The sequence below is a fragment of the Pimephales promelas genome, chromosome 17, assembly GCF_988280905.1.
Source record: "Pimephales promelas chromosome 17, fPimPro1.hap1.1, whole genome shotgun sequence".
In the NCBI taxonomy this organism is placed as follows: Eukaryota; Metazoa; Chordata; class Actinopteri; order Cypriniformes; family Leuciscidae; genus Pimephales; species Pimephales promelas.
In genome coordinates, this window is record NC_142785.1 from 15,833,164 (window position 1) to 16,068,766 (window position 235,603).

The 235,603-nt window shown below is 37.8% G+C and overlaps 3 protein-coding genes across 5 annotated transcripts; all 3 read left to right on the forward strand.

Moving 5' to 3' along the window:
- The first annotated feature begins 16,961 nt into the window (after positions 1-16,961).
- prkg1b (protein kinase cGMP-dependent 1b) lies at positions 16,962-210,288 on the forward strand. Of its 2 annotated transcripts, none has more exons than XM_039664767.2 (18): positions 16,962-17,371; positions 45,827-45,993; positions 77,802-77,915; positions 136,694-136,799; positions 140,535-140,598; positions 156,823-156,900; positions 159,280-159,374; positions 172,504-172,569; positions 187,857-187,931; positions 203,646-203,742; positions 204,824-204,963; positions 205,072-205,161; positions 205,262-205,403; positions 205,816-205,979; positions 206,109-206,231; positions 206,497-206,559; positions 206,820-206,886; positions 209,157-210,288. In XM_039664767.2, the coding sequence occupies exons 1-18, from the start codon at positions 17,109-17,111 to the stop codon at positions 209,253-209,255; spliced, it is 2,013 nt and encodes a 670-aa protein (XP_039520701.1). In that variant the 5' UTR covers positions 16,962-17,108; the 3' UTR covers positions 209,256-210,288. The 2 variants fall into 2 exon arrangements, with proteins under 2 accessions (XP_039520701.1, XP_039520700.1); XM_039664766.2 differs by lacking the exon at positions 16,962-17,371 and adding an exon at positions 23,403-24,027.
- Positions 151,859-155,121, forward strand: LOC148971501 (uncharacterized). The gene is made up of 2 exons (XM_089122478.1): positions 151,859-153,663; positions 154,982-155,121. The coding sequence occupies exons 1-2, from the start codon at positions 152,019-152,021 to the stop codon at positions 155,119-155,121; spliced, it is 1,785 nt and encodes a 594-aa protein (XP_088978604.1). The 5' UTR covers positions 151,859-152,018.
- Positions 210,289-215,158: 4,870 nt separating the features above from the next.
- On the forward strand, positions 215,159-216,946 carry dkk1b (dickkopf WNT signaling pathway inhibitor 1b). 2 transcript variants are annotated; one of them, XM_039665449.2, is made up of 4 exons: positions 215,159-215,435; positions 215,523-215,667; positions 215,778-215,918; positions 216,344-216,946. In XM_039665449.2, exons 1-4 carry the CDS (start codon positions 215,235-215,237, stop codon positions 216,592-216,594), a joined length of 738 nt encoding a protein of 245 aa, XP_039521383.2. In that variant the 5' UTR covers positions 215,159-215,234; the 3' UTR covers positions 216,595-216,946. The 2 variants fall into 2 exon arrangements, with proteins under 2 accessions (XP_039521383.2, XP_039521384.2); XM_039665450.2 differs by having other exon boundaries at positions 215,526-215,667.
- Positions 216,947-235,603: the final 18,657 nt, after the last annotated feature.

A 235,603-nucleotide genomic window follows, 5' to 3' on the forward strand; every position in this document is an offset into this window, starting at 1 on the left:
TACAAGCTGAAAGATTATGATTTGAATTTTTGAGTGACAGACAATTAGAAGGGTGGGGGCACACTGGGGGGCCAATCAGTTTTCAGGAGGGGCCAGTGCCCCCATGGCCCCTCCCCTGGCTACGCCACTGCAACTGTCTCAATACAGTGCAACTCCACAAAATCTTTTTTACAGACTGTTAGATTGTACGTGACAGAATCCAACAAAGTCTGTTACTATAATACTAGTATTGATCAACTGGCACTCGTTGTAGCTACAGTATATGTTTGTGTATGTCTTTTTCCCCTCTGGGCTTGCCGTAGATGGGAACGTTGAATGCTGCACAAAACATCCCGTAAGTAATCATGAATAGCCTATTTTGATCTTGCTTTTTTGTTCTCCTCTCTGTCATTTTCTTCGTTCTATTTTCGGCACCAGAGGGATACGTCCTTTTTTGTGACATGGCTGATTACCGTGAGTCCGTGACGTGCATGCGCGAGGTCTAGATTATGCGCATGACTTAAACGCTGGCAGATGCAGTTGTAGGGGGGTATATTGATCATGAAATCATAATGTTCTTGTCTTTAAATATTCATTCATTTATATTAATTAATTCATTTATGTCACTTGTTTAAGCCATCTAAAAAAAAAACATTTTCGACTCGATCGGGGGGCCCCCTGGTGGCCAAGGGGCTCCAAGCAGCTGCTTAGTTCACTTATGCCTCTGACCGGCCCTGAGGGGTCTGAATGGTGATTCATTCATTGACTCATACAACTTTGCCTCTTTAAATGCAAATGTTGTTGTGGATAGACATATTGTCTTAGGCATATTGAAAACAGTTCCACAGAGAATAGAGGATACATGTAGCACACATAACAAGCCTGAGAGCTATTGAGTCTTAAAAAGCTTCTTTTACCGAGTAGTATTGATTTCGGTTTCCATGTGTAAATTGGACTTTCTTTGCTTAAGCTCTGTCAGCAGCCGCACACAATTCCAGTCACAGTCACAAACTGTACTACTCCTCTCCGTCTCGGATGCCACTGCTTTATGACCTTTGACACTTCAAACACTATGAAAGCAACCCAGTCTTATGTGTTTTCAACTACCTCTGGAAGTGGACGAAAGTGGACAAGCTCAAAACGTTTTAGACCCAGGATACACCAGAATTTAGCGTCGTCCACTTGTGATCCGATCGACCAAAACACATCTTAACAACACAACCTTTAAGTAACTTTGCAACTACAACTACCAGTCATGAGAGTATTAGTAGACTGTCTGCTTCATATCTGCAAACACTTTATGTTGATGGTCCCTCAACAGTGACTTTGCAAGTACTTCAACTTTTCCACTAACCTAACAGTCTACTAATACTCTAATGAGATTTAACTGAAGTTACAATGTAGTTACAACGATAGTTAGTAGACTGTCTTAAGGGGACCAATGAAATAAAGTGTAACCTGGTTTTATGTAACTGGACTACATAACAGGTCCTCCCCTTTTAGGAATAAAGGGACCTTCTTATTAAAAAAATAAAATAAATAAATAATAAAAAATAGTTCACTAAAACTCCAAAATGAGATGTTAGGCAGAATGTCTGAACTATTTTTATCCTGCCAAAGTCCAAAAAGGCACAATAAAGAACCAAAATAATGGTCCATATGAGTTTTTCCTGATCCGTTTTTAGCTTTGGTAGCATTGAAATATTGAAACAATTTTGGCTATGCAAACACCAGAATGGGTGTCCTGTAACCACAACTATGAGTGCAAGAAAATGTTTGCACTAAAACATTAATCTTTGAACACTACTGTAAGTGGTTATGAATAATTATCTCTGAAATAATTATATTATATTTGTTAAATAATTATTTACATTGATTAGCCCTAGAAAACCAACACTTTTGGAGATATTGGCAGTCATTAGTTTTGTGTATACTGTATATCCTTCCATGCATTATTCATTCCTTTTGCCACGGTGAAATTCAGCGGAGGGTAACGGCTGTTGATTACAATTCTCTCTGCCAGGCTCCTGTTCTGCCCAGACACAGTGTTCTATAGCTAATAGAAGCATTTCTCACTTGAATGCTAACTAATACATTTAGCTCCCTCTTCATAAGCATAAGAAGAAGACTCAATTACAAACATGATTGTTGGGAGATCTGCTGAGAGTGAACTTCAGTTCTCTCAAATCAGATCAGCATTGAAATACCATGAGTTCAACTTTATCTGATTTAAATGTAGGTTATATACTGTATAATGCTTGTGTGCTGATTATATACTAAGAAAAAAGCCATAATGCAAGATAACAAGTGATTTTAAATCTATTAGATAGCCAGTTATATAAGCATTATGTTTACACTCTTAAAAATAAAGGCTCTTTATTGGCATCTATGGTTCCAAGAAGAACCTTTAACATACATGGAACCATTCCAATCCCCAAAAGGTTATTTATAGTGGAAAGGGGTTGTTTTTTCTTCACACTAAGAAAACATTTTTCTTTTAAAGAGATAGTTCACCCAAAAATGAAAAAATAGCCCATGATTTACTCACCCTGAAGCCATCCTAGGTGTACATTCTTCTTTCAGACGAATACAATCTAAGTTATATTTAAAAATGTCTTGGCTCTTCCAAGGTTGATAATGTAAGTGAATGGCTGTTTGACTTTGGAAGTAAGGCATCTAGGATGGCTTCAGGGTTAGTAAATCATGGGCTTATTTTCATTTTTGGGTGAACTACTATCCCCTTAAGAATGGTTTACTCAAATGTTCTTCTGGGGAAACAAAAATGTTTTTTGTTTTTTTCTGTGGCATCGTTGCTTAAACCCCGTTTAACTTTAATTCCAAGACTGTTATTCTGCAGTCATGCATTATGTGAATTATTAACTTAGCATGGTTAGAGATGTTTCAAAAGGTGGCTTCCTTAAGGAGAACTAGGCTGCTCTCGCCTTGTTTGTAATGTACATCGATATACTGTAGGTGTCAACACTGAAATGATTTAAAGCCAGAGTCACAGTTTTATCCAACAGCAGGATAGTAGTAGGATAAATATAGACTTTTTTTGTTGTTTAGTGGTTAAATAACCCTTGTTACCTTCTCCCATATTAATGTTTGCTGTTTTCACCTTTGTCTACTCTTGTTCTTAGAGGAAATGTTGTTGTTCTTTTAGGAAATCTTTTTCTTTGACTTGAAAGCAGTTAAAGCAACAACCTACTTGACCGAAATAGAGCTATGGGCCTACTTATTCGACTGGTTGATTTCTTTAAAAAGTAGCGATTTTGTTTGAGAATCAAAACCAGCCTGACAATGAATGGCATACGTTTTAGAAGTTTACTTCACTTCTACACAAGCAAATAAGAAAAAGTTTCTATTGCTGAACTCTGTCCAGAATTCATAAAGCAAAATGACGGTTGAACTTGACCAACAGAAGATCTAAATATCACAGATTGACCTCTTATACAAATGCAAAGAATAAAAACTTCAAACTGTTTTGGCTGTACAATGAAAGTCAATGGGGTCCAAAACAGTTTCTTTCTATAGACATTTTTTTTTCTATAGAAAGTATCAAGTTTCTTTATTTGTAATACCAAAAAGAAATGATGTCATACAGTCCTTATATGGTCATAGAAGTCCAGGAGGAAGGCAGACCAGGGGGCGGACCAGGGGGCTGGGTGGAGAACCAGGTCCATAGAGTGGAAGAGGAACTGAAGACGAAGGAAGAGCAGGGAACCAAGGTGGAGCAGGCTAAATCAAAGACCACCTCAGCAGAGCAGAAGACCACCACATCTGAGCAGATGGTACTGAAGACCCCCACGGTGGAGCAGAAGACCATCTCGGCCTTGTAGACAGAACCGAAGACCCCCACAGCAAAACAGAAGACTAACACATCAGAGCAGATGGAACTGAAGACCCCCAAGGCAGAGCAGAAGACCACCACATCAGAGCAGATGGTACTGAAGACCCCACGGTGGAGCAGAAGACCACCTCAGCCTTGTAGACGGAACTGAAGACCCCAACGGCAAAGCAGAAGACCACTACATCAGAGCAGATGGAACTGAAGACCCCCAAGGCAGAGCAGAAGACCACCACATCAGAGCAGACGGTACTGAAGACCCCCACAGTGGAGCAGAAGACCACCTCAGCCTTGTAGACGGAACTGAAGACCCCCACGGCAAAGCAGAAGACCACCACATCAGAGCAGACGGTTCAAAAGACCACCTCAGCCTTGTAGACGGAACTGAAGACCTCCACGGCAAAGCAGAAGACCACCACATGAGAGCAGACGGTACTGAAGACCCCCACGGTGGAACAGAAGACCACCTCAGCCTTGTAGATGGAACTGAAGACCCCCATGGCAAAGCAGAAGACCACCACATGAGAGCAGACGGTACTGAAGACCCCCACGGTGGAACAGAAGACCACCTCAGCCTTGTAGATGGAACTGAAGACCCCCATGGCAAAGCAGAAGACCACCACATCAAAGCAGACTGTACTGAAGACCCCCGCGGTGAAGCAGAAGACCACCACATCAAAGCAGACGGTACTGAAGACCCCCATGGTGGAGCAGAAGACCAACACATCAGAGCAGACGGTACTAAAGACCCCCACAGTGGAGCAGAAGACCACCTCAGCCTTGTAGACGGAACTGAAGACCCCCACGGCAAAGCAGAAAACCACCTCAGCCTTGTAGACGGTACTGAAGACCCCCACAGTGGAGCAGAAGACCACCTCAGCCTTGTAGACGGAACTGAAGACCCCCACAGTGGAGCAGAAGACCACCTCAGCCTTGTAGACGGTACTGAAGACCCCCACAGTGGAGCAGAAGACCACCTCAGCCTTGTAGACGGAACTGAAGACCCCCACGGCAAAGCAGAAGACCATCACATAAGAGCAGACGGTATTGAAGACCCCCACGGTGGAGCATAAGACCACCACTTCAGAGCAGATGGAACTGAAGACCCCCAAGGCAGAGCAGAAGACCACCACATCAGAGCAGACGGTTCAAAAGACCACTTCAGCCTTGTAGACGGAACTGAAGAACCCCATGGCAAAGCAGAAGACCACCACATCAGAGCAGATGGAACTGAAGACCCCCAAGGCAGAGCAGAAGACCACCACATCAGAGCAGACGGTACTGAAGACCCCCATGGTGGAGCAGAAGACAACCTCAGCCTTGTAGACGGAACTGAAGACCCCCACGGAAAAGCAGAAGACCACCACATCAGAGTAGACGAAACTGAAGACCCCCACTGTGGAGCAGAAGACCACATCAGCCTTGTAGACAGAACTGCAACCTTGAAAACCCCCACAGCAAAGCAGAAGACTACAGTACCATAACAGTGTAGACCACCAAGGTGGAGCAGGCGAAACTGATGACAACCACTGCGAAGACCCCCATGGCAGATTTTGCTTAACTGGAGACCATCATGGCTGTTCAAGTGAAACTGAAACACAGAGCATGGAGAGGTTTGGGTGTGCCTCAGAGGCTGTGTCAAAATAGGCATATTTGGTCCTTGCTGGTCATAACGTGACTTCCAGGTTGGTCTCTGAGGTAATTTCTGGGAAGGCAGGAAGTTCATATAGGACCTCTGTGGTCGTGCAAACAGGGAGTTTGAGAATGACCTCTGACAGTCTCTTAAGCCAAGTTCACACTACACGATTTTAAGCCCGATTTATGCCCGATTTGCAAATCGTTGATCTCGCCGACAGGTCAGGGTGTTATCCCGTGCAAATCGCGGGGGATTCGCGGACGATGAGCGCTTGCCAATCTGTTAGTATGAAAGAGCCAACAACGCAGCGAAAACGCTCGCAGACGCCTCGCAGACGCGTGGCCAAGCCCAGAAAAATATCTAGCCTGCTAGATATCCAAAGCCGACGCGCGACTCAAACTCAGTGATGTCATGAGTACAACGCATAGCAACGCATGGGGTGAGGACACCAGGTAAATCTTAGTTTTTCTCCTTTTTTGCATTTTTTTCAGAGCAGATTGTCACGCAAACAGTGTGCAGCACTAGTTTCTGTCTGATGTCCATATTCACGTGTTGTGTTCTCTTCTTTGCTGGGTTGGCGCACGTGCTGTTTCGCGTCATTTCTGGTTCAGGTTATTGCGTGGTTTTTCGTGACGAAATGTGGTTTGTAGACAAGAATCGTTGGGTGACAGAGTTGTTGCCAACTTGTTATTTATTTGATTTTTTTCAGGATTTAGACCGTACCATAGTACTGAAATGGTTGCATGGTTGTATCTACGTATATGTAGTGGTTGTATCGATTGTTAAGTGTTTCTCTGATTACTGACAATTATCTCAGAAAAATAAATAGGTCTAGCTGACACAATTCCAGCCCTATATTCGAGTAAGCTGTCTTTGGTAAGTGACAGGTTTAGATGTTGAGCATAAAAACTACGCCTTGAAGAGCAATGTATGTAACGCTTAGGTCGCAGTATTACAACATGACCATAGAGAGCACATATATCATTAGCCGTATCTAAGTGTTCGTTCAGGTTCAACAACTGGCGAGCAGTGTACCTAATAGCCATTCGGGGAGGGTCCACACCAACAGTAACCTCACAGCGGTGTAAGTAGTGTACTTCCTGGGCTAGGTAGCTGAAGAGTAAATTCCAGTAAACAGCACTCAGAGATCAAAGCAGAAGTCCAGCGTGCAAGGCATAATTTATGGTAGAAAGACACAGATATTCTTCACTGGCTAAATTACTAAAAATAAGTGGTAGAGAGGAGCAGCAGCCAAGCGCCCTAGCGTGTCCTTTCAACCGGAAAGTATTCCGGTAATAATTCCTTCTACCCTTCAATTTGTGGTGTGTCCTCCAGACTTGAAGCCAGTCTCAATTGCCAAGGGACTGCACACTCCACTGTTTTTTGAAATAGGGCTTATTCACAATGTCCCCTACATTAAAATAGTTTGGCAAAAGCATTTTTTTTTTTCAAAGTGCATGCAATGTCTTAGTTTGCAGTGCCGACGCTAGCTTAGCTTAGTTTAGCATAATGAATGGAATCCTATCTTGCCAAGTAGCATGTCGTGAGTAAAAGTGATAAAAAACAAACAAAAAAACAAAACCTAATTACTTCTTGTGGCTTGTCACAACGAGTACAAATAGCATTTCAAATTAAGACTAGGCGATTAAATACGCAGAAATTGACTTGGGACTATATTAGAGTGAATCACAGGCGAAGCACTGCAACTTGTGCGCAGTCATATCACGCAAAATAATCACTTACTCTGTGGACAGCTGTCCATTGGGTTCCATTCAGCGGGAGGCGTTTTTTCCAGTTGACTTTATCAAATCGGGAAAAAAGTTGAGGACCGCAGGATGGATCAACGCCGAGAAATCATCGGAAGCTGCGACACAACTGCGGGCACGCTCATCTTGATCTGGCATGTTTTTCTGGTCATCGATGGCAGTACTTTGTCCAACTCGCCACAACACAGAGACTATTTCAGTCGGCATAGGTTGGCATATTCCCCCACACTCCCACCACTAGTTCATGTTGGCTCTCATCCTCACGTCCTCAGGCTGTTGAGCGATCGCAACATCCTTCTTCTGTCAGTCTATTTACATTGAACGCAGCTCCTCTTCTGAAAACTGGTTCGTAGAGGTATGGTTCTGGATCTTGACTGTCTGAGAAGTCACCCTCTTGGTCTTGCAAAAAATCCCCCATGTCAATCACCATTCATTGTCTACTGTCGTAAAAATAGCCAGCTAATATTCACGCAGGTATGTTGATGGAATTTCAGGTGTTGTGTGATTTGACTGTGCACAAGTGGCAGTGCTTCGCCTGTGATTCACCCTAATCTAGTCCCAAATCAACATCTGCCTATTTAATCGCCTAGTCTTAATTTGAAATGATATTTGTACTCGTTGTGAATACACAGGCCACAAGAAGTAATTAGGTTTTTTTTGTTTGTTTTTAATCACTTTTACTTTACTCCATTCATTATGCTAAGTTAAGCTAGAATCGGCGCTGCCAAACTAAGACAATGCATGCACTTTGAAAGAAATGCTTTTGCCAAACTGTTTTAATGTAGGGGACACTGTGAATACGCCCTATTTAAAAAAAATGGTGGAGTGTTCCTTAAATGGCTTCATCTAAAATGTTCATGACGACCGGGAGCTCTGACATGGCGTCCATGACAGCTGAAGACTCTGGTGTGGCATCCGTGACGGTAGGAGACTCTGATGTAGCATTAGTGACAGCTGGAGGCTCTGGCGTAGCGGCCATGTTTTGAACAGGCTCTGGTGCTGTGGCCATGTTGTAACTGCACTGAGAGCACAGAACTAGCAATCATCAAAACTGGACTTGCTGAAAACCGTGATGTGCCAAGCTCCGGTATAGAAGGTCCTAGGCAACTAAAGGGCATAATATAGGGACTAGCTCACTGATCCTTGAGGACCATAACGGATCAGTGTGGATTTTAATGGATAGTTGAGTTCATAACGAACATCAATGAGAGCACAATCTGGGAGGTTAGTGAAATTAGCAATACATAGGAAGTCCCCAATTTGGTCCTCGAGCGAGCGAGTTCCCTGATAAGGGCGGATGAGATGTACATACTGCTCAGAGACAAAAAGGTTCAGGATCCAAATTAAGTTTTAAAGGGTAATCCAAAGAATTAGTCCTATAAACAGGCAAGAGGTCGTAAACAAAGGGTAAACAGTCCAACACAAACACCAGGCAGGAAACTAGGGATGTATGGGTGTTCAAAGCACGTATCGAGTACGCAGCAAAATGTCTCATGCTGTGCTGGAGTGCTGGAGTACATTGTTTTCAGAGAGCACATGATCAACAAAAAATGAAGCCTTACTTTCTTTCCAGTCACGTAAATGCTCCACTTTGCGTGTAGGAATGTTTGAACCCAGACCACAACTCTACAGGCTTTTGGAAGTTTAAGTACATTTACTAATTTGTTTTATGAATAAGCCTATAAGCTACTGTATGTTACATGATCATATATTCTGCCATATAAGCAAGCAAAGAAACCCTAAAATAATTAGACCACTTGTATCAAGCAACTCTGTTAGTATTTTTATGATTAATATTCATATAATTGTTACATTTAATTTATTGCCACACTAATATGCGAGTTATATTATCGGAGAACTACCTAACATCATTTAGCCTAACATCAGGATTTTATTTGTACTAGAATTTTATTTGTAATAGAATGGCGCTGCACACTCGGGGTTAGTGCTGCTCTAAATTTTACCTGCCACAAGATGGCGCTTTTTTCTACACACTTGATGCTTTAAATCTTTTTCTGGAACAATCAGGGGAAAGCCTCAGTGCTTCATGAGACTTCATTTGCCCATCCCTAGGAAACTCAGGCAAACAGGGTAATCCAGAAAACAGATAAATCCGGCAAACAGTGAGGGGTCAAACCCATGAAGAGTGCTCAGAAATGCACTAGGGTAGTGGGGGATCCGTGGAGCCCTTAAAAGTGGGGATAATAGGTGGTCGGCAGAAGTGCGGGCCAGTACATGTACATAAGAACTTAGGGGAATGACAGAGTGGCGGTGCCGGGTTAACATTGTAACCTGATCTTCACCGATGGGGAGCGTGCAGTGATAGCCTTGTGAAGGGCAGGCGACGCTTTGGGAAAAGCGTTTATTAGTAAGCATGCACGCTCGGAGGGGGGTATGGGACTTGCATTCATAGAGGTGTTTACTGGCCATGTAACAGAGCGGGCAGAGAGAGGGCGCGGTGGCTGTCCAAGCGCGATCTAGGGTGGCCGTCCTGCCGTCGCTGTGAAGTCTGACTGTGCTAATCTGAGCGCTATGAGGTGGCTTGTGCAGAAGACTGGGCTTTGTGAACGGCACTTCTTCCTGCACGGTGCTACGAAAGGCGGTGCGGTGGCTTCGGTATTAAAAATTTCAAGTCGAGCCTGCAGGGTCGACATAGGAAGTTCCTCGCAGAGGTCGCAACCGCCGTCGGCGCGAGCGAGCGCTGCGTATTCCTGGCCCAGGCAGAGAGCGCAGATCAAGTGGCGGTCTCCGGCGCTGAGGGTGGCTCGGCACGAGCTGCAGGATAAGATAGGCATCTTTAAAAGACACTCGCTGCTCTTCTTGGGATGTTTGCGTTGCGAACGTGCACTTTAGCTTGCAAAAAAGGAAACAGGCTAATGAGACACAGCTGTAAACAATCAGGGATGATGAGACCAGGCAAAGGATTATGGGAAATGTAGTTGTTGATTGAGTGAATAATCTCGGGTGGAGTTCCCTCTGGTGGCTATCAAGCCACTCCAGCTGGTGATCGTGACAGTAGAGCTTAAGTACATCTTTATATGGAATTTTTTCGAGCCCGATCTCATGAAAGTTCATATCTATAGCACAAATGTCATTTCTCGTGCCATTTATACGCAAAAAATAGTTTTTGCGTGTATATGGTACGCGTTTTTCGCGTGCATATGATGTGCACTTTTTGGCGTATAATAAGTATGAACTCCCCACCCCCCTTCGTTTTTACTGGTCGCTGGGAGTTGAAAAATGTTCAACTTTGGATAAAACGCAGCGCTCATCACTGTCACTTTTTACCCTGCCGTCCAATCACAGTGGAGAAGGGGCGGGACTAATACCACAACGACCAACTGTCACAACATTCAAACTGCTGCGGATATTCTGTATCATAGCAACAAAACGTCTCAATGGAAAAAAAACGCTGCGCTGCTAAAATGCTCTCAAGCGCCCAAAGCACAGCGTCTTCAGCAGAGCGTCTAGTGTTTTCAGCTGGCTAAAAACGCTTTTAAGTCAGCCAAGCCCGCTCACTTGTCAAATGTCTAATAATAAGCTGATCATGAAGCTGCTCCAACATCACCTTCCAAAATTGTACCTTATCTGATTCATAATATGAGAAATACCATTTGATGTATCATGATATGTCATACTTAAAGAGGTTCTTCCCATTTACAAACAGGACTTACTATCCTGACAGTTTCTTTTTACGTTGTCGAAACTAGTCTGATTCAAGTGCCCTGACCTTTTCATCCGTACACTCGCTCCATGGATATAGACACGGTGGTAGGGGTGAGACAGGCACTCAAGGACCTCTGTTGAATTTGAATAAAGCCTGAGGGCTGAGAACGTTTTGGAGTTGGGAGTACACATATGCTGTTTTATGATTAAAATGGCCATCTGTTGCCCACCCATTTGTTCTTTCTTAGCTCTGTGAGGTAAAAAATTACATTTGAATTTCAGAGTTATTGTTTTGCATACAATATTGGCACAGCCTCAAGACACATGTCACACACACACACCCTTAAAGTACAGTATATGATTTCTGACATTGAAAACTTGCATAAATATGCTGAAAATTTAGTTTTACATCACATGAAAACATTATGTTTTTAATAAATTAAAATACAAAACAGTTGGTTAAATTGTAATAATATGTCATAATATTTTCTGGTTTTCTATATTTTTGATCAGACAAATGCAGCCTTAGTGAGCAAAATAGATTTCTTTCAAATATAATGAAACATTTAAATTTTTAAAATTATTTTAAAGGTGCCATATGTAATAATTGAGGTAAAAATATCCAAAAAATGAGCTACACGCATCAAAAGAATGAGAAGAAATAAGTGCAATGATGTAATTAAAAAACTGACAAGTTATAGTGCTGCCGAGATATAAACCTAAATTAGCATGCTAAATGACTAGCCCCGGCCCGGCAGGTGTCGTAATACCAGTTCCGGCCATGGGAGGCGGTATGCGGCCGGGCAACATTACCACCAGCCAAACTGCAGTACACGAGTGAGTCGCGCTCGCGCCGGCTTGTGTGTGTACTTGAACCTGATGTCAGTCCTGTGGAAATACAGCCCATTACTACATTTCAGTTCAGGGAAGAGTTCAAAAAATGATTGGTTGACATTATGCATGAGGAATACATTTTGGTAAGTTGTAGCATACTGTATCTTTCAACAGTGTTCGGGTTCTTTTTCCATTAGCTAGTAGAGATGATCGGTTCACGTGCGCTAGGGATCTGTGGTGTAACATGTACAAGCGCCAAAACGGTATTTATTGTTTGAATTGCATAATAAAATTGACAGAATCTGAGAGCTTAACTAACCTGCTTGCTAAGTGTTAATTGCATGTGTCTCACGGTGAATTCGTGAGAGCTGGCAGCTCTGAATTTCGCTAGGTTGATCAACATCAGCGAATGCTGTCTGTCAAATTAATTCAAACTAACAATAAAAGTGTAATATGAACAAAACGAATACCATAAACTTAAAATAATAGCCTGCAGGCTTTTATTTTCCCATATCGTCGAAATACAACAGCTTGTTTTTGAGACAGGCGTCTATGAGTCGGTCTTCATCATTTAGTGTTGAGATGTTGTTCATTTAGTCTCTGATCTCTAAAAATCTCCAAATGCTCCACGTGAAACTGCGGTCTTCCGACCTTTTACTATCGTGTCAAATGATTTGAATAATATGCGGAGAAAGAGAGCAAAACAGCGCTCGTTTGTGTTGTTTGAAGACGTGAGTGCGTGCGGCAGCGGCACAACACATTTTCTGGAGGTATACTGCCCCCATCTGTTATGGAATATGGAATATTTTTTGATTTTTAGTTCCAGATGGCACCTTTAAAGTGTTGTCTGGTAGTGGATGTTAGAAAGGACCTCTCATATGTGAACTGGTTTAAGATTCTAAGATATTCCTACGCCTGAATCTGATTCACCATCCCTAAACCTCTTGTGAATCACATGATTCAGCTGAAGATCTCATGAAGTAGCGTGTGTATGACACGCCAATTCGTATTTCCATTTTTGGCGTGCTATCAAGACGCATAATCGCCTTTCAGTGTTGACTTAACGTTATATAAATATATGACTTACCTCAACCCCGTCCCTAAACCTAACCGTCACTGGGGTTAATGGCATTTATGACTGTTCCCTTACCATCCTAGGTAAAAAAAAAGATATGACTTACCCCAACCCCATCCCTAAACTTAACCGTCATTGGGGTTAATGGCATTTATGACTGGAGATTTGACTGCATGTACGGAGACGCGGAATGACGCGGACGTTAATGGCGTAGACATATATGGATACACGCGGATAGCTCAAAATGCGTATAGATAACACGCCACCTGACTCGAAAGTGGCGTATATGTTTACGCAAAAGTCATGATGTCATGTTGCGAAATGAGTGACCATTTCAAATGTTTCAAAATTATGGCAAAAATTCTTCACTGGTTTCTACTCATTTAAGTGTCTTGTAAGTTAAGCAATGTATTTCTATTGTTGTTTTTTGCAGTTTTACACCACTTGCATTAAATGCACTTGAAGTCAGCTCTGTCTTAGTTATTTTTTGGAGGGATGTTAAGCTTGCTGCATATATATATATATATATATATATATATATATATATATATATATATATATATATCAGTGAGGGTAAACAGCCACACTTAAATACATAATATTTATAAATAAAAAGTAGATATAACAAATACATTTATTAGATTAATGAATATAAATAAAAAGGAATAAATAAAATAAAGAGAAACAGCACTTGTATATACAAAACAGTATTTGCAGCTGCAGGAAAGAGGCATCATCTTCTGTGAGTTCAGTCAGCAGGGTCCAGTCTCCGGGAAATTGTAGGAGTGCACTTGAGAATCATATCCTGGCAGGAGCGAGATCCGAGCGCCGCAGATCAGTGCATGAGAGAGGTGTTGAAAAGACGAGTAATTCATTCCCATGGCAATTATAGCCGCCAAGGAATAAAGCTGTTCCACACCAAGAGATTAGAGTGAGGGTGCAAACCTAAAAATAAATCCATATCATTGAAGTCCCACTCAAACACTGCAAAATAACAAACAATGCCCACATCATGATGACTTCCAATATTTCTTTCATCAACTCTCTCTGGTGTACAAAGGATTAGTTCAACTGTCACTTCACTCACTTTATACCATGCAGAGAATATCTGAAGAGTCTTCATGCAGTTTTCTTGGATTCAACATTTACATGCCTGTTAAGTTCCAAAGAGAACAGAAAAACCCAAAGGACCGTTCATACAGTACAAATCCATGGTGCAGGAATGACTGATATTTTTTTTTTTAGACCAAAACAAGTTAGCATTGTAGCATTTCCAGTTCCATCGTCCTGATGTCAATGGGTTTTTGGTTAAATGTCTGAAATAAGGTCTGTGGTAAACAAGCTCAAGACATTTTTATGTTTTATTCTACAAGATAAAAAAAAAAAAAATCAGTTATATACCCTTGTGATTTTTTTTTTTTAAAGGAGAACTGCACAAAATTAAGTCTAATAACACATTGGTACCTAGTTGATCATTCTCTGAGATTTGTTTTCATGATAATCAATTGTTTTGATTTGATTTGATCGGTTTTATCTCTAAAAACTGTTTAGCGTGTAACACCATCAAAAGAGCCCCACACTAACACAGTAACATAATGAGGGTCCCTAAAAACAACAAAAATAACGACTTTATTTCAACTATTTGTTTATTTCTCTCTCTGCCTCGAGTCAGGTTACTAGTTTAATAGCGTAAGCTTTTGTTATTGTACGTCACACGCATCACACACATGACCAGCGTCAGCCAATAGTGAGCCTTCGTGTGACGTAGCTCTACGCAATCACACTACGTTAACTGGCTACAGGCCCATAGAGAAGGAAGTAAATATTTGAAATAAAGTCATTATTTTTGTTTGTTTTGGCGCACAAAAAGTATTCTCGTCGTTTGATAAACTTAAGATTGAGTCTCTGTAGTCACTTGGACTATTTTAACAATGTCTTTAATGACTTTTAGATGCCAGCAAGTGTCATTCCCTCAAGAAGCCTATAGATTAGTATGCAGGAGTAACACAGTCTCATCCCAAAAAGTCATATAACTGACGTCTTGGGACGTTTTTTGACCATACGTCAATATCCGCCTTTTTAGGGCCCCCTTAAACGTCGGTAGATGGCGATCCCGGGCCGTCATACAACTGACGCTTTACCTTTAACGTCAGTTAGGTGACAGGTTAGGTTTAGGGTTAAGTTTAGGTCTGGGGTAGAGTTAGGATCCCATAACCTCATCTACCGACGTTTAAGGGGGCCCTAAAAAGGCGGATATTGACGTATGGTCAAAAGACGTCCCAAAACGTCAGTTATATGACGTCTTGGGATGAGACCGGGTTGGCAGGAGCGATCTTAATATCTTAAACATCTTAATTTGTGTTCCAAAGATGAACGAAGGTCTTACGGGGTTGGAAAAACATGAGGGTGAGTAAATACTGACAGAATTTTCATTTTTTTGGTGAACTAACCCTTTAACATTGTTGCAGTTCCTCTCTTCCCAGTCTGTCAGTAACACCCTGTTTAGTTGTCTCTGTCTCTATGAAGCCCCTGTTTCTGTTGTGGACTATTTGCATGGACATGAGGGTGAGTAAATACATTTTTTTTAAAGGGAAATATCCCTTCAAGTGCTCTTCTGCATTTGTATTGAGTAAATCTGTACTTAAAACTCCCAGCCCCCTCCTTTCCATCACAGTCTCTCAGCAACATCAGCTCAGGCTGCGTCTCCTCCTTCCTCCATTTAGATAAATCCAGCAGTAGAGGCGCATGATGACATAAACATCATTGATTTTGCAACATCCTGTCTTCACTTAGGAACGCTCTACAGTTTCGATGAGAGAAATCGTGTGCATTACAGGAAGACCATTGACTGTCAGACCATTGACTGTCTGTCTGAAAGCTGATCCTCTTTCCCCTAGAGAGCTGCGGATGGCATTGCCTCATTGGGATGAGATAACCAACCATGCTCAAATTTTGTGAATCACAGCAGGTTTTGTCTTGTGTGACATAAACAAAGCAGAGAGAACAGAAGTCAAGGTGACCGGATCAGTCAGACGCTGAAGAAAAATAACCAAACAAACAAAAATGACCATTTTGTTTTTACTAAAACTTTGCTGACAACAAATTAATAAAGTCAAAATTGAAAACTAGTACCCAGTAACATAGTTACGTACATCTTTACTATCTGTAAGTTTGAACAGTGAAATCTTTTTTTTCTCTCTCCCATATTCCAGATCAGTGGGTCTGTAAAGATTAACTTTAGTTTTTTCTTGGATGACTGAGCCAAGAAGACCAGCATATGCATAATATGATATTTGAGGTGTTTCTATTCAGAGCCTTCAAATAACAGCTTTTGCTGAATGCAACAACTTTAATTGTATTATAGGCCATACATACAAAGTTATAGAAGATTCAATTCATTTTTTTTTAACGTCAGTGTAATGTTATTTACCCGTAAGTTGAAATAACTTACATTTTTTAGTACAAACAACTTGTAAGTTTAAGGCAGAAACTTTTTTTTCAGTGTATCTCAGATGATAAAACATCCCTCAATAGGAACAATCAAACAAACAAACAATAAATACAAAAAAAATAAAAAAAATGATATAGGCCTATTAATAATACAAACACACAAACAAATAAATGCAATACTATTTATTTATTTAAAATAAATTAAGTTTAGTAACAAAAAACAATCACACACACATATATATATATATATATATATATATATATATATATATATATATATATATATATATTATATAATAGCCTATATTGTTTGTTACTGAAATATAAATAATTTTTTATCTATTATATGATACATCTACTATTAAATAAATAAATAAATGCAAACAAAGACATGGAAATTTTGCAGTTTGTGTGGTTTTTGATTGTTACTGAGAAAGATACATATTTTGGTTCCTTTATGTACTAAATATAACAAAATAAAGTACATAACAAAATACATAACAAAATAAAGTATGTTCATGGATTAAAGTTGTTTTTCAAGAAGGCTTTGTCTATCCTGTATCTGTACATAACACAAAAAGGCACGTCACCAATCATATATGATCATTGATTCTATTTGAGGCTCGAGATCGTGCGTTAAGAAAGCGTTTGCTGTAGACTGGAGCGGAGTGATCATGATCAGGTCTCTCTGGGGAAGGAGGGAGAGGAACGTCTAATTGGTTTCTCAATGAAACAATCGTCCCAGTCTGCAGGAAGGGAGTGCTCGGAGCACAGCTGCTCTGTGGTAAAGTGAATCTTGACTGACAGAGTTTAGCCATCATTCGGCGGCAGTCTTCTTCTGTTCAAACTTCAAATATGAGTGAATTAGACGAAGAATTTGCCAAGATGCTGCTCATAAAAGAGGAGAGGATAAAGGAAATGGAGAGGCTGCTGTCGGCAAAGGAGCTGGAGGTGAATGAACTGAAGAGAAAGCTGCACAAATGTCAGTCAGTTCTGCCGAGCGCTATTGGACCCAGACGAACCAGGCGCGCGCAGGGCATCTCCGCGGAACCGCAGGCATACAAGTCTTTCCAGGATTTGACAAGCGAAGCTTTACGCAAACACCCCAAGTCGGACAGGTAAGAACACTTCATTTAGGCTACTATAGACCTGTGCTTTTTGCCTCGGTGTCATGACCAGACTGATGGTCTGCGTCCGAGTCGAGTCTGTTACTCTGTGAGTGACTATACTGATCCGATAAAGATTAGATTTTCACTCGTGGCTCTATACGACACTATCTCAGCTAACAAAAATATGTTCTAAGAACGTTTTTTCTAACGTTCTCATAACTTTAAGAGAACATATGGAAGTTCTGAGAATGCTCCCTGCAGCTGGGTTACTGAATATACTACTGTATAATTTTACACGTGATTACAAATTGTAGGCAAGATTTTGTCACTTTGTATGACTATACTATACTATACTGTACTATACTATACTATACTATACTATACTATACTATACTATACTATACTATACTATACTATACTATAGACTATACTATATATACTATACACTGATGATGATAGGCTATACTATACAATACTATACTATACAATACTATACTATACATTGATGACGTTAGGCTACTATACTATACTATACTATAATATAGGCTACTATACTATACTATAGGCTACTTCACTATACTATAAGCTACCATACTATACTATACTATACTATACTATAGGCTACTATACTATAGGCCACTATACTATACTATAATGATGACTATAGGCTACTATACTACTATAGGCTACTCTACTATACTATAGGCTACTATACTATACTATAATGATGACTATAGGCTACTATACTATACTATAGGCTACTATACTATACTACTATACTATACTACAATGGTGACTACATGCTACTATACTATCCTAATGACTATAGGCTACTATACTATTCTGTAGTATACCATACTATACTATACTGGCCTAAACCTTGTAACAATGCTAAATCTGGAACTGAGAAAAATGACTTTAAGCTTTTTATTTGATTAGATTATTAATATCAAACAAACAAATGTTTTCATGCTCTGAATGTGTGTGTTAAGTAAAACCAGTCAATCCATGATCTGTTCTATGATAATTAATAGATTGTTAGACATGAGTTACATTGCTGCATATTGTGGGACAGGTGCAGAGGAGTGATGTTTGCTACATTTGATTGATTGTACTTGATGGTATTGCAGATGGGCATCAGTAGTATTTCATTGGAGAAGTCAGTTCTTATAATCTGCCAGAAGCAAGTCGTGAGCTTAGAATTATAAGGTTCTATATAAGGTTTAGGGTAGTTCTGGGATATTGAGCATCAAAGTTTTTACATCCCAGCTGGCAAAACTATTATGTAGTATATAATCTTTTATTATAGCTTTATCTATTAATGTTTTTTTTCTTTTTTTTTTTCTTTTTTTTTTTTTTTTTACAAAAATAACACCACACAGGCATTAATAAACACCTAATGGATCAGATTATGTCAAAAACTCAATTTCGACCAAAAGTGGAGATAGAACCTTATAATTCTAAGCTCACGAAGTAATGAGTCATGAGTACTTAAGTGTATTGTCACTGACCTGCAATATATTTCTCCCAAGTTTCAGTACTTTTTTTAAAATGCAACTTGTTCTTTCTGGGAATTAAATGAGTGGAGCATAAATTCCAGAAAAAAAAGGTGTGAGTTGTGGGTTAGGGTTTAAATGCTTCACCAGTTTTGCCTCTAACAATGCAATGGATAAAATGAGATGCAGGTTACATGTTTTTGTTTTATTAAAGTGATTTGTTTGCATGGTATCCAGCTACTGTATATGCATCATAATTAGCTGACATTAGAATAATCTTCGTCTGTAATGCCTAATATAGCTAATGCATTCACATAAGTTCACATCTGGTCTAATGCTCCTAGGCCTAAAAGCACTCTTTCACATTCTTGCTCAATGTCCAATAGGCCTTCTGTATAACCCTAACCTTGTTGAATATTTAATGCTGGTTGTTAAATATTTAATGTCATAGATATTCACTGCTATATTTAGGATTCACATATTATAACTTTCAACTTTTCCTGGAAACATGTGGAATGTGCCACATTTAGTGGGAATGAGTAAACCCCATTTCAGTAAATGAATATCTTTATTAACTTCTGCGGGGGGCAGTGGGAGCTGTGGCTTGCTGAATATGATTGAAATTTATGCTACATTTTTAGGTTGCGTTTGACGATAATACACAGAAGTACATTTTGGGATTGTATTAAGCAGTCTTGACACTTCATTTAACTATTGCCTGCCCTCTAAAATGACTCAAAAGTAAAATAACTTCCCTTTAGTAGCCACTAGATGTCAGTAAAATGTCATCATCCCTTGAAGTGTTGATATTAAAATAGTGAGGAATCTGTAACAGGCACTGAAAGCCGCACTCAGGCTGTGTCCGAAATCTGTCTTTGTTTTACAAATTAAGTAACCCCCGAATGCACACTAGCAAGTAGGCAAAGAGTACCCGGATGACCTACAAGTTCCAACGAGATTATGAAGTGTGCATATCTTAGACACTTTTATGAGGCCACAGGAAAGGATTTATGAATGTTAGTGAAGCAAGCAACTGACGCTGGTAGGTCACATGATAATGATAGCATGGTGAATGTGGGCTGACCGGATTACATTCATACTATACACTCATAATATTTAGAACATCGTTTTTTAAGTGCTCAAAAAGTATGCACTGATTCAAAATAAGAGAGTATGTGATTTCAGACGCAGCCTCTGTATTGTTTTACAGTGGGCTTGGCTTACAGTGTTACTGACACCTATCATGAAGAGTGGAAGAAATGGAAAAGAAAATTGTATTAATTCATGATCCCATTATAATGCTCCAATTAAGCATATTTATGACTGTGTATATGATTTACTCAGCAATTGAATGTGTCAGAGAGTTATTGAGTGAGTAGTATTTAGCTGTCATGTGATCTCAACATCTGGTAAAAAGCTTTTTCTAAGCCACTGATATATTCGTTCAACGCATTCTCATTCCAAGGTGCCATATGGACCAAAGTGTGTACATCCAACGCACATGGCACCCTTTAGCTTCAATATAACACGCTTCGGTTATGGGTAGGTTTAGGTCTGGGGTAGGGTTAGGGTTAGACCACTAGGAGGCGCCTTCTGCCCCATCTGTGTCTCATATTGATGCTAAAAGGTGCCATGTGCGTTGGATGTCTACGCATTGGCAAAAGCGTCAGTATATGACGCCTTGGGATGAGAATGGGCTGATTTATAACATGAGTATTCAAGTATTCATTTAATACTTGGTTCGGTTTTATAGGGGTGGATGATTATGATTTCAGTCTTTTAACTTTAGTTAGTGTGTAATGTTGCTGTTTGAGCATAAATAACATCGGCAAAGCTACAATTCTCAAAGTTCAAAGCAAAGGGAGATATTTTATTTTACAGAAATCATTTTTGCTCACCCTCAAAAAAGGACAATTTTAACATGCTATGAAAAAATGATTTGTGGGGAACTTCACATACACACTGTGGGGACATTAGATACTTATTTTACATTTTGTAAAAAGGAGCATTATATCACCCCTTTAACATTTAAAAAAAAAAAAAAATAGGAATAAAACAAATGTGGTGTAATGAGTTTTAAATAATGTAATAAATAATCTAAAATAAATATATATATGCAACCAAGGTATATCAAATATAAGATATGTTTTTTATATTAAATCTCAATTAAATCGACAATTTTTTTTCTGCTGGTGTTTGAGATTAAAGATCACCTGAGCTTATGGCTTTACAAAAATACAAATAAATCAATTATATATATATAATATTGATTAAAAATACTAAGATAATACAAAATCTAAGCATTAATTTGAAATATAAAAATATTTTAACGTCATCACTGATTAGTTTTGTTGAATTACTTTTGTTTAGTTTAATGTGTCCTTGCTGAATAAAAGTATTATTTTAATTATCATATTTTTTTCAATCATATACTTCAAAACTTTTGAATGGGAGAGTCTACAGAAAAAAATATTAAGCATAAAAATTTGTTCTCAAGAAATGTTTCTTAAGGCAGCAAATCAGCAGCATATGCATTATATTTTATATATATTTTCTAGGGCTGTGAAACGATTAATCGCGATTAATCGCATCCAAAATAAATGTTTGTGTTTATATAATATATGAGAGTGTAGTCTGGTTAATTATTTTGTATATATATAAAACACACACACACACACAAACACACACACACACACACACATGCATGTATATATTTTAGAAATATTTGCATGTATATACTTCAAATGTAGTTTATTATTATTTTCAAATATAACACAGTTCAAACAGTTCTTTTAAATGGTGGTAATATTCCACAATATTATTGGCATTTTAAAACATTGAACTTGTTTTTAGTTTAATATAGCATCATATACACCGACCGTACATATCAGGTTCTTGTGACTGATAAAAAGCGTTCTCTTTGACAATCAGGGCCCACCCTCTTCTCTGATCCTGTGTGTTCTAATGTAGAACTCCTTATATAATCAACAAGCTGCTTGAAAAGCACTTGAGAATGGAAAGTGTGTTATCTTCCCTGTGTTTGTTCTGCAGATACGGGCTCAGGCCTTCCACATTAGCATCACATCTCTCACGTCCACATTGGCACAGCCACTTTGATCTGCAGTTCGTGTAAATGGTTTGCGAGAACGACAGAGCCTCATCATCAATAGTGTGTAATTGGTCTTTTCTGCTATGCATGATAAATGGGATTCATTTTAGGACAGTGTTAATAGAAATCAGTTAAAAGGAAGGCATGGACTAGATACTGAATAATGTCCCCAGTGAGGTGTGTGTGCTACATTGTGGGGTTCGAGATTCAGGACATTTATTATCAACTTTATTAACATCCTTTCTATCAAACAGAATGGTATATGAAACAAGAAATGTTGCTTACTGTGCTAACTAGAGTGCATAAAGATGCAGTTTGCAAACATGCTTAACCTTCATATTATTATAATACATATTTAAAGCAATTCATTTTAACTATTGATGTTATTAGCTATTTGCAGCAGTTGGTGTTAAATCTTTATTCTAAATCTTTATCTCTGTCTGGATATGTTGTAGACTTTCTCCACTAGAGGACGCTTTTGATCCTATTTTTAAAGATTGTGTGTTCTTGCCATTAATTATAATTCAATTCAATTCATTCTGTGTGTGTGTATTAATAATACACTAAAATTATTGAGCTAAAAGTTTATACATATATAATGTTATATATCCTTTACCTTTAGGTCTTTTGAAGCAGTGTTTTTTTTGTGTTTGTTATTTATATATTTTATTACATTTTGTGTGATTTTTTTTGTGTGATTTTTTTATTATGGCACATCCATCCCATAATATATCCCTGAAATCAGAGGGAAATGGTGAATAACACTGATGTCGAAGCACCCAATCTGCACTGGTTGTAACCCTAAACTTGACATAAACTGCAAACTTCTCCCTCAAATCTGATTGGTTGATTGGAATGTTGTTCCAGCAGGATAAACAAATATATTGATCCTGCTACTGGAACATGTTGTTTTACGCCTACTTGTCATTTACAAAATGTTGTGTTTAAAATAGATGAAACAGTGATTTTCACTTTGCTTCTCTTATTTAATGACAGGGACATTTCTTCTGACATTGCAGGAATAACATTAAACGATTAACCGATGATGAAAAACGTTTTTACTGTGTATCTTACAAAATATAAAAAGCACGCTTGATTTTTTAAAGTGTTTTATGAAATATTTGATTAAATAAGCCTTTCAGAAAAAGTTTGGCAAACTCCTAACCACTGAGACAGCTAGGTTGCACATTTCTCTGAGGGAGTGTATTTAATTTGATGTCTGATTTGCACAGTTTAGGAGTTGAAATATCTAAACAAAATAAATAATCCAATTGGTGAAATGTTCGCTTTTATGAAGGTAAAGGAACTGCTATTGAAGTGTGCTCATGTGCTCGTGAAAGGTAGCGCACGCAGAGAGTTCTCAGCGGTTGTTGCAGGTGCGCGCTTGAGTCTTTCCCCATTGGCTCGTCTGGGAGCCGCGAGCATGTGGCTCTCACAGCGCGTTCACTGCGCGTTCATGGCGTTCCACTCGCGCCCGACGCGCTCCACAGCTGCGACTGACGTATTTGGACAAAAAAAAAATGAATGCCCTGTAAAACTTCGTCTCCCGAATATGATGTCTGCAGACGCCGTGGGTGTTTCCCCGCTCATTCCTTCGTTATAAGTAACGGGAAAGCACACCGGTGGATTGGCGCTGCGAATTTTGGCGACATTGTCACGGAACATACGAGAAAAAGCCGTTTGTTTTTAATTTCATGACCGAAAACTGACCGTTCGCCAAGTTGGTAACGGCTGCGGATCGTTAACTGTGGAGAAATGGGCACTTTACGCGATCTCCAGTACGCGTTACAGGAGAAGATTGAAGAATTGAGACAGAGAGACGCGCTTATAGATGAACTGGAGTTGGAGCTGGATCAGAAAGATGAACTCATCCAGAAGCTTCAGAATGAGTTAGACAAATACCGATCAGTTATAAGACCGGCAACGCAACAAGTCCACAAGCAGAGTGTCCTTCAAGAGCACCAGAGGACCAAGAGACAGGCGATCTCAGCCGAACCTACAGCCTTTGATATTCACGAACTCAGTCATGTCACCCTGCCTTTCTACCCAAAGAGCCCACAGTAGGTGCCACTTATATCTCATCAATGTTGTTTTGAAGGTGTCCATCAAAATAACCAGAATAAAGTGCTGATGATTTGCATTACTAATTCCATTATGCATATGCAATTAGGCTGTTCTCATTTTTTGAAGTGATCTTGGTCACTAGAACACATTGAGTTCTGTGCTGCGAGTATAATCGTAACCATCCATCAAACCTATATCTGACCTTCATTGCTTCTAATGTGATGTATCATAGAGATAGGCACACGGCCAGTCAACCTGTTGATTCTCTTGATCAACTTTTGAAAAGAGAAAAAAAGTGCATATTCAAATGCAGATTATGCAGTTCATACACAGTGAAGAGAATGTGTGCATTACAAAATATATTATTTTCTGCAACATAAATATTTTATTAGATTAGATTTTTCTTTATTGTGTTTCAAGACATGTGGGTTGTAATAGCCTAGCATAGCATAAATAAATAATGATAAATTGCAAATTGACAAATAAACTTCAATTGGCTGTGCACAAGACATGGTATATAGTACATAATTCAGTTTATGATAGTATAATGTGTAGAAACGCAATAAGGGAAAAAGTATGAGACCATCTGGGAACCAAAACCTGGAAATAAACAGGTAGTTTTAGGGTTTTGAAAAGTGTACTGTAAAACAAAGAAATGTAAATTGAGGAATACATATTTATGATTCTCCATCAAAAACTCATAATGTTAAGCATATTTGAAACATTGATCACGTAAACTGTCTGTACAGACAGTCTGATGTTATTGCTTCCATTGAAGCGGTATGTCTCAAATCAGTCACACAGGCATACATGTTCAGTGAAACATATGAGCTGCACTGAAATACAGTCAATTGGAAGGCAGAGTAGATTATTTGCACCAGTGAGAATCTTTTTATATTCTCATTAGCTACATCTCTATGGCAGTATTTTCCCAAATCCTCCCTTATTCACTAGCAATGCCATCATTTCTTCTGCAACTTCTCTTCCCCCTACACTCTTGTCTTTTGTCACAGATTGTGAGCATTACTCCTTGTGTTCATGTCTGGTGAATATTTACTCTTGTTGCTGAGTGGATCTTGGTCGAGAGCCAGATGTCTACCATCTTTGTGAAGATATCACATTCTTTGTGCTGGTATTCATGAACACTGGTGATACATGCAGGACTAATTATACTAAAACAAATACTGTGCATGAAACCATTTGATGATTCATGCCAATACAGATTTATTTTTTATTTTACATTTATTACTTTATTATGAAGGCTGGATGTGCAGAGTGTATGACACATATACTCCTTTAACACCTTTAACGTTTTTCACCGCATTGAGCATGATAGAAATGACCAACTGAAGGTGTTTAAAGAGGCCATGACATGGATTTTTAAAACATTTTTAATATGTTCCTTGAGGTTCACTTACACTCAGTGGCCACTTTATTAGGTACACCTGTCCAACTGCTCATTAACACTTAATTTCTAAGCAGCCAATCACATGGCGGCAACTCAGTGCATTTAGGCATGTAGACATGGTCAAGACAATCTCCTGCAGTTCAAACCGAGCATCAGTATGGGGAAGAAAGGTGATTTGAGTGACTTTGAACGTGGCATGATTGTTGGTGCCAGAAGGGCTGGTCTGAGTATTTCAGAAACTGCTAATCTACTGGGATTTTCACGCACAACCATCTCTAGGGTTTACAGAGAATGGTCCGAAAAAGAAAAAACATCCAGTGAGCGGCAGTTCTGTGGGCGGAAATGCCTTGTTGATGCCAGAGGTCAGAGGAGAATGGCCAGACTGGTTCGAGCTGATAGAAGGGCAACAGTGACTCAAATAACCACCTGTTACAACCAAGGTGGGCAGAAGAGCATCTCTGAACGCACAGTACGTCGAACTTTGAGGCAGATGGGCTACAGCAGCAGAAGACCACACCGGGTGCTAAGAACAGGAAACTGAGGCTACAATTTGCACAAGCTCATCGAAATTGGACAATAGAAGATTGAAAAAACGTTGGCTGGTCTGATGAGTCTCGATTTCTGCTGCGACATTCGGATGGTAGGGTCAGAATTTGGCGTCTACAACATGAAAGCATGGATCCATCCTGCCTTGTATCAACGGTTCAGGCTGGTGGTGGTGGTGTCATGGTGTGGGGAATATTTTCTTGGCACTCTTTGGGCCCCTTGGTACCAATTGAGCATCGTAGCAACGCCACAGCCTACCTGAGTATTGTTGCTGACCATGTCCATCCCTTTATGACCACAATGTACCCAACTTCTGATGGCTACTTTCAGCAGGATAATGCGCCATGTCATAAAGCTGGAATCATCTCAGACTGGTTTCTTGAACATGACAATGAGTTCGCTGTACTCAAATGGCCTCCACAGTCACCAGATCTCAATCCAATAGAGCATCTTTGGGATGTGGTGGAAAGGGTGATTCGCATCATGGATGTGCAGCCGACAAATCTGCGGCAACTGTGTGATGCCATCATGTCAATATGGACCAAACTCCTTGAGGAATGCTTCCAGCACCTTGTTGAATCTATGCCACGAAGATTTGAGGCAGTTCTGAAGGCAAAAGGGGGTCCAACCCGTTACTAGCATGGGGTACCTAATAAAGTGGCCGGTGAGTGTATATTGTTCAAGTTTCTTTGAACACACACAAATAACATAGGAGGAAAAGCAAAAATGTTCTACCCTCATATGACCCTCCAACCCGGTCTCATCCCAAGACGTCATACGTTTTGGGACGTCTTTTGACCATACGTCAATATTTGCCTTTTTAGGGTCCCCTTAAACGTCGGTAGATGAGGTTATGGGATCCTAACTCTACCCCATACCTAAACCTAACCCTAAACCTAACCCTAAACCTAACCCGTCACCTAACTGACGTTAAAGGTAAAGCGTCAGTTGTATGACGGCCCGGGTTCGCCATCTACCGACGTTTAAGGGGGCGGATATAAAGCCCTATGAAGGCGGATATTGACGTATGGTCAAAAGACTTCCCAAGACGTCAGTTATATGACTTTTTGGGATGAGACTGTGTTAGACCCTCTGTCTGAAATGATCCGGGTTTTTTTTGCTGTGGACATACAACCCTTTGATGCGATCCTGGATGTCATTAAAATGCACCATCCACTTATTTCTGATGCTGGGATCCTTCTAAAGTCTTTACAGAGACACAAAGACCCATTTGAACTGGACGTGGTGTCAAAGCAAACATTCTTTCACTCTTTCATTTGTCCCTTTGTCGACAGACTCAAGTGCGTCAGAAACCGAACGCACATCTGTGTACTGTATCCAGTGTAGACAGCGTCAGCGACTATAATGGGTTCTATTTGTTTTTGGTGCAACTGTCGCATCCATTGTAGGCAAATATCAGACAGTAAGTGACTGACTTTTTGTCGGCGTCTTACTCTGGAGGCAGTCTTATGGGTGACCTATGATGTCACATGATAATAAATTTGTATCATGTGACATCATAGGTCACCCAATATCAAAACAAGATGGACTGGGACAAAAAATCAGCCCTGGACACTTCATCCAGACCGGCCCACTATGCATGTAAACACACACACACACACACACATTTATACGTATATATATATATATATATATATTAATCCTTGTTAAAGGAGAACTCCGGCAAACAATGAACCTTTGGTCTAATAAAACATCGGCATGTAGTCAATTGTTCTCTGAGATTTGTTTTCATGATAATCGAATGTAAAGAGTTTTATCTCTAAAAACTGTTTAGCGTATAATGCTAGTAATGGGGGCATTGACTAAATAAAAAGAAATCGCTAGTTTATACCACTAACAAGGCTCAAAATAGCCCCACACTAACATAATGAGGCTCCATATATATATATATATATATATATATATTTATTTATAATGCAGTTTTCATTATAATAACAATTATTTAATTTTCACATATTTAGCAAAATACTCCTTTCTATAGCTATTTTTCAAGTCAACTATGTGCTATGGTCATTAAATGGCTTTCCTGAGGTAAATGTAACGTTCTGTGACATAATTGTTCTCCTGCTGTTTTATTGATCTCTTTCCGTGGTTGAAAAGCACTGATTGATTGATATTATTTATGAGGCATATACTGTTTCGATAAGTTGCACTGTATCTTATCTTTAAATAAAAAGTAACAGATGATTGGTTTACTTGAACCGAGGCGCTAAAGCAATCTGTCACGTCATATTTTCTAGCGGCAAAACAGTATTGTCTGAAGTTCGTAATAAAATGGACAGAACCTGCGAGCTGAGAATTTTAAATGTCATTTATATAGATCAGTGAGTGAGGCCTATTACAGCTGGAATATCGTAACATTTTTAAACAAAACAATGCAGAAGGCTAAGTGTAGCCTTCTGACATCTTCACTTAAGTCTTAAGACTTAAGTCTTTTGCTGGCCTTCCAGTAAATAATTCATTTATTTTAACACATTTGGTGTCATCTGCCTCAAGTTCTTGTCGTTTTTTCTCTCTCAAGTTTTTGGTCCCCCTTTACGTTTAGAGATTTATGCTTTAACATGAATTTCGTTGCACATCATCACATTGGATCACTGCAGTTGAAAAGCGGTCTAGAACTTGAACTTGATTCTAATTGGCCAATGTTGATTGAACACGTCATGTGTGCTCTTCAGACAGTTAGCGTCAGCTTCATGCGGCTTCATGAGAGAGACACATAAGCCCGCAATTGGACAATAAAACAATGCACTTACGATATAATATATTTACAATTAATAATGGTTTAAAAACAAAATAGGCCTACATAACGCGCCGGCCCAACCAGACCGGGAATCTCCCTGTAGTCCCGATGGCCAGTACATGCCTGGAAGTACGTTTCAAGCTATAAAACTAGCAGAATTTTAAAATGGCACAACAAATGTCAAAAGATCATGGCAAATTTCAAGATCCTTTTAAATTTGCAGAAAAAATATTTTTCATGACAAGGCAAGTTTAATTGCTGTGATTAAAAAAATATTAAGTTGTGTACAATCACATTTATTCAAGGTGCAAGTAAAATGTGTAGCTACTTTTGACATAATGGTTGAATTAAAGGGGCTGTATGTAGAATTCATAAAACCTTGTTTGTAGCGACATCAGTGGCCATTATGTGAACTGCAGCCAGCAACGTATTGCTTATACCCATAGTCCTGCACCTCACATGTAAAGTACAAGAGACTGAACATGATTCAATTCTCCGATTTACTCACAGCAAAGTTCTTTTTTGTTCTTCGTTTAGAAATAATAATAAAATACCTTTGCAGTGATATGTGCTGTGCACTTTCCTCTCAATAACAAAATAAACACACAAAAATAACAGCGTTGAAAAAACAGCAGTTGAGAAAGCATCTGATCATAGCAATGTGGCCCACCAACTCAATATACCGGCATCGTGTTGACAGACGAGGTAATTAAAATTGCAGTTATGATAGTTTTGTTATAAAGTATATTTGTGACTATAGATCTGGCTATGTGAGACTATAGTTTAAATGAACACCTTTTCTTTACATGACACATTGACATGGCACACACACAGTAGCTCTTTTGCCATTATCCTGAACATTCATTTCATGTGTCACTGAACCGAAGAGAGGTCCTCGAGCACGTGCGTAACAAACACATCCTTCTGATTTATCCCCCAAAAGTCCTTCACATAAAAATCATTTTACAGGGTTTCATAGGCAACTTAGGAAAACAGGGAAGTTCTCATTTAAAAAAGTAATGAATGCATAAAATTCTTTCATAGTAGATACCAATCTTTATATTGTTTATCAAAACCATATGAAAGCAACATGAGTACCAAGACTACATTTCTAAGAACTTGGCAGATCTACTTCATTCATCATCACTGTTAATTGTCATTATTATTTTTTTAAACAACAAAAAAATAAAAAAAATAAATAAAAATAAAACAGCAATACTGGTGACTCGTTTTGCATTCTAGGGCATTTCTACATTTTTGCTTTTCAAATCAAAAGCTATTTAGAATTTTTCATCAAAATCTATTTAGAATTTGAAAGAACGAAAGGTTTCAAAATCTGACCATAATTGCTTGCTAAAAACATCATGCATAGATGCAGATCATTGTGTCTGTTTTAAACAAACTTTTTTTTTCAATTTGTCATTTTTGAAACTGGGGAGATTGGTTGCAATATTGACATATGGCTTTTGTTGCAACAAGTCAAGTCACCTTTATTTACTATGGTGCTTTTTACAATACAGATTGTTTAAAACCAGATTAACAGAGATAACAGGAAAATAATGCAACAACGTTTGTGTCTAGAAGAAAATAGCGTCATAGTCCAGCTTCAGTGTTGGTTAATTTTTCTTGAAAAAAAGAAAAAAAAAATGATGAATTTAGTTCATATAGGTATATAGCCGCTCTGGAGAAAACAGTGATGTCATTGTCCAGCTCAGTTCAGTTCTCATTTAAGGCAGATCAATAATATTGTTGAATATTGAATTAAACGAATATCAAACAATCCCCATGGAATATTTAAAGCACAAACATACACAGGCGAGAATTTTTTTGCTCTTTTATTGCTCTGATGCACAATGCCTTTCAAAAGCAGGGACACCTGACATTTGTTTTAATGTTTGTTACAGGCACGGTGAACAACCACGAGTGTCTTTACATTGTCCTCTCCCACTCTGGGGCCCCTGTTCAGTTTTGCGGAATGCATCCATCTTGCTTCCCACCAAAAGAGCATATTTTCTCCTTTTAAGGAAATCACTCAGTGTTGTTTTCCGTGTCTGGGCAGACATGAATCTTTGTTAAACAAAAGAAGTGGAGAGTGGGTTAAGAGCTGTAAAAAGCATGCTGAGAGGGAAGGACTGTTAGGTAGGAGATGGCAGCACACATACTGCAAGTGTGCCAATCTACACTATCCACCAGCCTATCTGAAGTTATTCAGCGTGGCTTAACAAAGCCATGCTCCATCTGGCCTAAAAAACACTCTGGCATTCCACCGAGTGGCCTGCCATGACACCATCCATAATGATGCCTCAAATATCAAAGACTCTGAGGTGGTATTTTTTTTTTTTTGCTACATGGTAACCCCTTTGGAGTTGTAGTGTTGCCCTTCTCTGAAGACTTCTGAAGAAATCTGTCCAGCAGCTCTGAGCTAAAAGAGAAAGTTGGTTGTGATGGATTTTTAGTTTGCGCTAATGAAGGAAACAGGGGTTGACATTGATCACAGGCTAATGGTTTGCCAATTTGCCTATTCCACCAGCTTCTTCTTTTTAGTCTCTCACTTTCTGTTTTCAAAAGCATCGTTTTGTCAGCACTGTTAATTTCCTCTGGAACAGCGTGTAGGTTTCAGTCCACATAGACTGTTTCTGGTAAATGAGCCTTTGGGAGTTGAGGAGCTAAAATTAGGCAAACATGAAGGAATTGCATGAGAAGACTTTTACAACATAAGATACATTAATGACGGCCTTTATTAATGTCAGTGTGCTTGTGAATGTGACCCGGGCTCTGATCATGATCTGCTAGCGGAATACTCATGATAATGGTTTGGTGATTTGCCATTCAAAATAAGTCATGATACCAACGTTCTGATATGGTATCGCATGGGACCCTTGGAGGCAGATTTTGAGTGGAAAGTTTGTCTACATGAAATCAAATTTGACCCTTTTTGTTTTGCAGTGCAATCAATTCCCAAATAAAACCAAGTTCTAGAACTGGTTGATTACATAATATATTCCGTAATGTCAATTTGACTGGATTGTGAAAGAAAACTGAGATTAATAATGGCACTATTGTTTTGGGTAGAGTAGGTTTATAGCTGAATGGAATTTATTTCATAGTTGACAAATTTGACAACATCGTCAATGTAATTGAATCACGGAACTAACTTCAGCTGAATTATGACACTTTTGCCTTCAGTAGAGCTGGTTAAATAGTTGAACTGAACTTGTTTCACCAAAGCAGATAAATGTCATTGAACTGAACTGAATTCAGCTGATTAATGAATTTGAAATTGTCCATTATCTGATGAAGTTTGCATTAATGATATACATTAATTTTGTAAATAATTTTAGGGAACTGATTCAAACTTCAAAAATGTATTTCATTATCATTGAAAAATTAATTATTACCATATCCCTGTGACTTTTTAAATACATTAAAGGAGAACTCCGGCACAAAATGAACCTTTGGTCTGATAAAACATTGGTACCTAGTCAACCGTTCTCTGAGATTTGTTTTCATGATAATCGAATGTAAAGAGACTTATCTCTAAAAACTGTTTAGCGTATAAAGCTAGTAATGGGGGCATTTAATAAGTAAAAAGAAATCGCTAGTTTATACCACTAACATCAAAATAGCCCCACACTAACACAGTAACATAATGAGGGTCCTACATGCAAAAAGAAGCATTGAGAACTTTGTAAGTGTAAAGAAAATTTAAAAAGAAGATATTTTATAAAAACAGTCCACTTCGTGTATACACAGCCCATTCTCACCCCCAAGGGTGAGAATGCGTTGCTATACAGGCAGGAGCCATCATTGGAAAACAGTCTCAAAAAGTCAAACACGAACGCCGTTCATACAGTTCAGCTCACTTAGCACGTCGTTCGTGGTTTGACTAGTCGAGACTGTTTTCCAAAGATGGCTCCTGTCTGTATACACGAAGTGGATTGTCTTTATAAAATATCTTCGTATTAAACGGTCTGTACACTTAAAAAGTTCTCAATGCTTCATTTTGCATGACAGGGACCCTCATTATGTTACTGTGTTAGTGTGGGACTATTTTAAGCCTTGTTATTAACTAGCAATTTCTTTTTACTTATTAAATGCATTACTAGTACCCATTACTAGCGTTATACGCTAAACAGTTTTTAAATTGTTATAAAACTCTTTACATTCGATTATCATGAAAACAAATCTCAGAACGGTTGACTAGGTACCAATGTTTTATTAGACCAAAGGTTCATTTTGAACCTTCACATGATCCTTAATAAATCATAAAATTGTAATTTGGTTTAACATTTATTATTATTAATTATACAGACACCATGCAATGCGTCATTCAAAATACAGGTAAAATGCCTATTTAAAATCTACTAGATACACAATACAATACAATACATATGTAAACAGTACACTGTTTCTTACATTTAAATATATTTCTTAGAGTGCACCTGTACCATTTTAAGTGATCAGCCCTCATCTGGCTTTTGTTTCCCTGTCTCCTTGTCTTTTTATTACGCCTTTCATTATTGTTGGTCAATGGCTGCCCATGTGTGTGAATAATAGATTGTCTCGCTGTTTAATACCCTCATCAAGTATGAAACGTGAAATGATTTGTCGTTAATCCCCTATTCAGCGTCAGACAGAACAATTGAGGCCATATTTCTCTAGACAATTGCACGATCAGGGGGATAGAAAACAACAAATTAGTTTATAATCCTGTAAGAGTTCCATTATTTTCAGTCTCATGTTCCCCTTAGAATTCATATGCATACAAATGATCGTGCATATCCGCTGCTGTCGTTATGAGTTTGATTTGAACAGTTATTAGCAGTGATCACTCAAACGTCTTATCAGCTGGTTTGAACTGTATGGCTAACTAGCACGATTCGCATAGCCTAAGGTGTATTTGGTCATTTTTTAGTTCAGTAGCTCACTGATTCCTGAGTACTGGGACAAAAAAGTGAGAAAAAGAGAAACAAATGTAACTTTATTTTGATAGTCCACTTTAGGCACTCTACTAACTAAGTAACTTTGTAACTGCAGGGCTGCCACCTCTCACGCATTTATCATGATGACACTCACGCAATTGAGCCAATTCTTACGCTCTCATGCCACACCCCTGATTTCTCACGCTGATAATAATTTAATAAAAACCCAATTTTGACAAAAAACTGACATTCAATCTATATTTAGACTTTACTGGAAACGTACCAGTACAACATATGATGGGTTTTCCCAGATCGCATCACAAATTCAGTAGGTTTATTGTAACCTACTTTCACTGCATGTAAACAACTGAAGCCTTATTGAAGAGTGTTTAAACCTTAATTTCATCAGCAGGGCTTACTTCTGCTATTGTAGGCGTATTTTGTAAATGTAACCAATTACTTTAGACAAGTGCAAACTGGGTGCTTAATGAAAATGTATTCCTATTCACAAAATGAGAGGCTTTTTAGGTCGCTCATCAATACTAATGTCTCTGTGTATAGAAGGATAATAAACATGCTGGTACAGACGTACCAGTTCGGCCAGATTCGGCTCGAAGTCGTTAATGTTCAGATGCGCCGCTACGCGCGATGTTATAAAAAGTGCCCATGCACACCGCAATGACATCATTTTTGCCGCGATCTGTTTATGTACTGTTTGTAAATCTGTCTAAATCTGTTAGTGAGCACTTCTCCTTTGCCAAGAGGTGTGGCATATCACTGTGACATATCAAGATGATTAGACAGCATGATTATTGCACAGGTGTGCTTTAGGCTGGCTGCAATAAAATGCCACTCTAAAATGTGCAGCTGCCACCCTGCTCAAACTGTCAGATACCATCTCAGGAAAGCTCAAATGCATGCTCATCATCCTTAAAACTTACATTTTAGAGTGGCCTTTTATTGTGGGCAGCCTAAGGCACACCTGTGCAATAATCATGTTGTCCAATCAGCATCTTGATATGCCACACCTGTGAGGAGGATGGATTATCTGACAGATTTAGACAGATTTGTGAACAATATTTGAGAGAAATAGGCCTTTTGTGTACATTGTGTAAGAGTCTTAGATCTTTGAGTTAACCCTCTGAGGACCAAAAACGTGCCCCCGCGTTTTGATAATTTTTTTTTCCACATAGCTGCAACATAGACTTAAAATGACTTTAAGATGACAACATAGACTTCTAGGACTCCCTTGAAAAAGAGATTTGTAATCTCAATGGGATTTTTTTCCTGGTTAAATAAAGGCTAAAATAAAAATAAATAAATAAATAAATAAAAAAAATACTCTGTCATTAATTGTCATAAATCAATACATGATTGACTATAGAGGGTATTCTTTTTTGTGTACACACACTATATATATATATATATATATATATATATATATATATATATATGAAGAGTTCAGATGTAAAAGTCTCTAAATGCCATTTGAAATTTTCTTCTTTAATGATGATTTTTATCAAACTTGTACATTTAAGTTCAGTAATTTCACTTAAATAACAATTAATAGGTAATTATCATTGCAATTTAAGTGAAATCACTGAACTTAAATATACAAGCTTGATAAAAATCATCATTAAAGAAGAAAATTTCAAATGGCATTTAGAGGCTTTTGCATCTGAACTCTTCATATATATATATATATATATATATATATATATATATATATATAGACATGAAGGATTATAATGCATTGCTTTAAGAGCTCGCTCAAGTACCGAGGAGACAGAACAGAGAACATAAGTGTTATAAAGTATTGTAGGTTGTTATGTGCAGAGGTCTTTGTTTTTTTTTTTATAATCAATTAGTAGGAAATTACTAGTCATCCAATTTTTAATATTAACTATGTCTTCCGTTAGTTTTGTGAATAGATATATTTCATCAGGCCACAAAGAAATAAAGAGCTGTTTTGGTCAATACTATTAAATAGGTCCAGTAACACTAATTTAGAAAGACAACCACGACTGTATGAAAAGAGCAAATCATTGTGTTACTTTAATGAGAGCAGTCTCAGTCTCAGTATATGATACTAATCTTCTATCTTTTTTTATAGTTTTGAGGATACTGCCTTTTCTAGTATTTTTGACTGATAAGGGAGATTCAAGGTCGATCCGTAATGAACTAATTTTTTAGGATCAAGTTGTTTTTTAATGAGAGGTTGAATAACAGCCAGCTTGAAAGTTTTTGGGACATATCCTAATGACAATGATTAATAATATTAAAAAGATGATCTATAACTTCTGGAAGCTTCTTGATTCCACTTGTCAATGTTAAATCTAAATTATGATTATGACAATGAGTGGGTCCTGACACAATGTCATGTTGTATATATCCAATTGAGTTTTGAATGTATGGAATTGCCAATCCCAAAGCTTCTTTTTCATTATCTACATGGATAATTATAATCACCAACTATTAAGACTTTATCTGCAGCCAGTACTAAACTCTGCGTACTACGTATGTATGGTGCCCTGGTACTCAGAGGTCTGGTTTTAATTATAATTATTTTGAAGTGATGGTGCTTTGTATAGCATTAATTAGTATAAATAACCACTTGACTTTTTTACTAGCTACTAAACAGGCCACCAGAGCACCATACAGACTCTATCAAAGAATTTGCTGATTTTGTAATAGTACATAGAGTTTTAACTGGCTGCAGATAAAGTCTTAATAGAGTTTGTATGGTGCCCTGGTGGCCTGTATACAGTAGCTATATAAAAGTCAAGTGGGATTTATCGTTTATACTAATTAATGTTATACAAAGCAAAGCGCCATCACTTCAAAATAATTATACTTAAAACAAGACCTCTGAGTAATACTGAAAATATTAACCCTCCTGTTACCCTCAAATCTGATAACACTTTTTACCCTCTGGGGTCAATTTGACCCCAGTAATTTAAACCTCCACAATATGTGTATTTTTTTTACAAAGTTTTGTCTTAGTTAATTTATGTCTTTGTTGACTACTTAAGTAACGTTTTAAGTTGACATACACCCACCACCCCCCTCCCCACCCCACCTAACCCCACCTAACCCCACCTAACCCCTTACACATCCAGAATACCCATTGTACGACTATGGACAAATTTACAAATCAACATAAAATCTTACTGATTTGACCTAAAATTGGAAAAGTATAAATACATCTGGTGTTTTATTTTGTTTTATAATATTTCTAAGTATAGATTTTTGTAATCTATAAAATTTGGAAAGAAAAACTATTTATTTTATCAAGGATAGTAACACGAGTTATGTTTGGGGTCAATCTCACAAAAATTATGTTTTCTCCTCCCCCATGGCACGGGAAACATCCAAGTTCTCACAAAAATGATGTTTTCCCCTCCCAAATACACAGGGAAGAATTATTAGTTATCTTGAGAATTATGTCACATGTCATGTGAACTACTAGTAGTTCTCGCAATACTACAGATATGGTTATGTTTGGTTAGAGCCCTAAAACAGAGGGACATTTTTTGAAAATGATATTGAATATGTAAAATTACAATGAACATTATAAATTCAAATTATAACATGTTATAATGACCTCAATATAACAACCAAAACAAATGTGTGTGAAATTTCAATATTTCTTCTGTTTTATTATACAACTAAAAGAGCCTGGGGTCAAATTGACCCCAAGGAACACCGATGCTACAAAATTTGTACAGGACTTTGAAAAAATATTAGCAGGTAAATTTTATGTTTTCAGAGTTGTCCCCATTAAATTAGGACAAGTCATTAAATTTGAAGCAAAAAATAAAAATAAAATTATGTTTTTACAGACGTTAAACATTGAATGGGGTCAAATTGACCCTATAAATTTCAGCAACACGTCCCCCTTTGGCCTTCAGACCAGGCTTATGTTTATAACAGTAATCTTGGGGGGTATAGACTCAAGGGCTCCAGAGAGTCCAGACTAACTTTTTGCCTTGGTTACACTGGTGCGCCTAACTTTTTTATTTGGGTACACCTTTTTCCTCAGCTGGCATCACCTTTTTTATCACGCTCCATATACAGTACATTCATATATTATGTAAATGTTTTTAAACAAGAATAAGGTGTAGGTAAATCCTTTTTTATGTAAAGAATAATTATACTGTATACAAAACAAAAATGTTTAAAGTGCTTCACTGTGCTTCCAAACTAAAACATTTTAAGCAAAACATTTCAATATAGAAATTGCTACCGTTTGAAAGTGCTTCCCTAAACGGAGATTTAATATTTCATGGCTCAAAGTCAGAGCCCTTGCTGTCGCATGCCGCTCAGATGGCCAACACCTGTAATTTGGGCTTCTTGCCCTTTGGCAGCTCTTTTTTTGCGATGTTATTGGCGACGTTGAATTTTATTATCATCTCTGATTGTTCTGAGGACCTGAGCTGCTGCCTGCTGCTGAAATGCAGCTGGGAGAGGGACTGTCAGGATTTAAAGAGATGCCTGAAGAAGTTTGAGTCGGACTGCCACCGGACTAAGGATCTTGATAGGGAACAGGCCAGTGAATTTAGGAGCTAAATTATTAGACACGGAGCGGAGCGAAATGTTCTTGGTAATAAGCCACACTTTTTGACCCATGACGTATACGGGAGGCTTTGACCGGTGGCGATCGGCCTTAGACTTGGTGCGCACCCCCACCTGGAGCAGAGTCTCGCGGGCTCTGGTCCATGTGCAGTGACACCTCTGGACGAAGGCATGAGCGTAGGGAACCGTGACTTCGGATTCCGTACTTGAAAAAACAGTTGTCTGGTACCCACTACACTCAAACGCCAAGAGGTCACATTAGAAGTCTTAACGCCACTTGGATCCGAAAACCCGAGACCCGAGCGGGTTCAGGTCGAAAAATCCTACGAGTGTCTCGGACACGGGTCCGGTTCGGTATTAGTGGCCTCGCGTGTAGGGTAATTTCAAATAAATATGACTTTTCCAATTTAACCTGAGAAGACAGGAATTATTTTAAACAGTGTTGGGCATTTAACAAAATTGCAGTAGTGCAATGGGCTATAAGCATGGTTGCCTCCGCATTTATTCACTCAGTTGCTCGCTCCACATAAAGAACAAAAAAAAAACAAAAAAAAAACGCTCCGTTTGCCAAGAAGAACTAGTGCGCCATCATGTGGATTGATGTTTGACTACATGCAAGTATTTGAATTGTCGTTAAGCCAGGTCTGTCAATCAATTTTAAAAATACGCGACACTGTCAGACAAGCATGGAGGCGATAACAGACATTGCGAAAAAGGTGAGGGGAAACGAATATGTAACGTTACAACAGAAACATCCAGGGTCATCGGTGTGGGCAACTTTTGTGATCATTGTTGATAAGGAAGGAAAAAAAGACTGGTGCAGTTAAATGCGTTGACGGCAATACCATATTAAGATTTGATTCAGCTAAAACTGGAACGTCCAATTTGACCTGCTATTGCGGTTCTAATGCCCTGTTTTTAATAGAATTTTATCTAAACAACTTTGTAACAATGTGATTGTAGGCTAAATAACACAATTTATTTTAGTAAAAGTCAATAACTGGGAGAACTTTATTGAAAATCTATTATAGGCTACATTTTAAAAACAGCCATCGGTAAATTTTACCCTGTGGTGGTTCTAATCATCGTATGGTCCGGTAAATAACATTATGCCGTAAATAACAATTTTATTGGACGTAATGGGTTACAGTGATGTGAGATTGACATTTTAGCACTTTACTATGTTAAGTGCATTTTTGAGAAACGCATGGCTGCAGGCTGTGCTCAAAGTAAATGTCGTTTACGTTCAGGTCCAGTCGGGTTCTAAAGGAAATGGTGTCAGGTGGGGTCGGACTCGGGTTTATTTTTATCGTGTCTGTCTCGGGTCGGGTTTTTCTTCAAAAAAATAATAATTTATGCACGTCGGGTTTGGGTGAGTAGTGATTCGGGTACAGTTTTTAGGACCCGAGAAGACCTCTACTGTGGATGACACTGGTAACTAGTTGTGTGCATACTCCACCATAGAAAGTTGGTGGCTCCAGGATGAAGGATTCTTGGAAACCAAACATCGCAACACTCTTTCCAAATCTTGGTTGGCTCGCTCAGTTTGACCATTGCTCTGGGGATGATAACCCAAAGACAGACTGACTGTAGCTCCTAGTAATCTACTGAACTCCTGCCAAAATTTGGACACAAATTGGGAACCCCTGTCGGAAACCTCATCCATTGGGAGGCCATGTAGACGACAGACGCGATCTATGACAGTTACCACTGTCTCCTTGGCAGAGGGTAATTTGGGCAAGGGGATGAAATGTGCCTTCGAGAACCGGTCCACTATGGTTAAAACAACTGCCATGCCATTAGAGGGCGGGAGGGTGGACCTTTTACCAACGGCACAATTCGAGCAAGCCAACACAAAACTGTGAATGCCGCGAGCCATTAATGGCCACCAGAATCGTTGTTTGACTAAATAGCGGGTGCGGTTTATTCCTGGATGACAAGCCACGTTGAATAACGTCGGACCGTAACCCTCCCGGCACAAAACATCGATTTGGTGGGCAACCGGGCGCAGGCGTTACCCCTTCTAATGCTGTTTTGACCTTCGTTTCATCCTCCCATGCGAGTATGGAGATAACTATTTTCTCGGGTAAAATACACTCTGGAGTAACCAGACATTTGGATGGATCAAAAATACGAGATAAGAAATCAAACTTGATGTTTTTGGATCCCGAGCGGTACGAGAAAGGAAAGTCAAAGTGTCCGAAAATTTGCCCATCAAGCCTAACTGAAGTTTATCTTTTAGCAGGTCTAATATATTGAAGGTTCTTGTGATCGATCCAAACGACAAAGGGTACCCCAGAACCCTCTAACCAATGTCGCCACTCATGCTACATGCTAACTTGACTCCCGATCGGCAGTGGAGGTGAAGCGAGGAAATGGTCAGAATCCAGGTGGAAATAAATGAGATGAATACGATGAGCTGAAATGGAAGTGCCAGGTCAAACGAACAACCAACGAACTGGAACAGGCAGGAACACGGAGACCAGGGGACGAGCGGGAACATAGGAACATTCAATAATGATGGAACAAAGACAAGGAGAAAACAGAGCGACTAAATAGGGTTCGCTGATCGAGCACAGCTGGTGACAATCAGCTACGATGATCAGTGACCCCTCCCAACACACAACACAAGACAAGAAAAGAGACAGCAAACTCATAAACCGTGACGGGGGCCACTTTAGGCCACGTTTAAACAAAGCCGGGTATTTAGCAAAACGAATATGTTCCCTTTCTCCGTTTTCAAAAATAACATCGTTCACAAACCCGCATAAATAAGCCGTCGAGCACCATCATAACTATGCCAAACCTATTGGCGGCAGTGTAGGGGTTAAGGATAAAGCTATGCAAGCCAATCAGAATCCTCAGAATCGACAAGAGAGAACCTAAAACGCTGTTTCTCCCAGTTCACACGACAACGCATAACCGGTGTTTTCAGAAATCTCCACTTTGGCCGGAGTTTTTAGAAATAATCGTTTTCTGTGGGTTTTCGTTTTTTCGTGTAAACGAGAGGCCAAACCTCAGGGAAATATCTGCGTTTTCCCTTCGTGTAAACGGGGCCTTAGTCACACACTTATCGCGGCATTAAGAGTTTTTATTTTATTTTGTGCTTTTTCAGCGTTTCGATTTTAAACGTTGTTGATCCGTTTGCACAAATGCACTGTTCCCTGCCATCCTTGGGCCACATTCTTAACAATAAATGCAGTGCATTACCTTCTTTCCAGTCAAATCAGTCTTTACGAAATATACAGTATATGTTTTTTTCTTATGATTTTGAGTCTCTATCTGAGTCTTGGTAGGCTCTACCTCCCTCTCTGAGTCGGATGCCATCTCCGACGAAGGACCAGGGCTTGGCATCTCACCAGGGACTGGGGAGACTGGCTGAATTAGCTCCATGTCCGGGCTATTTCTTTTTATTGTTCGTCGTCTTTTTTTCTTGTGTTTATTTTGCTGATGCTGATTGCAGACTGTCGGTTTAGCCAGTCTGTCTTCTTTCTAACCTTTCAACAGGCCAGGTCTGGGCCAAAAACATGTCCAATTGTCTATGACATCTATATTATTGTCCAGACACCAATTAGACATCCAGCCATAGAGTGATGACTGTTTGTTTTCAACCTATGACAATGGAATCAGCCTTACAAATTGCAGAGTAAAATAATTGAATATTCCAGTGAACATCTTTGTCATGATCATATATTGGAGACATGTGGTTGTTTCCCAAACTAGTGTTGGGTGTTTAGTCTCATATCTCAAGAATCAGTGATTTATGGTTGGTGGAAGGTCAGTTTCATATACAAAACTCCATTGTTTGGAGTGCTGGTGCCCACATGGATGACGAATCAGAAACTGCACTGATTGTTAATGTCATTAGTCCAAGCAGATCCACAGATATTGAGGTCTTATCATCCGCCCATGGGACATTAGTACCCAGCAGGAGTGTATGAGTGGTAGTAACACAGTGTATCTGAGCAGTCATCTGTCCGCTCCACGTCCTCCTCGGACTCCAGTACTTGCGGACTCTTGCACAGATGGTCCATTTCTTGACATCATCTCTGCCACGCTGCCATTTCTAATCAAAGGAGCAATGCAAAAAGCAATGCAACATATCCACAAGCAGACCTGCTTGTGCAATAGTTAAATAAACACATCTACCCATTCCATGATTAAAAAATAGATTTGTGAAAGAGAACTCTGAATGCAGTTGCACAAGGAAGGCCATCTGACAAGCACTGTCAAATGAACTGTGTTGTCAATGAAAATGACTCATCACGCAAAGCCAGAATGCACTCCATATGAAGGAATTCATCCATTGACGTGATGAGGTATTGATTGCATTCAAAAACCCAGTTATATGGGATTCTCTCTGATTATTTCAGAAGTTTACACTTTTCTGTGAATAATCTCACATGCTGTGGTGTTGAATGGAGGTGTCTGGGATCTCAAGAAAAATGAGAGATTTGTATGTAACTCAGTTTCAGTTCTCTTAGAGGAACCCAATATTTCAGATTGATTTTGCTCATGCAATTTCAAAAATGACATTATCTCTTTTCTAAATTTAATAAATACAGAAAGAAAATGTTCAGGAAGAACATTTACTTTGAAATGACCTAGTTTTAAAGTTTAAAGTTTAAATGCTTTAATAAGTTCCCTAGCAAACAGGGAAGATTCGTGTTACATTACTTGGTTTTGTGTTTCTTTGACACAGTCTCATCCCAAGAAGTCATATAACTTCTTTTGACCATACGTCAACATCCGCCTTTTTAGGGTACCCTTAAACGTCGGTTAGATGACGATCCCGGGCCGTCATACAACTGACGCTTTACCTTTAACGTCAGTTAGGTGACGGGGTAGGTTTAGGTCTGGGTTAGGATCCGATAACGTCATCTAAGACCCCGTTTACACCTGGTATTAAAATGTGATCTGTATCCAGATAAGTTATCCGGATAATAAAAAACGCATGTTAATGCAAGGTGTAAACGCGTTGTGATCGGATCGTGATCGGATCTGCCTGACCACATCTGGAGGTAGTCTGGCTCGCATTGTGTCCGGATCTTTACTAGGTGTAAACGCAATCTGGTTGTTGAAACCACATATGTATTTACTCCTCCCAAAAATGCTAAAAAATAAACGAGTGAGAGCGTGTTATATAGGCTATGTCATGTTATAGCCTAGTCAGATGCGACACGCGACACGCATCACCGCAGATGAGCTGAGCGTCTATTCAACGTGCAAACATCGCAAATAAAAGTGAAAGTAAGTCACAGACGCAGTTAACACATCTTCAAGTAAAGAAACGAAATTATCTTACCAGGCCTGTTGCCACTCTCTCTTATTGATGTCTCTGATTTGGAAATTAGCTGATGATCAATAAAATGCCGCTCAGATCTGTTGCTTTTGGTGGCGTGCAATCCAATAAATCTGCATATAACGCAGGAGGTGAAGATCGGATTTATATCCGTTTTGCAAAAACACATTTATGTGGCCAGGTGTAAATGGAATCAGTACTTATTATCCGGATAACTTATCTGGATACAGATCGCATTTTAATACCAGGTGTAAACGGGGTCTAACCGACGTTAAAGGGTACCCTAAAACGGCGGATGTTGACGTATGGTCAAAAGACGTCCCAAGACGTCAGTTATATGACGTCTTGGGATGAGACTGCGCTGGTTTCTTGGCTTTGTTATACGGACTCTTATCTTGAAGTGTTGTTTATGTTTCCATTATCTACTGTGTGTTCTATTCCTGTTGTTTGTTCCTGTTTACCATTGTTACCATAGTTACTCTTATTGATTATCATGACAACTGATTAACCAGCGCAGTCTCATCCCAAGACGTCATACAACTGATGCTTTTGACCATACGTCAACATCCGCCATTTTAGGGTATCCTTAAACGTCGGTTAGATGACGTTATCTAATCCTAACCCTACCCCAGACCTAAACGTACCCCGTCACCTAACTGACGTTAAAGGTAAAGCGTCAGTTGGATGATGCCCCAGGATCGTCATCTAACTGACATTTAAGGGTACCCTAAAACGGCGGATGTTGACGTATGGTCAAAAGCGTCAGTTGTATGACGTCTTAGGATGAGACTGTGTTAGATGAACCACACCTGTGCCTTGTTAATCCTTGTTAGGCTGTGTGTATATACCACTGTTTCAGTTTTTTGTTTGTCCGTTGTTGTCTTTGCATTGAGTTGTAAAGCCGTTACATTTCCCCGTTGGAGTAGCTATTCTGTTTGGATATATGTGATGCGATCTGGGAAAAACCACCACATGGTGAAATTTGACATATCACAGGTTTTGAGACCCTATTAAAGCTGGGTTCAAGCCCTTTCCAAATCTGTTTTTCTGTGACAAAAGTTATGGTCATCTGAATTCAGCTGATCGCTGTGATTTTCAGAAACGGATTTTGAGAAAAAACGGTTGAATTAACTGTCACGTCCTGCTAGCGGGACGACTGGCACTCTTAATTTATTGCCTTTTTCTCACATCACATATTTTAGTAATCATCATAGATTAGGTATCATTAGAAAGCTTACGAACTCAAAATTCATCCTATGAAAACCGTTTTGAAAGTGGACGATTGAGAGGTGAGCAAGATCTTTTAAGCAAGCAGCTTCAAACTCGGTTGTTCTGTTGTGCTCTGTATGACACCACACGATAACGCTAGATTAAAATAAATAAAAAACTTGGGGCTGTTGTTGTTCACCCAGGACTGGACTTTATTCTGTTATGTGGTTTATTTTGATAGTTGAACTGTCTTTGTAGTGTTAAGAGATGGAGAGCTAAACGGGAGATATAGTTTTTGTCCCTCCACTCCGCCTTGCGTGTTCTTAAAGAGAAACACAGTCTTTTCAGCTGGCCATTATAAATCGCTATTTTTCGGCTCTAAATTAGTGAAGTTATCTGGATGCATTTCGTAAGTAGATCGTAGAACCATTGCCACCAATGGTCTCTATACCATCAACTTTGCTCACGATTCTTTTGAGAAACACAGCCATAGTCTTTAATAATATTAGCACAAAAAGAATATTTATTCAATGTTCATGCATTTTTTTTCTTAAACGTTTCAGTTGAATGTTCATTTAATGGTTGTTTTAGTTTTACTACTTATTTTAGAATATCCATACAAAATTTAAAAGTAGTATTCCCATGTTTGCAAAATTATTAAATGGAATGTTCTCATAACCAACTTTCAGAGAACATTCAGAAATAGCATTTTCATAACTTAATGGGAATGGTAGCAAAAGATACTTGTTTTTAGTTGAGTATCAACAGAAAGTAAGGATACATCTAGGAAACGTTATAAAAGAGGTGCATTTTTTTACTGTTTTTTTTTTTTCCCTTTGGTGGAATCAACCTACAATTTGATTATTGAGTAGACTTGGTTATCTTTGGATATTTAGCTGAGTTAGTGATAATTAAAAAAAGAGAAAATATAACAAGTAATTATTCTATGAATCATTGCAGTAAGGTTGTGGGACTTGACTTGGTGTGATAGTGTGCAAAAAAATAAATAACTGTTTTACTTTATCTGTTTCTGATTTTATAAAGTAAGCAATTTCATCCTTGTTATCCACAGGTCTAAAGAACTTATCAAAGAGGCTATTCTTGAAAATGACTTCATGAAGAACCTGGAGCTGTCTCAGATTCAGGAGATTGTGGACTGCATGTACCCTGTGGAGTATGATAAAGAAAGTTGTATCATCAAAGAAGGCGATGTGGGCTCCCTGGTTTATGTCATGGAAGGTAGGTCATGTCCAAGTATATTTGCTTTATCCGCATGTTTACCTTACTGTGTTTTACTACTGTACCAGATGATTTACAGACCGGGCTGAAAAGTACTTTGATTTTACCATGTGTTCTTTGCCACAATTTTTTGACCATGTAATACACAGCGTTGTTGTTTTTTTTTTTTGTTGTTGTTTTTTTGAATCCTGAACATTTACTATCTTTAAATAATTTGAGAAAATTTAAATTATTAAACAAAAGACATGTTTAGCATAATTTACTATTATGTAGCATTATTATATATAGGGTGACCAAATGGAACCTTTTTTTTTTTTTACATTGAAATGACTGTCAAAAATTGGCCTGGTTTACCTTATTACACCCCATGAGATGAGACCCGGGAACACTTTAAAACAAGTGTTGTTGATATTAGTTCATTAATTAGCTAACATGAACTAACAATGAGCAATATGTTTTACAGCATTTATTAATCTTTGGTAATATTGTAGTTAATTTTAGGTACCATTGTTAAAAATGTGTTCATGCAAATTCACTGTGTCAATGTTAAGAGATGTAATGGCAGTGAAATAAATTTTGTTTCACAAATTGTGCTGCTCCAGTATTTTTAGATATATTTTTTAATTTGTGTATGTTACTGCCAATTCTTTTGACCACTGATGTAAATGTTGAAATTAACATGAACTAAGGCTAATAAATGCTGAAGAGTTAATTTTCATTGTTAGTTCATGTTAACTAACATAGTAAACGAATGTTAACAAATGAGACCTTGTAAACTGTTACTGTCAGTCTTCGTTGATGAAACATGAAAAGTGCAAGAGAATTTGTTTTTTGGTTGAATAATGTGAGGAATATTTCACTTAGTCTCAGCACATGTAGTTCTGTAGGAAAATACATTCTAATCCTAACATTTCTAGACGATTAAACAGTTTATAGCTACAGTTAAGGGTTTGGTTTTTGCTCTGTGTGAATTAATTACAACTGGTAAATTAGATTTTATGAGGATACAGTTTGTAATAGCTCTCTAAGGCCCACTCCATTTTTATTTATTTATTAAAATTCATGACTGTTATAAAAGGAAATACTCGATGTAGTAGCTCATTAAATTATTATATTTTTTTGTAGCCACAGTAGAGGAAACAGGTTCACACACCAGACGAGACTTGAAAATGTAAGAGTCGGATCAGTTATTTTGGTTGTTTCTGTAGTTTACAGCCAAACAATATGTGAACAGAACCATGTTTAGCTCTCTGAAATAGAGGCTGATGCTGTTTGAACATTGGTTTAGAACTGAACCTGAAGAATAATACCTGTAGCCTGAATTAATGCACTTCCAATTTAGCTTTTCATCTCCATGCGGTCAGGTTGAATGGCAAGTTTTATGCTTGCCTCAGATCTTTTCACAGGCATCACATAGATTTTTTCCCCTATTATCATGTTATATTAATGAGTGGTCTCTCGCAGGTTCTTATGCCTTTTTTTGAAAAAACTCTCCTTTATTTTCTTGACCACAAAAAAAAAAAATCCCATCAGGTGGGTTTAGACATTCACATTGTTGGTTTTAGACGCCACACAGGTTTTCTGAATGCTTGGCCACCCTCTGTGCGGTAGCGGTCTCTGGAAGCATTTAAAAGTTCACCTATGGCCTGTCTGTAAAATAGTCTGGCGTTTATTGTGAAGTTCACCTTGTAAAAAAAAAAAAAAAAACTGTATGGCGCCAAATTGGTCTCCAAGTTGCACTTTGAAATTATCAACCATTAATAAGATGGTTTCTAGCCTTATCTCTTGAGCTGATTTAATGTCTGTTTAGCCACTGATAGCATGGACATAAAACAAATCATACTTGCTTTAACAGTTTCAAGAGTCATTGGATGTGCTGCTAGAAAAAGATTGCTTCCAAACATTTCAAATTCATCATCAAGCGCTGTAGAATTTTGGCATTTATAAAAATAGAGTGGAAATGTCTTGTGAAGGGCTATGAATAGGTATTCAAGTGAGGGAGATGTACCTTTCTGTTAAGTAGAGCCACTTACTGTGGTGATTTTCACAGCGCTGCACCTCTGATCCACGTCTTCCTCTCCAAACTAACCCATGTCAGTCGCCTAAGGAGGCATGCTCTTTACCTCTAAACCTTTCATTCTGCTCCCAGTAATGTGCACTCTGCAGGCGGCTCACCTCATCCTGGTGTATTGTTGTCCCTGTAGAAATGCTAGTCGCCTCTGGTGACAAAGATGCTAATTTCCTCAAATGTATTGCCTTGCCCTCATTTGATTCCAAACCCCTTAAAGATGAACTGAACTTAAAATTGAGAAAAGGTGAGATAACAGATGTATTTTATTTATTCTCATTGGTACAATTTTTAAAATGTCAGAATTTGTTAAAAGGGATAAAATGGTACATTGAATGGAGGCTAGCTGACATGGCTGAGGAAACAGTTTTTTTTTTTTTTTTTGCGACACACTATTTAGAGATATGTACTTTCGTCAATGAGTACATGAAGCATCTGACAATGTCTGCATCAAATGTTTCATTTACACAAGTTACAAGTTCAACGCATCACATTAACGTTACTCGAATCCTTGATATTCAGCTGAGGGGAAAAGATCCCTGATGTACAGTTCACTGTAAAGGATGGGATTCTCCTTCCTAAATGCCCCCTCGCCCATAGAGTGAACTGCCAGTACGCCGTTAACCTAAACAGTCTGAGAAAAGTATAACAAGTTAGCCCAGCCTAGTCGCCTATTCGTAAAATACCCTGCTACTAATGGGGTGCTCCAGTGTCTCAACTCGGACATCCATTAGAGACAGCATAGCCTTCTCCAACACGTTTCTCTCACCGCACAGCATCTGAAATGAATGGTGCATGGTGATGCATTTTTCGCCGATTAATAAATGTTGTGCAATAATGTAAGTGCAACAATGTCGATGCTGTAAAATTAATTAATTATGAAACAAATCCGATTCTGATGTAACACATAGAAGACAATAGTACGGAAGCCCTGAACCGCAACCTAAAAAAAAAAAAGTCAGTAAAAAAAAAAAAAAAATCTGTAAAAAAAAAAATCTGTAAAAAAAAAATAAAAAAATCTAGCATTTCGAGATTAAAGTCGAAATGTTTCGAGATTAAAGTCGGAATGTTTCGAGATTAAAGTCGGAATGTTTTGAGATTAAAGTCGAAACATTGTGCATCCATAACAGTGCGCGTCCACTGGCTCAGAGCGCGCGCGTGTGCGTGTGAAGTCGAACTGCCATGGATAAACCCAAAATAGTAGCTTTTTACTTTTATATGAATTACTTATCTTACTTTATCGTTATAAAATAATAATGCGCCGGAATAGACTTTAGCCTATAGGAAAACCAACACGGAAAACACTTTTCAGACTGGATGGAGAAATCCAGCTTTATGAATGAATGAATAGGGCATTTATATAGCGCTTTCATATATGCCTACACTCAAAGTGCTTTACAATCATATCAGAGAATCTCTCCTCAACCATAAGTGGTTATTAAATCTTAGGAAATCACAGGATCCGGCCAAATGATTGGATACAGAATGATGCACTTAAAATGTATCCAGAGCGTATTTACGGTGAAGAGGGAGACCGAACAGTTACTGTTGTGTTCTCGACCCAGATAGTGTTGACTAGACGAGCACGAAAACACCTCAGAAACACTGCCACTAGCACGTGTGACGTGTGTAGAATTTTGTTGAAAGCCCAGATAAAAGTAAAAAGCTACTATTTTGTGTTTATCCATGGCAGTTCGACTTCACACACACACGCGCACGCTCTGAGCCAGTGGACGCGCACTGTTATGAATGCACAATGTTTCGACTTTAATCTCGAAACATTACGACTTTAATCTCGAAACATTTCGACTTTAATCTCGAAATGCTAGATTTTTTTTTTTTTACAGATTTTTTTTTTTTACAGATTTTTTTATTTATTTTTTTACAGATTTTTTTTTTTTTTAGGTTGCGGTTCAGGGCTTCCGTACAATAGTGTCATCATCCAGCTCAATTCAGTTAAAGTCTTGCTCTCATCTGATAGTGTCAGTGCAGTCAAATCCATAATATTCCTTGATATAAAGTGTCTTTAAAACACTTGTTTTGTTGCGCTACTATCCGTTCTGGGGCTGTTGTTTAGCTTAACTGAGTTACGCTTCCTACAATGAAACATCCAATTAGGGGATGTCATTAGAGCCCCTCCCTCTGGAATCGCTTATGTTGTCACTAGCACTACTCTACGTGTACTTGATTGACAATTAGTGATTGAAATGGGTACAGCAGTCCAAATTCAAATATTGGAGAGAGTTGTTTCCCTCACCCCCTCCTCTTCTCAGACTCGACACTCACGTGGGTTGCCAGATTGAAAACACGCAACAGGAACGAGCGGAATTGACAATGCAATGCGAGGAGACTTTACACTGTAAGTTGATGAATTGATTTATGATGAGTTCGTTGATATCGCGTTTTAGATAGAGATTTTTTGTTGGGTGCAGATTTTTTGTTTTTAGGTCAGGTAGAATCTTTTTAGCTTGGATGTAGTTTTTTTTTCTACTGTATAATTTTACCTAATTTGTCTGTATTTTATTTTATAATTTATTTTGTTTTACCAGCTGCTGTTATTTCCAGTTGCAATGCAATGCAATATAGCCTTACGAATATTTCATACATAAAACATGAAATGTACTTGAAAAGATTGTTTCAGTCAATAAAATCCACAGTTGTTTCTTTGCACTACTACTTGTAGTAGTATAGGTATATCTTGCTGGGGTGTAGTTTGTAGTTCACCTTTCAAAACATTGCTCTGTTTGTTTTTTGCATACTGACCAGGGGTGCGTTTCCCGAAAGCATCGTTAGCCAACTATGGTCGCAATTTCCGTCGTTATCAGCATAGTTCAATGAGTCGGTGTTTCCCGAAACCATCGTTCCAACGAACATTCGCAAACAGCATCGCAAAGTTGTGTGGTTTGAACGACAGCTCTCGACCTATGGTTAGAGGCATTGTTTCCATATTGCATGACATTTGGACGTAATAAATCCTTATCTTGAGCAAAATAAGCAAGCTGACATTCAGTACAGCCAGCGCCTTTTATTTAGAATACATACAAATGGAATTTACGTCTTTTAGTTTGTCAAAAGATTTGAAGTAACGTGTTTGAAGAGTGCGCATGCACGAATGTGCTCTACTATGTTAGTATGAGTCTGGTAATAAAGCAGAACAACTGCAAACAATCAGAAATAGTCTTCAGATGACATGTCTGTAATTTATATTAAACAAATCTAGCGTTAAATGGATCTCAAACAGTTTCATTAAAGGTAGTTATTACTCCACCACGTGCGAAACCAACGGGGTTGAACGATACTTTGCGACAATCGGTTTCGGGAAACAGTCGTGACTAGCTAGTTGATTTTTCCAACGAGGCATCGTACTATGGTAGTGAATCAGCGAACTACGTCGTTGTACGGGAAACGCACCCCAGCCCGGCAACAGTGGCTTAACCAATGAGGTGAGTTTGGACGGGACTAACTGTCCAATGGCAGGTGCTGAGAATGTTTGTGAAACCTGTTTAATAACAAATCAGAATGGCAGAGAGAAACACAGTTGACCTTAACTGGCAAATACTGTAATCTTCAATTGTTCAACAAAACTACTACAGAATGACTAGAAAATATAATGGACATTCAATTTACACACGCCTTAATCTCTACCATCTCTTCATTTTTTTTTATTAATATGCTGAATTAATTTCAAACAGACCCTTTTGGTTCACAGAATTTTAAGCAATTGCGTGTTTGAAGCAACAGGTCACCGGGTTTTCTGGGAAGTAAATGAAGGAGTTCAAGATTAGGAACATATTAATCTGAAAGCTGTTAATGAAAAACTGTTAGAGATTCATTGTGCTCAGCTTCACATATCTAAATACAATCAGAAATTTAGCTATAGTGTCTAAGTATCCTCTGACATATTGAAATGATTGATTTAAATTATTGTGTTGAAATAAAACACATATAATTGATTTGAAACCCTTTTTATCTAATCTGTTCTTTACTCATTCGTTTGGGTTTTAAATTGGTATTGAGGTATTCAGCTAATCTTTGATATATTACAAGAAATGTTGTAGAATGTGCTTGAAATCTGTTATCTCTTTGTGTTGTAGTGTTCTGTTTCTGTGGTGAAGCAATAAAAGCTGTTTTTTGTGCCTGGACATTTGTCTTTACAGTTCTGTGGTGCTTCATGTGCGGCATCAGCTGAAAGATGTGGTGAGCTCTCTGACAGCCCCCTTCCTAGACGTTGACTCATAAAGATCCAGGAGGGAGGGCAGATTGCAGCTGATGAATTTCAGCCTGCTTGGATCCAGCGCCATGGCAGATCCATATCAGATGGATATGGATGATTTGAACACTGATAGTTTCAGTGATGGCACTAGAACTAGGCCATCACTTCCAGTAGCAGGTTGAAGTACTTGAACTTTCCCAGGACTTACATCCTCTTTGTTGTTTATATAGTTGGTGGGTTGCCTGACTATTACAATTTTACTACAAGACTGTGATGACACATTTCAACAGTTGTTAAAGCAGCATTATGTTACTTTTGAAATTTTGCTCTCGGGGTCCCCCTACAGTTGGGAAACAGTATTATCTTCTACTACTGTCGTAAAATCCGTCATGGTTACACCAGGGAATACACGCGTGCATTTGTTGACAAGCGATACCCCCGAACTCTGCAGAAGGAAGGAGTTCTCACATCTTGGGCAGACTGCCAGCGTTGCGTGTGAAATGTCTTCATCCCAGGTACATATATGTGTAACCCCTTCCACCCGGGTCCTACTCGCCCCGCTCCGAGCGGACCTCGAACCCGGGTCTCCGGCATGAGAGTCAGGCGCGCTAACAAGGAGGCTAAAGACTGCAGCCCCTAGCGTCTGTCGCTAGAGCGCCTATTGAGATAGGGGAGTGAGGTTTACTCGCACAGCAACTACTAGCTGGCCTCCGTTACACTCACCCCCCTAAACCTCACTCTCATCCGGGTCACGGCACCAATGTAACCCCTTACACCCGGATCCTACTCGCCCCGCTCCGAGCGGGCCTCGAACCCGGGTCTCCGGCAGGAGAGTCGGGCGCTCTAACAAGGAGGCTAAAGACTGCAGCCTCTATCATCTGTCGCTAGAGCGCCTATTGAGATCGGGGAGTGAGGTTTACTCGCACAGCAACTACTAGCTGGCCTCCGTTACATATGCATATATTTCAGCATGTCATATGAATATAGTTTCATGGGCTTTATTTTTTTCAAACATCAAAAGATCGTGTAGCTCACATTTACAAGCCAGCTTCTTTATTGTAACATTAACGTATTGGCTACTTTTTTACTTAATGGATATGCTAATTCAATTAAATGTTTGTGTGGTAGATAATAGCCATATTGTCAATATTATAATATCAAGCTGTAATGAATCTGCAAATTTAAAAAATCGATTTGCATTATAGCCTGAGGCAAGACACTTTCACCAGAAAAATAAATAACAAACATGACTATCAGCCTACAGACATAGGATAGTTATCCTGACCGATTATTTTGTCCGTCTAATCATGTATTATCTACTTGCAAGAATGTAGCCCCTACCAAAGTAATCAGTAATCAGTATACTTTCACGTCTCGAGCTGGCGGGAGCTGCCTGTCCCGGCTCTACGGGGACGCTTGAGTGTGAGCGCCCTTAAAAGAAAGCAATGCAGTCTACATTGGATGCGGTGAGGGACGAAGCTACACAACACATTACCAACAGTAAACAGATCACACGCGCGCTCTGTTTCTGACGCACTTCACATTTGCTAGGCGGGGGAAGATTGGTGCACCGGACTGGAGTCGGGGGGCTTAGTTAAGTTTTTTTGGAGTAGTATTACGAATGAATGTTTTAAAAATAGTATTAGTATAAAAAAATGACTCGTTCGCTAATTTTGGCGTACCCTATGGATGAGTGGCGCCAGCGAGCTAATGCTGAACCAATATTGATCCTTGTCCAGTCTTTTATTTTGCCACTCTTCCTTTTTCTCTTTGTGCTGTCCTCTGACAAAACCTTTGGCTTCTTGGTTTTACTTGCTGCTTTAGCCATGGCAACATACACAGGTAAAAACAGGCTCGTTGGGCTCTCGTGTCGAAATTTGAGGAAGTGGGGGAAGTGATGTTTGCCGTAAAGCAGTCGAATTTTGTAGTTCATTCTGTGCTCGGGTTCCCACCCGCTCCCCGAAGTTACATAGTGCCAGTAAAAGTGATACAGGCTATGGCAGACCTGTCATTCAACCTATTGTAAGTTGATGTACCATCTCAAGGGTTTTGGAAAAAAATATTATAAAGGTTGAAAAAGTTACATAGTGTTGCTTTAACATAATAAATCTAGCATTTTTTTTTTATAAATCACTACTTTGTGTTATATTACATTAGCATTAGCACCCCCCCCCCCCCCAGAAAATCCAGAAAATCACAGTGAATGATTTTTAAGTAATGAATTTGCATTGTATTGCTTGACATTAGTATTTGATACATCAGAAAAGCAGACCTTAATATTTGTTTACAATTACAGAGATCATACGTTTCCTGGTGTTCTTGACCAGGTTTGCACACACTGCAGCAGGGATTTGGCAAACTGGGAAGACCTGCAAAATTGGCAGTGTATCAAATACTTGTTCTCCTGAGACCCCATTGTATATGGTGTTTTGACTGGATATTTGGTGTAGTGATGAGCCAAATCTCTACTGTCTTCAGATCATTCAGCTATAAATTCTGACTGCACTAGGGCACCTGGTGTGTTTCACTTCCTACAAACAGATCCGGTGTTGTCGCATATCAGGCCAATCAGCGTCATGTTATCTGCAAATTTGAGGATCTTAATAGAGGATTCCATCGAGGTGCGGTAATGTGTTTAGAGAAGAGAAGTGGACACAGCTAACTGCCTTCTGTTAATCCACTACTGGTAGACAGTGTACTTCCTGTTCATTACATCAAACATCACATCTTCCTGATGTTTCTTTTCTTTGTGTAATGTTCAAATTGCTGATATGCATGTATTGTGGTCTACGTTTAAGGATGGTAGCTTTAGCTTTAAAAGTTAATCATTTAAGCAGACCCTTTTTGACAATACACATTTGGAAACGGAAGAACCAATCAAGAAGTTTGCTGGGGTTAAGTGAGTTGTGCTCAGAGGTGGTAGGAAAGGTTATGATCTTAATAAATATCCAGCCTGTGGGTCACTTCTACTGGGGTTAACCTTTGTGCAAGCAAATTATATTAATAACCATGAACTTCCAAGTTTGACAGAAACGCTATGGGTTTTGGTGACAAAGATTGATCAAAGCTTTTCCCTATAAGGTCTTGCCTTTTTCCTGGTGCTTCTTGAAAAACCCATATTGATATGCTGTTTGAAATTCATCCAGACAGGAAACATATTTAAAATTTGTTTGTTATATTATCAATAATAATACTAATAGGCTAATAATAACTTCCAAGTTTGGCAGAAACACTGTGGGTTTGTTGGCATTCGGGCCCTGTTTACAACTTGGGTCTCCGGCTGACAAAGTTTAAATCTCATCTGGCTAGTTCACTTCCCATTGTGAAACACATTAGGCCAGTAAGAAGGAGAGTAAGCAGTCATTTGTGGCTGTTTGAACACATTCGATAGCTTGAGCCTCTACACAAGGAAAGTAATCTGTCGAATGCGTTTTCGAATACCTCTGGAAGTGGTCAAAAGTGGACAAGCTCAACACTTTTTAGACCCTATTAAGAATTAATTTTGTTTTGTCCACTTGTGATCTGTGGTGGAAAATTTTAAACTGAATTTTAAGCTAACCATGTTTTAACATTTGACCTCATTTAACTTGCTAAATCTCTGAGAGAATGTACTAGGACATTCTGTACTGACTGTGTGTATACATAACAAATAGGGTAATGGAGTAACAGTACAGAGCAAGGCGAGCATTTGAGCTTATAAAACTTAAACTTTGTTATTTTTATTTTTTTTGATGTCCGATGACCGATCGTTTCGCTTGATGACCCTTATTAATCGTCTGGAATCGTTTAAAGCCCTTTGAACAGTTTGCAATTTGTACTGAAACTGTCTTTTGGACCTTGAACTGTTTGGTTCCCATTGAAGCCCATTATATGGAGAAAAATGCTGAAATGTTTTCATCAAAAACCTTAATTTCTTTTCGACTGAAGAAAGAAAGACATGGACATCTTGGATGGCATGGGGGTGAGTAAATTATCAGCAAAAGTTTTTTGAAAAGTCAGTGAACTGTCAATAAAATCATCTCCATGTTGTATTTGAAGAAGACCAGTGTTTAGCTATCAGGCGTCTCTCAGGGCCGTCATCTGTGGTTTCATGCGTCACACTAAAGCTTAGAATGTACTGATGTTCTGCCAAGTCATACCAATGATGAGTAGTGCTGGATTATAAAATGTGTTTCAGGATGACCATAAGTGATGTAAAATAATGAAAACATTTTGCACAAGATCTCCTTCCCTGCTTACACACTGTGGGGAGAGGAGTTGGCAAGAGATTCACTTCCAGCACGCAAGCAAGTGTGATCCAAACAGGAAAAGCCCCCTTGACAAAAGCGATGATGAAACTGAGCTATACTTAGCCACGTGAGATGTGAACACTGAGAGCATGACTTGCCACATTTACTTGAAAGACACAGATGCAGCAGATCTCTGCTCTAGAAAACGGCAAGTAATAGTTTCACCAGTCTTCGGCCAAACCGCTACAAACTGTCCTCGCATGCCGATGGTTGCGTAGCAACCACATGAAGGCTCACCCAGGGTAGTATATTTACATCCCCATTAATATACTGTGCCCCACAAACCCAGCATGGGGTATAACTGTGTGGAGCACAATATGTGTGAATATGGTGAGAAAAGATCTTAGCTGTCTGGGAATCTCACTGTTTAAGTGACAGATACAATTCCTGGTTACTGTGAAAACCCATTAAGAGGCTCATTCATTTTTTTTTTTTTTGCTCTGATTGTTTATTTTTTGCACATACATACTGTACATTTAGCCCCCTGTCTGTCGTCTCAGCCCCAGCACAACTATAATCACATATCTGAAAGATTGGGCGAGTATTGCTGTAAGAAAGTTTAGAATTTTCATGTGTTTTTAAGTCTCATCAGTTAAAACGTTCAAGTGATTTTAAGCCGTTCAATCGCAAGACACTGTGAAAGTAACTTAATTCGGTAGTGCTGTGATAGATCGTTTCTGTGAGCACACAGAAAGCCCACCTCTCAGACAGCACATGACAATTATGTCTAAATACTCATTTTGAACTTGAACTTTCTACTTCTCATCGACACTTTTATACACAAATTCTATACATTTTTGGACAATATGACACTGACATGTTAAGAGAGAGTAGTACTTTCCAGATGAATGTTCCTCTGTGATTATTCTTTATTCCAGACGAGATGATATCAGGGTAGAGGGATAGTTCATCACAAAATGAAAATTGGGTCATCATTTACTCACATGTCGTTCCAAACTTTTATGTCTTCCTTTCTTCTGTGGAACATCTAGTTTTGGAATAGGGTTGTCAAACGATTAATCGCGATTAATCGCATCCAAAATAAAAGTTTGTGTTGACATAGTATATGTGGGTGCATTGTGTATATATATTTTTTGTATATATATATATATATATATATATAAATACACACACTTATATTTAAGAAAAAAATTATATTTATATATAAAATATTGATATTTATATATAATATAAATTATATATAAATCTATAGACACTATATACATGAAAATATTTCATAAATATATACAAGCTTGTGTGCGTATTTATATATATAAAATAATTATACACAGTGCACCCACATATATTATGTAAACACAAACTTTTATTTTAGATACAATTAATCGCGATTAATCGTTTGACATCCCTAGTTTGGAATGGCATTAATGTGAGTGAATGATGGCAGAACGCCCAGATTTGCTGTCTCTTTAGTCTCCTTGGGCCTTAATTGAAGAAAGACTAATTTTTCTTTTATGCCACTCTATTGTCTGATAAGTCCAACCGCATTCAGTGTTTTGCGGTAACTCCATTAGTTAGTCAAATCAAAATACACATTGTTTCAAAGCAGCTTAACAGAGATAAAAAGGAAAATGATTCAGTTGTCACAAGAGAAAGAAGATGGAGATGGACTGAAGACAGGTTATACAAACAAGGTTTATTTAAACACAAAGGCAGACAGGGATTCTAATTATAAGTGTAACATAATGAAATTAATGTATTAAATAACTTAAATTAACTGATCAATATCTTTCTTACTGTATGTTTTAATTCCTTAGTTAAATAAAGAAATAAATAAATATTTTTTTTAGTTCAGGTTAGCTCAGGTCCAATAAATAATAGTACCAGATACAATATTTGATTTCAATAATGTATTAAATTTTGAAATTAACCAACTAAGAATAATGAATGATTTAGAATTATTTTTGTTTGTTTACTAATGTAAGAACTATAGTTAAAGGAGCACCTTTTTTAAAATTGGGGTTAGTCAATGTCTGATAGGTGGGCAAACGCATTGTTGTCTCAGTGCATTGTCTTAGTTTGGAAGTGCCTACTATATTGGAAGTGCCTACTGTATCCTGCAACACCTGAAATCCCCCAACTTCCATCAACATACCGGTGTGACCGGCACCGAATATCTTCGAAATCTTTGCGCCCAAGTGGCAGTGCTTCACCCCTATAGTCCTAAGTCAATTTCTGCTAGGAAACCTCCTATTTGTACTCGTCATATACGCAGGCCACAAAAAGTAATTAGGTTTTTTTTTTTTTTTTTTGATTTTGTTTTTGGATCATTTTTACTCACGATATGCTATCCGGCAACAAAAGATTCCATATTTCAAAAAAAAAAAAAAAAAAAAAAACGGTGGCGTGTTCCTTTAAATAGTGTTAACAAATGGAACCTTAATGATTACCAGTTTTTCTTGTACAGATTCACCAGCCAATCTCTGTTGTTGACCTGCATTACATAAATGTCTGTATACCACTCGGTAAGTTGGTAAATGACTTGTTTACTTGAAAAACAATGAACATTTTTTTTTTAAGTTCCTAAAACCGATCTCATAGAAATTATTCTTTTAATTTCACAAACGAGGCTCAATCAGTGTGCTGCTTTCACACTGTAATATTGAATAATTTAATCATTCAGACTGTAACAAGTTGTTGATGAGCAGGAAACAGAACCTGGGGCGCAGCAGCAAAACAATTTATACACTTCCAAAACAGATAAATTAGTTTTGAGAGACTTCTGGGGTGAAGACTCTTATGGGAACTATATATGTGGTTTGGTGTAGATTTTTAAATGTTGCTTTTATAATGTGTTTAAAGTATGTCATACCATTTTGTAATATTTTGAAATTCAAAAACTTTTCTCATTAAAAATAATAGTGTATATATAGTATAAATTATAGTTATTCATACAATTGCCATAATTATCACAATCTAGGCTTTTAATTTAATATTTACTTATTGCAAGGCTATCATCTAAATTAATCTATAAAGCTGCATAAATGAATAATGTGACCTTATGTTGCTGATTTATTTATTGAATTTTATCAATCAAAGTAGAGAGCATAAAACTATCCTATTATTAAATGAATAGTTTATGGCATAATGGAATTTTTTTTTGACATTGTGTTGTAATGCAACTGTTATAATGGCTTCAAATGCAGCTCATCAATCAGATAGTAATATATTACATATTGTATTTACTATGTTTGCTCTGATTTCAGAATCATTCATGAATAATCTTATCTTTTGGTTTGCAAGTTCCAACTGCAAAGAAAAAAAAAAACTGGCAAAATTGGCATTACATGATTGTAAATTATAAACATTATTATTTTGGATTGAGGCATTCTGTTGCGTTGTGTTTCAACAAAGATAGAAACAAAACAAAAACAAAACACAGATCAGAATGACATAAGAGTAAATGCGGACATCTCATTTTTGGTGAAATTATTCATAAACATCCAGAAAAGCTAAGTTTCAATACCTCCTGCAATGGGGCAAAGATCAAATGTTCATCATAAAATTAATGATTTGCATCATTGTGTCCTGAGCATTTGTAAAGTTTAATGCATGAATATTAATCTTAAACCATAACACAGGCTTATGTTTTCATTGCAAAGTTTTTTTATTGAGATGATTAGGGATGTACTGTTAAACGAGAGATGGCTGTGTTTTTCCCTTATATAATAAAAATAGCTATACTCACAATAATCACAATATTTGACTTTATTGGTAAATTTGTAAAAATGGATTCCAGCGACTGCAAAAAGGATAAATGTAAATGTTGCATTGACAATTAATTGTAACAAACACCATAACCAACAATTTATAAGATCAAATATTATTTAACTTATGAACAAAATGTTGTATTTAATATAATATTTTATCAGTATTAAATTGTCAAATTATGCATAACAGTATAAAAATACATAATAATTTTGTACAACTCAGATATACATTAGTTAATTAACCATGACACTACAATATAAGCCATTTTATTCAAATTCTGACTTTTCCGTCACCAAATACAAGCTGATTTGAGATGGTCTGGGAATGATCTGGGAATCATTTTCTTTCTAACAGCAGTTAAGTGTCATTGTTTGTGTCAAACAAGTTGTGAATTTGTTGTAACATTAAAACAGGAGATCATGACTTTGCTCCAGTGCTTTCCTCTGTGGGTAAACGAAACTTTCGGAAGAGCAGAATCACAGTCCCTTTTTTTTGTCATTGGTTGTTGCATTAAGATCTTAGTGCCAGATCTTACCCAATCTTAGTGCTCTTTTCTGATTCGCTATTATGAAGCCCCTTTCTTTTTTTGATTGGTCAGGCTCGACTAAGGACTCCGGGGGGGACGTTCTTGATTCCTGCCGGTTCCATAGTGAGAGCGGCGAGCAGATCAATTTTGGACTCTGCAGGCAAATTAAATATTATACCTATTTTTTTTTTTTCCACGTGAGAAATACAATGTGCGGCGAGAGTGCGTGACAAAAGAAAACCGAAATGAGTGACTGTCACTCTCAATGCGTGAGAGCCCTGGTGTTTGACACTTGAACATCTGGATGAAAAATAAGTGTCCTCATTTGAAATGTCATGCTAAATCAGGGGTTGACTGCTAAGTTATTTCCAGACGTTTTCTTTACTGCACAACAAGCATCATCGAGTCAGTGTCGACGACTCTCTCTTCGCGGATCAGATAATGTGCAAATGGACCCATTGGGATTTGCATTTTTGGCTGTTCTTCAACACAGTTAAGGAGGAAGTATAAGCATCTCACTGTAGTTTCAAGTACAGGATATCATTTGTCCTGTGAATAAAAGGAATGAGACCAAACTTCAAAAAAAGAGGCTATCCATATTTTGTATTTAGTCATTACTAGGCAGTATTTTGGTGGCTATGTAGTTTATGCTTGATATATATATATATATATATATATATATATATATATATAAGTGTGTGTGTGTGTGTATTCCAAGCTTCAAGCTTTTTTATTCCAAATAACATTATTATTGCAGTATTTTACGATGCAATTAAGTATACCAATTTACCATTACCTTTTTTGGTTTATCTGACTGCAAAGATTACTATTTTAGCTATATTTTGAAAAGGAATTATACATGTCTCATACACATCCACACCAACATAGTGTATACACACATTTTCAAGGTCTATATGGACATATTTATAGTGTGCAGACTGTATCTTCTATCCCCTAACCCTATCATAGAAAACTTTCTGCAAAAACTATAACTCTGTATGATTTATATAGGCCTACTTTTTTCCTCATGGGCACCAAAACATGTCCCCACATGGTCAAAAATGACTGGCATTACTTTCTTTAGGGGCTTTCACACCAGATAATTCCCATAGGGAATTTTTTCCGGTTGCATTCACACTGCCAGGAGAAACTCTGAAGTCATGTAAGCCGTCACTTAGGTCCTGCCGCTCTGATTGTTGTGCGGAACTTTTATTTTGAATATCGGTGTGAATACCAGAGTCTGAGTTCACAGTGTCCCATTCTCCATCTTAAAACAAAGGAAACCGTATACGAAAGAGGTATTATAGTGTTTGCCATGTGATTGATGCCAATATTGCTAGTGGAGCAGAAATACATAATCATGTTTTGCTTGATCCCTTCATTAATTTATCTGTGTAAATTTTGAGAAGTGCATGGACTTCGGTGTCAGTCCATCTATCACTGTTTTCCAATGTGGAGTTAATATTTTGGTTATACACTGTGTTTACACTACTTTTTACAAATTGCAGGTGCCTGTGTTTTGCATGTGTTCGGCAAATCAACGTACACTTAGTCACTGGTATTTCCTATTGTGCTAGGTTAGACCTTACTGTAAGTAGGAGCTAATGTAGTGCCCCAAAAAGGCATTCCTAAATAAAATCGTTCTCAGTTCCTACACACACACACACAGTGCATCCTGGGCAACCATTACAAAGTAATCTGCGTCTAGAAATAATTAGGGGTCAAGCACCGAAGGTGCGGAGGCACCTATTGTATCTGTTCAGAGACCAGACTTGCCAGGTTTCGGCAAAAATTGTGGGATTTTCCCTCTTGGTGGGGCTATAATCAGTGCCGGCGCTATGGGGGGGCATTAGGGGGCAATGCCCCCCCCAAATGTATTTTGTCCAAATTGAATTATGATATAATTTACAAAATAATATCAGTTTAATTTAATTCACATTTCAGTGAGAAATAGTACAAATATGTGTCTACAAACGGCTCATTAGCTGAAAATACAATAAAGCCAACATAAAAACCAGTGTGACGCTGTGAGGAAACCCCCCTGCCGCCCCCCCAATCACGCACGTTAATACTTGAATGAAATGATTTTCAGTTGGCGCGACCGCGCGAGCTTCCTGCATTCAAAACAAAGCAAACAGATGAAAACTCTCCAAAAATGGAAATTAGAAAATGGTTCAATACCACAGTTTCTCCTTACACATCGATTACCCCATACAGCAAGACAACGACAGCCCGGCTTTGGTATTTGGTGCTTCTACCGTGCAGTGTAGTCGAGACCGAGACCAAAGACAGTCGAGTCCGAGTCGTAAGTGTAGCTATTTATCTAACTGGCATGTACTGTAATGTTCACTATGTGTTGTCACGTGATGAAACTAATAGTTTAGTTGGCCTAGTTTTTGCGCTGCCCATTGTCCTAAAATGTCACTCACTCCCGCCGTGGAGAAACAGGTGTTTAAGCCTATATTTTCTTGTAAATGGAAATTGTAGAATAATATCTGTGTATGTTGTGGGTGTTTTTATTTGTTAAGGGTGTTAAAGGTTTTATTTGATAAAGGTAACTACATGATGCTTTTTTAAGGCTACGAATGTAAATGCTTATGTTAGAACATAGCAGAATAAAGATGAGTAACTTAGTTTTTTTTTTCTCACTTCCGCCATTGAGATATATATAAACGGCTATTCTGTCAGTGAGAGACTGTGTACATGTTCGTTAGCTTTGCTATTATAAAGCTGTGGTCAGAGTCGGTCTTGCAATTCTTTTTTGTATAGGCCTATTTAACCCTTGATCAAATTTCTTGAGTCGCTCGTCTTGCAACAATGTGTAATGTTTTTTATGTGTTTATTGTGTGGGTTGCATTAGTTCATGTTAATAGCTAACAGAAAAGGCAGTAGCAATAATAAATATAGGATATCTAATATCGGAAAAAAAAAGTCCCCATACCTACCTAGTGCCCACCCATTGAAAATAAATGCCCCCCTGCTAAAAGCGGTCTGAAGCCGGCTCTGGCTATAATAGAACAAAACATGAAATTCCCATTGACTTCAATACAGCTTTGTAATGTAAAAATGCTTTACTTAACAAATGCATTACTGTAACATTATGAAACTCAGAATTTGCCACTAAAACCATCTCCTGAAGGTACTCAAAAGATTCCTAGATAGCGTCACCTGTTTGTCAAAAGTTAAATTAAATTTCCTTTTTTGAATAAATATGTCTATGGGTCATGCCGAGTGCATAGCCTAGATACTAAATTTGACGTATTTGGACGATTTTCCTGTCCGCCATCTTAGTTTTCATTGAATACCTACTTTTTCAAACTCCTCCTAGGCCGTTTCTCTGATTTCCACCAAATTCGAATCATATTACTGTATCTCCTGACAGTGCTGAATATAAGTTATGGATTTCGATAGACAAAATAAAAATATTGTTGATAGACAAAACTGTTTTCTTATACTGCTGCAGCATATTTGAGGCATGTGGCCAAAAAGATTATTCAGGCTTTATATTTGCAATGCCTCAACATATTGACACCAAACTTTGTAGGTGTCATTGTCACCTCACTCTGACCACACCACATCAATTTCGTAACTGCGCCAGCTACTGGTCGTAAGTGATAATCCATTAAATCATACTTTTAGTTAAAGGTCTTGTAGGTAAGAATTTTATAAAAAAAAACTTTTTTCCAAATTTGTTTAAACTTTCTATATATATATATATATATATATATATATATATATATATCAATGCTTAATTAAAATGTAAGTACTCTGATAAAAAGAGTATAAAAATCGAGTGACTCTAGACTGTTTAATCTGCACTAAACACAGCTCATTATTTCCAACCGGGACGAAACAAAGGATTGGCGTAAGCGGCTGTCACTCTCTCGCAACCATGGCAACCACCCTTTTGCCACACAGGACCTGCCCACTTGCACTTATCCAGATCATACCTGTTCACATGCTCTTGTTTGAGCTTGAAGATGCAAAAATCGACGCAGGTCCTCTTGTCCAAGAAGTGCTCCTTGCCCTGCACTTCGACCACCCCGTCCTCGGCCTCTACGTCCTCGGACATTTGCACGGCAATTTTTTTTTTTTTATTACATGTGATTCTGACATGATGTGCTTCCTCTCCGCTCATCTCAGGTAAATAATGCGTCTTCAGCTCAGCTGTCGGAGTCGCGCGTTCATGTGTTTTGGGGGCGTGGCTTTGGAAGGAGCCCAGAAGGGAGGGGATGGAGTGAATGCAAATAATGAGCTGTCTTTAAAACAGTCGTGAGAGGTCTACAGACACTCGATTTTTTCTTATATACAGAAAGTTTAAACAAATTTGGAAAAAAGTTTTTTTTATATATAAAATTTCTACCTGAAATACCTTTAATGTATGCGATTTTTCAGCCATTTTACCAAAATTCTCTTAAAATGTCTTTAATTGATCCTTGTTGCAATTGGTCTGCCTCTACCACCATGATGGCATCTGTTGCCGCTTCTTGCACTTAGGCCCGGTAATGGCTGCTTGCAGCAATTTGTATTTAATGCTAAATTTTGAAACCTTTATGAATATGCTTTTAAGCTCATGTGGAAACCTACTTTCTGTAACGTTGTTTTCCTCATAATTTTTGTTATGTTGACATGGAGCAGTAAAATGTTTTAAAGCAAATTGTCCTCTTTGTGATTATGTTTGCTAATTAAGTTTGTGCTTCGCATGCTAGCCTGAACTCAACTTAGAGAAAGGAAACCTGGTATGATTATGATTTGTAAGTGCAATTTTCATTCTAAGTAATGGCATTGTGTGTAGGAGTCAGTCATTGTAGTAAAGCACAGTATATTTGCTTTTGCCTTGGTTCAGTGGATCTGAAATTTAAAGTATTGCTTCTTTTTTTGGTGATGCGAAGAGCAATAATTAGGCAATGAAACAGTTATTATCATGCTTTAGAAACTGGGAGAACAAGTATATGTATGTCTGAAGAAGTAGTAAAAGGTCTGAAGCTAAAAGGTAAAGACAGACAAAGACAAAAAACAAGCATTAGTATGGCATTACACAAGGTGGGAAGATTTGATGAAAAAGAAAATATTGAGTCGTGATGCCCAAGTTGCTTTTTTTGGTAGTTTATGTAAGGCAATCATTTACTGTGTAGACTAGAGCCCGACCAATATGGATTTTCGGGGGCCGATACCAATATTAGGGCGTTCAAAAAAGCCCCAAATCGATATATTGGTCGAAATTGTTTAGGTGTAGCTTATATTATAAAACAGTAGCAATATAATTAACGTGTAGTAGCTATATTATAGGACAGTACCAGTCAAAAGTTTCTACGATATCTACGATAGGCTCTTATGGGCCGATAAAATTGAGAGACCGAAAAATCGGTCTGGCTCTAGTGTAAACAGTTCTTTAAAACTCATAAATTTTTAGGGTAATTTTACATAATTTTTTTTTGTCGATAGATTGCAGAGTAGTTTCTAACATTACTGAGTTATAGATACTTTAAGTGCACAAACAACAATGATTCTAACACTAGCTAAAGAAGTACTGAATGCAATTTCAAAATACTTCTATTTTATGGACCTGCTCTTTATTTTTGATAGGCTTAATCACATTTAAACATCTTTGAGGCGTCAATGCATGTGCTCAATGGATATGTCTGTGATTTGGCTACAATGCTCAACTTCTCTATTGAAACCTATTTTTGACACAGCGGGACCAAATAGAATGAAATGTGAAATAGTTCCTTTTAATATGTTAATTGTGGCAGCTGTAATCTCAGTTATTTAATTAATTAATTGTTCAGCCCTGCCAGATTTGAAACCCAATGTAATTGGACAGCTATGAGACCATGGCGCTAACCGTAAGCAGCATGACAATGCGGCAGCTTTTTTCCAGAGGCTGAGCTGGTTTAATTCACTGCCATGTTTGCCAGTCTGCAGATGACACATGTGATTTCGGGCTGCCGGCTGTCTGAAGGGCTGGGATCAGCTGGATAGCATCCAGGAGTTGGATAAACCCCATTGGTGGATGTCAGCTCTACACCTGACATCAACCGCAGCTACAGGTCATCACTGGACCAGAACCAAACCACTGAGTCCAGCTGGAGCCCCTGCTGACAGGCTCAAATTTGTGTGTTCCTCTCTGAGATAATGAGCCAATACATTGGATAGATCTTCAGGTCAAAGCTATTGGCCAAGCTAAGGGGTTTTAGCAATATCTAGCTTTGGTTTAAGCTTTGTAGACAACGTTTGAACTGATGTTTTCACTGCTGTAATTTTGCATTACTTAAGCTTACTTGATAACGACAATTGCAAGAACCAATTTTAGATTCTCAAGTGGATGATCTTTATCGAGGCAGTGACTGTAATGTGGTCATTGAATCTAAATTGGTCACCCAGAATGCCTGTAAACGACATATTGTGTGAGGGACGTCATGTAGGATAAGCATGGTCTTGCAAAAATTGACCCTTAGTTCACATCCATTCTAATCTAATTTAATACTGGCCGAGATATGAGATAGAGAAGAGGATATTAGATTTGGAATTGGGAATATTATGGATAGGAAAGGCATGTGGTTTAATTAAGGAATCGAGCAGATAGATCTAGATAGGAGGAAAAAGCTGTGGTCCTAAGACAGAACCCTGGGGTTCTTCTGTGATGAGAAAGTGCACGTATAATACAATCAACGAAAGCACAGATTCAGGGAGGATGTTATGTTGTTTCAAGTAAGTGCTTTGCCATTACAATTTTTTTTTGAACTTTTGAGTGTATTTTGATAAAACAAATGCAACTTTGGTGAACAATAAGATTCTTCTTTCAAAAACATTCAACTTTTGACCTTTAACTTTTGAATGGTGTAAGTCAGAAGGGGATCTAAGGAAATAACTAATACTAGTTTGATAACAATGCTTAGCCAGTATTTCATTTTCATATTTACTGTATATTTAATCACACATTTTATTTCACAGTAATGTGCAAAATGATAAATAATAATAAAAAAAATGTTAATGGGGTTTTGACAAAGTAATTTTGTTGTCAGATTAATTATTTATGAATATTTGTCTGAATATTAGAATTTTCAAATATTGTCACGGTGTGTTGCAGAAGAAGGCACAAAGATGATAAATAAGGTCTAACACAAAGTTTAATAACAAGTAAGAATCCAACAGGGCAGTGAAACACGTAAACATACATACACAAGATAATTAATCAAACACAGGAAACCAAAATTATCTAATAATAGTGACCATGGTAACAAAGGTGTGGTGGGAAAATAAGACAAAGGAAACCAGGAACTAAGGAATTACAAACTAAAAGTCCCTGAAAAAAAAAAAAAAAACTGACCCTAATTTGTGATAAATATAAATTGCAATTGGAACATATAAATTGAGTTTATAGGTTCTATAAATTAAAATATCCTGTAAAATGGCTGTATTTGAATTTTATTTGAGTTCACAGCTTCATTACTTTTATCATTTTACATTTATTCATTTAGCTGACTCTTTTATCCAAAGCAAATATGTCAGAGGTCACACACCTCTGGAGCAACTAGGGGTTAAGTGTCTTGCTCAGGGACACATTGGTGTCTCACAGTGGATTCGAACCTGGGTCTCTCACACCAAAGGCATGTGTCTTATCCACTGCGCCATCAACACACCATGCTCAGGGACACATCAGTTTTAGATCAGCTGATTCTTAAATCAAACATGAACTGAGAATATAATGTCTTCTTTTTAAAAGCCTTTCATGCACCAAAACCTGCATGAAATAAGTTTTTTATATATATATTTAAAAAAAAAAAAGATATATTTGAACATGGATTACTCCAGCTGGGGTGCATCTTTTCTAGTGATTATTCCTCTATCATGCTGAAGGAAGTCCTGTCCTGTCCTAGATGCAAAGCCTTTTTCATCAGCATGTCTTTTGGATGCTCAACTCGCATGTTTCACATGTCAATACCTCTTTTTTTTCTACTGTATGAAATGAGATGTACGTGCAAGGCTACATATGCTGTATATTAAAATAAGAATAGTGTACTGAAAAGAGATGCTGCCCTCTTGTTGTTCTCTCATGTGATATGCTCTTGAGCGGGGAGTGTGTTCAGGGTGAGAGGAAACAAACAAGTTTGAATACAGACTGAAAGTACAAATTGCCGCTCCATCGATCAACACCACTTTTCCTCGATTCCTCAAACACAGAGGCACTTTAACATGAGAGCGTTGCAATGGGACTCCTACACAAAACCATCAGAGATGCCACAGGTCACACGGAATGTCTGAAATTATCACGCTTTCCTGGCGAGAGGCATTTTGTGTATAAGTGCACATAGAAATAGATGCTATTTACACTAAGTGGAAAATAGCAACTTTTTATTTGTACCAAGTGCAAATATTGGTAGATATTATTTGAACGTCGGTGTATTGTAGTATAGCCTATTAGAAAACAGTAGGCAATATTAACAACATGATTATATTATATCAGCATCTGTAATGACTTCATCTCATGTTTGAACTACTCCAGACTGGGAGGTGTTACAGTATAAGGCTTTTATGCTCGTACTTGACGAATGTGGAACAGTTTTAGTCCCAGAGCCACTGACGCTCTGAATAAAGCCAACAAGATTTTTATCTACATTAGTTGTGTTGAGTATATGTACTATATATATATATATATATATATAAAATATATATAAACTGTAAAAAATAACCGTGATTTTAACGGTAAAATACTGTAAAAATGCTACAGTGCATAACTGTTTATTGGTAAACAGAAAGTTTATTACTGTAAATTTTAAGTTAAGTCTGTAAAACCATTAACATTCCTGCCGTATTTTTAACGGTAAAGTTCTGGCAACCACAGATAGGCAACCATAGGCAGTCTATGTAACTTAAAAAAAATGACATAATCAGCCCGTATAGAATGCAACATGTTTATTAGCATAACTTTCAAATAGACGGAAACCATGAAAACATGAACGTCCGATTGGCGTCAATCAACGCCAATTCTTTTTACTATGGTTTCACATTATAGTTTAACAAACCAATCCCCCTTCCCCACATACAATATATGAATAGTAGTTTTTACTCAAGCGAACTTAATTATATACACTCTCAGCGTCTCATTTAGCTGGTAACATTTAAATTGGCCACCGTGAAATGACTCCTTGTCAAATTAATTGGAACAAACAAATGACTAGGCCTATAACACTGTCTCGCGTAATTTTAGGCTACTTTTTACGCTGTTTTGCAGTGCTGAAATGTGCAGCTGCCGACTTAAAATCAAAACTTCGCAGCGTCTCTCCACAACTTGCAATGCGCATAAGCCGCGTAACGTTAATTGTTCTCTGCAAGGCAACTTCGCTGCTTCGTCTTGATCCGATTCTGCAGTGAGAACCCCCTCTGTGCAGGAACACTCAAGACAGGGAGGCTATCTTGGCGAGCTTGGTCCAATCTGGATAGATTTCGTTGAAATCGCGCCGTCTGAACTTGGCATAACTTACATTCGCAGCAGAGCATGTGAGCGGAGTGGAGCGTCTCCACGTCTTTTCCCCGCCTGACTAAAGTTGCTTGCATTGTATTCAGCATCCCCAAGAGTCTGCAGCGCAGAGAGGGTTTTCTCCGCTGCTGGCTTGCTTTCAAGAAACCACCGCATGTGTCTGAAGCCTCAGACATTGTCCAAACTCGTGTTCTTGAAGGTGAACTCAAAAGAACTGTAGGCTAGATAAGGAAAGCAATTCTTTTTTTTTATTCTTTTTTTTTTAAGTTTGAGACAATTTAAATTGTCATCCACGTGCTCTCTGCGCAAAAGTTCAGTTAGATATATAGGCGTCTGGTGGCCTAATAGTTAATTTACCAAAATGTATTTAATATAACACGTTGATGTTGATGATTTTTATTTATATAATTAGGCCCATTGATTCGTTTAATTTTACATTTTTTTTTTTTTTTTTTAACATATGATATAGGCCTAAGCCAATTTAAATTTTAATAGTGCGCTTTGCGCAAAAATCAGTTAGGCTTATCAAAATCTGGCCTAAAAATTAATTAGCCTACTTTTAAACATTTATGTAGGCCTATATATATATTTTTTTTTACATTTTTGTTCATATTTTTATTTTAGTTATATTATTAGGCCCATTTATTCGTTTAATTTTACAGCAGTTTGTGTGTACAATGGTTATTAACCCATTTACATTTTTATCGTGTGCGTTGGGCAAAAGTTCAGTTATCAAAATTCTGGCCTATAGTTAATTTACTTTTAAAACTTTTATGTATATTTTTGTTAATAAATTTTGTATTAATATTATTAGGCCCATTTATTCGTTTAATTTTACAGGACTTTTTGTGTATGCTGCATTCCTGTTCTTGCTAGTCCTAATTTGTAATTTGAAATGAAACATGTTGTTGTTGGTCTTTAGTTTTTTGTAAGGTAAGGCTGAGCGTTAGCGTTAGGTAAGGTAACGCGGAGCGTTATTAACCAGTTGATCCATATATAAGGCGCTCCGGATTATAGGCGCACTGTCGTTTTTTGAGAAAATTTAAGGCTTTTACGTGCGCCTTATAGTGCGGAAAATACGAATACATGCCGTCTTTAAATTAATGCACAAAAATATACATTTTTATTTAGCCTATATTTTACATTTTAATAATGTCGTGTAAGATTAAATTACATAATTTAATAACATTCAAACGGTAGAGCCTGTTCCTTTATAACATAGCCAAAGGTCGGTGTATTTTTGCTTTATATATTTTAGGCTTATTTTCTAATTCAGATTGTGTTAGGGGGGCTGGATTATTAGGCAATTTTAATCGGACAATTTGACCGGAGAGATTTAATTTTGTCGGACATTTAATTTTTTTCCCGGCCAATGTCCGGTAATTACCGGACAACGGAAACCCTGATATATATATATATATATATATATATATATATATATATATATATTATATTATATTTTATATTTTATATATATTTTAATTGTTTAGCAAATTTATCAAGGAAACAGTGTATAATTGTGCTGTTGATAAAAGCAACATTTTCAGAAAATTTTCAGATAATTTTACTATCTCTAAAAGTGGTGATTTCTATCTGGCAATGGAGAGTGCAGAACTGGCTCCGGTTTTATAAAAAATATATAAATTTGTGTTCCGAAGATGAACAAAAGTGTCAGGTTTCGGAACAACACAAGGGTGAGTAAATGGTGACAGCAGTTTCCTTTTTGGGTGAACTATCCCTTTAAATGTGTTTTGGATGTTCTTTCCACTAGTCTGAAACACTTTATGTGCAAAGCCTCTTAGTGTACAGAACATTTTTGTCATCTAAATAACCTTTTTTTATAATAACCTTACTAAAAAGTGCAGATATTATATGTAGCATAAGCTTGGAAAATATAGAGCATTATTTTTTTGCATGCACATCCTGTTGCCTGTGGGCCCTAAAGCATACAGTACCGCATTTTTCGTCCTAGTAATAGTACGATTTTTCCCTTGGTTGCGGACTCAGTGATAATAGAGCACAAGTCAGCATGACCTGCCCAATAGGCTTCAGGCTGATAGTCACAGCTCCCTGATAACAACATCCTCCTTTTGTGCCTGGTCTCATTCCTAATATTGCCTTTCCAAGATAAAGCTAACAGAACATGATGGAAATCGAATACACTTTTTACGGTTTAAGAGGAGACTGTGGCGGCAGGATCTTTGGTTTGATGTATTATGTGGTGCAAGTTTTATTGTGTACTCAAAACATGTGACTTTCAATTTGAATCCTTGAGACTTGACATTGACATTCGAGTTGCTTTTACTTTTGACTTGACAAACTTGCATGTCAAAATCTTATTTGATGTCATATAAAACAGGGTACCATTCTTCCATGTCGGAAATTGAGTTAACTGGATTTAATTGTTGATGATTTGACACAATCCTGGATTATTCTGTTCCTAAAATGTCGTAAAGTTGTTGTCAGCAACAGGTCCTTGCGTGAGAACCATATTGAACCAGAGGCAATCATATTTTAGTCTTGTTATAAAAACTTTAGAATGAAAGTTATCTGTGTTGTTACATGTAGTGAGTTGATTCATGTAATTTAAGTTTCATGCTTCAAAGGGAGCATAGTGAGCAGCAATGCTCTCAGATTTCACAGTGCATTGTGGGACTTTTTAGTGTTCCCTGGAAGGATTCTGCAGTTGAGACAGCCTTTAAAATGTTTGACTCCCTGATCAGTGCCCTACTGAATTGGGGGACTGATTGAGAGTGAGACACACTACTGAATTAGGGAGCTGATTGAGACGCACTACTGAATTGGGGTGCTGATAGAGATGCACTACTCAATTGGGGGGCTGATTGAGACACACTACTGAATTAGGGAGCTGATTGAGACGTTCTACTGAATTGGGGCACTGATAGAGACGCACTACTAAATTGGGCGGCTGATTGAGACGCATTACTCAATTGGGCGGTTGATTGAGACGCGCTACTGAATTGGGCAGCTAATTGAGCCGCACTACTGATTTAGGGAGCTGATTGAGACATTCTACTGAATTGGGGCACTGATAGAGACGCACTACTGAATTGGGGAGCTAATTGAGATGGACTTCTGAATTAGGGAGCTGATTGAGACGCTCTACTGAATTAGGGAGCTGATTGAGACACTACTGAATTGGGGAGCTGATTTAGATGCACTACTGAATTGGAGGGCTGATTGAGACGCACTACTGAATTGGGGCACTGATAGAGACGCACTACTGAATTGGGGGGCTGATTGAGACGCACTACTGACTTGGGGCACTGATTGAGACGCACTACTGAATTGGGGAGCTGATTGAGACGTTCCACTGAATTGGGGCACTGATAGAGACGCACTACTGAATTGGGGGGCTGATTAAAACGCACTACTGACTTGGGGCGCTGATTGAGACGCACTACTGAATTGGGGAGTTAATTGAGACTCACTACTAATTTGGGGTGCTGATTGAGACGTTCTACTGAATTGGGACACTGATAGAGACGCACCACTGAATTAGGGGGCTGATTGAGACGCACTACTGAATTGGGGAGCTAATTGAGACACACTACTACATTAGGGATCTAATTGAGACCGACTACTGAATTAGGGAGCTGATTGAGATGCACTACTGAGTTTGGGCACTGATACAGATGCACTACTGATTTAGGGAGCTGATTGAGATGCTCAACTGAATTGGGGCGATGATAGAGAGGCACTACTGAATTAGGGAGCTGATTGAGATGCAATACTGAATTGGGGCGCTGATTGAGACGCACTACTGAATTTGGGGGCTGATTGAGACGCACTACTGATTTGGGGCGCTGATTGAGACGCACTACTGAATTGGGGAGCTAATTGAGACGCACTACTAATTTGGGGCACTGGATTGAGATGCACTTCTGAATTGGGGAGCTAATTGTGGTGCACTACTGAATTAGGGAGCTGATTGAGATGTTCTATTGAATTGGGGCACTGATAGAGATGCACTACTGAATTGGGGGGCTGATTGAGACGCACTACTGAATTGGGGAGCTGATTGAGACTCTCTACTGAATTAGGGAGCTGACTGAGACGCTCTACTGAATTAGGGAGCTGATTGAGATGCTTTACTGAATTGGGGCGCTGATTGAGACACACTACTGAATTAAGGAGCTGATTGAGATGCTCTATTGAATTTGGGAACTGATTGAGACTCACTACTGAATTAGGGAGCTGATTGAGACTCACTACTGAATTAGGGAGCTGATGGAGACGCTCAACTGAACTGGGCAATGATTGAGATGCACTACTGAATTGGGGCGCTGATAGAGATGCACTCCTGTATTAGGGAGCTGATTGAGATACACTACTGAATTGGGGAGCTGATTGAGACTCACTACTGAATTAGGGAGTTGATGGAGATGCTCAACTGAACTGGGCAATGATTGAGATGCACTACTGAATTGGGGCGCTGATAGAGATGCACTCCTGTATTAGGGAGCTGATTGAGATACACTACTGAATTGGGGAGCTGATTGAGATGCTCTACTGAATTGGGGAGCTGATTAAGATGCACTACTGAATTAGGGAGCTGATTGAGACGCACTACTGAATTGGGCAGCTGATTGAGACGCATTACTGAATTGGGGAGCTGATTGAGACGCACTACTGATTTAGGGTGCTGATTGAGATGCACTACTAAATTTGGAGCTGATTGAGATTCAGTACTAAATTGCGGCACTGATAGAGATGCACTACTGAATTAGGGAGCTGATTGAGATGCTCTACTGAATTGGGGCACTGGTAGATATGCATTACTGAATTAGGGAGCTGATTGAGGTGCACTACTGAATTGGGGAGCTGATATAGACGCACTACTGAATTAGGGAGCTGATTGAGATGCACTACTGAAATAGGGAGCTGATTGAGATGCACTACTGAATTGGGGTTCATTTGTTCATGTGTATTTAATGCCCTCTGTTTCAGTTCTTCATTGTCTGCTGTCATTTGTGTTAATATACGCTGTTACGTTACCTTTCCCTTGTTTTGGATGATCTTTATGTGAGACTATACACGTTTGTTTAATAGAGTTCACACTGCATTTAAAGATACTCTACGTCTCATCACCATCCATCCATGACAATTAACTGATTTAGAATTTGTCATATTATCCCAGATGTGTATAAAGTGATTAAGAACAAGGCCGACTTATTCATTGGCACGCGTCTCCTTTGTATGATATTTATGTTTAATATCTTTAACTCCTGAATCATACCTGGATTTTTTTGGAATGCATTTTCAACTCAAAGTTATGTTTGCACAGTTAGCTAAGCATACCATAAAGTAAACAATGCCATTTTAGCTTGCTTATACCAACTTGACTATTTAGCTGTTACAGGCACAGAGCCAATTAATCTGTGTCAGATTGTGAAGTATTTGGTAATCACTTTTTTAGTGAGTGTGGGAACTGATTTTATCCATTGTATGTTGTTGCATTTTGATTAAAAAAAAAATACTTTATAATCTGTAATTTTTTAGCCACAACTGTTTATTTATAATATTACGTACAGACCAAAGCCCACAACTTGGCTTGACTGATAGAACTGATCTCTTCCATATGTTCAGTTTTTTTAATCTAAATTGTACAAAGTAAGTTAAAGTAAGTTTAGCATTGTATGCACACATTGGGTTAGTTGGCTGGTGTGCATGGTGGGCTTAAAAGTGGATGTTTGTTTCGTGCTGTTAGAGCTTGGGATGGCCAGTGGTGATCAGATCCGTCATTAGACTGACCGCAGGTGGCAGCAGAATAGAGCCACTGCAAACTGATTCTAGGCCAGTGTATTTGTAGCCTATTTGGATTAGCCTTGCTGATAGCATCAGAGCTGCAGACTAGCCTATCAAGTATGATGAAGAAGATAAGCATATTTCCCCGGTGGAGAGGACCCTTACTGTTTGTTTTCAGCTGACTACAATTTGACTAGTCTCTTATGCTCACCAAAGCTGCATTTATTTGATCAAGAATGCAGGATTTTTTTTTTTTTTTTAAATAACTTTAATGCAAATGCAAATTGCAAATTCACGCTTGTACAGTAGAGGGTGCAGCTCAAACAAACCTTTCAGCTGTGCTGCCATTCTGCATAACGGAAGAATACGATGCAGGAAAAAAAGTTTAACACTTACTTGACCAATATATATATATATATATATATATATATATTTGTTTAGTCCTTTTTGCTTAATTTTAACTGAATTATGAAAGGTCAGAAAAGTAAATTAGTCAATAAAGTGAGATTAAATGCATACAAATTTATGTTTTGGTTAACTTAATATTCTGATTCTGCATTTCACTGATTTTATTCATTTTGACGGATATTTAAACTTTATTTGTGCAAATGAGATGAGTAAATGCAAGCTCACATTAGTCTACAACTACAATAACCATCATGTTTACACATCAACGCCTCTGCACTTCGATTTGTCTCAACATGGGGAAAAGCAAGCTGTCAGTCAATAAATTGGAAAACAAAGTAACTTACGTTACTTATTTGAAGAAGTAACTCAGATATTTTGTCAATTTTAAAAGAAATGCATGCGTACTTTACTAGTTACTTGAAAAAGTAATCTGATTACATACTGTAATTCAAGTTACCTCCAACACTGGTGCCTTTGCTCTGCTGGCGTGTCTCTGTTCTCTTCTTTGCATCTGTTTTTGGTTGGTACCGTCTCTGGCCTGTGTTAACGTCCTGTTTAAAGATTTCATAATATTTCCACCTAAATTACATTTTGGGAAATGATTGCAATAAAGCTTGTGTGCAAGTCTGGAATGGAACCAAAAAACATGCGGTTCTTAATCTTCCAACCACAACACTGTCATCAAAACAACAAAACCCTCATCATCCCCAGCATGCCTTTTATGCGAATAACGTCAGATTGTAAAAATCGGCATGGACATCTTTGCTTTTTGCTACCTTACTTTTTCCAGCATTCAGCCAGAAGCGTTTTCTCAGACCTACTTTGTTCTAAGTAGGGCCCTCGGAAGCTTTGGTATAATTCGAAAACTGCATGAGGTGACAGATGAGCTCTTCAGCCAAGCCTGTTGTTGAATTTCCCATGAGTTAACGCTGAAGAGTTACGTGTGTTATGCGTTAATCCTGAAATAACAGTCCCAGGCCCTCTCAGTACGATTTCACTGCATCTCATCTAATAGTTTAAGCATCATATTTTGCTAATCCTACACTCCTTTATTTTTTTTTACCCTTTCCACTGGCCTATTTCTCCCAGTGCCCATTACCTTAGAGAGCTTGTATCTTTCCCAGTCATTTCACCTCCCCCACTCTCCTTGAAACTTCTGCTCATGTGTGCTGGCCTAATGGAATGAGACTGTTATTGGAATGTATTAGGCCAGGCTCGGTCCAATCCAGGCGACTGGCACGGATGCATTTCCAGACTGTCATGCTTACTTTCATGAACAGAGCATCATCAATGGACTTAGGGATATACCTTCTGATTGCTTTCAGATGGCAAGGTGGAGGTGACCAAGGAGGGGATGAAACTCTGCACCATGGGACCGGGGAAAGTGTTCGGAGAGCTCGCCATCCTCTACAACTGCACCAGGACTGCTACGGTACAGAGTGAGTGAGAACAATGCACCTGCACATTCACAGTTCAACAGTTAATTCATGGAAATGTATTGTACTTTTGCCGCAAAACGACTGTTGTACACGAGCTCATTTGATTGCATTTGCAAATATGCAGACACGCTTGCACATGCATGAATGTGCACATGGACAAACCTTTTCTCTTTATAACTGTGCAAAGACAAACCACAATCTGGAGTGAGTAACCATGGGAACACATACACTGTGTTGTCATCCTTAACTTAGCAAGAACAGCAAATCTCAGGAGGGGGGAACCATGGAAACCACACACATACACACACTCATACAAGTACACTATATCTACATATTATGAAGTTTAAATATTTTAATGCAAAGCTTTTCTTTCCGGCAAAACCAGTAGATAGTCTTGTGATAATAAACAATTCAAATATTGTTCCTGCTCTATTCGAGTCTGACATGGTCTTGTATTTTTTTACAACAATGTGACAAGCTGATTTGAATGCATGTCAGCCTGGCAAAATAATTTGCAAGCCTCACTTAATTTAATTATCAAAATGTACAATGGATAATGGCTCTGATTCTTCCCCCTGTTAAACCAAATGCAACAATGCGTTTTATTAGAAAATTGCATAGTGTTTGCTGCGTGATAGTACTTCAATCGTAGCTAAATTACTGATCTTTGGTGTGCTTGAATCCTTATTACTGACACTGGTAGAAACTGCTAGCGTGAAATAGTGAGATATATACCAGCAACGGAAAGAGGTGAGTCAGAATCGCAGTGTCTCATCTGCATCTCTTAAGTGCGAATGCTAGGCCATTTCCTCAGTTTTGAAGAGAGTCACCAAGATGAGAAACACAACCACAAAGCAATTATTTTGTCATGTTGAAGTACAATCTTCAGCATCTTATTTTTTAGCTTTTCGCCTCTGAGGCAAATGCAAAAAATAGATATCCTTATCTCTCATTCTGTTTGCACATTCTGTTCTCTCTCTCTCTTTCTATGTTTTCTGTGAAGCAGCTGTTGCTTTACAATATCTGATTAAATGTATTTTGCTGATGGTTCTCTTTGTTTTATTTATTTGTTTATTTATTTAAGTTTTGCAAGATACTGAATATGATGGGAACCTGGAATGAGCAACCATAATTTAAGAATAGTCTCTCTTTCAATTCATGAGTTTGGAAAAGAATTTATTTTGCCATATGCCACATGATGTTGAATTGGAATGTCAAAAGAATTTCCCTCTACTTGGCACAGCTGATTGGTTGTTGTTGTTGCATCACCATCCAATGAGCTGCCGCTCAACATTCAAACACATACCGGACTGTTGCTGGTAGCTGTATTTCGAAACCTTGCATCTTCCCCAGCTCCACTTGTATAGAGCTACAGGGGTTAATCCATCATGTACAGCAGCAGCATGTTACAGCAAGTCTTGGTACTTGCTCTACAGCAGCAGTGCAGGCATAGATCTATTCTGCCAAGACCAAATACATTTACATTGCCATATTCGTTATCATACCAATGTCCCAAGAATTGTCATGGCAGAAATATATATACCAGCACATCCTAAATGCAGAGAAAAGAAAGGTGAGAGATCGGGGGAGAAGGAAAGAGGGAAAAAATAATGACACATATATGTGTCTAGTCATAAACTACAAGGAGTAAGCTTCTTAGAGAGGTGTGCTGTGAGTCACTGCGATATGAGAAGCACATGCATCACACAAGAAGTAGAATGTAACGACGTGTTAGTGATTTATGGAGCTTAATCTATACACTGATGATGGAGCTATAATTTGGATGTGACATGTGAGTCATGCAGATGTAAATGGCAATTCGTTTTTTGATTTTTATTCTTCTACATTTACTATACCGACTCTGTTGGTGTTTTTTCAGTAAACAGACTACATCAATAGAATGGGAAACTTTAATCTGACATTAATCTAATATTTGCTATGCATCATCACTGTGTCTGCTGAGATGCAGAGATCCATTCAGTATGTTTTAAAAAAGTTGGTTCACTCCAATATAGAAATATTGTCATCATTTACTTTACTTTTCAAACGTCTATAAAAAAAACACAGAGCACAAAATTATTTTTATTTTATTTATTTTTTTACATTTATGCATTTGGCAGATGCTATCTATTGAGAATGAGGAGTCACGTGCCTATTTGGGCGGGGTCTGAGCCATTCGGCCATGATGGTAGGTGACGCTATCGGTTACCAGGGTTTTTATCGGTTTTTAACGCAGCAGTTACTTCCAGGCATGGTAAAACAGTGCGGTATTGCGAGAAACTCCTCTACTACCGAGCTAAAAACACACGTAATCAATACTGTTTTGTCGTGGGAATCCTACCAACATGGCGGAAAGGGGAGGGGCACTGTAAAATGACATCAACTCCTCATTCTCAATATCTATACACTCACTGACCACTTTATTAGTTACAGTTGTTCAACTGCTTGTTAGGTCATCTATCTAATCAGCCAGTCACATGGCAGAAACTCATGCATTTAGTCCTGTAGACACGGTCAAGACGATCTGCTGAAGTTCAATTTCAGAAACTGCCAATCTACTGGGATTTTCAGACACAACCATCTGTAGGGTTCACAGAGAATGGTATATTTTATTTCAGTAGCCAGCAGTCGTGTTTAGGGTAGAGCGGGGCACAACCTAACACATTTTGGTTTTGGCTCAACTAATTAAAAAATAATTAGGTTAGATTAAGTTTTTTTTTTACACAAGCAACATACACATCTCTGCTACAAATGAACGTTTACTTGTTACATTTAACCCCGCGTTAGGTTGTGCCCCATGTTCCCCTATTTTATTTAAATACAGTTTTACTTGATTGTTCTCCAGTTCCTGCCTCCGTCTTCCTTATGGTAAATGGACTGCATTTATATTGCGCTTCCACAGACCCAAAGGCCACCAAAGCGCTTTACATTTTGCCTCACATTCAACCATTCACTCACTCATTCATACACTGACGGCGGTGTCAGCCTTGCAAGGCTTCATCCAGCTCGTCGGGATCAGCTGGGCTTAGGTGTCTTGCTCATGGACACCTCGATACTTGGTCAGGTGACACCGGGAATTTGAACCACCAACCTTTTGGTTTGTTGACAAACTACATGAGCCAATTGAGCCAGTGCCACCCCAAGCATCCTTAAACCTTGCTGCAATGATATTTTCTACAGGTACAATTTTGGCCCCTTATTACCAATTAACCATCGTTAAAAATGCCACAGCCTACCTGAGCTCTAATCTTCTCAGACTGGTTTCTTGAACATGGCAATGAGTTTAGTATACTCAAATGGTCTCCACAGGCAATAGAGCACCTTTGGGATGTGGTGGAACAGGAGATTTACAACATGACAAATCTGCAGTGTCTACAACTGAGTGTATGCATGTCCATATATATATATTTAAATTCCTCAATCACATATGTAAATTTCATCCACTTGATAGGGTTATAAATGTATGTAGGTCAGGCTAGTAATATCGTTGCACAGGAGTTATACCACATCTGCATTATCTTTAGAGAAGGTAAAGAAAGAAATACACACACAAACAGAGTAAGGCAGTGTATATACTTTGTTGTAAACCTGTGATCTGAAACTTCATTAACTCTGTATATAATGAAAAAAAAAAAAAAGTCCTATTCAAAGACAGCCAGCCACAAAGGCTTGCTCTTTGATTTTGGCATTCAGACTCATTAAGGGCTTTAGCAGCTAAAATTTAGAGAGCAACACCTTATCTGTCACTCCAGTTTATTGTAGCATTAAGTGCATCGAGTCGCTTGTTGCCATAGAAACCATTGTGCATTGAATTTTAGTGGTGAAATCCTCAGGGGAGAACGTTTCACCCTTTGGTTTTTGGCAGTGTCCCTTTGCTCATGGTTGGTATGGCACTGAATGTGACTTCATTAATTCCAGCTTTCTTTTAATGGAAGTACTGTATGTGTTCAGAGTTCAAGGATGTTTAAGCAAGATAAAGCCAGAGGTCTTCTCTTAGATGTAAAGGAGTGTTGCTGAAAGGGAAATGTAAAATAGGCGTGTGCTTTCTTACTCAGTCTTTTGAGAATCACTGTATCCAAGTTTTCACTTTTGGAAATTTGGGTTCTTTTTGAAAGAAAAGTCATTTTAGAGGAAATGGGCATTAATAGTTCCCATAGTCATCATTTACTCGCGGTAATGATGGTACAGTGTTTTGCGATGATTTACTTCCTCATTTAAAATCAAAGCATTTTCGAAAGATGATCATTCAGGACTGCCCATTGCTTATAATGATCACAAGCTGTAGGATTGTTTGAATCTCTGGCTATGATTAAATGTTGTACTGCTATTATAGCAGTTTGTAACAGTTTGTTCTCTGCCAGACACCTCTCTAATGCCCCAAACGATAAAACAGTCTCATCCCAAAAAGTCATATAACTGACGTTTTGGGACGTATTTTGACCATACGTCAATATCAGCCTTTTTAGGGCCCCCTTAAACGTCGGTAGATGGCGATTCCGGGCCGTCATACAACTGACGCTTTACCTTTAACGTCAGTTAGGTGACGGGTTAGGTTTAGGGTTAGGTTTAGGTATGGGGTAGAGTTAGGATCCCATAACCTCATCTACCGACGTTTAAGGGGGCCCTAAAAAGGCGAATATTGACGTATGGTCAAAAGACGTCCCAAAACGTCAGTTATATGACGTCTTGGGGTGAGACCGGGTTGCAAACGAGGAGGACACGACTAACCTTTTCAAGTCGAACTAATAGGCATCACCATTAACAAGCTAGATCTTTTTATCTTTCAACAAAGCAAAATGTTTGGGTAACACTTTACTTGAAGGGGTGTGCATAAGACTAACATGACACCTTCATAATCATGACATGACATATTTTATGAATATGAAGAAAGTTTTATGCATGTTTGTGACAACTGCAGGGTTCTCAATTCACATGCAATTCAACCAGTTCACACGCCACACTCTGTATTTAACCGTGTATTTCATATGTATTTATATTATATCATCTGAGGAAGGCATAGGACCATAAAATGTTTGTCCAATCATTGCATTGTTTGATCATTGCATTCGGTCCGAATCCAATGATTCGAGCTGCCTATCAACATATGTATTTTATATACCTCCGCACACCTGCTCGCGCATCATCAGACATCACATCATCAGCATTTTTTATGCTATGTAGAGTTAGACAGACACCTGAGCATTGAAACAGCAGTACTTCTAGAACCAAAACAACAATAATGCCATAACTACTGTCATTTGAAAGAGGTGGAAAACTGTGACGTTATAGACCCCTTTTGCGCCGACGTCACAGTTACGTCACGGCGCTAGCTGGAGGCAAAACAAAGTGAAAACTGGAGGCGGTCAATGCAAAACAGCACAGATTAGGCTACATAATAAGGAGCTTAAATAATTGTTAATTTTATTAAATGTCATCTTGTTGTGTTTGGTGCAAAAACTCTCACGCATTTGCCGTGAGACACCCGCATTTGATTGGTTTCACACGCCACACCCCCGAATTCTCACGCTGAAGTGTCAATCAGGGGTGGGTTTCCCGAAAGCATCGTTAGCCAACTATGGTCGCAAGTTTCGACGTTATCAGCATAGTTCAAAGAGTCGGTGTTTCCCGAAACCATCGTTCCAACGAACATTCGCAAACAGCATCGCAACGTTGTGTGGTTTGAACGACAGCTCTCGGCCAGTGGTTAGAGGCATCGTTTCTATATTGCATGACATTTGGACGTAATAAATCCTTATATTGAGCAAAATAAGCAAGCTGACATTCAGTACATAGAATACATACAAATGGAATTTACGTCTTTTAGTTTGTCAAAAGATTTGAAGTAACGTTTTTGAAGAGTGCGCATGTGCGAACGTGCATACTATGTAAGAACGAGCCAACTATTGAGTCTGGTAATAAAGCAAAATAACTGAGAACAATTAGAAATAGTCCTCAGATGACATGTCTGTAATTTATTTAAATCAAATCTAGTGTTAATTGGATCTCAAACAGTTTCATTAAAGGTAGTTATTATTCCACCACGTGCGAAACCAACGTGGTTGAACGATACTTTGCGACAATGGGTTTCGGGAAACAGTCGTGACTAGCTAGTTGATTTTTCCAACGATGCATCGTACTATGGTAGTGAATCAGCGAACTACGTCGTTGTACGGGAAACGCACCCCTGGTCAAATGTAAAATGCCCAAATGCATGGAAGATGAGTTTTTCTATATATGAAGAGTTCAGATGCAAAAGCCTCTAAATGCCATTTGAAATTTTCTTCTTTAATGATGATTTTTATCAAACTTGTATATTTAAGTTCAGTAATTTCACTTAAATAACAATTAATAGGTAATTATCATTGCCATTTAAGTGAAATTACTGAACTTAAATATACAAGTTTGATAAAAATCATCATTAAAGAAGAAAATTTCAAATGGCATTTAGAGGCTTTTGCATCTGAACTCTTCATATCTACCTGTTGAGCCACTCGTGATCGAGTAGTTATGCGGCAAATTATTTCAATTCTCCCGGTATCTCCCTTGCTCGCGAAATAGAGATTGTGCTCCAAACCATGTAACGTGTAGCAAACCATGTAGCAAACCATAGCAACCACACACTCGTTGGATAATGTTATCCACTCCTGGTCTATGTTTCCCTTTTGAATGACTCACCTTGGTGTTCATTCAGCGGCGGTGTCCTGAGGGAAAGTACTACTCATACTGTAATTTAAATGTAAAGGATTTAAACTGTATTATGATGCAGTTCTTAATAAAATCACCAGCCAACTGGCAAGTGGTGAGAATATTCCAAAATGAATCAGAAAGTGACACAATTCAGAATGTGGGCATACAATACTACATTATTCTAACTTGTGAATCTTGTAACTTCTTGTGACCTTGAATTTCCAGAGTGCCTACCTTGGTGCTTGTCAGTGTTTGGATGTCTGAACATCACTTATCAGTATGCCACGTAGTAAAGTTAGAGGGTTGTTATCTGGAAGAAAAAGTGGAAGTATCTGCCCTACTGTGCAATTCAGGAGTGACTGTGCAGATTCATCTCCTCTAAAGCAGTATTTTAAGGCTTTTACCATTGACAAAGAAATGCATTTTATGTGATAGATGTGAATAACATCTGTTACCATATGTGATGCGATCTGGGAAAACCTGTCGGATGTCGCGCTGGTATGTTTTCAGTAAAGTCTAAATATAGATTGAATGTCAGTTTTTTGTCAAAATTGGGTTTTTATTCAATTATTATTCTATAACATCTTGTTTATGATCTCTGAATATCTTGGGAAAATTCACTAGTTTAGTGCAGGAAAATAGCGATTTATAATGGCCAGCTGAAAAGACTGTGTTTCTCTTTAAGAACACGCACGGCGGAGCGGAGGGGCAAAAAACAATATCTCCCGTTTAGCTCTACTTCTCTTAACATTACAAAGACAGTTCAACTATCAAAATAAACCACATAACAGATTAAAGTCCAGTCCTGTGAACTACAACAGCCCGCAAGTTTTTATTTGTTTTTATCCTGCGTTATCGTGTGGTGTCAAGCGGAGCACAGAACAACAGAGTTTGAAGCTGCTCGTTTAAAAGACCTTGCTCGCCTCTCAATCGTCCAATTTCAAAACGGTTTTAACAGGAATTTTGAGTTCGTAAGATTTCAAATGATACCTAAACTATAATGATTACTAAAATATGTGATATGAAAAAAGGCAATAAAAAAGGGAGCGCCAGTCGTCCCGCTAGCAAGACGTGACTGTTAATTAAACCTGTTTTTCTCAAAATTCAATTTCTGAAAATCATAGCGATCAGCCGACTTCAGATAACCACAACTTTTGTTACAAACAAACTATAAAATAAATAAAAACAGATTTGGAAAGGGCTTGAGTCCAGCTTTAATATGGTCATAAAACCTTTAATATGTCAAATTTCACCATGTGGTGGGTTTTCCCAGATCACATGACATATTGTGTATTTAAGGTGGCGACAGTCTAGATGATTTTGTTGTTGAATGCGGCTGTCACTCTCGTTTATAACTGAACTTTGTGAGAACAGAAATTTAGTACTCTAACAGAAGAATGATAGACATTTTCTGCTGAATACAAAACCCATTACAAAACCCCAAAAAGGGAAAACAAATCTCACCTGGAGGGGAGATCACAAAGAAGATACATGGTGATAGAGAGAGGAAGAAGAGAGAGCTGATCTTAAAGATGAGTGATTTTAAAGCGTGAAGATGTCACACCCTCTGTCTGGAGGTGTGTAAGCCAATGCGAAGCGGCCCTTTTGGGAGGAAGTTTTACAACTCTTAGTCTTGTCAAGGCTCGTTCATTTGCATGTTTTGCATGTTTTACAACAAGGGTGGTCAAAGTCATGACGCATATCTGAGTCATTTCTACTCTCAAGAATGGAAACTATGGAAAGTATAGTGTAATACATTCTATCATAACCTAAGATGCTTTTTTGACTGGCCGTGAGGATCCCAATAATACCACGCAAGGTGTACAAACAAGAAAGGAAAGCAGGTTTACATTCATATGCATTCAGAGTTTGTAATGTAGTGATTACGCTAAAATTACAAAATAAATAAATAAATAAATAAACATTTGTATGCAGGAATAGATCGTATACTTTTCAGAATTAGTCAAGTTACAGATTTCAATGAAGGAATGTCTGTTTGTGTGTATGTGTGTCGTGTCAAGTCAAGTCACATTTATTTATATAGCGCTTTTCACAATACAGATTTTATCAAAGCAGCTTCACAGTGATAACAAGAAAGTAGTACAATGATGAGAACGGGCTGGTTGTACGCAACTTTCCTTCTTGCCAGAAAGGGGGAAGGCTTGGTTTTAACTCAGTTTGCTATGAAAGTGTCAATGAACGCCATTAGCAAAAGACTTCCTGGCGCTCGCTGATGAATTACTAGCGTGGAAGTCAAAGGTTAAAAGCTTTTCAACTGTGGATTTGAATGAATCCCAACTGACAGAGTCCAGAGACCCTACAATGGGTTGGAGTATAGCCACACACTCGTTGGTCTTCAACTGGCTCCATATACCCAAGTCTTTTTCTTCTCGATTTGTGATGCGGCTGCGAGCTATAATGCACCTATGTTCTATTTTTATGCATTTATTAGAGGTTGAATTCAAATCAAATACTGCCAAACCACCCACACTACTTCTGAATAGGATGTATACTTCATAAATCATGAAAATTATGGAAATACATGGTTCAGATTACTCAAAACATACATGAAAATGGAGACACCCTTATATGGGCAGTAAGTCTGGTTTTCACCTAGTGAAAAAGTTTGGTACTGTTTACTTAAAGCTCATTTTTTGAGATATCAACCTAAAATATGGAACACAACTTGTTCACATTTTTGGCTTTCATTTTCTTGCAGTTTTAGAGTAAAATATATTCTGTAATATATATATGAAGAGTTCAGATGCAAAAGCCTCTAAGTGCCATTTGAAATTTTCTTCTAAAATGATCATTTTTTAACAAGCTTGTATATTTAAGTTCAGTAATTTCACTTAAATGGCAATGAAGATTACCTCTTAATTGTCATTTAAGTGAAATTACTGAACTTAAATATACAAGCTTGATAAAAATGGTCATTTTAGAAGAAAATTTCAAATGGCATTTAGAGGCTTTTGCATCTGAACTCTTCATATATATATATGGTTAATAAAATATTAATAATTATATTTTTACATTGCACATGTTCATAAACTCAAACTTAAATAACTCTTTATGTTTTACTTTCATAATTTCCACACTTTTACAATAATCTGGCAAATGTCTTCTTTAAAACAAGACCAACTATAAGTCTATTCCAAAGCATTCTTGAATTACAACCATTAAAGTGTGGATAGTGGTTTTTATGTCTATGCAGAAAAATAAGAGGGTGACAGTATTATTCACTTGTAAAGTAAATAATTATCACCATTTGGCTATAAAGAATGTTTACCTTTACAGAACGTTGCTAATGTTTACTCTATTGAAGGTTGGCTTTTTGAAAACAGACTAGATTTTTATTCCTTGTGTTGGGCTTTAATAAATCTCACATTTGCTTAATTGATTTTGTTATGAATGTACCATATGTTGCACCCTGACCACAGTCCAGCATAACATTATTCAATTTCCATGCAATTCACTTCATATAGTATAGCAGTAAATAAGTCAAGTCTCAACTCTCTTTAGATATATTGTGAATATGCAAAAATCACATATGGAATGGTAATGCTTGAATGTTCAATTTTCTCAGATTTGAGGTACAGTGGAGAACTTTGGTTATATCAGCTGTAATCCTCTAGATAGAAATGTAATCTTGGACTTAAATTGAAGCTTATAAACTTGGGAAGTTTTTAATGTACATTTGTGGCAGTTATATGTATGATAAAATGCTTGGAAATGATCATCTTTGATGACAATATTTCAGGCGGACAGACATTCTTTTGTCTCTTGGGGTATGTTGAGGATGATATTCGACAGTAAAAAGGCAGCAATCCCAAGGATCTTTTTCCGCTAGTTTCCCCTATGTGTCAGGATACACTATGCAAAATTTTAGGGTTATATGACCATTTATGTAGCTGCAGTAGCTTAATATTCACAATCACATAATTCCGCCAAAAGCTTTTCCCCAAAAGGGTGTTTGTTGGGGGTGGTCATTATCAACTTGTGATGGCCCAAGGTATAAGATAATAGGAAATAATAGTCAAAAAAAGGTAAAAAAAAACACTTGAATTCTCTACAGAACAGTGACAATCTGTTGTCTCGAGTGCCTTTGGGTCTCACTCCCTGTTTGTGCCATCGATTAGTGTTCTGACCGGTTTATTTCTCTACACTCAGTATGGCCTGTCGACGAGCACTAGATTCATGGGACTCACCGGCTGTAAACTGCAACCCTGTATCACACGAAATACGTTCTGAGGAAACTATTTTGCAAATCGCAATTACGTTACATGCCAACATATAAGCAGTGCTATTACGTTGGTCCTTAACCTAATATGTCTCATTGTTAATACGTAGATTTAATACGTTATTTTCAAAGATATGTAACGTACGTTTTTGTACGTTTGGATAGATGCTAAAACGTATAATATGGACGTATTTGCAACATTTAAACGTAACCTTATTACGTTTTTACAGCTACAAAACGTTAACTATTTACATATGTTTCATATCATAACGATATCTGTATACTTTCACTTTTAAAGATAAATGTAACAAGACCCCTTAATCCTACTCCAAAAAACATATTTATTTTATACAGAATATAAAAAGGATAAAACGTAATGGACAGAGATGTGTAGTTAAATGAGTTTTAGCATTAAAATATATTTTGAGCCACTAATCCCACTCCTATCCCTAAACCTAACCATAACCATTCCTTAAAACTACGTAGGTAACACAATTAAGAAAAAAAAAAAATAACAGACAGATACATTTCGCAATAATTTATTTATTTATTATTAACATTACCAAAAATCGTTCACATGATGATGCGTTGCAGTCGCAGTCCTCTGGCAGTATTATAGTAGTTGTGTATGAGGTACAGATCAGAATTAAAGTTATTAACGTTAATCCAAAATGTTAATCTGATTTCGGTTCGCTCTCTGGCTGAAGGCGCGCGCTCTTCTCCATTTCAAATGTGAATGTACTACACCGACTGAAACACGGCATGTCGCAATCTGTGACAAAGCAGGCGAGAGCCAATGAGCGTTTGATATCACTGCCGTAAAACATGTCGTAACGCTTCTTGAAGGCGCATTATTTGAATTTGAATTAATCACCAGCGCGGATTTGACGTTTGCGATCGCTGCTGAGAAATGAAGATGAAGATCACTGGATAAAAGGCTGGATTTGGATCTGTTTCTTGCAAACAACGTATGGATTCTAGGATTTGGTTTACATCAAGCTAATAAAATGTATGTCTTTTGTGAATGTATCAGTATGTTGTGTTTTATTGGAGAAAATGCTTTTTATATATTTATGAGTAACGTTGGTCTATTATATTAATAAATGCGAAGGAAAACTTAATTGATATGACAGTTGAATGCAAAAGAGTCAAAATTTTAATGCCACGATTATGCATAAATAGTAAAGAAACCTGCTTGGATGTATTATGTTCAGGAAAAACGTAATAGCACTGCAATAGTATTACGTTAAGGACAAACGTAATAGCACTGCTTATATGTTGGCATGTAGCGTAATTACGATTTGCAAAATAGTTTCCTCAGAACGTATTTCGTGTGATACACAGTTGGTAAACTGGCGACGTCCACGATAAAGCTCACTTGTGTGTTCCATCTGGTAGAGATGCGAGGATGGGCTATTATTTCATCCGCAACCGCATCACAAAACTCACAATCCGTCCGCCATCCATCCGCACCAACGGTTTTGACCAAAGTTTTCCAAACTTTCAAAACCGCACTCGCCCGCCCGCCATCCACTGATTGGGCGATACAAGGTCGCTGCTGATGACAGCCGCGAGACTAGAAAGCTCTCAGAATATCCAACAGTATCTCACGACCAATTCGTACGAATTCGACGAATGATTAAAAAGTGTCTAATTCGTACTAATTCGTACGACCTCACTTGTACGAATTTGTACGATTTGTCTAAACCCACGTGATGGTTAGGTTTAGGGGCGGGGTAAGGGGTAGGTCATTCGTATGAATTCATATGAGTTGGCCAATTCATAAAATATGTACGATTTAGCAAAATCGTACTAATTCGTACGAGTGAGGTCGTATGAATTGTTACGATTTAGCCACTTTTTAATCATTCGTTGAATTCGTACGATTTGGTTGTGAGATCGGGTTGGAATATCAGCAATGAACTCAGCACGCAGGGACAAAAATAAATAAATTAAACGCACTTTGGCAAACCTGACTGTGGCGAGGGGAGCGCGACTTTGTGAAGTCTGTAGCGGGAGAGAAAGGACGGAGCCGTGCGGTGAGTAAGTAGGTCAAGTGCAAATGATGATTGCAGTAATTGGCGTAGAGAGACATATAACCGGCGGGAATGAGAGAGCGAGAGAGAGAGTTGGACTGGGACTTCGCACGCGGCTACTGCAACCGAGACTGAGAAGCAAGTGTTGGATCGCGTGTTTTGTTTATGGTGGCGAATGCGCTACTGTGCGCCTCGTTTCTTTTTGTTTTTCTGAATAAACGCGAGTCCCAGTCATGCCGACCCTGTCTTCTTCCTTCCACACACGCTGAACCTCTTAACACTGACATTATCTGATAGGCTACTGTACAATATTTTCATTGTAGCCTAATAGAAAACGCATTTTGCACATAATTTGGTTCTACCGCCCGCCCGCCACCCGCCCGAATTTAATTAAAATTCTTTTTTTAATCACATCATCCGCCCAATCCGTGTTTCATCTGCGGAGTCCGCGGCTGTAACCGCCAACCCCACATCTGGTTTGGTAATCCCGTAAGCAGTGTTGGGGAGTAGTTAACTACAAGTAGCGACGCTACTAACTTAACTACATTTTTCAGTAGCTTGGCAGTAGCTCAGTTGCTTTTTAAACAGTGTAGCTTTTCCAGTAGCTAACTACTTTTTGCAGCAAGTAGCGGTGTAGCGTGAGCAAAAGCTACATTGCGTTTATCGAGCCTGCGCGGATACAACACGATGCAAGGATATTCTTCTTCTCGTTAGATTACAAACTCATTTTTTTGCCATTACCGCCACCTGTTGTTTAATCACGCATCTTGCGGCTAATGGTTCACTGACGTAAAGAAGTGGGTTGACAGTGAAACACCCATATTATGATTATCCATGATGGAGCAAGAGGTGACTGCAGATTTGGAGGATGGAGAAACAACTAACGTTAATTACCCATGGTCTTATTTGTACAAGTTCAATCGGTATTTTTGAGAAAATGTTGTAAATGCAATTTACAGTATGTGTATATTTTGTTCTTGCAATGTTGTAGGCTATTTGTTGCAATTTTTCACTTTTGACAAACAGTCTGAGATATTTGAGTGCATTACCTTGTCATCCCGCAGGAACTACTAGTGATGTGGCCCATTATTTTAAAGTGAAAAACATGTTAACTCCTAACTAACTACAAGCGTTACCTTGTGTAAACATTGCGGGATGACAAGGTTACGCTTGTAGTTAGTTAGGAGTTAACATGTTTTTCACTTTAAAATAATGGGCCACATCACTAGTAGTTCCTGCGGGATGACAAGGTAACTCTTAAGTAGTTATTGAGGAGTTAACATGTTTTTCACAAATGATACAATGATTTCATTTTATATTTGACACATACTGTACAGGTTCTGTGAGGCACTAGTATTCTAACAAACACTGTAATCTGGAAGATGTGTTTTTGCGCTTATCGTAACATAAATGCAGCCAATTTCTTCATTAAAGATGCTAATTGTTTTTGACAAGTGAACATCAATGTTTATATTCATGTGCTAAAGAGAAGTCCTCCTCAGGCAGCTACTGTAACATAAAGTTATAGGTCTTTGGAGTCTGAGATATATGTGACTGACATTCAATAGAGCTCATAATAGTGAACTAATCCAATCATGAGAGTGTCAGCATCACTTCCTATATATTTAAGATTTATTTTTAAAAACTGTCTTTATTAGGATTATTTTATGTTTAAGTTTTAAATAAACAGAGAACATGCGTCCATCCTGGCAAGAGTAGTGGTCACAATCTCAACCTAGCTAATGTATTTGGGGGGATGTATAAACTTCATAAACTGGTTTCCACAAATAACCCATTTGAGGCACATGCTTCTGAAATGTTATGACCATGTTAAGAGTATAAAACCCCCACAATTCTTCACTTTTTAGACATGTTACTTTTGTGATTAGTAATTAATTGGTTATTATTTCTTAGTTCACAAGTAGTTCTCAATGAGGATATATTTCTTTAGTAACAATCAAATACCTACCAAGGAACTACCTTTGTACTAAATTACCTATTACTTAATGATTAGTTAATATTGCTTCCATATTAGTTAATAGTATTAACTTCGGTGTTAATGCAGTACTACCTATTACTTCCTGCATAGCTACTTGTTAACTACTGACCATTATTTTAAAGTGTTACCATAATATTTATAATATGTTTTTCAAAAAGCAAAAGTAGTTTCAATGTAGCTAGCTACTTTTGATAGTAACTTGTAGTGTAGCTAACTACTACTGTAGTTTAACTACTGTACTTTAACGTACGAGTAGCTTGTAGCTTGTCAAACTACAGTTTCAGAGTAGCTTCCCCAACACTGCCTGTAAGTAACTTTGTTTCAAGAACTGCAATCCTTTGTAAAAGTCTGTGGCAGTTTGTGCAGCAAGTAAATTCTAGAATAGGCATGTGCTTTCTTATCCTTTTGAAAGTAGGCAACTGTTTTTGTTTTTTTTTCATTTTCCGGAATGTAAGCTGATGGCAGCTGGAGGCTGGTCGGATAGGAAAACGTTTTTTTTTTTTTTTTTTTTAGTAATCTTCCAGTCACAAAAGTTTCTAGTTTTAACACTCATGGCAAGCTATGTCGATTTAGCACTGTGCTGATTTGCTGAAGTTAAAGCTAGGAGATAAAATATAAAAGCGATAGAGCAAAGTGTGGAGCAGTAAGCAAGAGCGTCTGAACAGTAGCTAAGCAGGAGGCAGTATCAGATACTGTAGATCCAGTGACCCACTTTTAATTCTTGGCCACCATTGTGGAGACAACTTGAAACATGTAAAGTAGCTCTTCACCGGGATGATGATATGCATTACTGTGACAGAGTGCTTGATTGTAACCACACGTTTCCTAATGAACATAACGAGTGGTCACAGTCTAGAGTGGCTGCTTTACGTTGTGAAAACGACATTGAAATTCTGAACTAGACCCCATGTCTTGCTCTCGCTTTTGCTCTTCTTCTCTCTCCACTCCTCTTTAGATGTTAATGGAGGAAGACTTTGAGTCTGATTAGAGGCACATGCCCTGATCATAACCCTCCGGCTTGACGTGATTTGTGTGATTGTAAGAATTTGTGAGAGTTTTTTTTTTTTTTTTTTTTTTAGAACAGAACATGTTATTGTAAAATAACTTGTAAAACATTTTTGTTTCTTACCACTTAGCTTTGGCTTTTTCGTGGAGCGTGTCTGGGCTGTATCAAAAGAAGAATGCCTCTCCTGCCACTGTAATACCATTGAAGTTAACCATTCAACTTCCATGTTGTGATAGATTAATGTCTTGGCTCCTTTACACAAGTTGATTTTTGTCTACCTTTAGAATTAATTTTTTTCTAGCTTTAGAATTATTATTTCAGCATGTTAAGAACATTTCATTATAAACAATGTTCTAATTAAAACAATTATTAGAGGTGTCATCATTTCTGGCATTTTTATTGTAAACTTTATTGTAAAGTGTTATTGATATTTTAATAGTTTATGTGAAGAAGAACACTGCTTTGCCCCATCCTATTTGTGTTGTTTTGTTCATTTTTTATTTATTATTATTATTATTATTATTTTAACAAAGCAGTACTGCTCAGCAAATAATGACAACATTTGCTTTAACTGTCTCTTTAAGTTTAGCCTTGGCATTCATTTCAGAGCTGGTTGGTTTGATAAATGGCTTAAAACCTTTTTGAGAAAAAAATATTATTTTTTGAAATCATTGTGAAAATGGATGGGAAAAATACTCCCAGAACTGATGCAGCTAAAAAAGTATGTGATCAGTGTTGCTCCCTGTTGGATTTTGGCAGTCCCATTGATCAATGTTTCCAAATTCCAAATTAATCTTATTCCTTACATAAATATACAATTTGGTAACCTTGGTTTTATCAAAGTGCATAAAAAATGAAGGTATTCAAAATTCAAAATAGCCTGAACGTAATTCCAGTCTTACTTTCTGCATGAAGTCATCACAGTAGTTTTTGCCAGCTTTATTCATATACTCAGGGGTTGGGCCGGAACGGTCCGGAACAGCGTTGCGGCACCTCAGATAAATTGATTCACATTTGTTCATTCACATTCACACATAAATAAATAGATTCATTAATCTCAACGAATATCGCTTCTCTCGAAATGGACCAACTTCCAAACTTACAGTACAAATGCGTGAAATGCACTCACGGTGGTTGAGTGCGGTAAAGTTAGTTTTAGGTTTGAAATATTTCGCCTGACATTTGTTTTCCCTTGCCACAAGTTTCTTACAAAGAGATCAATAGCAGGTTTAGTTTTATCACTATGCAACCATATCGACATTAATATTCGTTCAAAATCACCTACATGCATTAATGCTGCATATGTATAAATGAGAATGCTTTGACGCATTTGCACAGCGCATAATGAGAGAGCGTCTGCCAAATTCCACCAATTGCGTTAAATGTAGCTAAAATTTGTATTATTTAAAATTAATTTTCAAATTCCAAAGCTTGTAGAAGGTGGCAATACTGACCTGGTATCCTTGAGCAAATTAACTTGCTTAAGAATGATTCATAAAACATATAATTATCAGTTAAGCCTATTTACTTCACCGACACAGACGGAAACGAAAGACTATGAGTCAAAGTTCAGGGGGTTTAGGAGTTTAGGAGGGGAAGTAATAGGGCAGGATAAGGATACAAGGTGGTCCTCACTGTAGAACATGAAATCCACGGGGAGGAGTCGGATCCAGATCCAACTCCTCCCACCTTACATATACCTAAACCTACACAGCTCCACCCCATGATCCCTAAATCGACCCCTAAACCTACCCAGTTCCACCCCTCAGATCTAGATCCGACTCCTACTGAAGGATACTGAGAAAAATAAAGATGTAGATGAGGAGAAAGCAGGTATTGACAAAATCTAATGCCTACTGACATGGTTTTAAAGCTATTTATTATCCTTTTTTTGGCCTTCAAAAGTCTTAAATTGCACATAATTTGGTCAGATAAATCAAAATTTTCTTGGGGGAGCCTTCGAACCCCCCTAACTATCTCACATTTTAATGTACATCTGTGTGTGGGGCTGTGGATGGTAATGTGGGCTGGCTTCCAGCCCACTTTAACCACTGCATATACTGCATGTCAACTTATGCTATTTCTGGAGGAACGCATCCTTATGACATTACATTGGATGTGTTCATTAAAACATGCCACATTCACATGCAGCTAATTAAGTCAGCTGCCTTTGGTCAGGAAGCGAGCTAGTGAAAGGGGATGTTGTCCACGATATGCTTCTTCTCCCTCTCGGTTTGTGAAGAACACCTCTCCTACATCCTGCAAACCTGCACTTAACTGTTCACAGGGCTTCATGCTGCGAGGCCTGTGTTATATCAGTTCCCTCCTTGTAAATCAGGGGTAGGCAGGCAGAGTGCGTCCCCTGCTAGGCTGTGCTATGTAAACATGTCAGAAGCCTGATCGAGAGGAACTAACAAAGATGCTCAACACTGGAATCTCAAGCACTGCGTTCATTAATCGTCTCAGTCATGGCCTCCCGTTGGGTATGGCAGGGAATGACGGCTGCTATACCCTGGCTGCCTAGTCAGTTCAATTCAAAGTAATTTGTTTATTTTTGCAGGATTAAAGGGATAGTTCCTATGTGTAAATGAAATTCTTCTTTCAGACGAATACAATCAGAGTTATATATAAAAAAAAATGTCCAGGCTCTTTATAATAGCTTTATAATGGTGGTCGCCTGTTATGTTTTTTGAAGTCCATCAAAGTGCATCCATCCATGATAAAAGTGCTCCAAGGGCTTCCGAAGTGATGCGTTCGTGTAAGAAAAATATCCAAATTTAAAATGGAGGGTGAGTAAACCATGGGCTAATTTTCATTTTTGGGTGAACTATTTTCACCCTTTTACGTTATATTACTACAGGTACCAAATAATTTAGAATTGTTTAATAAAAGAGAATAGCTATTAAATTCAAGCGATTTGGTTGTTATATTTGTGTCACGAGTTCAACGTGATTTTGCAGCGTTGAGTACTTTAGCCAATCACAGGCATTTATGTTGAAAATTATGACCAATCAGAGGTGTTTAAGTTACAAGTTGAGAGAATTTGCTCAATATCGCTCAAAATGCTGAATGGGTTTTTTATTTGGCATAAGTTTACTAAGCGCACAAAAACCTCTCATTGTAACAAAGCAGAGACAAAATGCAAAAAAAAAAAAAATAGATTCATTTTGAAATTTAGGCAGATTTATTGATTAAAATGGAAGTTTTCGAACTCAATGAGTTTGCACAGAACTGCATGACAGCTTCAGTGATTATAAAGGAAGATCTCTACTCGTTGTGTAATTTAAATAGCAATTTGGAGTAAAGTTAGTTTTTGGTGAGACTTTGCGATCTTTCCGTTAAATATTTACTTTAAACTTCAGTACAGAAATTGACAAAAAACAGATTTTTAAATGTTATTGGTGATTTGATCATCTCTAAAAATAAATTCAAAAACAAACGTAGGAAGTGGAAATGGCTAATGCCACCATCTACTGGTTGTAGTGGTAATTCCATGCTTTTTTTTGACAAAATAAAAGTGTTTGCATTTCACCAGCCTTTAGTTTTACAAATGTGGACAATTCTTGAAGGTTCACGTGTTCACATTAAAAATAACATTTAAATTGACTTTTGAGCTTTGAAATGCTGGAAAAAGTTGTGTGATGTACTTGAAAGTCCTTAAAGTACTTAATTCCTGTAACAGTGGCGTATAACTGTGTAATTTGCTGGGTTTTGATCAAAGCTATATGTGTGTCATCATATTGAGGAAGTAAGATTTGATGATGTCATCAGAGTTCGCCATACCTTGGCTTTTGGTGAACTGATACCAGTGGTCTCAGTGTCTGACTGTGTGCTTATGGACAGCCCAGCACAAGTTCGCTGGTCATCTGGTGCATATTGCACATAAAAATGGCAATAGCTGGAGAAGGGCAGGAACATACTGAATAGCTGGCTGAATCAATTCAGCAGCTCTAATCTGATTGGCAATTTTTTTTTTTTTTTTTTAATTTTAACTTAACATTCTTTTTTTGAAGCTCTGGACTGACACAGCATTGTTTGAGCCTGCTATTGTGGTTTATAAACAAAGCATTTATTGACTTCTACAAAATCAGATATTAATATTTTGTTGACTCTCTCATTCTTTCATGTTTTCATATTATCTTTGTATGACAGCCTGCCTGGCCAAGTCTGCACAATTTAGCATGTCACAAATAAAACAATTTACTCCAAACACATTTATACAATACATGCACTTACAAAATCGTTAACAAATTTATTTTAATAACATATGTATACATGTTTTTCGAGGCCACTTGGCCACTTTATCAATGATCTTGCAGAATTATGAGGTCTCTGCAGTGCAAATAACCCTGTTCATGTCAGTGTATATTCTTCCGGAAAAGGGTTTTGAGCTAAGCGCATCACTTATCCTCATATCTCAAGGTCTTTGGTTAAAAAAAAAAAGTTTCATTCTTCAGATTCTAGCCACAGGTAAACAGGTAAACTGCTCGGATGACTGGTTTTTATGATGTGTGGTGATGATAATGTCTTTAGTTGCCATGGACAACAGCATCTGATCAGAGTAAACGGAGTCTGACTGAGCAAACTGTAACTTGATTGCTCTGATAAAGTCTGGGTCACAGTGTGTGTGTGTGTGTGTGTGTGTGTGATGTGATGTGAATGTGTAAAGTCTGTTTTTTTTTTTTTTTCTATTCATACTGAATTTGATTGTATGTCTATAAACTGTAAAAGACACAGATGTAATTTAGTAGTATTTATTAATTATTTATTTTTATTGAAGTGATAATAGCATATCACAACCCTTGCTCATTTGATATTGATCAAATGTTGTACATTTTTATATTTATTTATAAATTAAATCCAGATTAAAAAAAGTAAATATGTCCACTCTTTGTATGACTGTATTATATTATTATCCAAACTCAATGTTACAAATGTGGTCTTACTTTTTTTTGTCATCGGTTTTTATACATTTTTTAGAACTGAGTGCAATACATAAATATGGGGGGGGGGGGGGGGACATACACTATCCAAATTGTGTCATCAGTAAGATAAAAAGATTTTTTCCCCATCAATAACTCTACATTAATCAAGTGGCTGTAAAGACATGTTTGATATTACAATATATATATATATATATATATATATATATATATATATATATATATGAAGAGTTCAGATGCAAAAGCCTCTAAGTGCCATTTGAATTTTTTTTCTAAAATGATCATTTTTATCAAGCTTGTATGTTCAGTAATTTCACTTAAATGGCAATGAAGATTACCTATTAATTGTCATTTAAGTGAAATTACTGAACTTAAATATACAAGCTTGATAAAAATTGTCATTTTAGAAGAAAATTTCAAAAGGCATTTAGAGGCTTTTGCATCTGAACTCTTCATATATATATATAGTTTAAAGTTCAAAAGAAAAGCAATTATAAATGTATAGTGTATAATAATATTAATTAACATGTACTTTAGGGTTTGGTGTAGGGTTAGGTGCATGTAATGTAATTATGCCTAATTTATAGATATTATAGTAAATACATGTAACGTGTAACAAGGACACATTCAAATACCGTTCAGTGTGGTAAATGCGTTAAAAAAGAAAAGTAAAATCAATCTACAAGTTAAAAATTCTATAAACTTCAATGGATTTGTAAACAGTTGTATGACTTTAAAGTTGCTCATCCTATTGTATGCTGTTAATATGATGACTTTTCAGTGTCTAAATTACTGTTTTTTTCGGGGGGTTTTTAAACAGTTGAAGTACCACTAATGAGATATGTACAGATTGAAATGGTGACAGAAATTTGTCTGGTAATGCTTACTTTTCCAAGGGTGGTCCAGTCTACTAACTGGAATATTGTTCGAAAATGACAAACACACAAGCGAAGCAATTTATATTTGTAGTGATGAGACCCAGAAATGTTTACGATTTTTTTTTTTTTTTTTTTTTTCTGTGAGACCTCTTTGTCAAAATGGCTGATGGACTGGACAGTATTCATACAAGCGTGTTTATCATGGCTATGCATCACAGCATTTATATTATTTGAACATTATTTACAATATGTATTGTAAATGTATGTTCAGTGGGTAACTTGTTTGTACAAGGAGATTCAACATAATGGTCTGTCATATCATTTATGATGTACTAAAAGTCTTTAAAGTTTTCCATTGTCCTGCGTTTGGTTCTGTGTAACAGGCCAACTTCTGAAAGCCGCAGAACAGTGTCTGTTTATGAAGTCTCAATGGTGTTCAGACAGAAAGAAAGAGGTGCCAATTTTTTATATAAAGTTAATCTCTCTCTGAGTCCAGACAAATTTAAAACATTAAAGGGAAAAACACTGTTATGGGAATTGTTCAAAGAGGGAATAAGAGAGAAGAAGAACCGCTGAGAGGGAGAGCATACGAGTGTGAAAGAGAGATATCCACTGTTCTGAAAGAAAAAAAACAAAACAAAAAAAAACAAACAAAAAAAAAACAGTCATGACCGTCAAATTACTTCAGAGCAGAACGATTTAATGAAACAGAGTGTGAACAGAACCACTGGAAATATGTAAGTTTGTACAGTATATCTCAGTAATATTAAAGGCAACATAAATCAAACTCTATAGTATTTTGTTGAGAACTGGTAGATTTAATGGCATGTATTGTGTTGATGAACTTGATGTCTAGTGTAAAATCTGATTTCTGAAGCAAAACCAGAACTCTGTCCTCAAACTACAACTATAGTAATATTCATGTCATAAGGACACAAATCAAGTAATCGAGTAAAAAGTCAATTTTGCCTGAGTAAAATTACAAAAGTACTTGATTTTTAATGCCCTTAAGTATTAAAGCTATATGTAATTGACACACAGACAGAGCTGGAATAGGTTACAGGGTTACATTCATACACATCATTATGAATTATTGTAAATTGTCAAGTAGCTAGCACTAGTCAGTAAGGAAGATAATCACACTAGTTTTACATCATTTAAAACTGCCATGGCAGCGAAGATGCATGGACATTCATTTGCGTTATTAAAGTTATGTTTACCTAAAAATTACTCCATTCAGATGGTGATACAATAGGGACATAATATGGTCCACATGCAAACATTTCATAAAATGGGGTTAAACAATAGCAGATTTACTTCACAAGCAACTGACCGTTGTGACCCGAATAAATAAAATACATATTTTTATTTGCAAAAATAAATTCTAAAATTCAGCATTAGTAACTTGCTTTTCACGCATGCACTCATGGTCCGATGGTCTCCCATTCTTGACTAATTTTGAGTCTGACTTCAGTGAGTTATTGACTTGAGAACTGACGCAATCAGATCAGTCCAATTCACAAAAGAATCATTCAGTGTGATCTGCGAACAGATTTAACAGGCTCATTGAAAAGAATCAGCTCTTTCACTATTTGGACACCGCTATCATGTCTCGGAGCAGGTGATGATTTCTTCAGTTCAAAATAATGTGAAACAATGTTTTTATGAAATGTAGTGGAGTGCTTCTGTTTTAACTCTTTCCCCGCCAAACACGGAATTTTCCGTGTTTAATGAAAAAACGCATCTGCGCCAAACACGGAATTTTCCGGGTATCCGTGTTTTAGGTGGTATACGGTAAGGAAGACCCGCGCGCATGTCCTGAATGATTGCGCAACTCTTTGTTTAGAGAAACAGATTGCAATCGTCTCAAACAGTGGAGTAGTGAGAATGTATCAGACAGACAATGCAGAGGTATATGGCTGAAGTACTGGAGGTTAATGGACTCGGAGTCCGATCACTCTTTATTTGATAATTCTGAATCTGATCGGGACGAAGTAGTCAGTGAGAGAGATGCACATGTTCATGCTAGCCATGGACGTGCCGCAGATAGATCGTATAATATTATGACACTATAATATGTATGTGTGTGTGCAGGCATTTATGTGTGGCTGTCTAAATATGAAGGTGTAATTGTCAAATTATTTCTCTCTTTGTGCACATTTACCACATTGTAATATGTATTTGTGTGTGTGTGTGTGTGTGAGTGTGTGTGTGTGTGTGTGTGTCTAGGCCTGTTTATTGTAATTCCAATTATTCATTCACAGGTAGAACACAGAGAGGCAGAGGCAGAAGTTTTATTGCAAAAGTTACATTTCCCTTACATCCTGGGAAATTTGATATATTTTACATTTATTTTATGTTTTTAATTTATTTTGGAAAGTTTTATATATGAAGGAAACAACATCTGAATGTATTCTGCTTTTAAATGCACTTGTTTGATAAAAACACCTTTTTCTCAGTTTTTTGTCCAAAATGTTGTGTTTTTGACAAAACCTACCTCTGTTCAAGAGGCAATAAAAAAAGAACAGATGAAGATAAAATAAAAACGTTTTTTTTGCCTAAAAGCAGAGGCTCAGATCTTTATTTTTATATATATCATCTTCATATATTCATGGAAGAAAATATTCAGCGGGGGCATTCAAATTTAGCAAAAATCGTCAAAAACCCTGGCGGTGGCTGGCAACTTTTTTTTAAAACGCTGGCGGGGAAAGAGTTAATAATTGGCGATTTCAATATGCTGATACTGATTAGAATCCCGCGAAGTGACAGTGTCCTAAAGTTTCATTTATTTTCAGTAAAATTTAAAAATATTTGAAAAAGTGGAAAGAAAGTGTCTAACGCATGTTAAATATTATTATATCAGGTAGGGGTAGGGGTATTATTGTCCCAATAAGGCGGCATCATTTAATTATTTTAATAAATGTAGTGTTATAATAGTTTACCTTATTTTTGCATACCATTTAATGTACAACAACACTGAGGTGAAAATAGTAGTCGGCACTATTTATAAGTATAAATAGAACCTAATAATTACACTTATTGAAAAGAAAATGCTATTTTTACATAGTAGTGGTATTGGTATGTTAGTAATTTAACTTGCTCCTGGATGGTGCCTTGCATGGCTGACACCGTCACTGGTGAATGAATGAGTGAGTGAATGGGTGAATGTGGGGCAAAATGTAAAGCACTTTGGTGGCCATTGGGTCTGTGAAAGTGTTATATAAATGCACTCCATTTACTATTTAGTATAAATAGCATATCGCTGAGAAAATGCTGCTGTTTTCACTTAGTGTAAATGGAATCTATTGCTACTTGCACTTAGTGTAAAAAACATCTATCACTATTTGCACTTATTGTACATAGCATCTATAATAGTAATAATTGTTATTTGTACTTAGTGCAAATAGCTGCTGCCTTAAAAGAAACCTGGCCTCGACCCTTCTGACATGGCTAATTATTGGTCAATTTCGCATTTTCCATTTCTCTCAAAGCTGCTTCAGAATGTGGTTGCTGCTCTACTTCACGACTATTTTTCATCACACAACCTTTATGAATGCTCCCAATGAGGTTTTTGCACTCTCCACAGCACTGAGACAGCACTCCTCAGGGCTGTTAATGATATTTTTCTTGTCATTGACTCTGGCTCCATCTGCACTTTAATTCTCTTTGACGTCTCCTTTGCATTTGACACCATCATTTCACGACTCTCTGCTTTTGGTATTTCTGGAACTGTGCTGTCGTGGTTCATTTTCTACTTGTCTGACCATCAGCATTAGATTTCTATCCATCACGATAAGTCCATTACTGCCAGTGTTTCACATGGTGTTCCACAAGGTTCTGTTCTTGGGCCATCTTCACTCTTCATCAACTGCGGTTGTAATAAAAATGTCAGGTTTATTGGCAATATTTACAGACTTTCAGCTGTTTGCAACGAACAAACCAAACAAAAGTAAGTGAAATAGTTCAACTCAACAAATGTCAAGGGGTTTCCCCAAATTTAACTGAAAAACTTTTATCTGTAGTCTCAAAATTATTCAATGCCTTCATGGCAAGTATCTGCTGCAAACAAGATTTACAGCCAAACACCAGCTGCTGGCAGCATTTCCGAGGAATCTTAGACCGTTCCTCATGAGCAATGGCCTCCAGTTTAGTAATATTCTGGGCTTGCATGCTAAAACCGCCTTCTTCAAATCCTACCAGATATTTTCTACGTGGTTGAATGTGACTGTGATGGACACTGTAGAATCTTGCAGGACCTTACTTAGCTAAAACCTCAGTGCCTGTTGCCACCAATTCAGGTCTTTTGCAGTAATTCAAGGGTTTTTCTGAAACTGCCTTCTCAGAAATTTGGTTGCAACCATTGATAGCTTTCTATTTTCTGCCCCGTCCAGGTAGTTTAACCACTGTTCCTTTAAAGGAGAACTCCGGTCAATTTTAACATTGAGCTCATTTTTTTATACATTTGGAGTGCTGTCAGTACAGACAAAAACGACAAAAATCGGTGTTGCCTACACAGTGTTATCCTCTTTTTAAAATTCGCACCATGTGGACTTTAATGGGGCAAGTTCTAAACCTGCTTTTAGCCTCTTAACATCCTTGATTTGTCATTACAAGTTCACAGCCATGTGAGTGGTGTTATTAAGATTGACCACGGTCAATCTGACTGCAGTAGATGTAAAAGATATTAATAAAAATGATGTTAAATCAGCCAGCGCACACGCACATACCTGTATTTACTTCCTGTTTTCGATCGAAGCCCACAGTAGTCGATTGTCGAGTTCGTGCGCACGGTCATTGGTACAGTGTCTAAGCAATAACGCGCAAACTTGACAATTGACTACTGTGGACTTTGAATGAAAACACACTTCCCTTTTCCCCACCAACTCAATTTTGGCTTGTATTGCTGAAAAAAAGATGCATGGATGACCAGTGATTTTAATATACTTCTGGTTGGTACTGCTCAATTTTCATCCTTTCCTCTGTGTTGACAGTATTGACGTTGCTGGTTTCCTAGATCGACCTTCCACCACTGCTAAAAACTGTCCCTCTCTTTTTCTAGTCATATCTCATCACTTACCAAATCTACTGTACCCTTTTCCACCTCCGAAATATTGCTTGTTTACGTACCACCTTCGTTGGTGGTAGGGTACTCAAACCTGCCTCGTCCCATCCAGGAGCCACACATGGAGGTTCCAAAGATCGGGACAAGGGTGCCACAGGGTGCCCCGTCCCTGAGAAAGGAGGTCCTTCCTCAGAGGAATGGGCCAAGGAGGTGCCGTCACGAGGAAAGTGAGTTCTGAGAACCACGTCCGGGTGAGCCAATACAGTGCAACCAGAATGACCTGCTCCTCAGAATGACCTGTGTTCGCAAACATGATCTCGAGAGTGAGCTAGAATCAGCCAGTTGTCGATGTAATTCAGGATGCGAACCCGAAGGGGAACAAGGCTGCCTCGACGACCTTCGTGAAGACTGAATCACGTAGCCGAGCCTGATTGTCCGAGCGATCCGGCGGGACAGATTGGGAAGCTCTAGCCAGGCCCCAAAACACTGTACCAGCGGGTTCATACGAACCACATACTTCCCACCGGGGGTGCAGTGAAGCGGAATGGCTGACCCGGACATGGACAGCATAGTGGCTCGGTGTGGGAGCACAGTCATTGACCGCGTCCTGACAGAGGAGACCAGGGGAGCATTTTAACGTCCTGCGGGGGTATGCTCTGCCAGGTGGCTGGCGACAGAGGGGGATGACAGTGGTACGGTCCGAGGACGGCGCGCATTGTCATCCGACTCTGGGACAGAGGAGGACGATGGGTGCATGGCTCGGGGGTGGCGCACCGTGTCGTTCAAGAACTCTGTGTGCTCAGGGATGGATGTGTTACTTCTTTAAAAAACAAAAGATCCTCCGCCGGCCCTCCACCGGGGGAAGGAGTCTTCCTGCTACCATCTCCTGAGAAGTAACCATCGACATCCCTGAGCAGCCTGTCTCAGGAGCGCCGCTTGACCCGGCATTTAGCGGGGGGCAGGGCTGGAGAGGGCTGGGGGGAAGCCCAACTCAAGAATGCTGCTTAACCTGGCGTATAGCAGGGGGTGGGGAGAGGGCTCAGAGGGGGCTGTGGTGCCCCCCTGCGGCCTCCCGAGCACAGGAGAGCACCTTCGGCGGTGGGCAGACTGAGGGATTAGAGCGGACGGAGGGGCCGGTGGGGCAGATTAAGCCTCAGTCTGCTCGAGGCTGGTTGAGAACCTTTGGGCAAAGCACTCAACCGCACCGCCGAAGAGGCTGACCTGGGCTATGGGGATGTCAAGCAGAAAGGTCCACCTGACATCCTGCACATCTGACAGGTTCGGCCACAGAATGGTGGGCATCACCTGATCCAGGGAGCGCACGGTCACTTTCGCCACTCAAAAAGCAAGGTCAGAGGCGGCGGGCAGCTCATTTAAGAGCCCTGGGTCTCTCCCCGCCCTCATGCATGTCCGCGAGAATCTGGGTCTGGTAGACAAGCAGAATGGCCATGGCATTCAGAGAGGCAGCTACCTGTCTGGTAGCACTATAGAACTTCGCCACAAGTGTAGACGAAAAGCTACAGGTGCCGAACGGGTGCTTAGGGTCGCGCCAAGAAGAAGCACCCTGTGGAAACAGTGGCAACTGAGTGTTAAACCTGGGGGGACCCCAGTGTACCCATGGGCAGCGGCCCCATCGAGGGAGTGACAATAAAAGGGAACAATGTGTTATGTATGTTATGTTTCTCTGTCATATTCCTCTACAGTGTACATTTGCGCTTTGTCTTTATGCTTGCTGTCATGTTTATTGGACTTACTATTGTAAATGTGCTATGTAAAATAAACATATTATGATTATTGATGTTATTATTAAAGCTAAAAATAAATAATAGATTCTCTCTGCAGAAACAATTATCTGCATACTCTTGTAGAACTGAAGGGACTTGTGTAGTTACTGTGTTTTTGTTTTTTTTTACATCTACTATAATGTGGCTCAACAGGGGGTGAGTTCAGATAATTGCTAAATTGAGCAAATTCTCTGGGAGTCATAAGCATGTGTTCCAAATCTGAATGATAAACCACAATCCTGGCTCTGACAGATGTTTATTGCATTTATGAGAGTCAAAGTCCACATACATCTCTTTCAAATGCTGCAGGGTGTCTTGGCAAGAAAGATGACTTTGCAAGCTAATTAATTTTCTATACATGGGACAGTGTTATGCATGGTGTTATGCATTGCATATAATTTACTAAGAACCCAGATCTTGCATTATTTTATTTTTTTTTGCAAATTACTTTAAGACATTACAAAAGATGATACAAATTAAAAAAAAAAAAATATATATATATATATATATATATATATATATATATATATTGGTTTGGCAGCTCATGGCAGGAAGATTTTTAATGAGTTTGCCAGAAATGTCTTCTAGGAACATGTACTCCCCATGAGGAGAGACTCTCTGTGAAATGGAGGGCAGGGTGGATGTTTTCAAATGTAACCGCTAGTTCCTAGGCAACCATACATCCCAAAACAACTCAAAACGTAATTAGCTACAGACACTTCCTGCATGCAAAGTTTAGTTTTCACCATAGGGATCAAAAGTTTTAGCCACAATGAGGAACAAGACGAATAATCAGTCAGAGAAGCAAACAAAGTCAGAAAACTAACAAAGTTAGTTTTTCTCTGTTTACACCTGGTATTAACATCAGGCGCTGTACAGAGATAGACATGTTTATAGCCTATGCATTTCAAATTTTTGGATTTCTTCTGATGATCTCCATTTTTATGACTTACACAGTACATAACTTGCTACATCATTTGAGGTCTATTTGGTTCTGTTTTAGTCTATAAAATCGCAAACCGTTTAGAATTTACCGTTTGAGAACCCTGTTTTTGCTGTTTTTTACCAACTGTAAACAGGGTCCTTTTTATTAGTCTTTCCCTTCAAGGCTTTTATTGATTATGGCAACATCAGTCTAAGTGATCTCTTAAAGCCACAGTTTGATAAACATCCCTGTCGTTTGAGCTACACTTCCGATATTGACTCCATGTCTTTGGAGCCAGATTAAAAATGGACTGTTCATATGTGAGACAAGCAGTCTAATACAGATATGAAGATATCTTCAGTCCATGGGTCATTTATAGAATCAAACATGCGGCATTTGAAAGTTGGAAATGAATATAAGAAATAAGAAATTATGGGACTGACCTACACAACATTAATGCATGTTACTTTGCTTACATGTATTTGGCAAATGCATAAAAGCAACCTAATTTATATATAAAGTAGTGCATAGTTCAGTTCAAGCAAGTGCTTTTTGGAGAGGATGCTCAGATTTATTAATTATATCTCCAGTGAGTACAGAGTGAGACGAGGAATGTAATCTGAATTGATCGGTTTATTCAGACGTTTAAAATTGCCTCAGCTGGAACGTGCAAAGAGCTGAATCTCCAGCCCTGGCCTTTTCTACACAGTTGAAATGTGCCATCTGTCCTGCTCTGCCATTCAGATGCATTCCCAGGTGCATGTGCCTCTGAGACTGCAACGCCACTACATTATCTCCCTGGATGGTAATTATTCTCTGGTGTTCATTGGAAATTCCCCACCAGTCAGGACCACAGGTCACCAGATTCCTGTCTAGCGATTCAGGTGTCAGGCTTCACTGCACTGAAATTTATCAACTCTGCTGCCTTGCTGCTTCATTTATAGACTGATCATCACTGTAAATGGTAAACTTTAGTGTCCCCCCAAAAAAATAAAAAAATTTAAATGGATACTTTTATGTTAAAAATATTATACAGATTTTTTAAAAATGCTTTTTTGAAAGACATATTTGAAGCTCCCCATTGCTCTATTTATTTAATCAAAAATCTGAAATCTAAAATAACTGCTTTCTATGTGGATATCTGTAAACTTTAATTTATTCCTGTGATCAAAGCGGATTTTTCAGCATCATTACTCCAGTCTACAGCATCACATGACTCCTTCAGAAGTCATTCTAATATGTTGATTTTCTGATCAATTACTATAAGTTATTCTTAGTGCTAAATTTGTAATAATGGTTATTATTATAAACGTTAATTTTTGCTGCTTTGTATTTTTGTGGATACATGATACATTTTTTTTTCAAGATTCTTCTTTTTTCAAGGTACTTTTACATCTAAACATAGAAAAGCTATTTTAAATTGTAATACAACAATATTACTGTTTTTAAGACATTCAAACAGTCTAAAAAAACATTTATAAAATATTTAAATAATCCAAACTTTTGGTATATATATATGTGTCTGAAAAGTCCTATAAAATTTCTGTAAAAATATTGGATATTTAACATTTCTTTGTAATAGTGAGTAGGAAAGGCTGTAAATTTGACTTAAGTAAAATTCTATTATCATTGTACTAAACTTGTCTTTATAATACTTTGCAAAAAAATGCACAGGAATCTGGTGACCTACTAGTATACAGTACATTAAATAGTATAGCTGTATTTATATTTAGGAAGGAGGAACTGGTTTCATATGGGAAGTCTACCATGAACGGGCTGAATAGATTCATAACTAACCTTGAAGTGCCCCAATGTTACTCCCCACCATCTCCAACACAGTCCTGCAACCTCACGACCAGCTGCCCGCTGAAGTTATTCCAGGATCTGGGAGACTGCTGGGGCATGTGCTTGCGTACCCCCGATCTTGTCTCCTGGAGGGAATGACTTCTGTGAAGTGTGAAAATCAAAATGTCATTTATTTCTTCTGGCAGCAAGGAATGGGCCTTGTCTCAGTTCAGAGGTTAAATGCTGGATGCAAGTCGGCTTGTTTTACTTATCTGAATACTGCAGAACGTGCTCCAAATTTTACAGAGACTCACATCTGTGGAAATGTGTATTAGTCATGCTCAGAGCTGGAGTTAAATTTTTTACCTTTGCTGACAGGAAAATTGATACCTCCCTGCTTCTAAACCTCAGAGTGTTTGATCTGTTTTCAGGGATTCATAGCACCTGCTCTGGCACTTGTATGCTCTTTCTCAGGTTGCAGTAGCACATGGATGGTTCTGACTGACTGTTAATGTGCTGAATTAACTGCTGTAGCATCAGGCTAGAAGAGTTTGGTACCTCAAAAACACTTTACTTTTTCAGGGCCTTTCTAATGAGACAATTAGCAATTTCTACAGCATGGTGCACCATGATTGCATGAAACATTACAAATAAATTCACCATGAAATCAAAAAGATAATGCTTATTTTTCATAGGATATTGCAATATTTATTATACATAATTTGTATGATATGTCTACATCTTTAAAATAAATCATGTGCCCTTGTAATCAATAATTAAAATAGCTTCCTCCCTCTTGCAGAGACATCTCTTCTCCTCTCTAGCCCCTTTTCCACCAAAGCATTTTGAGAGCCTGTTCAGAGCCGGTGCCTGCGCGCAAACCAGTTCTTTGTGTTTCGACAGCCAAAGAACCGGTTCTCGGCCAGGAAAGCGGCACCAACTCTTTGCTGGACTAGAACCGTTCTTTTACCACGTCATGCTTGCGTCGGGGCTGGGGCGGGTTTAGATGTGTTCTAAACATCTTTTCTGACCATCGCAAAGCCAGGAGAAACATTTGCAGAAACACGATGGAGTCCGCCTTTGTAATTGTTATGCTTGAAGTTGGTGTAAGCGTTTCTATTTTTTTATTGAAAACATTATAAGCAAAGAAGAAAACAGTCACAATATAGAACAAATAAATGGAAAGAAAAAAAGACACAAGACAAGGGTTCATAACTTATCAGAAAAGATCACATATCAAACAAAAATATTAAAAGACTTACATATTTCAATTGTTTTTTAAGCCTTCTTGGTACATTAGTTAGAGATAATCCCAAAGTAATGTTGTACTTGCAAGCATTTCTAGCTAAGACGTATGGCGACATACACAGTGACGTAACGACGTTGTTCCCTGGGCGCTCTAGTCAGTGGAAAAACAAACAGGTTCTGAAGCGGTTCGCAAGTTGAACCAACTCCGAACCAACTTTGAACCAGCACTAGTTCCGAACCAGTTCTTTTTTGGTGAAAAAGGGGTATCTGATGACTGGTGTGAGGGCGGGGCAACCTGTCACTCACAGGATATCACAGTAAAATCCAACCACAACTATCCAATCTATTCCCAATGGACAAAACTAAGTATCGCCTACATTTTTCTTGTTCGAGAATCTGTTTCACAGTTGTAACCTAGATTATTCAACTCCAATTGTAAATCAGGTTTATTTGCAGTATTTACAGACTGCAATGAACATATCAAACAAAAGTAATTGAAATCGCTTAACACAACATGTTTCAGTGGTTTCACCAAATTCAAATTAAAATGCAACTTTTAATGATATCTGCTGTCTCAATATTATTCTACCCCTTCATGGCAAGCATCTGCTGAAAACGAGATGCATAACCAAACACCAGCTTCTGGCAGCGTTTCTGAGGAATCTTAGACCCTTCCTCATTAGCAATGGCCTCCACTTTAGTTTTCTGGGTTTGTGTGCTGCAACCGCCTCCTTCAAATCCCACCAGGGATTTTCTATGGGGTTTTAGTCAGGTGACTGTGATGGCCACTGTAGAATCTTGCAGGTCTTTTTCTGCAACCAAGCCTTGGTGGAATTTAAGGTATGATTGGGATCATTGTCCTGTTGGAAGGTCCAATGACACCCAAGCTTCAGCTTCCTCACTGACTACGTTTACATGCAGCCAATTTTCAGGTGATGGTCGGGTTAAGGTTTCTATTCGGGTTTCTGAAACATAAGGAATAACCCGTTTACATGCGTGAGCAGAGAGAGTTTCTCCTGTATACATGGAATTGCAATATCTCGATGTAAACGGCGACTCGTTGTTTGACAACCTTAAGACGCGATATGCGTCATTTCAGATTCTTCTTCCTGTATCCAAAGACAACAACGACAGCAGCACGCGGATAATGAATAGTTTGGGGCAGATAGCGATCGCCTTTGTTTGCGCTTTGATGCTGGTAACGTTACTGACCTCGCTCCAAAAGTATGCTGTGCTGTGTCTCGCCATGTTTACTTACGATATACTAAACGCGTTTTTTTTTGTATGCGCCGAGAAGTTTCTCTACTCAAAAGACCAAGATTCCTTGCGAATAGAACATGCGCACAACACAAATCACTATGGGGATATGCCGATACGCGTCTACATGACCAAAAATTCGGGTTAGAAAAGGGGTACCCCAGTTTTTAAAATTCGGGATATGAGCATATTCAGGTTTTTGCCAATGGTGTCTCTAGGAACATTTTGTGCCTTTGTTATCTTTTTGTATCCCACTCCTTGTTTGGGAAGGGGGCGATTAACTTTTTGGACCATTCTTTTGAATTATTTCTAACATGCAGTCAAATGTTACACTCAACAAACCTAGCCAGGTCAAATATGTCATTTGTTCTAGCTCAAGCACACCTGGTGCAACTAATGAATTGATTACAACTTGATTACAACACCTGTTTTGCAGATTTGTGCTGAGGGACTCAGGTTGTCCGGTAGTCCCTCATATTCAGGAGGTTGAGCCTGCAGAAGTCATTAAAAGTTTCGTTTTCAGTTGAACCTAGGGAAACAACTTGATAGAATTGTTGTGTTGAGATGTTTCAATTACGTTTGTTTGATTTGTTCATTGCAAACAGCTGAAAGTCTGAACTTTTGCCAAGAAACCTGATGAATAATTTTGATTTCAACAGTACATTACAATAGGATGAAAAGACCATCTCTTCATCCATTATGTATAACCAAATAAGCCACTCAAGACCTTGCACTACAGTGGTTTTACCAGGGTCAATGCACGTTCTTCACTTTAAAACCCCCTAATCATAATAAAATAAGAATGAATTACAAAAAATAAGGATACAATAGGATGAAAAGACTATCTCTACATCCATTATATACCAAATAAGCCACTCAAGACCTTGCACAACAGTGATTTACCAGGGTCAATACACGTTCTTCACTTTAAAAACCCTTAATCACAATAACATCACTGTACAACAAGCATTTGACACCAGTGTTTGATAAATGGCGAGTTGATAATAAATATGTTTTTGTCCTGAAATGTGTTATATGTCATAGTATACTGTACACAGCAGCATTTTGCTAACTCTGTTATGTTTTTTATGCAGCTTTTATAATTACAAATTATTGACAAAGGTCTGTGTTCTAAAATCTTGATTTTGATTATAAAAGTTAATTAAGTATGTCACAACACAAGTTTATAAAATTTGGTACAACAGTTGTCATGCTTTGAAAGTGAAGTGACAAAATAAACTACTACAAAATAAGCAAGGATTAAAAGGAATGGGATATAAGCACTAATAATATTAAAGTGTAATGTATTATGATAATTTAACATAAATAACACACAGACAAAGATGATATTTTTATCGGGAAAAAAGGCCTTTTTTATTTTTAAAATGGAGGTGTATATCGGAGTATGACTGTGGAGGGGAGGTCGAACGAAATTTGACACCCAATTTCACAAAATTGGCCGTTTTATTCATTGCCGCATCTTGTCGAGTAAACTCAACCGTGGTGCCTAGAGGTTTAATAGATATAGATTTTATGTACTACCAATAATAATCACAAAAACGTGTTTATGTCTAATGCAATCCATTAACCTAACTGTGAGCTGTTGCCAAGCACCATAACGATTAAAGAAATTTCAAAGAGTTTCCTGGAAATTTTTAATTGTGTGTTCCAGGCCTGCAGAAATGAAAATACAAATCTGACAGTCACAGAAATTTCTGTAGTGAACATACTGTTCTTTTCTTTAACATATTTTATCACTTGCTCTCTGTGAGTGCAGTCTTTGTAAAAGTATTTTTCTAATCTTTGTTCAGGATTCATAAAAGACTGGATGAGTCATGCAAATACATTAGTCAAATGGTGCGGGAAATATGATTTGCGATCACAGGTGTGTGCATATTGGCTATTTAACGAAAGCTTTGAACGCTATACACTAAACAGAACATTATAAAGGGCAGCGTGTCCTATGCTGTAATGAATAAACCTATAGTCAAGCGGTGTCAGACAGTAACCGTTTATCTTAAGGGACTAGATGTATAAGAGTAAAGTGTGAGTGATTGTTTCTTAATATGGAGTCTCTTTCCAGTCTCAGGTGTTTGGTAAACGACAGGAGAATCAGGAAGGAGTTTGAGGGCTGCTGTTCTGTGACCTGCATGAGTATTAAACCTCAGGTCTCTAGAGAAGATCCCTGCCAATCATTTCTTGGTGGCGATAGTTGTTGTGGTGAAGCAGCAGGGTTTTCTGCAGAGTTACTTTCAATGCGTCTCACTGATGCGTCTCAGAGCAAAGGAAGCTTTTGTTGGTTGTAGCCTAAAGCCGTTAAGCGAGGGTTATCTGGTAACTGAATTCTTGAATCCACAATTGCACAGCTATGAAAGTAGATTTCGGTGGCAGTCAGAGCCGGCGCTCCCTATAAGCAAACTAAGTGGCTGCTTAAGGCCCCGCCGACACTAACGGGCCCCCTAACTACAGATGGTAGTTGGCGCCGTCGCCGCTCAAAGTGTGGGGCCAACGGGTGGAAATTTTCTTTTATATGCCTTTATATCTTTATTTGTTCATGGCGAGTCCGCATCGTCATCTTCATCTTTGCAGAGACGCAGAAAACACCAGTTTATTAATAAACAATGAAATCATTAATTAATAAAATTAATAAAAATTAATGCCTACAGCAGCTCAATTATAAGTTTATCAAGCGACGAGAATACTTTTTGTGCGAAAAAAAAACATAAATAACGACTTTATTCGCATATTTCATTACTTCCTTATGGGCCTTGAGAAGAGATTTCCAGAACGCATGCGCGAGAAATGAGATGAGGACGTTCTTCTTCGACTACTTCTTGTTACCGGCTGCTAGTATTACCGCCCCCTACCGTATAAGATGACGTGCTGATATAGCTGGAAGCGCAAAACTTTCTGTTTACAAGCAGGGGAAGACGCGCGCTGTACATACGCTTTTCAATTACCCTATTTTCCGCACTATAGGGCGCACTTAAAAGCCTTTAATCTTCTCAAATACGACAGTGCTGTGCGCCTTACAATCCGGAGCGCCTTATATATGGATCATCATCTTGTACGGTAGGTGGCGGTAATACTCCTAAGCGGTGAGCAGCCAGTAACAAGAAGTAGTCGAAGAAGAACGTCCTCAGCTCAGTTCTCGCGTGTTCTGGAAATCTCTTCAATTCTTGTCTCAAGGCCCATAAGGAAGTAATGGAAGAGTCAAATAAAGTCGTTATTTATGTTTTTTCTGCAAAAAAAGTATTCTGGTCGCTTGATAAACTTATAATTGAGCCGCTGTAGGCACATGGAATATTTAAACATTTAAAAGTGCTAGTCCCTTAGGAAGTCTATGGAGGACTGATCCAGCTCTCAGATTTAATCAAAAATATCTTTATTTGTGTTCCGAAGATGAACGAAGGTCTTACGGGGTTGGTACAGCATGGGGGTGAGTAATTAATGACTTAATTTTCATTTTTGGGTGAACTAACCCTTTAACATGGGATTTGACTTGCTTTTGCAGTCAGCCTCAAGCGGCCACTCGATGAATTGCAGTTTAATTCACTTCCGTGTTGGCTTCAAGAGAGCGACGGGGAGGTTGCCCCTTGCAATTTTTGATAAATACAAATTTAAAAGAGCTTTGTGTGAATAATTCATAGCATGTTTCCCTGCAGAGCATGAAGAGAATAGGTTCACACTATCCATATTTTATTTTGTTCAGAGCCATTCACCTCTAAAGGTGAGATATTATTGAGTTTGCCCTCAAAGTCAAATAGAGTGGCATTTAGATGCTTTATTTCATAAAAAGTGCCATTTTGGACTGACTTGATTCAGAGCGTGATATTAGTAATGTGACTTGAATAGATGCTAGAATCTTTAAGATCATATCCCAAAAATTAGATTTAGTAATAGTGTTTAAATTGGCCTTACAAACTGCATTTTTGTTAATATTGCAGTGTGTGTATTTTTAGGTGCAGGATTCTTTATTATTATTATTATTATTATTATTATTATTTAGTAGATATAAATAGTTCACACCGTTTTTCTTCCTGGAAAGCAGACCAAAATTATTTGTGACTCATCTTGTACTACACAAATTTTTATCCAATCAGATGATCTCTAGAATGAAAATGCTCCTCCCCTTAAATATACATGTCTTTGACTAGCAATAGCTGTTCAAATGCATCACTATTGTTAAAAACCAAACAAACCGGCGCTATCAGATATATATCAGGAAAATAGGAAGACATTATGGATATTCTTATTTGATCAAAGGTACTTGGCCTAAAAAGTTTGAAAACAAAAAACTACTTTTCTGCACAGGAGAGATCATTGAGTGTCAGGAGCAATAAATAGACTCGCGGTGTTTGTCAAAATCAATGAGAATCCCACCATTCTCATCCTGGTATCAAAACTGACATGTGTTATGGTTATTTATAGAATTTCAGAGAGTTGTAAGTTTTATTTCATTCTGCTGCTTACCACAAAGTGTCACATCAGCAGTTCTAATGACAAATAATATGAACATAATCCGTATGAGATGACACTGTGATGCAGTTAATAAATAGAGGAATGCTTTTAATCTGATGTACATTTCCATAGATTAAATTAGATTAGAGAAAATGGAATGTTTACTGAAAATATTCATATGTTTGAAGAATCAAGAAAAGGTGAGGAAATACAGGAAAGAGATGCTTTAAAAGACTGTTTAATATGCAAGGCACGACAATGTCACTAAGCCATATCAGATGTATTATTGGCTTTCTGCCTCTATATCACAAAAGTCTCTCTCTCTTCTGAAATGGAACAGTATGCAAATTTGATCTCCTTTCATGGAGAAAGCCATTGTTTTTTATTCTGTTGGGCAAAACAATTTACAGTATATTATACAGATTAAAATGGAGAGTTTGAGCCAATGCAAATCATTAGATGATACTGCCAAGTGATTTGTCTGGGCATGAATGGATGATATACTGTATATTGTTTATGTTTTTTTTTTTTTTTTAGAAAAAGAAATGTCTTCCGTTGATGGTTTTTACTTTGAATTTCGCAGTAAGAAACAAAAATGTAAATGCCACTGGACACAAAAAAAAATATAGTGTTTTTTTTTTTTCTAATAAAGATTAAATTAAAAAAAAATGTTCAGTTATTGGGTGAAATCTTGAAAAATATGTTTTTGTTCTCATAACGTTTGACCCTTTAATCCATGCATTTTCTGCATCCTTCAAAAGATGTCAGTAATTTAGTCTTTTTAATTCTTAGAGGTTTTAACTTGGAGGTTTAGAAGCTAACCACTATTGTGCCTCAACCCTCATAATTGTTTTAAATGCACATCGTCAAGGAATTACCAAAGACGGAAAATACTCTGTGGAATTCTTAAACGGTTAATCGTTTGGTCACAAAGTCCCTTCATTGTTTAGTGTAATCTATATTTTGCAGCAGCCGAGCAGAGTAAATTAGTGTAGTATTTAATTTGGTTTATGGTTCAAGTAATATATCTTGTATTACAGTCAGTGCACTTGAATCCAAAATATCAATTTCCCATCATCACCACTGTGGTTGCTCTCAAGGGATAGCTTCCATTTGTTATGCGCATGCTGTGATATTATTCATTCTTTTAATTGAGTAAGTGTATAAATCTGTGGGAGTGGATGAAATAACAGCGATGCTGACTGAATTTGACAAAATAATTGCTTTTGGAGAGTATTCAGATATCAGTTTGACTTAATTTCCTTCCCCCTCAGCCTGATAACAGGTATCTGCTTAATATGTGTGCACATGATATCCTTTCATAGGCTTCTTAAATGTTCCTTAGCAGCTTGTGAGTGCAGTTTCTTATTTTATGTATCTGCCATTTGAAGCCTGAGCTATATTCTTCTAAAAGACATTTCCCTGTAATCACCCTATAGACCAGGGTTCCCCAAACTCGATCCTGGAGGGCCACTGTCCCTGTAGAGTTTTGCTCCAACCCTGATCAAACACACCTACCTATGCGTTTCTACTGATCCTGAAGAACTTGATTAGCTTGCTCAGGTGCGTTTGATCAGGGTTGGAGCTAAACTCTGCAGGGAGGTGGCCATCCAGAACCCTGCTATAGACAAACAACTGTATAGTGTATTCCCTCCGATGTGTATTGCCCCCGATGTGGCTGATACCTGTATGTTGGAAATTCCCTTTAAAGGGATAGTTCACTTTGAAATTAATTGTTGTTATGTTTTAGCTTAGGGCATCCAATATGTAGGTGTCTTTGTTTCCACAGTATTTTCAATTTTGATATTTTTTAGGTCAAACCGTTCTTGTCTGTCAGTCATATAATGGAGGTATATGGGGTCCTCCTCTAAGTGGTACAGAGAAGACCAAATTAAACATGATTCATTGATGGCCTACGACACAAAACGAGCTGTTTGTGTGAAAAAACAAACAGTATTTATATCGTTTTTACCTACCCACGTCCAAGTGATCTGAAGGCATGGGTGCTTTGGTCTGCGCAAGCGCCGGAAAGCGCCGGAAGTGATCTCTTGCGTGGTTGCGAAAAAAAATCAACGTTGTCTGTTGATATATCGAAATCGTCTTCCATTGCAATTTCCTGTATATCTAAATATGTTTAGATCTTCACAGTGAAGGCTAACACTTCTGAAACCTCTGTGTAAACAATGAGTGACGTACACGCGCGAGAGATCACTTCTCTCGCTTGCGCAGACAGAAGCGCGCTCGTCCTCAGAGTACTTAGATGTGGCTGTGATTACAAGAGGTAAAAATTATATAAATATTGTTCGTTTTCTCACACAAACCGCTCGTTTCATGTCTTAGGCCATCAATGTGTACTTACATTTACGAGTCATTAAATCATGTTTAATTTGGACTTTTCTGTGCATGCTCTTTGAGGTGGACCCCATAGGCCTCCATTCGGTAACACTTTATTTCGATAGTCCACTATAGACACTCTACTAACTATAAGTAACTTTGCAACTATATGTCATTAGAGTATTAGTAGACTGCCAGCTTAATATCTGCTAACACTTTATTTTGTTGGTCCCCCAACAGATATTCAACTGACTATAAGTAACTTGGCGACTACAAGTAAACTTATTCTCCTAACCCAAAGCCTAACACCTAACCATAACTTAACAGTCTACTGACAGTCTACTGCAATATACTAATATTCTAATGACAGTTAGTTGACATGCAGCTGAAAAAATTACTTATAACTAGTAGAACGTCTAAAGTGACCATCAAAATAAAGTGTAACCCTCCATTATGACTGACAGACAAGAACGGTTTGACCCAAAAATATCAAAATTGAAAATACTCTGGAAACAAAGACACCTACATATTGGATCCCCCTTGAGGTAAGCTAAAACATATCAAAAATTAATTTCAAAGTGAACTATTCCTTTAAAGGAGTAGCTCACTTTAAAAAACAACAACAACAACGGTTACCCATGTAAATACTATGTACTTATTTTAGTAAATACAATTACTGGGTAATAACTAGTACTAACCCTGAACCTACCCATAAACCTACCCCTGTCCCATGTACTGTACTTACCTTATATTAGCCAGTACTTTCTAGGTAAGTACACTGTAAGTACCCTGTAAGTACTGTACTGTAAAAGGAAGCGTTACCAAAAACTTTTGCTGTTAATTTACTCACCCCCATGTCAGCCAAGATGTCCATGTCTTTCTTTCTTCCGTCGAAAATAAATGAAGGTTTTTGATGAAACCATTCCAGGATATTTCTCCATATAATGCACTTTACTGGTAACCAAACGGTTCAAGGTGCAAAAGACTTTAAATGATTCCAGAATATGAATAAGGGTCTTATCAAGCGAAACGAATCACATCAAAATGAACAAATCTTTTTCTGAGTCAATTTGTTCATTTCGTTCGTTGAATGAACCAAATGACACCAAAAAGATTTGTTCATTTTGATAAACGAGTTTGAACAGGAGAGTCACGAATGTGCATCACAGAACAGAGCAAGGTGGCCAGATGAGCTTATAAAACTTAAACTTTTTTTTTTTTAAATGACTGATCAATTTGCTTGATAAGACCCTTATTCATCATCTGGAATCGTTCAAAGCCCTTTGAACAGAAAGTGTCTTTTGGACCTTGAACCGTTTGGTTATCAGTAAAGATAAATCCTAATGTTTTCATCAAAAACCTTAATTTCTTTGCGACTGAAGAAAGAATGACATGGATATCTTGGATGACATGGGGGTGAGTAAATTATCAGCAGTTTTTTTTTTTTAGATTTTTTTTTAAATGAACTACTTCTTTGTGTCAGAATGTTTTCATAAGTTTCCCTTTGTTGTTCTCATTCCTTAAACTGGTTTAGAGCACTAGTAATAAATTGAAAGCAAAGTTGCACTTGCCACATTCCTCACACTTTTTTTTGCTGATACGATAAAATCGTTGACTTGAAGAATAATTATATGATTTGAAACATGAGTTTTGTGGTCTGTTCCACCACTACAGTATTTGTTTTACAAAAAAATTTTGTACTGTATTGTAAATTTGTCTCTCTTCTGCTGTAAATCTTTTTTTTTTATTTTGATCACCATAAATTTTGTATTATACACTACCAGTCAAAATTGGGAGTAATTAAGATTTTTGGTATCAAGCCTTTTAATAAGTAAAAATGGATTATACTATTTGCAGATTCTTTATTCAGATTCTTTATTCTAATTTATAATTTTGTACTGTAGTGTAAATTTGTCTCTCTTCTGCATGTAAATCTTTTTTTTTTTTTTTTTTGATCACCATAAATTTTGTATTATACACTACCAGTCAAAATTGGGAGTAATTAAGATTTTTGGCATCAAGCCTTTAAAGTAAAAATGCATTATCATATTTGCAGATTCTTTATTGCATGTGAAAATAGTTATTTGTCACGTGTTTTAATGCGTTATACTAAAGGCTTATTATACATGTGGTTACAGTTATTTATTAGATCATCTAATGAATAGACAAATATATATATTTTTTTAATATCATTGGCTTAAAATGCTATGAGAGGCCCTCGCTTTACCGTACTTTCCACAAAGAGCTCTACCATGGTCTAAAATGATTTAAAACACTCTGCTCCGAGACTTCTAACACCGTCATCATATACTACAAAAGCATTTGACATCTAATTTGACGAGCGACTGACATTAAACACTCAGGCTTTGTCTAGTCTAAAAGCAGAAGGTACTTTAGGTTGCCAAATTTCGCCTGTTTAATTGACGCCTCATTTAATCAGAGTGACAGGAGGCAATCTCACCGCTGAAGAGATTTGTTGTATGTTTCCATGAATAACATTAAGACAGCTAATCAATAAGAAGATTAGACTTGATTTAAGTTGACCGATCACCCTTTCTGATCCGTGCCGCACTGTCACTTGCTGCTTGTTTTCTGAGTTGATTCTCCTCCCCAGTCTCTCTTAACACACATTAAATGAGTTTGATTGAAGTGATGTTGGCCGCCTCGCTCGCTGTAAAATAGTGAAAGGTTGTTAACAGCTTGATGACAGATTAAAGATTGCCTTTTTCATTTGATTGAATATTCATCTTGCATCAGAATAACAGCAGATAACATCTGCTGCGCTCTGGCTCTGAGCCTGCTGCATTATTGTCTTTGCGATCATACTCATCATTCAGGACTTTATCATTATGTTATTGGCAGGAGTGTTGTTTACCTTCAAATCAAACTTTTCCATAGAGTAGGTATACCTCAGCATTGTCACATGATGTATTGTAGCCAGGCTTAGAGGAATGAGTCCAGAGGTAAATGTAAGTCAAAGTCAAGTCATTCTGTTGTAAGGGTCAAGTCAAGTCAAGTCTCAACTTGGTCATCAAGTCATACCAAGTCGCACACAGTTTACACGTTTTTAACTCTGGGACTTTTATTACTTTATTTAGACACAGAGGGCAGATATTAAAAAATAAGATAAAAAATATATTAATTTACTTGTGTGTAATATATAAAATATCATTGAGAAGCACTGTAAATGCTCTAAAATAAAAATAAATTAATTGAACACAAGTAAACAAGAATTAATACACTTTTCCCATCTTGTAAAAAAAAAAAAAAGATATTTTATTTTAAATTAGTAGGCCTATACTGTATGCCAAAGTTTGTATGTTCTCACTCTAAATATCCAGGTGATATGATCCCATAACACAAAATATTATATGGAAATTAAGAAAACAAATCTAATCATTTAAATGATTTAAACCCGGCTATTAAACGTGGGTCGTTGCGACTGACGTTCACAACTTTCATGAACCATATGACTGGCCTGCAACATTTTTGTTTCGTCCCGCTCCTGCCCGCAAAGATACTTTTTTTTCTGTACCTCCAAATACTTTCAAGTTAGCCTATGTGTCGCCACCATGCACAACAGCATGATTGCTCCTGATAAATTATTTGTTATTAAGGCATTAACACACAAACCATTGTTACAACATAAAAGCAAGCAGCTCCTGCGTGCATGGTTTGGCATGACTGTGTGCTTCTTTAATAATTCCTAAAAAGCTGACAGTTCATCACAATCTCACACATCTGTTATTATCAATATAGCTTTCATAATATATACACTTTGTTTGTTAAAGGATTTGCCAACAAACAGAATTCAGCACTGAACAAAAAGTCCGTTCTGAGCGGTGAGGGAAGTCTATCGTAAATGCTTCTGATTGGCCATTGCGTTCAGGAAAACAACACACATGTCTGTGATTAGCTACAACGCTTTATTCTCCCTCAACCCGCACACTCAGAGTGCATTGCCGCCCGCGCTCGGCGCTCTCTCTTATGATGATGCATAAAAAAACCAGCCCGTTCTCATCCTTTAACGTCATATAGAACGCTATATGCAAAAACGGCGCTATACTACGCACATGGCACCCTTTATCGTTAATATAACACGCGAACCCAAGACGTTATAAATCCTTTAGCGTGAATATGACAAGCACACCCTACCCCACACCTAAACTTAGCCCTCACAGCGCGTGTTATATTAACGATAACGGGTGCCATGTGCATAGTATAGCGCCGTTTTGTCATATAGCGTTCTATATGACGTCAAAGGATGAGAATGGGTTGAAAAAAACACAGTAATTTCAAGTAAATAGGCACAAGTCCGAGTCAAGTCTTAAGTCACAAGGAGCAAATCTAAAGTCAAGTCGAGTCTTTTCAGAGATCTAGTCAAGTATGACTCGAGTCAAGTCACATGACTTGAGTCTCACACATCTGGGAATGACCTATTGGTTTGATCTTTAACTCTCGGATTAAATTATATAACCACAGCATTTATTGTTGGCATGGGGCATGGAAAGTACATTTGTTTGATATGAAATGAATGGAAGTTCAGCTTAGTTACAATAACATTCATGTTGTTCAGCTGCTGCAATAATATATAATAATTCTCTTAGAGGATCTCTACAGGTTGTGCTGGGGAGGAGGGAGGGTAAACAGAAGTTTTCAAAATCATGCAGCTGTGCTAGGGTATGAAAAAGATATGCTTACTATGATTAAGATGTATGTCTGGTTGGCTATTGCCTTGCCGTTAGAGGAACCAATCAGCATTCAGTTAGAGTTTCTTGACTGAACTATTTCACACAAAAATACTAGGGCTGTTAGTTAAATGCGTTATTAACGGTGTTAACGTAAACCCATTTTAACGTCGTCAATTTTTTTTATTGCGCAATTAACAGTCTTTCTGGCCTAGCAAACTTTGTAGTTTTCTTTCACATGCTTTTGCAACAGGACGCTGCATGCGTGGCGCTGTGCTATTAAAACCATTCATTTCAATGGCTTGTGCCGCGCGAGGCAACCCGGTCTCATCCCAAATCGTCATATAACTGACGTTTTGGGACGTCTTTTGACCATACGTCAATATTCGCCTTTTTAGGGCCCCCTTAAACGTCGGTAGATGAGGTTATGGGATCCTAACTCTACCCCATACCTAAACTTAACCCTAAACCTAACCCGTCACCTAACTGACGTTAAAGGTAAAGCGTCAGTTGTATGACGGCCCGGGATCGCCATCTACCGACGTTTAAGGGGGCCCTAAAAAGGCGGATATTGACGTATGGTCAAAATACGTCCCAAAACGTCAGTTATATGACGATTTGGGATGAGACTGTGTTACGCGAGGACGTGTTACTTCGCCGACCAAAGCGCCAGCGGATCTAGCTAGACCGTAAACAAAACAACAGGCGCGCCACACACACTCGTTTGGGCTTGGGAGCCAGCCAAAATAGTAGGTTAACGTTACGTTGTGAGTGGATGACGAGCGCGAGACGCCGAAATGGATGCCAATAAGATTCTGAATGGAAAGTTTACTTTTAAAAAGTTGCCAAATGGTTCCATTGACAAGACCAAAGCGATCAGTGTGTTTTGTCATCGTGAACTGAGCTATCATCATTGCTGCACGTCCAGTCTCAAATACCACTTGATGATGGCCAAGCACACACACACACACAGCTGAAGAGAATTCTCCGCCCCCTTGTCAATATCAGGACCTCGTCAGTATTTCTTTCACCCTTTTATTGATGGACAGTGTTACATTATGTGAGAGATTATTTGCTCCAAGTGAAATTTTTTTTATTGTGAAATTGAACACAGTATGCTAATGTTGTTTTCACTAAAAAACATTTACACAAAGCAAGCCGATCCACTTTTCCATGTTGATAAGAGCATTAACATGAGAAAAAATAATAGGACAAAAAGAAATCAAGAGACATTTAGAATAGATAAAAATGCGCGATTAATAGCGCTTAATCGTGAGTTAACTATGACATTAATGTGATTAATCGCGATTAAATATTTTCATCGTTTGACAACACTAAAAAATACTAATTCTGCCATTGAATAAGAACTGGAGCTGCCAAGCTTTAGAAAGGATTTAAAAGCACCATAAAAGTGGACCATTTGACTCATACATTATATTCTAAATCTTTTTAAAGACATTTTCTTGTGAGAAATAGACTGAATTTAAGTCATTACACAATGGATCAATGAGAGTCAGTGAATTTGAGAGCAGGATTTGACGAAGAAAAAAAAAATACAATTTAGCTCTCGGTGTGCCAATAATAGATTTCGCCAAGATTTTCAGTCTATAATAAAATACATTTAGTTTTTAAATGACAAAACTACTGATATGTATCATAGGTTTATTCTGGATTTGTCATTTTGTAGTTTGGCTGTCTGAATCTTTCACTTTAATTATATTAAAAAGGCTAGCCATATTCTTCAGACATTCATTCAGTGCTTCAAGTGTTTTGCTTAAGAGTACAGCTGTCATTTAGGAACCCAACTCTTCTGTATGTGAGTGTACTTTCTTGGTATTTGGGTAAAAGAAAAAAATAAAATCTTATTCTTTCAAGACTAAATTACATACTTCACATTAATTTTATAGCTGCAATGACAAATAAGAATATCTGAAATGATGAAAATGAAAAGTCTATTTTAAAATGCAATCAACTTTTACATTTTTAAAATGCAATCGCATATCATTGTATACGCGTTGGGTTTTCATATGAAGAGTTCAGATGCAAAAGCCTCTAAGTGCCATTGGAAATTTTCTTCTAAAATGATCATTTTTATCAAGCTTATATTCAAGTTCAGTAATTTCACTTAAATGACAATTAATAGGTAATCCTCATTGCAATTTAAGTGAAATTACTGAACTTAAATATACAAGCTTGATAAAAATGATCATTTTAGAAGAAAATTTCAAATGGCACTTAGAGGCTTTTGCATCTGAACTCTTCATATGTTTTTTGAAAAGCAATTCAACAGAAGTTTTGATTAAATGACTACATTAATTATTGAATAATTAATTCATTAATTAATTAAATGACACATGGTGTAGCCTTTAAATGTATTCAAGGTGAAAGTTTATTTTATTATTTTAAGTATAACTTCAGAGATTTTCATCCTGCTTTCTATTGTTACAGTGACGGTAATATATGTAAATGAGCAGTGTTCATTTGTTCTTTGTGTTACCTGGACCGAGAAATTGTTTGTCATCAAGAGGAAATATGCTGCAATCGCCTGACTTATGAAAAAAGCAATGTCTGAGTAGTAGAATTTGAATTTTGGTTTGAAACATTGATATATCTGCACGTATCTACATGTTTCATGCTGTTTACAGACGTCATCATGGCAAAAATGTTTATCAGAATGAAGCATCTGCAAAATTCATTATGCTTGTTGCATTGTTGCGCTTGTTGCAGGTGCTTTAAACTCTAATGTGATTTGCAAAATGATACGTTATTTCTTGGTAAGGCTCATTTTGGTCTACAGACATTACTGTGAACTGAAATAGTCAAGGGAATAGTCTGCAGGCTTAGCCAAGAATTAGTCTGACGAGTTTAATTTGCTTGCTGATACTGAGAAGCCTGTCTCAAGCACTCATGATTGTGAGGCAGGGGCTTTTGGGAAATAATATAGTACAAGTCTTGTGTAACCTCAGCACTGTGAATTGTACCTGTGTTAAATTTTCAAACATATTCGAATGGTGACTCCCATTTCTAAATGCATACTGACAGTGGCTATAATTAATATTTGCTGAGTCTGTGGGGCTAGAATGAAAGTCTGAAAGTCTCTGGGAATTCTATATATTTTAATATGTGATTTGGTGACTAGTTATTATTAGTGCTCACTTATTAATAAGGGTTTTTATCATCAATATAAAAATATTTTTTGTTGCTTTTATTGAGGAAATAATGTTATTTTTTCAGGATCCTTTAGAAAATTTACAAAACGACATTATAAAGTTAGATGAAAACAAAATAGTGGGCATTCAGGCAAAATTAAAGTCTTGATGGTGGTGTTATTTTAATTGTACTTAACTTAGTGCAGAGAAATATTTATACAAATGTTGTCACCACATCAAGGAATTAATTAGCCTACTTTAATGATGTAATTATTCAGCAGGTGTGTTTGCAGCATTACCTGATCCGTATAATTCCTTTAATCAATTGGGCACTAAAACAACACAGGATTTGCATAAAAACAACACTATCAGTTGGTGCAATTCGTTCTTGAATTCTCCACTAAAACTTTTTTTCTATCAAACATTTAAGACAGAAAGCAGAATATTAGAATGATTTATGAAGGATCATGTGATACTGAAGACCGGAGTAATGATGCTGAAAATGATGCATTATTAAAATGACAATTTAAGATGTATTACAATAGAAAACTAAAAACAAATAAAAACATTGGTGAGCATAAGAGCATATGCCATATAGTAATATTTGAACATTTTAATCCCCCACTGTTAATATTTTGAAAAGGCTTCAGAACAGTGTTGCCAGATTGGGGTGATAATTTCTAGCCCACAACATTCACTGCCAAAATAATGTGATATTATCACTACAACCAATGTTTATAAGGACCATTTACCTCCTTAAAGGGATACTCCACTTTTTTGGAAATAGGCTCATTTTACCACTCCCCCAGAGTCAAACAGTTGAGTTTTGCCGTTTTCAAATCCATTCAGCCGATTTTCTGATATTTAGAAGAATATCAGTAACCAGAGAGTTTCTGGTCTCATTGACTTCCATAGTAGGAAAACAATACACTATGGAAGTCAATGAGACCAGAAACTGTCTGGTTACTGATATTCTTCTAAATAAAAAAAAAATAAAAAAATCTGCTAAATACATTCGAAAACGGTAAAACCCAACTGTTTAACTCTGGGGGAGTGGTAAAATGAGCCTATTTCCAAAAAAAAAAAAGTGGATTATCCCTTTAAAACAAAATAATGATCTCAAAATACAATTATAAAAATTAATCAACTTTCCTGATAGCTAGGTGAACAATACAACAGGAAAACGGATTAAAACATGGCAAATACAGTACAAATTAGCAAATATGACAAAAAAGACATTCAACCCAAATAAACTATCAAGGTATGTCAGGTATTTGCATTTTACCCTCAGAAACACACATGCCCTGTATAAGTAAGCGGAATAAGCAATGTAATTGATAACAAAAGAAAATATGTTATTCCTGTTCAAAAAATTAACAACAATAATACTAATGTTTAACTTCAAACAGAACTATGCAATATACATTATAGTCAAAGGTGCTTTCAGCTGTCGGGGACAAGGAGTGCAGTCTGGACGGGTTAATAGTTGCAGATGTTCTGGTCAGGCCAGTGTGCTCATGACAATAGACAAGAGTCGTCCCATACTCAGCTTCGTTTTAGTCATTCAGCTGTGCTCTCAGAGTTACAGGATATTTACATAGAGCATTTGAGCAATATCCCACCACAGGTGTAATCCACCTTTGGAGAGATGGGTCACTCTTTACTGTAGCTACATATTATCATTATACCACTTTGGCATTGTGATCACTTCAATTCAGACTTTGAACGTGACAAGTGCTGGCTGGTGGGCAAGATCGCTGTTTTCCAGCATCGAAACCCAGTAAACAAGTCTAGGATCTTGCCAGGAACGTCACCAGTTTTTATACAAAAGTTGGTGTTTTGAGGTGTAAATGACACGCCAGATTGTTGTTGTGCGATTGGTATCACTAACCAGATGAGATAAGCAACCTCCACACGTCTCTGCAGTGATCATTCCATCAAAGGTAATTTCAACATTTGTTTGAATACAATGGGTGTATGTTCATGTACTGTAATTAACCGTGTCTTTAAGTTAACCTGTAGTTTCGTCAATCAACGCCACCAGCTGGTTCGGCGAGTCAGCTGTTTGTGTTATGAAGCTAACTGTTACTGTACGTTCACACCGCAATGCGAGAGCGGTAAAATTAATTGAAAAATGAATGACTTCTGGGCACTTTGACGCTATCGCCGGTGGCAGTGTAAACGCAGCTGTCGTATTTTGTTAACAACAACAAATGTGACATAGGTTGTTACGGTCCCACAAAATATGAGTCTAGGATTCAGGGACCACAACATAAAAGATCGACAACGAAAGACATAATCCAAAATTATGTATTTATTATAACTAAAACAACTCCCAAATTAACCATAACATAAGAGACGGGGAGCTTAGCAACAAGGGAAGAAGATTGGAAATACAACCCAGCTGAGACTCCCCGCTTCGAACTCAAATTCAAAACTGTAAACAATGAAGAATCAGTGGTAAGCGGCCACTTCCAAGGGCACTTCCTTCCGTTTTATCTCGAGCACCACCAATCAAAACTAAGAAAAACAGAAACAAGACAACATTAACATAATTAAACTTTATTTAATTAGAGGACTCCAGTCCAGACGTTCGCGATATTCGCGTAACATGGGGGCTCATCCGGTATAAGAGATGTTTTGAGGTTTGTGATATCTGTGGTTTTCAATTAAAACAGTAGAGTTAGATTATTTATGGAGAAATTATTACTGCTCGATTATCTAAAAAAAAAAAAAAAAACCTTGTCTGCTTTACACAATTTAACTACATTTACCTTGGAGTTAATCCTAGTACATAGTTATGCAGCTAGCTCGCTAACAGACTTGATAGCTACTAGAAAGACCTGGAACTACATGACTGTACATTTAAAATACCCATTTGTTGCCCGCCAGGCATCCAAGGTAGTCACGTGACTGCAAAGTATGAATATACAGCTACCAGTGATGCGCGGGTTGATCCGAAATGGTTACCCGCAGTTACGTGTCATCCAAAAATGTTTTAAATTAAATTTGGGTCGCGGTCGGTCGGGTCGTTTGAAAAAAGATGCCAATTAAACATTTGTATAGTACTAGACACAATTTTTGATTAAATATACAGCCCTACACATTATTGGCTGAATAACTGCACGAAGATAACACACAAGCTCAGTCTAAACAGTTCTTGGATTCTTTACTAGTGATTGGAGAACCGCTGTCCCTGTGCGTTCGGTATACGCAGTATCTATGCGCAGTATCAGCTGCTCGTGTTCATCACTTCTCTCAACAGTGGCACCAACATGTCTCGGTTCAGTGAACTGTTGGAGTTACTGGAGTAAAATATAATTCTGGATATTGATTTATTTCGATTCGGAGGCGACTGTTAGGCATGTCTGAAAGTGAGTAACTTTAGTAACTTGTGGATCAGCACTGACGCAAGACGCGAACTGTTTCGAACGATTCAGTTCGAGTGTACTGGTTCGACCGGTTCACTAAAAAGAACCGGTTCAAAAGAACGATTCGTTCACGAACTGGCCATGTCTACGATCACTACAGTCTGCAGAGAGATTGAGGCGGCAAGAGAAAAGGTGAAGACTGGGGAGTGGAAGCTCCGCAAATACACAAATAGAAAGAGTAAAAGTGTGGGAGACATTTGCTGAAATAATGAAAGATGATGACCAAAGTGCTGGCTTTGCCTTTGTTATGTGTAGGCCTACGTCTTCTTGCGATGCTGTGTTGTTACACGTCTATGGCCCAATAACGCTCCGATGAGCATTTACTACTTTTAAAAAATGCGGTCAGGAAGCGGGTCGGGTACAATGTTTTTTTTACTTTTTTTTGCGGTCCGAGTTGCGGGCGGGTAGCTGAAAACGTCGGTCGGTTGCGGGTTGTTTATACATTGACCCGCGCATCACTGACAGCTACAGGTTCAAAATCTGATTCTCGCACTAAAAAACGTCACTTATCATCTCTGCCTGCTATTGCTGCTGATTGGCTAAAAGTGCGGGCTCGTCGGCGACATCATCACCAACACCAGCCGACTCTGCAGTGGGTGTGTGTGTTTATGAAGGACCTTCACACATGGGATTTATTTGTTAACAACTTAGTTTATAAAATCTAAAATTTCCAAACCAACTTCAAACCAGCTAAAATGTTGTCCCCACCAAACCAAATGGAGCAGTTGGCTTGAATTAAATCAGGCAGGAGAGATTTCTACCAGTTTTTCAAGGAATGTCACTGTGGTCAGTTTCTTCACTTGTCAGTTGGATGTGACAAGACCAGAATAGCAACCTCAAGTCAAAGGTCTAGCTAGTCTATTAACTATTCCCAGACACATAAGAGCAATCAAACCCTCCATTGACTCGCTCACCAGTTCTCCTCCTTCCTTCTTTCCCAGTATAGTAGGGGACAGTCTGTTGTCTCTCCTTCTATGTTGCCCATTTCCTGTATAGAAAGAAGATTCGGTTGGTTATCTCATATCCCTGCTGCTGACATCAGTGACAGAGTGAGTGATAAACTCCCCCACAAAATAATCAATACGTCGATTGTGTGGAGGCGTTCCTTTCGATAGTCTCTCTGTGTACGGGCAGTGCTGTAATAGCTTCGCTCTTAGTTGAGATGCTGATGATCTACGGTAGTAATTGACCCCGAATGTGACCTGCATTTCATTGTTAAAGAAAAAAAAAACACTATGAACTCTATGACATCAGGTGCTACACATTACAAGGTCTTTACCAGTTGCAACTGGAAAAATAAGTTACCAGCGATTTTGTTCAAATGAAAAGAAAAAAATTACAGGAAACAGGAAATTTTCATTTTTTTAAAAAAAAATCACCATGAAATCAAAATTGAGAATTCGTTTATTTATGGATTATTGCAGTATTTATTTAAAATTATTTATCCATGCACATCATTATTGTGCCCTTATAATCTGTAATAAAAATAACATCCCCTCCCTCTTGCAAGGGCGGGAGAACCTGTCACTCACATGAGATCGACCAATGGCAAACCTCAACCATCCAATCAATTCCAGATGGACAAAATCAAGCCCCGCCCTACATTTTTCTCTTGTTTGAGAAGCCTAGGACTAGGAAATATGCCACAATTGGAAAGACTATTGTAAATTCCGTTTCATGTCGCAACTTTAATATACAGTTATGTAGGCCGAGACTGATCACAAATAAGCATGCTTGAATGCGACCACAATATTATTTACATTAGATGCTGTAAAAATGTATGCTTTTGCCAGATGCTTTTATCCAAAGCGACTTGCATGTTAAGTGGCATGCTCTACGGTTTGAGCTACAGGATTATTAGAGGGAATCTCGAGATTTGCTTTAAGCCACAAATTTGGCAGCTTGTCAGTTTGACAGAGATGTAGTTTGCCTTCTGTTGTGAATGTTGACTCTACTATTTATTTTGTTTGCATTGTGCTTACTGGTGTTGATGAATTGCAATCAAGCTTGCCAGAAAATACCATAAATTCTTCCAGTTGCCAAGGCACACATCTTGTGTAACCAAGCTATTCTCTGTGCCGAAACCAATATAAAATATCAATGTGCACTCAACATTGGCAGGTTGCATTGGAGCCAGAAATCGCTCTGTGGTTAGTAAGTAAGTAAGTAAGTAATAAATAAATAAACACATGAAATAGCCAAAATGCCATTATTCCCCATTTTACCATGATGACTTGACTTGATCACATTGTAATTATGTTTTTTTTTCAAGCTTGAGTGAACCCTATTCCGAGAAAGTGCCACGTACCTTTTGGATTCTTTTCAGAATTCGACCAATGAAAATTAAAGGTGGGCGGAGCTACCCAGCTTAATGATACCAAGTGTCCATCAAAAATTTCTTGTCACTTAGAAATACATGTAAATATTTCAGCAGTGTTGGGAAAGCTCCCTTTCTACATGAACTAGTTTAAAGTTCAGTTCACACATTTTAAAATGAACTAGTTCAGTTCTTTGTTTATACTTTAAAAAATGAACTAGTTCATAGTTTGTTTGTTTGTTTTTTTTTTTTTTTTTTTTCATATCTTGCGAGCTTCTTTTTTTTTATTTTTTTTATTATTGCCACAGCCCATATACAACCACAGACAACAATTATTTTATTGACTGGCAAAGTTTGCACAGAAGTGTATGATTTTTCCCATCCTTTTGTCCCATCCTGGCTGGTGTTGCCAGATTGGGTGTTTTTTCGCTACATATTACGTGTGTTTTAGCTGGGTTTTCCCCTAGAAGATTCTATAGAAATCTGGCACCCTATTATACGAAATTAAACTGAGAGAATGTGCATTCACAGACAGCAGAATGAACGTGTTCACAGTAACGTTCATCAGGCAGTAATACAGTACGTTCAGTTCACGTTCGCCCAAAATATGAATGCATTCATGAGCACAACACTGTATTTCAGTAACCTAAAGCAGTGTGTTCCGTGGCATATTAGTTTTGGTTGTGTATTGAAATTAGTCTTGGGAATCATTGCATTCCAGTGGTATTAGTATTGACTTTTGATATTTTTGTAACTAAACTAAATAAGAGATTAAGAGCTTTTTAATGCTTATCGCTTTATCAATTCACCTGATTTGGCTTATTGATGTCCTCTTATAAAAAATTGTACAACTGGACCATGAGGCACTGAAGATTTCTCTACAGCTAATGATATATTTATATAGAATAATTGCACACCTGTCCAAAAGCACACTGATAGGACAAACCCTCTCATGAAAGAGCATCAAAGAGCATTTGATCATTACTCTTCAGTCTTAGCATCTCAGTTAGGTTTATGACTGCATAATCAAGATCCCGCTAATGAACGACATGACAAGGGATCAAAAAGAAGCTTGTGTTACATAATCAGAGTGTTAAGGTTAAACTGAAATAGATTTTCCCTGGCCAGTGGAGGGTTTGCCGGATACGTATGACAGGGACAACAGGCTCGTGATCAAACCACTCAGAGAGAGAGACAACCAAAAAGACGTTTTGCATTTTGCTCCCCCAGTGAAAAGCAAAAACAGAGGAAGCAATCAGCCAGTATTTAATAAGGTGTTGGGAGTGGTTTTGATTTGGCTTCTTGAATAAATGGAATCCCAAAGCTATGCAGCACATTCAGATTAAACAAGACGTCCCAGTCCAAGAGCAGCCAAGCGGCAACATTATGGTTATTCGAATCGAAATTAGTCAAATTATCCTGTCTGCTATTGTTCAGTGAGGTGTTTTATTCTAATCCTGATTCTTATATTGGCTACTTCTGAGTTTAGCGTCTTAATTTGATTATATACCGTTTTGGGGCACTTTTCACCTCAAGTGTGGTTGCCAATTAAATTTGCTTGCACTGCTATCAGTGGTTCTCAAACTTTATAATTTTCTTTACCATCTCTAAACAAATTGGTAATGCAATTAAGGATTTACAATATTGCTATAAAAAAAAAAACCATTGAAGTCCTCCTGTTGTCAATAATTGCATTCCTTAAAACTTATCTTTGATCACCAAAGTGATATATTTAAGCATTTTTTCCTTGGATTGGATATATCTCTACACTTTTGTCTCATTTAGTATACACGGTTCAATGAATATGCAAATTAGCCCCACCTCCACTCACTCACAGCAGCTCAGAGATTCACTCGTTGATCACGCGTCGTCGTGATTGGTTACAAGGTAGTTTTTGACGTCAGAAACACCAGCGATTTCAAACCGTCTTTTTGAGACTGTCTTTGGTTCGCTGCAGTTTTAAGGAGAAAATACTCAGCAACTCTGTTGACTTATGAATTTGCACATGGTTTGTCTTAAAGCATATTAAAAACACCACATAGACACATAAACAACATTAAAAACTTGATTTTCACCAGTGTTTTCATCCTTTTGAGATGTGTGTGATATGATCTCAGTATTTATGGATTTGCTCAATGATTTAACTAAATTAACACATTTTATTTTACAGGCACAAATATAACACCCTAATAAATAGGAATGTTAATAATTAATGCATTTAAAATGTACAAGCGAGTCATGGACAGTTTAATAAATCTGGTTAATTGTAATGATTCTGGGTACTGAGGTCTTTTAAATGCTTAATGGTCAAATAAAAAAAGTCATCTTTTGTATTATACAATATAATCACAATATTCTTTATATTTTCAGTCAACACAATAATACATAACCTTAAATATTTGATCAATCACCCAGACTGTAATGTTTATTTGACATCTGTAGAGAATGATGTGCTGATTTTAAAGGTTGCTATACAAAACCCAGAAAATGTCAAGCTTGCAATTGGTTAAGTGTATTCGAACGCACGACACGGTGTACTCACACAGGAAGTAATAATTGGCCAAGACATACAGTATAATAAATCCATAATAATTGGTCAAGTATCAATGGGCTCAGAAACCATTAAAACACAACACTCCCACTGAGAAAATAGGCGAGTGTATAATGTAGCCCTTACTGTTGCTATGACTATTGTGCAGTTTTGTTTTGAAAATGGTCTTTGTGAAATATTTCTTGTGCAAGCATCATTTGCGCTCGCTGCATGAGGGTGAAAATGATATGTTAAATGAGGGTTTATTATGTGGGAAACACTTGTTCTGCTATTTCACGAGATGTGTTTGCATCCGACATGCATCCGTGGATGTGTCATCATTTTGAGCACAAGAGCATTTTTAGTAAATTGTTCTTCTGATAGCCTGCAGATCTTGACAGTGTTAGGGGAAGAAAGTCTTTGGCCATTTGAAAAAGCATAACGACATGCTAATCTTGATACAGTATTTCTGCATTACTGCATATTCGAATCCACACTTGCACACTTTATCATTCAAATATCTGAACACGCAGTCCGCAGAGGAACTTGTTGTGTTTAAGGCATACAATGTGGGCCCATGAGTGAGCACTCAATGTTATAGCTGTTTTGAAGGTTTATGCTAATTTCTGGCATAGACCTGTCACATTTTGAGGGCCCGATGGGCTTTTGCTTTAAACATTGTGGCAATTGCCCTTTCCTGAAGGCATGTTATATATTGGTAATGCCATTGAGTGACAACCATTTTTTGCCTCTGTCACCACAGACAAATGTGCCATTTCTCTCAAGCTCTGACAGCGTGTCAAGGCTGCAAAATCAATTGGGTTGGAACAGAATTAGTGACAATGTCCCTAAAAGATGATGATTGAGGTTTTTGGTTTGGAATGTAACGTTTCTTCAAATCACTCTGCAAATTGGTTGTTTCTTTTGATTGAACATGATCTTTACTGGTTTAATCACCCAACTTCTATGATGCATTTAGTAAGTATAATATTAAGGCTAATTTCAGTGTTTTTTTTTTTTAACAATTATTTAAAAACGTTTTATTTTATTATTTTAAAATGATTTATTAAAATTATTTTGCTTGTTCTTTAAAATTACTAATTTTAATTACATTTAATTACTTTTGGCACTTTCTAATTACTTTCTAACTTTCTTATTATATTTTAGAGTTTTTCCCTAATTTGACATAAATAAAAAATTGTTTTTGAAACAAAATTTGAAATAAATAAAAATTAAAAAATAAATTAAAAAACTGTTGATTTGTAGCAATTCAGGGATGTAGAAAGATATTTTTTAAATCATAAATTTGATTCACATGGGACCTTTACCAAATGCAAAAGTATTGATTATTTGTTTGTATTGAGAAATGATTGTCAGCGAAGCACAACAGCATGAATGCAACATCAATATTAGGCTATTAATGCTAAGAATAAAGACTAGATCCTGATGCATAATATTTTATATTATTGTATAAAAAAATAAAACTTTCTTTATAAATGAATAAAATAATGTAGTTTTCTTAAATAATACTTTCCTTAAATAATTATTTACTTAAATAATACTTACTTTCCTTAAATAATGTAGTTTTAACCTGGTCATATGCATATTAGTACTGTCAAATCAATTAATCGTGATTAATCACATTACACACCAATGTGTGTTTATATATGCTTGTATATTGTTATATATTTACACACAAGACATATGTATAAACACATGCACACACACCCACACACACATATATACAGTATCATGTAAACACAAACTTTTATATTAGATGCAACTATTCAAGATTAATGGATTTGACAGCAACACCTACACACACGTGTACACGCACACACTTACACTCGTATATAATTTAGACTAAATGATGAAGGAAAACAATATATCAATCAGTCTTTTTATGAAGCTCAAGATTTGACCCATTAAGAGGACATTGTGCAGCTACAATGCTATATAATGACTACCGCATGAGTGTGGTTATTATTTACTTATTTCGTTTCATATTTTGTTCTCAGCCCTCACAAATGTGAAGTTATGGGCCATCGACCGTCAGTGTTTCCAGACCATCATGATGAGGACCGGACTCATCAAGCATGCAGAGTACACAGAGTTCCTGAAGAGGTGGGCTGATTCTCCTTTCATTTCTATTTATCCTCTCCTAACCCCTGCTGAAAGAAGTCCATCCTGCAGCAGTATACAATAAAAGAAATTGATTTTCATTGTGAATGAATAACAAACGATTGAATGGTTACAATCTCCGGTAACTCCGGCTTTACACTCGGTGTCCTTTGCTGTGTATCGTTAATCTCCCGGGTGATGAGTTTTGATTGTAATATTTTGGGAGGTGAATGCCATATTACACTCAAATGTTTCTAATCAATTGTGGTTGTGAGGAAAGTGAAATGTGTGTTGGTTAGACGGCGGTAGAGGGCAGATAATGATTAGAGTGCTGTTGGTTCGTGCATTCATTCTGCTCGTTTGAGTAATTCTTCTCCTTCCACTCTCTTTGCCTGAAAGTATAGATTTTTGGCCATGAGCTGTTTATGAATAGCTTTACTTTATTAGAACATTCTTATTTTGTATTATATAACATATTGATTAGTCTAAAGTCTGCCATAAAAATTGCATTCACATGGATTACATTTGTATTTTAGTATGAATTGTAAATGGAAAGTATATTTTTTACATTTTCATGTGTTTCTATGTGAAAATATGAGTGCGAGGGCAGTGGTTCTCGACTTTTTCATTCCAAGGTCCTCCATTGTCTACAACAATATTCAAAGCCCCCATGGCTTTTACAGTTGTTCCTGATTTTACCAGATTTATGTACAGTATAACTCCACAGCTATATAATAATTGTACAGCTTGGCAATTGTAAATTCACTACAAAATGCCCATTATAAGATTTAGTCGATTCACGTGACTCAAAAAAATTTTCAGGTCTAGAAGTCTCCCTTTTAAAAATAGACTTCCCCATATATCCAGGTTTTCCAAGACCTTGGGAAACCTTGTTTTTTAGAGAGAGAGAGAAAAGTTGTTAAGGGGGTGAGTTCAATCGAGAATAAATTGAGAAATATATATATATATATATATATATATATATATATATATATATATATATTATGCTGTTGTTTTATATAATTGGAAACACTGATATTTTAAAGCAATGACATTAAAAAAGTTTTTTTGACAATTGCTGGTCTAATATGGTCAATATGCCTATAATTTGTCAATAATTATTCAATTCAATAATTCAAAACATTTTTTTTTAAATATCTGATATTCTGTCCAAAGATAAAGAGATTGTCCTACTGCTCAAAACATTCACTTCTAGGCTTAAGAAATATAGCTAGTTTAGATTAGCTGAAGACATTACTGTTGCTTTTCAAATGAAAAGAAATGGTACTTGAAAATAAATTCCAGCACAGCACTAGAACAACCATAATGAAGTAATGACACTTCAGAAAAATAGTGCTTGAACTACTGTACATATGGCAGTATATCTGTTCAATAAAATACCTGCTGAGTAATAAAAACACCATCCGTGTTGCTTTTATATTTCGGATCCCTCAGGTCTCACCATCTCTGAAAAGCAGAGCTAATGTTATTGTATTTCTTGTTTTATTATAAGCTCTGCCTTGTTCTCTTTTTGCTTTATATTTTTAAACGGCTGATTCTCCAGAGCCATTTTCACACCAAACAATACATAGCCGTTGCAACTGTTCTCATTTACATATATGACGCGACATGTTCAGGCGAGTGACGTATGCATGCAATTTCCCATGAAAATCATTTTTGTTAGAAAAACATTTTTGGAAGAAAATGTTGGAAGAAATTGAGTTAATTTCAGCTTTTCGTTGAGAACCACTGTGCTAGGATAGGTTGCCAGGGTGTTGCTATGCAGTTTCTGAGATGTCCTGATGGTTGCTAGGGTGTTCTGAGGGTTGCTACCCAGATAGCAAACTGACATTGAATCAACGTGGAAACATGACATCGAAACAACGTTGATCTGACATTGTTTTGCTCATCGAATTAACGTTGAACCAACGTCAGACGCGTCATTCTTTCAAAACTAACGGAAAATCAACTTGAAATCAACGTGGTTTCAACGGTATGAAAGCAAACCAATTTTCGATTTTCATTTAGCTTTGAAGAATGCCGCGTTAATTTGATGAGCAAAACAATGCCAGATCAACGTTGTTTTGATGTCACGAGACGTCGTTTCCACGTTGATTCAATATCAGTTTGCTGTCTGGGTTCTGAGTGGATGGTTACTAGACCATTCATTGTCAAGATATTCTTCTTTCAGTGTAAAAATTGTAATTCTCAACCGAATGCAATACTTGGACAAAACATTTTTGGTCCTGAGACTTCCACAGAAGATATATTTACATTTTGTAGTATTTAGACCACTTCTACTATTGATTGCTATAAGGATGTGAAGAGACTTTAATCCAGTTTAGAAGAGAATCACAATTGTGTTGTATAGATCACAAACAAAATGTGTTTTCACGTTTTTTTCAGTGTACCATTATCGTCTGTGATCTGAAAATAGAAAGAAGATAATGTTATAGTTGAATGAGTAATGAATTATTGAATCCTTGAACTAAGAGGTCAGGTTTGGTTTCATAAAAAAATAAAAAATAAATGAATAAAAACAATTATTAAATTATGGACTCCAAAGCGTCTGGCGACACAAAACAATGCCATTTTGCAAATTACATTTCCCAGAGGCCCCAAAGCAGCTTTACTGGAAAATAAATGATGTCAAGGGACAGAAATGGATTTGACTTTTAAAGTAAGCTTTAGATGTCTATGTGTGCTCTGAGAATGTGACTGCAGAAATAATCTTCTTTTGTGGTCTATCCTCTCGGGAGCTTCAAATGTTAAAGTCCACATTCACTCATCGGTGAAATGTACACTACATTTTATGTGCTTTTCTAACACAGTCTCTTTTGACCATACGTCAACATCCGCCATTTTAGGGTACCCTTAAACGTCGGTTAGATGATGATCCCGGGACGTCATACAACTGATGCTTTATCTTTAACGTCAGTTAGGTGACGGAGTAGGTTTAGGGATAGGTTTAGGACCCGATAACGTCATCTAACCGACGTTTAAGGGTACCCTAAAAAGGCGGATGTTGACGTATGGTCAAAAGACATATGGAGACTGCGCTGGCTTTTCTGGCAAATCAAAAATGCAAATGCATCTTTTTTGGCATATTTACCCTTTGTTAAGTTGTAACTCTATCAGTTTCATCATGATAGGATCAATGTCACTTAATGAACATTTCAAGATTTAGAGACATTTAGAGACATAAAAACTAAATTGTGCACAAACAAAAGTAAATAGTCAATTTTGATTTGTATGTTGACTTTAATGTTCCCTAGGTGATTTAAATGAGGAAAAACATCCCTTTTTCAAATTTATTTATTTATTTTTTTCTACCGAGAGCTCTTCTAGAAAAGGTCTTTCTGGCTGACTGGTTTTTCCCAGCTATTTAAAATGATTGGCAGCTTTTTTTTTTTTTTTTAATGAAAACTCACAAGAAGTCCACCTACACCTCAACCTTAGGCATTATTTCTGAGATTGCAAAATTGTGCTTGTCAGTTTCTTTTGCATTTACATACTTTAATTTACCATCTTTCATAGATTTCATAGAATTTTCCTAATCTCTGAGTTAATTTCTGATATTAATGAATTCATTTAATAATTCTGATGGACCCCTTTTTAACAACTCCTTTAAAACTAAGTTTTTTGTCTGCTGGTTAGATATGATATTTTGGCGCCTGATGGAAACAGCTTTGTTGGCTTGGCTCAAAACCTCAAATCTGCGCTTCATCTTTTTCACAGCGTTCCGACATTCCAAGGCCTTTCAGAAGAAATAATCAGCAAGCTAGCGGATGTACTGGAGGAGGTAAGCCACTTAACTTTTGCATAAAATACTGTGTATTTTCTCATAAGACCCATTTAACTTTAAGACTTCATTGTTTATTAAACAAATTTGATTGGGCTTTCATTACATATCATTAGGCAAAGGAAAGGTCTCACCGGGGAACATGTTTTTGTTTTTATTACATTATTTTTGTCTGACTTATTGTACTTTAATCTGTCTTGTTTGTTTGATTGTTTTTTCTCCATGAAAATTGTTCCAAGAATTTCTCCAAGAGTAATGATGCTTCTTGGGAGTGGTCCAGTGCTTTCATTGTAATGGTAACAGCAACTATGGTAGATCTCTCTCTTTAGGATTATTGGATATTTGGCAATTAAATGGGATTTTGTGTTAAACGATGAAGTTTAAATCACATTAGCGTATTGACAGAAGCACATGGTCGGTCTACATTCAGCTAAAGGATGATTACGAACACAAGCAGACCTGTGGGTGAAAATGCCTTGTTGATGCTAGAGGTCAGAAGAGAATGGGCCGACTGATTCAAGATGATAGAAGAGCAACTTTGACTGAAATAACCACTCGTTACAACCGAGGTATGCAGCAAAGCATTTGTGAAGCCACAACACTCACAACCTTGAGGCGGATAGGCTACAACAGCAGAAGACCCCACTGGGTACCACTCATCTCCACTACAAATAGGAAAAATAGGCTACAGTTTGCAAGAGCTCACCAAAATTGTTCAGTTGAAGACTGGAAAAATGTTGTCTGGTCTGATGAGTCTCGATTTCTGTTGAGACATTCAGATGGTAGAGTCAGAATTTGGCATAAACAGAATGAGAACATGGATCCATCATGCCTTGTTATTACTGTGCAGGCTGGTGGTGGTGGTGTAATGGTGTGGGGGAGGTTTTCTTGGCACGTTTTAGGCCCTTTATGCAAATTGGGCATCGTTTAAATGCCACGGCCTACCTGAGCATTGTTTCTGACCATGTCCATCCCTTCATGGCCACACTGTGTACTCATCCTCTGATGGCTACTTCCAGCAGGATAATGCACCACATCACAAAACTTGAATCATTTCAAATTGGTTTCCTGAACATGACAATGAATTCATTGTCCTAAAATGGCCCCCACAGTCACCAAATCTCAACCCAATAGAGCATCTTTTGGGATGTGGTGGAATGGGAGCTTCGTGCCCTGGATGTGCTTCCCACAAATCTCCATCAACTGCAAGATGCTATCCTATCAATATGGGCCAACATTTCTAAAGAATGCTTTCAGAACCTTGATGAATCAATGCCACATAAAGGAGTTCTGAAGGCAAAAGGGGTCAAACACAGTAGTAGTATGGTGCTCCTAATAATCCTTTAGGTGAGTATATCCCACATTTTACGTTTAATAAAAATTAATGTCTTTATGGAGACATTAAATTTCCATAAATTGATAGTGCAAACCAATGTTATTTTAGGATCATACTCAGTGTTGGGGGTAACAAAAACTCTTATTTGTATGTGGTTCTCCTCTCAAACATGAGTAAAGATGCCGTCCAAATCCACTGGAGGGTCACAACTTGATTAATTATGCAAATTCATATGAGAGAGTATAGTTGCCCCCCTTAAACTAATTTCATTAGCCAAATATTGTGTTTATGATTTCTTCTAGGAATAGAAGTGCTTCCAGAAACCATGTGCAAAAAATTAACCTCTTTTATTTTATTGTTCATTTTCATAATGTCAGGAAATGAATGTAATGAACAGAGTAGCCTTGGGATGTCCTGGTTAATTAAGATTGCATAAACGAGTTTAAAACTGCTTTGCTTTTGTATGTTAACTTATATGCCTAAAGGCCATTCATATCTTCATAGGCTTGTGTTGACAATCCGTCTGTTGCCACCTTAACATGATACATAATACATATCACTTCCCAGTCATAATTGAGTTTTCTTAGTGTTTCCCAGTGTTTTACAGGAAGTTATTACAGAGATTTAAATCTGGAAAAACATCACTTATTAATTTGGATATTTTGTTATTCTACCTTCTACCGAGAGCTCTTCTAGTAGGTGTTTTTTTTTTTTTTTCCAGCTGTAGATCTACTGTTTTTTTTTTTTTTTTTTGTTTGTTTGTTTTTTTGGTACCCTGCCCAGAGATGTACGATTTAAGTATGAAAATCTCCCTTTTATTGACATTGATGAACTAATTAAGAATAATTAAGATTCTGAAAGAAGAATTTTATGAATATATTTTAAAATGTAATTTATTCCTTTGATCAAATCTGAATTTTCAGCATAATTTATTTAGTCTTAATATTTATTAATTATTATTGGTGCTCAATTATTGGAGCTTTGTTTTTTGAATCTGTGATACATTTATTTTAGGATAATTTGATGAATATACAGTTTAATTAACATGATTTATTTGAAATGCATTTTTTTTAACAATCTAAATGTTTTTACTGTCACTTTTGATTAATTTAATGTGTCATTACTGAATAAAATTATTATTATTAATATATATATATTTTTTTAAGCTTACCCCAAAACTTTGAATGGTGTATAGTGTATCATGGTTTTCACAAAAAATACTGGGAGGAATAATTTACATTTTACAATATATTAAAATAGATTTTTTTTTCAGCTTTTCTTTTTCATTTTCTTTTTACAAAGAAAAAGAGTCATTCTGTCTTGAAAACATCATCTTTTAATAGCAGAGCTGGTGGATATGATCATGGCCTAAACCTGTGGGTAGAGTAACTAATGAGTTCTTCTTACTGGTCACATGATGCCGTCTACTGCCCTGACTAAACATGATGGCAACAGATGTGTTCTCTGCTTTGATCTCTCACTCTGTTCTCTCTACATTCTCTTAGTCCCTCATTTTCTTTTCTTTCTCATCCTACTATCGCTCTCCCTCACACTTTACTCTCTGTTCTCTGCTCTCTTCACTGGTCACTCACTGTATGCTCAGTATAGAGGATATCTGACCTAAGCCTTCCATGTTTCATGATTTAACATTGTCTATGGATATGCCCCCCCCCCCCCCCCCCAACCCCCCATGCTTATTTTAATAGTAAATATAACCACTATTTTGTCCAATCATTTAATTAGTCAAATAATTAACACACAATGCAAAAAAAAAAAAATTATTAGTGTCCCAGCCCATATATAAATACGCCATTAAATAATTTTCCTGCCATCAGAGCATTTTAAATGAAAGCTTGCCTCTTGCGTAAAAATTCACCCAATTTGTATTCTTCATCTCACAATTCTGACTTTTCTCACAATTGTGAGTGGTGAAATTTTTGGAGCTGGAAGGATAGTCTGAATAGCGACATATAAATGACAGTCATCAGTCCACTCTGACAGCACAGAATGAGTTGTTGTTCACAAACGATGCTTGTTAAAACTGCCTGGGCATTTTTGTTCCAAAAAGCAGACAATTTTCCAACTTCTCTCTTGCAATTTGGTTTAAATTGATCCTTATTATTATTTTGCCAATGACCGCACAAAGTCATGGCAGTTGAGACTGAGTCATTTTAGACCAGTGAAGATAATTCTATAGAATTCCACTTGAAATCATTTGACTCAATAGTATATAACAGCAGACAAAATGGATCACTGCAGTTTCTTTTAAAAAACTTGTTTTGTGCACTACAGTATTTTTAAAGTATCTTTAAGAATCTTGTATTGGAATATACAGTATATATATATATATATATATATATATATATATATATATGAAGAGTTCAGATGCAAAAGCCTCTAAATGCCATTTGAAATTTTCTTCTTTAATGATGATTTTTGTCAAACTTGTATATTTAACTCCAGTAATTTCACTTAAATAACAATTAATAGGTAATTATCATTGCCATTTAAGTGCAATCACTGAACTTAAATATACAAGTTTGATAAAAATCATCATTAAAGAAGAAAATTTCAAATGGCATTTAGAGGCTTTTGCATCTGAACTCTTCATATATACTATATTGGTTCCTTGAACCCCTAAATGTTGTTATTATCCCTTGTAAGGGACACCCTTCCTAAAATACAAATAAGCAGCTGTTTAACTGCATAAAGACCCATTTATACTACGACAACTAAAAACATGTGTAAACTATTATCTGAAAATATTGACTTTGTATTAACCCTTTCATACGCTCACACCGGTGTGAGACTCAAATGTCTGAAATTAGTGTGTAGTACAGTAATATACAGCCACATTATTACAGTTATTGTCTCCACTCCAATACCTTCTGAACCAAGCGTAGGACTTGGTCCACTGCCAAAGTTCCTGGCACGTTAAATATACATTTTTTTGTGCTCTGTAAGCCTGATGGTGAAACAAACTTGTGATATCATATGCTGTTCAGCATGGAGATGGTCATCACAGAGATTTGCTCAGCGTGATGTTCCATTTTAAAGATATGGCTCTAAAATCGATGGCTCTTCTGAACCCCATTTGAAGCAGGGAATTAAAGCAAATAGCTTTTCATTTAAAAAAAAAATGAAACCAAATTAATACTTGATGTTGTCCTCTGGGGGAACGCAAGAACAAAGACTCAAGGTGAAATAAAAATAAGACTTCCAGTTTTCAGTGTTACTTTTTGTCTCAAGATATTGACTTTTCATTGAAAAGTCTCTTGTTTCACAGCTTAATCATTAAGATAATAATCAAGGCCGTGAAACATCAAAAATGTTGTTTGGAAATATCTTCGAGGATTTTATTCTTTGAGGATAAAGTTATTTCAGATAAATTGTTTTTCAAAGACATTCTAGTATCACTAACAATGTCTGTCTCACATTGATCACCCTCAGAGAGGCAGTGTGTTCTAACTCAGGAAAGTTTTTAAAAACTTTAATGTGAATTTTAGAAAAGTAATTAGTCATTGATTTTTACTTTCACATCTAATAACATTTAACCAAACCCCAATGTCTTTTCCCATAGTGGCTGCACCATAAAACCTGCACAGACATTCCAGAAAAGAGGCGTTCAGAGTCTATTTTCTATTTTTGTTTTTAACTCTCTCCAATATTTTAAATTTGGACTGCAAAGATTGTGGCCAAAACTGGTACTGCAATCACTTTCAAATTACTGTAGAGCAGTGAATCCCCCAACCCATACCAGAATTAGCTACATTGAACTACCACATTCGGCTATACACTATTACGTACTAATTCATTAATCTTGTTTAGTTTCTTCTTCGTTAATTGTAAAGTGACTGAATTGTAAAGTGTAAAGTAATGTTAATATTGCATTACACATTTGTTCTTGTGTAGTTATTCATTAATGACGGAACAGTTTTTTTTTTTTAAAGTGTTACTCATATATTTCAATATATACTATACACATATACAATATATGGTATATATAAATAAGGACAATAACCAGTGTTTTATAGTATTGTTTCTGATTTGGTCATGCGATTTGGAGTGTTTCATGGGATGAGTGACTAATTTCCTCAGAAGACATTCATTACGATGCCCCGTTCTTTTAGTCTAAATTTTCACATTTTTTTATATTTCAAATCTGGTGGCTTTGGTGTGTGGTTTAGAATTTTTTTTATTTTTTAAATGCTTATTAGGAAAATAAAAGGGAAAAACACCTCTGAAACCAAGACTGTTTAAAGTGTGCAGTCCACAATGCACTATATTGCCCTTTGTCTATGGCAACTAGCTGTGCCTGGGCTTTATGCCAGACTTGTGAAGTGCTGGAATTGGCAAGCATTCCTACACTGCACTGTTCTACTTGGAGCAACATGGGTCAAAAAGCCAGATTTTTCCATCAGATATATACGGTATTATGGTAGGAATAAAATAATGTAGGGCAAAGAGTGGGAAGAGGGGGGTTCTGGAGAAGAACCACAGACAGTTAAATAGTAAATCAGTAAGGATTAGCAATAAATGTTTCTGATAGTTTAATTACAACATTATTGTTAATAACCTTAGTACATTTGTGGTGGCATCTAGTTATTATCAAAATGGTTATTTCACTTTTTTTTATCCAGTTTTGCTTTAACATTTCCAATCAGAAAATGTCAAGAACATCATGTTAAAATTGCAGCTGATATGCAGAGTGCATTTTTGAGTGCATTGAACATTTGGGGATAAAGTGTTCCACACAGTCAGCCCTGTTATATACTGCATACTTTGTAGGTCATCCAGAAATTTTGTGCATTTGTATACAATGCACAGTATATGAAGAGTTCAGATGCAAAAGCCTCTAAATGCCATTTGAAATTTTCTTCTTTAATGACGATTTTTATCAAACTTGTATATTTAAGTTCAGTAATTTCACTTAAATAACAATTAATAGGTAATTATCATTTTAGCATTTAGAGGCTTTTGCATCTGAACTCTTCATATAATGAAGCAAAAGCGAATCTGTTCTGACATTGCATGAGTTTAGAATTATAAGGTTCTATCTCCACTTTTGGTCGAAATTGAGTTTTTGACATAATCTGATCCATTAGGTGTTTATTAATGCCTGTGTGGTGTTATTTTTGTAAAAAAAAAAAAAAGGGAAAAAAAGAGTATTAGATAAAGCTAATAGAAGATTATACTACATAACAGTTTTGCCAGCTGGGATGTAAAAACTTTGATGCTCAATATCTCAGAACTACCCTAAACGGAGATAGAACCTTATAATTCTAAGCTCACGATTGGCATGTTTTAATACAACTCCACAGATAGGAATTTTCCAGAATTTACCCTCCAATAAGAGTAGGACAATTTAAGGACAAGGACATATTAAATTAAATGTATGCTAATAAACTTTACAGAGATAATTATATTCATAGTTTACAAAAATAAATTCATATGTAAGAATTTCACATTTCTGCTTTTAAACCCTCTGGAATGCCCTGTGAACGTCCATTGTATGCATATTATAAATGTGCATTTCATTTAACTGCTGGATGAGTCAGAATTATTTTCAGCAAACCACAAATGCCATACCACAAATGGTGGTATTTAACAATGCATCCTAACAGTACAAAAGAGAGGCAAATTCAATCCTTACTTCCTCAAGGTGAGCTCAGCGATAGCCTGTGCAAAGCTGCAGGAGCAGCCAGTTCATTCTGTGTCTAGAAACTGAGGAACATTTTCAAATCAGATGTTTTAGGGTTTTTCAAAGTTTCACGACTTCATGAACTGGGTTTGATCTCTGAAATAATGAGAAATGTGTTGGGATTTGATGTCCAAGGACTGGATTCACAAAATTCTTCTCACCTGCTTTTTCCTTCTTATTTTTTAAGTTAAGAAAAAGATAATAATATTTTGTATTCCCAATAAATCCTTTCTTAAGCATTTCGTAAGATTGTTCCTAAGACTAAATTTATAAGTTATTCATATTATTGAAAAGAATTAGGGCTGGGTATTGACACAAATTTCACAATTCGATTCAATTTCGATTCACAAGCTTGCAATTCGATTCGATTTCGACTCAAGGAAATCAAATGTCTTAACTAATGCTGTAAACTATGGGAGTCTACAGTAGTTGTAGCCTACTATAGGCTACATTTGCGTAATATGAAGGTAATAATTAACTGTTTTGTAGCTATGCAAACACTTAAATTACACTTTTATTTATTTTTATAATAAGAAGATTATATGAAATATAAACATTTAAACATGGTGACTGTCATAAAAACTTGCCAGATTTATTCAAATATGCATTAAATATTGAAGAACATTAAGATTATAATGCATATGTAATATGGTGTATATATTTAGCAAAATGCTCCTCTCTAGAGTTATTTTTTCTAGCTGACTAACAAGTTTATGTGGGTTTTCTGAGGTAAATATGACGATACATGACATTGATTACAAGCTGATTAACTGACGTCTTTCCATGGTTGAAATGCTGATTGAGTGAATCAATGTGACATGATACGGATTTCGATAAGTTGTACTTTATCTTTTAACACACTTTTAGATACGCATTCATGTTTATTTCGCGCTGTGACTGCTATTATTAAGCCGAAAGAGAGATCAGCTTCAGCTTCAGTATGATACAATGATCCATTCATTCAAATGAAACAGGATGACTAATCGATTCTTGAGATTTCGAATCGATATCGGTTCGTAAAAATGAGAATCGATTAATATCGAGAAATCAATATTTATTACCCAGCCCTAAAAAGAATATTCCTGAAAATCATTGTAAATTATTTATTTAAGCTAGGATCAGTTCCTGTCCCCAAATCCCCAAAAGTTAAGACGTTTAAGGAATTTATTGGGTTGTTTAAACATTAAAGAGTAGGGTATAGGCTAGCAATAGCGAACTAGCTTTGAAAGCATAAGATCCCACCCTCACTTAGAGCGTCTCCAAAGCCACGCCTCCTTCAAAACACACACACAGCAGGGAGCCTCAATGTCTGAAAGCACATAATATTACAAAAAACGTCTAAACGTCAACGTTTGCATCTCTTCCAAATTACAATAGTTATAATGCTGTAAACGCTTGTTGTTTTGGTTGAGGAGGAACTGTACAAGGCGGCTGCTTTTTCGGTCCTCGGTGACTGACCTATGTCTAAGTCTGCATAGCTTGAAACGTGGTGGGTACACAGAGGTATGGGAATACAGTATGCGCTCACTCTAGCTAGAGAACACAGATACCGGACACATTCACTCTAAAGAGAGCGCAAGAAAGACTGAGTGCAATCAATGGAATTAATCTTATTGCTCTTTTAAAATAGCTAATTTAACTTGACATGGTACATTAAAAATACAATGTAATTACTAAAAACGGTTATTAACTCAAGTCTGTATTATTTGATAACTACGGTAATCTGCAGGCAGTGGAAAAAGATGGGCTTGGAGGTGTTTTTAATTTCAGTAAGTCTTCAGCCATAGCCCTCTTTCAATCAAATAAGTCAGTCATTTAGGATGTTCTTAAGAAAATGTTTGATATTTTACCCCCTATGGTGAAAATGAATATCCTGACTTTGTCATACTCATATAGAGTGTGAACTTATGATGTCACTTTGTAGGACAACTCGGAAGTTAGCGGCGCATGGGTTCCCTCGATTTTCCCCATAGACTTTTGGGAAATCGCAAAAAAATAAGATATGTGTTCAACAAAGAGTTGTGACCCTTACATGTTTTGTCTATCAAGATAATCTTTACAAGGTAATCCAAAATATAAACATTTTAAAGCCTATATACATTTAAAAATACCACAATAAAGTTAAAAAAAAACACAAGCAGATTATAACTGGTGTGTTTTATTTGAAAATATTTAGAAGCTTTGGTAATACTTTACAATAAGGTCTCGTTATCTAACATGAACTAATGTGTGTGTGTGTGTGTGTGTGTGTGTGTGTGTGTGTGTGTGTGTGTGTGTGTGTGTGTGTGTACTATAGGCTACAGTGCAAAAGTTCTAATAATGTTATAATTTTTCACCCAAAAATTTTTTAAAACAGTTATTTATATTTTGTCAGTTTTTTTTTGTTGTTTTTTTTATCCACAAGTTTCCTACGCCCCATGAGGTCTTGCGTCAAAAGTGGGCGCGACTTCCGGTTGGAAGTAAACAAAGCGCGATTTGACATGCTTGACACTCGTTCATTACAAGTTATAGCGATCCAAACTGGCTAACGATGTGGGAACACAACCTCAACGAAATTCAAAAGGGTGAAATAACAGTACCTTTACCCTCCGCAGTAGTTGATTGGGAGTATTATAATAACATTATTAATAATCAATACTCATCAAGGCATGGTGGCAGACAGTTGTGCGAGCTGACAAACAATTAAAATAAAAAATACACACTTAGTCATTGTGCTTTGGTCGGAGTTTATTCAAAATTATAAATGAATGTGCTACTTGAATACATTAACTGGCACATTTGGTATTCTGTCAACACAGGCTTTGATCCTGAGTTTAGCTGTAACATCAGTAGCGAACAGCCAATCACATGCTGATAGAGTTTATAGAACATTAAGAATTTAAACAAATGTATACAGGAAGATTCGTCGTCTTTTGGGAGGTGATGGAAACTACAGTCGTTGGCAGGATCAGAGATGGGCTCTGGCAGGATCACTCTGATTTAGTTTTCAGCTTATGTTCAAAACAATCACGTTTAAGCCACTAAATTAGTTTAGTCCGGTTATACATACAACCGCGAGCAGCACATGTTGTCCCTGCTGAGCTCCGTAACGACATCTCTCATAAAGATTTGCGTCTTTAAATAGTAAAATATTTCTCCGAAAAACAGCTAGCCTCTTCGCTAACTAACACACAAAATACCATTGGAATGCTACTTCCGCCGCGTCACCGGAAGTTTCACCCACTTTATTATTTACAGGAGCGCCCCTCGGAAACTTGTGGATAAAGACAGTTCACTTCGATACAGACAGGAGCCATCTTAGAAAATAGTCTCGATAAGTCGATCCCCGAATGCAATTCATACAGTTCAGAAGTTCGCTGAACTTCGTACAGTTCAGCTCACTCAGCGCGACATTCGTAGTTTGATTTGTCGTGACTGTTTTCCAAGATGGCTCCTGTCTGTATACACGAAGTGAACTGTCTTTATAAAATATATTCTTATTTAATGGTCTGTACACTTACAAAGTTCTCAATGCTTCGTTTTGCATGTATGGACCCTCATTATGTTACTGCGTTAGTGTGGGGCTATTTTGAGCCTTGTTAGTGGTATAAACTAGCGATTTATTTTTACTTAATTAATACCCCCATTACTAGCGTTCAGGGGCGTAGCACCAAATTCTGGGCCCTGTACACTCTCAATGTCAATGGGCCCCCTACACATGGCATTGTACGATGCGGGTTAGCAAAGTGAAAATTCAATTTTGAATGAAATGTATTTTTTTAATTATTTGAATATAAACAAATATAAACAGTGTTTAAATAATAAAATCAGATTATAGTAATGACTGGTTCTTTCATTCACCACCTGAATTGGCCTCATTTAGCCTACTTGTGCTCAAATACCTTTAAACCTTAGGCTACATCGGTTTTGTCATGATTCTGCCATCATGTCTTAGATTTTTCCTGGTCTTGTGGCAGGATCATGACAGACCCATGTTTTGTGTACAAGCGCATGGCCTGTGTGGGCCATGTGCTTGTGTTGTCTCGTTACATGTCCCCGCCCCCTTGTTATCCTCGTCTAGTGCTTCATTGTCTAGTCAGTTTCACCTGTCCTCGTCATTAGTGTTCCCTATTTTATCCCCTTGTGTTTGCTGTCCTGTGTCGGTTCATTGTTTGATGTTGCATGTTTCAAGCTGTGAGTAATTCTTTGAGTAAGCTGTTTTGAGAAGAGTCTGTTCATGTTGTAGTTTTGTTTCTGTCTTAGTTTCAAGTCTTAGTCTGGTGTGTTCTACCCTGCCTTGTTTTTCCCCCTCGTGGGTTTTATTTTCCTGTTTGTCACAAATAAACCCCTTTGCACATCATCTGCTGTCTGCTATTGGGTTCATCAGCCAAGCCATATGACAGAATGAACCGACCACTAAGAAACCCAGCAGACAGCAAGCCTATTTATCCTACTCTGCAGCCGTCAGACCCCGAACAATGGTGGCAGTCGGCCATCACCGACAGCCTGGAAGGCAAGCTTCCTTTCCCTCCTCAGGGAGAGTTGACCCTGAGGAAGTACGCCCAGGTCGTGGAGAAGAGGAGGTTTTTCTTGCCGGAGATTCTGGTCAACCGCTACTTCATCGCGGGTCTTAACGTCCATCCTCCTCTAGCTGAACGTGAGAGACTGGTCAGCCGCCCGTTCCACAAGATGGTGGACAGTCTGTCACAGAGGGAGCTGCAGGGTGCTACAAGGTCTTCATCTTCCGCTACACTTCCTGTGATCCCTGAGGGTCGTCTGTTAGCTGTTGCTACACTTGGGGACCAACCCAGTCTTGCCGCGACTCCTGAGACACCTTCCACGTCCATCAGTCTTCATGGTAAGCGTGGAAGGCACCCGTCATGGGAGTCAGCATCAGAGTCTTCCTGCCCGGAATCCTCCTCGCCTGCAGTGAGCTCACCTGTTCCGGTAACAGTTTCTGTTTCACCCCCCTCTCCGGTCACTAGTCTGGCTACCTACTCCGCCCCACGACCCAGGAGGAAGAAGAGGAGGAAAGGACCTTCTGGTTCTCCGTCTCTACCCCCTCCTGAGCCCGTGATGACTCTCCAACCCGCCGCTGAAGTCGGAAGCGCTGTTCCCTGTCCCGCTGCTGTAAGCGTGGCTCCGGTTGTTGCAACAGGAGATGCCGTTCTACAACCTGCTGCAGAAAGCGCCTTTTCCCAGTCGGCGTTGGGGAGATCCATTCCAGAGACTTGTACTGTGAATGTCGTCTCTGAGTCTTCTGCCGTGTCTGCAGAAGAAGGAGCAGCAGTCGATTCCGCTGCAAGGGCTGTGGTACAGTCCGTTTCGGCTCATCAGGAGATGCCAGTCATCATCGCTGCCAGAACCCTGTCCGAGTATTTATCCCGTCTGGCCAGAATTCTTGATGTCCCAGTCAGTCCTGTCTCGTCCCCAGTCCCTGTTTCAAATGCTATACAGAGCACAGATCCCAAGCCAGCTGCAGTCTTCGCTGATCCCAAGTCTGCTACACCGAGCACTGATCCCAAGCCAGCTGCAGTCTTCGCTGATCCCAAGTCTGCTACACAGAGCACAGATCCCAAGCCAGCTGCAGTCTTCACTGATCCCAAGTCTGCTACACCGAGCACAGATCTCAAGCCAACTGCTGTCTTCACTGATCCCAAGCCTGTTGCACAGAGCACCGTTCTCAAGTCATCTAGTGAGAGTCGTGATCGCAGTCCAACTGCAGTGAGCGCTGGTCCTAAGCCAGCTGACTTAAATGCTGATCCCAGGCCAGCTGCCACTAAGACTGCATCCCCGTCTGTTCTGGTCTCCCCTGGCTCCTCTAATTCCCGGTCTGTTTCCCCATTTGTCCCTGTTCCTGGACTTCCGTTTGTTTCCCCTGTCATGGCTCAACCCCGGACTGTTTTTCCCTTGTCCCACACCACTCCTCCCAAGCCCGCTCGGTCCTCTCGTCCTAAGCCCACTCCCTGTGGTCCCAGGACCTCTGTCCCACCCACCCACCCTGGACTGTCACGCAAAGACATTGTGTTTCCTCCACCCCCTCTGCCCTGTATGATGTTTTTGATGTTTCACCCCAATCCTTTCATTGTTTATTCTTGTATGCCCTTATTATTATTTGTTATGTATTGTTGGTTCTTGTCTTTGTCCCAGTCGGTCTTGTCCCATGTTTGATGTCTCCTTGAGGAGCGTCTGGAAGCCGCTCCTTAAGGTGGGGGTTCTGTCATGATTCTGCCATCATGTCTTAGATTTTTCCTGGTCTTGTGGCAGGATCATGACAGACCCATGTTTTGTGTACAAGCGCATGGCCTGTGTGGGCCATGTGCTTGTGTTGTCTCGTTACATGTCCCCGCCCCCTTGTTATCCTCGTCTAGTGCTTCATTGTCTAGTCAGTTTCACCTGTCCTCGTCATTAGTGTTCCCTATTTTATCCCCTTGTGTTTGCTGTCCTGTGTCGGTTCATTGTTTGATGTTGCATGTTTCAAGCTGTGAGTAATTCTTTGAGTAAGCTGTTTTGAGAAGAGTCTGTTCATGTTGTAGTTTTGTTTCTGTCTTAGTTTCAAGTCTTAGTCTGGTGTGTTCTACCCTGCCTTGTTTTTCCCCCTCGTGGGTTTTATTTTCCTGTTTTGTCCTTTAATAAACCCCTTTGAGAATCAGTTGCTGTCTGCTAGTGGGTTCATCAGCCATCTTCATAACAGGTTTTGTGTACTAACATTTTGATCCATGATACTGATGCAAGTTTTAAATGAAAAACATTTATTTTTAAATAGGAGAACACAAGAACACGAAAGACAACTGTACCATCAGAAACCAGGTTAAACTGATGCTACCAACTTTCTCAGTTGGTCGCATCAGCATTTGATTTCGTCGCGGTTATTTTTTATTTTTTTTTGCTACATGCCATGGGATTAATCAATGCATGCCGATGAATAGTGGTTTTAATGGACCAAAGCCAGCAAAGGCTTACCATAAATACCTATAATATATTAATTATCATTGCCAAATTTCAGGATTTTCATGGATTTTGGACAGTAATTTTAATCTGTAATTTTAAGGATTTTACATTTGAATTACATTCAATCTATCTATTTACATTTGAATCATAATCTTCTGTGTCTGTCATTTTTCTATTAGCATCATATTTCTATCTTTTAAAAATCATTAAACATTCAAATGTACATTACATTTTAAAAGATTAGAGTATTACAACAAGCTAAAACAGATTTTTCGTTATCAAATTTTATAAGTTAGTTCAAAAATCAGAAATCTCACACTCCTTACCTCCTGCATTTTGTAATAATTTGTTTCCTGAGACATTTTCATTTTTATATTTTTATTCATGAATTCGTAATTGGCGTGTTCCACCATCAGTGTGCAATGCGCGCGTGACGTCTATGTGTCTTGCGGAAGAACACTGTTGCCGGAGCTACTTCTCTCCATTAATGTCTATGGCGAGTCACGCAGTCACTGGGCAACTTCGCATCCGAGTCAACCCCGGGAATCCGGGATAAAAAAATAGTCCGAATATAAACACTTATAACAGGCGTAGTGATTCAGGATAAGTCAAAAACACGGTTTGGAAAATGGATTCATGATGTAGCCTACTCGTTCGTTTTGAACATAAGTTACGGACTGCAGTCTGCAGCAGCTGATACAACGGTCGGTGTTCTTTTGCGCGAGCGTCCACTCGTAAATATGCGACGCGACCACATCACATACAATTTTAACTCGCACAATCAAATTCTCAAAAAAATGGTCGCATATGAGACCAATTTGGTCGCAGTCTGGAACCCTGCATTAGCAGCAGCTGTCTGGAGTTGACTAAGTTACGTTAACTTTAATTGGATGTAACGTTAGGTGCATATAGCAACTCAGTTCACCTTTTGGGAAGAAAGCAGTCATCAGCTGCTTCCCCGCATTCTGCCTCCTATCTTTTTCTTTCATCTCTTTTTTTTAAAGCCCGATTTGGGCTTTTTGCACAGCATGATCAGATCAGGCTCCCGTTACAGGCTCTAGACTCACTGCGTTATTACTTGTTTGCCGCCCGCTGCGTCTATGGGCGGTCGACGCGTTGCGGACTAAACCATTTGGAAGGGGGTCCAGAGTGTCTAGCACTGAGTTCATTTTGGTCAATTTTTTTTTTTTAATTATTATTAATGACATCAATTGGAGGGCCCAATTAATTCTAATTAGGTTTAAAAAAATATTTTTTAAAAAATTGGTGGGATTTCAAAGGGCCCTCTCCCTAGACGGGGCCCTGGGTAGTCAGGTCCACTTTTCCCCCCACTACCACGCCCCTGCTAGCGTTATACGCTAAACAGTTTTTAGAGATAAAACTCTTTACATTCGAATATCATGAAATCAAATCTCAGAGAACGGTTGACTAGGTACCAATGTTTTATTAGACCAAAGGTTCATTTTGCGCCTGAGTTCTCCTTTAAGTGCCAGTTTACATTTCCAAAATTATGTTTGCCATTAATTGTATTAATCAGGGACTTCATTTTAATTTAATCATATTTTTACACTGTTACGCCACCATTAAAGTGCTTGACCTGATGTCAAACTGGCTGTAAAAAAAAGAAAGTGTACTTGTATTATGTTATGAATTACATAAAACACATTTTGGAACAAAACAATATTTTACATTTGTTGAAGAAAATGTTAGTGGTGCTTGAAAAGTTGCCATGGATGTTCTGGGCTTGTTCCAGGGCATTGCTTATGCGGTTGCTACGGTGTTCTGAGAGGATTCATCACATTTCTATGCAGTTCAGGGTGTTCTAGGTGATTCTAAGTGGTGGATTGGCTCAAGTCAATAGCTTGCATCTCCAAGCATCTGTGATATACTTCTCTCTCTATAATCTGAACAGTCAAGTATCAACACACCTCTCCTCATCAAGACACAGTTTGAAGTATCTTTCATATTCGTAGTAGAAACTGAACTGGATAAGGTCAGTACATTTGTACAGATACCTAATTATTAGTAGTCTAAACATTTGCGGTTTATTTAGAGTTCTGTAGACTTCATTTTGCAATGGGGGCCACGGTGGTTTGCCGGTAGCATGGAGTACTGCTTAGAGGACTTCTGGTGTTGTGATTGAGGGACTGTCTTCATGATGGCTTGAGGATGATTGTGACGGAGGAACATATAAAGGGAAAAATGTCATTTTAGTAATTCTCTCTCTTTGCTTCTCTCTCTTTATCTTGTTTCCCAGACTCACTACAGTGATGGAGAGTACATTATTAGACAAGGTGCCAGAGGGGACACGTTCTTTATCATTAGCAAAGGAAAGGTAAGATATTGTCTGTCACAGAGATAGAATACCAAAGCGATTGCATGCACGAACTCACCCCAAAATGAAAAACCTGTCATCATTTACTCACCCTCATGTCGTTCTAGACCTTCATGCTGCTTTTTCACTTGCAAGTCAAAAGGAAGGAATGATTTGAAGGATTTTCAACACTTAATGCAGCTGTTTTCCATTCAACAATAGTGACCATGTCTAAAGCTCCAAAAAAATGACAGGAACAGTATCATATTATAAGTAGTCCAGATGAGTCGTATGTTATATCAAGTCTTTTGTAAAGAACTGAGTGAAATGTAAGTCATTACTGACAATCTTCACCTCCAATTAATTAATTAGCCTATTTCTAACATGGACTACAAGCATTGCAAATGCACAAAAATAAGTATTTATTAATCCATTATCTGCTTAATTATTTTGGTTTTACTACCACTAGGTAGAGAGAGGTTGCCTTTTGGATTTTGGATTTGAGACCTACAGTTCAGTGAATAATAACTTCATAAAGTTCAGTCTGTTCCGAGGTCTTGGAATATAAGTCATATAGACTATTTTATGATACTGTTATGGAGTTTTATTGTCTCTTTGAAGCTTTACAGGATGTGGTCACTATGAATTATTGTACAGAATGTGCTGTGTTTGCTCTTTCAAAATTGTATTTTTTGTACAAACTGTCCGTCAAATCTGAAAGCCTTCATTCAAATACAGTATCTCTAGTGTTGCTATCATTAATGTGATAAATGCAGACTTGTGAACGAATGAAAAATAATTGACATTTTAGGGACAAATCAGTAGATTGTTTAGTCTTTTAAAGGAGTAGTTCACTTTAAAATGAAAATTAGCCTGTGATTTATTCACCCTCAAGCCATCCTAGGAGTTTCTTCTTTCAGACGAATACAATTGGAGTAATATTAATGAACTGGACTGCATTTATATAGCGCTTTCACAGACCCAATGGCCACCAAAGTGCTTTACATTTTGCCTCACATTCACCCATTCACTCATACACCGATGGCAGTGTCAGCCATGCAAGGCGCCATCCAACTCATCGGGCCAGCTGGGCTAAGATGTCTTGCTCATAGACATCTCAACACTTGGTCAGGTGGAACTGGGGATTGAACCACCAACCTTCTGGGTTGTAGACAACCTACATGAACCACTGAGCCATTGCCGCCCTTTGATTAATAAATGCCCTGGCTCTTAAGCTTTACAATGGCAGTGGATTGCAACCAAGCATGCTGCACAAGTCCTGAAAAGTGAAGTGTCAAAGTGTCTCGATCGCCCCCTGGTAGCTGGTCCCAGTAAAGGTCATGAAGCCTGCCTCCTCGTGAATTCTAATGAACGCGATGGAAACTAAACAATCAAATTACATTTCAAGATGTTTTTTCGTCATTTTAGGATTAAAAGTTTAAGTGTTCGTTTGTTAAAATACGTTTGGTCTTTACCTTGTGTAAGTAAAATATTCAAATTTAAAACTTTATAAAGTAAAATAACTAGCTTCCGGCTAAACAAACATCTGACTTAAAGGGAAACTAGGGTTTTCGCAGACGAGAGTGTAAAGTTCTGCACGTGATCTACTGACAACGTGAAAATTTAAAGGGATACTCCCCTTTTTTTTGGAAATAGGCTCATTTTACCACTCCCCCAGAGTTAAACAGATGGGTTTTATCGTTTTTGAATGTATTCAGCCGATTTTATATATATATATATATATATATATATATATAGAAGAATATCAGTAACCAGAAAGTTTCTGGTCTTATTGACTTCCATAGTATATTTTTTTCCTACTATGGAAGTCAATGAGACCAGAAACTGTCTGGTCTGGTTACTGATATTCTTCTAAATAATAAAAAAAAAAATCATCTGAATACATTCGAAAACGGTAAAACCCAACTGTTTAACTCTGGGGAAGTGGTAAAATGAGCCTATTTCCAAAAAAAGTGGAGTATCCCTTTAAGTGTAAAGCGCTACTTATGCAAGTAATGCGACGTACTGCTGATATTTACGCTGTACGCCATGACGCCCTACGCTAAGTCCAACATCAGACTGCGTTTGGCAACGTGTACTTTTGTGATGCGTTAAATATGAACATTTTTCATACACTTATTGCTTTGCTTCAGAAGGCCTTTAACCACCTAAACCATTTGGAGTTTGTTTATGATGGATGGATGCACTTTTTTGAGTTTCAATCTGTTGGTTGCAATCCACTGCCATTATCAAGCTGGGAAGAGCCAGGACATTTATTAATATAACTCTGAAAGAAGAATGTCATATACACCTAGAATGGCTTGAGGGTGAGTAAATCACAGGGTAATTTTCATTTTAAAATGAACTACTCCTTTAATTATCAATAATCTGTAATTGCAGGTGAACGTAACTCGAGAAGATCCACCCAATGGGACCCCTGTCTATCTTCGGTCATTAGGGAAAGGAGACTGGTTTGGAGAAAAAGCCCTTCAAGGGTAAAAACTTCCTTGCACACTACTTACAAAGCGCTTCAATCACAGGTTGCCACTGACCATGTTTACGAAAGCAAGCGCTGACATCAATTATGTGCTCGATGGATCGTTTTCTGCTGGCACATGCCTAATTGGCTGTTAACTGGGAACAATCAAATGCACATTCAAACAAAGCATCTGCTTGCTTCAGGAATACTTTTTGATTGGACGTAGAAAGCATTTAAAGTCAATTTAGATTAAAGTTGACCTTATTTGCTTCCTTTTATTGACATTTCCGATTCCTGGTTTTTCTAAATTAAAAACAAATCACCATATTTAATCAAAATGCATTAAGTTGCTCCACCTCTAAAACAAGCAATCCCTCTTATCCTTGAAGTCTTGCCCTATTTTTATTTTCCTCCTGTTTTGCAGAAAAAAACATATTTCACATTATGAAAGATAAGTGAGCTGCAAATTGCATTTCATTTGGTTTTTGACCCGGGCTTGTATGAAAATGTCTGTCATTTTTGAGGCTTTATTTGCAAGCGTACCGTCTAATGGACTGGGAGCTCACAGCACTTAGTGAGAAGAGCTAATTTTGAGAAGATGAGACCGGTTGTGTCAGAACAGTCAGATGCACATATCCTCCTCATATCATATTTCTCATAGGGTCGGTCGGTTATGAACATCATCCTCTGATCTATTTATATTTTCTGCATTATTCCCACCACCGCTGCTGATTCAGTAGAGGCCAACCTCAGGCAAGTTCGCTCGGCTTGCATTATGGCTTTCAAGTTGTTTCAAGTGAATGTTATTCTTGCTAAGCAGATGCTTTTCAGATGTAATTTACACTTTCATTTTCACATGATGGTTTTAGTTTTGAAACTTTTTAAACTGCTGTTGCAATGGATGGAGACAGAACATATGCAATGAGGACCCTTAGTGGATATCAGAGGAAGTTTTAGTGCATTAATTGCGGTGGCTGTGAAAAACAACAGTCTATTTTATTGTTGTTGTTTGGCAATTACCGAATAGTGGTAAACATATTAAAGGGATTCTATTTTTCTTTTTTTTCTCCTTTTTTTCTATTTGAAATGCTCGCATTAGTGCACTTGGCTTGTTTTGCACAGTTGTGTTGCGGTATTGAACTTGTCATTGACCCTGAAAAGGGAGTAAGCTGTTAATGGACTGGAATAAAGAGTGTGCAGATTGCATACAAAATATAAGGTCCATGCTGGGAGAATTTATATTTGATTTAATTAACTTGAATGATAAAGTAATAGGATATGGTGTGGCCACAGGACTCATTAAGGAAGACATACTTTCAAACATTTTGAATGACAAAATTATAGATGTCACTGCCTTTAGTTTAGTACACTATGCCAACCTGTGATGCACAAGAGAGTGAAAAGAAACATGAGCTACCTGATTAGATCAAAAGTGAAGATAGAGCTAAGAAAATAAGCTATTGTTTATGTTTAAGGTTGAGTTTTTAGTTTCTAATTCCCTCTTGAATTTCAATGGTTTCAGTCTATTTGTGGATTACAGCAAATAAAAAAATGTTTGTCTGCACAATAAATTAACAAAAAAAATTATTTCAGTTACAGCCAAACTTTGGAGCAATTTGGATAGCATTACACTGTCTGAATTAGCCTACATTTGTTATTTCTAAGAAGGGGGAATAAGTACTATATTTATTTGAACGGCACAAGGCAACATTCGAGCACACAAAACAACACAGTTTCGTGGAGAGTAACATCACAGCTCCCAAAAACATTCCTGTTATATAAGGAAAGACAATAAAAATAGTGAAAAATTGTGTTTAACTATAAAAACCAGCAGAAACCGAACACATATGAACTATTTGGAGCGATTTGAGTGACATGGGGTGAAGAGTGATGTCATACATCCCCCCATCAAAAAAAAAAAAAAAAAAAAGATCGAACCAGCCCGGCCGTTTGTTATTGCGGACCAAAAATTGAATATTTTATTAATTATTTCATTTCATGGGATGCCAACTTTATTAAGATTGTTGTTTGTAATAAATGACAGCTGACATACACAGATATTTATAGTTAGACATTGTGTGATCTATTGTTTAATTGTCACTTTTATTTTATTTTTTTCACAAAGACACCTAGTTAGATCGCTCTTGCTTTGATCTGTGCCCAAGGACGACCAAGCTGATGAGGAGTTTATTAGTTTTTGCCTGGAGAGGTTTTTACTCCTACAAATGTGTGTTCTTGATCTTCATGTCTTTGATCTCACCTCTCACTCAGCTTTAATTAGCACAGAGTCTTGCATTTTTTGTTTCGGTTGTTGTTTGTTTAGTTTCTTTTTTTTTAAGTGGTAGTATGTTTAGCAAATCAATCAGCACTGAAGTGGATCAAGTCAGTCTTTCATCTTAAACAATATTTTTTTAGGCCGTTATGAGTCGTGTTTGTGTGATATGGAAGCTGTCTTTGACTAAGTAACAGCCATAACAATAGCTATGGTCTTGTGGATTAAAGGCTGCTCACTGCTTTGATGTGCTACAGCTTGTATGCTAAGTAAACTTTCATGTCCCACTTAAGCAAAACACCTTGTTGAGGCAAAATAATGAATTTGCTGCCAGTTAAGGAGATGTTGATTCTTCTTTTTTTTTTTCATTCCACACCGGAAGGAAAGTATACAAACACATTCATACCAAGGAGCACTGTATGGGTATCATCAATTCAAATTAGGCCTATTTTAAGACCATTAAAGGACAAGTTTGGTATTTTACACTTAAAGGAGTAGTTCACTTAAAAAAAAAAAAAAAAAACTTTTGCTGATAATTTGCTCACCCCCATGTCATCCAAGATGTCCACGTCTTTCTTTCTTCAGTCGAAAAGAAATTAAGGTTTTTGATGAAAGCATTCCAGGATTTTCTCCATATAATGGACTTTACTTGGAACCAAACGGTTCAAGGTCCAAATGAGAGATTCAGTGCAGATTCAGAGGGCTTTAAACGACACCAGACGATGAATAAGGGTCTTATCTAGGACCCTTCGAGTCATGACTCGAAAAAAGATTTGTTCATTTTGATGAACGAGTTTGAACAGTAGAGTCAGAAAAAACTGATCACAGAACAGAGCAAGGCGAGCATTTGTGCTTATAAAACTTTAACTTTTTTATTTCTTTTTTTAAATGACCGATTGTTTCGCTTGATAAGACCCTTATTCATCGTCTGATGTCGTTTAAAGCCCTTTGAAGCTGCACTGAAACTCTCATTTGGACCTTGAACAGTTTGGTTCCCATTGAAGTCCATTATATGGAGAAAACCCTGGAATGTTTTCATGAAAAACCTTAATTTCTTTTCGACTGAAGAAAAAATGACATGGACATCTTGGATGACATGGGGGTGAGTAAATTATCAGCAAAACGTTTTTTTTTTTTTTTTTTGAATTTGAATTTTTTTGAATTTTAAATAGAATTTGAATTCATGAGTGAATTACTCATGTTTCAAGATCGTTTCTGATTAAATAGAACGGTTAAGATTGAAATTTGGACACATGCTGCTGGCCCGAGAATTTACGGTTTCTGTGGTTGCATTTATGCACTTTATTTACTAAACAGACTAACATCAATGAACTGTATTTTCCAAAGTTAAATTACTATTAACTAACAAATGAGACTATTGTAAAGTTTTACTGATTATCATAACTTAAAAATGTATTGAAAATTGTCTAAAATTGTATTTAATATATTTAAAATACCACTCTACTTCTTTTCGCCTTTGGATTCTGTCGTTGTCGAGTATCGTACGAGAGAACAAACAGCGCTCAAATGGATTCCTCTGTGAACATGCACGAATGGATGTCTGACAATTTCATTGCTTTTTGGAGTTTTCAGATTTAAAAATGTCCGTCTATAGAAAGAGGCTACATGCGTTCTGCGGTCCCGTTGCTCTCACGGAACAGATAAGTTATATGTACGCAAGCAACAAGACTATGTATGCTTGTCTATCATCTGATGAAATCCTGCAGGTTTCTTTGCTTTCTCCGTCCATTTAATAAATGCACATCTTTGGATGAGCTCGGATTTCGAGCGCATTTACTTGAACTTCATAGGTAATATGTATGGATTGACCCATTTGAGAGGCAAATGGTAGTGCTAGTAGCATATAGCATTAGCTGCTCCTAAGCCTGAGCTAACTCGATCACGTTGAGACTAGGTGGGCGTTGTTTCAACATTCAGGAACCTCAGCTCCACCCACACCTCTTTGCCCATTTTCTATTATATACGAGTGACACTGCCAAGATCGTGACGGAAGCCATTTCTGGCTTCAAAAATGCTCTTCAGAAACCTACGGGTGACGTCACAGACACTACATCCATATTTTTTTAACAGTCTATGTTCACAACCAGCGCGTTAAACTTGGTTTCAGCTTCTTGGAGAACCCAGATGGGTCACCTCATCTTTGTCCTGCTATATTCTCCCAACTTGATTGACGGCTCTGACCTTTTCCTCATAAACCTCACTCCATACTTGCTGTGATGTGCGTTCACTACATCCAGACTTTGACTGACAGCTAAAACACGTTTGCACTGGCTGGTCTTAACCTCCCTCTGTCTTCCTTTGACTCGATCCTCACCTAATGTTGTCACAGTATTCAAAGACATCCCTCTGCCTCTGAAGTGTGACAGTGTAATTGAAGGATGATGTTCCCCTGTGCTGGACTTTCTTAGTGGCAGTTTTGATCCTCATGTGCGACTGACTTGATAATTGTAGTTGAGATGTGACTAGCATAGGACGCTTGTAATAATAATGAGGTGATATAATTGGAAGTTATTCGTAAGAGCTGCGGCACCTCTGATATGTTCTGTCTCAATGGGGGTTTTCATGTTTTTTACAGTTGTACCAAGAAACATCATATCTAATGAGAGGCAGTTTGAGGCAGTTGATTTCTAGCACATGCAGATGGGTCTCTAGACAGAAGACACTAATGACACTATAAACATAATATTCACAAGTAAATGGAGCTTATTGGAGGCCCATATGTCAAAGTTGAGGATGAGGGTGGCATGTCGCAGGATTTTTTATTTTATTTTTTGTCCTTGTGTTATTTAAATGTCACATTTGAACTTTATGATTTATTAATGCTAGTTTTCAAATGCAGAAAAGCCTTGTACCATACCAAATTTACAAATTAAATCAAATCAAATTTGCACAAAACCAAAAAAGATGGTTTTCGCAGATGAGAGTGTAAAGTTCTGCACGTTATCTACTGACAACCTGAAAATTTAAAGGGATACTCCACTTTTTTTGGAAATAGGCTCATTTTACCACTCCCCCAGAGTTAAACAGTCGAGTTTCAACGTTTTCAAATCCATTCAGCCGATTTTCTGATATTTAGAAAAATATTAGTAACCAGACAGTTTCTGGTCTCATTGACTTCCATAGTAGAAAAACAAAATATGGAAGTCAATGAGACCAGAAACTGTCTGGTTAAGCCTAGTTCACACTACGTGATTTTAAGCCCGATTTAAGCCCGATTTGCAAATCGTTGAGTCGCCGACAAGTCAGGGTGTTATCGCGTGCAAATCGCGGGCGATTAGCGGACGATTAACGCTCGCCAATCCGTTAGTGTGAAAGAGCCAACAACGCATCAAAGACAGCTCGCAGACACCTCGCAGACAGGTCACCGAGCTCAGAAAAATATCTAGCATGCTAGATATCTCGCGCAGTCGCGCGACTCAATCTCAGTGATGTCATGAGTACAGCCAATCATAGCAACGCATGGGTTGAGGACACCAGGTAAATCTTACTTTTTCTTTTTTGCATTTTTTTTCTCAGAGCAGATCGTCGAGCAAACAGTGTGCAGCACTAGTTTCTGTCTGACGTCCATATTCGCGTGTTGTGTTCTTCTCTGCAGTTTCGCGTCATTTCTGGTTCGTTTTATTGCGTGGTTTTTCGTTACAAAACATGGTTTCTAGACCAGATAGAATCGTGTTGTTGTCAACTCGTTATTTGTTTGATTATTTTCAGGATTTAGACTGTACTATAGTACTGAAACAGCTCTCATTGAGTCACAAATGATATGCTCTTATCCGATCGTGGTTGTATCTCTATGTAGTGCGTTGTTAACTCGTGTAGTGAGTTACCTCCTGTTGTGGATCAATCGCGTTGTGTTGTGTGGTGTGAACAGCTAAACAACTTGAACACTCATGATTTCACTGAGAGCAAGTCATGTATGAACTGCACAGTTCAGCCCGACATTTTAAAATCATGTAGTGTGAACTAGGCATTACTGATATTCTTCTAAATATAAAAAAATCGGCTGAATACATTCGAAAATGGTGAAACCCAAATGTTTAACTCTGGGGGAGTGGTAAAATAAGCCTATTTCCAAAAAAAGTAGAGTATCCCTTTAAGAACACAGACGCAGCCGGATCATTTCCATAATGACCAACGCAATCTAGCAAGAGCAGCGCAAATTAGCATCCAGTTTAAGACATGCTTTTTTGGGGGGTGCAAATACCAGTAAATTGACTTGCGCAAGCAAACAAATCACCTTGCATAAATCATCTAAATACTCTCCTCCCATAAATTTTGCATCTGAAAGGTAAACTTCTATAAATGCATATATGCAAAATGCAAAAAATAACCCTGCCCATGTATGCCTTTATTAAATCCTGATTTTTTTGTTTTTATTTTTTTGCGCAAGCTGTTAGCAAATCTGGTCCTTAGACTTAAACTATGAAAATCCATCATACAAAGGTTACTTATAATTTTAAATGTGTGTACTTTTGTCACACGCCATGACTGTGTGTATGTGGCAGGCAATTTGCGGGCTATTTATGGTAATTGTACATAAGTGGTCTGCTGTCTGCAGCTGGTTTTGTTGATGTCCTTTTAATGTTGCCGAACAAATCAGTTATTTGAAGAACAATCAATGTAACTGTAAAGATGCGACATGATTTTCACAGTTTGTTTGAGTGGTGCTTCCCTGTTTAAAACTCTGCCATAATACAAGGGGTTGTGGGTGGTTGTCAGGAAATTATGTCGCAGAGTCGCAGGTGCTCTGAGTGGTTTTTCATGTGTTGCAGTTGCCATGGAGTTAACAAGCCGGATGATTTGTGTTATGATTTGTTTCCTTAGCACAAACGCTGAGTTGCACCAGCATTTATTACCTATGGTCATGGTGCGAACTACAGGGGGGGTAGGGCGAGCTCGGCTGCGCTTAATAAGACATGGGCTCCCCTGAAAAAGTGATTCATGAAATTTTGAGGGGTCTCAACAAATATTGACAATGTTTTATTTTGATGTTCAATTTCAGTTTTGTGTAATGCGATCATTGAGGATTATTATGTGTAAAATAGCAAAAATATCATTCATTCATGCATGCATGACAGCGATTTACACCTAATTCACTTCAATAAAGATAACTATGCTATTCTTGTCGTAAGCATCACGGACTGGTGGCACTGCGGTGCAAATTCCAATCCAGTTTAGTAAGTTAACTCAAAGATTTGTAAAACAAAAATAAACGCTGGAGGCCAATGATCTGCGCGCAAATTCCTTATAATCCATTTTGTGTTAAGGTAAGGCATGTTATTCCCAATTATGTGTTGTGGCTGGGTTCTCGATGTCTTAGGCCTCATTGAACGGAGGAAATATTGTATTGTTCTGTATCCTGACGAGTAATTTAACCCTTGTTCAAGTGAACTTAAATATGGGCTATATGCACGCATAAGTTCCCCATTTGACGCAAGGATGCTCGTCCATTTCCGGTTGTGGAGATTAAAGCGGAGGAAAACCGAGAAAAACAGGATTATGGCAGAGTCTTCAAAATTTACTGTCCTCCCGTCTTTGAAACGAAACGTACATACGTTTAGATGTAATTTTATATATAGTTATGTTTATTTAATATAATTTTAAAAAGAAGCATAAACACAACGAGGGGTGTCTGTTTTATCTGTTTTTGTGACTAACGTTTCTTTAGTATAACCATGGAGTATAAAATTCAATATAAATTCTCGGTATTGCATTGGACTCCACGATCGGCGGAAGTTATCGATCATCCTTAATCCTTCACCGGAAATACCGCCGTGCATAGAGCCCATTCATAGACTATTTGTGGGTGGCTGTTTGACTTATCAATTTGTGTCGATAAAGTATAATAGGGTAAATCATGTAATTTACATATTGCTTGCATAGTGCATATACTAGCTGTATCTTTGGAAGTCCTTGCAAGTCCTCGTAAAGCACTCACAAGTGCACACACAAGTAGTTCAAACACTGCCTGGCTATAGTTAGGGGTTAGTTCAAATTTGTTTAAAAAGCATGACCAATAATAGTTTGCTTTAGTGTTCAACATTATTATATTTAAATAGTCATACAAATATAAAATATGAGTTAATAAATATAATTTTGCACTAGTGTTAATTTGATTTAAAATAATGTTAAGCAACCTATTGCTCATTGAAAAAAATAAAAAAAACAAAAATACAAAACATGCATTTTTGCTCAAAAACTCCAAAAGCATACCTAACTACCTGTACATAAAATTTACACTAGTGGTAGTAAAACACCAACAACATTAATGTATTTCTTTTTAATTATTACATGAGCAAATTATTGTTTAAAGTGTAACTAAACCCCAGGTCAGAGCCTGACTCCACCCTCTGCCAATATTTGAAAAATGCTGAAAAAGTGGGCAGACCTCAGCGGAGATAGAGGGAATGAAATAGATGCTAAAACACTCTATCCTGGTCGTTTTCAATACTCGCGATTCCAACTCCTGACTCGCTACCGTGGTTTTGACGAAACAAGCTGGATTTTATACTGCCAAGGGCGTAGCTCATACCAAGAGCGTGGTGAGCTGGAACGTGCGTTCGTCACGAAGAACCGCTACCATCCAATAGGAAAATTCAACTGCAGTAGCCACCGTTCAACCCGAAGAGGGCAGCACTAAAACGTTTTTACACCATATTTTGTAGAAATAGAACACTTTATACACAAATGTCAAAAAAGTTACTCGAATCAATGACTGGTATGAATCAAGATCCATTCTTACAGATCATTAACTAAAAAAAAGTTGGTTTAGGGTTTAATTACTCTTTAATAAAGACTTTTTTTTTCATGAGGTTCTATGAACAATACTATGTTGTGACCTCAAAACACTTGTGCCATAGTGCCATGATTTAATACATACTAATACATTTTGACATTTGCACATAACCAGCTCAATATATATGGCTTTTCTAATATAGTAAACGTGCTTGGTAGGTCACCTGATACAGCACTGTACTTGTGATGTGGATCATTCAGGTATGAATCCGGTGAAACACGAGTCACAATAAAAGAAGTCATAATCTTGTAGAAGCAAGCTAAAATGGCATGGTAGTTTTAGCAAATGTGTTTTTCAAACACAATAGAGCATTAACCATTAAACGTCAGTCACCAGACATTTTGTTGTAACAGAAATTTTGTTACAACAACCTATGTAATAAAATACTGCCGCATTCAGGTTTCGAATAAATCTGAACATGCTTTTATTGCCACTGACTGGACGTTTCACGTTGAAAGTGACAAATGTCAAGAGGCAACCTAATATCATTTTGCAGAAATATCACCACAGGGATGTTTTTCCAATGAGCCTGGTTTGGAAGTTTAGAGGCCCTTTTCGTTTTTGTGTGAACGAAATCAGCATTGTGAATTGGCATTGTGCTGGTGTTTGGAGCTGTCATCCCCCAAACCCCCCCTCCCCCAACAGACACACACACACACACACACACAGACACACACTTACAGTACTTCAGTTTTATACCAGATTTACAAATGAGGACGTCCCTAAGATTTGTGGAGATTTTATCAGGTTTTGGTCACTTCTGGCTACTAATTTGTCCCCAAAATATAGTACACACACACACACACACACGCACACACACTGGTTTCCATGTTTTACGGTGACTTCCCAAAGAGATAATAATTTTTAAACTGTACAAATTGCAGTTTTAAACCACATCATTTGGTATGATTTAGTTGCTGTTTACCTCATGGGTACCGACAAATACGTCCCCAAAAGGTCAAAATGTACTGAAATTACAATCCATGTGGGAAAAAAATCCAGTCACACACACACACACACACGCACACACACTGAAGTTCAGCTCAGTAGAGGGCCACAAAGAGAACAGTATATGCCTTCATGTTTGTCAGACTGCAGTGAAGAAGACTCTAGTGACAGAGAGGGCAACCATGCTGAGTGATGCCACAGAAACTGTTTTGTGTGTTTGTGTTGTGAGAAACCTTACAGCGATGAATGTTTGGGTTGCACTTTGCCATGTGGTGAAAAATGTTCTATAACAATGGGTGATGATTAACTTTGGTTCATTTTGCCACTGATTACTGAGTCAGTGTTCTATGGATGCTAATTTCTGAAACAGTAATTTTTTCAGGATGCGCAGTTACAAACATGCTACAGTGGGTTTTATTGTCATGAAATAGGAATCACAATCTTACCTATCAAGCAATCAAGTTTGGAAGCACAGTATATGGAGTTTATCCATGGCACAATCATTACCATTTTTGAGCATGGAGGAACGTCACAACTCTAAAGAGCAGCAGCTACAGTAGTATAAATACATTTGTAAACAGTACATTTATTTGTGTAAAAATGTGTTAAATGTGAACTGAAAATGTACAGTTGCTTGTCGCGACCAATAGGAAGATGTGTAATGCTACATTCACACCGGATATGTATAGCGTGTCAAATTCGCATCTACCGCGTCTAGTTTTACGCTTGACCACTTTGTGTTAATTCTCGCATCAAGAGTGAAACTGACGCACGTAAAATCAAAAGTTTGAAGCAAAACTTATGTGCGTCTCGTGCGTCAGAATCAAAACCCGTTGGCGGCCATCTTTTTTTATGTTGATCGAGCATTCATCGAGATATTCACCACACTGTATTTGTTTTGGAGAGCTAGAACAGCGGCGTGGGGATCATCAACTCCGTATTTGTGTCCACTGGACCCTTTGGAAGGCGAACCGTTTGGCGAGTTTCACCATTTGCTCGCTCTCGGAGGACGCTGTCAGCGGTACTTCCGCCTGTCCCGCGCCCAGTTTGATGACCTGTTGCCCCGCATCAGAACGAGGATCACCCTGGCCCACATCCATCTAATCTAGCTGTCATTTATTTTTGTTTTTGATAATTTATTATTAACCTGTCCTGTGATTTTTTTTTCTCTCACGTCAGAAACAAACTTATGCACATGTATGTTGGTTGTCTTTACATCATAATATTATTTCATATAATCTAGATATGGAATGAATAACATTCAATACAAAATGAACATGTCTCGTATATAGAAATAAAGTTTTAAGTGATAAAATATTTGCTTTGTTGTGCATAAGAATCCCACCATGCATTTACTCATATTACAAAATAATTTATTGAAGCATCCAGATACTTCACCACGTGAGCAAGCAGCAGGCTCCTGATTGGTTAACGTGGCGCGAATTGACGCCAAAGTTCGGCAGGTGTGAATTTGCGTCAAACGCATGAGTGCACAAATAGCACTAACTAAATAATTCGTACTCACCAGATGCTCAATTCGCGGCATACGCACAAATTAGGCGTAGAGCGCGGCGCGGTAGACGCATTCGCGCCGCAGGAATTTTTTACGTGCATAGCGCGTCTTTGCATTGACTTAACATTGAAATCATTCGTGCCTGATGCGCTATTCGTGTCTGGTGTGAACATAGCATAAGAACGTTAAAGGAAGATATAATAAAGTTTGTAAAAAAGCAACTGTTGTAGTTCTCTTACAAGAGGTTCTCTGGTATTGCGTAAGTTAGCGTATGCTATGGTTAAAGTCATCCCGCACTGCTGGCCACCTATTTCACACTTATCTATGTTGGGTAGCTGGGAACCCCTGGGATTCATGAAGTGGATGCTGGGCGTGCGCGGTGTTGACAATGGGTTCCCGTAGCGTAAGCTAACTTGCGCAACCTCTCGTAAGAGAACGTACTCGGTTACATATGTAACCTCGGTTCTCTCTAGAAGAGGGAGTGAGTATTGCGTAACCCGACCGTGCAGGCGCCAAGAGCAAATTTTTGCTTCAGCTAATGGTCCCAGTGATGCAACCCCCGAGTCCGGCTTTTATATGCTAAGCCAGCCCCCTTCTGGCGGGAGTGATGTCATGCGTGAGGCTCAGTGGTAGGCTGCAGCAGTTAGCGCAGGGCAGCCAATGAGCACACGAGATAGCCTGCTCTAGGTCTGCTAGTTGCTGCACTGCATTGACAATATATGAAAAATTAAGGATAATTTCTGGCTTCAGTCTCTCGAGAAATGACTTTACCTGTAGCGTAAGCTACTTACGCAATACCTGTTCCCTTTTCTAGAGAGAAACGAGGTTACGTACGTAACAGAGTACGTTGACATGTAACATTTCTGCTATTTTTTTAATTACCTACTTTTATCTAGAAATTTTTACCTAGACTACTGTTGAAATCTGTATCTATAAAGCTCAGTGTATAGAAAGCAGTCAGCATCAACAAAAAGGTACAAATAAAACATGCAGCACATGTGTTGTCAAAGCTCTCTCGGCCACCGTAGCATGGGCCAATTTACTGACACAATAACTTGGTTTTGTAACATGAATTAATTGTTTTGGGTGAGTTAACACCGTCTCATCCCAAGAAGTCATACAACTGATGTCTTGGGACGTCTTTTGACCATACGTCAACATCCGCCTTTTTAGGGTACCCTTAAACGTCGGTTACATGACGATCCCGGGCCGTCATACAACTGACGCTTTACCTTTAACGTCGGTTAGGTGACGGGGTAGGTTTAGGTCTGGGGTAGGGTTAGGATCCAAAAACGTCATCTAACCGACGTTTAAGGGTACCCTAAAAAGGCAGATGTTGACGTATGGTCAAAAGACGTCCCAAGACGTCAGTTAAATAACGGTGAGTCACTACATTTTGCAGACACGCAATAGAGTTCCAGCAAACAGCTGTGAAAATTGAGAATAGAGAATGTAAGACTGTTGTGAAAAAAATGTGTTAAAGCGTTTGAGGAAAAACAAAATAATATCATGTGGTTCAAGAATTAATCAAAACAAAAACAAATACATTGTAGATTCTGGCTGTGTATGATTGACATAAATTATTTGTGTCCCCACAGAGAAGACATCAGGACGGCTAATGTCGTCTCCGCTGAAGCTGTCACCTGCCTCGTCATCGACAGAGAGTGAGTTGAGAGAGTGAGAGTGTGTGTATGTGTGTGTACTGATGCTGTGAAATTTGATTAGACTTTCATCTTTTCCACTGTGTGCTCACTAAATTTACCACTGCTAATTTCTTATGACCTCTCACAACTTTCACCGCGTAAAGTTCGGGCTAGTTTACGCCAGTTAGACATCAGACTGTCGGGAATCAAACATATGCCCTCATTTGAGTGGCACAGCGTGTGTCAGAACAGCACGGGTGACAATGCCTCTCTGCACAGCGGGACTCACAAAACCTTCTCTTACCCCTGAAGACATCATACTCCAGAGACTTTGATTATCCTTCAAAATGAGGAAGGGATAAACTAAGCAAACCCTCATGCAAACCACATTTTACTCTCACTGCAGGACATCGCACAATATTTCAGTCCTCTTAAAGAGCATTATGGTAATGCTCATTAAGAGAATCTTTATATTGTGTGCTAGCTGACCTGTGATTTTAACCACTGTTTCATGCAGATGTAGTAACAGGGATGCTCATGTTTTTGTTTTTTTTAGTTTGGAATCCAGAATTAATTTTCTCCATAGGAATTTTAGAAATGAAAAAAAATTTTCTTAATTGAGTGTTATGAGCTGATGATAGGGGTTTCACTTTGGCTTCGTTGGGAGCCGTTTCTGTTGGCAGAACTCAATAAACAAACTAACTGGACATATTTGGTTATGGTTTATGGTCAAAAACGAAACAATTTTAGTAGATCAATTTTAGCTCTACTAAAATAAACCTGCAGATGTTTTTCTTCTCGCAAAGACCCATTAAGACAACTAATAGGTTCTAATGTTCAGCCTTTTAATGCTTTTGGATGGAATATTTTGTGAATAGGCTTGTTCATTTGGCCATGAACTCACTCAGCCTGCTTATTCACCTTGAAGCACATCATCTTGTTTTACTGGACTGAATAAATCAACATTCAAGTAAGTAAAATGCACAAAACATTTTTTGTATGTGATTAGTGTCTAGATCATACAGATATTAAGGCAATTTCTAATGCTTTAAATATATTTGGTTTTGAACTTGTAATCTCAGTGTTGTATTTTTTTCAACACTGGGTGAAACGGATAGCAGTATGCTTCTGTGCACCTAGATACATTTGACTTCATCTGTTTCATGCGAAAAAAATACTAATAGAAACATTTGATCATTTACAAGTTTTAGATTTTAGATACGTTTTTTTTTTGTTTTTTTTTACAATTTTGAGTTTCAATCAAAACGTACAGTAGTTATTATTAAATGATAAGTTAAAGTTTTAAGAAATAATAAATTAATAATAATAAAAATAAATAATAAATTATTTCTTTGAAAGTTTGAAAGTTTTTGTGCATAAATATTTATCTTATTTTACAGTATCTCTTATCTGATCTTATCATCTTATCGTACATATCTCAAAATGAGTTCAGATGCAAAAGCCTCTATAAGTGCCATTTGAAATTTTCTTCTAGAATGATCATTTTTATCAAGCTAGTATATTTAAGTTCATTAATTCCACTTAAATCGGGATGAAGATTACCTATGAATTGTCATTTAAGTGAAATTACTGAACTTAAATATACAAGCTTGATAACAATTATCATTCTAGAAGAAAATTTCAAATGGCACTTAGAGGCTTTTGCATCTGAACTCTTCAAATATACTTAATTGGTCCTGTTTTCTTTTCTTGGCTTTGTTTGTTTTCCCAAATATCTGCTTTTCATGAAGGGCAGGTGATGATGTTCTGGAATGGGGTGTAAATGCTATTAGTTTGACAAGTAGAGGACACAATATGTTAGTCAGAATGTAGTGTGTGAATTCTGTGGAATTTGTGAACACATAAGCAGTTTTTTTTCTCTCTCCAGAATGCCACCAGCCAGGATAAACTATTACCTACAAAGTGCATTATATCATTGGTGTCATCCAAAGTGAGAACAGTGATTTTGAAATGGATTCTGATGAAGAGGAATGTCGAGATGCCTGTGAACCGGAAAAGGAAAACCCAGTGACCACCCTTCGGATGATTATGTGGACATCATGACAGCAAAATCAAGTCGTTCAAGAACACAGACCATGCCCTGTGACAGTTATCTCTGGCTGATCAAATCCAGATTTTTCCGGTCTGGGTATGATGACGTCTCCCTTCATACATCACTGGAGTATTTCCAAAAGTCTGTCAGAAGAAGATATAGACAAAATAGAGGCCGCTGCAGACACTGGTAAAGATTACACAAACACACTTTCCAGCAAGTTCAATGTCCATCAATGTCCCATTTTGTAAATACAATCTGAACATATTTTTTATAATAAATTATTTTTCATAAAAATATGACTAATATTGTTTGATTATTAGTGTATATTTGTTCAGACATACTCAGCACGCCTAGCATTGCAATATTACAACATTTCCTTAAAAACTTATTTTTCTATAATTGGGTCTTTGAGGGTAAACAGCCACTCCTTTTGTGTTCTATGTGGAGAAATAACTGTTCAACTTCTAGAACACGTAAGACAATAAACGCCGCATCGAGATAAAAAAATCTCTCACTGCAGAATAGCACAAGTGTACTGTAGGTCACATGACTAGAACCAAGCACAGCAACGACAGATGTCTCCGGAGCATGTGCCAATAAGCCTTTTTCACACTTCCGGGTTTTGTGTTTCCGGTGCTCGCCAACACCGGGTAAACTTACTTGCGGTGACAACAACAATGGCCGAGTCCAAGAATGTTGTTGTAGTGTCCCTCAGTGCAGCAATTGTAAGTAGGGGTTGAACCGACTAGTCGATTAGTCGACTAGTCGACCTGAATGCAATGCCATGACGCTTTAAGCTTGACGTCGACTAGTCGCGTTGATCATGTGACACTATATGATTGTGCTAATTTTGATGGTATATGGCCGTGTTGCAGACGACAACAGATTAAGAGCCCAGAGGGTCATTGCAGCAAGAAAGCAGCATTGGTACATAAAGCGTATGGGAATACTTTACTAACTTAGCACTATATTGTTGAAAACGTAAGCAAAAGCCAGCCTGGTCTCATTGTTAATACGTAGGTATTTTACGTTTTTGCAAAGATAGAAAACGTACTTTTTAGTACGTTTGGATAGATGCTGAAACGTATAATATAGACGTATCTGCAACATTTAAACGTAACATTATTACGTTTTTACAGCTACAAAACGTAAACTATTTATGTATATTCTATATCATAAAGATATCTGTATAATTTCCCTTTTTATAGATAAATGTAAGATCCCGTAACCCTAATCCCAAACGTTAATATAAAAAAGGATAAACCGTAACGGACAGATGTGTTGGGAAAGGGCAGTTTTATTAACAATATAGCATTAAAATATATTTTGAGCCACCAATCCTACTCCTAACTTACCCCTAAACCTAACGTTACCCACAACAATTCCTTAAAACTACGTAACAAACTAAATTACAATTATAAAGAAAAACATAACTAACAGACAAGTATAATCACAATAGTTTATTTATTGCGAAAATGTCAAAACCGATACCAAAAGCCGTTCACATGATGAAGCGTTGCAGTCGCAGTCTTCTCTCTGGCAGTATTGTAATAGTTTTGTATGAAGTACAGAGCAAAAATTAAATTACTAATGAATGTTAATCCGGCTTCGGTTCGCACTTCTCCATTTCAAAAATAAACTAACCAACCGTCACACTCAGTTCTTCATGTCACAAACTGTGACGAAGCAGGGAAGAGCCAATGAACGTTTGATATCACTGATGTCACTAAAACATGACGTATCGCTTCTCAAGGGTGCAATATTTGAATTTGAATTCATCACCAGCGCGGGATTTGACATGTACGGTTGCTGCTGAGAATGGAGACGAAGATCACGACTGGATAAAAGGCTGAATTAGGAGTTGTTTCTTACAAACAACGAAGGCTATGGATTCTAAAGATTTGGATTACATCAAACTAATAAAATTGATGTCTTTTGTGAATTTTTGTTGTGTTTTATAGGAGAAAACGCTTTATGTGTCTCAAGGTAAACTATTAACGATACAAAATGGTTGAACGAGTAACGTTAAAGAATGTATTTTTAAGGTTTTATAGTGGTTTTATAGTGTATTGTTGTAACACAATGCAGGCGAAACGAGCAAAATGTTAATATTTATGAGCATTATATCAATAAATGCGACTGAAAACTTAATTAATAAGACAGTGGAATGCAATAGAGTCAAAACATAATGCTACGATATTAATATGCATAAATTGTGATACGTACAAATGTGTACGTAGGTGGATTTGTTCATACGTAAATAAATTACGTTTTTGTGCTGTCAATACGTAAATATTTTACGTTTTAGTACTGTAAATACGTCATGTATTATACGTTTCTGCGCATATAAAACGTAATTATATATACGTATGATAGAACGACACTTTACGTACAAATACATACGTATTCTCATGAGATCACGTTGGCAAAAGCATGACGCACGCTCACTGTTTTACCGGAAAATGAGAGCAGTCTCTTTTAAAATCATTCAAACATTAGCCTTTTTTTTTCATATATTTATTTAAACATATTAATGCATCTCTAATTCACCCGCAATCAATTGGAATATTATTTTGTATTACTTAGATCCATCACTAACTAGCTTTTTTTTTCTTTTCATCCTAAAGGATGATGTAAACAGCGGGCTGTTTAGCTACATCTGGCCACTTCGCGTGTTTCTGTGATCTGATTGCTATCCGATCGTGAAAAGACCAGGTGTAAGCTAAATGCCCTCCGAAACACATTCGAGACGGATTTAAATCCGATCTCTTAAACCACTTCATGAGGAGGTCTGGGCCGCTTTACAGACGAAATTGGACACGTGTAAATGCATCTGGTTGTTGAAACCGCATATGTAAATTGGACTTCTCCCAAAAATGCTGAAATAAAACGTGTGAGAGCCAGTGGTGGAGGAAGTACTGAATCTCAGTACTTAAGTAAAAGTACAAATACCCAGATAAATATTTACTTTAGTAAAAGTAGAAGTAACACAATGAAAACCATACTTAAGTAAAAAGTACTTTATTTTAAATGTACTTTAAGTATTAAAAGTAAAAGTACTTGCATAACAATTTATTATCTTAATGTCTATTTTCTAATGATTAATAAAACATTTAATTCTAACTCATTCAACCTAATAGCCTACTCCTATAATGATGTTCAATAATGATGGAAAAAAAATGTCACCATTTCTGAAACAAGCTTGCAATTAGGCAATATCATGCTTATCCTTACTATTATGTTAATAACTATGTTTGGCAGTAAACGCGATTCATTTATGGTGTAATTCTGAACCTCTTGGCTTGCCATAATCCTAACCAAACCAAACATATATTACACACGGTGTGTTTCCTATGCACGTAAAAACAAATTTTCGCGTATGAGTTGCATGATAAACACACTGCGTGTGAGACGCATTTAGTGACCGGGTTGATATACTGTCTCTATGGCAACCAAACGTCACTGGTGAGACAAACGTGCAACGGACGGACGGTCAGATTACGTTTTGGCAGGGAAAAAACTGATCAGAAAATGTAACGAAAATGTAACAGAAGTTGTAGAAATGTAGTGGAGTAGAAAGTATAATAATTGCTTCAAAATGTAACGAAGTAAAAGTAAAAAGTATGCACTATTTATTGTACTTAAGTAAAGTAAAGATACGTGAAAAATGTACTTAAGTAAAGTAACGAAGTATTTGTACTTCGTTACATTCCACCACTGGTGAGAGCAGCCTATGCTATTATATTCATTATATGACAAAGCTATAACACGCACCGCAGCTGACCATCTATTCATAAAGCCAACGTGCAAACTATCGTAAATCAAAGTGAAAGTAAGTCACAGACGCTTAACACACAATCATCTTCGTTAAAAGTAAAGAAACAAAATGATCTTACCAGTGCTGTCTCTCTTATTGCGGTCATTGATTGTGAAATTAGCTGATGATCAATAAAACGCAGCTCATTACTGTTGCTTTCGGTGATGTGAACTTCGTTAAATCTGCATATAGCGCATTGTTTAAAGATCAGATTTATAACCATTTTGCGAAAACATATTTATGTGACCAGGTGTATATGGAATCGTTTTGATAAATCAGATCAGTAAAAACGCATGAAGTTTCAAGGTCTCCATTATGAGCTGTCAGCGTCTGTATAATTTTCTGTTAATTAATTGCAAGTTGTGGCATGTTGCAAATCTGTCACATCTCTTGTGTTTTTATGAATGACGTCAGCGACTAGTCGACGTCGACTCGACTTTGCAGTCGACTACAAAAAATCTGAAGTCGTTCAACCCCTAATTCTAAGCTAAATCAACCTTATTTATCTTTTCACGGATATCCTTTGAATGAAGACCAAAAAAAGAAATGGGTCATCGCTATTAGATGGAACCAAGGGTCTATGTTTGTCATTCAGAGAGGCAGCACGTATGTCTTCAGTCAGTATTTTACCGCTGTCGACTACATTCAAAGAAGTTTGCATTGCGGCTGAAGGTTGGTGCCATTCCCAGTCGTTTCTCTTGGAACAATTTCTATGTACCCTTTCAAAGGCTGTCAGCTTTTGAGAGATCCGCTGTTCGACTTGGCGTGATTGTACGTGTTCAGGAACAACCGGTGGTCTCAGAAGATGCATCCAATGAATCCAGTGTTATTAAGGAACATGACTATGCGGCAAGCCTACCTGCCGGTAAGCACTTATGTTGACTTTTGCTTGTGTATTTCAGTCATACCAGTGTAGACTGTGCTGTGACGTGAAATACGTGACGAGTCTGTTTGTTCATCTTGTGTACTGGACTAAGCAACAGAGGATGGGACAGAGATCATCCCCAAGCCCTAGCCCTGCACGGAAGATCCAGCTCATAGATGAACTGTTCATGTATTCCTGTTGGGTAGCTGCTGGACTAAGAGAACAAGTAATCGCTGACATTTGCGGGGTAAATGTGGCCACACATTTGTGTTGGGTTCAGTACCCATTTGGATGTCCAGGACACAAATATGCTTATCTATGCCAAAGAAGTACGGTTTGTTCTGTCCAAACCTTCGAGTCATCTTGGATTGCACATAAATCCGTTGTGAGAGCCCCACATCTCTGACATTCCACTCTTCTCCAGCTACAAGAGCACTATAACATTTAAAGGTCTGGTTGGAGTAGCTTCATGTGATGCAATGACTTTCATCTCCCAGCTTTAAAGAGGTTCAATCTCCGACAAATAGATCACAAAGAAGTCTGGGCATTTTGGACCTGCTTGAACCTGGAGATGAGGTCATGGCAGACAAAGGGTTCACAATCGAGGATACGCTCTCCAGTGTTGGTGCTAGACTGATCATTTCACCTTTCAGTGCTAAGTGCTAAGCAGTTCAGCAAACAGGACTGTGAAAAAACACAGGCCATTGCACGCCTCAAAATTCTGGTGGAAAGGGTAATTCAAAGGGTCAAGGAAAACCACATTTGGGATTCTGTTGTGCCACTCATCTTGTCAGGAAGCACCAATCAGATCTGGCATAATTGCTGTTTTGTGGTTAATTACCAGGGGCCAATCCCAGATAGCAAACTGACATTGAATCAACGTGGAAATATGACATCGAAACAACGTTGATCTGACATTGTTTTGCTCATCGAATTAACGTTGAACCAACGTCAGATGCGTCATTCTTTCAAAACTAACGGAAAATCAACTTGAAATCAACGCGTTGTTTCAACGTTATGAAAGCAAACCAATTTTCGATTTCATTTAGCTTTAAAGAATGCCGCGTCTGACGTTGGTTCAACGTTAATTCGATGAGCAAATCAACGTTGTTTCAATGTCATGAGAGACGTCGTTTCCACGTTGATTCAATGTCAGTTTGCTGTCTGGGATGTTTCTTGAGCAGTGATTGTACAGTATACAAGTATGTATAATAAAATAAATATTAGATATTTACAATGACAGTGTGATTGATTTTTAGTAGCGAGAGACTTTCAAAACATTAAATATCTTGTTTTTACTTTTTTTTTTTACTTTGTACTGTAATGTTTGATCAAATATATATTGCCATTATTTATACTAAGTTTCCTGAAAGTAATTCGACAGACGCATTGAAATAGTTGACAAAATGCCTTTTTTAAATAAAAATTAATAAAAACAAAATGTATAAACTCAATATAAATATATACAATTATTAAATGTGTATGCATATCATATATTTTACCCAAGATCAAATTCAAAATATAATCATGTATTAACTATTATGTACATAAATGTGGGTATACTGTATATAAAAGTTTAAGAATAAATCTTAAAAGGTCATGGACAGTTTCTGTTATTATAGTACTGTCACAGCCCTTCGTCTGCACCATCCTGTCTGCGTCTCCAGCACTACACTTCCCATGATCCTCTCGTCTGCACACCTGAACTCACTCCCTCATCAGCCTCCCGTTCAGCGTCCTGTTCATCTGTTTCACCTGTTTTCACCCCATTATGTTTGATTCCTCCTTGTATTTAGTTCCCTCTGTTTTAGTCAGTCTTTGTTGGTCGATGTTGCATGTTACTCTGTGTACCCCGTCTTCCTGCCTGTATTTGGTATTAAATATATTGTCTTCATTGGAATCCTGACTCCTCGTCCTCTTCTGCCTGCACACACACCGTAACAAGTACACATATTATAGTACATTTATACCACTGAAAGATACACGTCCATGTAAACATTATAATAGTACATGTCTAGCTTGTCTTTCATTAATGTTATGAAGGCATCATCTCACCAGATCCTCTGTATTGTGGAATCTGGTTTTGTGTCAGTCACAAAGTCACACCACTGTAGACCAGTCACTGCAAGCTGGCCTTGAACATGCCAGTAGTAATTGTGGGTCTCTTTGAGTTTGGCTTGTCCTCTTTGAAGTTTCATAAATTGAACCTGTGCAATGTTATCAACAGATGTGCTTTTAGTCTTGTCTAAAAGGGTGCAAAATTGGAAGTCAAAATCTAAAACTAGTCCAAATTCGAAGGTTTCAGATGGATCATGCACTTGTCCATCTGGACTGGCTACTAGATGTGATGCTTTGATTGATAATAAAACCACATGGTTGGACACTAACACTAGCCTGACTTCGTCATACTCATATTCTATTAAGAATATGAGTCTGAGACCGCTCCCTTTGATTATGAGGCGTGTCTTAACCGAACCAGGAAAAAAAAAAACCCTCAGCACTCAATTGGATAGTCAGACAGACGTACAACCAATCAGAGCAACGCAGTAAGTCAAATACTTTGCATAGCATAGTTGTCATCAACAGAACTTACTTATTTTAGAAGTAAAATAACAAGTGTTGCTTCTTTCACTTGGTCCTTCATGAGTGCGGCCAAAGGAGAAACCACAACGACAACATGCTTTTCATTACGTCCCATCTTCTTAACTTATCGACCGTCAGAGCCAGCTGATAAGTTACACTTTTGCCGAATATCTTTCTGATCGACAAATGCCTTGATTGCAGTTTTCTGTTTGTCTATTAAAATAAATGCGCTGTCGATTAATTTTAAAAACAGACGCGAAAGCGGAATCTATACATCTCAATTCTCCAGCTGCAGTCATCTCTGAGGAAAACCGTTAGCGCTCTTTGATAACGTGATGATTACTGTACGTCCCTGCAGATCATCTGTCCATCATCGTATAAAGCCCGCCCTGGCAATCTGATTGGCCCGATTTTGCCTGATCATAATTACTCCTCAATGGATCGAGTCCAGACCGAACTTCGCGAACAAAAAATGTTGTGGGTGAAGTTTGGGCTGGCATCCAGGCTACACTAACACTGGCTATCTCAGAATATTTTCTCAAAATATCTGGCTCAAGTTTAAGGCCATGTTTCATTGCACTTGTCTGCCTCGTGCCCTTTATGATTCTTACCGCTAATGACTAACCAGCTGAATCCCTACTACAATTCATGACTAACGTCCCGGAACCTGCTTGCAATAACTCTTGATTGCCACATTTGTCTCCAAGCAGGACATTTTCAATTTTTCATTTTCAATCTGACAAGCAGAACAATGGGTAAAATTTATAGACTCCAGATGAAGTGATTAATGGGGTGTGGGCACATATTTAAAATTGCAGCCAAACTGATAGCCAAGTGTAACGGAGGCCAGCTAGTAGTTGCTGTGCAAGTCAACCTCACTCCTCAGATCTCAATAGGCGCTCTGGCTACTGCTAGAGGCTCCTTGTTAGAGCGCCTGACTCTCATGCCGGAGACCCGGGTTCGAGCTGTACTCTTGTGCATTGTTAGTCCATAATTCTTTGATGTTAACATGTACTTGTTTGTTTGTGTTGATACTATAGTGTTCTTACCAATTGCAGAAAATAAAAAACACGTTTTCTTGACGATGCCACCTCTGTGGCTCACTCGTGCAGGCCAGTGGTGGTGGGACAGACTGTAAATTCAGCTGCACATAGTGGGCTGTCTGATACACAAGTGCTGTCAGATGGTTGCACAACCCTTTACCAGCTGCACATAGGCAGAAATACAAACAACCTCTTCTGTCTCCAATGTTTGAGAAGACAATAGTTTAGCTGATAAATTGTAATTGTATGCTGTGAGCTACATTAAAGGGATAGTTCACTTCAAAATTGTAAATTATTACAGAAAAAGTTTATGTTGTCCTCATAGTATTTGTTGCCATATTTGTCAAAACCCACTAAGGCTCTTGTCTTGATATCCTTTACCCTGAGAAAGACATTTCAATTATGCCTTAAATCCCATTGACTTCCATAGTAGGAAAAAAAAATACTGTGGAAGTCAATGGGACCAGTAAACTCTTTGGTTACTGACATTCTTCAAAATATCTTCATTTGTGTTCAGCAGAAGAAATAAAATCATACAGGTTTAAAAATAACTTGAGGGTGAGCATATGATGACAGAATTTTCATTTTGAAGTGTACTATCCCTTCAAGTGCTGTTAACTGAAAAAAAAAGCCAGAAAAACAGCCGTAGTCTGCTACCGCAGAAGCAATGAAAGATACATAACTAAAAACCAACATAGAAAACCTTAAGACAGTTGAAACTAAAATAAAGATAAATAAATTCTGCAACCACAGTAACTTGAGATCAGAACTATCTGACTAACTCATATAAGTCAACAGGCATATTACATATAACCTCAAGATTGTGGGGGCTCCTCATTTTTCCTCATAGACCGATAATACCTAGCTCTTATTACCACCGTGCAATCAACAACACTGGAGACTGAACTTAGCAATTAGGCCATGTGTCCACCAAAGCGTTTTTCGCTAGCGCCAGATAGTTGTCAACTTACCTTGATAATTGTGAATGAATTTCTCAACAAAGAATTCGCCTTTGGCTAAGCCACGCCCTAGAATGTAGATTGACCAATCACAGCGCAACCAAGAACGAGCTCCCACAGAGGTCTAACACTTTTTCACAGCGCTCCATTGACTTTCAACACAGGCGTCTCATATTTTTGGTCTCGGCAGGCTATTACCGTCATAATTTTAACAAAAATATGGTTAAATGTTGTGTCTCGGGCACAGAGAGTTTGGAGGGGGGTGTCCTTTTTTTCCCTTCTCAAAACTGAAGTCAAATCCTGACAAGTGTCATCTTTTTGGATTAAACTCTATGGACGTCCTCAGTCAGCTAAACCCCTCAAACATCAACAAGCACATCTTTTTTGCTCCTAACCTCACTGTGAAGTTATACTAGTTAGACCGTTTTATAATGTTTTAGGTTATGATTTCGGTTCTCACGCCAAGTCAAGTCAAGTCACATTTATTTATATAGCGCTTTTCACAATACAGATTGTATCAAAGCAGCTTCACACTGATAACATGAAAGTAGTACAACACAGATCAACAACATTGCTAAACACTAAATAACCCCAACTGAGCAAGCCAAAAGCAAGCCAAAAGTAAGGCGACAGTGGCAAGGAACCAAAACTCCATCAGATTGGATGGAGAAAAAACCTTGGGAGAACCCAGGCTCAGTCGGGCTTTAACCCAGGCTTTATTTATTTTATTTATTTGTCCCTATTCGACCTCAAACTTGGATAAAATTATAACATAAAAATGGCATACACAACTATTTTATGATGAAAATGTTTTTAATTATGAGCTAAAATTCATTTTGATTAAGTAAATGAAGTAATGGTAAAACCTTAGAAAACGAAGAAAAGGGCCTCATGAAAAGATGAAAATCTTAAAATACGTTTTAACTTATTATTATTATTATTATTATTATTATTATTACCAGTATCTATTTTTATATAGGCAATAAATCAATTTTGATAAAATATTATGTATATGTCATATGGTACAACCCACAAAAACAAATGATATTTCAACATACAAATTAATTTGTGTAAAATAAATACAGATTGTATTTAAAATATGTATTGATCTGCACACTCACATGTATTTAAGAGGTAAGGAAAATATATATTTTTTTTGTATATTTTACTTGAAGGTTATACCATATGACATTTTTAGATTTTGTTTAATTTAAAGCCTAATAAATAAATGTTTAGATAAAGTAACTTCACAATAAGGTTTCTTTTGTTAACATTAGTTAACTACATTAGTCAACATGAACTAACAATGAACAATAATTACATCATGTATTGATCTTTGTTAATATTAATCTCATCATTTACCAAAACATTTTTAAGATCAAAATTTGAATCTGCTAACATTAGTTAATGCAATGTCAACTAACATGAACATTTTTATCAACACATCAACGACGGGTAATACACACTCTGACGATGTATTGCTCATTGTTATGCATGTTAGTTAATGCATTAACCAATGTTAACAAATGAGACCTTGTAGTAAAGTGTCACCAAATCAGCTTATCTAATATTATATATAAAAAAATAGATTTGTGATAAGGTTTTGCAATAGATTTGGACTTTGAAGAGTTATTTAAGCAGTTACGTTTTGGTTCTGTGACTGAAGCAGAAATTATAGACTTCACCTTTAAGATCTGAAAGTCAAAGATCTTTAAATAGCATTTTAATGCTTGAAATATAAGTATATGTGAGTGACATTCATGGATTCACCCCCGCAAAAACTTCGCTTGGGACTGTGCTAAGAATAGCCTATATCATGGGACGGGTCAACAGTGCAGTGTCATTCACACTTTAAAAGTCCATCAAATGATTATTAAGGCTCGGGTTACTGGTGTCCTGCCTGACCTCAGCTGCCAAGACTTAAAAGACTGTATAAATCATGGTTACATCAAACGAAACGATGCCATTAGGATTTAAAGCTAGCGATTAATCCTACATTTCAGCTCTGAACCATCAAATATTTTTTTCTCCTTTAAGTTTCAATGTTTTATCAGTTCTAACAAAAATGTGAGATAATGTGAGATTTCTCTGGTGGATGAGTCACATCTTGAAGCCCTCTGCTGTAGTGTAATGAACACTATTACTGACTTCCTCTCATGTCTAAATCTCTTATGATGTAGCAAGATATATAAATATATTTCTCTGATTTAATAAGTCAGGGGTGAAGAGTACTTTTTTTGCATCTGGCTGAGGGGTGACATGTCATTTTAACCACTGGCAAGCTATGACATTAGATGTACTATATATAGGATAAACTATTAAAAGTCAACATGAGCGACATTAGAAAAAAGAAAACAAAATGGTTCAAGTATGTTGTGCTTTGTTTTTCTATGACTTGGTGGACCGAAAAAAAAAAAACTGTCTGTTTGGCAGAGATTAGCTTCAGCCTTAATTGGCAAAGTCATGTTTTTATTATTATGTTTTAGAATTTTTAATTTGAAAGCTTTAAATTAACCATCATTATTCTACATGAAATTTCAGTGTGTTTTGAAATCATATCTTTGATTTTATTCAACAATATCTGACTGTACTGACACTGAACTGATCTGGATGATGACATCACTGTTTTCTGCAAAGCTGCTTTATAAATTAAATTAACTCATTTAATAATGGATTATCTTTACAGCAGAACTGAATCGACACTGAATTGACTGAACAATTAGGTTTTTTTTTCAGTTGTTTTGCAGCCACATTGAATTCTGATAACATTAATGAATCATTATTATTTTCCTGTTGATCACTTTGAATCTATCTGTATGTCATATCTATTTTAAGCGCTATAAAAATAAAGAAAAAATAACCTGACCATGTCTTGACTCGGTCAATATTGTGACGCCTGTTCAGGGGCAAGTTAATCGGAAATAGGGCATAACTGTTGCATAAATCAGGAATCCAACTGATTCCCTAGTGAAAATAAAGTAGGCCTATACTTTATTGTATTTGAAATATATTCTTTTTTTTTTTAATAGTACATTGCATATTCTTAACTGTGTGCTGCAAATGATCACTGTAACAATGCATTGAAAGTATACTCAAAATACATCATAGTATACAATAGTATATTGTACAAAGTATACTATTTGTTCCTTAATGTGCATGTGTTATTGAAGACAAAGTGTGCAACTTGAAGTATTTGGAATAAGCCAAAGATATTAATGAGCATATGCTTTTTACTCAAAATAATTCACTTATGGTATATTGCTTTCATGTTTCGAAGAAACTCGTAATGAATTTGTAGTGTACTTGTAACGCAAATTAAGCACTTTTTAATATCACTAATCAAGCATGTAATTAGTCCATACACAGGCATATACTTAAAGTTGTTCCAATTAAATAATCAAAAGTAAACTAAATTTAAAGTTAGTTTAAGTTTACACTTAAAGTTATGCTTTACTATAATTTAATTACAACTAAAATATACTTAGTACACAATTAGTTGTTCCAAAATAGCACAGCTTAATTTAACTGATCATTGAAGGGATAATTCACTTTGAAATTGATTTTTTTTTTCTTTTCTTTTTTTTTGTACAGTATGTTTTAGCTTACCTCAAGGGCATCCAAGATGTAGGTGTCTTTGTTTCCGCAGTCGTTTCAATTTTGATATTTTTAGGCCAAACCGTTCTTGACTGTCTGTAATGTAATGTAGGTCTATGGTCACCACCTCAAAGAGCATGCACGGGGAGAAATCCAAATTAGACATGATTTAATGACTCTTAAACTTTCAGACAGAGTAATACAAACTTGTGTAGCTCAACTCCTTGAAGTTACATAAAGTCAGGTAATCAGATTTTAACAGATTTAACCATGTATATTGTACTTTTTGTGCATAATGTAATTTTGGATCAATAGCGTGTGTGTGTGTGTGTGTGTGTGTGTTATTGTGTGGATCAAAAGTAATCGTTTGATATTCTATGTATGTTTGCAGTTCTTTCAAGCATTTGATCGGAGGCCTGGATGACGTCTCAAGCAAAGGCTATGATGATGCTGGAACCAAAGCAAAGTAAGTCTGAAACTCATCTTCTGATAATGTAATCGGACTATATGGAGTTCTGTACTTTAAATTGTGATTCAATGTGATTCCTTCAAGGGCAGTGCATTCAAAAAAAAATTGCATTATGCTAACGTGATTTAAATGTTTTTCCAACTCAATCTACACTCTATATCCCATAATGACAAAAAGTGTTGAAAGACTACACACACACACACACAGACAACACACTCTCTTTGTAAAGTCATTGAATCTATTGTCTGTGATATGAATTAATATAATCTGTAATGAGTTCGACCATGTGGTGTATGAAGAAGATCCATACAAGGCAGAAATTAATTGGTCTGTGTCTTGCATTTGATTTGCATGTCTGGCCGCGTCCATGACCTCCCGGTGGCTATAATTATCTGGGCTCGACAAGTTTTCAGGAACGAGTAACCCAATATCATCAAATGCATTAGAGCTTTTGCCATGGAGACATGTAGAGCTGCCCTGTTCAGAAAAACTTGTAAAACCTGTCTGTCCGTCCGTCTGTCTGTCTATCCGTCCGTCTATCTATCAAACTGTGCAGAAAAGTGTGGCGTCAACCCTCAGTAAGTGAGCTAAGAGCGCCCTCTTGTGTCTATACCTAGACATACAATATCCAATTTTAATTACGTGCTCATTGTTTTTTAAGTTATATGATGCACTGTAAACACAGTTGAACAATGCATGCATCTTAGGTATATTCTGATCATAATTAATTTGTGTTACTTTTTTTTTTTATAAGGTGGCACCCTTTTTCTGCACAAAACCATATGGTAGTTTGAACAATGTAATTAAATGCAAATATGAGATTTTGTTTTCAATATGCATACAATTATTTAGCTGCATATTGTTGATGAGTTCTAGCTGTAAATAGATGCGTGTTTAATGAAGAGGTTGCCTGTTAAAAGCCCAGATATGAGGACGAGTTGAAATAGAAGTGCTGCATTTTAAGATAAAATTCAATTAGTCAGTAGCTGTAGTCACTCCATTTTGTTTTAAGCAAAGGATAAGTTTATCAGAAAATTAAAAATCTGCCATCCTTTAATCCCCTAATCGTTTCCAAAACTACTTATGTTGTGGTATTCTTGACTATGCCTGTCCCAAACCTGCGGTATTTACACTTGAACACTTGTCTACTTGCATGACATATTTATGGAAACTTGTTTCCGCCAATAAAAAAAATAAAATAAAAAAGCTAATTGTGACTTTTTATCACTCAATTCTGAATTTTATCTGATATAAAGTAGCAATTGTGAGTTAAAAAGTCAGAATTGTGAGATATAAACTCAATCTTGACTTTTTTTCAGAATTGAATGTTTATATCTCACAAGAACTGTGAGTTCTGTCTTTTTTCCCAATTAGAATTGTACTTTATAACTTTATAACGATTATCTTTTAAAATGTTTTATTCTGTGGCACAAACAAGCTTCCATACGGACTGTATTTTCTGGATTTAGCAAAAATGTTCAAGTAGACGAAGATAATGCAAGTGAGGAAATCAAAAAGAAGTTTTGATTACCCAATGATGATTGTCAATACTTTGCACATTAGAATAAACGTAGTCTGTTCAGGAGTCCCTATGTAACAAATCAACTGTGTCTATGCTTCAAACTGAGTGATAAAAAGCAGTTGCCAATGTTTTGCAAAATACATGTACTCATCTATCGCATCTACGAAATGTGCAATTTGTCAAATCTGAAAAAGCATGATTGGGGTGCTTTAAGTGGTCCAACTGAATGAATGTTTCCCAGCTGACAGGATAAACTCATGTTTGCTCAGTGTAGATGCTGTTGGTCCAACACAGCTGGATCTGTGACTCATCACACAGATTCCTGCTTTCAGTCATCTTCCACAATCCCATAAAAACACAGATGGAAATTGAAAGTGACGCAGGTGATGTGCTGACAATGCGTAAATTAAAGAACACAGACGCAGCTCATTCCCATTATGACCAACACAATCCAAGAGCAGCGCAAATTAGCTTGGAATGCAAACAAGCAGAGCCGAAGATAATCAGGTGCGGGTAATCTGCTAACAACAAAGGAGCTGTATGTAAGAAATTTATTTTCAAATAATCATAAAATGGCCCTAATATGTCACTAGACATCAAGAAATCATGTTTATTACAAATACTGGTTACACTTTATTTCGATAGTCACTTTAGACGTTCTACTAATTATAAGTAACTTTTCAACTACACGTCAACTAACTCTCATTAGAGTAGTGGTATTACTGTCAGTAGACTGTTAGGTTATGCTTAGGTATTAGGCTTTGGGTTAGGAGAATAAGTTTACTTGTAGTCGCCAAGTTACTTATAGTCAGTTGAATGTCTGTTGGGGGACCAACAAAATAAAGTGTTATCAGATATGAAGCTGACAGTCTACTAATCCTCTAATGACAGTTAGTTGACATGTAGTTGAAAAGTTACTTATAGTTAGTAAAATGTCTTCAGTGGACTATCGAAATAAAGTGTTACCCAAATACTTATATCGCTGACAACAGTAGTCCAGCCAGGATATTGTCATTTAAAAAGTGAAGTTGCAGCCCTCAACTGATGTTGATATTGTCATGTTGTGTTTGGTCTGATGCTCCACCCTCCACCTATCTACCAATCACAAAGTCAGTAGTGTTGTGGCAGCTGGGTTGCCAGATCCGCTCTAGTTACCACAGCTGCAGCTACAAACGTGTGGGATAAAAAAAATGTTGGATCCTGCAGCCTATCTGGCAACCCTGAGTCAGGTTGGTAGGGGATACACCGCTCTGCAGTCATTTGAAAGTGATTGCAGTACCAGTTTTGGCCACAATCTTACATACAGCTCATTTAACTACTGCAAACTTAGTAAGTCACATTGCATGATTTAAATAATCCCATAAATGAAGCATCTGAAAGGGAAACTCCGACAAATGCATATGCTACAAGGTCAGCTGCAGAAATAACAGTCCACGTCTTTTAATCTGGAAATTTTCAATGTCTGTTTTGTTCGAAAAATTTTATGTTTAGTTTTTTTTTTTTTTTTTTTTTTTTGAATTTTGTATTTCATTGGGATGGTATGAAACTTGGCACTTGTTCGCTTTGTGAACAGAAAAAAAAAATCATATGGCTGAAAATCATAGACATGATTCGAAAAGGTTCGAAAAATAGTCACACTTGTGCTCCTCACGGTCAAAAATGACCCCATTGGCAACGCATTCTCATCCTAGGGCGTCATCTAACTGACACTTTTGACCATGCGTCTAAATCCGACGCACATGGCAACCTTTAGCGTCAGTTAGATCAGGGGTTCTCAACTCCAGTCCTCGCGACCCACTGATCTGCATATTGTGTATGTCTCCTTTATTTAACACACCTGATTCAGTTCCTCAGCTCGTTAGGACAGTTTAACGACAGTTTAACTTGGGTATTAAATGTTCAGGTCTATGCTAAAAAAGTGAATAAATAGATTATGAATACAGCGTTAATATAATTTAGGATTAAAAAATCCCCCCAAAAAATATGAAATGAAAAACATTATCAAACTAAAATATAGTACATTCATTTCATTGACAAAAAAAAATAAATCAAACATTTGTCATTTTTGACCGACACGCTAAGAGCACCAAGGGTAATCCTGACAGTAGTTTTTTAATGGCAAAAGAGGGTTTGCTCTTGCGAAAGCTGTTAGTAAATCTGGCCCATATTGTTAGAGATGTGACAACTGCTCAGTCCAAACACTGACATTAGACAGCGCTCTGATGTTGACTAACAAGATTATTTGGGTCAGTGAAACAAGCAGTGAGCTTGAAGGAAGGCAGGCACCTGCAGTGACACCAACATCTCGAACTGTCATAACCATTGCTCTTCACGGTCATGTGCGCTGATGAACACGCACTGTACGGTGGTCTTGTTGCCATGGTGGCGTGTGTATTCAGCACCTCTGTCCTCATTGGAGCGTCTCGAGTGGTGAATACACACAGTGTTATGAAGTTGTGTTAATGAAATGCACTGTGTTCACAATAGCAAGTGTCTAAACAACCTCTATCACTCAAGAGGATTGCGTTACTCTCATTAGTTACCAGGATACTGGCCTTTGGGTAAGTGTGTGTGTGCTTCAAACACACTTCAGTAATAATTATTTAAATATTATTATTATTAATATTATTAATAATAATACATTTTTCAATGGTGGCGTTTTGGGATGGGACTTGTTTCCTTGGCAAATGGAAAACATGGATTTGAAAAGATTATACTTTTTTTTTTCATTAATTATTTACACTCACCTAAAGGATTATTAGGAACACCATACTAATACCGTGTTTGACCCCCTTTTGCCTTCAGAACTCCCTTAATTCAACATGGCATTGATTCAACAAGGTGCTGAAAGCATTCTTTAGAAATGTTGGCCCATATTGATAGGATAGCATCTTGCAGTTGATGGAGATTTGTGGGATGCACATCCAGGGCACAAAGCTCCCGTTCCACCACATCCCAAAGATGCTCTATTGGGTTGAGATCTGGTGACTGTGGGGGCCATTGCAGTACAGTGAACTTATTGTCATGTTCAAGAAACCAATTTGAAATGATTTGAGCGTTGTGACATGGTGCATTATCTTGCTGTAACTAGCACTCAGAGGATGGGTACATGGTGGCCATAAAGGGATGCACATGGTCAGAAACAATGCTCAGGTAAGCCGTGGCATTTAAGCAATGCCCAATTGGCACAAAGGGGCCTAAGGTGTGCCAAGAAAACATCCCCCACACCATTACACCACCACCACCAGCCTGCACAGTGGTAACAAGGCATGATGGATCCATGTTCTCATTCTGTTTACGCCAAATTCTGACTCTAATATCTGAATGTCTCAACAGCAATTGAGACTCATCAGACCAGGCAACATTTTTCCAGTCTTAAACTGTCCAATTTTGTGAGCTCTTGCAAATTATAGCCTCTTTTACCTATTTGTAGTGGAGATGAGTGGTACCCAGTGGGGTCTTCGGCTGTTGTAGAACATTCTGGCTGCCTGCCACATACTGGATGTTTTTCCCTTTTCACACGTTCTTTGTAAACCCTAGAAATGGTTGTGTGTGAAAATCCCAGTAACTGAGCAGATTGTAAAATACTCAGACCGGCCTGTCTGGAATCAACAACCATGCCACGGTCAAAATTGCTTAAATCACCTTTCTTCAGCTTTCTGACATTAAGTTTGGAGTTCAGGTGATTGTCTTGACCAGGACCACACCCCTAAATGCATTGAAGCAACTGCCATGTGATTGGTTGATTAGATAATTGCATTAATGAGAAATTGAAGAGGTGTCCCTATAATAATCCTTTAAGTGAGCGTATACTGTCTAGTGTCACAGAAATACACCCTTTACTTAAAAAAATAAAAGTTTGCCATTCAAAAGTTTAGGGCCAGTGAGATAAAAATAAATTAATAGTAAATTAAAGAATCATGGATAATAAAAAAGTCACCGAAATGTTTCTAGCAGTAAATCAGCATTTTAGAATGACTTTTGAAGGATCATGTGACACTGAAGATTGGAGAAATTCAGCTTTGCATCACAGGAAAAAAATTGCATTTAAAATATAAAACTGTTTAATTATATTTCTATCAAATAAATAGTGAACATACACTATTTCCAAAAGAAAACAAAAATTCAGACCTGAGACCAGTAAATGTTAAAAGAATTGTCCTGCAACAGGGTTTATAAAGAATAACCTGCAGTATGCTAAATTGTCACTGACTTGGACCAGTGACAGAGGACTTCAGACTTGGACTCAAAGTCTTGTCTGGCAAATGGTTTGACATTGTGATCTGAGGTTACCTCAAAAGTTGCTCCATGTTGGTTAAGCTTCCTTTGCCATGCTGATAACACTGGCAGATGTCATTTCACACTATGTTGGAACAGAAAAACGGGTACACTACGTTCTGTCCTCTGTATTAGGGTGGACACATTGGCCTTATGTCATTCGTCAACAAATACATTTTTGTTAATCGCAGGGGTCAACCATTTTTTGTTAAATATAAAATAGCAGTATATTAGTGAACATATTAGAACAACATTCATCTGCGTTGCCTGTCTTTGGGCTGGACATGCTGAGGCAGCTGTCTCCTGTCCCTCTTGCTAACATGTTGTTTTTCTTGGGAATCACCTGACATAAACAGCCTCTATATATGGCAGCAAAGGAGACCCTGCAAAGCGTATCACACACTGAATAGTAATTGGCTACAGACCAATATTGACATGTAAGGAGTGTTTTCATTTTTTATCAGATTTATTTTCAGACCAAGAAAATATTAATTAAAAAAGTACATAGATTTGTAGCTAGATATTACAATAATAAATAGATAACCATCTTAAAGTAATATATATATTTTTTTTTTGGTCTCCCAGCTTGGTTTGCTGGTTTTCGAGGTGTTTTGTGCATGTTTCAGCTGGTCCAGATTTAAAGACCATTGCTAAGTGCAGAACTCTTGTTTTCCGTTGTTTTGACACGCTGTAGAAATGGTACAATGCCAAAATTATGTCCCCCGGTCCAGATGGAACTGGTCTGCCATTTAAATACCACTGTCCCACATGCATAGCCTGCAATGTTACCTGTCCGTTATGAAATTATATGTGATTTCCTATATATCTGGCATTAGTTTAAGTTTTTCAGCTTCTATTATTAAAATGTTTTGAATAAGCAATTTTATGCTGTATTTGATTTTGTTGTATTTACTTAATGCACCCTCTTAAAGGGATACTCCACTATTTTTGGAAAGAGGCTCATTTTACAACTCCACCAGAGATAAACAGTTGAGTTTTATCCGTTTTCAAATCCATACATCCGATTTTCTGATATTAAGAAGAATATCAGTAACCAGACAGTTTCTGGTCTCATTGACTTCCATAGTATATATTTTTTTCCTACTATGGAAGTCAATGAGACCAGAAACTGTCTGGTTACTGATATTCTTCTAAATATAAGAAAATTATCTGAATGGATTCGGAAATGGTAAAACTCAACTGTTTAACTCTGGGGGAGTTGTAAAATGAGCCTATTTCCAAAAAAAAAAAAAAAAAAGTGGAGGATCCCTTTAAGAGAGACAAGCCGTCAGCATTGATCCCCTTACTAAAATTATGTATTTCAAATGTGATTCAACTATTGGGAATAATTGGGAAAGTTAAAAAAAAAAATCCATTGTTGTTTTTCAGACCTTCTAACAAATCATGCATTTAATTTCAGCATAACATTGTTCATATGATAGTTTATAGTCATGCAAAAAACATTTTATTCAAGACACATGTATAGAACTTGCTCCTGTTTACCACATGTATTGCATCATCATAAAATCGGTCCAGACATACGCTCCAGAATCCTTCATCTCTAGAAACACAATCTTGACAGATGCTTATGTAAGGTGTTTATTTTTGCATCTGGCCTTTCGCTCTCAAGTGCAACCCATTTGACAGCTCAGTTGGTTACATCCTCCAGAGGTTCAGTTGCATTCTGTATCACTGACTATGAATTCCACATCCGTCAGCTGGCCCTATTTTAACGATCTAAAACGCATGTGTCAAAGCGCGAGTTACTTTGTGGGCGGATCTCGGCGCTGTTGCTATTTAACCGGCGGGTTAATGACTATTGCACCCAATGCAATTGTAAAAGGGGACTGAAGTAGCTTCATTATTCATAGGTGTGGTTTGGGCATAACGGGAAACAAGCCAATAAGAACGTCATATCCCATTCCCTTTAAGAGCATGACTATTATAACGGCGCATTTACCAGGCGCGTTTCAGAATCGGTTCACAGCCGAGGAGATCGATGTTCTCGTCAGGGCCGTAAAAAAAAGAGAAGCGGCATTGGGGAGGGGACAAACCGACCCAAATTAGCTTCGATTAAATATGCATCTAATAATTTGCGTAAATGTGTAATCTTAATGCTTATTTTTACCATCGTCATGGACACAACAATGATTTCCCTCGTGTTTTAATATTTTTCCTTATAATAATTTATCATCAGCTATTCTAGGGCGTCATCTAACTGACGTTTTACCTTTAGCGTCAGTTAGATGACGCGGGTAGGTTTAGGTCTGGGGTAGGGTTAGGGTTAGACCACTAGGATCGCATCATCTAAAGGCCAATTTATACTTCTGCGTAGGGTGCGTGCAGTAGGTACGGCATAGCATACGCAGAGACGCGTCCCATACCGCGTACCCTTCGCCGTAGCCTGACGTGCACCTCCTCAAAAATGTAACTACACGTCACGACGACGCGGACCGCAAGATCGATGATTGGTCGGCTTGGTAGCATCGCATTTCCTCCTACACATTTACGCACGTACCTTCTCATGCATTTCCACAGGTACCATCTCCTTCGACGTCTTCTCTCATTTCTGCCTTTCAGTTTTAGTAATTTCACTAAAATTAACTGTTTTTCCACATCAATAAGCTCCAACTCCAACATGATCCGCTCTCTTTCAGGCTTGTAGTAACCTAGCCGCAACTCGAGGAATCTAAACAGTGGAACATTAAAACCCTCCGCCGCCAACTAGCGTTTCGGAGCAGTACTGCAGAGCAACCAAGACCTGAACGCAGAAGTAAAAATTCTCACAAAGGCGTCGCCTACGTGCGTAGCCAACGTCGTAATCTACGGCGTACCCTCGACGCAGAAGTATAAATTGGCCTTAACTGTAACTAAGGGTGCCTAAAGCGTCGGATGTTGAAGCATGGTCAAAAGCGTCAGTTAGATGACGCCTTGGGATGAGAAGGGACTGGTTTCTCCGGCGCAAAATGAACCTTTGGTCTAATTACACATTGCTACCTAGTCAACCGTTATCTGAGATTTGTTTTCATGATTGCCGAATGTAAATAGTTTTATCTCTAAAAAAAGTTTAGCCTATAACGCTAGTATAATGCTAGTATATAGGGCATAGAGTAATGACAAATAAAAATCGCTTGCTATTACCACTAACAAGGCTCAAAATAGCCCCACACCAACACGACAGCATAACAAGGGTCCCTACATTCAAACCGAAGCATTGAGAACTTTGTCAGTGTCCATACAGTTTAATAAGAAGATATTTTATACACACAGTCAACTTCGCGAATACAGGAAGAAGCCATCTTTGAAAAATAGTCTCTACCAGTCGATCTACGAGCGCCGATCCAAGTGCGCTGAACTGTGCAGAATCTCATATGGTCCGTTGTTTCCAGAAGAAACACAAACACATACCGTTTACTTCTCTTCAATATGTACACGTTAGGGGTTGAACGACTTGAGATTTTTTGAAGTCGACTGTTATGACATCAAAGTCGAGTCGACGTCGACTAGTCGCTGACGTCATTCATAAAACACAAGAGATGTGACAGATTTGCCACAATTTGCAATTAATTAACAGAAAATTATACAGACGCTGACAGCTCATAATGGGGCCGTTTACACCTGAACACTTCATGCGTTTTTACTGACCTGATTTATCAAAACGATTCCATTTACACCTAGTCACATAAATATGTTTTCGCAAAATAGATATAAATCCGCGCTATATGCAGATTTAACGGAGTTCACGTCACCGAAAGCAATGCTGCATTTTATTGATCATCAGCTAATTTCACAATTAAAGACTGTGATAAGAGAGACAGCACTGGTAAGATCATTTTGTTTCTTTACTTTTAACGAAGATGATTTTGTGTGTTAAGCGTCTGTGACTTACTTTCACTTTGATTTACGATAGTTTGCACGTTGGCTTTATGAATCGATGCTCAGCTGCGGTGCGTGTTATAGCTTCGTCATATAAAGAACATAATAGCACAGGCTGCTCTCACACGTTTTATTTCAGCATTTTTGGGAGAAGTCCAATTTACATATGCGGTTTCAACAACCAGATGCATTTACACGTGTCCAGTTTCGTCTGTAAAGCGGCCCAGACCTCCTCATGAAGTGATTTGAGCGATCGGATTTAAATCCGTCTTCAATGCGTTTCGGCGGGCATTTAGCTTACATCTGGTCTTTTCACGATCGGATAGCAATCAGATCACAGTCATGAAGTGGCCAGATGTAGCTAAACAGCCCGCTGTTTACATCATCATTTAGGATGAAAAGGGAAAAAAAGCTATTCACATCTGCACGTTAGTGATGGTAATACAAAATAATATTCCAATTGATTGCGGGTGAATTAGATGCATTAATATGTTTAAATAAATATATGAAAAAAATAGGCTAATGTTTGAATGATTTTAAAAGAGACTGCTCTCATTTCCCGGTAAAACAGTGAGCGTGCGTCATGCTTTTACTTTCGTTTTCAACAATATAGTGGTGTTAGTAAAGTATTCCCATACGCTTTATGTACCAATGCTGCTTTCATGCTGCAATAACCCTCTAGGCTCTTCATCTGTTGTCGTCTGTAACGCGGCCATAGACTATCAAAATTAGCACATTAGTCGACGTCAAGCTTAAAGCGTCACGGCATTGCATTAAGGTCGACTAGTCGACTAATCGACTAGTCGGTTCAACCCCTAGTACACGTAGCCTACTGTTCACGCTCACCTTATCACCTTATTCACATCTCACCAGCACACTTGGATCCGCGTTCGTAGATCGACTGGTCGAGACTATTTTTCCAAGATGGCTTCTTCCTGTATTCGCGAAGTTGACTGTGTGTATAAAATATCTGCTTATTAAACTGTATGGATCTCAATGCTTCGGTTTGAATGTAGGGACCCTTGTTATGCTGTCGTGCTAGTGTGGGGCTATTTTGAGCCTTTTTAGTGGTAATAACAAGCGATTTTTATTTGTCATTACTCTATGCCCTATATACTAGCATTATACTAGCGTTATAGGCTAAACTGTTTTTAGAGATAAAACTATTTGCATTCGGCAATCATGAAAACAAATCTCAGATAACGATTGACTAGGTAGCAATGTGTAATTAGACTAAAGGTTCATTTTACGCCGGAGTTGTCCTTTAATAGTGAGAATTGGACCGTAAACTAAAGCATTATTTTTAATTAACTCTGAGTGATAATTATACAAGCTGAGCTACCAAGCCATTCTATGTCATGTGTTAATACTGTCCTGCTGTAGTTTGGAGAAGGCCACCTGTACATCATAATGACAGATGTTATCTGTGGCATCAGAAGAGGGTGTTGAAGGAACAAAGCTGAGATTGGTGCAAGGTCAGTACTGCTGTTAGGATTCATGTGACTGAGACCTCGCACGTTGATCTAAAAACAGGCCATTATATGAGCGATACATGCCAACACGAGTGGTTGTTGCATAAGCTGATAAGCTTTGAACCCTGGCATTTGCATTTTATTTCTAGAGTCAAATTTGACATTGTACATTGAGGCATTATTAGGAATATTTTTTACTAAAACGTAACAAAAATGGTCTCGAGTCAAACTGGCACTGTGCCAATGATTTATAAATGTTTTTAAATGATCCCACGAGAGTCCAATTGACAATTGTTTCAAAGTATAAGTGTTTATCAGATTTTTTTTAAAATAAATAATAAAATCAATATATTGCACACGAATATCAGTTTGTATACAATTCTGTCAGTTTAAACTTTATCATCAAAGCCTAAAAATGACATTACAGCATGGAAAAAAAAGTTGAGTGTTGTTTCCATTGGTGGCTTTACAGCGCATCGGATTTCACATGTATGAGGAATGGTCACATGTATGTACTGGATTTAGCTTGCCAATGGACAACCATTAAATAAAACATTTTGTTAGTTGCTCTCTAGAGAGATCTGTGCTTGATATTTTACAGTTTGCAAGGCCTGTGTATTGAGTGATTTTAACATTATTCAAAGTCCCAGTGTGGTCAAAAAGGTCATGGAAGACACGTGCAAACTTAGATGAGTAAAATATAATGTGACAAGAACCCAGTCAACAAGAGCTAACCTAGACTTAAAAAGGTCGTCTTAAGTCAAGGGGATGTAATGCAGCCAAATGCTGCATTGTGGAGAACACCTGGGCAGGCCGCCTGCAGCACGCTGTTTTCTGTCATTTCATCCATCTTTTCTTTGTTGGGTATGAGGTCAAACCCCAGCACCCAGCCGTTCTTAGCTAACCACTGACCCCTGAGGAAACTGCCCGCGGCCTGACTAGAGTTCGGACATAGGGCTTATTTTCACAGCTGTAACAGCAGAAGTGGATATGTTGAAAGGCTGCCGTTTCTGCGTGGAGGAATTTGACTGGTCTTCAGCTTTTTACGAGAGATTGGAGGCCAGTCAAGGTCTAGAACATTACTCCTAAAAACTCTGGTGGGCAGCATTTCAAAATGATAGTTCACTCTAGTGAAAAATAATTCTATTTAAAATACATATTTCATGTATATTCGAGTAAAAATAGATATTGACATACTAACTGAAAACTATAAATGCAGTAAATATTAAAATGAAAACTAAAAAATAAACTGTAAATGCAGTTATTTCATGCTTTCATCAAGCACACAACTTCGCACATTAAAAGTGTCTGAAGTAATGTAATAATGTGATTATAACATAGGCCTAAATATAGGCTACAGAATTTTTTTTTGTTCAGTGAAGGGATCAGTTTTTATATATGTATAATAAGTCAATCTCTCCACAAGCACTAAAAAGTGATTTTCTGCCTTTTATTGGCCAAGAAGGACCCAAAATAGAAATTTATGATACTATTGTACTGCATATATGACCCACTTTCAATACATATTCATGTCTCCCTTTAAGTATACCAATATATAAATCAGTCAAATCCATTTCAGTTATGCTATTAACAATAGGCAGCGCCTACTGATTTCTTCCATAGAGATTCAAGACCCAAGTCCTATAAATCGGCTTTGGCTATTTCAGACTGTCTTATCAAGGCCTCTCAGTCAGTACCCTGTACTTGTTTACTGTCCCATTAACGGGTCATAAGTACATATGGGTTACAAACTGTAACCAATGCTCTCAGCTACGGCAGTGGAAAATCTCTCTGGTTGACCGTGCAATGTCAGTCATCAGTAGCTCTTCTCAGAGCTCACAACTAACATATCACCTGTCAACAGCTTATGTGAAATACAGCCCACTCCGTTCTTCCCACTTATGGAGCTCAAACCCTTGAGGGGTTATGCTTGTAACCATAACCATGGTAAACAACCTTGGACTCATCTTTTTTTAAAAATGATTGATTTGAAGAATAAATGTAGATTATGTAAAAACGTTAATAGACTCTTGAGTATTTTGTCTTCTTTAACTAACTAGTATTGTTCATTTTACTGTCAATTTGAATGTACTTTTTAGTTGCCTGTTGATTCTATTGAACCAGTGTTACACTGTGTTCTCATACATTTGACAGAACTTGTATTTCTGTCATCACCATCACTCTCGATACTTTTGGTTTATCTTCAGAACACATCTTTCATATTTTTTGTCATCAACATTTTCAAGCTTCAAAAGGTACGTTTTAAACTGAATCGATAAGTTAAACCAAGTCTTCTGAAGAAACAATCACTTTAAATGATGAACAGATTCAATTTAGGCTTTCAATCACACATAAACATTGTATATGCGTAACTGGCGAAAATCCATGAAGTTTGTCATTTTTGTTCCAAAGATGTGAACAAAAGTCTTATGAGAATTTTCTTTATGGGTTAACTATCCTATTAACTGTTGATTGTATCAATTACCTTTAGTAGATTGTGCCCCAGTAAACAACCATGACAGAACTATTCCTCCTAGACTTGAATTGCAGTTTATGTAGCGCTAAGAATTTTAATTTGTTTACTTATCATTATTTTCTCTAGAATACTGGAACCAGATGATTTAGATACATTCTTTTGTTGATGTGGGTGGGACAATGTACCAAAATGCTGCCTTCTTTACGGAAGAATGACTCTCGACAGCAGCCGAATCCCTATGTTGCATAATCGTCTAATGCAGACAAGTGCAGTGGTCTCTCATTGGCGTGAGAGGTTGGAGGGGGCAGCTGTCCTACTGCCCATGGAGTCTTAAATATGGAAACTTACTGCAGATACTGTGTCCTTGGCGTGTCAGATGTCGGTGGTGGTCCTCCAGGGTGTTTTCCAGCTTCTAAAGTGACATGAGGGTTTCTGCGCTTCTGCACTGAGACTTTGACCCTGAGACTTACTATTTCATACTATAATCAGACTATTTTACTCACCCTCATGTAATCCCAAACCCATATGACTTTCTTCTGTTGAACACAAAAGTCGATATTTTGAAGAATCTTTTGGTCCAATCCCATTGGTTTTAACTCTTTGGACCAAAATTCATTTTTGGCTGCAGACAGTATCAGGTTATAGCTAGATACTTTGGACCAAAACATTACTCAAATGATCTACTTTTGTGGTCCACAGCATAAAGAATCATACAGATTTGGAGCGACATTGGAGTAAAATAATTTTAATTTAAAGTCTGGGTACCTTGTCAAACTTGGTAAAAACCAAATGTAATGTGCCCTATGTAAATCTAGGTCACACAAGAGAGTTACACTTAAACCTATTAAGAATTAAATTAAATCAATGTCAGATTTGTAGTTGTAAAACATATAAAATCATACAATAAAAACATATTTCTTTAGGGCAAGGACTTTGTTCTCAAATTGTTATGCTTTTTTCCCCTTTGGAATTGAGTAAGAATGTAAGTATTCAGCTTGAAAAGTACTTGAATAAATTCTTCAAAACAATACTTAAGTGTTAGTGAAGTACAATAACCAAAGATACTTGATTTTGGTCCCTTATGACGTGCCATCTAGCTAAAGATATATATTTTTTCCAGCCTTTCAGATGATTTCATCCAGTGAGAAAACCTAGCTATCACACTTATTTCCAAGATGAGCTAATTTTGTTATGTGTTAACTGCAAGGTTCACAGTCTCTCAGTGCTAAATCATCTAAATGGGCTCATTATTATGCAGCACCAGTGTCCTTCTCAAGTTAAATTTGAACTTTAAGGAGAGATGTGTTGTGTGAGGCTAGAGCGGGGGAAACCTTTTCTGACTAGGTGAACCATAAGCCAAGTTCACATGCTAAAAATAAAGCTGGATATGCCAAGGCAGTATAGCAAAGACTGCCACTCACATAGAGAACACAGTCAAGCTCACTTTTGGAACGGATTGAGACTTTGTCGCAAGGACAGCGTTAGTCTCGCCAGTCAAGCGTACTGTCCCTGGGCGAGGGACCTCTTGCTTTGTGGGTTTTTTAGGACCTTTGCTCAACTTTTAGGACTGTCTCTGCTGATGACAGTGACAACTTTGGGTATTTCTGCAGCCAACCATTGTGTCCAGAAGAGCTTTCACAGACCGATATTGATGCGGAGAGACTCCAATCTGGATCACTTTGTCCGTCTCCAGACTCGAATTGCACTGCATCCCAAATCTCGAAATGTAACCTGGAAATGGCGCCTTAACTCCACTTTTGAGCTAAGACTATTATTATTATTATTCTGCCAAGCGTGCTCCTGAGGCAAGGACTATACTCCTTATTGCAAGCGAAATATTGCAAGTTTATCTTTGCAATATTACTGGTCCTTTTGAGAATTGTACATTTAACTGTTTCACAGTATTTGATTTGGTCAAACCACAAGGAGGCCATTATGCGTGAGCTACTTCCTATCCCGGAAAAGGAGAGGAAGGAGAGGGAGCGAATAAACAGCATTCCTGTCCCAATTCCTGCTCCAACATTCCCTATTACCTACTCTATCCAAACCTCTAAGAAGTTTCCCTTTTTCCACTTCAAAAAATGCAGATACGAGGCGGAGAATGCCTTCTTCTCAAACCTGAAGCTGGTGGACTTCAACATCATCGACACCTTGGGAGTTGGAGGATTTGGAAGAGTTGAGCTGGTAGGATGGTCCACCTTAAATATATGTGCATTTTAAGTTTGATGTTTTCATAAACAAAAAAGGTTTATGGTTTAGTTGCTTTATGGCATTCTGCTTATGGTATGCAACACCCCCAAACCAACAAAAAAAAATGTTAACTGATAATACAGATACATTTTACTAATCTACATTGCGGGAAATATGAGCAGCTCTCAAATGATCTATGGTGCTAAAGGACAGATCAGGCCTGGGAATGCTCGCTATTCAGGGTAACTTTCCACAACAGAGCTCATAGGGTAGATACCTGAATTGCTGCCACACAAAGTTCTAGAAGACTGTGCAATGACGGAAACGTCGACATAGAGAAGAGGGAAGAAATCCGCATTGCGGATCAGAATCTGTTGTAAAGGAAAGCCCACTGGTCCTGGAAGAGGATTCCCCTTTCCACTCGGCTATTTCTGGCAATGCGGCAACATGTTAAAAACAAGTGGCCTTTCGCCATGGAGTTATAAATGCTTGTAGTGCTATCCATTTGCTAGATAGCTACAGGATCGAATGAACATGCAAATGCCTTCATGAAGACGCAATGTAAAGAATTCCTACTCTCAGTCAGTCTATTTTAAAGACCCTTTACACATTAGTAGACCATGATTCAAGTGCTAAATTAAAGGGATACCCCCCCCCCCATTTTTTTTTTTTGAAAAAGGCTCATTTTACCACTCCCCCAGAGTTAAACAGTTGAGTTTTACCGTTTTCAAATCCATTCAGCCGATTTTCTGATATTTAGAAGAATATCAGTAACCAGACAGTTTCTGGTCTCATTGACTTCCATAGTAGGAAAAAAATATACTATGGAAGTCAATGAGACCAGAAACTGTCTGGTTACTGATATTCTTCTAAATATATAAAAACATCCGCTGAATACATACGAAAACGTTAAAACCCTACTGGGGGAGTGGTAAAATGAGCCTATTTCCAAAAACAGTGGAGTATCCCTTTAACACTAGCACTTGTTTTTATGTCTTGTTTCTATCGGCAATTTGCCAATTAGCACCTTTTCTGTGCTCATTTTTTTGTGTGTGTGTGCCATTGGTGTCCACAGGTACAGCTCAAGAGTGAAGAGACCAAAACATTTGCAATGAAGATTCTGAAAAAGCGTCACATTGTGGATACGCGGCAACAGGAGCACATCCGCTCTGAGAAACAGATCATGCAGGAGGCTCATTCAGAATTCATTGTAAGGTAGGTGCTAAAACCTCCTGAGAGCATCATTGGAAGACATATCCTAAAAAAAATATCAAGGCAAAAATAAAAATTGATGGATGAAATTGTGTGGTTGTGTTCCCTCAGGTTGTACAGAACTTTCAAAGACAGCAAATATATCTACATGTTGATGGAAGCCTGTCTAGGAGGAGAGCTTTGGACCATTCTTAGAGACAGGTAGCCATATTGTTTTTTTGTGATGGTGGCGGGTGCTAATCGCTCTAAATAATAGAAACCCAGTAAAACGTCAGGGTTTTTTTTTTTTCTCTATTCATAGAGGATCATTTGAAGACTCAACTACACGGTTTTATACAGCCTGTGTGGTCGAAGCATTTGCTTACCTGCATTCCAAGGGGATAATATACCGAGATTTAAAGCCAGAAAATCTCATTCTGGATCATAGAGGATATGCTAAGCTTGTGAGTATACATTTCAAGATGACACATGAGGCTAATGAATTTTAACGACTGCTCTTAGTGTCAAAGTGGTATAAGGGGGAGGACTTGTCTTTCTAGAGAGCATCTGATGCTTCTGAGTGCAAGATGAGTCATCAATAATTTTGGTCCATTTACCCAAAATGAGAAATACTTTTAAATGTGCATCTTATTCTTACCAACTTTTTAGTACTCTAAGAAATTCAAAGCTACACTAAAGGTTGTTTCAAGCCATGTTTGGGTCAAATATGGACAAATCAAACTGTTGTGTTTAAAAAAGTTGAGTTTGTTTATATTCGACCGAAACGTGAGTTGAAAGATCCTAGCATTATATATATATATATGTTTAACAGACATGTACTAAAAGCTATTTTTTATGTCCATTCGTCTCTTGTAGGTGGACTTTGGCTTTGCTAAAAAGATTGGATTTGGGAAAAAAACATGGACTTTCTGTGGAACGCCGGAGTATGTAGCCCCAGAGATCATTCTTAATAAAGGCCATGACATCTCAGCAGACTACTGGTCATTGGGAATTCTAATGTATGAACTCTTGACTGGAAGGTAAATCATGTTTCCTATTACTGTGTTTGAAAACTTGTTTCAATCAAGTTTAGCTAAAATGTTTTCCATTTGTGTGTTTAAGTTTACCCATTGTAATTTTGTAAAATCCGATGTGTATTTGTTGTTCAGCCCACCATTCTCAGGACCAGATCCAATGAAGACATATAATATAATTTTAAGAGGAATCGACATGATAGAATTTCCAAAGAAGATCACCAAAAATGCAGGCAATCTAATTAAAAAACTATGCAGGTGGGTACATTTGAAAACTCTTTAGGTTCAATCTGTGCTGATTTATTGACAGTTATTGACACATTAATACTCTATTTCAGTTGAGTTGTAAATTAACTTCTGCTGGTCCAAAGCTGTTAACCTCTATCACACATTTATACCTCACGGTTAAAACAAATCCTTAATTTGGAATATAGAGTATCTGGGTTTGGCAAAGGCAACTTTAGACAAAATCAGGTCCATAAATGAATCTCTTTTTTTCCCCTCCAAATATTGTTTCCCCCAGGGACAATCCATCTGAGAGGCTAGGAAACTTGAAAAATGGAGTCAAAGATATCCAAAAACACAAGTGAGTCTCCATATTATTTGGGCATTTGAAAATTGTGGTTTTCAGGTCTAGAAAAGTACTGAAACTTTTATAAAGTCATTAGTCAATTAATTAATATGTATTGGCAAACTACAGTATATATTTTGTCTTATGCTCTACATGGGGTCAACATTTTTGACATTTAAATTAAATTTAAATCTTTAAATTCCTAAGAATGATGTGTCATTCAACTGGAACACACCACACTATGCAGGATCTTTATTCTATCTGTTCCATCATAGATGGTTTGAAGGCTTTAACTGGGAAGGCCTGCGCAAAGGAACTCTCGTACCTCCAATTATTCCTGATGTGAGTATTCCACATTCACATCTCCAGAGGGTTCCACAGCAAAATCTACATAAAAGTTCCTTTTTTAATTTATAAGTGTACATTTTAAAGAATGGAATTAAGGAATTAAGAGAGCTTAAAGGGATAGTTCACTTTGAAATTAATTTTTGATATGTTTTAGCTTACCTCAAGGGCATCCAAGATGTAGGTGTCTTTGTTTCCACAGTATTTTAAATTTTGACATTTTTCAGTCAAACCGTTATTGTCTATCAGTCATACACTGGAGGCAAAGAGGGTCCACAAAAAGCATGCACAAAGAAGTCAAAATTAAACATGATTTAATGACTCGTAAATGTAAGTACACATTGATGGCCTAAGACACGAAACGAGCGGTTTGTGTAAGAAAACAAACAGTATTTATATCGTTTTTACCTCTTGTAATCATAGCCATGACAAAATGATCTGACGGCACGGGCGCTTCGGTCTGCGCATGCGCCGGAAGTGATCGCTTGTGCGCCGACGTCACTCTTTGTTTATACAGAGATTTCGGAAGTTTTACCTTTCACTAAACATATTTAGATATACGGGAAACCGCAATGGAAGACAATTTCGGTATATCTAAATCTGTTTAGTAAAAGGTAAAATTTCCGAAATCTCCGCGTAAAAATATTGAGTGACGTCACACGCAAGCGATCACTTCCGGCGTAACATTGAACTGATTCAGTTCGGTTCAGTTGGACATTGCACAGCTGATTCAGATCACTTGGACGTCACTGTGATTACACGAGGTAAAAACGAGATAAATACTGTTCGTTTTCTCACAAAAACCGTTCGTTTCGTGTCTTATGCCATCAATGTGTACTTACATTTACGAGTTATTAAATCATGTTTAATTTTGACTTCTCTGTGCATGCTTTTTGTGGACCCTCTTTGCCTCCAGTGTATGACTGATAGACAAAAACGTTTTGACTGAAAAATGTCAAAATTGAAAATACTGTGGAAACAAAGACAAGATGCCCTTGAGGTAAGCTAAAACATATCAAAAATTAATTTCAAAGTGAACTATCCCTTTAACAGTCACCCAAAATCTTGGGTATGTCGTAAATTTTGTAAATATATTGTAAATACTGTGAGAAGTATTTAAAACAGATTTTAATTTTGCCATGAAATACAGCTAAAAATCCTCCAGATTTGCTTTACGTGTTTGCAGGGCTGCACAATTTGGCCAAAAATATACTGTAATAAGTATTCTAATAATAATTATTATTATTATTTAATTATTAATACAAATTAAGAATAATAATACTAGTATAATATTTCACTGTGAAACATCTTGGTAACACTTTACTTGAACGGGTGTGCTAAGACTAACTCGACACCTTCATAATCATGAAATGACATATGAAGCAAGTTTCATGCATGTTTGTGACAACTGTCATTAAATGTCATTTGCTCAGTTATGACATTTTTAATGCAAATATGACATTGTTTGAGATGTCTTTGACATAAACCAATACAGAGACTCTTTGTCATGAACACTTGACATTACTAAGACAACGCAACCTGTCATAAACATGACAGAGCAGATTAATTATCAAACTTAAGACACCACCTAGCTTTATTGGTTAATGTTACATTAAACTACAGTATCAGGTGGTTGGTTTTGACATTGGCTGTTATGAAACCATTATAACTTTTTAATGACAAATTCAATTCGTACCACTGTAGTTGAGGTCAAGAAAAATATTCATGACACAGTTATAATGGCCTCATGACAGCCAATGCCAAAGCCAACCACATGACAGTTTAGTTTTATGTCAAGTTGTCATGTCAAAGACACTGACAGGTTATGATGTTATGGTTTATGTCAAGGTGTCATAACAAAGACATCCGAAACAATGTCATATTTGCATTCAAAATGTCATTATTGAGCGAAAGACACTTAATGACATTTGTCATAAACATGCATTAACCCTATTTCATATTCAAGACATATGTCATGTCATGGTTATGAAGGTGTCATGTCAGTCATATGCAAACCCCTTCAAGTAAAGTGTTACCAAAATCTTTGAGTATAAACAATGTATAATATAATAATAATTTTATTGTATAGTGCAGCTGTAAAATTGCCACAAATTGATTGATTAATTGATGAAATACTTTTATTTCAGACACCGAGTAGTGCATTAACAATGCATTTTTTTATTCTTATGTTTATGACTTTCACATTATTGCTCAATATTTGCGCGTCTAACATCCCATTACTGTACCTCCACTCACATTCCTATTAGGTTGCAAGCCCGACTGACACCAGTAACTTTGATAGCTTTCCTGAGGACAGCGAGGACCCTCCCCCAGATGACAATTCCGGCTGGGACACTGATTTCTAAAAATGAAACTCGTAACAATGCCCCGCCCTGGAGCGTCCCGTGCGATTCGTCAGCCTGAGGGTTGGATCGAAGAGGAGATTGGAAGATGCCTAGCCCAGCTCTGTGACACCAAGTTGCCTTCGCCTATACGCTTCTGTCCTGCGGTGCCACTGGGGGCGTCCCAGCTCCCCCGCCGCAACCCATGACTCGCATAACTGTCCTAATCATAAAGACTGGAGTTTATATTTGGCCTCAGATATGGACTCAGACTGGCACCAATGTTTATGTTTGGCCGATTGCACACACACCATTTGCAGTTTTGTGTCTGGGGTCTTCAAAATAGAATCATAAGACAAGACTATGTTCTGGGCTGAGTATTATGTTTCTAAGATGCATTTTAATCAGGATTTTAGTTTGCATTTACTTTTAATTGTATGACAATTGTGTGTGTAAAATACTATTAGAACAGAAGCACACCAATGTCACATACTTAAAAAAAGATTCTGTAGTGGATACAGATTGATTTTTAGATATGATTAAATTAATTTCCTTGTTGTCTTTTTTTATGTATTCTCCTTTAAAAGGGATAATCCATCCAAAAATAAAACTTATTTACTTTGATCAATGTTGGCAACAACAGTCCAATGGTTTCGGTTTTCAATGACTTCCATTATATGGGCTAAAAATATAATAGAAGTCAATGGGAACGGACAATTTTTGGGTGAACTATCTATTCAATCTTTAATGAGAATCTTCAAATAAAAGGTTTCTAGACTGGATATTTTGTATTTGTAGAATGGGAAACTTTTCATCATTAATGAGTAACTACACAGAAACAAGTGAGTAACACAATATTAACAGTCTAGTAACTGTTATTAACTAACAATAAACTGATTAACAAATAGCGCTCAGTTGAATGTGGTTCACTATCAATAACTACATTTTTCAACTACATTCACAATTAATGTGAATAATTAATTGTAAAGTGAAGATGGTAACCCACTAGTAATGATGACTCGTGTGTTAACACATCCATCAGAAGGGATTACTATACTGAATCAGACTCAATGCAGTTTGTGCACCACTAGAGGGCAGGATTTTTACTCAAATACACACTGTACTTCTCAATATAGTTTCCCCAGATAAGATGTGGGCAAGATCGGGATTGTTAATGAAGGTAAATAATCAGCTCTAAAATGACGTACTTCCATCATTTTCAACAATCATATTCATAACTCTCCCTGACTCATTTAAAGAAGACGGTCTATAATAGCTTGAACACAAAGTGCTGTGCTGGAAAACCAATTATGTAATCTTATTTATTGTAGGACCAAGGGTAAATATTTATGTATAAATAAATATACAGTGGTAATATTTTTGTGATATTTGTAGAGATTTATTGTCAGAGTAAAACCATTCATTTTGCCTTTTTTTTCCGTAAGCTATTTTAGTTGTCTTCTATTATCTCTACCTTTCAAAGTGGATATTATGTGCTCACCATATATCTTTTGGCATTACTGAAAGTGCCTTAACTCGTGGCATTCAGAATTCACCCTGCTTGTTTTGATGCTGCACGGCTAGGTCAGACACCTCAAATGTTCTTTTTAATCAGTTGTGGCTTTTTTTTTTTTTTTTTTTTTTAAAGGTACCGGACTTTATATGCCTTTTTCTTACAATAAAAAGCATCTTTCAAAGTATTATGTCTGCAAAAAGCTGCTGTTTCCATTGCATGTTGTGTTCAGAAGTTCAGGATGTTCTACAAACAAGATTTAGCTTGAGGTGTCAGTATTATGAAGGGTCTGACTCATATCAGCTGGTGATAATGCTCTGTAAACATCTGCCCTCCCCTCTTCTCAACAGATAACACACAAGCATGGTGATGTTTCATTGCCAGCACTCTGGCCCATAGACATCAAAAGATGTAAACCCAGGGGGTAGAAAATACATCTTTGACCCCCAGCAGCTAAACTTTAGAGACATCAGTCAATGGCATATCTGGGCCATTTCTACACTGGATTTTGAGCTTTTTTTTTTGAAAGAAAAAAAAAAAAAACTTTAAAATCTATGTTTTTATTCTGTTCAGAGAGAAAACATACATAAAAACACACTGGTCAAGCTCATGCTATAACTATTACAAAAAAATCACATTCTATAACATTTGTCATGTTACATGACATATTCCACTGCAATGCGCAACAACACTCTAAAAATGCTGGGTTGTTTTAACCCAACTTTGGGTCAAATATGGACAAACCCAAACATTGGGTTAAAATGTAATTAAAAAATGTAACCCAATGGCTGTGTTTGTCCATATTTGACCCAAAGTTGGGTTAAAACAACCCAGCAATTTTCAGAGTGAAGGCAGGCCGTAACAGGGTAGACTGTTTTATGTTTATAAAACCCAAGCTAGAAAAGACCAACATAGCAGATTCAGATTAATTTCAATATATGAATTTACACACACACACATACTGTATATATATCCTGAAAAAAATCATATCCAGTTCAAATTGACACAACAGGGTGGACGTTGTTTTACACTATTAGATAAGTAAAAGTTTATGACTAATTCGTACTTTGTTACTTTGACATCATTTCAAGCAAGTCATTTTAGGCAAGTGATTTAGGGCATACACTATAAGATTTTAAAGGGAAATGTAACAGGGTGGACTGAAGGACATGAGCTCATTTAATTGGTTTTACACAAAATATGTATCACAATAAATTGTATATTATGTAAAAGGGAATGCGTTAATGTATATAGTAATACTTAAACCTGCTGATTTAGGGGGGGGGGGGGGGGAAACAAGTACTTTATTTCAAAGTGAGGTTAAGAGTGTTTCAAAAAGTTTATTATTGTTATTAATATTATGATTGGGTACTAATACATTTGTGTTAATTGGGATAAGCATAGAAAACCATGGCATTAAAGTTGATTAACATTTTATGTAAAATATGCAGTATTGTTTCATGGAATGATCATTCTAGAAATGACCCATCTACTAATTGATGATTTTGACATCAATAAAGCTTTTAATTTGTATTGGTTGCAAAATATAAAGTCCTGAAGCGTTAAATGGTTTGGGTTATAGTCATATAGAGAATAAGTGGGAGAGATTTTTCTCATTGGACACGTTTGACTATTTATTTAAATATACTGTATTACTACATTTTTTGGGCCATTTACTTACAGTAAACTCTTCACCCAGCTTCAAACATGAAGTCCAACAAAGCGTCAACAAAGAAACAAGTTTGTTTTGGAGAGTCATCAGAGGACATGCATCAACCCCCTGCTTAGACTGTCACACCAAAAGGAGGACACGAAAGGATAGCAACCAAAAGTAAACGACGTAGTCTACCTTCGCATTCCATCTGCAGAATGAAGAACACACCACCTCAAGAGGGAAAGTCGGACTCCCGCGCGATCATTTGAAATTTTGACATCACACAATGAAACAAAGTGATCTAATTAACACTTTCAATGACATATCAACTGCGATTTTTATAGGCGACGGGAGTATGTATTGTGTTACTCTTATAAAATAGCGATGCTTGATATGTGAACGTTATGTTGGAGTCGGATCTTTTTCCATTCGACCAGTAAACATGTCTGATTCGTAGAGATCATCCGAAATTGTTAGAGTGAACAGATGGGTGATGATAACAGCAGTAGGCTAATTATACAAATAAAACACCTGAAAGCATGTCCGTTTATAATGCGCATTTATTAAAACATTCTTAAACAAGAGTTGTATATGGACTTGATTGGAAATGATAAATATAGCCTACAAAATATTGTTGTTCTTAAGGTTTCCATAACTTGAATCGTCGATGCACCAAAATGAACTGGGGCACAGTATAAGAAAAAAAAAACTTAGCCTAATAAAACGAAAGCTAATCAAAAAGCTTAATGAACAACATGCAAAAGGTGTCATTCGAACATGTTAGAGCATGCATACCACACCAAATGATGAAGTAGCTAATTATGTCACTTCGTAAAAGAATTAGGCCTAGCGGTTCTTCTTGTTCTTCTTTTCAAAGAACCGGTTCAAAACACAGAATTACTTTTCAAAGTCATGATGAATGAATTGAGAAAGGCACGTATTTCATATTGATGTGCCAAGTTAGGTTTCTATAGTTAGCAACCTGTAGTTAGGCTATAACCATAACAATTAGCATTTATTCTCATTCATTCAATCATTTTTTCATATTGCTTTTACCCCGTCTATAAACGCAAGGACATATGACACGATTACGATTTTATAGGCTATATATCCTGCTGTAGTCTATAATAATAGTACTCATGCTCACTCAGGAGCCCTGACCTGATTGAGATGTCATCAGGAATTTTAAAACAGGATTACCTGGCATCCCACTAGCTAAATGAATTTGCTAAGTACTTTGCCCACAAAAAGCCGCTAAAAGCCGAGCAAATGGACTGTTTGCGAAAATAGCATCGCTGTGGAAGTCTGATTAAGACACGGGCTTCAGTCCTGTTTGATCTGAGCTCATCAAAGGGTCCTTTACACAGGCTTCATTTTACACCACTGTAGGCTTTGGATGTACAATTAAAACAAAGCCAATAGACAAAGGGATGGGGATGAACCCTGCCAATTCACGTTTAATGAAGTGTATTGAGCGTTTGTCCTGTGGTCGTCTATTAGAAGTGACCCGGCCCTGTCAACAACATCAAAGACATTGATTTGGGAGTTATCCAGGAGAATTGGGCAGACAGACACTTTGCACATGTTAAATCGTTTGCGCAGTTCATGCCCACCAAAACCCTTTTTTTTTTTTTTTTTTTTTTTTTTTACAATGCTATATTATTATTGGTGGCATTTAGGAGCAATCTATCCATGCTGCAACATATTTAATTTCAGAGAGCAAATATCTGAACTGTTTCAAAACTAAATGGGTAGCTCAGTTCACTTGGATGATATTGAATATTTTAAGAAAACGAAACTAATCAGGTAATTGTTTTATTGTTCTAAAAAAATAAAGCTCAAATCTTTATAGGCCTAATAGGCTATAGATCAATCGATGAACCACGTCACCTATTCTTATCTCAGATTGCTAATCACGCACTATTTGTTTAAAAGCACAGACTGAACGATAATTAATTCGGTAAACTTCACTTCTTCTTATTTGCATATTCACTTTGATCTCGTGCACTTGTTTAATCAAACGCATTTCAAAGAGCACTCCATCCCGGTTATGACTCAAGATCTGGTGAATCTGTCAACCTACATTTTTAACATGGAATATACAAACTCACAGTGAAAAACTATGAAACTATGAGGAAATAAACTCGGAATATTCAGTAAAGGCAGGCTATCTTGCTTTTTGAATCATAAAATAATCAGACTGCATGTAATATTGTAATAAAATATTAAAATTATATATACCTCTATATAAAATATATTTTTATTATTATTATTTTTAAAAATCCCTAATATGTGGTAAATGACCTATTGATCCAAGCTGATTATTTACTGTAAACACACTTTTTGTTTTCTCGATTGTCTTTATTGGCCGTTAAATTCAAAGTGTTTGAACCTTGTGCAGACTAGCCTACTTTGACTTTTGCGTCACTTTGATTTGAAATAAAAGCAGATTGTAAATTGATAAATGTGCATCCACAGTAATGCATAATATGGACATATAATACAATATAGCTAATCATTTTTACTTCATTAACTTCATAGTTTTCTCAGCAAATGACTGACTTCCCCATTAATGTGAATTAAATAAGCAGTATTACTGAAGTGGCTGTTTGATGGCATCTCGTGAAGACGTGCATACAAACACACTGATAGACAGACAGTTCATGACACAACGCTTTGAAATTTCATCCAGCTCTTTGTTACTCTCAGCGAGGGGCGGGAGCGCAAACAACCCCGCGCGTGTATAAATGAAGCGTCTTGCGCTCATGAGGAACCACAGAAGAGCCCTGCTCACCTCGGGAATACATCCTCCAACCAAGGAATAGCAGACCTGACAATGCTGTACACTGCCATGTTCTCAACCGTTTGCCTTATTCTTGTGGGCTTCATCAAAGTGGCATCCACTGGTTCTGTGGAGCTCAACTCGAATGCTATTAAGGTCGGTTCAGGTGTGGCGAGTAGTCACCCGGTCAGCCCGAGTCCGGATGAGTCACCTGCGGACAGCGGCAGTCTGAACTTCGCCGTCGATACACCTCAGGTAAGAATATAAACGAGCACATGTTATGTTCAGACAGCTGTTTTTTCCTCGTGGTCGTTAGACTAAACGTGTATTTGTAAACTCCAGCAGCCTTTAATATGCGAGAGTGACGAGGAATGCAGTGGAGAGGAGTTCTGCTTCCTGTCTCGCGGTGTTTGTCTCCAGTGTAAGAAGCGCAGGAAGCGCTGCATCCGGGATGCGATGTGCTGCCCTGGCAACCACTGCAGCAATGGTAAGATCAAACTTATGAAAAACAAACAAACAAAAAAAAAACAGTTTACTGTTATATAGGCTTAACAATTAATAAGCTATTTGGACTAACTATGAAACTCTTCCTATTAGGAGTTTGTCTTCCAAATGATCCTGACATGAATCAGCAGATCGGAATGAAAGAGTTTGTGTCCATCTCCAATGAGAACTCTACTTTTGTGGTGCCACCAAAAGTTCCAAGTCAAAGTTCACCACAAAACGAAATGCAAAAAGGTAAATAATGCTTTAAATGACAGACTTGTTATGTCGACTTGGTTTGGGTGTCTATGTGTAGAATAGCTTCAGGTCATTTTCAGATAATGTTCTTTTGAAATAATTGCAACTCAGCAGGCAGATATTTGAACCCTGTGGTGTATCACTATGAACTTTTCAGGAATGTGAGCGGTATTAACTAGGGTTGTAAAGTTTCCAAAAACTTTCCATGATTTTTTGGAAACTTTCTTTTATCACCCTAATTATATGTGACATTTACAACTTTTGGAGCATGTTGAAATGTGTTTATAATCCAGTTTTAAGAAAGTAAGGCTAAGTTTAACACATTAAGTTAATGGTCATCAACCTTAATGTGACATTTTTTTGATGCCCCAAAAAGAACATGTCAGTCGTGCATGATATTCATGGATGTTATTTTGTTAAAGGACTGGAGGGAGAAACCTGTCTGAGATCATCAGATTGTGCTGAGGGACTCTGCTGCGCTCGTCACTTTTGGTCCAAAATCTGCAAGCCCGTCGTGAAAGAAGGCCAGGTCTGCACCAAGCACAAGAGGAAAGGCACCCATGGTTTAGAAATATTCCAGCGTTGCGATTGTGGGGATGGTCTGTCCTGCAAAACGCAAAGAGGAGACGGCGGCAAGTCATCACGGAGTCTGCACACTTGCCAGAGACACTGAATGAACATTTAAGGAATTTTCTTTCACAAGCGACGAGCGGTTGAGGGAAACAGGACTTGGAATGGGATACTCAACTGGTTTTTCAACTGGTTTCCTCTATTTTCTTGTGTCAACGTTGCAGAGTAGATATAATTGTTTCTCAACGGAACTTAAAAATTGCAGTAAATTACTGTATTATACTGTAAATAATATAAGGCAGTTGGCACTTAATTCAGATATTTTTGTCAACCCTGTTTTGAAAGAAGGTGCTTCAGTGTTTTACTATCTTATTTGTGTATATCTGGTATTTTGCAGTCATATAGAGCTGATTTAAATGTCTATTTTATTCTAAATAAAGATTGTACAGATGATATTCAGTTTACTGTGTTTAAGTCATGCTTGCATTAAGAGGGTTCAGAGTTTCTCGAGCTGCATGTAAAGAACACACAGAATGTTTAGTAAGGTGTGGTCAGAGCTGAGGAGGTTTTATTCCCCTTTATTTCCCAACTTTAATTAAGGTATTTAATTTAGGTGTGTCTATATTTAATAAGCCATAAGAAACCTTTCCACCGCTGGGGGGAAAAAAGTTGTAATGTATAATTGCATCAGGGAGGCTATTTTTTTTGTTGTTGTTATTTTACAAAGTAATTATGTGTTACACATGTTGAGAGAACAAAATGATCCGCAAATGATCTATTACTTAAATAAAACACTTTTTTAAAAGCGTATTATATAAACAGAGCGATGTTGCGAACAATAAAGAAAACAAAATCTTGAAACGGAGATTAAACACCACCCATGTCTGATTGATCCGATGCTTTCAAAAGCATTTATATAGACAGGTCACACATTACAAACAAGCATCTGTTTGAGGTCTGCTTGTGAATTCTGTCTGTCTCTCTCTCTTTGAAGGTGAGAGGCTTTAATATGGTCTAGCACGTGGAGACTGACTATAGTCACCTTCTCTTTAAAGTTCAAGGATGCTCACTGATAGTGGCAGAGTTTAATGGCTCTGTCTGCTCATAGCGAGAGTTGAATTACATTTCAGAGAATCATTATAGGAAATATTTCAGACTTGATGGTTTTATGCACATTTCAATGATTATTAACCTCTTTTTTACATTGATCGTTTTAAAGTCCCCTTGTAGTCAAGGCAAGTTTATTTATATAGCACATTTCATACACAATGGTAATTCAGTGCTTTACATAGAATAAATTAAAATAATCAAAAGAAATCAGAGTAATTAAAACAGTTTAGACTAAAAGAAATTAGAAAAATAAAATACAGTAAATAAAACAATAGAATCAAAATAAAATGAAGTACAGTAACAGTCGGACGAACAGTGCTCATTTAGTAAATGCATAGCTAAACATGCTTAGCGCAGCCACAACACCCTCTCATTTCAATTCTCTCAATTCATGGCAATTGATCATGTTTTCAATATCTTACCATAGCTTTTCTTGTTAAAATACGGGTGTTTCAAATTTTGCATGCTTGCTCTGAGCTTCCCCATACTGGCTGTTTTCCCTATCTTTGGTCACAAAAATGCCTTAAAGCAGCTGAAATAGCCGACTAGCTTGTTGACGATCACACGCTGATTGGTTAAAAGGTAGTTTGTGACGTCAGAAACACCAGGGATTTCAAACCGTGTTTTTGGTTCACTGCAGTTTTAAGGAGAAAACCCCCAGCAATGGTGTTGATGTATGAATTTGGTTTGTCTTAAAGCATATTAAAAATACCACAGACATATAAACAGCATTAAAAGCTTGATTTTCACCACAGGGGGACTTTACCAGAATAGCATATTCAAACGGAATACAATGCTGCAAAAAGAGCAAATGCCCTTCTTCACAAAACACGCCCTCACTTAGAAAGTTGCTCTTGCGGGTTGTGCTTCCTTTTGCATTTCTCCCAGCTGTAATTGGAAACTTTAAGTCTTTTACCTGGAGCTGTCAAGAGAGACAAAGCAGTGGGGTAAGGATTTCAAAGCACAGGATATACAGTTTGCAATTGTCCCTTTCCCATCCATGTGCCTTTACTTTCTCCCATGCTTTTGTCAATACCATCAACAGCTTAAAGACCACAAACATCTGTGGATGGAATCGCAAGCTGCACAATGGTGCAAAAGAAACCCAAACCTCCGCAGTCTGCATACAGTAAAGCATTTAAGTCAGGTCAAGGCCATTTGATATGCTTCACTAAGAGGAATCAAGAGTCCATAAAGGATGTTTCTAGTGTTCAAGCTGAAATAATCTGCAAACACGAGTGTGAAAAGGTGGATTTCCTTCTTTTTTCAAAGTAGGCACAATAAAGCAGCAATACTGGGGCTTCTGAACATAGCAGTGTGAATGTTTGCGAACTGCCCCTAAAGCCTGGTTCACTTTGAAGTTGAGATCAGTCAACACTTCACGGCACATACTATTTTTCAACAAATAGTTAAGTAACTGGGACTCACACGCAGAGTTACTTAAAAAGAACCCAAACACATTACCGTGAATTGAAATTTACCCTCGAAAGTATCTGTGCCTGTTGGCCAAGTTAGTCTGACTGTTTCAATGACATGTATCATCACGCAATTCATACTCGAAAATTAGTTTTCGCGTGGATTTGATATGCAGTTCATTTGCTTGTAATAGTACACGCGCACCCCACACAACTAATTCTACCCAAACATAAAATACACACACACAAAATATTGTTAGTTTAACTTAAAAAGTGAAGTAACCATGGCTGCCTCAAAAATGTAAGTTCATTGAAATGGAAAAATTGAGTTAATACAATGAAGGTGAGTGATTTAATCTTCAGAAACTTAAAATATTATGTTATCTGAACTGCATCAATTATTTAAGTTGATTTGACAAAAGAAATAATGTTGTGATTACAAATCATGAAAATAGTTCAACCTTGCACGTAAAAAATCATTTTCGTGTATAAATTACACGCTAAACACATGGCTGCGTGTAGCATAATATGCTCCGATGCGTTTTTTTATGATCTATCTCTTTGTTTGATTGACCATTTCAATTAAGTTGAGAAACTGAGAAGAAATTAAATGAGCAAACAAGAAACAAAGGTGACCAGACATACACATATATTTGAGATCGCCTCACGAAAAATAACGCTTTCAAAAGAGGTTGTTTCACCCCGAGGTTGTATTTTAAGGCTCAGATCTCTTAATGTTAATAAGCCTTAAGCAGGTGGAAGTAAGATGAGAGGATACAATTAAGGAAACATTTTGAACATTTTGTGTGGTAAAAGATGTTTTTTTCACAGCTCTATGTTATAATGGCAGATGCGCTGCATAAATGAATGACATTTGCGTGGTTGTCTTTAATTTAAAGGTTGTGTGTAATTAGAATGATCTTACCCTACTAGTCACTGTTAGATGTTTTCATCAAAGGGGTGAATGTGGTGATTACAACAGCAGGTCGATGAATATTATGAAAACAATTAAGCAGTATTCCTTTTTCAATTTGTGGAGGGATGAATTGCGCTCTGCGCTATTTTACTGGATTTCCATTCAGTTGACTCACACAGTTAGCGTTTGAGGAATTATATACCCAAGTCTAAGCAATGTGCATAAATACAGAGATGTCTCGTCTGTGACACACAGAGTAGAGGTTTGCGGGTCAGTGTTGGCTGTAGAATGGCTTGGAATGACCCTGTGCTGTTTTACTAGCTGACTGACTGCCATGCTTGCAAATTACAGACAGCGAGATCCGACTGTAATGATGGCAGGCGTCACAGATATGAGCTCTTTAAGATGCATGGTTTTCAGCGGCAGACAGCAGCCTGACAGAGTCCAAACACAGAGTTAGAGAACACAATGGCTCTGTTTATCAAGTATCAAGTCAAAGGGCAAGAAACAATTAACAATGTCAACAACTATAGGTAATTTAATGATGTGACACTAACAACTATTCTAAATGGTTGTTCTTCTTCATAACGAAAGTACGAGAGGTATCTCAAGATGACAAACACACCAAATTTACAAACAAACCAGTTAAAGTGGCTTACTTTTCAACACGTTTGCTGTGTATAATGGATTTAAAGGAATAATTCACTTCAACATGAAAATTCTGTCATCACCCTCAAGTTGTTTGAATTTTCTTTCTTCTGCTGAACACAAAAGAAGATATTTTAAAGAATGTTGGTAACCGAACAGCTGATAGATCCCTTTGACTTCAATGTTTGTTTTTCGTATTATGGAAGTCAACGGGGTCCATCAACTGTCTGGGTACCGACATTCGTCAAAATATATTTCTTTGTGTTCAGCACAAGAAAGAAATTCATACATTTGAAACAAATCGAGGGATTTTCATTTTGAAGTGAGCTATTCCTTTAAGTTGGAAGTATAAACCTTGTCTTAAAGGAGTAGTTCACTTTTTTTAAAAAAAAACTTTTGCTGATAATTTACTCACCCCCATGTCATCCAAGATGTCCATGTCTTTCTTTCTTCAGTCGAAAAGAAATTAAGGTTTTTGATGAAAACATTCCAGGATTTTTCTCCACATAATGCACTTTACTGGTAACCAAACGGTTCAAGGTCCAAAAGACAGTTTCAGTGCAAACTGCAAACTGTTCAAAGGGCTTTAAATGATTCCAGACGATGAATAAGGGTCTTATCAAGCGAAACGATCGCTCATTTAATAAATAAATAACAATGTTTAAGTTTTATAAGCACAAATGCTCGCCTTGCTCTGTTCTGTGACGCACGTTTGTGACTCTCCTGTTCGAACAACGAATGAAACGAACAAATTGACTAGGAAAAAGATTTGTTCGTTTTGATGAACGAGATCGAACAGGAGAGTCACAAACGTGCGTCACAGAACAGAGCAAGGCGAGCATTTGAGCTTATAAAACTTAAACTTTGTTTTTTTTTTTTTTTTTTAAATGAGCGATCGTTTTACTTGATAAGACCCTTATTCATCGTCTGGGATCGTTTAAAGCCCTTTGAACCGTTTGGTTCCCACTGAAGTGCATTATATGGAGAAAAATCCTGGAATGTTTTCATTAAAAACCTTAATTTCTTTTTGACTGAAGAAAGAAAGACATGGACATCTTGGATGACATGGGGGTGAGTAAATTTTTTAGGAAAAGTTTTTTTTTTTTTAAAGTAAACTACTCCTTTAAATGTTTCTCCTAAAAAGAACATTGCTAAGATGCAGTAAGAGTATAACATTATAGAAAGACTAATAGTACATCTTAGTAAACATGGATTTAGAAGAATATGATGAGAAATATTAGAATTCATATTGAGATCTCTGTCTAATCAAATCAGACCAGTTGTTGAGATCTCTTTGAAGCGTTTTTTTTTTTTTTTTTTTTTAACAAACCCCAGCCATAGGCTATGCAAAAGTTATGCTTTGGTTTGGATGCTTGGCATACAATTAATATAACACTTGGTATAGTTATATGTTGTTGGTCTTCTATGGGTAATTTTGACACATTATCTGACTGTTTATATCATCATTAAACTAAAAAGGGCATGTTGTGTCATGGAACATCTGAGAACAGTCTGAACGCTCGCTCTTGTTCCACGCAGCTTTACAATGTGATTTATGGATATCTTGCTCACTAAGGCCTGTCGGAATAATTACATGATAAATATTTGGCATGTTTTGATGTCTCGTGGAAAAGTGATTTTCATTCGTGTTGACAAATGACTGGCACACAGTGTTATGCCTTCAAACACTGGTGGAGAATACGATGTGAGAAAAATTACAAACAGCCTCTCATCTTTCACTGAAGTTGCAGATTCTGGAATGGGTATATGAAGTTTCATGGCAAACATCACTTTCGCACCTGTCATAGTTTTTTTGACATTGCATCTTCAGTAACAGTAACCTTCAAACTAATTAATAGGCTGTTATTATTCTCACACTTTGTGCATACTAATTTGTTGCTACTCATTTAAAAGGTAATTGGTAGTAGCACTTTACAATAAGGTTCATTTGTTAAAGCTACAATATGTAACTTTTTTGGCCACAAGAGGGCGCAGTTTCCAACAATAACAAAGGCGTATGTTTATGACGCAGTTAAGAGCTGAATGATGGGACTTGCTGTCAAGCTGATGGACCTAATAATGTTTATGGATTGGTGAAAACACTCATGTTTTTTAACATTACAGTGATATGAAGCAGGTCGCGATAGCTAATAAGAGACATATATCACACACGAGTCTCGCGGATATAAAGAAATAAGCAAATTTCATTCTATTGAACTACACGCAAGTGCTGGATTACTCACACAGGTCAGTTTATTAGATGAATTAAACTTCTGAGGGAAACGCAGAGCTGTTTTACTTGGTAGAACGTTACACTATCACACTAAACGGCATTTAAAATGTGTGTTGAAGGTTATAATGTTATTCTACATGTTAGTTTGTTTGCTATACGCTAGCAAACTAGCTCTAACTAGCAGCTAGATCAACATAAGAATAACATACTGACCATATTCTAACATTTCATCATATCAAGCTAACGTTATAACATTGATTTGTTTTATGTACATTTGCTCACCTGTCGAGTCGTGACTCGTGAAGTTCTGTCAAGTCCAAATTAGTCACGGACGCTAGCTCTCTGTCGAGTGGAAGTCAGTCTCGGACGCTAGCTCTCGGCATCTCAGAAACTCCACTCTGATGTTGATCCTCATTTTAGTTCTCCTTGTTTGTGTCCCAAAGTCTGCTTGCCATGGTCTTTGTTTGAACTGTGATGGGTGTCTGAGGCTGGAATCGAACCCTGGTCTTCTAGACAACTGAGCTGCTTTGTTACCTCTGAGCTATTGTGGATGTTGTACAGCAGATGGACCCAAGGGCAGAAGAACAACTTGAATGCTTAATTGATTGAACAAAAAGTGTCTTTACTGAAGAATCCAAGTAAAAAGGTACAACAAAAAAGGAAGCCGAGCTTCCAGAGAATAAATCAAAGAAACAAAATGTTAGGCAAATACAACAGACTTAGCTTTCTTGGCAAGGAAAAATACAGGCATGGTAGGCTCAAGACTGAACACAACTGTGAGAAAGAGACATGCTTAAATAGGTCAATGCAAACAAGCTAATGAACCCCACAGGTGGGATGAATCAAATAATAATGAGTGGCAACAACTACTATTTACAGAAGCAGGGCCACCTAGTGGTTGGGAGAATCATTACGGCTCAGCACCAACTAGAGGCAGGGAGAGTCATTACAAGCTGGAGCCTTACAGGAGCCCCTCCTCCAGGAACGGCTCCCGACGTTCTCCTAGCTGCGTTGTTTACGGTGGCGGAATTCCCTGATGAGATTTGGGTCTAGGATATCTCGAGCTGCCACCCAAGACCGCTCCTCCGGGCCATATCCCTCCCAATCCACAAGATACTGGGTCTTCCCACGGACCTGGCGAGAGTCCAGCAGTTGATGCACTGTGTAGGCTGGCTGACCACCAATGATCCGAGGTACTGGAGGAGGTCTCCTGGCTGGGGACAAAGGAGAACAGACGACAGGCTTTAAACGGGAGACATGAAATGTGGGATGAATACGCATGGACCTGGGAAGAAGAAGACGGTAGGACACTGGGTTGATCCTTTTGACGACTTTGAAGGGCCCAATGAAGCGTGGTGCTAGTTTCCTTGACTCAACGTGCAGAGGGAGATCCCTAGTAGACAACCACACTCTCTGTCCTGGTCTAAGTGATGGCCCAATTCTGCGGCGCTGGTTTGCATACCTCTGCTGTTGTTGAGTGGCTCTTAGTAGGGCTGCTCGTGCTCTCCGCCATGACTGTCGACACCTCTGGACAAGTTGAGCAGCAGCTGGTACACGGGCCTCATGATCCTGTTCAGGGAACAGAGGAGGAGGAAAACCAAACTGGCACTCAAAAGGGGACATTCCTAAAGATGAGTGGTGTAGAGTGTTGTGTGCAAATTCAGCCCATATCAAATGGGCGCTCCAAGCAGTCTGATTGTTAGATACCAGGCATCTAAGAGTCTTTTCAATCTCCTGGTTGACCCTCTCGGTCTGTCCATTTGATTGGGGGTGAAATCCAGAGGACAGGCTGATGGATGCCCCAATTAGCTGTCCGAAGGACTTCCAGAACCGGGAGGTGAACTGTGATCCACGGTCGGAAACCATATCTTGGGGGAAGCCATGGATTCGGAAGACATGTTGCATCAATAGGTCTGCCGTCTGACCTGCTGTGGGAATCTTGGGTAATGGTATAAGATGACATGCTTTAGAAAACCTGTCTACCACCACCAGAATTACTGTGTTACCTTGAGATTTTGGTAGGCCCGTAACAAAGTCCAATGATATGTGGGACCAGGGGCGTGTAGGGATAGGTAGTGAGTGCAGTAGGCCGTGAGGGTGGGTCTTGGGTTCCTTGTTCTGGGCACACACAGCACAGGCAGCAACAAAAGTCCGAATGTCTCTTTGCATGTTGGGCCACCAAAATCTTCTCTGGATGAGTTTCAATGTTCTTGTGCTCCCAGGGTGGCATGAGAGACGGGAAGAATGGCCCCACTGTAACACATCAGAACGCATGGAGTTAGGCACAAAAAGGCGGTCCGGAGGACCATTACCTGGATTGGGATGTTGTTGTTGGGCCCTCTTCACCGCTGTTTCGATTCCCCACTGGACTGATGCCACCACTTTGGAGCTGGGTAGGATTGGTTCGGGTTTACCCTCCACTTCTGGTTGCCCAAACTGCCTTGAGAGGGCATCAGGCTTTGAGTTCCTGGAACCTGGACGGTATGAGAGGGTAAAGTCAAAGCGGTTAAAGAAAAGGGCCCAACGAGCCTGACGGGAGTTTAATCTCTTGGCTTCCCGGATGTAGATGAGGTTCCTGTGGTCCGTCCAGATAAGGAATGGGTGTTTAGCACCCTCCAGCCACTGTCTCCACTCCTCAAGTGCCAACTTCACCGCCAACAGCTCTCGGTTACCAATGTCGTAATTTCTTTCAGCTGGGGAAAGTCGACGTGAGAAGTAAGCACAAGGATGAAGTTTGCCGTCATTCCTTGCTTTCTGCGACAGCACTGCTCCTACCCCGACGTCCGAAGCATCCACCTCCACTACAAAGGGCAACTCGGGATCTGGAAAAGTCAGAATGGGTGAGGAAGTGAAGAGCTTCTTGAGTCGATCGAAGGCCTGATCAGCCTTTTCGGTCCACTTAAACGGGCTTGATGTCTTCTTGGTAAGAGCAGTCAGGGGTTCTGCAATAGCACTGAAGTTCCTAATAAATCTTCTATAAAAATTGGCAAATCCCAGAAAACGTTGGACCTCCTTAACAGAGCCTGGTTGGGGCCAGTTCAGAACCGCCTGAATCTTAGCAGGATCCATCTGGACATTACCACTAGAGACAATGAATCCAAGAAAAGAGACAGTGGGGACATGAAATTCACTTTTCTCAAGTTTAACAAATAGTCCATTCCTCAGCAGTTGCGATAGGACGAGTCGGACATGTTGGACATGCTCTTGATAACAACGAGAGAAGATAAGAATGTCATCAAGATAGACAAATACAAACTTGTTTAACATATCCCGAACCACGTCATTAATAAGTGCCTGAAAAACGGCTGGAGCATTGACTAGCCCAAAGGGCATTACCTGATACTCATAGTGGCCATTTGGGGTGTTAAAAGCCGTCTTCCACTCATCTCCTTCTCGTATCCGAACAAGGTGGTAGGCATTTCGAAGGTCTAGCTTTGTGAAAATGGTAGCCCCTTGTAAGAGTTCGAAGGCCGTGGTCATTAGTGGTAGTGGGTAGCGGTTTTTTACCGTAATGCGATTAAGACCCCGGTAATCAATGCAAGGCCGAAGGCTGCCATCCTTCTTCCCCACGAAAAAGAAGCCAGCCCCTGCCGGCGAGACAGATGGACGGATGAATCCGCTCTTAAGAGCATCATTGATATATCCCTCCATGGCAGCTCTTTCTGGGGCAGAGAGGGAAAAAAGTCTCCCTCGAGGAGGGCAGGTTCCCGGGAGCAGATCTATTGCACAGTCATACGGCCTATGGGGTGGCAGAGAGGCTGCGCTGGTCTTGCTGAAGACTTCACAGAGATCTTCATATTCTGAGGGGAATCGAGACGACTCAGGAGGATGCACCGGGACTCTGGGGGGCACAGGTTTAAGCTTGGGAATAGTTAGCACCTCTGTGGACTGGACTGGTGGCTTAAGAGGAATAGGCGGCAGCTTGGAGGTGGTAAGTGGGGGATCAGTAGGTGTCTCCAGCAACTCGGAAAAATAACAAAGAGAGAGACCTGAATTACCACAATTAGTTCCCCAAGCAGTTAATGCCCTAGCGGTCCAATCTATATGTGGATTGTGAAGGGATAACCATGGGAAGCCAAGAATTAATGGGAACTCTGGTGAATGGATCAAGAAAAACTGTATCTTCTCATTATGGCCACCAATTTGGAGATGAAGGGGTGTAGTGCATTGGCTTACCTGACCAGATCCCAGGGGTCTCCCATCCAATGCAGTTATGGTCAGGGGTTCTTGAAGAGAGATGGGTTGAATTCTCAGGTTTCTGGCCAAAGTAAAGTCCATAAAATTTCCAGCAGCCCCAGAATCAATGAAGGCAAGAAGCTTGTTATGTTGGTTACCCCAATACAGTGAAATGTTGAGTGAAACCCCAGAAGCTGCTGGTTGGGGAAAGGTGATTACTCTCGTCCCAGCCCCCCTCTTCTTGGACGAGAGTTGTCTTTTCCCGTCAACTCGGGGCAGTGTGACCTGAAATGGTCTGGCTTTCCACAGTACAAGCAGCATTTATCCCTCATGCGTCTCTCCCTCTCTGCTTGTGATAGTCTGGCTCTTCCCAACTGCATGGGTTCCTCGAAATTCATGGGCAGTGGAGGGGATTCAATGGCATTGCTAGAAACTCTGGGCTCAGGCAGCCTGACCTCCCCACGACGTTCCCGTCTGCGTTCTCGAATGCGATTGTCCACCCTAATGGAACTGTCAATAAGGGATTCAAGGTCAGGAGCTGGGTCTCGGAAGGCCAGTTCATCTTTCAGTTCAGAGGATAGGGCACGATGAAACGTTGCTTTCAGGGCTCGTTGGTCCCAACCGCTCTCCGAGGCTAATGTGCGGAATTCAATTGCAAACTCTGCCACACTCCTTGTCCCTTGAGATATCTGAAGCAGCCTGTGGTCAACCTCTCCCCCACTGGTAGGGTGATGGAAGACCTTCTTCATTTCTTCAACAAACCGGTCACAACTCTCAGTAAGTGGGGACTTTTGTTCCCACAAAGCAGTAGCCCAGTCCAGGGCCTTTCCAGTGAGAAGAGTGATGATGTATGCCACCTTGCTGTTCTCTGTGGGAAAGCTGTTAGGTTGTAATCCAAATACTAGAGTACACTGGGTGACAAAGCCTCGACATCTCTCAGGATTTCCGTCATACCTCTCTGGTGCTGGCAGTCTGGGTTCAGGTAGAAAGCCAGTTAATGGGGGTGTGGGTCTGCCAGCTGGCACAGATGGGGTGGTTAAAACTGGAGAGGCTTGAAATGCAGTCTGTACACTTAAGCGTTGTAGGATCTCAGATAGGATCTGCTCATGTCTGTGAATGGTGGAGGCTTGGCCAGACAGTGCAGCTAGAATACGATCAACGTTGGATGTAGGTGTGGAATCTTCTGCTGGGCCCACTTCCATGGTTCAGTCTTGCTGTGATGGGTGTCTGAGGCTGGAATCGAACCCTGGTCTTCTAGACAACTGAGCTGCTTTGTTACCTCTGAGCTATTGTGGATGTTGTACAGCAGATGGACCCAAGGGCAGAAGAACAACTTGAATGCTTAATTGATTGAACAAAAAGTGTCTTTACTGAAGAATCCAAGTAAAAAGGTACAACAAAAAAGGAAGCCGAGCTTCCAGAGAATAAATCAAAGAAACAAAATGTTAGGCAAATACAACAGACTTAGCTTTCTTGGCAAGGAAAAATACAGGCATGGTAGGCTCAAGACTGAACACAACTGTGAGAAAGAGACATGCTTAAATAGGTCAATGCAAACAAGCTAATGAACCCCACAGGTGGGATGAATCAAATAATAATGAGTGGCAACAACTACTATTTACAGAAGCAGGGCCACCTAGTGGTTGGGAGAATCATTACGGCTCAGCACCAACTAGAGGCAGGGAGAGTCATTACAAGCTGGAGCCTTACATGAACGAAACAAGAACTGGGTGTCGCTAAACGTTACTCTCTACGCAGTCCACGTCTGTCGCCATGGTTACGTCATGGCAATGGCAGTACGAGCGGAAACCGAGGATAGCGCGGATTGCGTCATTGACAGGCGACATTTTTTTTTCTGGGACGGCCACTTATTTAAAATTGGAATTTCTCTGAAATAAAAGAACTTTGGAGACTCTTGGGATGTTGTAAGTACACAACTGCAGGAAATATATCACACTGTGCAAGTGATTTTGGGATATTTCATTACAAATTTCTTACATATTGGACCTTTAACATTAGTTAGTTAACATGAACTAAGAATGAACAATACTTCTACAGCATTTATTAATCTAAGTGAATATTAATTTCAACATTTAATAATGCATTATTGAAATTAAAGATTGTATTTGTAAACATTAGTTAATGTACTGTAAACTAACATGAACAAACAATGAATAGCTGTATTTTTTATTATCAATGATGAACTAATATAGTAACACATTTTTGCTCATTGTTAGTTAAAATACAACCAGATAATTAAATTGGTTTTGGAAGAGAATATTCATACTGAATATATGGCTAAGATTCTGGCAAAGTTTGAGGCATTGCTCCAATCTCTTCTGAAACGCTAAAAGGGACAAGTGTAAAAAAAAAAATATTTTCATGATTTGTAATCACAACATTTTTTCTTTTGTCAAATCAACTTAAATAATTTATGTAGTTCAAATAACATCATATTTTGAGTTTCTGATGATTAAATCAATCTCCTTCATTGTATTAGCTAAATTTTTACATTTCAATGAACTAGAATGAACCAGGTTACTTCATTTTTTAAGTTAAACCAACAATTTTTTAATGAATTTTATGAACTAAATAAGAGTAAAGATGCATGATATATTATCAACCGTTGATATTGGAGATAATTTCAGAGTTGCACACAAACACTATAAAAATTATATGTTCAATAAGTTTAGACATTATGTTACATTGCTTATAAAAATAAGTTAAGCAATTTTCAAAATTGTATAGTCAGTTTAATGTAATTTAAGTTGAAATGACTTAAAAATCCAAGTTGATTGTACTTAATTTAAGCCAGCAATTTTCATCCATATGTGACACTGAACTATACTGTAATGTACTGTTAAGTGTCCTATGGGACCACTGAGCTGATGATGTGGCTGCGTATGGTTGTGTCATGTGGAGGACAGAGGCATTTTCTTTGCTGTCACTATAGTGCTGGGTGTCATCATCGTTTAAGTGTCTGATTAGTCCAGAAGCTTCCACACCCACTCATAAAAAAGCCTCTATTGAGTATCAATGCATTAGCAGAGGGGCAAAGGGAAAATGCTGGACTCCATTGTGTACTAAAATAAATAGTTCGACGCCATAAAGTTTTACAACCCTGCATTTCAAGCCTTCAGATTCAGAATTGTATTATTAATATTGGAAATGTTTCGTTAATAATTACTGAAATGTAGATCTCAAATCATATGAACCACGTATTGGCAACTTTTTAAACGTATTCATTTATGGAGCTTGACAGATGTTTTGATTCTACAGTACACACATATGGAACAGGCGGTGACAGACTTCTCAGTTTAGTGTAACCCATTCCCTTAAAACAGCGATTAAACATTGCATAGCGGACTAAACATTTTAAGGTGTTTCTGCGTGCGATGCCCTCCCCCGTAAGGCTGGATCCGCCATTCCCCGAATCGCTTCTTTGAGATTTGCGGTTCACCCAGAGTTGAAGACAGATAACGCTGCAAACCTCAACAGAGGTCCACACAATTGCTTTGGAAAAGAAAGGCATATCTCCTGTCTCCCCTCTGAAAAGAGACAATGTCATTCCACAGGAGCGCTCAGACCGCTGATCTTCATCATTAAAGACAATTATGTCACATTCACTTCTCCTCTCACTGCTCTGAAGGGAAGTAGCCAAAGCCAATTTAATGTTCCTCAATTGTCTCCTTTGTGCCGCGTACAGTTTACTGGGCTTAATAGGGCAGGCCGCTTCCCTTTGATATTACCTCTTCCTCGGCCAAACCCATAATGCCCCCATTTGTTCTACACAAAAGCCCAACTTAAACTACACAAAGAGGTGGTTACACAGAATCTCATTTGCCTAAGTGATTGCATCCACAAAAAAAGGCTCGAATCTTTGATCTCAGTGAGGTGCAAATATGTTGGCTTTACTCGGACCGCAGGCCGTTGCGTGGCAGCGTGAGGCGCTGGCCGAAACAATGGCGCCCCTAATTCGAGCTATTACCCGCACATTACTATCTGCGTGTTTGCTCATTTGCACAAGGGTTTAGGAGAAAAGAATACGTGTCGATGGGTGGACAGTTGCAGCGAGTCCGTCAAGTTTATCTGTGTCATCCGAGAGGGCCGGCGGGGCAGGCTTAATTTGGAGGGGACACTTCAAAAAGAGCTGCTTTGGCCGCCGTCGAAAGGCAAACAACATTTAGCACCTCAGCGCCTTGTGCTAATGACAAACAAGCTGCTCGGATCCACATGAAAGAGGGGCATCCTCGGGTCTCCATCAATGACCTTTTCAAATACACTTCCTCCGCACACAAAAGAGCACACCATCCATCTCCCCAGAGGAGCAACGTGCTACCCAGGCCCATTCACCGGCGCTCACTCTAAATATGAATGCAAGGATGGGGGAAAAGTTTTTCTTCTCAACTACACTTGAAACAAATACCATAAATAAGTCAAAGAGAAGGAGGGAGGGATAGGTGTACATTACATGACTTCAAAGGCTCGCACTCTTCCCCCATAGTGCCCAGGCAGTGTGCTTATTTCCAAGGTGCTTATTCATGTGTGCAGACTTGGGGCTACATCACTCATCATTACCCGAGGGACACTTAACAGTTTCCTCCGAATTAAATAAAAAAATAAAAAAAAAGAAAAGGGAGGGGGGGTTCCAAACAGATCCCGGAGAACTTGAAACTGACGGAGAGGATATTTCCGAGACGACGGCGGTGACCTCGCGTCACCCCCATGGGCTGTGTCAATTAACCTCCTATTTTACAGTTGGCTGCCTTGTGAGAAAATACACACCAGCACAAAGGCTAAGGATCATCAATTATATCATAAAAAAACAACAGAGAGGCCTCACATAAAAAATGTCACCCATATTACTTTATTTGACTATCTCACGTCAGACGGTGACATTTATATATCAAGTCGCACATCAGCGCCACAAGATAATGTGGTTGTCGATGATGTCACATTTTCTTGCGTTACATATTTTTCGCTGTATGTTCGAAAGATTATATTTTGTCTTTCCCCCCACAGACACGTGAGTAAGGGTTAACAAGTGGTTGCCAGTCATACCAGTCATTTTTGACAAGCACAATTCATTTATGTGTAAATTTCAGTTGATTTTCTTTATAAGGCTGGGGGACTTATACTGACTAAATTAATGGAATAGAGAAATGTTATCATTATTATTTTACAGTTCAATTCCCTGTAGTTTCTCCTGTTCTCCATATTCCTAATCTCGGATCCTGTATTGATTATGGCGTCTTCAGGGACTGCCTCTGTTTTCAAAGGATATGGGCTTAGCTCTTATATCAAATGGATTGTTTTCTTTTCTTTTCTTTTCTTTTCTTTTCTTTTCTTTTCTAAGACAACATAAGGTGTAAAAATAAAAGATTGAAATTCAAGCACATTTGTTGACATAAATACTTTTAATAATATTTTTATATAATTAATATTTTTATATAATATTTTTTATATAATATAATATATATATATATATATATATATATATATATATACACAGTATATAATAATTATATAATTATTTTTTTTTTAAAGGAATGCATCACAGAGCTGTTGAACTGTAAAATAGTGAACACAAACGGGACCAAATATAACATTTGTGATAATATTTTAGTGTGTGAACCATGTGGTATTACTTTATCAAATGAAGAAGAGGTTGTGTTAATAGTACTACATAGCAAATTAATTCATATGACTCATTTATATACCCATATCTCAGTTTTATTTTATTTTATTTTATTATTATTATTTTTTTTTTAATCTATGGTTCCATGAAAAACCTTTAACACCAATTTAACCTTTCAATTCCATAAAAGGTTATATCATGGGAAAAGGTTCTTTAGTTTATTAAGATATTATTCACACTAAGAAATGTTTTTAATTTTTATTTTTTATTATTATTATTATTTTATATTGACTTTTAACCACCTGGCCTCGGGTGATTTTTCAACACAGGCTCATTGGAAAAAAATACCTGGCAATATTTTTGCAAAATGCAAATTACATACTATGAACATATCACTTCAGTTTCTAACAGAAATTAACACTAGAGGCTGTAAAACAGCAAGTACTTTTAAACTTTTTCACACACAATTATGATTACAGGGACAGATGGCAGATGCGCTCTGTAAATACATTAGTCAATGACCCTTTCAAATACACTTCTATAAAGACATTTTCACACGACTCCTTGCACAATTATGAAGATATTTTGAAGAATGTTGGTAACCAGACAGTTGATGAACCCCACTGACTTCCATAGTAAGAAAATACTATGATCCATCCAAATACTATGGTCCATCAACTATCTGGTTTGCAACATTCTTTAAGATATCTTCTTTTGTGTTCAACAGAAGAAAGGAACTTGGTTTGGAACAATATGAGTATAATTTGACACCAGTAGTTGCTGATGTCACTCTGTAAAGAAACATACACGACTACGCACCTATACACTTACCTAAAGGATTATGTTCAGTTTCTCATTAATGCAATTATCTAATCATCCAATCACATGGCAGTAGCCGCAATGCATTTAGGGGTGAGGTCCTGGTCAAAACAATATCCTGAACTCCAAACTGAATGTCAGAATGGGAAAGAAAGGTGATTTAAGCAATTTTGAGCGTGGCATGGTTGTTGGTGCCAGATGGCGCCAGGTCTGAGTATTTCACAATCTGCTCAGTTACTGGGACTTTCACGCACAACCATTTCTAGGGTTTACAAAGAATCATGTGAAAAGGTAAAAACATCCAGTATGTGGCAGTCCTGTGGGCAAAAATGCCTTGTTGTTGCTCGAGATCAAAGGAGAATGGGCCAACTGATTCAAGATAGAAGAGCAACTTTGACTTTTTTGACTATTTTAACAACTTTGACAACTTTGACTATTTATCCAAAAGCATATCTTTAAAGGGACAATGTGTATGAATTTCTCCCATCTAATGGTGAAACTGTATTTTGCATTCAAACGAATTGTGCTCTCCAGTGCCTCGCTTTTTCAAATGCGAGTTGCATCTACGGTAGCCGTTATGTACCAAAAAGCTATGACAGGATGTCTTCTAATAGCACTTCGTCTAGTTTTGCTTCGGGTTTGTTTTTCAAACAAACAGCAACTTGACACAACGAACAAATGAATGTTACAGTATGTATTACTTAAGTGCATTGTTAGATATCATCACCAACGACAAGCGCCTCTTACTGCTCTACTCCTCCGTTTCTGCTGCGTTCAGTAATGTCATGCTGGCTCTGAATGAAAAACACTTTGTGGAAACGTGTTGGCCTAGTACGTTTTGTCCCTCTCTGCTATTATAGTTTTTCAAGATGGCGGAACTACATGGAAGCCTCCGTACATATATAAAGATAATAAATTCTTTGTTTACGAGGATAAGTCAGATAATTGGCAGAGGTATTTGTACACCATTTAGGACATATTTAAGAATAAAAATATTGATTTTAAATAATAAAATACATAAAAAAGTACACATTGCCCCTTTAACAGCTTGCTTGGACTTGAAATGGGTTATTATTAATTTGGTTTATGATGAGGTTTAGCCACTTAAAGTTTGCACAGAGATGATAATGACATAGTTTCCAAAAAGTCAAAGTTATAGTCATAGTTTCTTGCACTTTGATGATACCCATTTTATAAGGTTTGCGTTTTCAGTCGCTCAAAACGCTGTTGTCTTATAAATGAACAGCCAAAATGCATAATTTTTTTCCTGTTGAAAACGGTTTTGTGTAAATGGCCAAAAAAAAAAAAAAAGTCAGTTCTCTTCAAATTCACACAGATGTCCTTTAGAGTAACAAGGTGTAGCTCATCACATGAACTATGTTACATCAAGATTTTCTCATCAGTTTTAGAACTCAACAGCACACACAACCATTTCAGTGTAGAAAGGAGAAGCATGAACAATATTATTCCCGTTTCACTGAAAATAGACAATTATACTGATTTGGAACAACATGAAGGCGAGTAAATGATGACAGAACTTATATTTTGGGTTGAACATACGGTCATTGCTTGAGACTGAGTGAAGTCTTTGAAACAGACTACAGAGAATCTTATTATCAGTCAAACACTGTTCCACGCTGAGAGACGCTCCTAATCTCATCTACAAGAACAGGTGTTTCCCATCCAAACAAATGTGTTTAGAGTAAGTGGAGACTTAAAAACAACAATTGACTTAAAGCTGAACTTAAACCCATTCTAAACATAGCCTGAGATGTTAAAAATAACTTGGCACATATTTAGCAAAATTGACAAACTAATGGAAATTGATTTTATAAAAAATATACAGTATGCACCGGAATAAGCTACACTGACACATAGCAATAAACATGTACCAAACATTTACTATTTTTCTGCATTGCTATTTCTATTTGATCAAACCCCAACTGAAAATATTAAACCACACAACGTTTTTATTTATTTTTCCTTATTCCCTGAAATCCATTTCAATCCTTTAATTATTTATTTAATTTTAAACAACAACACACCCCCACCATGCACTCATGGCCCGTCTGCCGGTTGATACAATTAGTTTTATTGAATGCATAATCTATAAAAACAATGAACAAATCCTCTAATACCATTACATTTAAAGTGTCT

Excerpts from the sequence above, each read along its gene's own strand:
- prkg1b (XM_039664766.2), top strand. The coding sequence starts at position 23,723 with ATGGGCACTTTACGCGATCTCCAGTACGCGTTACAGGAGAAGATTGAA. Across the intron at positions 140,599-156,822 it reads TAGCGGATGTACTGGAGGAG|ACTCACTACAGTGATGGAGA; the intron begins GTAAGCCACTTA and ends CTTGTTTCCCAG. Across the intron at positions 172,570-187,856 it reads TGCCTCGTCATCGACAGAGA|TTCTTTCAAGCATTTGATCG; the intron begins GTGAGTTGAGAG and ends GTATGTTTGCAG.
- LOC148971501 (XM_089122478.1), top strand. The coding sequence starts at position 152,019 with ATGAACCGACCACTAAGAAACCCAGCAGACAGCAAGCCTATTTATCCT. Across the intron at positions 153,664-154,981 it reads TCCTCCACCCCCTCTGCCCT|TGTGCAATGCGCGCGTGACG; the intron begins GTATGATGTTTT and ends TTCCACCATCAG.
- dkk1b (XM_039665449.2), top strand. The coding sequence starts at position 215,235 with ATGCTGTACACTGCCATGTTCTCAACCGTTTGCCTTATTCTTGTGGGC. Across the intron at positions 215,436-215,522 it reads TCGCCGTCGATACACCTCAG|CAGCCTTTAATATGCGAGAG; the intron begins GTAAGAATATAA and ends TGTAAACTCCAG. Across the intron at positions 215,668-215,777 it reads TGGCAACCACTGCAGCAATG|GAGTTTGTCTTCCAAATGAT; the intron begins GTAAGATCAAAC and ends TCTTCCTATTAG.